The following is a 231,707-nucleotide window of genomic DNA, read 5'->3' as shown; positions in this document are numbered from 1 at the left end:
TAAAGAACCCATGGACTAGAAGTTGATGATTAAGGTCCCATATTATATCATGTATCCTAAGAATTTGATTTATGAATAAATTTAATTATTGGGCTCTTAATAATAAAAATAGATATAAATATTAGTTATAAAGATGTACAAAAAGTTTTATACTGTTAGAGCTTTAGCAGTGGAAAGGTGACTTAACTAAATAATATGAAATCGAAAACTCACAAGAATTATAATATTTTAGGAGTCAACAAATAACCACTATGAAGGAAATAATAATTGTAAGAAAATAAACTTTTCTTAACCTTTCTTGATGTGGATTGTGTTCAAGAAAAGTTTCCTCTTACTACTAAGAAAGGTTAAGAAAAGTTTATTTTCTTATAATTATTATTTCCTTCATAGTGGTTATTTTAGGTGGTCCCCTCTAATTTTTAATATTAAAAACACCTAATATTGCACACGAGTCAACTATTTTAGGTGGTCTCCTTATTTTCTTAATATTTATGCCCAAATCGAATGAAACAACTAAATTGAATTGGAGAGAGTATAAAAATATTTTAATAATCATCATCATATTCAATATATTTCGTCAATAGAAAATTATAAGTAGATTTGGAGAGGGAAGAACGACGACGTATGCCAATAAAAGTGAGCGGGGACTTTCCCTTTAACTAAAAAAAGATGAGGAAAAATTTATGCAACAAATAAAACTGATGAAGCTAAATTAAGCTAACTGCACAAGCCAAGTGACGATATCAAATATCATTAATTCACTAGTATGAAATTTGCAAACAATAATATCAGATATCCACTTAGATTATCTCCACTAATTATGTATTAATGTTAAAATAGTGAATTATACACTGTTTTTGTTGTCTTGTTATTTAAAAAGCTTTTTTGAATGGTCATGTTGAAGGATAACATATATTGTAACGTAATAAATTAATCATTTTAAATTTGATCTTTATAAAACCAACTCGTATTTTTTAATCTCAAATTTTAATAAATTGTTTTTAAGTAGATTGACAAATATATTATGTTTTATCATGTAAAATATGCATATTTTTTTGGTAAATAATTAAACAAACATGTCAATAATCCTTGATTATAACCAAACTAGCTCAAATACTAAATGTTTTAGAGAATTTTTAACTCTAACTCCCTAATATTATGAAATAAATAATAATCATATAATTAAGGTTAATATCTGCATTGCAAATCTAAGTTTCAATCATTAATTTAAACTTTAAGTTTTAATGCATAACTCTTAGTAGTTAGTAGATCAAATGTCACCAACTCAAAATTAACCGTTTTGAATAATACATATATTACCGTAAGAGCAACATATATTTTTTATATAAATTAATTAATTATATTTGGGGCCATTACAGAATAAGGCACAATATAATGCTGGCATCGTGCACTTGAAATTTTTTCTAGCTAAAGATTCTCAAAATGGCACTTTAAAGTTTCGGTAAAGCAAAAAAATAAAAGTTCACTCAATCAGAGAAAATATTAACTATACGATGCATAATACAACGGTCATGCACAAATATGTCACTTTTTAATAAGATAAGTTTTTTTAAAAAAAAATTAATAAAGCAAAAGATGAACGAATTATTATAGTTATTATTTATTATTATTATTATTGTAACTAGATATATTCCCGTATAAAACACGGATGCTATAAATATTTATTGATATTATTTTATAATATTAATTTATTTACAACATAAACTTAATCATTAAATCTCTGTATTGATAATATAATTATCAAAGCGAATAAATAATTTATAATTATGTCAAAAAATATATATGAAAAAATAGACAAAAAACCAATCAATAAAATCTTATCAAATTGATTATCATTAAGCTGTATTGATGAAATCATAGAACCCAAGTAAATTAAGTCCAAATATGTCCGTTAATAGTTTGTATTATATTTTAATTACTATTCTCTCTATTTTCATTTGTTCTTCCCATTTACTTTTTGCCTAGATTCCAATTCAAACTTAAAAGTCAAATAAATTTAATTGTGAGTTTTCAAAAATAATAAAAAGTTGATAATTAGAAAATATATATTGAGACGAATTTATCAAAATCCCTAATGAATATGTTTTCTCGTATAAATTGATGAGAAATCACGGTCAAAGTTTGATTTTAAAAATTATAAATTTTATTTGAGAAAAACATATGAAAATGAAGGGGTACAATTTTAACATGCAATGGAATACTCTGTTTATTATAAAAAAAACATTCTTTTTCCTATGATCCCGTCATTGAAAGATTTACATTTTCCAGTAATATATTTTAATTTAATTTGTAGATTTTTATCAAATATTTTTAAAAGAATCATAAAATATAGTAGTCCATTAAATTAATAAAACATATAATATAAATTTTGAGAATAAGACTTAAGATTGTCTATGTAAAAATAAAAAAATTATTTTATTTTATTTTTGTCTCTTTTTGGTTGGGTCATTTCAGTTTTGATAACAGTTTAGTGAAACAAATTTTGATTTTCTCTAAGATTTGGAATGAAACAATTATAGATTCACATAAGGAAATATAGTATTATCATTAGATTACATATATTTATAGTCAATCAATAAATATAACATGTTTTAATGAGTTAACTGTTTTCTTAAATATCAAGTCAAATATCAAAAGTTTTAATGTCAATAATAAAAAAAAGGCTGGACAATTTTTAATGAGAGTGTGACACGTGTCAAAATTTTTTCTTCATTAATGTATTTTATGATATGATATTGATATTGCTATGAGAAGGAAGGGCTAGGTGAGAATTATACTTAAAAACTTACTTAAGGAAAATGATATTTGTTAGAAATGAAATAAGACTTGATTTTTATAATATTCTTACTTTAAAAGAGTATAGCGTTATTTAGTTAACCTATAAGTAATTAATAAAAATTAGTTTTAATCAATAAAAATAAATTATAGGAATAAAAAATTAATTTTAATCAGTAAAAGCAGGTTTAATGTGTAAAAATAGTTTTGACTAATAACTAAAAATTCAATCAATAAAATTCAATTACAATCAATAACATTCAGTTTCATTCAACAAAAACCAATTAAATCAATAAAAATAAAAATCAAGTGAACTAGACATGTATGACCCAATATAGAAGATAATTTATCTTTACATAAAGAACAAAAGGCTGGCTTCTTCTTTTTAGCAGTGATTTGCTTACTTATCACTACTGCTACTAATACTACAAGCTTACTTTCTTCCCTTTAAAAATTTTTTTTTTTATACTTTTAAGTTCATTTTAAGTGTTCCATTTTCTTATTAGATCAAGTCATTTTATATGTTTTATTTTTATTTTGAGTAAATTAACTTTATTAATTTCACTTTCCTAAACTTAACTTCTTCACACATTTACATTTACAAATCTTACTTTACCCGTATTAAAATTTAAAAATACCACACTTTTTCTTTTATATGTACACTCATTTGACATCTAAATAATGATGAAAAGTTAAATGGAACATATTGAGTGAATAAGAGAGTATTGTTATTGATAAAGCATATAAAAACAAGTTTGTACCTTTTAGAAATAAATTAATAATATAAACATGTAATTTTTGTTAGATGATGTGAAAAATACAATCTTGATCAACCAATGCAATATCAATGATAGAGAAATTGAAATTAAAATAATTAGTTTGGACAAAATGTATAAATAAGTAATTATTCACCAAATATAAACTGTATCGTATAAAATTTACTTATAACTATTTCATGAAAAACAATGGAATTCCAAGAATATGAATCTTTGTCTTGATAGAGAAATTGAAATTAAAACAATGGAATACTAGAAATTTTTTCTTAGCCGAGAATTCTACCGTTAAATCAATAAGTTGTGTTGGCACTTGGCTAATAATGAATCATGAATATGCATGATTAACAATGATCTTATAACGTGTATAGTGGAGGGTTCATGATGTTTTAATATACTTACCATGTTAATGTTATTAATGCCTTCGACGCGAAAACAACCTTGGTTTTAGTCTCACAACAAACCTAAATGATTATAATCCATCATTACCATTGATTTTTGAATTTAATCATTCTTAAATCTTAATACTCCTTATTAGGTCAATGCCTTTTTTATTAATTAATACTTTCTCTATTTCTTTTTGTTCTTCCCATTTACTTTTTGCACAGTTTTTAATGCAAATATTAACATTCACATGCCGGTGGTCGGTGGCCGGTGGGGTTAATAGAGTCATTCCCAGTTAAAGTGGGCCTACATCAAGGATCGGCCCTAACTCCTTTTATTTTTTGGTCATAATGGAGGAGATTTCTAAATCTATTTGGGAGACAGTAACCTAGTGCATGCTATTTGTGGATGATATCGTGTTGGTAGCAGAAACTAAAGAGGAGGTTAATAGAAAATTGGAAGAGTGGAGGGCAATTCTAGAATATAAAGGGTTGCTCATAAGTCGTAAGAAGACAGAATATTTGCGATGCGACTTTAGTGGGACAGAGTCGATAAGTGAACCTGAAGTGACAATAGGCGGTGAAGTTGTTGCATGTATGACAAAGTTTAGGTATTTAGGATCTGTGATTCAGAGTAATGGGGAGATTGATGGAGATGTTACTAACCGTATACAAGTGGGGTGGCTTAAGTGGCGAGCAGCCGCTGGGGTGCTATGTGATATGTGTCAAAAAAATTAATTAAATTTCTCTTTCCTTAAGGTGAATTATTCCAAATGAAAAAAACATAAAAGAACAGAGGAAGTAACAATATTGTTTAATTGAAAATTTGATTTTTGGAGCAATTATATTTTTTGGAAACTATTTTGAGTTTGATCTTCACCTAATCCTCTCGTCCCCTCAGAGTACTACTACTATTAATTTATTGAAAAGACATTGATACGCCAATTGCCATCCAAATATTAAATTTTAATTTAAGCATTATTACTACTCATACACTAATAACATTAATTATTGCTCATATAAATATGTTGTTATAAAGTTTGATTAATGTAAAAGACATGATTAAATTTAAATATATATTACTTCTGTTTACAAGAAATCCGTCCTATAACATGTGAATTGTGCTATAAATCTTAATTCTATATTACTAAACTCTCTTTTAATTACACAAAAGTACCATTCGAGATGTAAAATAAAACTTAGTTTTACCCATTTTTGTTAACATTAGGATGGCAAAGTGGGTTCATAAATCATATATCCATCACGATCATAGTTATAATTATGCCTATCCACATAGATATACATGAAAAGTCAAAAACTATAAATAGTACGTGGGTATTGGCCGAAAGCCCTAGAAAGCGATATAATAAAACGGATAAGTCGTTATATCCATTACTTATCCGCTACTTAAGGAAGAATTTAGAATAATTATTTACTAATTGATACATATACATATATACTATGTAGGTGCAATTTTTCTGAATTTTTATTATCTGTTGCACAAAATTATAAACAGGCAAGAGTATGAACAAAATATAAAGGAAATACTATTAGTGGCAGTAGAGAGCTCAGAGCAGAATGTGAAAAGCACAACACATTCTGGGAGAATGCCAAATTAAAACCCATAAACCAAAAACTCTGATTCATATTATTATTACTGAATAGTGATGCTTCCAACTTCCAAGAAGAAAAATTTTAGACATTAATTGAGAAAAACCGTACGAATCTATATTACTCCTTGTGCTCAGATCTAATAAGTGGATGTATTCACTTCTCCTATTATAATTATATTTTTTCATAAAATATATTATAATTGGTGCGGATATTTTAAAACCGGATTAAATGATATTAAAAGATAAATATATGTTGATGAAAATATTAAAAAGGTGATATAAATTTTTTTTTTTTCAGAAAAAATTGTACGAAAGTAAAAAAATGCTTAAGTTTTTCTCGTTTCGTCTATGGTATTTTTGGGTTTAAATGTCAGTCAACATTTCACAGCGTATACGTTGGTTACTGCTTCGGTTTTTACACTTTGCTATGTCCTGTCGGTGGCATCAATACTAGCGTTCTATTTATTTTAGTACTAATCTTATTCATACTCTCCTCTAATTTCATTTATAATTTTTTGAACCATGTTAGAAAAACTTCTAGAACCAAAAAATATCTCTACATGCAGTGATGTACGATTTATTTGGCAAATGGTTTTTAGTTATTATTGTTGGCTGAAATTAGCCGGTCTCTTAAGAGATCGTCTCTTTAAAAGATGTCTCTCAGGCTCAACCGATTAAACCTTAACGTCCACTTACTATATTTTTAATGCCTACTTATATTATTCTTAATGCTTACTTACATTATACTTAATGCCCATCGAAAAAGTACTTAAAATGCCTACTTATAATATTCTTAATGCCTACCGAGAAACTTAGCCTACTAACATACTTATTATATCCTTAATGCCTACTTACAATATTTTAAATGCCTACTTATAATATTCTTAATATCTACCGAAAAACTTACTCTATATTTTTCCATTTAGACGAGCCCAATTAGAGATAATCTCTAAAAGAAATCGCCTCTCATAAGAATTTGCGAACTAAAATTGTTAGTAAGCTTGACCAGTTAAAAGTATTGTTAAACTAGTTGTATAAACAACTGTTAAAAAGTTATTTTGTGTATAGTAATATTTGCTAGTAATTGGTTGTTTATTAGAAAAAAAAATTATAAATCAAGAATTAAAAATTAATAAACATAGCTACTATAAGTAGTTTTTTTAGCTTAAAAGCTATTTATTATATTTTTGTTGGTGATCAATTAAAAAAAAAACTAACTAAATAAATAAATAAATAAACTAATCACCAAACAACCTGAAAAAATCAAATTGAAAAAGTTTAATTAACCGAAAGTGAATGCAAAATCACGATAATGACTCATGAATTATTGATGTTATATGGTGAAAACTGAAAAAGCAAGTTGATAAACAACAAACAAACAAATTCAACAAAACATCAGTCACACCATTCCATCACTACTACTCTTTTAGGAGTATCCCAAAAATTCACAAGTGGAGCATAAATTATGAAACACCAAATTTTAAATAATAAATAAAAATGGTAAAAATGTATATTAGAAATGTTTCAATGAGATAAAAAAAAATAAGTTAAACTTATAGATGAGAAAAAAAATTGTTAATCATAATCAAAAATATAAATTAAACATATTTATTATACTCTTTCGTCTCAATAAATTGTTCCGTTATTATATAACAAAAAAATTAGAAAATTAGTAAAATTAACTAAATATAAGTGAGAATAATATATAGACTAAATTAATAAGGTCATTTAAAAATTAAAAATAGAAATATGACAAATTTTATTAACAATGAGTACTCCATAATACTCCATAAGAAGTTCACTTCAACAAATTCTCTTATCTTTGTTGAATGCAACATTTCTTTCTCTATATAATTGCGAATGACTCCACTTACTTCAATCTTATTAAGAAAAATCGTTCATGCGTGAAGGATATCATGAGAAGTAAAATTTATCCATGACTATAATCACTAATAGAGTTGGATTTATTGTGACATTATTTTGAGAAAGGGTTAAAAAATTACATAATATTGATCTAATTTGGTGATTTACTTTTTGTTAACTTATTAGTTGACTTTTAACTTATTATTTTTTTAATTGGTTCAAATATAAAAAATTATTTGGTCATTGACTTGGATACAAAAAATAACAAGTTATTTTATTTAGTTTTTTTATTGGCTTTTTTTAATGAACTTTTACTTAAATAAGTAACCGTTAATGTTTACAAACATTTTCATCAACAATTAATTTAATAATCAGCTTAAACATTAGCCATAACAGCCAATGCTACTCAATTATTAAAATACTACCGATGAGTAATCAACAATCAACGACCAACAACTAACAATTAACAACTAAGTAAGAACGGAAAAAAAATTATTGATCTAGTGATAAACTACTAGTATTACTAAATATAAAACTACCTTCTATTCAACCCATTAGTCCCATTTAGTTTTTCACACTTGTCGAGGTAACATTTTAACATTTAATATCTCTAATTATTCTTAACTAAAAATTATAAAAAATTAATATTAATAATCTTTGTATTAAGATAAATTAAACAAAATGTTACATGACTATATTTTAATTTATAGACTAAGAATAAAAATATAAATTAAATATAATAACTAAATAGTGAAAAAAATAAATGAAACTAATAGATAGAACAGGAGGGGTGTAAATAATAAACAAATAAAATATGAATAGTAGATGGAACATCACGGAGAATATTAGCTGGAAGTAAAAAATAAGCACACAACTCCATCATCTCCGAACACTCCCAAGAATGACTCACTCACCATATCCTTTCTCTTCTTCCCCTAAATCTACCATCTCTAACTTCTCTCTCCTCAAACATTTTGCTCTCAACCAATACTAACAGAAGAGAGAGAAACATACTGGATGTATGACTAAAACCTCCATTAAAATGCCCATCATTTTCTCTCTCCTCTTCTTCCTCTCCTTCTCCCATGGATTCACTACCTCTACATTAAACCCCAACCGTCGTATTCTCCACCAGCCTTTTTTCCCTCTCGATTCTTCTCCTGCTCCAACACAATCTCCACCTCTTCCACCACCTTCTACTCCGTCTTCCGATCAACAACCCTTTTTCCCAACTTATCCTTCTCCACCACCACCACCTACACCAACATCTTCCCCATTCGCTTCTTTCCCTGCCAACATTTCATCTCTCATTCTCCCTCATTCCCCTTCTTCTAAGCCTGTTTCTAAGAAGCTTGTTGCTGTTACAGTTGCGATTTCGCTTTCTGCTGCTATCATCGCTGCGGTTGCGCTTTTCTTTTACTTTCGTGGGAAACGCAGGCGCACTTATGGGGATAGTGATAAGATGTCTAGATCGGAAACTACTACTACTGCATCCAGTTCTGTGTTTAGAGCTTCTTCTAATGGTAATAATGCCGGTCTTCCTCCTAGACCGCCGAAGCTGAGACACCCATCTAATAATAGCTCTGAGTTTTTATACTTGGGTACTTTGGTTGATTCTACCACCATTAATGGTAATGCAGGTCGTGGAGTAAGAGGGGTTGGAGTTCGAAAAATGGATTCTCCTGAACTTCAACCGCTGCCGCCATTAAGCGGGCGGCAGCCATCTTCGCAGGAACAACAACCGCCACCACAACAGCAGCAACATGAACATCAATATCAATATCAAGCTCAGATTCATCATCATTATCAGCATAGTTATCAACAACAATCACAAGAAAGAGTTGAGGAGGATCAAGATGAGTTTTACTCACCTAGGGGATCAGTGAGTGGCAGAGAAAGTGGATCCGGTTCAAGAAGAGTGTTTGCAGCTGTTGTTCAAGCTCAAGCTCAAGTTGAGAAGCTTAATGCTGGTGGAGAAGTGAATTCTGAAGCTTCCTCGTTATCATCGTCTTCATCTAGTAGTGGATCTCCGTCGCGATCAGCTACAATTAGTATTTCTCCACCGGTGAGTGCGAGTCCGAAGCGATCATCAAACCCTAAATCGTCCCCGGAATTCATCGAGCTTCAAGTTCAACCTCCCGTAATGGCAGCATCGCCTCCATTACCAGAGATTCCGTTTTCGCCGCCGTATTCTCTCACATCATCGCCGGAGAGAGAGATGGAGACAATTAAAGAAGAAAATGAAGCAGAAGAATCGCCATTGTTATCGAACAATTCAAGCTCTAGTAGAATGAATTCTCCACCTGAATCTCCGAGATTATCACCACTGAATGGAAAAATTGGGAAGATGTCACCGCAGGAAAGGGAATGGGGAGTTTTAGGTCGAAATCCACGTTCTCCGTCACCAGCATCGCCATCAATGTCGAATTCTTCGAGCACTCGAAGTCGGAAATCATCACCACTTTCAGCACTGAATCTGAAATTGCCTGCTTTTTTGGGAGGAGGTAAGAGAAAGGATTCTCCAGAATCTACATCAGTTTCGAATTCTCCTATCTCACCTCATTCTCCTCAATCGTCAATTTCTCCGATTTCTTCAACTGCGTCGCCATCACATAGCTCGAGATCTTATTGTGCTTCGCCATTGTCGGCTGCTTCAGGAAGCAGTCGACACTCACCAACGTTGCCAACGTCAACGAATTCTGTGCCAAAAAATGCATCACCTGCGAGGAGCAGCGGCGTTGGGACTTCTGCTCCTCCTGCAGCTCCACCCCCGCCTCCACCGCCTCCTCCTCCAATGAGGAGGTCCCAAAGTCCACCTCCACCGCCTCCTCCGCCACCTGTGAGTGAACCACATGTAGCTGTAGCGACACCGCTTAAACCCATGGCGGTTGAGAAACAATCGGCTGAATCATTGATGGATAGTTCTCATAGCGAGGAGACTACACCCAAGCCGAAGTTGAAGCCATTACATTGGGATAAAGTTAGGGCGAGTTCAGATAGGGAAATGGTGTGGGATCAGCTCAGATCAAGCTCTTTCAAGTAATTTTCTGTTGGATTTGTTTATTCATTTACAGAATCAGCGTTTGATTTCATTGATTATTAGTATGATTATGTGATGTGATCTATTGAATTTCTTTGATTGAAGATATGATGATTGATTATGGAGGTTTTGTTTGCAGATTGAATGAAGAAATGATCGAGACATTGTTTGTAGTAAATGCTCCAAATTCAAATCAGAAGGAACTGCCTCGGAAACCCGTTCAACCTTCGCCTGTGCAAGAGAATAGGGTGCTTGATCCAAAGAAGGCTCAAAATATTGCCATCTTGTTAAGGGCACTTAATGTGACTATGGAAGAAGTTTGTGAAGCTCTCATGGAAGGTATAATATATTTGCTTATATGCTTCTTCTTGTACTAGATTGAAGATAATATGTCTTGTGTTCGATAGTGCAAAATGTAGTTTTGGTCGCGATTGCGATTATAGTCATCTTGATACAGTAACAGGTGATGCAATTGGCCAATTATTGACTGACACCATGAAAACCGGCCTATAACACGCATGTGGGTTATGTCTGCCTAGTAGATTTGAAAATCTTTACGACTCAGTTGGTATAACACAATACGGCCTTGTTTTTTCACTTTGTATGTACGTGCTCATATGAAGTCCACGAGTGCACGAGTTTCATCCTCTTTTAAGTGCAAATGTGTTTCTAATTTTGACGAATAAATGAGACCATTAGTGGATTGGCTTTCTGAAGTTAGCTTTGGATTCTCTGAAAGTCATCTTGATGTCTGAGATTCTTCTGTATAAGAAAAAGTTAGCCAGCTAGATATGGTCATTGTGAAAAGCCCTTTTAAGGTTAAAGTTTTCTATTTTTGCTGGGACCAATACCAAATGAGTATATATGAATTCTGTTTGTGGGTAAGCAATTGGATTCGATGCGCATCCAAGGTGATACTGTGAACTTTAGTTATGGTGGCTGATCTTTTCAAAAAGTTGTGTTCGGATGGTAAGATGCCCTTGGTATTAACAATTTGCTTTGGTGATACGGAGGATACAATTTCGTCGTGTCACTGCAATATACTATGAGCTCCATAGTTATTCCCTGATTGCAATTAAGTAGTAGCTTGCAAGATTTGGAGCATGTAATTATCTCACTGGTTGTCAATATGTTGTAGAAATGCATCTTTTCATGCCCTTGATCAGGTTTTGACCTGTAACAAAAGACATGGTTGGGCTGCTTGCCCTCTTGAACAGAATTGCTCATAGGGTGTCTGCATTACATAAAAATGAGTAATATGAATCTACATTTCTGGTTGGGAAGGGTTGAATTCATCCAGAATTCAGTTTTCCCGCAGTTTATTATGTCTGGAATGTTGGAGAATACACTTTAAATCTTTTAGTTTTGTTTCCTTTATAGCTAGTACTTCTGCCCGATAATACCTTAGATAATATTTATTGAAACTCACAAGGTATATTTGTTTGCAGGTAATGCTGAGATTCTTGGAGCCGAGCTTCTTGAGAGTTTACTGAAAATGGCGCCGACTAAGGAAGAAGAGCGTAAGTTAAAGGATTACAAAGATGATTCACCTGTCAAGCTTTGGCCGGCTGAGAAGTTTTTGAAAGCCGTGATTGATATACCTTTTGCATTTAAGAGGGTGGAGGCAATGTTATATATGACCAATTTTGAGTCTGAGGTCGAGTACTTGAAGAAATCTTTCGAGACTCTTGAGGTAATTTTTATCTTGTTTGCTTCCTTTCCTGTAATGTGAACCTTTTATATACTTATTGATCGATTTTTAGGTTGGAAAAATATAGAATTATTTGTATTTCAAATTTACCTCCAGATATGCTAAATGCGATAGAAAATAAATTAGCAACAGTGGTTTACAAGTACAGTAATAACGAGGGAGTCTAGCTCTATATTTTTCTACCCTGGACCACAAATCATTAGCAACATCTAACACTACTCAACTACCGCTTAGGCGCTTAGGATTCTATTATATTTAATTTGGGTCACGGAAGTGTGTATATTTCAACTGTACTGGTTTAGGATTTTGTGGTTGCAATGTTGTCATTTTGCTTAATGCAAATGTGTCCAATTTGCATTTGAAAGGCTGAGTCGTGGGTGTCTGGGACTCTGGTAGCTGTCCGCTGAATGTCCACCTTTTTATTTTTGATTGCTAAACAGCTTGAGGCATATGATTTAGAATCCATGTTTGATTATTTGAGAGACAAGAATTATGAGATGAATGGGGTACATAACATGATTCAGCTTGAAATGACTGCATACCTAGTGAAAAGGTTCCGAGGGGGCAGCAATCTTGAAGCTGAATGCTTGGTTCCACTTTCGGGATAGAATAATTACTAGTTGGATTAAGATAGGCCATCTAATAAGTCATGGTGTGCTTTTAGCCTTATATTGACCCACCATTGTATTTCTCAACTAGTCAACTAACAGATTATATTTCATCTTTGTGCTACAGGCAGCTTGCGATGAGCTTCGAAACAGTAGAATGTTCCTAAAGCTCTTAGAAGCAGTCCTAAAAACTGGGAACCGCATGAATGTGGGGACAAACCGGGGAGACGCTCATGCTTTCAAGCTCGACACATTGCTTAAGCTTGTTGATGTCAAAGGTGCTGATGGAAAAACCACACTTTTGCATTTTGTCGTGCAGGAAATAATACGAACTGAAGGGCAACGACTATCTACTGCCGACAACGAAGCTTCAAATGATGAAGCCAAATGCAGGAAACTGGGTTTGCAAGTTGTTTCAGGGCTCAGCTCAGAGCTCACCAGTGTCAAAAAAGCTGCTGCCATGGATTCTGATGTTCTCAGTAACGATGTTGCGAAGCTAACTTTAGGTCTTGCAAACATCGGGGAGATCGTCAGGCTAAACGAACAATCACATTTTCAGGAAAGCAATGGAAAGTTTTCTGAATCCATGAACAGATTTATGAAAATGGCAGAAGAAGAAATCATCAGAGTTCAAGCGCAGGAAAGTGTGGCTCTTTCGTTAGTGAAAGAGATTACAGAATACTTCCACGGCAACTCAGCTAAGGAAGAAGCGCATCCATTTAGAATCTTCACGGTTGTGAGGGACTTCCTTACAATCTTAGAACGCGTCTGTAAGGAAGTAGGCATGATCAACGAACGGACAATAGTCAGCTCTGCGCATAGATTTCCCGTACCAGTGAACCCAATGCTCCCTGTTCCCGTAAATCCATTCCTTCCCCAAGTGTTGCCGGGTTTTCCTGGCCGGAGACAGTCTAGTTCCTCAGATGATGATACACCATAGTGTTGGTGAGTTAGTTGCCTGGTTAGAGAGGCTCTGTATAAAAAAACTGGCCTGCAGAATTTTTTTCTTTTTAACATCTAATTATATGTAATTTCCATATTTTGTAATTATTATATAAATATAGTTTTGAAAAATGATTTTGATCATCCTAGGTGGGAATTTCAATAGTGTTCTAAATCAATAAGAAAAGGAAGGTTTCCAATTATATGAATAAAATCTCAAAACTCAACCTATATCTGAATTCTGTATAAAGCTTTGATCCCAATAGGATCGGGTTCGGGTCTATGAATCAAAACAAATTAATATAAGAGATTATTCAGTATCGTTGAATATAGAATTAAGAAATTCAATTATTAAGAAATTCAATTTTAATGATCATCGAAATATGATACACAAAAAAAATACACATTTCTTATGCCCAACAGATCATTTAGGGTACAATGATTGTAGGCGGATCTGGTGGGGCAAAATTTGATAGATTAGATATCGTGGAAGAAGACAAAGCAAAAAAAGTTGAAAATAAAGACAATGTCTCAAGAAATACCAATGAACCACAAAGCACATGGAAAAGACACCTAATTTGACATTATAGACAAAATAAAAGAGTGTATGAATGGAGACAAACATGCACAACTTGGAAAAATGGCATGGGTTGCATCAACTCTTTTCATAAATTCTACTTTGGTCAAAAATAGTTTTAAAAATAAATAAATAATGGTGTGTGAAAACACAATACAAGTGCTCAATTCTAACCTCTAGACTGCTTTGAGATAAATGACCATCTCTACCTTTTCATTTTCTCAATAACCAACCATAATCTTGAATTTAATGACCCTTCAAAAATAGTTTCCCTATGTTTCACTGAAGTTACGTCTGGAACATTTTATATATGAAAAGAGAAATTTATAAATGACTAAGCATGGATAATCAAAATTTATAATATATAAATAGAGATTTTATACTATTCATCTCAATGTATATAATTTTAATATATATTTTTCAAAATTTTTTGAAAATTTTTTGTAAAATGTATTTTTAGATTTTGAGACTCTAATTGTGCTTGAAAATAGTACAAAGAGCAAACGTAACCAACAAAGTAACATTGAGCGAGTAATAAGTAAGGACTAAGGAGGGATAGAAGAAAACTAACACAATCAAATTTTATGAAGTAGAAGAAATAATCTTTCCCAAACACCTCAATTTGATTTTTTTTTTAGTTTATATAGTTGACCTTAGATTATTAATGGTATTTAGCATAATTGCAGCAATTCTTTTCCATAAACATCATACTCAATATATCCTACTCATAGAAAATATAATCAGAATCAAGAAAAGGTTAAAATACATCAAATCATACCCTTATCAAATGAAGTATGAAAATTGCTGCTAGTGAGACAAGATGATTTCCCAATAACCCCTATATTTCCTTTTTTCCCAAAATACCCTGATAAATATCCCTATATTATAATATCTGATATAAATATATTACTACTCCAACTTAATATGTTATTTTATTATACAGTTTGGTGAACATCAGCTTCACAAAACCGAGATGCAAAAAATTTCTAAAGATACAATTGTAACAAGGGGACAAATGCATTTCCTTTCTATTCCTAAAATATAAAGAGCTGATCCAATATCATGTGCAGCTGCATACAATTTATACACATGGTTTACCTTCTTAATAATTCAATGGCAAAAGAAAATGGTTCTGTTATATTATTTCTGCACTTACACAATTACATGTGAATGATATCAGAATGCAGAAGCATCATAATATTTTAAAGAGCAAGACAAATAATTTAATGGATGACATAGCATAAACTTCAGTTTTCTGCAATATACTACAATAATTCTTTAAAAAATTATAGCAACTCCTTTGTTAGCACACTTTAATACCTTGCAAGGCCTTCGAATCTTTTCGCTCTAAGATATGACGTGCTTCTTCTTCTGTGGCTGTTACGACGTTGCGAATATTGATTTTGTTTTTGTCTGCTTTTGCTTCTGGACAAATGGTGAATGTGAAGTAGAATGTGTTGGAAACCTGTGTTACAGAAATGGATGCAGGTTCATAAAAAAGGCCAGTAAGTAAGATATAATTATGGCTTAACCACAGTTGCTGAAATTATTTTTTTGCTAATCTCAGTTCGATATTAGTATTGATCAGAAAACAGATTAATGGATCTGAATAATTAAGGAAATTTTCTAGCAGTTGGAGATAAAGTAGTGATCTTGGTTTTAATCCATTCACCTAGAATCGCCCATAGTGCAAAAAGAAGGCCAAAACAATGAATCACAACCGCATCGTAGAGGTTTTTGAATTTACAATGCCCGAAATATAGGCCGCAAAATCTATTTGCAGCCATTACCATAATTATTACCGAAACCACAATTTTGCACCATGGGCTCACCTTGATAAGGCTAGGCGAAGTGATTCCTTTAAGGTGTGGGCATCAAAGCACTTTATAACGCCTTAGTCGAGAGTTTTGGAGCATGTTAGAGCACCTTTTGGTCTTGGTCTTAGAAGGAGCCATTCAATGCGGTGTGTTTCTATTTTCTATATTTCTCTTATAGGTTTTTTCCGAATTTGTTTTGGAGTATTGTATTTTTTTTTTGGATTTAGACCGCCTAAAACTCAAAGGTCAGCTCCCTCGCGTAGCACCTAGAGCCTAGTATTTGGGACCCTTAGCACCCTAGGGCACCTCGCCCCTTTTAAAACTAAGGTATTGATCCATAACATCAATATATCCCAATTTAAATTCCAGTGACAATGAGTTAATTTTGGTCAATTTTGTTGAACTAAATAACCGTGCTTGAGCCTTACCTCACTTGACCTGAGTTCAGGCCTTGTAACATGAGCTTCAACCTCGACATTTATTAGAGGATGTTCTGGATCTTCCACTTCAGTGTAGAGGACACATGATTTGAGACGCAAAAAATCACCAACATCCACCTGCATGCAACAAGAATCAAATAAAAGAATTTAATGAATATATATAGAAGATAGTTTCTCGAATAGTTGCTTGTTTCTGAGTTTAAGAGACGCCATCAAGAGTTAAAACTTGATAATGACTAGTAGCAATTAGCAACTATGATGATGGCGTATTATAAATGCCATTGTTGGAAAAGTTAAATGTACCTTACAAAGTACGAATACTGATTGATTATTATGCATGTCAACGGGTCAACTGGACGATAACTTAAATAGTTCACAGATCCTAACGGAAACCTGATTGAAGTTCCTTAATTAACTATTAAAGTAAGAATTGTAATTCGGAAAACTAAGAAAAGTGTTGGCCTTCCTTTGTTCGAAAACAACTACATAAACTTTTTCCTATCATTAGGAACTCTAAGACAGACTATTATAATAAGGAACTACGAGCATAGGAATTCAAATAATAGAAAAGTCTGATTCAATTTGAAGCTTTCAGCAAGGGAACTCAAATCTACAAGAATACAACCAGGAACATTAGAAATATTGTATCATCGTAAAAGGAAACATATTTGCTTACAGGTTTCAAGAAGTCAACATGATCAACTTCAAGAAAGGATGGCCTCACGCCTGCAAATGCATATGCGGTAGAGAAAGCAAGCTCAAATGCTCTGTGCATCAGAAACCCTCCAAAGATCCTACCATGAATGTTTCTCTGCTGAGGCTGGCATATCAAAGAGTTTGCAAGACGGGTGTCCCTCAAAAGAATGCTATTTCTATCTGCCAGCGCTGGCATATCACAAAAGATGCGCCCTTCAGATAAAAGAGCTGCTAATCGATGTACTTCCCCATCAGAATAATACCTTTGATTTTGTCCTCTTTTTCTTTTCCTAAATTTGCTCCTTGCTTCTGCATCTTCAAATAATTGTTTTTCCTTTTCAGTTTCAGGAGAGAGCCTGTTAACTGGAGCAGCTTTCCGTGTCTTTGAGTCCCGGGCCACGAAAATAAAGTTAGCTGTAAGCGCAATTGAATCTGAAGCAGAAGAGCCTGCATAAAGACATTGTATTTCTAAGAATCTAGTAAAGTTCACATACATAGTAAACTTGCAGACTCGGTAGCGTTACATTAAATTGAGTTCTTTAATTTTTAAGGAACAATTTTGAGCTCTACAAATACGATTTTAGAGTTGGATCAGAAAAATGGAAGCGTAACAGGGGATTTTACCAAGTGGAAGTGATCCAAATCTTTTTTGATTTCTGGACAATGGAAATTGTAGGTCTAATTTAGGACTTAGGAGTATAACTTTAGCAAGCAAATGCTTACATCTTCACCATTCCTAACAAACATTGAACAATGCACTCCAAGGTGTGAAAAGAAACAGATGTAATGATTTCACAGCATCAATTCATTTTGGACCCATTTTTAAAAATCATATGGTGCTTTTCGTTAGCCAAGAAATATATAAGTGCATTTCAGATTCTACAATGATGATCGGATGTAAAAAGGTGCCAGTACCTTCAGTGGCCTGACTAACATCCAGTTGAATCTCAATTGAGGACATCCCGACCCATATGACTGAGCCAGAAATCCTCAAATCACTGTCTACACTGATTGGCTTCTTCAAAACAATCCTGTCAACAGAAGCCGTAACTAGCAACAATGGCCTTGTAGTGAAGTCATCATCAGAACAATGCTGAACCATCAACAAACAAAAGGTTCAGAGAACGGCTAAGGGGGTGGGAACTCAATAATACTCAGAGGGGCAAACCAAGATGAAGGACATTCTCTCTATAATGTAAGACACCTATACGTTACACAAAGTACTTTGAAGAAACTCAGACATAATTATATATCAATACCTTGTAGTCCTCAGAATATATGTACTATAATGAGTACAAATATAACAATGTTAAAGCCTTAATCCCAAAAGATTAGGGCTACAGGATCCAATGGATCAGTTCCAATCCACATGAATTCTCTTTCAATCGTCATCTCATGGTTACTTGATATTCATATTGACAATTTGAAATACAAAAATAAATGGTACTCGAATTGACAACTCTGAAGGCCAAGGCATACACTTAAAGAACCATCCCTAAAAGAATTCTCAAAATAATTATCTCCTTGGAGCACTCTATGGCTAACAAGACTTCGGAAACATAGCCAAGTTTTTTTTAAAATGAGGAGTCATAGGGAAATATCATTAAAAAAGGCTGTAAGACCAATATTGGCCCGCCATACCCTACGGACTGAATATGAAACAGGATCAAGTTTTGCAGGTTTCAACATGAAAATTTATGAGATATTGACAGCCTTGAAGAAGAAAGTATATTAAAAAAAACCCCTCAAAAGCAATAGTAAAGATCACTAGCAAATTTCTTTACAGAAAGTATTGGAAACCTGCCACTGGGATCATAAATATATATAGACTCAGCACTAGTTTTCCCAACAAAGGCTAGAGTGGACAATACATACGGTGCTCCGCTGATCCCTACCCCATTCTGTGCAACTTATATGTTTATTGATAGCCTATAGTACTGAACCTTCAATACATTTTGACTCTACTGAACCTATTATACTAGAACCAAGATTATAATAAAGGCTAATATGAAAACTCTAAGGAGTAAGTGAGTGAAGTGAGAAAAAAGTTTGCAAAGACAGCTGACATTTCGTGGAGAGTACAACATATGAACATGCGAATAGCTTCACCAGAGGGCTAGACCTTGATTAAACTAATTAAAGTTGGAGAGGAAGTCAGAGGCAAAGAAATATACTCTGAATAGGCCAATAGAGTTTACACAAGGTCATTTCCCTTCAGCGATGTTACTTTGACTTGGCATCTAAAAGACCCTCAAAGCATCATTGGCTCAGTCAACCTTTACTAAACAAATGATCAAAGTCTGTGGGTTCTCAAAGTTCAAACAACATCCTTAATCTATTCAGTTACACATAACTCTGATTCAAATTGTCTGGATAGATAAATGTTGCTTATCCTGCTCTGTGATCATAAAGCTTGACTAGAAAGCAAATCCAAATTTTGCCGAGATGACATGACTGGAATACTTGAACTGAGACAAAATTAGATTAAACCACAACGAGGAGTCGAGGACATCACAACTAATTAAGCTAAATTAAGTTTGCATTCTCCTGCTGCCCTGCAGTTCTGATTTCTGAATTCACTCTACTTGCGAGGAGTAGTAAACAAGCTTTGGTAGATGAATCACTCAATCAAGGGAAAGACAAAAGTTACAAAGGCTATAGAGTTCCTGAAGGTCTTTGCATCCAGATGGAAGTATAGTGCAAAAATGCAATAACGGTCACAATTGTGGTTTTTTACTCTATGATAACATGGGTAATATTGGTTTGGTGAATATGAATACCTTTAGAACGCAGCAAATACAATACGAAAGGCCTTGTTTTTGCACTATGGATGGAAAAGAAGCGATACAAAAAAATAAAAACGAGTCATTTCCAAAAGTCCCATTGTAAACAAAAACAAAAAAATTTAGAAAGTTTTATGCGACTTCAAAGCAGCTTCAGAGATGACCACAGTTCTAAATTGACCATACATTTCATAGTTGACGCAAATACAAATCTCCTAACTAAAGACAATTGCCAAAATTGTGCTCATATGCCCTAGGATCACATAAGGGGTCACCTAATCATCTCCTTGGGACATCCCACTTCAAGAAGGTAAAATTGGGATTTGTTAGGGACGTTTTGGAAACGGAAGACTTATCAGGTACTCGAGAGACCAGCTTCATATATACAAAGTCATTCAGGAAAACCAAGGCACTCATACTGGAAAACTTATCAGGTAATCAGGAGACTAGCTTCATAGGTGACCATAAGGACTATATTACACATATAAGGCATTCTGTAACTTGGTTTATGAGACTTTAACTCACATCTATTAGACCCTTTAGAGTCTAGACTAGAGAACAACACAACAATACCGAAGCCTAAATCCCAAATTCCCACTTACAACTTAGGCAAAATGGGGTTAGCTATAGTTTACGCATCAGCAAACTACAGGCACCTGATTTCCATAAAACAATCAAGACTAGAAGCAACAGAAACCGATATAATTACTCCAGATAGACAACCAAAATCAACATGCAATCAGAAACTACAGAGGCATACCAAGTAAACAAGCAAAATAGCAAAAGAACAACTTTTCATCACCCATATCCAGTAAGTGGCTCCCTACTAATCCGGAATTTAAGGTTTATGGTACAGATTTATACAAACTTAACATTATTAGCGATAACAAAGAAGTTATTGTGATTCACCTTTGATAGCAAACATTATTCACAACCCAAGCAAAATAGCACAACAACAATAGTATCCTATTACCTGAAGCCATTAAATGGCTCTCAACTAGCAGAATTAAGGGCTTAGGGGACATATATACACAACCTTATCCTCTTTAGCAATTAAAGAGGTTATTCCCATTCACTCTTGATAGCAAACATTATCTACAACTTAACAAAAATAAAAAGTCATTCTAGCAAATAAAAAAGTACAACCATAGAAAAATGTAAACTTTGTTTACCGTGACAGAGATAGTACCAGCAAGAGCATCAAGATCTTCAAGTAATTTCCCAATCCTCATCTCATTCCAAGGATCTCTATACTGTTCTCTTAGAATAAAATCAGAAGAAAAATTATACAAAACAGTCATTCTAGATTGAGAAGGAGTCTTGGTTAGCAGTTGGGTTTGCGGAGGATGATCAATTGAAGGGTCATTCATAACTTCAAATATCCTAGACCTTGTTTCCCATAATGCAATTGTTACTGGTGAATGATACATTCCAGGCCACAAACTCAAAGGCTTATGATTTCCATCACCTTCACTATTATTCTCAAATGGTTTTGGCAAATTTGAGAAAACTGATATAAAATTTGTTGATGATAATTCAGAATTCTCCATTTTTCACAAATCTCTTTCTTTGAAGCAATTCGTCGAACACTTAATGTTCAACTTGATCAAAGTTAAGATTTTTCCTAAGATTTGAAGATGTGAGGCTTTCGAAAGAAGATTAGGTGATGTTGCAGGTACAATTTTTGTTGGGATTTTGGTTCAATCATAAATGGAGGTTAGTTGAACTGTTGAAGCATTAAAGAAGTTCGTATCTAATTTCGCGAAAAACCAAACCCAATAATCAATCTAGTTCGGTTATATTTTAAATAAGGTTCGGTCTAGACTGAAATATGAGTACATTTTGGTGTTTGATTTGATTTTAGTTTTGGTTGATATAAAATCAAATAACCGATGTAAAATCGTATCATTTGTTTTAATAACCTCTATTGCAATTTGATTAAAATACTAGAGACTAATATTTTATACAGCTAGTCTCTTGAGAGAGCGTCTTTTTAAAAAACGTTTCTTAAAGCTAATTCATCTAAGATTAATGTTTACTTACCGTATTTTTAATGCTTACTTTCAATATCTTAAATGTCTACTTACAGCATTTTTAATGCGTACTTACAACATATTAAAACATATTAATAGGCCGACCCAATTAGAGATGATCTCTCAAAGAGACTGTTTCACACAAGAATTTGTGTATTTTATAAGATATGAATATTTTTTATGGGAAATGATATTAATAGATTGTATTTAAATATTAAATTAATTTTTTAAATAGAATTATTTATTTCAATGCAATTATGCAATTTACATAAATAATAGTTGTGTAATTAATATTCATTTTCCTCCAAATAATATAATTTTAATACAAATTACACAAGATAATAATTAGTGAAAATTGTAAAAAGCTACCTAGAAAAATTAATCTTTTGTTAAAAACTGCAAAAAATATTATTTTTTGTCAAAAATTATGATGGTTTAGTCGGTTATGCAAAAGCAAAAGATACTGCAATACATACTCATTGTTAGGGTGGCCCCTTTAATTTTGAATTTTGGAGCAAAAGATAAAAACTTCCTAAAAACTCAACATGTAATGAATAATATAATACGTCTTTTATTTTATATTGTTGATATTTTTGAAATTAATAATAACTCGTATTATTTAGAAAAAATGTAAATTATATGTAAATTTAATTCAGTGTATCATCAATCTGGTAAATGAAAGTTAATTTTTTAGACCCTGTAAAATTTGAGGGCATGAATAGTAGCTTGCTTTACTCGTCCTTATTGACGCCATGCCTATTGCTCTTCAAAAGGTAAGTTTTATTATATTTCTGAAACTTATTGCTCATTTTTGAGTTTCGAATTTCGTTTGTAATTGCAAATGATGTTTGCTATTAAAGGTCAATTAAAAACAACCTTTTTATTACCATTAATAGGAATAAATTTACATATATCCAACCCTTAAATCTCGCATTGATTGAAGCTACAAAAGAATATCAAAGTAAAAATAAAATTTTATTGACAGTTATACATTTCACAAACATTACAAAAGTATAAAGCTTGTTTGGCTACGTTAATTAACAGGGATATTTTGAGAATGTCTATTACATTAATAGATAGTGACTTATGAGGACCATACAATTCCACATGCCATGCAAACACATGCTTTCTCCCACGTTTAACTTATGTATTTTGATCGTTTATATGTATTGAACTTTGTACATTTAAAAATTATAAAAAATTAATATGATGAAAGTATGTGATTAGAAAATTAAAATAAGATTCCATTTAATTATATTTTTTCATAGACTTTAACTGCAATATAGTAAATAAGTTTAAATAATATATAGTGTAAAAGAAGTAAGGTAATAAATAGGTTGTTCACCCACCCCCTTTGTAGATTTTCCCAGCAAATATAATGTTTTATCAAGCTTCCAATTTCCAAATCCTCATTCCTATTATCACTCATAATTCATCAACTTTTGAATTTCCTTACTCCTACTGTCCTACATAAAGAGAAATAATCTTTAATTTTAAAAGATGATATTTTCCAAGTTAAATTTTTCAAGAGTGAAAATGCTATTAATTTTTTAGTCAAAATGTTTTATATCATAATAAGTAAAAATTGTGTGGATATATTTTTCATGGACATTTAATTCTACTACTTGAGCCAAACATTAAATTGTGGTACGAATAAATGTTTTTTGACTACTTTTGTAGGAAACATGATTAGTTGAGTTGGTGGTTTTGGGAGCCACATAGAAAAGAAAATCTATATTTGTATATATAATATATATAGTATTTGCACATGTTCATTTAACTTATTGTACCAAATTAAAGTATTATTTTTAATTGTAACATCATCATTCTTCATAATGACAGATGACTTTGCCAATTTAACTATATTATCATCACATTGTTCATCATGGCATCTAATCACTAAAATAATAATCAAATTCATAAAACTTTATTTTACTACTTTTATCCAATAATAATACTTTTGCTATCCAATTAGATAATTATTTTTTATTTAAAACTACATAAATAATTACTGCCACTCACAACTTCTTAAATTTTGTATAATATTTACAAAATTAATTTTGGATCATGTATATAGTGGGATATTGAGAGTTTAGAATTGTGTAGGCAATATATTATTATACCAAACACTTGTTCATATGATATACTGCATACGATAAAATGTCCAAGTATTGCAAATATATTAAGTTGGAGGAAGCACATTATATTCCTACAGAGTTATTAATCCACGTTAAAATAATATTTCTATACATAATGTTTAATATTTTTTCATTTTCTGCTTAAGTTACTTTATTTATTTTTTAAATGAAAATATACACATTGTTGTAATGGGATTAAGTTCATACACAATTTTTACCAACAAAAAATCATTTCGCTATTAAGGTTTTCTATTAGAAAAATAATAAGATTTTTTCTTAAACCATTTTCTTGTATGTACTCACACACTCTCTCTTTCTATCTATCTATCTATTTATCTATCTATCTATCTATATATATATATATTAAATGCTGTTAAATTAGTTTCATATCTATATAATTTGAGCAAATGAGATGGTTAGATGTGAATCGAACTCATGATTTAATTTTAAAAAATTGCACTTACTTTTATTAAGACATAACTCAATTTTTGTTTTAGATCATCTAATCTTTATATTAAAAAGTGATAAGTGAAATATCTTAATCATTAAAATTAAATAATACGTTAATCGTTTAGTCTTTTAGTCTTTGTTGAAATATTACTACAAGGTTATGAACTTATGATAGAATATACTCCATTATCTTTGAATATTTTTGAAGCAAAACGTAAACTTAGTGCTCAACCTCAATACTCAATATTTCCTGCTAAGCGCCGGGTTGTTTGCTAGGGGAAAACCGTAACTTACCTTTTTTTTTTATTCTTTAGTTTGAAAAGGAAAAATAGAGAGAAAAATATTTTGCATCTATTATTAATCTTTCTTTAAAATTGAAACGAAAATAATATTTTAAACAAACAATCAATATTAAATTAACAATCATTTATATTTTTCATAAAAAATTTATCATGATAAGCTATTTTTCATTAAAAATATTTTTGGTCAAACCAATAGTATTTCTTTATAAACTTTAGGATAAACATATGAAACAACCATGATGTTTTCTCCATGTCCAAGATCATAAAATGAGTACATTCTACTATCCTCTATTTCATTATTTTCATATTATATTAGTGTCAATGACAAATTAAATAAAATTTATAAAATTTAATACTCATTATTTAGAGAAAGTCTCATATTTAAAGCAATAAATTGAAGAATAAATATTAAAGTAGAAAATCTTATGGTAGAGAGTTCGAGATCAAACAATTAAACATAAATTATAATAGTAACTTTTATTTTTTAAATAGAAAAAAATAGTAAATTTGTAATGAAATAAGATCCTTTCTCTGAAATAAAGAGAAATTTAATTTAATTTTATTGATGATTTGGTTAAAAAATGTTATTTAAGATTTCACATCATTAATTTACTTTCAAATTTTAAATAATTAATAAAATTTATTTACTAAAATAGTTAAAAGTTGAGATTATTGCATAATTTTAAGTATGAACTCTAAGACTAAATCAATCACTTATTCACTATATATTACGTCCTCTTTGTATTGATACTCACTATCTTAAAAGCTCTCACTTTTAGACTAATGATAAATACATTAATCTTTTAGTCTTTTGGTCTTTGTTTAAATATTATACTTGTAAGGTTATGAAGTATATGACATAATATATTATCTTTAAATTTTTTATTAGCAATGAAAACTTGTGCTTAATACTCAATAATCTTCTTCTAATGACCGGGATGTTTGGTTCGTCAAAAGCATTTTTACGTAAACTTATTTTCTTTTTTTTTTCCTTTAGTTTGATAAGATTTTTGAAATGGAAAATATAGGGAAAAATACTTTTCATATATTTTAAAAACTTTTCTTTAAAATTGAAAGAATAATATTTTCTATTAAACAAACAATATCATTTTATTTTTTCACAATTTATATTTTTATGATTTTCATAATAAATATTAATATTTCATTGGTTCCATTCTCTCTATCTTTAAGAGAATGTCAGAATTTTCATTTTCATTTGTCCTTTTAACTTTATAATATTTATACTTTAGATAGTATTTTTATAATTTTTTTAAATTCGTATTTAAACTCTTTTCTTATTTTCTCTTATTTTTAGTCTTATTTATATAATTAAACAGAAGCTACCTTTTCTTTATAATTATGTGATTGCTATTGTTGCAATATCTTAGAGACCGGGAATACGTAACCACCTCATTTGGAGCATCGCCATCGCTCACAATGCACATACATGAGATTAATTTAATACTTCCATTAATTAAACACTTAACTTGTACGATCATCAATTCTCACTGATGAGTAATCAAACAATTTAATTAATTAATTTTATGTGGGGACATTAAGATCTTTAAATACGGAACGTAATAACTAATTAGTCGCATGTATATAATCTAATAATCGATTCAATTTAGAGTTAATATTCCATTTGTTTTTTAATATTATTTACATTTCACTTTGTACTGCTTTTAATTCTTTTAAGTTGGTTTTAGCATATTATTTAATGTACTAATTCAATTCTAAATATCTTTAATTGTGCATAATTAAAAATTATAAAAGTTTGATATTAATAAAACTTATATTAAGACAAATCAAATAAAATCTCACTCAACTATATTTTGACATCTAGATTAAGAATAAAATGCAAATTAAGAATGATTGATGAATAGTGTTAAAAAACTAAATGGGACAACTTAAAAGAATTGGAGAAAGTATTAAATATTTGATTTACAATCTATAAATTTAAATATAGTCAAGTGAAATCTTATTTTACTTGTCTTAATATAAAAAATATTAATATTAATTTTTTATAATTTTTAATTATCTACAATTAAAGATATTCTAAATTAAAACAAATGTGCAAAAACAAATCTAAAAGAAAAGATATTATACTCCTCTATATATATGAAGTACTTGATCATATACTTCACATTAAAAAGGCTTCATCATCAGCCTGAAATTAAGAACCAGTAATGGAGAACCCGAAAAAAGCCCATAAAGCCCATGTTCTGGTGGTTCCATACCCGAGTCAAGGCCACATTAACCCGATGCTTCAATTCTCGAAACGCTTAGCTAAGAAATCCATAAAAGCAACCTTAGCACCAACAATATGTTTTTCCAAATTCATGCAAACTACAGAAATCTCTACTGGATATAACACATCGATCCAAATCCGACCCATATCCGACGGATATGACGAGGGTGGGTACCTCTCGGCTGAGTCCATACCCGCTTACTTGGATAGTTTTCGGACCCAGGGTCCGAAAACCCTGATCCAACTGATAGACAAACTAAAAGAGGAAGGTGACCCGATTAAGGCAATTATATATGATGGGTTATTGCCTTGGGTTTTGGATGTGGCCAAGAAATCTAGGCTTCTTTCAGTGTTGTTTTTCACTGAGACTTGTTCAGTGAATAGTATATATTATCATGTCCAACGTGGGTTGATTAAGCTCCCAATTATGGGTTCTGGGTCAGGTCTAGTTTCGGTTCCTGGAGCCGCAGAGCTCCAAGTGTGGGAGGCCCCGTCGCTGGTACAGGATTATGATTCGTATACGGTTTGGTTTGATGGGGTGTTGGAGCAGTTCTCTGTTATTGATCAAGTTGATTGGGTGTTGTGCAATATTTTCTATGATATGGAGAAAGAGGTAAAAATATTTACAAGTAATTAGGCTATGTTTGACTTGCTTAGTACAACATAACCATGGTATTTGTGACAATATACTTAATTAATCGGTAACTCGAAAATAACTCAATTTAATTTAAAAATAGCATTGTCGATTGTAATCTGAAGAGTTGAATTTGATCTTTTTGATCTGTTTTCTTAATTTTATCAATCTTTTCAAGTCTACGTCATCATTATTAATTGGATATTAAAATTTTTAATCATTTTTTATATTTTGAGTTACTATTTCTTTAATGAAGATCAAGACTGAAGCCTTGAAATCATTATATTGGTCCTGTTCATATGAAAGTCTTTTATATATAAATAGAAAATAATTATTATACACTTCTATGTTTTAAAAAAAATTTCATTTTAATAAAAAAATCTCTTAACCCATTGGGTCGATCTACCTAAACTTGATTTGAATTCGATATAACTTTTTGGCCTGAAATTGACATAATCGAAAATCAACTGACTTAACATTCATCTGACTAATCGATTTGACAAGTTTACTCATTAATAGTAGTAAAATAATTATTTTCAGCTGGCCGTCGAAAAGAAATACATAAAAATAAAAATAATATTATAGAATGAGATTAAATTTCTCCAATATCAATTTTATCCTTGGGTCTTTTTTTACACTTTAAATAAGGTGAGCATACAAGGGACAAAAAAAATAATAAATAGTTTCGTCTAATTTTTATTTTGTAACTTTAAGCGTTATGACATTATTCCTCTTTGTTTGTTGTTACTAACAGCGAACAAAGTAATTTTTTTTCTCGTCTTCGCTATTAATGACAGCGAACAATCTGACATTATTTTGTAAATTAAAATTTTCCGAAGCTAAACTTTTTAATAATAAAAGCTTATTTTGTCCGATCTTTCCAAAGAATATACTCCATATGATTGCAAGTATATGTCAATTTTAACCCATTATATACGGTTATATGAATGTATGATTGCTCCTGGGCTTTATTAGCTACTCATATCTTTTCTTTTTGTGGGTCTAGGTAGTCGATTGGATGTCCAAAATGTGGAAAGTGGGAACTATAGGACCAACAATTCCATCATACTACCTTGACAAAAGACTAGAAGAAGACAATGACTATAGCTTCACTCGATTCAAGCCAAAAGTAGACTCATGCATAAAATGGCTAGACACTAAACCAAAAGGCTCCATCATCTATGCATCTTTTGGAAGTTTGGCAAAGTTATCCCCTCAACAATTTGAAGAACTTGCATGGGGTTTAAAAAATTGTGGCTATAATTTCCTATGGGTTGTAAGAGAATTGGAGCAACCCAAACTACCAAAAGGGTACATAGACGAGATTTCGGGCTTGGGCCTAGTTGTGAGTTGGACCTCTCAATTAGAGGTCTTGGCCCATGATGCAACAGGATGTTTCGTGACACATTGTGGGTTTAATTCGGTTCTTGAAGCATTGTGTCTTGGTGTGCCAATAGTGGGTGTTCCACATTGGGGTGATCAAGGGACTAATGCTAAGTTTGTGGAGGATGTTTGGGGGATTGGTGTTAGAGTTAAGAAGGATGAGATGGGGATTGTGAAAAGAGAGGAATTGGTGAAGTGTGTAAGAGAGGTTATGGAAGGTGAGAAAAAGAATGAAATTTGCAAGAATTTGGCTAAGTATAAAAAATTGGCTAGAGAGGCAATAGATGAAGGTGGGAGTTCTAATAAGATTATTGATGAGTTTGTGGAATATTTGATTAGGGAGTAGTTGTTTGTAATTGATACTCCTATTTTCTTTATGGTTGATTGTATGATGTTATTGCAACTTCATTCAATCTTTGACAAATACTTCTACTTCTTTAGTTTTTGCTATATTTTCCTTTTTAATTTATCACATGAGTTTTACTAAATTTTTTTTCAATTATAACTCACTTTTTTTTCATAATTTTTATTTATCTATTTAGTTTCTTTTTATTCTATATACAATTTTCTTTTATTATTCCTAAAATCATTTTTCCTCTCTTATTTTGACCTGTTCACAAATTGTATTCATTAGCAGATTATCATCATCATATATAATATCAAGTGTATACCGCTCACAAAAACTATAATTAGAATCCGAGGAAAAAATAAAAATGACACGTCACGCTCACAAAAACTATAATTAGAATCCGAGGACAAAAGAAAAATGACACAAGAAAAATGACACGTCACTTCCATAAAGAAAAATACGACCTATTTTGATTTGGTAGCTTAGCAAACAACTCCAATATGGAAGATTTTTATAAGGTTTTATGATTTTGATTATTTTCTTTATTTTATTCATTTATTATTATTATTATTATTTTTTGTGATTTTGTCTTTTTTTGTTGATTTAGCATGATTGATTGGGGATTTTTTTGGATCGAGTAATAGCCATTATCAAATATAAAGTTGACTCCCCAACTCAACAAATTGTCATCCCCAAAAATTGAGAAAGTAACATCCAAAAGTAATGGAGAACACAAAACAACCCCAAAAAGCCCATGTTCTGGTGGTTCCATTCCCGGGCCAAGGCCACATTAACCCAATGCTTCAATTTTCCAAACGCTTAGCTTCCAAAGGTATCAAAACCACCTTAACTCCCACAATCTATATCGCCAAATCCATGCACTCCACCACCATACCTACGCATCACGGCCCGCCCATCCAAATCCGGCCCATTTCCGATGGCTATGACGACGGCGGGTACAACCAAGCTGAGTCTACATCAGCCTACTTAGATGACCTCAAATCCCACGGTCAAAAAACACTGGCCCAACTCGTGGAGAAGCTAGCCCAAGAAGGTGAACCGGTTAAAGCAATTATATATGATGGGTTCTTATCTTGGGCCTTACATGTGGCCCGCCACTTTGGCCTTGTTGGGGTGGTGTTTTTTACGCAAGCTTGTACTGTAAATAGTGTTTACTATCATGTTCAACGTGGACTTATCCAGCTACCAATACCGGGTTCTGGCCCGATGATGGTTCCTGGAGCACCGGAGCTTCTTCCGGCGGATCTTCCTTCGTTGGTTGAAATATACGGGTCATACCCGTTTTGGTTTGATGTGGTTTTGAATCAGTTTTCCAATATTGATCAAGTGGATTGGGTGTTGTGTAATACTTTCTATGATATGGAAAAAGAAGTGAGTTCACTTCAAAAATTACTCCTTTTGTGTTATATTACAACTTACAATGATACTTGCTCTCTAATTGATTTACTTTTTATATTTTTTTAACTTTTAACTAAGTTAATATTTTTAGATTATGATTTGAATTATTTAATTAATAAACTATTAAATATTAATAGTATATAATTGGGTGACAAAGAAGTACAATTCCTCCATCTTTATTATTTGCACCCAAGTCTAATTTAACGCTATTTATTATTTTATGGTATTTTACGTATTATAGCTATTATGATCGACTAGTAGTTAGAATAAGAGAAAATACAGATTGAAAGATACATAAAACTATTACTTATTTATTTCTTTTAATTTGCATCATTTTCAATTTTAAATTATATAATTTATTTTACATCATTTCTTTATTTTGAAATGAACTTTACCACTTTCTTTTAATCTAATCAAATACAATTAAAGGCTCTTTTATATTACATCAAATGAGAAAAAAACCTAAGAACAACCCAAATTTTTCTATAAAATTTGTCCTTATCAATTTCTTTAATGCTAATTTATACATTTTAAACTTTTTTATTTTGATATAGTTAAATGATTTATTGAAGGTGGTTGATTGGATGGCTGAAAGGTGGAAAGTAAGAACAATTGGACCCACAGTTCCATCATATTACCTTGACAAAAGACTGGACTATGACAAAGACTATAGCATTCAACTCCTCAAGCCAAACACGGCCATGTACGAGACTTGGTTAGCCAACAAATCAAAAGCTTCAGTCATTTACGTGTCTTTTGGAAGCATGGCTGAGTTATCCAACGAACAATACGAAGAACTAGCATGGGGTTTAAGGAACAGTAACCAAAACTTCTTGTGGGCAGTAAGGGAGTCCGAGCAGTCCAAACTTCCTAAGGGATTTATAGACGATGTTTCGAAACGTGGCTTAGTAGTGGGTTGGTCGTCGCAACTTGAGGTGTTGGCTCATGAAGCGGTAGGATGTTTCGTAACACATTGTGGGTTTAACTCGATCCTCGAGGCATTGTGCCTTGGGGTTCCGGTGGTGGGAATTCCACAATGGACAGACCAAGGGACTAATGCTAAATTAGTGGAGGATGTTTGGGGAGTGGGAATAAGAGCCAAGAAAGAAGAGAATGGGATTGTGAGAAGAGAAAAGGTGGAGGAATGTATTAGGGAGGTAATGGAAGGGAAGAAAAAAGAGATTAAGAAGAATGTGGCTAAATGGAAGATGTTGGCTAAAGAAGCAATAGATGAAGGTGGAAGTTCCGATAAGAATATTGAAGAGTTTGTGGCAAATCTAGTGGAATCTTAGTAATCTAGTGAAATCTTTGGCCACAATTATAGTTCAATGAGCGAAATACACCGAGTAAGTAAGATGGTGATGATGAAAAGAATCAACAATTTGTTTGTTTTTACAATTTCATGTATCCAATATCTTAAACTTCGGTTAGATATAAGTCTCTTCATTACACCAGATCGAAGTAATGAAATGTTGTAAAAGTAAAAGGTTGTATTTGACTAATATTTGATCTAAGCTCGTGTTGGATTGATTAATTTATATTTATACTTATAGTATTTGTTAGTTGCTTCTACCCTCTACTTCATTAAGTTTATAACTAGTAAGTATGTTGCTTAGTAGGAAGTAATACCTAGTAAGACCATCTATCTGGTTTTTAGTCCCAAAAAATGGTGAGTAGTCGTTCACATTAGGACAAGATGATGGGTCAGTGGCAACTAACACCAACAACCTACACCCATGTATTGTAGGCTAAATGCCAAAAATTCTACTCCTTTCTTCAGTACATCACAATCTTCTTCCCTGCATTGTCGATGGTAAATCGTATCGTGCCAAGTTATGCCGTGAACAATGTGTGTCTTGCCATGCTTGGCCGCCAAAAGAATAAAGTCGAACCATGGTAAATGACTAAATGTGTAATGTTGGGCCGCCCATATGCTGTGTTTATGAACAGTTGTGTGTGTCGTGCCTCGGGCAGCCTGCGTTCCAGTTGGCCCACTTCCATTTTTAAGCAGAATGTGTTTTTCCAAGGTTTAAATGCATTTATGACATGATTTGAATCCTAGACCCTACGACATTGGTTTGAATAATACATGGGTTTTATGGTTTGTTGATCATCAAATTCACATGAAGTTCTCTTTGGTTAAGTCCAATATAAACTTGGTGCAAACTAATTACCACCCCTTACTCCCCACCGTATTGTTCCACTCTCCAACGTATTAACCCACACTCCTTACTCTCTACTCCACTAATTCACAATCCGATAAAGCAAAAAAACAAATGCCTTCGGAAGCCATTAAACAAGAAGAGATGATGCTGGAAATTGAAGTGGATAAACGCACAACTCACAAGTCAAATGCAGAGGAAAAGCAGCGCGAAGCTGTAATAATAGACGCGTATCAATATAAAAATGGCTTATATATCTAAAAACTTGAAGAATATCAGTGATTTACCAATCCCACAGCTATCAGCTATGTTTGCATGTGTTCAAATGATTTTCACAAAAACTCGAACCAAATAAAAATCTTATAGCTTATATATCTACATAATAAAAATTCCAAAACATAAAAATTCATGTACACAAGCATATATAATGATGAAACAGCACAATAATATTTACGTTTAGGTCGTGTTGGAAATGATACCTTGTAATTGAATCTTTCACTTGTCAGATCGCGTTTCATCTTGCGCGACCATGAGCTCCCGTACGTCATCAGCATCACCACCATCAGTTGGCAACATAATATCAGCATCAACGGAGAAGTGATATCTCTCCCCAATAGCTCTTAGAAGTTGGTAAACTTCAAACATTGAAGGTCTCTCCTTAGGATTTGAGGATATGCAATTATAGGCTACTTTAAGGAATTGCACGAGTTCGTGGTCAACACCCTTCGCTAGCAATGATTTGTCGATTGCATGCTTTAAATTCGAGCTTCGTGAGAGCTCAGTAATCCAATCCACCAAGTTACCCTTAAAGCTTTCAGGGGCTTTAGTCACGTGAGTTGGCCTTTCTCCGGTAACTAACTCGAGGAGGACAACCCCGAAGCTGTAAACATCCCCCTTTGGAGTAGCTACCAAAGTTCGTGAGTATTCTGGTGCCACATAACCCAAATCTCCAAACTCTTCAATCACGAAGGTGCTCAAGTGTGTATCAACGGGGTTCATGAGCCTCGCAAGGCCAAAGTCGGAAATTTTTGGCTCAAAATTGGTACTTAGTAAGATGCACTTGGAACTTATCTTCCTGTGAAGGATGCGAGGATTGCAATTATGGTGAAACCACGCTAAGCCTCTAGCTGAACCTATAGCTATTCTGAGCCGTGTCGGCCAATCAAGTAAGCAACAATCATCCCTCTTATGCAATTGATCATGAAGTGTACCGTTGGGCATGTACTCGTAAACCAACAGCTTTTCCTTCCCAGCAATACAGTAACCTAGGAGGGGAGCAAGATCCGAATGGCGAACACGTCCAAGAATAGCCATTTCTGACAAAAATTCTTCCTCAGAACGTTGACTGTCCTGCAACCTCTTTACCATGTACAGACTACCATCTTCAAGTTTCGCCTTGTATACAGTTCCCATACTTCCTTCATTGATAATATTTTGCTTACTGAAGTTATCCGTGGCCTTCATGAGATCACTCAAACGCATTTTTGCAATAGAATCCGCAAACATGGATACCTAGACATTATAAATATCATTTCTCAGCATGATGAGTGCGGAAAAACCATGCTTTACTAGTAATATCAATATTCAAACAACAACATTTTATTACCCCAATGCCATTAAATGAATCCGACCTATGGGGGTTTGAGGGGGTCGAAATAACAAGGAGGTTATTTCCGATTGACCCCTAGTAGTAAACATCATCCGTAACTAATCATAAATAAGAAGTGCACATGATTTAATGAGTGAGTTTGATATAGTTCATATAAATAATTTGATATAGTAGTAAACAAAAGAACTACGAGTCTTTGGCCCATGAAATAAAGGATGTTAATATAAATAATTTGAACTGACTTGCCTTGATTTTCTTGGTCCCTTTAATACTCTTTGCCCAATCGTTTCCTTCCGGATCTTCATCTTTCTTCTTAAGTGACACTCTTCGAGACAAGAAAAACATAGCTAAGACAACTGCAATGAGAAAAACAGTCACCCCAGCTACCGCACCAGCAGTAATTACCGTAGTCTTAGACTTTCCTGATGCTGCACATGATTTCAGAGAAGACCCACAGAGCCCTCGATTATTCGAAAAATCAACATCAACAGTAGAATTGAAGTTTGGTATTGGGCCAGTTAAGAGATTATTGGCAACAGACAATCTTTTGAGGCGGGAAAGTTGGACAAGTTGGGGTGGAATTGGTCCTGAGAATCTGTTATGATCAAGTTGGAGGATATTGAGATAGCTACACTTGGAAAGGTTCACAGGTAGCTCACCCGAGAACCTATTCGAGGAAAGATCAAGTGAAGTTACATACGGTATAATGGAAGAGATATTCAAAGGAATCACTCCATCAAGATCATTAGAAGACAGGTCTAAAAGCTGCAAAGATTTGCAATCAGAAATCCCAAGAGGGAAGCTGCCCTTCAATCCCATTCCCGATAGTCGAATGTTTAACACCCTATACTCATTTGGAGCCCAACAATCTATCCCAGTGAATGAACAAATGAACCCTTGTGTAGTATTACCAAAATTCCAGGTTGAGTTTAAGATTTTATTAGGATCTTGCAAAGATTCTTTTATGGACCTCAAGCATGATACATCATCCTCATCCCCATTGATCAAACCACCCATTAGTAATAATACTAGAATAGCTACATAAATTCCAGTAAAATGAGTCAAGAATCTATGATTCAACCCCATAACTTGAGATTGTTGTGTAATACTACAAATCAGACCTAACAACATCACCCGAAAACCCCGAGTTTCATAATCTCCTCAAAAAAAAACTGCAAGAATTTGAATAGAACACCTAGTCATCATCTTGATCTTGATCTTCATTCTTATATATTCCCTTTCAAAACACAAGGGAAGATCAAAAGCAACAAAACATCATTATTCACTTTCAAGCAAAATTAAAGAACAATAAACATCGTGATAGAGTATATAATATATTATATAATATATTATGGGGCTACAACTATATGCTGAATAATACTAAACCTTTCGGTTAAGTTGATTCCTTAAGACGATACTAGGACATGAGTTTGAATCTTACCCACCCTTATTTAAAGTGGAATGTTAAGAGCCATACACCCTTCTAGCCTAACTTCTAACCTACGGGGCTATCATACGATGGAACGTGATAGAGTATATTACATATTAATATGTATCATCAATTAAGCTTTTGGTTGAGCACTTGAATTGGTTCTTTAACACATCAAACAACACAATTATACCAATTTACCCAAGTCATAAAAAACCATTATTTAAAGAAAATAAACTGAAATTCAATGTTAATTGATCAAAAGATACAAAATTGCAAGACTTGACAAACCCAGAAAACATGTAAGAAAAAAAATGCTAAACTCACCTCGGATTTGCTATAAACTTGACACCAATGACCAAACTGAAATACCCATCAAATATAACAACAAATTACAACAAGAAATAGCAAATTTCATGAGGTGTGAACAAATATGAACAGAAAACATTTGTTTAATATGCATAACAATAGACTGTTGACTTGCCAACTGCAAAGACTTGACTTTATGATGTAGAAAAATTCCCCCTTTCATTTCCTTCATTTCAGAAATACTTTATCAATTCATAATAATCTAGGTAAATTAAGGCAATAATGGAAAATCAGAAACATAATTTGCCACTTGGATTGAGAAAAAAGTACCCTTTTTTCCAAATTGGGAGTTGAAACAGGAGAAATTAGCCCAAATACAGGGAAAGAAAAAGAAAAAAAAAAGATGGTAGTAAATTAGAGATGAAGGTGAAGAGTTGAATAGCTCTCAAATTAAGTCTTTGTGTTCGTTTTATTGATTTACTCTGCAAAAAAGGTACAAGTTATAAACATAATTATAACATTTAAATTTCCAAGTATCCTCCTAATAATACTGAAATTGTTCTAAATTATTTGTCTTTACTCCCCTCAAGTTAGAGAGTGGGATCTTCAACACCCAACTTGCGTAGTGTGTCTTGAAATTGTCTAATCCTACAGCTTTGGTTAGGATATATGCAAGTTGTTCTTTGGATCGAACAAATGGAATATTAATTATCTTTGCTTCAAGCTTCTCCTTTATGAAATGTTGGTCGACTTCTACGTGTTTCGTTCTGTCATGTTGAACAGGATTCTCTGATATGCTTATTGTTGCTTTGTTGTCACAATTCAACTCACTATTGTTGTGTTGTTTGAAACTGAGCTCTATCAGGAGTTTTCTTATCCAAAGTACTTCAGTGATCCCTTTTGCTATCCTTCTAAATTTTGCTTCAGCACTGGATAGAGCCACTACTTTTTGTTTTTTACTTCTCCAAGTCACAAGATTTCCTCCCAGAAGTGTGAAATATCCCGATGTTGATTTTCTGTCATCGCTATCACCTGCCCGTTCTGCGTCTGTGTAGGCTCGTAAGCTTAGATGTCCATTTCTTCGAAAGAAAATTCCTCTTCCTGGTGTGCCTTTCAAGTATCTTAGGATCTCGATTGTTGCTTCCATATGTTGTGCCTAAGGTTGATACATAAATCTACTAACTATCCCAAGTGCATAGACAATATCTGGTCGTGTGTGGGATAAATAGATAAGCTTTCCTACTAATTTCTGATATTGCTCTCGGTTGGCTGCTTCCCCTCCTTCTATTATTTGTAACCCATGGTTAACTATCATTGGAGTCTCAGACGGTTTGCTATCCAACATCCCTGTTTCAGCTAGATGGTCTAGTACATACTTCTTCTGGCATATGAAAATTCCCCTTGCTAATCTCAGTACCTCAATTTCCAGATAATATTTCAGTTTTTCAAGATCCTTTATCTCAAATTCATTGAACAATTTATTTTTCAACGATTGTATCTCATCTTTTATCATTTCCTGTGATAATCATGTCATCTACGTAGATGATAAGACATGTTATTAAATCTCCATTTCTTTTGAGGAACAATGTGTGATCTGAGTTGCTTTGATGTTATCCAAATCTTCTCATTGCAAGGGTAAATCTGTCGAACCATGCTCGAGGTGATTGTTTCAAGTTATAAAGAGCCTTTCGTAACCTGCACCCTTCATTTTCCCCAAAGTTTCCTGTAAACCTTGGTGGCGCTTGCATAAACACTTCTTCTTCAATTTCTCCATGTAAGAAAGCGTTTTTAACGTCAAACTGATGCAGGGGCCAATCTTTATTAGCTGCTATTGAAAAAAGTATCCTGATGGTGTTAATCTTTGCCACTGGGGAAAAAGTCTCAGAGTAGTCGATCCCATATGTCTGTGTATATCCCTTTGCAACTAGCCGTGCTTTGTAACTCTCAATTGAACCATTACTCTTGTACTTAATTGTGAACACCCATTTGCATCCTATGACTTTCTTCCCTTTCAGAATAATACATCTTTTCCATGTTCTATTTTTCATTAGAGCTCCAATTTCCTCTTCCATGGCTTGTTTCCATTCTTTGCTTCCGAGAGCTTCTTCTACTGTTCTTGGGATCTTACTTGAGTACAAGAAAGCTTTAAAGGCTAAGCTAGATTACACCATGGTTCCACGATCTTCCATATCAATCGAATATTTTGACCTTTGGGCTTCATATTCTAGATCATGCCTTTTTGAGGGAATGCCTCTAGTACTTCTTGGAGGTAATTTGTATCCCACTGATTCAATCTGCTCTTCTCTGTTTATAGGATTGTCACCATTACCATCATCATTCTTACCATCATCATTCACACCATCATCCTCCTGTAGGTTCTTAATGATAGGATTGTATTCAATGAAATCAATAGGTATGAAAGGAGAAACAGTTACCTCTTTAGGATCATTAGACAGGGGTAAAAGTTGTGGTTGAGATAGTGGCAGCACTGTTGTTTCAGAGGCAGTCTCAGTGGCATTGTCCCCTTGTTCTTTGCGATCTGTGTTACCTATTAACCAACTTAAATCGTCTTTGGTATTCTCCCCTCGACATTTAAGGTGGTGGTACTAGGAGGAGTCTTTTTGAAATTCACAATCCATAGTGGTATACATATGGTTTGTGAGAGGATCATAACATCTATATCCCTTTTGGTGCGTCCCATATCCTACGAATACGCATTTGACTGCTCGGGGTACAAGTTTAGTGCGATTCTGTTTAAGAAGGTGGACATAAACAATACATCCAAAGATTTTTGGAGGAAGAGAGTGGGTAAATATAGAGTTGGTGTGTAAGGAGAGAGTATTGAGAGAAGTTTTGTATTTAAGACTTTTTGTGATTAATTGTGTTTGTTTTATTGATATACAGTGCAAAAAAGGTACAGATTATAAAGGAAAACACCTACCATCACTAGTGAAAAAATATGTCTGTTGCATGACATTTGCTGCGGTTTTTAGCAAACGCAGCATTAAATAGCATAAAAAATTAGGAAAAAAAAAGATTAAATGCTGCGGTTTTATGTGGCCCGCAGCAATTAAGTTCTTATATGCTGCGGTTTTAAGTTGGCCCGCACCAATTAAGTTCTCATAAATTAAAAACCCACCTTTTAACGTTCCATTTTCATAAACCCTCATAGTACTGTTGCATAAACCCACGAAAACACGAATAGTTTCATCGTCTTCTTCCTTCAAGCTTCAATTTTTCTTCAAACCCACAAAATTTCATCATCTTCATCTTCATCTTGCTACTGTCTTCACACACGTCTTTAACTTGCTACTGTATTCCTCTTGCTACTGTCTTTGTTCCATTTCTTTAAGGTTCCATTGTTTGCTTAAAAAAACCCATGAAAAAGTTTGCTTCAAACCCACGAAAAAATTTGCTTCTTCTTCACTGTTTTCATTCTTCTTCATTTGCTTTAAAAACCCACGAAAGAGTTCAAGGTATTTCGTTTGGTTTTTGTTTTTTGTTTTCTTGTTTTTTGAGAAATGGTTACAATTACTAATTTTGCTTTTCTTGTTTCATTGTAGGTCACATTGTAGCTATTCTTCATCTAGATACACAAGGTAATTTCTTTTGATACCAATTTTCATTATTTTCAAATTTTTAGGGTTAAATGATGTTGTTTATTATTTATAGTTTAAATGTGATTTTATTTAGAATGTATTAGTTGTTAATATTACATTTGTCCAAGTTTATATTATTAGTATGTTAATTATTTTGTTTTATATGTATGAATATTAATATGAATGTTAATTAATTAGTTGTCCAAATTTATGAATGTGATTTTATTTTTATTGTTTTTATATGATGTTAGTATTAGTTGTTAGTATGAATGTTAATAATGGTTATTAGAATAAATATAATTTGGACAATTTAAAAAAAGTTGTATTATTATTAGGGTTAATTAGAGTTAAAACAATGTTGTTATTAGAATATACATATTTTTTGAACAATTTATAGATTATGAGGTTAATTATTGTAAATTAGGGTTAAATGAATAATTATTACTTAATTTTGTGGTTAAATTAGGGTTAAGTATATATGTTAAAAAGTGATTATTAATTTTGTTTTGAATTAATGAACCACACTTAGGATGAAAAAGCTCATTCTTGGATGTATGGAAGCATTGAATCGTCAGAATTTATTGATGGCGTATTAGAATTTTGTAGTATTGCGGTTGAACATCAAGTTTGGATGGGGGGAATTGATTTTTATTTCCCATGTGTCACTTTTGGCAATGCATCAAAGGTAGATAGTGTTCATATCCTTAGGGAGCACATACTTCGACGTGGGTTTAGGCCTCAATATCATGTTTGTGTCTGGCATGGTGAGGAGGGAGTCTACAAAGAGAAAAGTGTTGTTGAGGATGTCAATAATGTGGCCGATGTCAATTAGGATGTAGTAGATCGTGTTGATGGGTATGACTTATGAGATAGATGAAGAGAATGTCGATGAGGATGTGGATCGTGTTGATGAGATGATGGAGGGAGTCGAGCATGAGTTAGGAAGGAAAACGTTCTCGTGTTTTTGACTTGTTGATAAAGGCTTCTCAAAATCCTTTGTACCCTGGATGTACAAAGTTCATCAAACTAACAGCAGTGTTGACAATTTTCAACATTAAGTCAAAGTTCAATTGAAGTGACGCTAGTTTCACAATGTTATTAGAAGCGTTAGGTGAGATGCTTCCTGAGGGAAATGAATTTTCAAAGTCAACATATTATGCCAAAAAGCTCATGTGTCCTTTTGTCTTAGAGTTCCAGAAGATTCATGCGTTTCCGAATGATTGTGTATTGTATCGGAATGAAAACGAGAACTTAGAAGAGTGTCCTAGGTGTGGGTTATCGCGCTACAAGCGTAAAGGGGCTCGGGATGCTAAAGGGCCCCCGGCTAAGGTATTGTGGTATCTTCCAATAATACCTACATTCAAGCGCTTGTTTTCTATAAAGAAAGATGCGTTAAATTTGAGGTGGCTTGTAGATAGGGTGAAGAAAGATCACTTGCTCACACATTCATTTGATTCTCCGGAGTGGAAGAGTATTGATAGGTTGCACAAGACTTTTGGGGATGAGGTTCGTAATTTAAGGCTCGGACTGTGTACGGATAGAATGAACCCATTCGGCAATCTTAGTTCTCAACATAATACTTGGCACGTTCGCGCATAAAGTAGCTAAAACTTGATTTGTTTTGCACGAAACTTGACACACAACACTATTTGGTATATATTATTGTGTTGAAGTGGTTAGAATTGAAAATCATAGTCATATGTTAGAAATTACATGCTAAGTTGCGATTTCAAGAGTTTTAAAGGCTTTTTTGGCACTAACATCTATTTTCTCTTAGTGCTTTCGACAAGATTATAATACCGTTGATTGCGGCTATTATACTCTCAAATACATGGACGATATCTTACAATCCGTGAAGGAGGTTGGAGTCGAAAACATTGATGCCGTAAGTATTTATTACGTTCTTACACTATAATATTATATATTTACTACTATTGGTAAAATCTAATGTTTATGTATCAATTAACTTAATATTATATTATACGTTTTATACGACACTCCAAGGTAAACACGCGCTTTGAGAGATGGGGAAATGCGCGAATTGAAAGACAGGATTGTCGCGTATCTTGTTAATTTTTGTTCTTGGTAAATAATGTAATTAATTAGTTTAGATTTAGGACTTTAATTTGTATATGTACATATTATTATATATACGATCGAGAGTTTACAAAGAGATTATTGGTGATTATTGGTCATAATTGGTGATTATCATTGGATTATTACATTTTACATTAATCATTGTTTATTACATTGTACATTAATCATTGGATTATTTATTAATATTAAACGAAAAAAGAAAAAAAATAATATGCTATATGCTGCGGGCCTACTATAATCGCAACATATAGTGTTACATATGTTGCGGTTTTAGGAGGCCCGCAGCATGTAGTCTTACGCTATATGCTGCGGTTTTGTTAAGCCCGCAGCATCTAGGCTTTTTTTGTGCTGCTGTTTTAAACTGCAGCATTTCAAATAGATCATCTGCTGCTATCACTAATGCTTTGGGCCTAAACCGCAACATATTATGGTAAAAAAAACCGCAGTAAATGAGCATTTTTCCACTAGTGCATAATTACAAAATTTAAATCCCTAAATATCCTCGTAATAATAATACTGAAATATTGTAATATGAGAAACTATACCTATTTAGTTTATTCTAAATTATTCTTTCCTTCAGAAGGCTTACTTGCAATTATGCGACAGATGTTATACTGCATTCATAGGTCTCTTGCAGTTTTGTTGGTTTGGACTAGTCAAATAATCTGCTCCCTCTTTGAAAAATTATAGAAGTAGTATTTTCCCCAAATTTACTCCATAGGCAATTGATGAACAAAAGCTAATCGGTGAACAAATTTGAAAAGTGGGTAAATAATACAAAGATCAAAAGATGAGGTGTTTGACAATTCGCTGTTGGTTGTTGGCTGTTTGCTTTTTAGTTGGTTTGTTTGACTAGCTAGAAATATTGACTCTTTTTTGTTGGCTTTTAAGCTATCTATTTGTGGAGATGTTTGGTAAATTTGAGTATAGGTTGTTGGTTGTTTATTAGAGAAAAAATGGGTCAACAAGCCCAAAGCCAACTAAAAAAGCTAGCTAAGGCCAACTAAAAAAGCTAGTTAAGGCAGCTTTTTCATTTTGGCTTAAAAGTCAGCTTTTAAATTGCTTTAAAAGCCATTTACTAAACTTTTTTAGCTGTTTGACCAACCAACAAGCCAAAAGCCAACAAAAAAATTATGAGCTAAGAACCAAACACCCCCATAAGTTAAATAGGAGTATATTGATGATAATTAAAGAGATAGGATGAATTAAGGTAAAACTAAAAATATGACAAATTTAATGGGATGGGCTAAAAAGAAAATGAGGAGTATTTGATGAGGCATAGAAAAACTCTTTAAATATTCCCTTTTGTTTGTAACTTTTGCTACAAATACAAATCTTGTGCAAACCAAAGAGAGGGGTAAAAAGGTAAGAGAAATGATTTGTGGGCCAAGTGATTTACATGATTTAATGAATGAAAGCTTTGGGGCATTCATTAGTTTTGGCCAATTTAAAAATATTAACATGATAAATAAAAATTAAATAGATAAAACAAATAAAATATTAACATTTAGTAAATAAATCAATATCCCCACTTTTTTTGATTCAGTAGTAAGCTAAAAAATTTATAGATATATAGATAGAATTAATGGAAAAGAATTCAATTATCATGCTAATTCAAGGTTCTCAAATCAATATGTAAGAGGTGTTTATTGGAGTTATCGAGTCATCTCGTTAATTTGGAGTCAGGTGTTTCAAGTCCGTTTAAAACTTGTATCTTCATTGCTTTTTAATTAATTGTAAATTTATTTTGAATAGGTTCAAATCGAATTCGATTACAAGTCCTGATAAATATTAAATCGTTGAGTCTGTTTTAGATCAATGCAATTTAAGCTAGTTTATCCTAATTTTGCTTCCAAATGGCGCAACTATTTTTCCCTCGAAAACATTTTATTGGCCCACCTCTCCACAAAATTCACATTTCATTTCCCGGCAACAAAATCCACCATACCAGAAAACAATGAGAATTGCAGAGATTAACTCACCAGATCTTCGTCAACAAGATCCAATTTCTCTCATCATTAAACAAATCGAATCAATCGTCAAACAATCCGAACTTCTCTCTCCCGAAAATTCTCATCCTCCATTACCTTCATCACTTTCTACTTATCTTCGTCAAACCCTAACACAACTGAGTCAACTTGGTCATCACTCGTTCTCTAACTCGGTGAAGCTTCAGTTATGGAAGTTGAGTTACCGTCTATGGAATTCATGCGTCGACCTTACAAATGCAGGATTAAAAGGACATGTGGAGCTTCGTCATTGTGCTGCGGATATGCTCGCAATTGCTGGAGATGTTTCTGGAGTTCCGTCTTCTGTGATGAAAACGGCGTCGTTTTATTATAAAACTGGTTTGATTTGGCATGATATGAGGAAATTTGATTTAGCGAATGAGTGTTATGAGAAAGCTACTGAACTCGTTTCGAAAGTTGACATTGATTCGATTTCTGACCTAGGAGAGAGAAAATTGTTTCTTGAGATTAATGTGGCTAGGGCTAGAACTGCGTGGGAGGTTTCGGAGCGAAATGTTTCGATTACGCTGTTGAATCGTTCGAAGAAGTTTTTATTTGAAATTGCGGAGAATTTTAGGGTTCTTGCGGAACAATATTTGATGTTTGGGAAAGCGACTTTGATGAAGAGCGAAAATTGCGAAGGAAATGAAGCTTTGAAATTGATGAATGAAGGAATGGAGTTGTGTGAGAGAGGGCTAAAAGTGGTGAAGAAGACGGATGAGACTCTGAGTTTGAAGAATTTGAGAGATAAAACGCTGCGTTTTATTGCGGCATTGCATTTGCAAAGGAAGGAATTTGAGAGTGTGATTAAATGTGTTAGGGTTTTGAGAGATTATAGTGGTGCGAAAAGTAGTGATCAACATCCCAGTTTGAGTGTTTTAGCAATGAAAGCGTGGTTAGAGTTAGGAAGATTTGGCGAGGCGGAGAAGGAGTTGAGGGAAATGGTTATGAATAAGGAGGTTCCAGAGAGTGTATGGGTTTCCGCAGTGGAGGCATATTTTAAGGCTGTTGGTGTGGCGGCTGCTGAGACGGTGAAGAGTGTTTTTCTAGGGTTGTTAGGGAGATGTCAAGTTAGTGCTGGTGCTGCAGTTCGAATAATTTATAGGGTGTTAGGGGAGGGTACTGGCGGAGAAGAGTCGAGGATTAGAGAAATTATGGCGGAGGAATTAGTTTGTGATGAGAGGGTAGTGACACTTTTTCGTGGAGATGGAGCTGCAAAAGAAAGAACGGCCTTACATGCTGTCTTGTGGAATTGGTGAGCCCATGAAACTACTAGTATAAACTAGTCTATGCTTTTGTGGTTCCGTTTGTTAATTTTAAAAATAAAAAGGCTGATGATATATTATGTGAATTTGTCGATGATATATGCTATTAAGGTCAATCATAAATAAGCTCTTTGTTTTCATTAACAAGGGCAATGTTGCATACATCAAACCACCCAAAATCCATCTAGGTAGGAGCCATTTAAATGGCATTGGGGTAATGGAATGTTATTGTTGTTGACTTGTTGTTAACAGATCAGAACATAAATGCATTAGGGTCATGGAATGCTATTGCTTGGACTGTGATATGCAGTTTCCCTTTAATGTTTCATGTCTGTCTTTCATGGGGCTTTATCATATCTGTGAAGCTTTTTAAAATGAATTAGCACGTGATTTTCATCTTAATAATAGTATGTATTCTTGTGGACGCTGCTGCTACAAGGTTGTTATAGTTTGGTTGATTTACTTGAGCTCACTGAGAACCCCTTATGATTTTGATCTCTTAGAGACCCTTAGATTTGGTAGATATTATGGGTATATTCTATTGTTCTTCTAGCTTGAAAATATTTCCACTTCATGTAAGTTTTTAAAGCTGGAAGCCCCAACTGAATTCTCCCATGGAGATTCAGCTATTCGAGGGTGGTTACTGTTATCTCGGAAGAGAGAGGAGATTAGGAACAATAACTAGGGTATAACTTAGTCCTACAAGTTACAACCCACATGAGTTGGTCATCGGATACCTTCTAATTCATGTAATGCTTTCATTTTTTGGTTGTCTTGACATCACTTCCAAGCTGCTTGCTGAAGGATTTGTAATTTTTCTATTAGCGGGATACACTGGGTATGATGACGATGCTTGTAGTATTTCATGATAAAGTGCAAGTTATAGTTGACTGGAAGAGCTTTTTGAGGAAACTCAATAAGCAAATGATTGTGATACATTTATATGAAGCCGTCAATTGGTTGAAAAATCAAAATGAGGGCAAAATTTAGTCCACGAAGCATGGTCTTTTCTTTATTTTACATGGGATTTATGTAGGAATTTCCAAATGTTTTTCTGATTTTCATGTGTTGATTTTCCGACTTTGTGCGCATCATTTTTGAAGAGGACTATCCCCTTTGGCAATTCTCATTGTTTTGATCAACTTGATTTTCTCTGAGCAGTGCTGCAGCTCATTTCAAGTCAAAAGACTATGCAGTAAGTGCAGGGTTATTTGAAAAAGCTATGCTTTATGTACCCAGTGGCACTGAGAATAGAATTCTTCAAGCAAAGGGTTACAGAGTTCTGTGTTTATGCCACCTGGGTCTCTCCCAGCTTGAGCAAGCTAAAGAATACATCGATGAGGCTGAGAAGGTTTTGTATATTATGTTCAGCTGCTTACAGGTTGAGCTATAAAGAAAATTTACTGGTGCTGATGCAATATTGTTTGTATGCAGCTTGAGCCAAACATATCCTGTGCATTCCTGAAGGTACAATACCTTTGCAGAGGTTGCTTACATCATCCAAAAAAATCCTTTCTTTCATGCGCTTACTGTAGGAATTTATCTTATTCGAGCAGTTCAAAATATACTTGCAAAAGGAGGATCATGCCGCTGCCATTGCTCAGATGAAAGCAATGATGAATTGCACTGACTTCACTACAGAATTCCTTTCTCTCTCAGCACATGAAGCTGTTGCAAGTCGTGCTCTTCCAGTAGCGGTTGCCTCATTATTTGACCTCCTTAACTTTTACTCATCAGGAAAATCAATGCCTGTTGCTGAAGTAGCTGTGTTCCGTACCATTCTTGCTATCCTTATACAAGAAACTGGTCATGAGCTTGATGTCTTGAAATGCATGAAGAAAGCCCAAACTAGGCTAACTGAGCTAGGGCCTGATAGTTTCTTTGGGAAAGGAGAGGTTGGAAGACGAGAACGAAACTGGATTGCAACAAGTGCTTGGAATGTAGGGATACGAGCAGTTCGGGAAAATAACTATGAATTATGTGAAGAATTTTTTTGTTTGGCAGCAAACTTTTATGATGTTAAGATCAATGGGGAAGTAGAAGGAAACAACGTGATGGTTTGCAAATCAATCGTCCTGGCTGTTTCTGCTATGGTAGCCACAGAGAAGAAAACAAACGCCATATTGTCTGATTCGCTGTTAAAGAAAGCTATAGAAATGCTAAATCGATCTATAAAGGTATGCTTATTTTTAGCTTAATGTAATACAAAGGTACTTTGATACATTCTGTATGATTCGACTATACTAAAGCACGCTTTCTTTCCAGTTGGTAGAAGCGTCATCCACCACAGAAAATCTGGAAGACTGTCAAAACAGCAGCCTTGATCCAGATTTCATGCTTGCACATATGTTAAATGCATATGAACTATATGGAAGGAGTAAAGATTTTGAATCGCAACAGCTCCTAGTGAAGAACTACGTCAACTCAAAGGCATGCAATCCAAAGCATCTACTTCACTTAGGTCTTGCTGCCTCACAAGGTCCACATCTAAATCCTGAGGTAGCAACACTTGTTCTGAACACGAGCCTTTCTGCTCTGCTTGCTTCACCTCTTCCAGACTACAACAATGTCGCTTTAATTATAAGACGGTTAATTACCATAGCTGTGCTTTACAAGGGAGACGCGGATGATGAAGTGGTATACAATCTATACAAACAGGCTTATCGGATAATGGTGGGACTTAGAGAAGGGGAGTACCCAGTTGCCGAGGGGAAATGGCTTGCTACCACCTCTTGGAATAGGGCAGCAGTCCCTTCGAGGCTTGGACAGGTTGATGGTGTAAGGAAATGGACGAGTATGGGGTTGAAACTTGCAAAGAAAGTACCAGGAATGGAAACTTACATGGCATGTATGGAAGACTACCTTGCTGGTTATGAGAAGAAAATTCTAGAGGATCAAGAGAACAGGCGCAAGCTTTAACCAATTTCAATTACAAATGACAGGAAGATGAGTTGAGGTAAATACTTTGTAAAGAAAGCATATAGTAATGAGAATACTTGATGTTTTGAATATGGTTGCGTTATTTTGTGAATTAGAAAAAATGACTGAAAAGGGGAGAAAGGGACATTAAAGGATATTATGGATTTTAGCTTTTTCCAATTGCAATTGAACCAAATATGCATAGATAAGCAAGACAAGGGGAGGCGTCTCATAGGGAGAAAGCGCGATTGGCTTGAACTAGCCTTTAAAGAATAGGGCTTCGATCTCACCAAAAATTTTCCTATTGCCCTTATTAGTCATAGGAGGGAGATTTGTGTATATAGAACCCTCTTTTGTGCAAGTAAATTTGGCCATAGTCTTTATCGATGTGCGTGTTGGAATGTACTTCGGCTCTTTGAGTCCATCATGTGGTCATTTTGGGGACATTAGGGTTTCTTAAGGCATGTGGTGACTCAATGAGACTTTTAGTATCGCCTTTTAAATGTGTTTTCGAAAATTTCTGTAATGCCCAAGAAACTTGAATAGTAGCCTATGAATGGAGTCATTGAGACTTATTCAGGTCACTAATTACAAATTCTTGTGAAAGACAGTCTCTTTGAGAGATTATCTCTAATTGGACTGACCTATTATATATATTTTTTTAAAAATATTACAAGTACGCATTAAGAATGATGTAAGTAGACATTTAAGATATTGAAAGTAGACATTAAGGATACGGTAAGTAAGATTAAGGATAATGTATATAAGCATTAAGAATACGGTAAGTAGACATTAATCTTTAATGGGCTGGATTTGAGATATGTCTCTCAAAGAGACGGTCTCTCAAGAGACTAGCTGCTAATTCACAAATTCTAAATCCTTCAAAAGTTTTGCCATGCTCTGTATTGGTTTTAGAAGACATATTTGGATGGATCTAAAGGCCTGCACAAAGCAGATAAACACCAAACCAAGGAGCTGCCAAACCTCAAATTCAGCATGAGAAGCAGTTGGATGGACATGTTGCCTCAAAGAGCACAAATCTGCAATAAGAGCATAAGGAACTATAAAATCTGCACAAACTATAAAGGCCCAAAAAGGAGGCTTCCACTTGAAGAGAGCGCACTGAGATGTATTGATGTTTCCAAGTGTTTTAAAGCAGTTAAAAGTACCTAATTATTACCAATGGATCAATGATTAAATTCCAATGGATTTGGCGAAATTTGAACAAAAACCCTAATTCTAGAAATAACAATTAAAAACAATCACTATAAGAGAGATTTAGTGTGGTTCGTCAAATATGGGTAAATATGGGTTACGTCCTCTCCAATGTAAATGTGTTATTGATGTAATATGAAGCTTTCTTGAAACTTAAATTGAGGTTTTTATAATGGGGTTCAAAGAGTTGGAGAATACAGGATGAGAGATCACGAGTCCCACAGAGAGAATATGAATTAAGAAAGGGATTAGCACACCTTAGTATTGTGTATTCATAGATTATAACCCAATAACACTTACAATTACTGAAGAGCAAAAAACAAAATACAAACTTAACAAAGATTAATGGACAAAGTCGAGTCGACTTAAGGTACTAAAACGAACTTATTTTAATACACTTCTTCTGGGCCAGCTTTTCCTCCTTCACTCTAATGACTTTTCTTATTTGGCATGAAAAAGTATTATCTGTATCAGAAAAGAAAATCAGTTGGTATATGTTAGAAAATAATTAAATCTTGCTTTTGACATAGGCATAGTTTTCATTTAATGAACATGTATTCATATACATGTCGACTAGTATGTAGATAAGCAATAGGCGAAAGTATTTATATATTTTTGAACGATGGATGTTGTTATGCCTAATTAAACATAGAATTGGGTCACGTTGGCACGGTCCGTCTTGGCCGTCAAAGACATGACATGGCGACGCAACATGACACATGACTTGAAAATAGTTTGTGGATTGTCAACTTTAGCACAATCCATAATTAATTACAAATTGCTTAAATTATTATTATTATTATTATTATTATTATTATTATATATTATAAAACACTTATATATAAAACCGTACAAGTTACAAAATTACTATTACATAATAACAAATATAAAATTATTTGAATAAATAAATTATACAAATATAAACATTTAATGAATTTATAATACGTACACAATTATTTACTTTGTAATTTAAAGCGGTCAAAATAAAAATTAAAATAAATATATCAAATTATTAGACTGACATGTGGCTTGTGCAACTCATTTTAAGTACTCAAGCATGACACGACATGTCTGAGTTCTGGCACGCTATATGAGCAGCTCAACACAACATAGTTTCTATGACATAGTTTTTATGGTTATAAATAATACACCTGATCCATGGCGAAGGGTCGAGGAGGCCCATTTTATTTTTAACCTTGCCTCTCGAGATTATATATATATAGGAGAAATTCAATGAGAATGGTGTTGAAAATGAGAAGGTTAAGAAGGACTCTATACCATTGATTTCACTAAAATAAAAAAATCTATGGTCACGATAGAGCAAAAAACACATAATTGTAAAACTATATTGCACAGAATATTAACTATGACATAAATTTTTAGAATATTCTTACTTTATAACATAATATCTTTTTTATATTTATAGTAACCAAATAAAATCAAACACAAATCCTTCTCAACCTTCTTATTTGATCCTACATACTTTCTTCGGTTTTCAAAGGTTGCTACATTTACTATAGCAACAGAAACCAAGGAGAAGATATCTTACTCATATTGCCCCTGATTTGAAGTACGCAATCGAAACCCTAAAAGAAATCGAAACTTGATGCACAATCGAAACCCTAAAAGATCGAAATATACTCTTCAAACCCAAAAAATTCAAATTCCCACATATTCCCACAGTAAAACCCCCATACAAGTTGAAAAGCAACAACTATATTTGCACCCAATGATTGATCGAACATCATAATTGAAAAGATGGAGAAATTTTAATTGAAAACGCTTAACAACTTCAAGGTTTTAAGGTAAAGAGTTCATGCTTGGAAGAGAGATAGTGGGAGAAAATGAGTTTATTCAAGGTTGGGGATGAACTGGGACGACTTTACTACCTTTAATGCTTAATTAATTTTAGTTGGGGAATGAAGGAGTTGGGGAATAATTTTTCTTTTAATGTTTAATTTTAGTACTTCATGAATTAATGAAATGGGTTGAGAATAATTTTTTTTAATGTTTAAATAAGTAGGGTAATAAAAATAATACTAAGGGTAAAATAGTACTTTTAATAGTTTTTTAACCAAAAACAGAAAGTGTAGCAACTATTAAAAACTTGAGGAAGTATATATATATATATATAAAAGAGAGAGATTCAATGAGAATGGTGTTGAAAATGAGAAGGGTAAGAACTCTACACCCTTGATTTACAAAAATAAAAAAAATCTATGGTCATGATTTAGCCAAAAACACATAATTGTAAAAGTAACTATGTTACACAGAAAAGTAACTATGAAATAAATTTTAAAATGTCCTTAATTTATAACATAGTATCTTTTTTTATATATAATAACAAAATAAAATCAAATAAAAATCCTTCTCATTCTTCTCATTTTAAAATCATTCTTATTTGATCATATATATATATATATATATATATATATATATATATATATATATATATATTTCCGAGGATAAGTTAGAAAATCTAATCCAAGATTCTCAGTGTACATTATATAACTTTAAGTTTGTGATTTGAACTTTATACAAGCTATAAAGTTAACATTTGTAAAGATAATTGTAATTTTTTTCATTTAAAAACATTAGAATTTAACTTATATTTATTAAATTTTTGCAAGCGTATAGATTAATTGACTTAAATTATTTTGCGTGTATAGATTAATAATTCATCCTTTGATTTAAAAATCTGAGTTCAATGACTTGATCCCTATAACTAATAATAATATATGTTGTTTATTTAGATAGATAGGAGTATGAACATATGTTTGTAGAAGTAAATAAAACTAAAAGTTGAAAAAAGAAAGGAGGAAAGATGTAAACCTGGTAATCAATCACCGCCTAAATGTTAATGATTTGGATGAATAAAATCATTTTTTTTTCCTTTCTTTTCTTTCTCTTTCTGAATAAACAATACAATATCTCCAAATTGATCATTGAAATAAGCATGTTTAATATTGACTTCTAATTCTCTATAGACTTTTGTTTGTGTTTTAGCTTTGATGAGGATGTGAGCTAATGTCCAATATCAACCCCTATTTATATTTTCTTAATTATGAGAATTAAAATATTATTTTGCTATTTATAGATATAAATATATAAGATATGATACGATACGATTTAATTTTTAGTATTAATATTCTTTAAACCAATGAAAATTGGCTGGATAAGGTAGACACGCATTTGCCACGTATGTAAGTGAATTGTAGTAATAGCCCTAGGTTGTATAATCAAGTTTACGAATTCACAGTATAGTTTATATTTTAGATGTATTAAGTGACGTTTTGGTTTTGATGGAGATAAGAGTGAATGTCCAACACCAAACCCTAATCTATCAATATAGTCTTGTATATGAGATCGACCTTTAGAAGAAAGATATTATATTGCAATTTATAGATATAAATATAGAAGATATGATACGATACGATTTAATTTTTAGTATCATTAATTTTTTGAACCAATTGTGATAGACATACACGCATATGCCACACATGCAAGCGCATTTTAGCAATAACTAGCAAGTTGCATAATCAAGTTTACAAATTGATAACATGGTTTAGTATCATTTCAGATGTTTTGTGTGATGTTTTGGCTTTTATGAGGATAAAAGTGAATGTCCAACACCTATAACTACACCTACACCTACATCAACACCTATCAACATAGTCTTACATATGAGATACAAAGAGATGTTGCAATTTATAAAAATGATAAAATTAACGTCGATCAAAATTATTAAAAATTGTATGAACAAGACAAAAAAATAAATGGAAGAAGGGTTGGCAAAAGAACTAGTTGGACAAATATAACTTATCTAGATAGTGATGAACGTGTGTTAAACAATCTAATGATAATATTTTGTAAATTAGCTAATTGAAATAATTTGTTGTTATGAATTAGGTAAATAACAATAAGTTGCTTCCACTAGCGTGTTCAAAATCAATTGATAAACTCAGTCACTCAAATTACCTATTAGCTATCGCCGATTGCCCATTTACTAAATACCTTCATTGTTTATTTTGTAAATAGTCATTAGTTGAACTTGTTGACTAACTATTAATATTTTAATAAATGCATAATAAATGAATTAACTCAAAAATTAATACAAATTGAAAGACATGAGAGGAGTATTCACCAAACATACATGTAAATTTAATGGTCAAACCAAAATAAAAAAGTTGGTCTTGTATGAGAATGTCTAACCATAAGGCGAGTTAATATGATAAACTCATTTTTTTAAATGATCACTTTATGATTGTATTATAAGTGATCACTTTAATATTATAAGCGATCAAATAAAGACTGAAAGTCTGAAAGTTTATATTGAGTCAGCCTAAAAGAGATATTAATTCACATAAAAGTACATGAAATATACCAAAGGGTGTTATTCACGTTCAAAAAAGTTTCAATAATACATTGTGACCGTTATAAATGTACGTGGTTTAGTGGTTTCTTGGGCTTCTGTCGGTACTAGGTACAAAATGAGAGACACCTTTTGCACCTCAAAACTTAGTAGGAAATGCTATTTGTACGGCAATGGAACAAGATATGCAACGAGCAAAGGTCATGATAAAAGGTCTCAATCTCGGATGAAATGTAGCATTACGGGCTATTCATAAAAGCAACATACTATTAAGTTTTATACAAGACGTAACCTTATGCCAAATAATGGCTATAGACTTCTTAAAAAATAATGTCTATACAAATAAGAATTAAAAGGGATTTCATGAGAAATAAATAATTTAAAAGTCTCACCTAAGACTTTTTCTTTTAAGAATTTCTAAATAAAAAAAAAAAACACTTATGTGGTTCTATACATGTAAATAACAAATTCTTCGACACAAGGGAAATGGATATGGTTGTTGTAAGATGTAACGTGGAACTTGTATCATACAAAATCCGAAATCCTGACTTCCACAGTCCACAAACACAAATACACTTCCATTGTGCGATCTCCCTCTTGAAACTCTTCAATGGAGTCTCTTTCTTTCTGTCTATCATCTTCTTCCCCACTTTTCAAACCCCATAAAATCATCCCCATAACCCCTCCAAATTCTCTCCAAATTGCAATTCCATCACCCCCTAATCTCCATGGAAATAAAGTTTCAACCTTTATACATCCCTTCACTTCAAAAATCTCCCTAAAACCCCACTTTTCTCTCCCCTTCTTGATGGGTTTTCTCTCTCCATCTCCTTCTTTTGCATCAGAAATTGCAGACCCATCTGATAAAATCAGCCTAGAATTCATCTTAACCTCAATTGATGGATTTTTTAACAAGTACCCATATTTTGTTGCAAGTGTTACTTTCATATGGTTGGTAATTTTTCCTTTAGCTGAAGAATTCTTGAGAAAATACAAAAACATATCTGCCCTTGATGCATTTAAGAAATTGAGGGATGATACTAGTGTTCAATTGTTGGATATTAGGGATCAGAAAAGTTTAGGGTTTCTGGGTTCTCCCAATTTGAAGATGTTTAACAAGAATGGTGCTATAGTCCCTTTTAGTGAAAATGATGAAGCTGGGTTCTTGAAGAAAGTTCTGGAGAATTTTGCAAGTCCAAATGACACAATTGTTTGCATTTTGGATAAGTGAGTACTTTTTTTCATAATTTTTGTTATTTTTGTATTACACCATGTTTATTTGCTAAGAATTTTAGTTTTGGATTAACTTCATGTAAGCTTTGTGTTTGTTTTTTGTGCAAGTTGAACATAGAAGCTTGAATTGGAACCCAACTAATAGGAGATGTAACTTTCCCTTTTAGCGTATTGGTGATGATTATATGTTTTCTTCAAATTTTATTTGGTTTCTATATAAAATCATTTAACTTTTTGTATATAGTAAAATTTCTTGGACTTCTGTCTGAATTTATATCAATAAGTTGATGAGAAGACTCTTAGGAATGATTGTATCAAAATGTTTTCAGATTATAAATCATAAAAGACCACTATGGCAGATAGCATTTATTCATAGCAAAGTTATTGATGAGTATGTAGAATTTACAGACCTTTGTACCTTTTTGTTAAAGTTTAGACTTTTGGTTGAGATGGTCATTTGACATGGTATCACAAGTCAACGTTCGAATCTCAACCACCCCTCAAATTGAAGTGTAATATTTCGCATCAGCTATGAGGAGGGCCTGTGTTACATCTATACTTTGGACTCTCGTGTGAGGGAGCATGTTATAGTTTATAACATATCCTGGGCGCTTAACCATCAGCCTAGGCTTATGCTGGATCACAAAGCAATCTTTCATATCAAAGTGAAGCTGGATTGAAAAGCTTGCTACTTGAATTTTGTTCTTCTTTCAGCAACAAGGCAAAGAACTGTTGCTTTCGCTGCTACGAAAATATGGATACTTGCATTATCCAATCACCCTCTCTAAGCTCCCATGACTTATCTCTTCAACCATGCAATCTTCAGATGTGAGGGGAAGATCAGTGTTACTGCCTTAGCGGCTGCCTTCTGAGCTCCTAGTTTTGATACCTTTTAATAATAACCCATAAATATTTGTAGTCATAACAGGTTTTAAGTGTAGTTTTGCGCACGAAGTTCAATGCGAACTTCTATGGTCTAGAATTAAAACAATTGTGGGGCTTCAACCATCTGTGAAGGCATTTTGTTGAATACTATTTATACACCTACAACTATACTGATAGATGTAGATTGTAGGCGCACATGATGTAGAGGATGTATTTCATACAGTGACTTACAGTCTGAAACGAAATACATTAGTCTCTCGTATGTATGTTTCCAAACTCGTCTACTTTCATATTGTGCCCGCAATGCAATTAGTGACAAAAGAGTGTTTTTCTATGGCCATTTTACACGAAGATATGTTCGTTGTGTGCTTTGTTTCAATGAAAACAGCATGCACAAATAGAGATATTCCCAGCAGGTATTTTGTGTGGCTGAGAAAGTTTGAGCTCATTTATTATTTATTAATGATGAAGCATTAGGTTGTGTAAATCAAATCCCTACCATGTTGTGGCCTATGTTACTTGGACTCGGGTACTAATGTCGGATACTGTTACGTGTCCAAGTATTGGGTACGTCTAAATATTCAATTTTATGCCTAAAATGAAGTATCTAAGTGCCACACCAATGTTCGAGCATCAAGAATCAGACACAGATACGTGAAGCAAAATGAAGAGTTCGAGTAACATAAATTGTAGCTTTCAAAATTTTTTTTGTACTATTATTTTCTTTAATATTATGGTTTCATCACTTTTATGGGCTTTCTCTGGTTGTAAGGTAGTTTTGATGGAAATTCAATGAAAGTGGCGGAGTTATTGGTGAACAATGGGTTTAAAGAGGCTTATGCTATCAAGGGTGGTATCAGCGGCAAGAGGGGTTGGAGGGTATCTTCTTCACTATCAAAACAATCTTGCATTTCATTGCACCTTATATTCATTTATTAGTATTACTCACTACATATAGCCTTGACTTGTAGGAGATTCAAGAGGAATTTCTACCACCGTCTGTGCACGTGTACCCTAAAAAGAAGGGCAAACGGTCACAACAAAAACGTGAAAGCAACGGGGCTGCCAATGAACCTGATATAGTTCAAGTTCAAGCTGCCACTTCCGAGAAGTGACACGAGAAGACAAAATTTTGGTAGATAAACTCTTTATATTCTTTCAATTTTTACGAGTCATGATGCATGCTTATCCTTTATTTGCCATGTTTTCTTCCATGAACTGACTGAATCCTGAGGCGCTTGAAACTGCTTAGATACATGAAAGTTGATCGAGAAGTTTTAGTGTCTCTGGTATCATTTTGGGGCGTCTTTAACCCATTGAATGCATTATTTTCTGCCTATGTTACTTAGACTCGGGTACTGATGTCGAATACCGGTACGTGTCCAAGTGTCGGATACGTCTAAATATTCAATTTTACGCCTAAAATGAAGTGTTTAAGTGCCATACCAATGTCTGAGTATCAAGTATCGGACACGGGTACGTGAAGCAAAATGAAGAGTCCAAGTAACATAGTTTGCCGCATTATTCTGGGGTGGCTTTCTATTTCACAGCCTGCTGAATGCTACATGATTCTGTATTTGTGTTGTGACGATTTTTCACTCATTTTATCGACTTTCTTCGTTCCATGGTATTACCCAGCTGCATTATCTTAGGATATCATTGCTTACTCTACCCTTAGAATGCTTGGCATTAACGCTGTCATGTTATTTCAGGTTATTTACACATTCGCTTTAGACTGGAGTAAGCCGATCTGCTATGAGGGTGTTACTACAAATGCACTTGTTGGAGAAACGCATCGCTGGAAGCAATGAAGTTCGGTTATATTCATCAGAATCATGATCATTGTTACTTGATTTGAAGTCGGTTTTCGTGGGGAAAAAAGGAAGTCCTATATGTATGTAATTGTATGATGAATGATATTACTTTCAGTGTTGAGATATTATATTGCATGCAATTTGAAATCCAGAGGTTTGTACAGATTTGAAGGGTCATAATCCTGGGACCTGGATATAAGTTATAACCTTTTCATCAAGTTCTTGGAGATTTTTCATTAAGATATCATATTACCAAATACCAATCCTTAATTAAGGATAGACAAAAAAAAAACTCCCCAAGAATCTAAATATGATCATCTTTCTTCCTCAACTCTTCTAGATTACTAGAGTTTAACTAGAAGCCTAAAACCAATACCAGGAATAGCGACTGATAACAAATTAACAATGCATTTCATGCATTTGAAGTATGAAATGTATTTCCCTTTCCTTCTTGTTCTCTTTTATTGTCGATTCGTATTGACGTCTATGAGATAAATGGCTTTGCCAACGATAAATGAACAATGACAGTGGAACTTCTTGTTCCATTGTTGATCCGATGTTGAGAAAAGAAAAGGAGTTAGAAAGATCATTAGTTGTAAATTTTTTCTTTTCCTTATCGAGATTGATAATTATCAAAAACGCCATAATATAGCAATATCTTTATGGCATGTTTGGTAATCAATATTCAATAATGGAAATGATAATGAAAATTTGGGGTTATTTTGGTGAAATAATCTCTTGACACGTTTAATGATTATGCTCGTTTAGCTTTAGTTATTTAACTTTCTTCACTTAACTCATTCAAATGCATTATTACTGAAGATGTAGTATTAGGTGATGATGGAAAATTATGAGCAAAAGAAAACCTTTTTATGATTAATAATTCATTACCATGAGAATAACTTGTATACAAGTCATAAAAATCTATATAACAAATAATTCTTATTACTAACATCTAATACAAACAATCAAATGGTCCATAATGTCATTTCAATTTTTATATAAACATCATACATAAATTGAGATTGAGTGAATTGATGGTCGATAAAATTTAATAATGATATTGATAAAAAGAAAACGCTAATAAAAGTCATTTGACAGCACTAGCAAAATTCATAACTTGCTGTGATCAATCCCTTTAAAGTTCAACTTTCTCCTCGTTGATCACAAGTAGCTTAACCAAGGTATCATTTATATGTCATCACTCAGAATTGACACCAACATACACAACATTTAATTTACAAATCATTTATTAATATCTCTAATTAGAATTGAATAAAAATTATAATAAAATTAACATTTACACGAATCAAATAAAATTCTTTAACTATATTTTAACCCAATCCTTAAACATCGCCACCCTTTTCATTTTATCGTCACCCCCTCCAAATGAAATTACGAATTTGCCCCTGAATTTAAAAAATTTACAACTTTGCCATCCCCTTAAAATTTCTTATTTATAATAATAATAATAATAATAATAATAATAATAACAACAACAACAATAATAATAATAATAACAATAATAATATAAATATAATTAATAATAATATTTAAAAAAAACTCAGTCGCACAAAAAACCGCAAGCCAGCCAGGGTTCAGTCGCGGAAAAAACCGCAGCTGGACCACGGTTCAGTCGCACAATTTCGTGCGACTGAACCGTGGTCCAGTCATGGTTTTTTCCGCGACTGAACCCCGGTTGGCTCGCGATTTTTTCTGCAACTGGGTTTTTTTTTTAAATTATTATTAATTTTATTTATATTATTATTGTTATTATTATTATTATTATTATTGTTGTTGTTATCATCATTATTATTATTATTATTATTATTATTATTATTATTATTATTATTATTATTATTATTGTGATTGTTATTATTATTTTTTTTGTTTAAATTATTAATTAACAACTAAATTTTAATTAATATATTATTATTATATTAAAAAATAATTAAACATTCTAACAAATTATTTAAATTCAAAACTAATAATAATAATAATAATAATAATAACAACAACAACAACAATAATAATAATAATAATAATATAAATAAAATTAATGATAATATTTTAAAAAAAAACCCCAGTCGCACAAAAAACCGCAAGCCAACCGGGGTTCAGTCGCACAATTTCGTGCGACTGAACCGTGGTCCAGTCGCGATTTTTTCCTCAACTCTACTCCGGTTGGCTCGCGGTATTTCCTGCGATTGGATTTTTTTTTTAAAATTATTATTAATTTTATTTATATTATTATTATTATTATTATTATTATTATTATTATTATTATTATTACTTTATTATTATTATTATTATTATTATTATTATTATTATTATAAATAAGAAATTTTAAGAGGATGATAAAGTTGTAATTTTTTAAAATTTAAAGGTAAATTCGTAATTTTATTTAAAGGATGGCGATAAAATAAAAAAAAGTGACAAAGTTTAATAAGTCCCTTTCAACCCAAAATCAAGAATAAAACACAAATTAATAATTTGAACTCAGTCATCTTCTTTCCTACCCGGAAATTTGACTTCTTGAGGGGTATGTAAGTACGCACCACCCTTTTGTTCTTCGCGACTCCAGAGGATATTGTAATTTGAACTCAGTCATCCTTTTTACCCAGAAATTTGGTACTATTTTTGATTTCTGGGTAATCATTAATTAGCAAAAACCATTTTCTGGGTTTTGGTTCAATTTCAGGTTTTGGTTCAATTTCAGGTTTTGATTATGATTTCAGAAAAATCAATAGTGGGTTTATCAAATAGGGATGGGACTATATCACCTGTTGAATTTCGTAAAGGAGCTCATTTATTTTCTGAGAAATGGAAGACAGTTTGCCGAACTCATGAACATGATCTCCCTCCTTGGTCTTGGGTTTGCTGCAAAAATCCACTTTTCTTCACTTCTCATGAAGTAATTATTACTTCTAATACTCTAATTGTTTGGTTAAAAGTTATAAATTTTTGAAACTACTGAGAAAGATTGAATCTTTAGGTTTATGACTATTGAATATCAATTGCAAACATGTATTCTTAACTTGATAATTCAGTTGTTCTTTTTGTTTACTACAAATGTTTTTAGAAAATGGGTTTGTGCTGTTGATGTTCTTTATTCCATCAAATCGCTAATACTAATAAAGTTGAATCTTTGTGTTTATCACTGCTAATTATAAATATGTTAATAATTCACATTACTTTGTTGAAAAAATAACCCACGTTTGATTCCACATGTAAGAATCAGAGAGAGGTTGATTAACATATATATTTTATAGAAGCACAATAACGAATTTATGGACTTGCTGGATTGAGATTTTAGCACTTGAGTTGCATTGTTACTTCTTCTGTGCAGGTAAGTGGGTATCTGTTAATGGAGAAGATGTGCATTTTGAGCTCTGACAAGGTCTGTCTCTTATTGATGAAGGAAAATGTCGGCTGTGTGTTTAACTGTTTATCGCTGATTACTGTTTATTCTTCGTTCTCTGCAGATAGATGAACGAGAAGCTGATCATGCTGTAGAAGAGCCTGATTGCTTCGAGAGCGAAGATCATGCTGATCCTGCTATGCTGGTATAAACCTCGCGCCTCAATGCGCTAGCACGGCTTGAGATTCAGTTATGGAATTACTGCTTTAAGATGGTGAAATATTTTGTTTGCTTCTGTTTATCCAGGTTCAGCAGACTTCTCAAGAAGCACATTACTATGACTTCCATATAGTATACAGCAGTTCATACAGGATTCCAGTATTATATTTCCGTGGCTATTGTTCTGGTATGTCATATGTGTCCTAATCAATGCTATGTTTCCATCTGTGTTACTTCAACTAGGATACTGATGTTGGATACTGATGCGTGTCCAGGGTACTGATGTTGAATACTGATACGTGTCCAAGTGTCAAATACGTCTAAATATTCAATTTTATGCCTAAAATTAAGTGTCTAAGTGTTATATCAATGTCCGAGTCAGACAAGGGTACGTGAAGCAAAATAAAGAGTTAGAGTAACATAGGTTCCTATAGCTGGTATGCAACGAGGACAATATTTCTTGCTTGTAACTGTGTTATAACATGTTGTGAAGAGATTTTCGTTTTGTGATGACTGGATATTCTCTCAATCAAATGCAAATGATGGATGTTGCATCCTGTAAGATTATCTGAAGTTTGTTATTTAAAGTGCAGATGGACAACCGTTAATGTTGGATCAAATCGAAAGAGATCTTCCACCCAGCTCTATTCAGGCGCTTGCGGAGTCAAAGTGGACTTTTATAACTCAACAGGTAACGTTTCACAACAGGGTTTCCTTTGATTCACACTAATGGATACTTAGAAAGTTGGGAAGTCGATAGAAGCTGTTGTATTATGGCACATACATCATAAGAACAACGGTAATAACTGACAATAAGTCTGAGCACAGTTCTCTGCTTGCTCCCCGTCCATGTCCTCCTCGCTCTTCCGACCTTAATAAAGCTAGCAGGCGTCCTCCCATCCATCCTTTGCTTTGCCTAGCTGTGTAAATGTTCATTAATCATCGAAAATGCAAAAATAGTTTAGATTTCAGATTTCCTGAGTCCTGACGAAATTGCACAATCCTGCAGGAGCATCCTTATTTGAATAGACCATATTTTACCCTACATCCGTGTGGTACAAACGAATTGATGCGGCTACTCCTCGGTAGTACTTCTCTGTCTGAAGAAAATGTTAGATTGGAATGTTATTTTGTATCATGGCTCTCTATTGTTAGCCTGGTTGTTGGGCTGAGGATCCCCCTTCAGTTGGCTGCGTATTCGCCTGAGAAACAGCACAACTCTTAAAGGTGCTGGAATCGTGATCTAAATTTTAGCATAAACTTAACTAGCTCCATTATGTTCATAGTTAGACCTTTTCCCGAAACTTGATAATGTATGATCAATAGAAATTTCGCTATTGGATTTACGTCATTTTTTTTCAACTGAGGGTATTAGAGTAACGGAAGTAATAAAAGATTTAGCAAAAACTTTAAGCTCGAGTCGTTTGTATGTCAAACGTTGATCATTGATCATTGTTGTTGCTTGCTTGTAAAACACAAGTTCGAAATATATTCCAATCAAGTCTTGACAAAGAAAAGTAACCGAAAAAAAATAGAACATGATCCAGATTCCAATAATAATATACATACAGATCTCGAAAATTAATAAGAGCTTAATCACAAAATACGAGCTTCACGAACTAACTTTCACAATACACACTTGATCCCTTGATAATGCAAAATCATCAAGATAGTAACAGAATACTAGCCGGTATTGCCTAAATTTATTCTGTATAACAAAATCGTCGACTTCAATCCACTTGAACAGCTACGGCATTGGAGGTTTGTAGCCCTTTCTGAAAAGAACTTGTTCGTTTATAAATAGCTCGAAATCCAAATTCTTCCTGAAAAGCTGTGGAGAAGCTCGGAAATTGAAATGCGTAGCGATTCATTAGACTACTAGATGGCTCCCTCGGCTGTTCGTTCAAAGCAAACCAAGAATTCTGTATTACCTTCGGCACCCTTTATAGGGGACTCGATCCATCCTTTGCTTATGAAACCATAACTTTGGACCCCGTTGATAATCTTTTCTAGTACCTGCAGCCCAGCCACTCAAACAATCACAATCAGCCTTGAAGAGTAGCAATTGGTAACGACAACCGTGTATCAATTAATAAGGACGAGCGTTCCCCCTACCCCCAATATAAACTTCAAATACTACTCCCTCTATGTAGCACTACTCCTTAAAAGCTCTCAGATTCAGAAGAAGAGGGCACTGGGCAGAGAATTATATGACAAACTTATCATCGAAACAAGTGGCGGATGTGTTATGTGTACCTCTTTGTGGACCTCGGGATCTTTAACGATGCCACCTTTTCCTACCTGCCACAAACACCAAGATAAATGAGTCAGCTCATCTCTACTTAACGCCACCAAAGAGAAAAAAAATAAAAATAAAGCCACAACAATCGTGCCAAAACCTTAATCCCAACGAAATGGGTCCGGCTACATAAATCAAAGCAAATAAGCATGGAAAATTGTCGCCAACAAAGGTTATGCGACCTTATCTATTTCTAATAATAATATCTAATAATGACGTGCAGCTAACAAAATCAAATCCAAAGATCATGTATATTTATCATCTTCTCCATTTATTCCTCTTTACTGTTAGTTGTCATATGCTCCTAGCCTCCTACAAATCCCAATTCTTTATTTCATTCCAGGCTACTGTTGTCCAAATCATCCTAAGCTCCTCAAAATTCTGACCTCACACTCGTCTAACTAGCGCAATGTTCGATCTTCTTTGCACATGACCAAATATAGTGATCTACCTTAGTGTGCAACAAAAAGATATAAAAGGAAGTAAAAAGAACATAAAAGGAGATAAAAGGAAGTAAAAATTAAGAGGTACCGAAAGAAGTTGCTACCTGCGATCTCTTAGCTTCAAATTGAGGTTTCACTAGCGTAATAATTGTTGATTGCTCTTTCATCACCTTAACCACAGCAGGCATCACCTACAGCAATACGATGATAAGATTGAAAAGATGACTATGTCGGAACATTTGAACAAAAAGTGATAGCTACAGCTTCAACATACCAGCAGAATGGAGATAAACGACAGATCTAACGTTACCAGATCAACTTTTTGTGGAAGTCCGGGAAGATATCTTAAATTTGTCCGCTCCATAACAGAAACTCGCTCGTCTTGATAGATTTTATGAGCCACCTGGTAGATCAGAAAAAATTGCCAGCAAGTTCCATAAGATAAATAGCTAACAAAGTTGACATAGAATTTCCCATAACAACAAATCATGAACAATAGAATCAAGACGTCATTCCAATCTTACTGTACTTCTGAAGATTAAAATGGCTTGAAGAATACCTGCCCGTAGCCTACATCAACACCATATACGAAAGAAGCACCATTCTGGAGCAGGCAATCGGTGAAACCTCCAGTTGATAATCCTGAATCAAGGGCAACTTTCCCAGAAACATCGATTTCTAGCTGTTCAATAGCAGCCTCCAATTTGTATCCTGCTCTGAAATAGATGTCAGCGTACATAACATTTTGCATTTGATGTGCAATGAACGATCAAGTACGACAAGGTTTTCTTAGAGTAATCACCTACATACATATTTAGGAATTTCCGCCTTAATCTCTACAAGAGCTTCATCAGAGACGGGTGTTCCAGCTTTAGTCACCACTTTACCATTCACAAGCACTTTCCCTACACCCAACGAAGACGAAAAACTCAGCTTCATAGTTCATATAAACATGTTCAGATATTTAATTTTTACAAAACAGTAACCCAACAATCCCATTAAATCTTGATCAATAAAAGTGATTGACAACCAGACAAGTTGATGGAATCTATTAGGTGGTAGGGGTGTTCAATGGGCCGGATAAGGGCCGGGCCGGGCCGGGCTTAAGTAAATATGGCACGGGTTGGATAACCGCCCTTTATACATAATATGGGGTTTAAATGGGCCAGGCTTTGTAAGCCCGAATCGTCCGAATCCGGCCCATTTTTATTACTAAAAATTATTTTAATCCCCATCTATCAATTTATAACAATTAAATTATCATTTATAATAATTAAATTGAAAAAATATTAATAATCTCCATTAACATTGACATTTATAATATTTAAATTATACATTAATTATGTTATTTACAAAGGCCTATTTTTGACCCTTGTTGAGTCCTTTATAGCCCGCTTCATTTTAGTTATAGTAGAGCCCGTTTCGACCCGGCACATTTTCGACCCGGCCCTTACAAAGCCTGATAAGGGCTCAAAATGGGGTCCGGCCCATTGAACACCCCTAAAGTGGTCGTACACAAAAACACACACGGACAAAAGAAGAAACAAAAAGAAAGAAAGAAAAATGAGTGTTTTCTTTTTTCGGGGAGAGGGGGAGCTTGTAAGGTAATATTTACTTCCAAAACTCTACATATCTCAAGTAAGTTTTTCACAACATATTCTCTAAAATATTTGGTCAGTAAATTATATGTAATTGTAAGATATCAAGTTCACCATAGCAGACCGATGTGAACCAAAGATTCAAGGTTCCCTGTTAATGAAAAAATGTTATAGGAATGCACGCTGCACATGTAACTAGATGCAATCACATATCATCAAACTAAACCACAAGACATCATATTACTATATGAGACAGACAAAGTTACGGAAAACAGTGGCGAGGAAGAGCAGTAGGTTTGCAGATCGAAATCATTCACCAATGGACAATATCAATCATTTATTGAGTTCAACAAGAGGTTTGAGAAACTTTTACCTTGAATTATCCACGACTGAATGAAATTTCGGCTATATTGCTGAAATCTCTCCAGGCATACTTCATCAAGTCTCCTTTTTCTGAGTGTGTCAATACCAAATCACATTTAGAATTCAAAAAGAAAGTCACCAAAATTGATCATTGTCAAACTAACAAATGAACTCAACGTTTTATCTTAACACTATGTTTGGAATGAGGAAATGGAGGGAAAGGAAGGAAAGGAAACAGAGGTGTGCATTTCCTTCATTTGGATACAATTAGGGGAAATGGAAGGAAGAGAATTGGAGGGAGAAGCTCCTTCATATTTTAAAAAATATATAACCTTCCACATTCAAAAGATTTAGAAGGAAAGCAAACCCATCTTCCCTCCCCTCCCCTTCCCTCCCCTTCCAATAATGTAATCCAAACATAGTGTAAGTGTTGTTTGGACAAGAACCAATATGATAAGAGTGAAGAGCCAATATTACGATACTTGGAAATGAGAAATCTGAAAACTAAAGTTACTATAAGTAACGATTGTTTAAGTAATTAAAGGGTAAGAAATTATACAAGAACATTAAATAACCTAGGAGTCAATATATAATATTCAAATGGCTATGATTGGAAGAGAACAATGACCCATCCCCTACATAGATGACACTTCACAACCATCAAACTCTAACAAGATATAATGAGAAGTCCTTACTTCACTTAGCCCTACTATAAACTCCCAGATAACTTCTTTCCACATAAATATTATGGCTGGACTATGATCAGTTGTGCGATCCATATCTAACATGTTCTGGAACTAAACTACATGGGCCTATAGCAATACGCACAACAGACCAGAGGTAAAACAGACAATCCCGAAACAAATAGATCACTTCCTGTTAACAACATCAAATCTTCACTTCAACATAAGATAAAGGTGTTATTTGTGCTTAAGCATTCTTTTAAGTCGAAATTCTTGATAATTCGAAGATATTGCAATTAACATGACATAGAAACCTTAGTAAATAACAGTTAGAAACTCACATATTACTATAACCAGTAAAAAAATTCAAGTGATCCAAAAGCTTACTTCCTTGATATAGAAACCTTGGCCGACTTTGCAGAAAAACTCCTGAAGGAGAAGTGCTGTTTACCTCTGAACCAACTCACTGCTGTAAATTAACATGACACAAAAACAATGAAGTAAACTTCATCCCCATGAACAACACATAAATATAGTTGTAAACAATGTCACAAAACAAATATAGACAGCAGAAATCAGCAAATAAACTAAGTTGGAGCAAACAAACAGGCGCAAAAAGAAATGGTTAGGCATCAAACAATCAATTAAATGGTGTTCAAAACATTCTCAAAATGATCCAATTATAACTATAAAGATTCAATTTTTATTATCTGCTATATAATTCATTAACCCATATTGTAATGATTATAAAGATTCCCTTTTCATTCAGTTCCGCTTTACATTTCAGAACCCACATAATTATAACTATAAAAATTCAAATTTTGTTCAATTCTCTTATATATTTCAGAAAACCAGATAGTTATAACTAAAAAGATTCAATTTTCGTTCATTTCTGCTATATATTTCCGAAACCCCGGACTATATTGAGTTAATATAATATTTCAGACATGTCAAAATACTTGATGAGCACAGAAGAAATAACAATTGAAATTACCTGAAGAAGATGAAGCGCTGCGGCAAGGAAAGAGAAAAATAGAAGAACTATGAGCACTTCGAAGAAAAGTGTAGTTTGAGAAAGAAAACCTCAGACTTTGAAACGCCATTTTCGTCACTATCACACTCTCTGGATTTTGGGAGAACTCAACAAAAGAATGACAATTCCTTTTAAGTATTTTGGGCCTTTGACGGAATATTTCAAGTCGGTCAGGCTCCGACCCGAATGTGAACTTTTTAGTCAAACAATAGACTTTAAGGAGAAGATTTATGCCAAGAAAATGAGTAAACACGATGTTAGAGTTTTGAAAATAGTTGTAGATTTCTCAATAATTAGGGCAAATTTATCTTAAAAAAAAAAGAATTAGGGTAAATTTATCTAAAAAAAAAGAATTAGAGCAAATATATATTTTCACTTATTTTAGATTTTTTTCTAGTGTGTTTTTAGTCATTTTGTGCTTGTAGTCTGGTTTAAACTTATTATGTTCATATATTATTGTATTGTATATATTTTATGTTTTCTTTCGCAGACTTTTTCTTTACAGAAACCTCATATATTAAACGTCATTTGAGTTGAGGCTCTTTCATGTTCATATATTATTGTATTTTATATATTTTATTTTTTCTTTTGTAGATTTTTTCTTTACAGAAACCTCATATATCAAACGTTATTTGAGTTGAGGGGCTTTCTTTAATCGCGACTTTTTCGTGATGAGAGTAATAATCTGCCTTATTTCCCGCCCTCTACTGCCTTTGAGCAAGACACATTGAAATCATGATTATGATGACCACTAACAAAGAATAATTTTCGACCATTTTACGATTTTACCATAAACCCTATTTTTACCATTCCTTATCACTAAGCTTCAATATTAGATTTGCTATTTGATGCAAGTCGAGAAGCGACTCACAAGTCACAACCTACTATTTTCATGGTCTGTTTTTATTAGCTTATTTTTATTCCGACTCCTAATAACTTCTCAACTATATACTGTGAGTATTAATTATCTTATATTTCTTGTCTGCTTAATTTTTGTTATCACCTTCTATCCTTGCTTGTATCCACAATCATTTATGAATCATGATATTTTTTATATGGTGAGAAATAGAGGGGGTGAAAAAATGGCGGCACCGGGGCTAACAACCAAACAAATCCTATCTATTTTCAAAAACTTAAAGGCCATCAAATTCCTACCGCATTTAACGGTCATCTCCTTTCTTTTTCCCTTTTTTCATCAATCATAGTGTAATTATTGCTAAGAATTTCTGTAAATATGTCTCTTCACTCTGTTAATGCTTCCTCTTTTTTCAATTCCCATCAATTTAAAATTTCCCATCAAATCTCTACTACTCCTCTTGCTGGATTACCCAAATCTAAAATAATTTTTACTGAAAGGAGGAGGCTTTTTAAGTTGAGATGTAGTCAAGAAGAGGTAATTAATTATAATCATTATTTTATTAGTGTTCATTGGTTTTATTAGTGATTATTTATTTTTTGGGGGTGTTGCAGGATTTTTACTTGTTGGATGCTCCTGTTTCTGCTGGTGATGGGTTTTCTTTTAGTGGAGGTAATTTGATCTGGGTTGTTTTTGTTATGGATTATGACGACAATTTACGAATATGGGTTCGTTCGGTGCAAGGTAGTTTGTGCCGACTATCTAAGTAATTGTAGCCGAGCGCTAGATAATAAGTTGTGTAAATTAATTAAATTGCAAGTTTGTGAACTAAATTTATGATCTTGGCTACTTTTGCTTTTATTTACAATCATAGTTAAAAAAAATGCTGGTTATGATCGTGGTAACGGAACACTGATTAGAGTGATGCCGTTATCATAGCACCTAAATATCAATCCAAACTATAAGATATCGGCCCAAAAGGTGGTTTTTTTTAACACCCTTACAACGCGTAAAATATCAGTTCTTTTATTTTGAAAAGCTTTATAACGCGGCCGATGCGATGCCACTTTGTTTTTACTCCATCAACTACTTAAAGCTTATTGCTTTGCAGTTGCATCACACCCCATTGCCTATATGCATCCAATAATAAAGCTTTAAAAGATTGAAATGATGATTTGCCAGCTAAAATATGACATCATTAGCTTAATAATATCACATGTATTTTGGCAGGAAAGTATTCAGAAGGATCAAGCCCTGCTGATGAATGGTTCAAGCAAGGGAAAATGGTCAGCTTCACACCCTTAGAACTACCTTTTATCAAGTAGTAATGCATTTGATCTGAACTTCTTTTCAATAGATTTATCAGTATATGAGTAAGAAACTTATTCCTCTAAATTGTTTTAGAAATGGAATAGGATGGAAGATCACTCAACATATTATAACATGAAAGCCGCTTATGTATATTTCATTACCCGAAAGCCATTAAGAGTCTCCCATCAAAAGTGGGGTTTGGAGGGGCTGGGTTGGATCATGGATGTACACAACCTAACCCTTTTTAGCAATAACAAAGAAGAGTCTGATCATTGGTAGCAATCATCATCTGCAACTTCACATGAATAAAAAGTGCCCATGATCAGAAATCAACCCTTTTAATATTTAGTTTATCATAATCCAAAACAAAAGAAGTATAAACATGAAAACCACTTATAACTATGCAAAATTTCTTGGGTGTTCTTGCATCTTGTTAGATGTGGTACTTTGTATCAGAAATCAACATCTGCATCCAGTACCCTTACCACTAAAGTGTTCCTTGTTAACTTTACTCAGGTGAAAGCTTATGTTGTTAGCAGCTCAGGAGAGAAGGCAAAAGATCCAATCTTTGGGTTGACAATGGCCAGCAGCTCTCAGGCCTCTGATGACATTTTTAGGTGAATCCCTCTTATCAAATCGCTAATATGGAGTATGTTTAAGCTCGGATCGCCTAGTATATGACAATAGATAAGAATGAATTGAGAATGATCGAATATATGTGATCATCCAAATGGATTTCAGTTGTAGATTAGTATTAGATAGGGCTGAATTAAGTATAATTTTTGCTGGTGACAATGTCTCACATTCATTTGTTTTGGTTCATGTAACCGACCCCATATGGTTGGGCTTAAGTCCATAGCATTGTTGTGGCCTTGCTTCATCTTATACAGGAATTGAAGAGTGGTTATTTGCAGGGTTTACCTATATGTATAATATTGTACAATAGATGGTTTTGTGTTGAAAGTGGAAATGCTGATAATCCTTCAGTCATGCTCATTCATGGTTTTCCATCACAGGTGTGCCTTACAATCTCTTATGTCACCCTTTATTAACTTCCTCAATCGCAATATTCTATGCAAAATGGGTGTTTCAATATATGTTTCTTTGAATGATTTCTTGATACACATTCCGAATACGGTGGCCTTGATGTACTTGATCCTTGTTGGAAAATAACCCACATGTGATCATACATTGAAGAATTACAGAGAGTTTGACTAACATATATACTTGATGGATTACTCCTCCTAATACCAATTGGTTTTAGGATGAAAACTCATTGGGTTTATGTGTAGTCAAGTAGTCAATCCTTCTCTTATGTGGGTCTTGGGTACAAGCCCCAACTCCTCAACTCTAGGAGTTTTGACTACAACATATCTAATCGGGACAATATTTTAACAGGCGTACTCATATCGTAAAGTTCTTCCAGTACTTTCCAAGGACTTTCATGTCATTGCTTTTGATTGGTTAGGTAAGTTTCTTTTGTACCTTACATCATTCACTTTATATGTGCTTTGTTTCTCAACAGAATTTGATAGATTATGTAACATATCTTGGGGATACCTTATCAACTTTTAGCTTTTTGTTGAGTTGGTTCTTTGACATGGTATCAGAACTCAAAAGCCAACGTGACAAAAGGTCACGGCATCCACCCTTAGTATTATAAGTGGGATATTTAGTACCATGAGGGGGCACTCACTTCTAGCCCAAAGGGCCCTTGTGTGAGGGGGCGTGATAGAGCATGTAACATATTCTAGGGCTGGAACCATCAGCTTAAGCTTTTGGTTAAGTTGGTTCCTTGATAGAATTTCAACAACATTTGAACTTCTCCTACTTTGCAGGATTTGGATTTTCAGAGAAACCCCAACCTAAATACGGTTTTGACTACACAATGGAAGGTGATTTTATCCTACATACTTAAAATATAGACCGAGATTAATTTGAGTCTTACGTTTGCTAATCTAAGGTTCTTTTACAGAGTATGTTGCATCCTTGAAGTCTTTGATTGATGATCGGGTTCCAAATCCCAACAAGGTTTCACTTGTTGCACAGGTTCTAATTCCAGTCTATTTTTATGAAACAATCCTGATTGTTGCGGAAAATCCAAATTTTTACATACCAAGTCTATTCTGCACTGCTGACTGCAGGGATACTTTGCACCTGTTGTCGTGAAATATGCTTTCGAGCATCAGGAGAAAGTCAATGATCTCATTCTCCTCAATCCGCCTGTATGTTTCTGAAACTTGATAATCTCTCTAGGATTTTTTCAATATGGCAATTTGGTTTTACATATATGCCGACTTCGCATTACAACATAACTTCATTTCTCCTCTTTTTGGTTTTATTAAAGATAACAGCTAAGCACGCGAACTTGCCATCAACGTTATCCATATTCAGCAACTTTCTGCTAGGAGAAATATTTTCTCAGGTATAAAGCGAAGTTTTTTGGCATGATATTACGGTCTAAGCTCATCTTATGAGGATATGTCATGATATTATCTCGGCTGCTTATCTAGGATCCCCTCCGAGCAAGTGACAAAGCATTGACTAGCGCTGGTCCATACAAAATGAAGGAAGATGACGCTATGGTTTATAGGCGGCCTTACCTCACATCAGGGTCCTCAGGGTTTGCACTCAATGCAATCAGCAGAGCTATGAAAAAGCAGTTAAAGGTAATATAATATCTGCTCTTGTTTTAGTCAGGGATCCTGAAACTGCAAAACACTTCTTTGTATGTCGAGATTATCAAATTCAAAACACTAGATTGGATCATTCCCCCTCCTCAGCTTTCAAAATAAGGAAGAGAAACATGGTTTTTTTTTTTTTTTTTTTTTTTTTTTTTTTTTTTTTAGAAAAACCTGTAAATTAGCATAAATCAAGAATGGGTAAGGTGCAAAACCCTTAGGGGAAAGGGTTCAGGCATACACGCTCATCATTAACACTAACATCCCACTTAGCGGCATGATGAGTTACAATATTACCTTGAGAAACATTGGTTTGTGCAAACTCTTATAGTGTTGTGTATATAACAGGCTTACGTCGAGGACACCAGGAAGATTCTCATGAGTGAAGATTGGAAAGTACGCACAACGATTTGTTGGGGCCAAAGGGATCGATGGCTAAATTATGAGGGTGTTGAAGATTTCTGCAAGGAGTCGAATCACAAATTGATCGAACTTCCCATGGTAGTGATTCTTGATTCATTCCTTCTGACGTGTTTGTATAAGTGGTCATTAAGTCGAGCTATGTGATACAAGAATTGTTTTTGTACTTTTCAGGCAGGGCACCATGTACAGGAGGATATCGGTGAAGACCTTGGAAATGTCATCGCGGGGCTGCTCAGCAAACAGAGACGCTTATAGTAATCGCATTGTATTACAGGTTTTAACAGGTGATACTCGATCAGTTCATGTATCAGTCACTCTTTCTTACTAGAAACTGGTACTTCTGTTGTATCGCCTTTTCCTCGTTCAAATTTTGGGTGAATGAATGATTCGATTTAGCTTTTTGTTTCTTTCCATTCAAATGATATGTATATCTGTATCTTCATTTACTTCGTACAAATTCGAATGATGTGATTTTTATATCTTCTGTTATGGTGAACTACCGGTCTACCAAGTAGATTTTCAGGAACATTAGGATGAGACTGCAACACAGTTTGAGCATATAACCTACTGCTACATTGGCTTGATTTCTTTCATCCTAATGCTAACCAAGGTTATCAGAATTTGCATCCTACTTAGAATTCACAAAGAGTAGAATCAAAATCAATGGAAACGGATCATAAGATCATGAGATTCTACAAACTTGTTTGACTTGTTATACAATAATTGATTATAAATCTTATTTGTTCATTTTAGTTTATCCTTATTGTTTTAAACTTTTAATAAAGATTTATTAGATTTCATCTTTTTTAGGAAAAATTATCGTGAATAATACGATCTTTCGATAATTTTTCTACAATAATACCAACTTTTGATTAATTATGAATAACACCAACTAAGGAGTTTTTTTTCCTAGAATAATACCAATTTTAGTTTTTTAAATATATATTATTAATATTTTTGTTATCATATCATACCAAACGTAGATAATGTTTAATTTGTATGTTGACTTAAGTGATCATACTAATCCTCCTATCAATAAAAGATATAATAAAATGTTCTTACAGAAAATTGATAATATTTATTTGAAAAAAAAAATTCAGGCAATGACTGAAATATTTAAAAATTGTGTAGTCGTCTAGAAAAATAAAATTCGGTTTATGTGTCTAATTTTCAATTTTGAGCGTAATTATCAATTGTTAAATCATATATATTTTATATCGATTATATGGAAAGAAACACATCAGTGGAGTATTTATATTCATATATAAAGTATGGAGGATTGAGCAATTGCTTTATATGTAATGTAGTTTAGTATAGTTAATAAAAGCGTCCATTGAAGATGATGGTTTACACAAACTTATTAGTTCAACCTTAATGAGTAATTGCTATATTTGAGAAAGTGGGCCAAAAGGGTGAATATTATAATTTCCATATGTCATATATATCGTTTTTTCTTTCATTTTCTTTTCTTTATAGATGTAGATGTTGATTAAATTTTGGCTCTAGAACTTTCTTCACTTGTTCTTGATTTAATAGTGTTATTATATTAATAGATGGTTTTTAAAAAATTAAAATTAGTACTCATCCCTTCTTTCTTATTTATAAGGACATGAAATCACTTTTTCCCTTACAAAAAGTAATAAATACGGCTTATAAATTCAAAATTAGAGAATACTTATATAAATTATATAACCACTTTTTAACGCTATCAATAAATTTGACTTGTTTATTTATATAAACACTAGTAGAGTAAAGAGATTGACTTGTTAGTTATATGCATACTGTGCACTTGCAGTTAAATAAAATCCAAATCACTAATCAAGAGTGTAAAATCTATCTGGTATTTTGCTTCAAAGATTGTTGAAATGGATCAATCCAAGAATCATCATCTGTAACAGCTTTCTTCCATCTATTCTTAAATCTCTCTAGATCTATTAGCGACTGTTTACGCACCTGTAGAAAATCGCCTTCATTAAAAATCTAAACGAAAGAATTATTTTACACAAACAAAGAAAAAAGTCAACAGATTCACTTTAGATTTCCATGATAGTAAGTAAATCGGAAAGAAAAACTAAAGCTCGGGACTCTTCAAGGATCGTTGAGTATAGATGCAAGCACGAGTGTTTTTCAAGTGATATTCAGAAGATAGAAAATTCGATAGTGTTTTAGAACTTACCGCACTTCTTGCATCAGTTTTATTAGAAGGCGACGTTTCCTACAAATCAACGTAAATGTGTAAGAATCCAAGTCCCACCAATGTTAAAGGAATACATTAGGGTCTTGTGTAGGTACCTCTTTCGGTGAATCGAGTGATGAGGCTTTTCCTTGACTAGAGGCTTCAGTATCAGTCTACATGAGTTATTAGCGAGTAAATCTACTTGTGAACTGATCAAAACGCCACTATGGTTCGCAGAAGGCAAAATATTGTCATGCAGCATTCATGCTTATTCAAATGTTACGTACCTTGTTCCGTGCTTCTCCTCCCAGAGTAGGAAGGCCGTAATGCACCACAAAGTCAGAATCAACTATGCCGATGTTTTTTGTTCTGTCTCCCTATAAAATACAAATAGTGGCCGATATTCAGAAAATTAAGAAGATGCAGGACAATTATAAAGCCTTTGAGAGTAGGGATTTGCCTGAGCACAGTAACCAAGCTGAAAGTCTACACCCCATGCATGAACCAAGTCATTCTGTAAACCATAAGAAATGCAAAGTTCGTAAAATAAACGCCATATGACCAGAGTCGCCAGACAGCCAACTCGATTTGTATTATCTAGTGCAAAATTTTCATGATGGAAGAGCACCTGGATCATATACCATGCGCAGCGCCATGCTGCTCGTGAGAAAACCGGAGCCATCATCTCCACCCACCTATAATATAACGAAAGGGAGAAAAAAAATAAAAATTAATTATAAGAACCAGAAGTTACAGTAGTAAGATTTTGTAAAGATTTTTACCCTGTGCAAGGGGGTTCCGTGCTATTTTCATTGCATTTTCTTCCACCGGGAAGGACCTTGTTGATTCTCCTGTAAGTAAATTAATTATAACAACCAGAAGTTACAGTAGTAAGAAGTTCATTCAGAAAAACACCGAAAAAAATGGTTTACACAGCGTGAATATGCAAATCCAAGATTTTAGGGTGTTTGGTTCTTAGCTTTTTACTTAGCTTTTTGGTTGGCTTTTGGCTTGTTAGTTGGTCAAACAGCTAAAAAAAGTTTTTGGTAAATGACGTTTAAAGCAGCTGAAAAGTTGGCTTTTAAGCCAAAATGAAAAAGCTGCTCCAGCTAGCTTTTTTGATTGGCTTTTGGCTTGTTGACCCACTTTTTCTCTAATAAACAGCCAACAACTAATACTCAAATTTACCAAACAATCTCCTTTCAAACGAAAGTTTTCAAGTAAAAATTAAACCTGTGCACAAGTGCGAACTTTTGTCTGGCTGTAAGTTTATGATGGACCTCCGATTTTTCTGGATCGAGAGCAGGCTGTGAAATCTGTAGTCGTTCTTTCTTAATGACAGATAAGTAACTGCAAAATTTATAGCAGGAGTAAGGAGCAGAACCAGGAGTGATCCTTCAGGAAATGGTAGGCGTATCAAAGGCAATAATACCGTTGAACATTGAAGTTTCCAACTCCGAGATCTTCATCCCAGAGGAAAATGTAAGAGTATTGAGAAACAATATCAGGATGTAGAAAACGCTTTGCGAACCACCTGCAGGAAAGATAATGAGAAAAATATTGTTGCCAGTGCAGGAATGATGTACTCGAATTGGCCCCGTTAAAATACCATTTAGTTTGATGGGCAGCAACAATGTGCAAGGCACGAGCATTCCACTTAAAGTCGTTCCAGTCATCCACGTTGCCATCGTAATGAAAAAGCATGACAGCGAAATTGTGTTCTATAAACTGTTGGAGGGATAAAGTGCATCATGTCCAACAACTAATAAAACGATGAAGCCAAAGAAAAAATGTTCTCGGTTCTCACCTTCGTCACAATTTTATCTACACTTTCCTTCTGCTTCAAACCAACAGCCATGGCCAACAAGTTCCTATTTGATTTCTAGGTAGAACACGAGGAATCAAGGAAAGAGGAAAAGAAACTTGTCAGATGACTGAGGAATTAAATATCCAAAATTACTTGATATCATAATAGGATATAAAGAATGGATTATTTTGTTTACTGGCGTGAGTTTCATCTTAACACAATTGTACAATACCGCTCAACTGGTGTCTGTGTCAGTTTCTTCTCAAAATTCTGAAGATGGAAGAACCCTAATGGGAATGTATGATTACTCGGCAGTTGACACTATGAGTCCATAACAGTGTGGTAACTGACCTTTTTGACGGGTGTACCCCACAATGGTCGCATTTCCAAGTCAGACGTGCTTGAAATAATACCCTTAGGAAGTGTATCAGTTCCAATCGGTTTACATTGGCCCTGAAAGAAGCGAACGATATACGTTATAAGTGGAACATCGGTAACAATCTAGAGCTGCAAGAATATCAAGCCTTTAGAAAACAAACCTCACACTTCATAGATTTTGTTCTCAAAAAAATATCCAGCATGCCATCGGGTGAGAGTCTCTGCATCAATAGAGTGTCTAAGTAACACATGCTAACATAAAGCACACAGGACAGTATATTAGCCGTATCATGAATTCATGAATATAAGATAAATCATATAGATAACAGCACCAACTGAAACCTGAACGGATCAAAGATTGATATATACCTTCTTGTAATCCGTTACAACAAACGCACTGCCAATGAAGATAGCAGCACATAACAAAGCCAAGGTACGAAGGGACTTGATGGAAAAGGTTCTTCGTCTTTTAGCACCAACAAAATTCGCCTGGAAAATAAAATCCCAAAAACAAAATTCAACATATGTAACATTGATATAAACCAATGCAATATTGTGGTTACAGATCGCAATCAATTGTAGCATTCTCGGCACAAATCAGCACAACACTTTCAAGGCAAAGAAGTTGAATAAACCTTCATTTCCACCCCCCATTCTAAAGACTCGCACACATAACATGTTTCCGTCACTAACGTGAAATCAACTTTTAACTTCGTAAATATTAATCAATCTACGATAGTAGCATACTTTTGACTCAACAACGTTCACTGAACAAGAGAAAATCAAAACAAATCTTTATTGGAGGAAAAGTTTCATAAACCTACACTAAACCGTCAACGATCAAGAATATCGTTGATGTAGAAACATATTTTACATCCGATCAATCAAGAATAGGGACCCCCAAACTTGGATCACATATCCTTACACAATGCAGAAAACTAAGTCTAATAATCAATTTATAGCTACCATTGAATTGACTAGAAAAACCAAGATACTATGCTTCAAGAGTCAAGACTATGATCAAATTGCTAAAGTCACACCAAATCCAATTCATGTGTATTGACGAGTGATCGTCTCAAGCTAACTCTCGTATATAATGAAACCATTGACAGAACATCATATTAGGAGTGGTAGTTAAACACAGTGTTGTTTGTTCATTGTTTTACTTCCATCCAGCATCCTTGGAATTTGAACAATTCTAAACCCATCATTTGTCCTCTAATTTTTCATAACTAACATAAAAATTAAATTTATTAAACATAGCAAACAGTGATTTTTCCTACTTCCATGACCATATAACAATTAACATTGAAAAATAACATTTCAAAACATTGAAAAATAAAATTTTAAAGCCTTCCTTCAACCAGGAACATTGCATAGGACATCATTTACCCTTTGTCATCGGTGTAAAAGCTATCATATTACTATTAATTTCACAATACAATCTTTATTTAATTTAATTTCATATTACTGTTTAATGAACATAATGATGCATATTAGTACTATTTGCCTGAATTTCTATTAATTTTACAAATACAATCTTTATTTAAGATAAAAATGAAAACGATTGCATCTTTACAGAAGCAATATGTATTTTGTGATATTCATTGCAAATCTAGTACTGCCCATTTAATCATTTTTCTCTAATCATTCAAAGATCATGCCAAACAAAACCCATTAACCCAAATACTCAAAATCTTTAAACCCCACTAAAAAATGTAAATTTTAATCAGTGCAAAATCAATAAGAGTAAGCAGAATAGCAAAGATTATTTGCATTCATACACCAAAAGTTCAGCTAAAGCTACATAAAAATAACAAACAGAGATATAAATAATGATCATAAATGTTATAAGAAGCTAAAAATCAAGAAAAGGGAATAAAACTTACAAACTTGGAAGGCTTCATGATCTTGTGGGAAAAATGAAGAGGGAAAGAAAAAAAGGGTGATGAAAAACAATGGGTTAGTTTCTTGTTCATTTAAAGTAGCGTATGAACAGAAGGAGGGAGTTTGTAGGAGTGGAGAGTGGCCAAAAAGTTGGGTGTTTTGGCATTAATTATGAAACAAAAAAGCCCCAAAAAATGAAACTTAAAGGAAGTCAAAGGTAGAAAAAGTAGGTCTTCTGTTTTGTACTGTAAATGGTGATGATTGCTTCGTGCTCCGTACTCATTGGCCATCCTAAATTACTGACCACGTATGAAAGAGGAGGAAGCATTCTTAAATTTAATAGGACTAAAGTGAGGTCAGTAAGTATAAAGATGTAAAAAAATTATACTTCCTCCTGTTATTTTTAAGTGTTTTATTTATTTTATGCACTATATCCAATGTACTTATTTGATCCTTAATATATTAAGTTATGTATAATTAAAAATTATAAAAAGTTGATATTAATAATCTTTACATCAAAATAAATCAAATAAGATCCCAAATAACTATGTTTTAATTTATAGATTAATAATAAAATGTAATTTAAGAGTGATAGATAAATAGTGTTCAAAAGTAAATGGGACACCTAAGGTGAATTGAGGTGAGTATTTATTAAGGGGTAAAGTTAACATACCCAAAATAAAAATGAAATATTTAAGATAACTTGATCCAATAAGAAAATGAGATACTTAAGGTGAATAAAAAGGAGTATATAGTAAAACTTAAGTGCATATGCATACTCAATTAAGTTGATAGTAACTTCATTTTGGTTGATTGTTAGTGTGCGATAAGATTAAAAAAATTAAATTTATAAATTATCTTTTAAAAAAATTATAGCAAATGAGACTTCCAAAAGTAAAAATTATAACAAATTAGGAAAGATGGAGATTAGCTAAAATGGTTTTTTGGAGTAAGTTTTGTAAAAAAGTAGTCTTTGGTTTTAAGAATTACCACATATATATTAAGTTAAATGATAAATGATCAGTGTAAGTATAAATATATTATTAAAATATATTAAACTAGCACGTTATCATTTAATAATGTGTCAATTAACTCCTTATACATAAGAATATAATTTTATTAATCGTCATGATATGGTATATCCACCCACCCATAAAATAAGATGAATTGTCATTTAGAATAATATAATTAATTTATATATTCATTAAATTATAACAACAAAATAAAATTATTAATGATTATTTTTAGATTATTAGTTTTTCCCATAAAAATATATGATTTTTTCTGAAAAATATTTATAATTTAAAACACTATTATTTAGCATAAGGTGGTCAATATTTTTTTCCATGTATAAGATAAACGAGCTTTATTAATTCTGAATCAAATCAGAAAGGATGTAATTAGCAGAAATTCCAAATCAATCACAGTTATTTGTAAATCAACATAAAAGGCAAAACAAATACCAATAAAATAAACAAAACAAACAAAAAAGATAAATAAAAATTCTAAAAGTGTCATCTATCAAATCCTTTTATATGAAGGTAATTTGTCAATATTACAATCACGATTACTTACTTAAACTAGCTCATGTGATTAATAATCCTAGTCAAACCTCAATTAAGGCACACCTCATTAAACGAACAAACAAATTCATTTAGCAAGTCTATAAGGGACGGTGGGCGAGTGAATTGCTCTTTACACAGACAACATGAATGGCTATGCAATGTTTTCATGATAATTTTTACGACCCGTTTGGTTGATGGTAATAAAGTAATGAGAATGAAATGTTGTAGTGGCAATAATAATGAAGAAATGAATATAAGAATTGGTAATAAAGATTCTTTTGTTTGGTGTGCATGACTAAAGAATGGTAATGAAATATAATATTTCATTGATTGCATTTGGTTGTTAGTAATAAAAAATGGTAACAACTCTTAGTTTCATTATTGTATATTTGTATCTAAAAACATTATTGTATCTAAATTATTCTATCTAATGATTCTTTTTTTAATAATAATATTTTTTTTGAATAATTACATACATTACCTTTTTTTTTCATTATTTTTTTCCTTCAGCTCGAAACAACATTACCTTATTTTATTACCACAGTAATACTTCATTACCATTACAGCCTAATACCAGGTTGTTTGATGGTAATAAAAATGGCCCTTTTTGGTAATTTTATTACCATCTATTACCATTGAAGGCATCCAAACAACCAAATTTTTTATTACTTATTTTTATTACCCTTATTGCCCTCTAATACCATGTACCAAACGGACCGTTATGATATGAGGTATATAAAAACGAGGTGTAACATTATTTATGTTTATGGAAGATAAAACACGTAAAGTTTTGATTTTTAGACTCTATATCTTTCTCTTATGTATTGATAATATTATTATCTTTAACTTTAGGCATTTAGTATTTTAGTATTTTATATAATGTAACATTTGACTATATATTTGTTACTGTAGCCTGCCCTTTTTTACTTTGCTTTAGGAGAATAAGACCTCTTATTTCTTTATTGATGTACTTTAATCAATTTTTCTGCTTTTTATATTGTGTTACATTATTTTCCAAAAAAAAAATTTGTGAAAATTGTGAAAGTTGATTCAATATAGTTGCTCCTTATTTTCTTTACATGATACTTCGATTGCTAATAGATAAGTTTTTGTTGGTTAATATATGTGAAATATTTCATACAAAAAGGTAATTCTAAATATAATCTTTCATAAATATATAAAAATTAAAATCCATCTATAAAAATTTTTGTTAAATTTCTATCAATTATAAAATTTTACTACATACCTTTTTATAATTTGTTATAAAAGGTTTATTATTTAAACTCCAATCATAAATTAAGGACAACTGTGTAAAAAATGAGTATAACCAACAAAATAACAAGATAATAAATTACATAATTATTTTCTTAACAAGGTTTTCTCCTCTCATAGTTAAGTGTGAAGTACGTAAATTAAGTTATAGAAATTGGTTTTTAATCAATAAAATGATTTTAGTTAGAAAAACTACACTTTAATGGAACTTGGGTGAAAAAATTAAGAGCTACATTTAGTTTAGCACAAAAATAATGTTTGGTTTAGAAATATACATTTCCTTCAACTTGGAATAGTGAAACCATTAGATTCCGCTCATAAGACTATAATCAGGGTTTGGGAATTGCCACCAATCGTAAATAAACTTAAAACTATAACATTTCATTACTCCAATGTGGTTTAAGAGAATGAATACACAAAACACAATCTTACACACGTAATAACAAAAAAGGTGTCTCGGATCTACTAATTAAATTTAAAAGCGTAGTCATAAAACAATCTTACATTGATCAGACAACTAACCACAACAATGCCTAAGCCTTAATTTCAAACAACCTTAATCTCTAGATAATGATGACCAATGACGAAATATTAATGCTTTATTTATGCCCTTTTAAACAAGCCTAGGTTTCGTAAACTTGGAGCAGTTCGATGATGAGCAAATAATCATAGGTGTGGGCGTGTGGCTATTCAAGCGCAATAGAAGAGACTTAATAGATCATAAAATCAACAAAAGAAAAATAAAGAGTCGACCAGAACATGAGAGGAAAATCCACCGCAAAAGAGCCAGATCGATCAAGCTGCTCTTTCAATTGTATATCTACAAACCCTAGTAACTGTAACATGTAACAAAAGAGTAACATCATTACACAATCACATAATTATAGGAAACAGAAGTAAGGGTATGCACCACCAGTGATCATCGGAACATATATTTTTCACTCCGGTCTCTAGAGACCAGCAGCATGTTAGTCAATTGTCGCTTGACTGAACTTAACTGTTTGCAGATTCAAATCATCAACTCATCACCCTTCTATCACATTGACACAAATAAATGTCAACTTGATATGCTGATCAATTCTTGGGGATGACGCACGCCAAACCTTGCATCACATTGCCATTTTATTAACTGCGCGGCAATAAACGCATTTATATAAACCAAGCCTATAAAAACCAGAACAGACAATGTTTATAAAAGAACAGCATCAATTTCTCAGGGCAACCTAAAATCCTACAGTGAGATATTCAATTTGTCATTTTTACTCTTCAATCTTCAAGTAATGTCTACCATGAGTTTGACATGCATAACGGAATTTTTCCTCCTTTCTGTTTTTTTAAATCCTAATCCTTAAAACTCAAGGATTCACCAGCACACATAAGTCTCACTTCCGTTTGAAAGTGGAATATAATGAAACTAATAATAAAATTTCGACATAAGAAAGTCGTTAAACAATAGATGAAACAATAATGTATTCATAAGAAATTACCCGCCTCTAGATACCTCTCTTGATAGATTAAAAAAAGAAACAGTGGAAAGAGACCTTAAACTTTTCTCTTTAGTTCAAAAAATTAAACGATAGATGAAACTAATAATAGAGGATTTTAAAAATGAAATGTATATGAACAAAAAGGAAAAGGGTTTTCATTGTATTCAAAATTCAAAGTTAATAAATACTCCCTCTATTCACAAATTACTTGTATATTAGGGTTTTAACCTATGTATTGGTTTTTAGGGTTGAAACTTGAAACTAGGGTCATGATGTCAAAACACTAACTTGTTGATTATCTTAATAGAATTGAATACGAATGCATTAAAATAGGGTCAAATGAGGTAACTAAATTAGACGTTGGGTTAGAATTTTTTTGATTAATAACGACTTACATAAAAGGAAGCATCACAACTAGATTGGTGCAACATAAAAAGATACATGACACAACTAAATGGAAACGGATGGTTTACATCATGAAATGCTTCTTTCAAGGGATTTTGGCTGTCAAAATAGAAAACGATGAAAAAATTAAGCTTTTTCACATTCAGCTGGTGAACGAAGGTATGTTTAGATCAAACAGTAGGATTTGCTTAGGTTGGATGTCATCTTAACATCATTCATCTCTGCTCATTTGGTGTTCAAGGAAGGGATAGGTAACAATAGCCTACGTTACCATCAAGATTGCATTTTTGCATTCATCAACATCAAAAGGAAGAGTAGTACCTCATAAGATGGATGGAAATCGAGCAGATGTACAAATGAATGGGAGAAGGATTTAGCTAACATGACGAAATGTACTTTCAATGAAAAGTTGTGAGTTATGCGATCTCCGCTAAGCAATGCATAGCTTTGACAAAGATCAATGCATGTGCCCTCCGTCCTTAATTTATACATCTCTTGTTAGAGCACATTACCTTCTCTTGTAAATCCGAATGTTGGGGGTTGATAAAAGAATCAAGGATGTTGGGTAACCAAAGCTCAATGTAGGAAAGGAGGATTTTGTTAAATGAATGTAGATTCTAAAAAGGTTCTTCTATTAATATCTGACCTTATTAGCTTTAAAGGCAAGCAAATGGTAGAAATCTTGTGAAGTCAAATAGTTATTTAAAGAGGAGGTCGGGATACAATGGCAATTATCTTAAAAAGCATTCCGAAATCTTGAGTTGATGAAATAATTGGACCAATCAAGAACTAGCAAATTAACTTGAAAGACACATTTCAAAATTGTTTGTCATTTTGAAATATGATCAAAAAGGATTTAGAAACATTATTGTGGATGACCATATGGAATCATCTCTTCTACGAACAAACATGAGCTCTACTCGTATTTCTTCAAATGCCAAGCAACAGAACTTGTTTAGGTTAAATGCCATCATCACTTCAACATATTCGTGATCATCAAATAGTTCAATAAGTCAACTTGGAAGGTGCTTTCCACAAGAATGTTTTGTCCAAATGGCTTCTAAAAGGATAGAAACGTGAGATGCTACTATTTTGGATACACTCATATTGCTAATGATAAGCGTTGGTGGATCTTAGATATGCCAAGGGGACAAATTTATTCTCAGCCTATTAAACCAATCTGAAATAACAAACCTTTCTTTAAGTATATGAGCTTGAACTTGATGAACCTAACTTGTTGGAGTCATTTGTAGTAGTAAATTTGAACTATAGTGCCCAATGTGGCTATTTTATGAACAAATCCAATATTTGAACCAAATCAAGTGTCCAAGTGCCCTACCCGTATCCAAGTGCCAATGGTCCATTACAGCAAAATGGAGATTCCGAGAAACAAAACACTTATATTTTAAATATTCATAAACATAATCCCAACTATGACCAATATCCTAAAACTTAGGGATTGTCTTAAAATGATCCAAGATCTAAAACATTTTATGTTAAAAATTGAGGCTTAAGCTTTAGTCCAAAAAGCATGAGCAAAAAATTTCAATAAAAGGGGCAAAAAAACAATTGAAATACAGTTTTGCTGCATCCTTTCTTGCATGTAAAGAGTACACCGATTCGAAATAATTAACCCACCACGAGTAAACTGACACTTCCAATGTATGTGCATGATATGAGAGGATTCAAACCACCACGATGTACAACATTGGATAAAATGATGTATCCAAATATGGTGGACTTGAGTTTGATGCTTGGTATTCTTTTAAATGCTTCCGAGTAGTTTTTTTATGCGATTTGGCAAAAATAAAACCAAAAAGAGATAAAAAGAGGTGAAGTGAAAATTATCAAAATATCATCAACCAGCAAGAGTTTCAAAAATGACTTTCAGAATGCTAAAATTAATAAAGAAAACTTAACAATCCTATCCCTACAATAACTTGTCAAACCCAACCATACTATTCATGATCCATCTTATAAGAATTAATTGCTAGTATGCAGTATGACTATGAAAGATGCTAGATTTAAAGTAGATGAAAACTCATAGATTAGCCGCTAAACTCGGGTCATATAATGGCAAAACTAATACCCACTAAAAAAATTTCAATCCAGCTTCAATTTGACACAAAAACACAACAAAAACATGAATGACTTTGGTAGATCATGGTCGAACAAATCAAAAACGAGAACAGTAAGAAAATGCGAAGGTCTATGCACTCACAGGGTATAAACTGTAATTGTTCTCCAATCAAAGGGTAGAAAGATGATACTCGATCCTGTGACAGTTCTCTGCTGACATCCTCCCATCCACGACGAGAAGAAATAATGAAATTGCCTCCATCATTAGATTATATGACAATGACAGAGAGCACGCATATACACAATCATGTTAATATACTTGCATAATCGCTAACAAGCGTGCTCTCTCTCATCGTCAAACAATCTTCGGATGAATCTCTATGGATATAAAGTATAAACACCTGCAATAATAAGAAAGGAACCATCATGAGAAATCATGACAATTGAAATTATGAGGAAGTTACAATGCTTGAAAGGTCTATGGAAATAATTTTGAAGGGTTAATTAAGCCATTGCTAAAAAATATTTCTTATAAATAGTGAATATTAATAGTGACTACGATTAATCCTTAACCGATCTCCAAACCTAAGATCTAACATTAGTCCCTAATGGGTTCGGTTATAATTTTTTCAACAAATATTTAATTTTCATGATCAAAAGGTGGAATATTTATTTAAGGATGTATTACATTTTTACATCACCATTGTGATCATATATAATACCTATGTAATATTCTTTAAAATTCTAATAAAAATTGGCACGTGATCAAGGCTTACTATAATAGGGCGATTTAAAATGATGTCAAGTGCCCTATCATTTTGTGATCGAGTTACTATTGACTTGTATTAATGATAATTGTAGATTTGTATTAGATTCAAGATGAATAGATCAAGTATATAAATATTCTGCAAATACAAAAAAGTCCCCAATAATAGGGGGAAAATGAGAGATCTATATGCACAAGCATAATTAAATTTTAATTGCATATCAAATTAATAACATTAAAAATACAAGAAATTGTTAAAAATAAATCAAAATTAGCTTGATCCGCTGGAAATAAATTCAAACATTGTTTAGTTTTAAATAAATTCACATATTCGTATAATTGTTGAAAATAAACTTAACTATGGTTTATTCTTAATTTTTTATTTACAAGGAAGCTGTAAGATTGGTTATAAAGACCCAAAACCATGAACTGCCAGATGAAAATATCAAAACCCTTCAAATCAAATCCAAAAGTGAAATAAATCGAACCCTAAGCCTAAAAAAATCAATAATAGTCCGTAATTTAGTACAAATCCAAAAAAAAAAAAAAAAAAAAAAACTCAAACCCACAATTTCCACTCAATATGGTTTTGTGCACATGATTTCACACCTCAAGTTAAATCTAGATTAAAAATAATTTTAAAAGATGGGTAATTTAAATCTTTTTTAAGTTTCTTCACATTTACATGTGAGTTTCATACAATATTTTTCATAAAAAAACACAAATATTTTTACACAAGATTTCACACCTCAAATATCATATATACCCATAAAAAATATGAAACAATCCATGCATAAAATTATTAGATTTAGAAAAAAAACATACATGCACACATACAAATACAATCAACAAATTATTTCAAGCAGGAAAATAATAGATAATCAACAAAAATAGAAAGTTAAAAATGAATAAAAAAAAAAAAAAAAAAAAGTTCTTACTTGAAATCTGCAGAAGTTGGGAGACAGGGAGTGAAGTTTTTTCTACTTTGTTGGAAGCAAACATTGAAATTTTCAACATTTTTGTAGGGTTTAAAATTGGAAAGGACAAACATAAATAAATATCAAAGAAAAGAAAATTCTGGAATGAGGTGAATTGAGGAACAGCTAATATAGGCAATAAAAAGTATAAATGTCGATCATACACGGTAGAACGTGTGGGTAACCGTCTCACGTCTTGCCACGTAAGGGTTGTACGGGAACTAACGTACACTCTTTTACACTGAATTAGGATAGAAAGGAGTTGGAGAAATGACTAGATATGCGGAATCTCTTACTGCCTACTTGCGTAGTGTTATTTAATTTTTTATATTTATAGAAACAATATTTTAACGTTTAATATTTTTAATTATTTTTAATTAAAAATTATAAAAATTAATATTTATAATTTTGTATTGAGACGAATTAAACAAGATGTTACATGACTATGTTTTTAACTTAAAGACTAATAAAAAATACAAATTAAAAACAATAAATGAATAGTGAAAAAAATAAATAGGACTAATAGATAGAATAGAAGAGAGTATCAAATACTCTACTCTCATTTTAATATGCTAGTAAAAAGGACATATTATGAAATTGCTTTTTTAAGAAATAGCTCAAAGAGCAAAAAGTACATTGTATTTTTATTTTTTTTTTACTGCGTTTCAAGTACAATATTAACTATTAAGCCTGTTCGACCTAACAATATAAGGAATTATTACTTGTTAGTAGGGTGATAAGGTTAAAAGTTAAAACGCCAGTTAATTCTTTGTTCTATTTAATTTGTGGACTGTGGTGGGTTTTATATTTTGATTCATTTCAATAAATTTATTATATTTTATTTTTACATACGATTCTATTTACTTAGAACTTATTTTGACGTGAGGTCTTTTATGATTAATATCTGACCAATGTTCTTTTGATGATTATTTATGACGATAGTAATTACTTTCTTAGATTTATAATTGTGCAATTATAATGTTGTTTTGAAAATCAAATGTGAGTCCTTGAAAATCAAGTGTAATAACTCCTTCACAATAAATTAGTTAGAGTTCTTTTTTATCTCTCTTAATAGTAAAAATGAATTACCTTATTTATGTACTTCTTGGTGTGTATTTATAGTCTATCATTGTTCGTGTTGAACATTCTTCTGTTATTTCATCAATCTCCAAAATTCTCTTGCTTGTCACTGTAGTTGTCTTGGACGTGTCAAATTATTCTTTATTTTGGTGATTTTTCCTTTATTTTATATGGCTTTCTTTGTTTTTCCTATTAACATGTGTCCCACTAGCTTATGATGACCTTTTGTAATTGACAAGTGTCTTCCAATTGTACATGACCTTCTTATGCACTAATATTACTAATATACGTTCAATGCTTCTTTAATCCTCTTAGATGAATGTTGTCAGATTACCTACTAATCTTGATAATTTCTCCCAAATTAATACTAAATTAATCCTTTTAGATATTTCTTTGCCATGATTGCTTCTGACTAATATTTTATATATACAATATTTATCAAACTTAATATACCCAAATATAATTTTTGATCATCATCTTTAATTATATATAATTATATTATAAAACCCAAATCAATTGATAAATTAGACTAATAACAACTACCCACAAAATTATATTGTGCATAGCATGCTCATTGTCTTTACTTATAATGACATTACATGGTAGAGTTTAAGAGAAATATATTTCCTTTGATCCTAATTAAATGTTATGATATGGTCAAGTAAGTTCTAATTAATTAAATTCATTTAACAATAAACTTTTTAAATATCAACTTTATGTCATTATATATATATATATATATATATATATATATATATATATATATATATATATATATATATATATATATTACATTAAATTGTGTGAAAACCTTGATCATTATCATCATACTTGGTGTATCCCGTTTATACGGACCTATGAGCAGTGTATCTGAAAACCTTGATGCTTAACTAAATAGTAGGACATAGGTTAGTCCTTCTATTGAAATTTACAAGTAAGAAATCATTTTTTTAATAAAATTTCAAAATCACCCTTATTTATATTATTACTTATATTATTACGTGAAAAATAATACAATATAAAAATAAAGTAATATAGTTAAGAAAGATTACTCAAAAGAAGGAAATAAGGTATATGATATGATAAAATTTCATATGCATAAGTCTTCTTTAAATGAAATAACTTTATCGGTTAATGTTGGCTTATGTGATAAATAAAATTTATTAATTTATTATCTTTTTCACTAATTTAGCATTTTTACGAAAGAAAAAAATTGTGTAATTTTTCCCTAAATTGAACTATATAAAATAATTTATGATTTACAAATACTCCTATTTCATTCCAAATTAGAAACTAAATAATTAAATCAAAAATTTATATAGCTCAATGGTGAAATAATAAGATAAAGAATTAAAGATGAAAAAAAGTCAAGTATGATGATCAGACAAAATGTTAATTAAAGAAGATGATAAGATGTGGTAAGTGACAAATTGTACAATCAAATAATTAGATGTACAAACTTGTAATTAGTGCTAAATGAACATATTGATGTTTTAAGTGGGAATAAACACTATTAGGGGGCAGGCATTTAAAATGGAAGAAAAGGTACAAAACTTTTTTACAAAAAGGAAGGTGGGATTTATTAAAGATGAAATGAAGGTACAATTTTTCTTTTTGTATTTGGTGTATCTATTATTGAGTTGTCAACTTGTCAACTTGTCAACTTGTATGCCCTTTTGAGATGGTGGTGGCTTGGTGCCTGGTGGGGTTATGATTTTTGAGTTGGGTTATTCATCTAATGTGTAGACTCACTTATGGTTGTTTAAAGTAGTTCTTTTTAAGGAGTTATTGTCTTTTCGTGGGATAACGTTAAATAAGAAGCTTATATTCTTATAGTATGTATGAGATGAGCTATTTAACTTATATATGACTCGTTTTTTCAGTAAGGCCTCTCATACAACAATATGTGTTTTTACAAGAATAAATGTACGTTAGATTTTGAATTGAGGCAGATCTAGTTTGATTTCTCCTGTCACTTTGAAATCACAACAATAAAATTGATATAAAGATAAAGAAATGATAGAGATATTAACACTATATAAATGATATAGGATTAAAAGAAAAAAATGTGATGAAAATTTTAAAAAGTGATATGAATTAAAAATTGAGTTTTTTCTCAGTTGGAACATATATTATTTTGTTTAGTCAAAGTTCTAGATTTGGATAATTGATTGTTGTTGTCGTCTTCCCCTAGCTATCACTTTCCCAGCCTATCATCATCATAATCATCATACTCAGTGTATCCCACTCATAAAAATATGAGCAGGGTCTGGGGAGGGAAGGAAGACGGCAACCTATACCCATAAAAGAGAATGCGGTCAAAGAGTCTCCCGATTTAAAGAGGTACTCTAAGAAAAGTTTAATGTTTATAAAAAAAGAAACGTGGGATAATAAAAGAAACCGACTATGAAGAAAAGTGTAAAACTATCGGTCAAAGAGTCTCCCGATTTAAAGAGGTACTCTAAAAAAAGTTTAATGTTTATAAAAAAAGAAACGTGGGATAATAAAAGAAACCGACTATGAAGAAAAGTGTAAAACTATTTAAAGGAGAGGAAATATGTTTTTTTGTCTTTCAATGGATTCTAAACAATTGATTGTTTGCTAGTTTGATCAACTAGTAGTATTAATTTATTTTATCTTTTAAAGAATGTTAATGGCGAGGTTTGATAAAATTAGTTATTATCTATTGTTACTTTATTATAAAGAAGTTGGGCAAACCAAAGCCAATGAAAAGCACTATCCACAATAGTTTTTTTTTATTTTTGTTTAAAAGTCATTTATCAAATAATTTTTTGGCCATCGGACCAATCAACAAGCACAAAGCTTAACAAATTTCTCGAAGGGAAGATTATCTTGGCCAACCATCATCAGATCAGATGAGAATCAAACAGAACAATGAATTATATTTGCATATTCATATCCAAATAGAATGAACAATGATGACTTAAATTAGATCATTTATCAATAGTAAGTGGCCTTTTTCTTACACTTTATCTTGTTGAATTTGTGTCATTTGAAACATATCGACCAAAACTTCTCGCATAATGGCCGGTGCAACATCAACGAGAAAAGGAAGTTAAGTCACTCTTCACATATGATGGATCGGATACGAACATGTGAGTTCATCGGCTTGGGATCGCGACATAACAATTACTCTTAGTAATGAACAAGGTACCGGACTAGTATTAGCTTAAAATCGCTGCAACAGCTAAAAATATGATTAACTGGAGAGCTAGCAGAGTAAACATAAACTAAAATTAATAGAATTACAGAGTAAATAATAGAAAAGATTCAAAATCATTTAAACTAGACCTCATCAAACACCGGGCCGGGCCGAAAAAACAGTCCATTGATGCGGGCCGGGCCAAAGTGCGGGCCTAAAAGTTCATGCCCAAACCCCTAATATGTGGGTTTGCGGGCCTATGTTATATATTATTTATACATAATTAAAAACACAAATTACAAATAATTAAAATAAACAAATACAATTGTTACATATTGTACATAATTTAAAACACAAATTACAAATAATTGAAATAAACAAATACAATTGTACATATTATACATAATGTAAAATAAATTTAAAGTGCAAATCATGAACAAGCTCTTTTCCGGGCCGGGCCACGTGCTAAACGTCAATCCCAAATCCGTCCCAATAAATTCGGGCCACTTATTTTCTGCCCGAACTCTCACTTTTTCAGGCCGAGCCGGGCCGCCCATGATCAGGTCTAATTTAAACCAATAGCAGAACATAATTTAATTAAGCCGATAAAAAAGCAAAAGAGATGATTGTTATTATACCTGTTCAAGTATGAACCGGATTAAAGCCTCAATCTTCAGCCCTCTACGGACAATTCCTAAAATTTCAGCATCAGGATGATATATTTCAGATCGGCCAGGTGCCTTCACCTTTGCATTGATGTCACCACCACTGCTCTTTGATTCACCTTTGATTTCAGATCGACATATAAGATATGAAATATTCAGTTCAGAAAAACAGCTCAGGTAACAAACCCAAAATTTAACAGACTATCTAATTGATTCAGGTGTTAACACCTTGTTCCCACTAGTGCTCTCTAGTCGCTGAGAAGGGAATGACTATAGAAAATATATTGATTCGGATTTGGGTCCAAATAAGGGAATGACCATAGCAATATCCAGTTTTTCATAGGCTGGTCATGAACAAATAAAAAGCTTTCTAGTCGTTCAAAAGCAGTAAAAATCAGATCTATCTTAAATATGACAGACATTATTGAAGCTTCCATACGAGGATGCAGCACAATATCATATAAGACAAATGATGCAGCATGCCGGGGAAGTTAATGATGTAATTCAAAATTCAGTATAAAACCCCAAACAAAGATAAACAAAAGTACATCCTGTAGTTGGATTACAGGAAACATCCGTTTCTCCCAACATAACCAAGAACTTATGAATATCTATTTGCAAAAGCATATCACTAAGCAGGGGTAAAAAGGGGAATGAAACTGCCAGCAGGATTAGCAATTGGGAAAAGCAGGTTTCGAGAGCCCGTTTCCCATACCCACGTAAAAATTTCATAGCAAGAACATCCTACCTTCTTTACCTCTATCTTTATGTGAGTGCATTCCAAATGAAATCTAACCATACCGTGCTTCTCCCGAACATCAAGTACTTGATCACTAAATAAACAATCATAGTACACAAAAGCCAAATCAGGTTGATCACAAATAACCATCACCAAGATCATAACACAATCAAACTCACCGAACACAACCCAAGCTTCCACTAGTGGAAAAAACCTTATATGTTGTGCAACATATGCTGCGGTTTTATAAAAACGCAGCATAAAAGTAGTAGAAAAATTAAGCAAAAAAAAAAGGTATATGTTGCGATTAACCACAACATATACCCTATTTTTTTTGATAAAATCCCGCCTTCATTCATACTGCAGATTCAAAACCCAAGAAAATATATTATTTGTTTTCAAAATCCATCTTACTTCGACATTTGCTCATTTCTCTTTATCTTCTTCAACCTTCTTCAACCCTGTTTCGGTAGTGAAACGAGGAAGTGCAAAAGACACTTAAAATACCTGGAGATAGGTGGAAGTGTGATCAAGAGGAGCGACTCGTGGAAGGAAGTGACTTGGGTTCCTGCGAAACAACACGTTAGCCTTATCCGGGGGTGATCTCCCGGAAAACCCCTCTGACGCTGAAGTTAGAACGTGGATATGAGAATATGGAGTTAGTGATTACAGAATGAATACAAAAGGATGCAGTGGGTGATGTTATTGGAATGTTGGTAGGCTAATGAAATGGAGTATGAGCAAGGATGCTTAAGAGGATTATTTTCAGATTCCCCTCCCTTCTTGATGGTAGCCCCTATTTATAATGGTGAGGAAGGGAAGTTATTTCTAAGAAGAGGTGTAGTATCATGGGAGTAGTGGGAGTAATGGGAGGTGGACTGGTCATGGGAAGAATGGACAGTTATCAGCCTTGGAAGAAGGATGACCAGTCAGTGTGAGTGAGTGGGAAGTTAGGTCAAACAGGCAGTTACTTCCAAGGAGGGAAGTTAAGGTATCCTGGAAGTAGAAACCCTATGGGCCATACGGGGAAGATGGGAGATCCAAAAGAAAGCCCATTGACCAACAGTCAAAGTCCACTGTAAAGGTCAAGGGGTGTTTTGGTAATATCATGCAAATTACTAAATAAATAAATTAATTGAGTAAGAAGTACCATGACAAACCCATAAAAATTTGTTGTTCTTCCTCTTTTCTTCTTCAACCTTTAACTTCTTCAAAACTCACGAAAATTGTTGTTGTTGTTCTTCTTCTTCAAAACCCACGCAATTGTTTTAGGGCTTTATTTTTTTAAGGTATAATTTCTCCTTCAAAACCCACAAAAATTGGTGTTGTTCTTCTTCGTTTTTTTAGTTTTTCAAGCTTCATGGTGTTTTAGGGCTTACTTTTTGTATGCTAGTTATGTGAATTTTATACTTAGGTTTTTTTATGTTAATGGTATTTATTGTTGTCTTCGTTTTTTAAGATATATATTGTTGCCTTCGTTTTTTTTTATGCAAGTTATGTGAATCTCACTTAGGTTTTGACAAATTGGTGTTTGGAGATTGGTATGTGAAGCAAATAATATATGAGGGCTTTTTAAACAATTTAAGGTATAATTTCTTTAACCTTTTAGTTTTTCAAGCTTCATAGTATTTTAGGGTTTATTCAAACTTCAACCTTTGAACATATGTTGTGCATGAGTTTGTTTTTGTGTATAAGTATGAATTTTAAAGTATAAGTTTATAACTTGAATGTTGGGTATAACTTGGAATGTTGTGTATAAGTTTATTTTTGTGTAATGTAATTATGAATTTTAATGTATAAGTTTATCACATGGAATGTTGTGTTTAACTTGAAATGTTGTGTAAAATGTCATTGTGTATAAGTTATGCAAATATAAGTTTATAACTTGAAATATTGTGTATATAGGTTTGTTTTTGTGTATTGTAAGAATGAATTTCAAAGTATAATTTTATAACTTGAATGTTGTATATAAGTACGATTGTAAGAAGTATACGTTTATAACTTAAAATGTCATTGTGTATAAGTTTATAACTTGGAATGTTATATAAGTTTGTTTTTGTGTATTAAGAGTATGAATTTTAAAGTATAAGTTTATAACTTGGTATATTGTGTATATAAGTTTGTTTTTGTGTATATAAGCATGAAGAAGTATAAGTATGAATTTTAGCGTTTAAGGCATTGTATAATTTGGAATGTAGTGTATAACTAGGATTATTGTGTATAACTTGAATTGTTGTGTGTAATTCATTTGCGTTTTGTAAGTAATTTATCCTCTTTCCCAACAGTGTCTTTAAATATTCATAATATATATCAAAATTGTTTGTGCTATGTGAATCTAAGTTTGTAATTCGAAGTTTGTTCTTTTATGAATTAAATCATGGGTTGAGCTTTTATGGATTGTTTTTGTTATGTGAATCTCATTTGAAATGTTGGTAATTTACTAGTTGATGGATATATGATATAAGTAAGAATTATCGTATGTGCATGTATAAGTATGAATTTTAAAGTTTAAGGCATATTGAAATTGTGTTGTATTTGGTTGCAAATTGTAGTAGGTTGTATAAGTATGATTTTTTAAAGTTTAAGGCATATTATTTTTGCTGTAATATTAAGCTTGGTATGCACAACAAATTTCTTATGTTATGTGTTTTATGCAACTATAGTGTTAAATTGCATTCCTTGACACGCATCAAGTTATCGATGAAATGAAGGACAAGTTATATCGTCGCGTTTCAACTGAATTTTTGCGTAAGGTATTAGTAGATTGTGTGTATATATATATATATATATATATATATATATATATATGTATATATATATATATATATATATATATATATATATATATATATGTATATATATATATATGTATATATATATATATATATGTATATATATATATATATATATATATATATGTATATATATATATGTATATATATATATGTATATGTATATATATATATGTATATATATATATATATATATATATATATATATATATATGTATATATATATATATGTATATATATATATATATGTATATATATATATATATATATATATATATATATATATATATATATATGTATATATATATATATATATATATATATATATATATATGTATATATATATATATATATATATATATATATATATATATATATATGTATATATATATGTATATATATATATATATATGTATATATATATATATGTATATATGTATATATATATATACATATATATATATATATATATATATATATGTATATATATATATATATATATATATATATATATATATATATATATATATAAAACTCAAAATTAACATATAATAATATTTATTTTACAATAGTAGTAATTTACACGTACAATTGCGAAAATATACACATTTACAATCTAACAATGTTTTATATATTTATATATATATATATATATATATATATATATATATATATATATATATATATATATATATATATATATATATATATATATATGTATATATATTAATGATGATTAATTTGGATGATGATTGGTGATGATTAGAGAAATATTGAATGACTATTAGTGTAATAATTATTATGTATATAAATATTGAATGACTATTAGTGTAATAATTATTATGTATATAGTTATTAATATTTAGTGGCGAATTAGTATAAAATGAAAAAAACAAAAAAAAAATGGACTGAACCGCAGCATATAAGCTTTTTCCACTAGTGTTCAACCGATGTAACTAAGCACCTAACATCATTCCCGTATATAAGAAACACAACAGCTGATCCAAGCAAATCGTAGAGAGAACAAATTCCTACCTGCCAGTGCCCCCACCCAGGTTGAGTCACAAACCTGTAAATGACACTTTTGGCATGCGCATAACAAGTACACAACACAGCATACTTCAACACCGAACCGTAACTCTAGACATGGAGACCGAATTAACCTCAAAATGAGGTGATATAAATGAGCTAAGTAACACTACCAGTTTATACAATAGTTCCCATACTCTATTCATACGTAAAGTCATAGCAAACCATTGTGCCCGCTTACTATACTCTACAACGTGCTCATAAGTTGGAGGTCCAAATGACTCCACAAAAACGGCTACCAATCTTGCTAAAACCACAAGGCTCAATGCATAACCTACCACACTTATAGCAACTAAAACAACGCTCCCTACAACCAACCTATCAGACTTCTCGATAACACATAAAGCCTTTTCTTGAAACTCTTTAGATCAGCGGAATGTTCCCTATACAGACTCCTTTAAACTATCCACAAATATAAAGATAGCTCCAGAAATCACAATCAGAGAGATACTTGGAGCAGCATCAACACCATCAATCTGAGGTCGAATAGAAATGGATGAGGGGTTATGTAACACCCCGGCCCCTCGGACCGCTGGTGACTACTCATGCAGACTGTAGACTAGCCCCACAAACCAACACAAGTCTTTCCAGCGCACTTTGGCCTCACTCGTGCGCACCCAGGAAAACTTCCCAGGAGGTCACCCATCCTAAGATTGCTCCCCACCAAGCACGCATAACTGTGGAGTTCTTAGCAAATGGGCTCCCTAGAAAAGAAGATGCACCTTGTTGATATGAGTAGTCTATCAATCCTTTTTCAAGCTAAATCTGGGGTATTACAGGTTAACCTCATACTCCACCTCAAACTCGGTACCGCTATCACCATAACTAGTAGCTGCAAAATACACCACAACATACCAAAGCCCTAACAAGGCTCTAACCATGAGATAGCACGATACCCTACTGAGCCAAACCACACACATATTGGCCACCTCTAATCTCGTGTGTAAACCTCGATCGAACAAACTAAGCCAGTATCGACTTAACAACCAAGTATTAGAGAGCATGCATAAGATTTTCCCTAACAAGGTCTAATTTGCTATTCATGTAAAACCGCTTTGCAATGGTGTTATCCCATAGGTATGATGCCGCACAATACCTAAAACACAGAACATAACAAATCCACTAAACAAATCGCCCAAATGTAGCCAACTAACCATCTTACCATACAAGTGATCACGAGCTTCAATGCTAAACTCACACCCTTGTTTAAACCCAAAAACCCAATGCTTGTCTTCCTCAAGGTAGGCATCCTTAACACATGTAAGACGATTCCCAATGGACAATTCCAACCCTCTACTCTCACCCATATGACCATGCTTATCCCAAACTGTCATCTTCTAGTGATAAGTAGAAGAACTAACAGCATAACTAAGCAGCGTAACACCCTGAAAGACATACAGGGACTTTACTTTGATACCCCTAAGTATCAAATCTGAACCCTTAAAGACACTCACTTCCCTATTGCTAAACTCACCCTTGAGCCCCAAATCATCTAAGGTCCCAAGCGATGTCAAGTTTTTCCCTAATGCAGGAACATGCCTCACCTTAGTCAAAGTAACCCTTCTCCAATCAATAGTCTGAAGTCTCATGGAATCAATACCTACTACTTCACATGGAGTACCGTTAGCAACTGTAACTGAACCCCCAAAACAAGACTGATAAGTATCAAACCAATCCCGACGAGGACTCATATGGAACAAACTACCAAAATCAAGAATCCAACTATCAAACAAATCACTAAACTCAACACAACTAATCAATGCTAAGTCTTCCTTCGAATCATAGCTCTTATTCTTTTACTTTCGACTACCATGGCCTGAGAATTATGCTTTAATTCTGGACATTTAGACCTAAAATATCCTGGTTCATGATGGTGATAACATACTATGGTCCTAGTGTTGCTAGACCCATCTAACTAGCACCGTTACTATTGTTAGACCCATTTTTTATCTGGAATTTTTACTCGACCTAACAACTAACCCACTGCCATAATTCTCATTGTACCAGCCGCCTTTTGACTCAACTCCCTAGTATAAAGTGTTGCCTTCACTTTCTCTAGGGTCAACTAGTCTTTGCCAACCACAACAGACTCCACAAAGTTCTCATAACTATTCGGTAGAGAAACAAGCAATATTAATGCTACATCCTCATCATTTATCTTAACTTCTAAATTACGTAAATCTAGTAAAATAGAATTAAAATTTTTTAGATGATCCATTAATGACGTACCTGACTGCATCCTGAGGCTAAACAATCGTTGTTTCAGAAGCAATTTGTTGGTTAAAGATTTCGTCATGTACTATGATTCCAATTTTAACCATAATTCTGCGGTCGTCTCCTGATCAGCAACCTCCGTGATGATATGATCATCAAGACTTAGCAAGATGGTAGAATAGGCCTTCTCCTCCATCACTGTTAATTGTTCATCAGTCCATCCGTATCCAAATCCCGACGTAGATGCCGCACTCTTTGGGATCAACGGACGCCAAATCTGCAACTGCTTTGATAACGCCTTCATCTTAATCTTTCATAGCCCAAAGCTATTCTTCCCATTAAATTTCTCAAGCTTTATTGTAGAATCTTCTACCATTGTTTCCCTCAAAAACTCTTCCTAGGATTAGACTTGAGCTCTTGATGCCAATTGTTGTGCGACAGCGGAAGCAAAGATCGAAAACAATAACGGAAAGCAATAAAAATTCAAACAAACAATAAAGAAATCAGACCGTGAAATTAACGTAGTTCACTATCAATGTGATAGCTACATCCACCGGCACCGAGAATAAACTTTTCACTATAAATTGAGAGATTACAAGATGAACGAGAAACCACAACAATGGCTCTCCAGGCCTTTTCTCTTTTAGTTTTCCTCACTTTGTGTTTCATGCATCATTGCTAATTCTAATTACAAGAGGAGTTTATATAGTATGCCACTTAATAAAAAGAAATTAGGTTAACAATTACAAAGAAACCGGCCCAAAAACTAAGTAATTGTCAAAAGAACGTGCAAAAACTGAAAACCCGCAAAAAACTGCACAAGTCGTGGCTCGCGTATTGAGGCCCGCGACCTGGGCGTCTTCCAATGCAGTAGCTACTTCGCGCCCCGCGTACTCCGCACCCCGCGCACTTCGACCCATCTCTTGATTTCATCTTAAAACCCGATCTTAGACTCGGTTCGAGTCACAAAATCTCAACAAAAGACAATATACTTGAATTGAAGTTCCACCCATTAAACGAATTCCAAGTCAAATTACAGTTGAGTCTATCTAACCATAATTCCATGAAATCAAAATTCAATTTAGTGCGAAAGTAAGAATTATCTATAAAAATACTTCAATTTCGTTTTTTTCTTTTGACCATTGACTAAGAGGAAGAAAATGTTAGATGAAAATCAACAAAGTTGATGACCCCCCGCCTAAACACCCGCACCTCTTAATCTAACCAATTACACATACGAGGCTAAACTAGGTAAACTTCTTACTAGAATATGACTATTCAGTAGAGTAAACTGGCTGTATTTCACCAACAAAATTCTCCTCTCTTTTCCTTACAAGCCACCATCATCTTCATCCATAAACCCCGCCTCAAATACCTACAATTTCCCCTTTAATTACATCTCATAATCTCCATTTCCCATCTTTATTTTCCGCCATGGAAGAGTAAGCAATCAATCCCCTTTTTCTCTCTCTAATAATTTCCATTTTATTTTGCATTTTTTTCAAAATCTAACACTAACCCATTTTTAATTTCATCTCAAATTGCAGATCCGGCTTTTACCCAGATCGAAACAATCAACAAATCCCATCATTTTCATCCTCATCATCATCAACCACAAGTGTTCATGTTACCGCACTTGACGGCCTAGTTAACGTTAATTCCCTTTTCACAATCGCCGTCTTTGTGGGTCTTTCTCTAACAACACCAGGCCAACGTAGCTTAGAGAATCGTTCATCTTGTGACGCCGGCATTGACGTAGCTAAGAAGCTTCTAGTATTCGAAGTGGTTTCCTTTAGTTTCTTCCTGTTTTCTTCCTTAGTTGCTCAAGGATTAAAGCTTGCAATCAACATATTGAATAGTAAAGATGTTGATGAAGTATTTAGAGCTCATATCAACACAAAGGTATTAAGAGTTGGGATGTTGGTTTCTGCTGTTGGAAGTGTAATGGGTTGCTTGTTTTTGATGTTGTCAATGGTGAATGTGATTGAAATTAGATTGGGATTGTTGAGTTGTGGGAGTAAATCTGCTGGGCATGCTGTTGCTGCTTTGGTTATTCTTGTTACTTCTGCGCTTTTGGTTTATATTTCTACTGCTCTTTATGCTTTCTTGCATTGATTATTAATTATTGGTGTTGTAATTGAAATTTGGGGACGTATTTGTATAAACTTGGTGGATGTTTATTCGGGAATTTCAATGGAATTTGCTCTGTTTTTGATCAATTTTGTGTTATGCTGTGTTTTTTTTGTTAGCAGCCTATTGTTCATCTGTTCATATGCTAATCAATACTAACTGTAGTCTTTAGGCGAAGTAGTCGTTCATTGTTCTATCATTGGTTGAATTAGTGTTCTTATTCGATCATAACGATCATGTTGAGCTCTATTGCTCATAACTAAATATATATATATATATATATATATATATATATATATATATATATATATATATATATATATATATATATATATATAACATATTTTCAGTTAATACTTCCTCTTATTTATAGAAAATGAGACATTTTCTTATTGGGCCAATTCACTGAAAATGTCCCATTTCTATTTTTTTTTTTTACTTTTTTACCCTTACTATAATAATACAATAACACATAAATATCAATACCCTTTATGAAAAAAAGAGAGTTTTTCATTTACTTTTAAGTAGTCCTCTACTTCTCCTTGATTTTAATGCAAAACTCAAATGCCTCATTCTCTATGAACATAGAAGAGTATCAATTTAAATTTTTTACTTTTTAAAAATTTTTTGGTTGTAACTTAGAACATGTTAAATACTCTTCCGACTATTTATCAAATAGAAATATTTTTATATATGGAAACTTTTAATCACAATAAAAATGATTTTTCTATTATAATATAAGTTCCATTTTCATATTCTTGCTTCGCCGTTGTTTAGATTGTCTATTTCAATTTAAGTGTTTTTATTTCTAGATTTGGAATCATCTTAAATCTAATAAGGTTTAGGCTTAGGTATTCTAGAGTACATATATTTGTTATTCTATTTAGGGTTTTTAGGGGTTTTATATAAGTCCCTTTTAATCTTACTATTTCGTATTGTTATTTCTCCACACATATTAGATACTCCTAAAATTTATTCTCTTAGTTTCGTTCGATATGACCACACATATTATTGGTGATTTACATCAAATCTGTATGTAAAATTAGTTAATTTTCTATGTATTTCTTTCTTGCCTTTGTTTTGTCATAATAGGGTCTTTCCTCCTTGAGTTTTTCCAAGTATATCCCAACTATTTAAAGTCTAAATAGTTCAATTCAGTTAAATTTTTAAACATTGTAGTAAGTGTTGCAGATTAATTTTATTTGCATTTTCAGTTCTAAAGCTATAATAATAGTTCTAATAAGTTCTAATAGTAAAATGACTTAAGTATGTATACTTCTCATTTAGATAAAAAATTGTTTGGCTCGACGTTAACGTGTGCGAGAATAGTTTGTAAGTCATTTATTCGTAGTTCTTGTTTTTATATTTATTGTCTTTAAATATGGAAATTGGCCCTTCGGGAAGAAGAAATTGATTTGTTTTTGTAAGGCAAGTATTAGGTTGCTGAAAACTTGTTTCAAATTGCATCACGCAAGGGAAAACGAAAAGGAACTCTAACGTTCAATTTGCACTAGAATAACCGATACCCCCTCTGTCCTTTTTAATTTGCATCAAAGAAAAAGTGGGTAAATTTTAAAACAGTGATAATAAATAAAGAGAGGTAATAAATTGTGTGGATGAAATTAAAATAAAGTTTAAATATATGGATGAGATTAGAAAAAAATGGTGGGCTATTATTTGAAAATAAAAATGATGCCAATTAAGTACAAATGAGAACAAAATCAAGAAATATGAGTAAAAGTGATAAACATGTAGAAGTATATTTATGCAAAAATGAAAAAACATATATATATATATATATATATATATATATATATATATGAAAAATTAAGTTAAATGCGTGGAAGAGAATTAAAGAAAGAGTGTGTCTAACCAAATATAAAAATAACACAAATTCAATGAAACAAACTACAAAAAAGTAAGATTGATTTTTTGGAACAAGTGAAATATCATATGCTTAGCAAGAGAACAAAGATGCTCTTTTCGTATCTAAGAAATTATCACAGTTATATATTGCACAAAGATTAAAAAATATAGTGTCATTTGAATTTTGTATATTATATTAAAGAAAAAGTTAAAATATTTAAATGAATATAACAGAAAATCACGGAGATATTTGAATAAAAAGAGTTTATTACAAAATAAAAATGATAAATTAAATAAAAAGATATGACAATCTCTTAGAGACAGATAACTGTTCATTAAATTAAGACATAGAAGCAAACAAAAATACTTGATCATTGCTTTGCTAATTTTGCTTACATAGTCTTTTCAAAGGAAGAAAATCACGAGTTATTACATCCACATATCCACTTACTGAAGTCTGAAGGTGAAACTATATATTCCGATTTTTGATTCTTAATATTCATACATCTTTTTAGGAAGTATTCTTAGTACATTTTTAAAGGAGGTATTTATGAGTTTATTAGTATTATTTGGAGTTGGATGATTTCCTTTCTTTTATATGTGGAATAACGATAAAATTTGAGCAAATTAAAAATTAGATAAAAATAAAAAAATTATAAATTTATGAAATAGTTGGAATAAATATATAGATTATATGGAAAGATGATTGAAATATAGATCAGATGAGACTTAAAAAAATTGTGTAAGTCGTAAATAAAGATAAAAATGCAACAAATTTCATGAGGGGGACCATTATTGTAAATTATACCTACACCTTCTTTGGAGGGGCCGAGTGTTCAACAGAGTTAATTGTTAGTTTCATATATTAATAAAGGGGTTATATTGGAGATTTTAATATTACTTAGTTCAAGGAAGGGAAAACTAGTATAAATAAGAACATATAGTAGCGATATGTATATATATTTTGCTACTACATTTTCTTATGTATACTAACTAGTGTATGTTTATTGGTCGTGTTTTATTGAGTTTGTATACTTTCTTGTCTTTATATATAATTTTTTTTAATGAAAAGGGTTAAACTCAATGAGTTACAAATATATAACCCTAAGAAAAAAATTAGAGAAATCAACAAATAACTATAAAATTTGGAGGCAATAATTACTATAATTAATTATGAAACACAATGTGAGCAAAAATATAAAATAATATTAAAATAAATTTAGTGTAGATATTAAAAGAGAATCAAAGATTAACAAATGTTGTATGGATGATTCTAATCACGAATCCATACAAAATGAGAAATAAATTAATTACTAGGGTTTCATTTCCAAAGCTTCCTGATTAATTAATCACCCTTTAATTAGTGATTTCTTCTCTTAAATCATCATATTAAATAAATTGTGATGAATAATACTTCTATTAGGATTTGATAAAAATAATTAATAATTAAGAAAAGAAAAATGAATTTTTCTATGAATCTAAAGCAGCAAATCCACAACCTTTCATCATTTGCTTAAACTCTTTATAATTAACCATTCCATCTCCATCCACATCAACTTTTTAGCTCCTTTTTTGTTACTTTCCCATTTCCGTTTCGATCAAACATTTGAAAAATTCTTTCTGCTTCATCCATATAAACAATAAATTTCGAATTAATCTTCCAATCCCTAGATGATTAATGAACTCAAAATTAATGAATTTTAATAGAATAATTAAAATGTTGACATATAAGATTAGAAAAAACCGTAAAAAAATAAAAATTACTTTTTTACATCTTAGTTTAGGGATGAAAAATGATGAAAAAAAAAAAGATTTTCCAAAAATTTGGATGGAAATATGAGAGGAGAGGCAAGAACTTCGTTAAATAATTGGTTGATAAATAATATAGAGAAAAAAACTAGTTGGAAATTGAATTTGTCTCCACCACACATATTTTGAGGTTATAATTAAGCTTATTTATAAGTTGAAAATTGGATTTAATAACTAAAGGAATACTTTGGTCTTAAAATACATGCTTCATGATAATTTGTTTATTTAATACTTTTTTTTTTTTTTTTTTTTTTTTTTTGGAGGTAAAGCTTGTTTAATACTTCAAATATTGAGAATCTAGAGACAAGTTATAAGAGACTCCTGTTTAGGACTTGGTCTTTCAAAGTTTACCTACTTTGTCTATGTTCTAGAGATTTGACTCAAACAAGTTTATTTTATTGTCTTTAATTATTGAAAATGATTTTGAGAATATTTTATGGGACATTTTTAAGAAAAAAAATACTATCAATAAATTCAGATATTGTCTAAACGCTCTAAATAAAATCATTTATTGACCATTTCTTATAAGTTAGGAATACAAATAATAATCTCACATATACTAATAGTCTGATATATATCTTGTATTTGTTGATAGTCGATGTACACGTATTTGTTAAAAATAGATCATATAAATTCACTGTCAGCGCTAAATAAAAATTATAAGTAAAATTATTGGACAATAATTAACATGTGAGTTTGTTAAAATTATTTTATTTCAAAAAACTACATAATAATCTTTAAGTATCTAAAAATATTTGGTTGTGGCTTTGGTGAGTTTTGGCTTGTTATTAATGGAGTACTAAATTCAATGTTAGTTTTTAGTTTCATTTTAAGTTTTTATTTTATTCCCCTTTAAAAAAAACATTACGCTAAGTATTCTCTCAGTTCTAACGCTTATAAAAATGGATCTAATTTAAAGGAACAAATAAGAGGGTTTAAGAAATTGAAGTTGGAAAATATGACACAGAAATAAAAATCATAAATTGTAGGCTGTTATTAATAACATGGGGCAATATGTAATTTAATTTTTTTTTTCCAAGATCAGAATACACTGAATATAATGATTTTAATTTTTTTGCTTTCTACTTCCTCCATTATAAAATACTTACTACTTTACATTTTTAACACTATTTATTATTCAAACCTATTTTATATATTACAGCTATATTTAAAAAAAAATAGTTAAATAAAATCTTATTTTAATCATCTAATCACTTACTTTCATAATATTAACTTTTTATAATTTTTAAATATGCATAATTTAATATATAAACGATTAAAATAACATATTAGATTGCGTAAAAGAAAAAAATACACTCAATATAATGATTAGACCATATATAACGTAAATATTCACTTTTTTAACGACAAAACAGTAGTAAAAAGAAGCACAGGGTCAAATCACCAAGTCCAATCCTCCTATATCATCTGTTCTGTGTCAAAGAACAAATGTTCATTTCGTATAGGTTCACAATTATGGTATGGCTCGATGAATTGATCAAACCATTTTCCCTCGATTGATCGAATTGTAAATCGTTATCACCACTATCATTCATGGTTTAAAGAATCAATGCAATAGTTATTCAAACAATTATTCGCTCATCCATTGAGCCAAGCAAATTTCAAGCCAAATAAATTTTCAAGTAATTCCTTTTCAAAACATTGAAAACAAGACAAAACCATTAAAACCTAATCTTAATCATTCGCGATCAATTGTATAAATCAAAATATGCCAAAACGAATGTAATTCAACCATGTGCCAATATGTTCAATCGAGAAATGAACACAATGACTAGTTAATTAATAGCTGAATTCATTATTTCGCAAACGAAGAAATTGCCTCAAAACACTGATATAGAATTGGGACAGAGTGCGTTTGCTTAATTGCTTATGATTATTCAAGATTAAATTAACCAAGCATGTTCCAGTATTAAAAGGGCCTGAAATATCAGGGAAAGGAATCAAAATCAGGCGAGTGATTCTGGAAATTTTCGTGTCGCAAGGCTCCGATTAAGGAAAAATTGTCTGGATGGTTGATGATAATCGAAATCCAAACAAGAAGCTACCTTGTTTTCTAGTGTAATTAAAAATTTCCTCGATTAATTAAAATTGAAACAGAAATAAAAAGGAATCTAGGGTTAGCAGAAAGAACAAGAAAAAGGGAGAAGAAAACAGCTGCTGAAATGTATTTGACAGGAAGACGCATTAGGGCTAATGAGGGAGAGTTTAGTTTATATAGGACGATTTGCCGAAATTAGGGTTAGCAGCTGAGAAGCTAAAAACCTAATTTAATGGGTTGAAATGAAATGATGAGCCCAATTTGCAGCCCGACTTAAATGATCCAATTTTGATAAGCTGGAAATTACATAAATACATAAATTGGTTTTCTGATTAAGAAGTTGATAATTAGTTTTATTATTATTTTTTTTGGTCGCAAAAATAATTATTTGATACATGACTTTTGTACAAATTGAAAACTTAGCTTTTAAGCTTAAACAACATCCATACTGACTTTTTTGTCATTCACTTTTAACTTGTTTTTTTACTTATAAACAACTAACAACTAACAAATATTTTTTTACCAAATATATTTGTAACAACTGACTTATATAAGTAGCTTAAACAATCGACTTATCAACCAATATTTTTAGTTGTTCAAACCAACCAACATCTTCAATAAAAACTCCAACTAACAGTCATTTGCCATTAGACCATAAATTGCAAACTATATATGAATTATGATTAATTATGTGTTTTGCAATCCTGGAGTAGATATACTAATTCATCATCATCAACCCCAATATTACGCTCGAAGATAGGATCTAGGTAAGAGAAAGTAACAAACAATCTATACCCGTACCCCTTGAAATAAGATGCTAGAGGAATGCAATCAATTTTTACTCTTAAAATGTGAAGAGTCTATGCAAGAAGAATGTGAACATCATTGCTTCTAGAGCAAAACTATTTGCTGAAAAACAACACTAGTCAAAATTGGAGCTGAAAGAATGTAATAAGCTCGTTAGGTAAATAAAATAAAAGGAGCGTATAAAAAGCAACTAGACACTAGGGCATAAATGACAACTAAAGAAACTATTAGTAGTTTAGAATGTGAATCTAGCATCTTCACACTGTTGTAAGTTGTTTGGTATAATTATGTAACGAAAACACCTTTTTACAAAACTATTATTGTTAGTTGTTTGGTATAATTATGTAACGAAAACACCTTTTTATAAAATATTATTAGAGTTTCAAGAGTGGAAACAAATTGGAGGAATTAATAACCAAAAGGCAACGAAAATGATAACCTAATTATCTTAACAAACGCAAAGTAATAGATTTACTTATCCGCTTTTCTTACTTAATCCAAAAAAAAACGCATATCAAACACTTTCTTAGAGTGATCAAGTTGGTGATAAGCACAATTGCGTAAATCAATTCGCTAGGTCATCTGTCATCCGCATTACTCAACTCATCAACATATAGACTCGTCAAAAAAAAAGAAAGAAAAACAAAGCTGCAGAAATACAGCCTCTTGTATAGCAGAACACTTACTCCTGCAGCTCTGTATACAACCTAACCAGAAATTTCTCTTAAAATATAATTTATGGGCAAGTAAAAGTCTTTGAGACCTATTAAAGGCTGTAGTTACCCTTGTCCCTAGGATCATAACTAACATATGTTCCTTGAAACTACAGGTGTTCAATAGGCCGGGTCGACCCAACGGGTCAAGAATCAAGTCACATCTTAAAGGGTCATTAGCGGGTCAGGTCGGATAATTATAGTAATTGGTTGGGGGAAAAGCTTTACCACTTTTTTTTAATATTTTTATTTATATGACATTATTATATACATAGGTGGATCGACCCAATGGACCATAAAGTATAATTAAAAAAACTATTTTATGAACTTTTAAAAAAACAGGTCAAAGTGGCTCCGCCCCAACCCATTTAATATTTGACATGACCCGCCTCAACCCGGACCACTTAAATTTTGACCCGATCCGGCCCATTAAACACCTCTCCTTGAAACTATTGCTTGATAAACAACCATTATTCTGACCTAAAAAGCTTTGTTTTGAAAAGCTTCAGACACCCTAATAAGGATCCAAAGCCTAGTTGGCACAAGGCAAAGGCCTTAGCCTTTGGGTGAGAAGTGTCCCAAAATCTTGGCAAAAATAAATCAAAAACTTCGAACAAAAAAAAAAAAAAAAAAAAAAACAGAAAGAAAAGAGAAATTAAAAAAGAACTTAAGAGACTAAGACCAAAAGACATTGTAAGGTGCTTTGGGGCGCTTGACTTAGGCGCTATAAAGCACTCTATGGCACTCTGGTCTTAAATACTCACCTTGCCCAACCCTATCAAGCCGCTCAACCAATGGCTCACCAATCACTTTGTCTTAGGTGTGCCTAGGCAAGCTTTTCAAATCTATACTAAAAGGAGAGAAAATATTCGTATCATAAGTCTAATCAAACTCGAGATAATTGCATTCAAATTTTTCTACTTGAAATGCAGACAAACTTTCCCAAGTCCCACAACTCACAATAAATTCTACCTAAAACAACTTTTCTACCATAGCTTTCTAGTTTCTATGGATATCAACCAAAATTCTTTCTTTCATACAACAAGCACCGCAAATTCCCTTCTTAAGTTGAAACATATCGGCTAATCAGATTCAGCTTCAAAACTAAGGTGCCAAACTTCTTTTACCTAAAAAGATTTTGCATTACAAGCAGCTCCATGCATCCACTAAAATGTAAATAAACTTGACGAAAGCATTGATTATCCACCTTTTTCTTTTCCTACGATGCAAGCACTACTATCAAGGGCAATTTCATTTAACACTATGCTCCCACATATAAAATGTATCCCATCCTATTTCACTAAAAATGAAGCACTGTTTTAGTCTAGAGCATTCACAAGAAAAAGCATCAAGCACAGAAACTTTAAAATGGCTACAGTCCCCTCACGCTCACACCCAGGACAACAAAACCTTAATCACCGGAATCTCTACCCCAGAAGAAAACACAACTTTAAACACACATATACTTCTGACATCGAGGCTCTCATTACTTAATTATTTGAAATTATATTGTTCAAGCATAGCCTCTAATCCTATGTACATGACTTAATTATTTGAAATTAAAGAGTGAATGTAATGAACATCTTAAATGGCAAGCTAGATGATACCCTATCGCAAGCTAAACACGAGCACAAAGGGTTAATTATGAACAAAGTATCCAGCCTAAAGGAAAAAATACACCTCATCTAAACGAAATAAAAGTTTGAAACACAATCTTCCGATTCAGGTTAACCCTTTCCCATTTTGAAGGGGTCCATGAGGAATCAATTCAGACAAATTTTATGTATCTTCAGTCCGTTCGGTTATTCATTAAATTTGGTTAATTCATCAATGAGGTTAAATTTGCTTCATATGGCTTGGGCATTTAAGAGGTTGAGCTACTAGTTGGCTTGCCTTAATGTAATCCTACAGCCTTCTAAACACAGGGAACCAGTCTAAAATAGTGAAAGCACATACATCTCACTTTTGCAAACATCTTGGGTCAGACAGCTCAGCTCAAGTAGCCTGAAAGTCACTCAAGGATCAGGCTGAGTACCCTCAAAAGTTGGCATTACAACAGCCAACATATCTTAAGCATTTAAGATTGTGTCACCAACTCACCATTACAAATCAGCCAACTTTAACGTTACCATAGGCCTGTGCCTAGCAAAAACTAGCAAGTATTGGCCTATTGGGACATCATAAGCTGTTACGACTCCTTCAAATATGGCAGTTGGACTTTTAATCTACTTTATAAATGTTATTTTAGATAGGTGCCCATCATAGTCAAAGGGATAATAAACTACTTCATCAAGGTTGTGCAATATAGGTTTCTTTGTGATCTAAGGAATGATCCACCAATTCACAGATCATTAATGACTAAAATTCACATATCATTAGTTAGCATAATAATGAACTCTCTCAACACATGTCACACAAGTATCTCAAGCTCTTTAACTTCCACCATCACTCCTACTCCCTGTGTCCCCTTAAATTATTTTACATAATCTTAATCTATTCATTTTGCTACATTTCCACTAGAGAGCACCATGTGTAAATCATTTCTCTAGAAACATGAGGAGCTAAACTTTCCCAAAACATATTTTCAACGAAAATAGCTTCTTTGCAGCAAGTTTAAAACCCCACATGAGCCCCAATCCCTTTATTTCATAAAAGGTGCATAAGAATTATACCCTTTTGTTAAAATGTAAAGGCTAATCAAGTTCATGTTCTAAACACTAGTGATCATACACATTCCCCCAAAGTTCCTGAAAATTTGAGCGACATCAATATTTTTAGCAGCAAATCCACTCCATGATCCCCATTACTATTAGCCTCTAATCTCCGCTGGATATAAACAAAATACCGGAAAGCATCAATCTGTGTGTTTACCAAAAACAAATCGCACACTTAAGAACATAATTCAACTAATATCATATGCTTTTTCTTCCTCTAAGATGCAAGCTAGTTTTGATACCGTGGTTTCTATCTCACAAGTCACAAGTCTAAACGTTCTAGAACTAATGTCCCCATTACAGACATGCTTCTCCTCTAGCTTTTTATGATGTTCCTTTTGGCTGTATTTCAAACACCTTTGAAAATGTGAATCACATCAGGTTTTATTATAAGTCCTTCCCAACTTAAAGAACTACCACTTCAAGTAGTATACTTAAATAGATTACATAATGTTGGTCAGCCTTACATTAGGAATAAATGAACCTCCTAAACTTCAAAAAATTATCAATTATTTTAATAAAAGATTTTTCTATAACACCAACAGCCAATGCCACACCAACAATAGCTCATTCACTTCTACCCACAAGGCCACAACACTTCTAAATGGTAAGCCAAATTGCAAGAATATCTTTAGCTTCAACAAGTCATCCCGCACGAGTCAACTCATCAACAAATACAGAAAGGAAAAGCTGCTGAATTATCCTCTATGTCCCAAAAACTCGAGTAACACATGATAATGTTCTAAGGTAATTCACTTGAAAGATGCCACATTACAGGGAGCTCCAAGTCTCCACTGTAATGTTAGTAAACTATAAGAAAGCATACATCTTAATGCAAAATTCTTCCCATACTTCCCTACCTTTAAGATGCAAGCAACTAATATCAACTTAATTTTTCTATTATTATTCAGGGTATTTTCATCCAAGTTACCATAATTCGAAGTTACAAAATGTGGAACACTTTTGATCTACACCTTTCATAAAAATAGCATCAAGCATGGAAATTTTGGACAACAATGCTAAAGTCTAAACACCAACATTATGGACAAAGAAATCTTCAAATGGCTGAAATTGAGATTGACATCACATCGTACACCGTCTCTCATCGTTTCCAAGTTCCAACAATTTAATACTCCCAAAAAATCATTTCTTGTTGAAAGCAATTCCTCCGCAAAGCTAAACCTTATGTAATGTTACCTGATTCACTAACCTTAACCCCTAATTGTGAACCAAAATATGAGAAATTTGGGCCAATTTAACAAACTAGATGGCAAATTTCAATTGTATAAAGGGAAACATTCTTCATTGCTGAGCAAAAGCTCCATTACCAACATCACTCCTTCAACCAACTCAATAACTAACCTAAAATAGCATCTTAAAGTCCAAACACATGCAAAAAATAAAAAAATAAATATAAAAAACATAGTCTGCCCAAATACAAGGCCTTAAAAGATTGAACTTTCCAAAGTTTAGCAATTGCAAAACTTTCACATTGTCAACAATAACATCACTCAATTGTACCAAATCATTAACATTATCAAAACACAGAATTCACAATTCTAAACCCTGAAAAAGGAAGAAAATTAGAGAGTAACCCCAGGGCTTAGGTTCAAAAAGAGCAACAATGAAAAAACTATAAACTATAAACTACAAATCTAAACAAAACACATAAAAATAATTCAACATAGTTCTGCCCAAATAAAAGGCCATCTTATGAGATCGAAACTTCCAAAATTCTGAACTTGAAAGCTTTCTCATTGTCAACAACAATAACATCAATAATCCAGAATAGCATCCCTCAATTGTAGCAAATGATCATCATCATTATTTAAACATTAAAAAACTTACATTTCCAAACCCTAAAAAACGATTAAAATTAGGGAGTATCCCAAGGCTTAGGCTCAGGAAGAGCAACAACCATACCTTGATGATCCTGAGTAAGAACAACCTGACAACCCAACCTAGAATGCTTATTCAAAACACGGTTACGTTGACTCCTACGAAGAACATACTGTTCATCATACGAAGCAGGAGGAAGTTTTTCAAGCCATTCTTGTGCGATATGAACTTCGCATTCAGCAGAACAAGCATCAATCTCTTCCAAACGATGAGAAGCTGGATCGATTAAGCCGTGGTTTGTTAGGGCTTTCAGTAAGGTTTGACCTGTAAGTCCGATGATTTCGCGTTTGTTTCCATCAAAATCGATTGCTGAGAGTTTGACGATTCGATCTGAGACTTTTTTTGAACCGCCGGTGGTGGAGGTTGCTGTGTTAGTGGATGTGCGAGTGAATAGAGAGATGGTTGAAGGAGTTATGGTGGTGCGGCGGAGGTGAGAGGAGAGACGGTGAAGGGTTGCGATCGCCATTATTGAAGTTGAGGTTTGGGAATGGCATAAAATAAGGAAAACAGAAGTTTGGGTTCGGGTTAATATTTCACTCGCTCCGCTCATTAATCCATAATTATAAATATTTTCTCAAACAATATGTCATACTCGGTGGTAAATATTTTGGAACGGGAGAAGTAATAAATTTGATAGAGGAAAATTAGGGATTGTAAATATTTTTTTAGAGTTATTGGAAAACATAAAAGGACCATAAAGAATATAAAAAATGTTAAAATAAAGTTAGTCGAAGATATATGAGGACCATAAGCATTATTAAAATATTAAAATGAAAATGAATAAGCATTTTTGTCCAAATAATATAAATAGAAAGATTCTTCATAAGAACAAATGAAACACTTTAAAACGCCAAACGAAAACTTCTTTAAGGAATGAAGAGAGTACCTTTTAGTGTTTGTTCTTGTTTTCTTTTTATTTGTCAAATGACATTGTCTTACCATCGAACCAATGTGCTAAGTGAATGTATACTTATAGTTCCAAAGTGATATTCCCTGTATTTTTAATATTTTTGTATGATATGTAATTAAAGATATTAAGGTTTAAAATATGTATTGAATCTGTGTAAAAAGTAATCAGGAAAAAACAAAAAATATCAGAGGAAGTATATTAACGACATCACTTATACCCTTAAAAGTGATTATTTATGATTTTAATGTAAAAATGAGACAATCTCATAGTTGACTTGCTGCTCATAGTTGACTTGCTGCTCATAGTTTCGTTTCAAAAAAGATTAATCGTAGTTGATGAGGTAATAATTTATTAAATAAGTGAAACTATTTTATATAATTGAATTTCAAAAGAAAAATATTGTAAATATTAAGAGCGGAATGAGATTTAAAAGACAAGTTTTCAATGATTTAGGTTCTACATGATTATAGATCCAATGTAATTTGATAGGACATAGTTGATTACAATTTACAAGTACCGAGGTTAACTCGAATATTGGTATGTGTCCAAGTGTCGAATACGCCTAAATATTCAATTTTACGCCTAAAATGAAGTGCCTAAGCGCCATAACAATATCCGACCATCAAAATCGGACACGAACACGTGAAGTGAACTGAAGAGTCCTAGTAGCACATGTGTAGACCAGTATTGGAACAAAAGCTCATGTATGAAAAAAGAACAAATCAAAAAATCAAAATTCAGCACTTATATTGAAAAGATGGATTGTTAGGTGACAATTAGTTTCTACAAATCATTTTTCATGCTGAAAATCAGGCACAATTAGAAACACAAGGTATGTAACCCAAGCACAAAGCTGATCTATAAAGAAGGAATTATCTTTTGAATCCAGAGGATTAAGCAATCCAATCATTTGGAATGTAACTTCTGTTATGTTGTACAAGGAGAGTATAAGAACAAATGAGTTCCATTCCATATCAAAGAACGCTACTCTAGCACCGCCATAATCATCCGGAGGAAGTGTAAGCACTAAGCAGCCACGATTTTTCGACTGCAGTTCATGAATCTCTGTAACACGAGCATTTGATTTCAGAATGCAACACCAGTCAAAATTTCGTATTCGAGTTCAAAAAACCGACAATGGTTTCAATTCTCCGTCCTATAAAAACTATGGAGCCTCTAGCACATGTTCCGACTATGCAGACGAAAACAAATTCTTGACTACAACTCCGATGCCCACATTGGATACTTGTCACTCGCATATTTGTGTCGAACTACGAAAACTTGACACTAAATATAGTTATAAGTTATAGTTTTATGTCATCAAGGTTGAGGACAGTCTTGTCATCCCACCAAATCTCATAGGGACTTTTTTCATGATCATCGACAGGACACTGGTTAGCAGATGCAACAACTTGGTCCAAGGAATCAGCCAAATTGGAGTCCCAGTTGCTGGTGTTACATACACGCTTGTACGTTTCATAATTTGTTGCTTTAAAACCCTCCAAGATCAACTCTTTCAAGCCTTCATCGCAATCTCCACCAGATGCCATAGCATTAATGAAAGCAGCGGCAATACCAGGCTGCCAAAACGCAACCACAGCGCAGCTCTTATCGACTAGTTGTACGTCAAACTCGTCAGAGAAAGCTTTGTGCGATTTACTGAGGAGTTCTTTAAGCTTTCCAGCTGTCAAGCCGCACCTAAATCCCCATAAGAAGGCCACATCATCACAACTCAATTTTCTCATACTACTTGATGAAATCTTGATATCCTCATTAGAGTCATCAAGGAGAGGACTACTGTGCTGGTCAAAGATGTTTGCAAAGTTGTCGAGTGCTAAGCTTGCTTCTTCCTTTTGCTGCCTGCATTTTGTAATGGAGTACAATTTCGCAAAAACGTGACTTATCTGTAAAACGTTATGACCATAGATCTTCCCTTTATTCATCTCATCTGGTGTACCTGCATTTGCAATATTTACACTTAAGCACATATCAAAGATTCCAGATGACTAGAATCATGGGTTCAGTGAAACATAATTCGCTAGTTAGTTCGCCTTTTGGAATCGCAATTCGTTCAAAGTGGTTCAAAAATAGCCTATAACCGACCATAATTCGCTTTTTTCGATTCGCGATTCACAAGAAGATTAGTGAATCATGTGACACTGCATGGGTTAGCCAAGAAGTTGAGAGCTTTTCCGTTAACCTACACGAATGATTAATTTCCTCTTTCCCTTTCCCAATAGGAAAACTTTAGCCTACCCCCGAATCAAATAAAAGGATTCTAAATGACAGAAAAAAATACAAGCACGGATACTATAGGAATTTCGGTCTAAACAGTGATTAACGCAGAAACGGCCTAAGAAAAGCACGTGAATAGGTATCTCAAACTAGCTGATGGCATTGCTTTAAGATGCAACTTTTATAGAAAATTGGGAAATGTTATATTTTACCACTTACCCTTGATAGCTTGTATCTTGAGAAGGCATGACAGGAGAGATAATTTTGAATACAAATATGCTATCAAAAAGAAATAACTTGCCTTCGAGTGGAATATCAATATCAATAGGTGCAAAGAACCGACTTCTCAAGAATGATGATGCTGCAGGTACATTCTTGATATTTCCATTAGGGTTAAACTCCTTCATTAAATGACCCAAGTCAATGATATAGGGGAAGGACGAGCTTAAAGAGGACTTGAACTGGTCTAGACTTAAAGGAAGAGGACTCATAAACTTTGAGTGAATGAAGCTAAAATCTGCATCAACAAAAGATAATGGTTTTTACTTTTTACTATACAATTAAATTTATGATATGGAAGCATACTTAGAAAAATATTTCATTATAAGAAAAAACGGTGTAACATAATTCGCAGTTAATTCGTTTTTTGAATTCGCGATTCACTCAAAATGGATCTAAAATAGCCCAAAACCGATCATAATTCGCTTTCTTTGATTCACGATTGGTTAGGAGATTAGTGAATCAGGTGACAGTGAGAAAAACACACCATCAAGTGAGTTGTGCGCAACAATAGGCTTCCGGGAAGCAGAAATCAGATCAATCACCTCTCGAAATCCACGAACATTCTTGCTTTGCTCTTCCTCCAGATCTTGGAGTTGTTTCTATGAATTAAAGCAAAAACTCAATACCAAGAAACTTTCATTCATCTCCCCAGAACATCAAAAGATAATGAGAGAATTACCTCATAAAGATCTTTATCCTCGTTTGAACTTGTCAAAACAATCCGAACTCCTTGAGTGCTCCCATCCTTAGCAGGGATTAACAGAGGGACAGTCTCATCAGCGTATTCTTTCACCACCTGCAGCAAACTAACAAGCTAAGAATATAGCTCAATGTTATGGAACATCGGGCAGCAGGCATCCAGAAAGTCATGCAGTAGCATATACAAAGATCTAAGAATATGTAACCTCAAGGACAAGTTGCACTTGACGCTCACTACAAACATCCACATCAATACAAGGTCTGGATCCATGATCACCTTCGACAACTTTTCTCAGAGCTTTCACCATTGGATCTGGAAGAACAAAGATAACCCATTTCAATTGTGAAGGTAAAGAGAATAAAAGACAACCAAAAGTTTTCTCATAGAATACATTTTGTCCCAACCTTCATGAGCCCCTTTCGAGTCCTTGCAAACATTTATCCATGTTTTAATTCGTGATTTTATTCGCTGAATGAAAACGGAATCAGCTGTTGATAGTGTTGATGAAGATTGAACAGCATGTGCCCTCATTAATGAATTTCCTGTAAGATGTTTCATACTTGATTCTTGAGCTCGGGAAATGTATGAGATCCCTGTCCAAGAATTAAAACTATGATGATGAGAAAATCTTCGGAAAAAAACCACGAATCCAGGAAAAGTGGGATGATCAATGTGACAGATAATAATGAAAAGTGAGAACACAGATCTAGAAAGTACTGCTTTGATAGACTAATCAAGAATACTTTCTTAAACATCTTACAAGAATGCAAAGCTTTTTCAACAAAAGATCTGATCCCCAAAAGACGAGTAACAACCTCTCACCCATAGTCTAAAAATGCGATAACGATCGCAATCACGATAACGGAACGTTGAAGCGGTAACTTGAGTGCAGTTATCGTAACACCTATTATAGGTCAAAACCATAAGATATCCATTGAGGCCTAATACGCAGTTTTTTTAAACCTTTACAATGGGGAGAATATCGGCTCGTTGATTTTGAAAACCTTTACAATGCGGCCGATGCGATGCAATGCGGTCTTGTTTTTATACGCAGTTTTTTTAAACCTTTACAACGGGGAGAATATCGGCTCGTTGATTTTGAAAACCTTTACAATGCGGCCGACGCGATGCAATGCGGTCTTGTTTTTACACTATGCTCTCACCGACTCACCCCTCCATTCCGAGGTCACTTCAAAATGAAGGAAAGAAAGAAGAAACTACAGCAAAAGTAAAGGTGACGAAAAAACATGAAAATGCAACTTATTGCAACACATAGCTTCAAACTCCGGCAAGAAAATACCATCATATATGCAGGAATTGAAATCAAAACCAAGTTGAGCCATGGACGTCAAGTATGATGTTTGACAAGCAAAACTGTAAGAAGGCATCCCGATCTTCAGTTCATCCCTTGGAAATAGGTGGAAATTATATCTGCATATGACGAGAGAGAACAAAGTCACCACTTCAGCATCTATTACCAAAACTGTTGAAATTCAAACAGCGTGACAAAAGAGCTTATGATGCATTCTCATGAATTTTCTTACTCACATAGAGTATTTAATAAATATATCCTTGACCTAAACAAGGATTACCAGAACACTAGACTATGATTTCAATTAACATTTGATGACAAACATGGAAAGCTACATCGAATTTGTTTCCATCTCTAATAAAGGAATAAACTTGTGCAACAGAGATGTCAAAACCCAAAATTGAAAAGCTTCTAGAGAGAAAAAGTATCAACTTTGGAAAATGTCACTAGTCTTAAACAACAAACAAGAATGGCACACTGGAGTATTGCATCTTTCATGAATTTCCTGCATGCTTGAGATTGTACTGTTGAAACCTCCAAAAGCTGATATTCAACCATACCAAAAGGATGTGCAAGTGCAATGCTTCTTACCATACCATACAATCGCAATCTTTTTTATTCTCTGGTAAAAGGACACAGCCCGGATCGAAGACTTCAAAATTTTCAGTTCTCGAATAATGAATGATTCAATTTGCTCTTATAACTGAAAAATCTTCTATTAAAATCACAATGGGTGTTGTGTAAAGCATAAGAGTTTCTTCCCCATGCGAAGAACTCAATTGCGTAGCTCTAAAATGCATACTTTCATATCTAGACCATATTCTTTAAATTCTTCAAAAATATGGATCGATTCTTGAAATAATTAAAATTCTTCAATGTAGTACTTCGTAAAGGGAAAATAGTGACATCTTTATGCTGCTCAAACAATTAGCTCTAAAGTTCACATTCCATACCAATACTGCTTATCAGAAAGTCCTTACTTTTATGATCATTCACCTTTACCCTAACTGATTGGTAAGTGGAATAGATGGTAGTGATAGGAATGGATTTTTAGCATAAATGTAATGGAAAAGTCCATTCTAGTGCCGTGATGATGAAACTTCCACCCCAAACATGTGATTTTCTTAGTAAATTTCCATCTCCATGTACGTGATGATTTGGGACGTAAGGTTTACCCTGCTGAAACCTCCAAAAGACATCAACCCCAATCATTAACAAGAACTCAAAATCTTTTTGCCTTTCAGGGTAGAAGAATGCAGCTTGAGCTTAAAGACTTCAGAATATCAGTTCCATCATAAAGAACGATTCAAAATTTACCCAAGAACTGACAATTGGTTCATCTTCACTTAGATACAAACTACAGGAGATAAAGCATACATGTTTCTTCCTAAAGTGAAGCACTCAATTGAAAAAGTTCTCAAAAGTAAGATATATCAGGATAACTAAATCCCTAAAATCACAAACTGTTGGGAATTTCTCAATCCAATTGTCCTGAGCTTAGCAGGCAAAACATACTTAAGCCGCAAGCGCATCACCAACTATCCATGAAGAACCCTTCCAATTAGATGGAGTGCTCCTTAATATCATTATAATTCTCTTGTGAACTTCATAGAGTAAAAAAGTGGTATCTTTATGTTGCTAAGGCAATTTCCTCGGCAGTTCATATTCCATACCAACGTCATACAGAAAAAGTTTGTATGTTTCTTCATGATCATTCTCCTATACCCTAGCATGTACGGACAAGTTATAAATAAACTCACCTCAGCGTAACTGTACATGGAAAACCCCAGTCTAATGATCTAATGCCATGGACTCATGGCATGAAACTTTATCCTCAAAAATGTAATTTTTATTCATAGATTTCAATCCCACCTAACCCCTCTTTCCGAGTATAGGAGGAAAAAGAGATGTTAGCAATTGGACAAGCATATCATACATATTTGACATGGACTTTCCCTGCAAAATTACCCTAAACATGAACCTCCATCACCAGTTACCACAATTAATCACTGGATAGTGGCTATCAAATGCACCCTACAGTTATTATATTATAAATTTGTCATGGGAGTTGGCTATCAAATGCGTCCTACAATTACATGGTTTTGAAATGGTATCTCATTTTGCTTATGGAGTGTTTGCACCTCATGTTTAACCGATAATATATTGTCATTCACAATAAATCCAACCTAATTTAACATTATATGCCTGAATTCTTTATGAGATTATTGCCGACTAAAGCATCAACATTAAACTACGAGTTTGTTTGTTGCATCCTAATTTATTTCAAATTTTAACTTTCCTAAGAATTTGAGAAAGAAATAACTTGCAAGCAATCAGAAATTGCCATTAATATTTACTTAATAAGTCAAGCAAACAAGAACTAATTATACATAGATAGTAATATCTTCCAAAAAACCAAATTGACAAACCTAAAATGATTAACCCATAAAATAATTATCCAAATCATAGCTAACCCACATAAATCCAGTCAAATTAAACAAAAAAAACAACGAATTACAAGATTATAAGAACATACGGGTAAGCAGTAAGCTTAGATGCTCTAAGGGTAAAAGGGCAAACAGCAAACTGAAGTAGCTGAAACCTCTCCGCTGAACGTTTAGCCTTCAAGTAAGCGATTTCTGGGGTGTCAGAGGGAAGAACTTTCTGCCATGGCGAAGAGTAAGACCCAGTTCTTTGAAGAGAAACTGCAATGAAATCTGAATTGAAAATATGAGGCTTTATTTCTTCCATAACTTGATTGAAATTGGACTTTTTTACTTGCTTGATTCTCCATTTTTTGTTGAAAGAATTGTTTTTAATGGTGTTTGGGTGTTGTAATATAGTTGATGCTTGAGCACAGAATAATCGCCTCTGTATCATTGCTTGGTTTTTGCGCTTTTGTGTTAGTGTTTCATGTTAATGGAAGAATAATAACAAGATCCTGTCCCATAACCATTCCCGCAGGTTGATATGGGTTTTCACCGGGTCCGCACAACACATTGTTACGAGAGATGGTCTCAGACGTTAGACATATCGGCTAAATAACATAATTAATATAAATTAAGACAGTTTCATGTTTTAAGGTCGTCTCTTTGTGAGATAGTATCTCACAAGAGTAGCTGCATGCCCAAAAGGTTCGTCACTTGGTTGGGTCGGCTCCAATTGAGTAACGTCATGTGCATGGGTGTTTAAAAAAACGTGATCAAATTTATCCGGCTGAATAATCCAAATTCATATAGCGGATCAATTTTGAGAAAAAGTGTGATTTTACTCCGACCTGGCTAAACTGCGTCTAGTTGTGGGCTTAGATGGCATAAACATTTTGAATCATTTAAAGATGAAATTTGAGTTTTTGACTTTTGGAAAGGTATACAGAAAGTTTTTTGATTAATAAAAGTTTAAATAGATTTTGGATTAGGTAATTCGAATCGGTTTAAAATCGAGTATTGCTTCCACATTAAATTTAATATAATTTTAAATTCAAATTGAAGTTGGGTAAAAGCCAAGTTGGGTATAAGGTTGGGTGTGTATTGAAATTTGAGCATTTGCATTCCTATAGGCAAGGCAGAAAGGAACAAACCCTTCTTGTATGTCGTGAAAATCGACGGCAATAGTATTCTTTAGAATTTTAGCCCACTAAAAGAAGTGTAGTATACTCTACTCTTTCTCCGACGTGGAATAACTCACATGTGAACAACAAAATAAACACTTTGAATACTTCCTGGTAGCACCCGTGAAATCCTTGACGTTTCTTAGTTGGACGTATCAGAATCAGGCCTTGTAAAAATTATAATATGTATAGTTGATACTTGATATAAGGTTGAGTATATATGTGTTTGTTAAAAAGGCGTATTTGTCTAAATCGTTTGTGAACTTTTAGACTGTCATTGAATGATAATATTGCTCTCTATTTGAAGGGGACACGAGTATTGATTATTTATTGGTATCAATTCTGAGCATGTTTTTTTTAATATCTTGAAATCAAAATTTTCTTATGTTGTATTTGGGAATAAGTATTTGATTTTATATTATAACTATGAAATCATAAATAAAGAATGATAAGGTTTGAGAAGTAATTCTCAAATTCTCAATTTTAAGTGTACTTTATAAACAATGGTGAAACTGATTCAAATTCAAATTTAAAAATTTTTAATTTGCTAGATAATAAATTTGAGTTGATTCCAAATTTACAAATAAAATCATTGTTTCCAAACATAATATTACAAAATTTGATAGAATTTTTTAACTTAATACATTTGGAATTTAAGGTGTTTTTTGGAATGATGTATTCTAAAACAACAAAATCTATTCAAGTTTCTCCACAATCTTATGGATTATTTAGGAGGATGCAATCACCAAGGATTCTAAAATACAATTTTAAATTGCAACCTCATACTATTTTCGTAGTGTGGAATTTTAATATTAAATTTTCTTTTATGAAGTTTATTAGTAGTAAATGCATTTATGTGTTATTGTTTGTTCACTATTTTGTATGTCTACTAGATGTATGTGTTATTGCATAATGTCTACAAGAGATCCTGGTTGATCTCTAATAATAAATGAAAATAATTAATAATTATTTTTTTCTGTTTCTATTTGTTCATCACCCTTTAATAATAAATAAATATGAGATCTTTATAGTTAGAGTGTGACGATCAAATTAAACAGGAAGAGGTAAAAACCTTTAATAAGCACCATAATGTAATTGCCGAATATCAAGAACAAGAATGAACAACTCATGTTCTCATGTAAAAAAAAACTCATGTTATACATAAAAATTTCAAAAATAATAAATTATAAATGCTAGAAATGCGCTGTCTTTGGATATATTTTTTTCTATTGATTAAAACTTGACAAATATGTTTATCTGAAAATGTGAAAGTAGTAATGATAGACAAAACGTAACTAAACATATTTAAATTGATGTAAAAGAAGTTTAAAAGAACTAAGTTTTATTGTTGAAATAAATAGTATAAATTTTAACCTAGATAGGGTAAAAAATATATCAAATCACTCCATTTTTCCTTTAGTCCACTACTTTTACGGTCTATTTAGTTAATGATAATAATTGATGGTAATGATAATGAATTGTAGTGTAAATTTTCATGATATGTATCATATCATTACCATGGTCTAACGTGAATCACTAAACAGATTAATAAGAAACATATTAATAAAAGAAATCACTCAAAGATTTAACGTAATTCACTAACAATGTATTAGCTACATCCACGGGACATGAAAAACATATACTATTATTGCGATGGAGAAAATTGATTAGATATTAGGAGAATTGACGATTTATATATATAAATACCCACAATAAATAAATATTCTAAAATGACTAAAATTAACCTAATTAAATTTTAACTTATTTGAAGTCTAGATTTTAAAACAATTGACCAAAAAACAGTATATCTTGATTGATGAACATGATGATAAATTACAATTTTTATATTAAGATGAGACTTATAAGATTCTAATTTATTATTTTCTTACATTTTATCTCAAATTAAAATTCGACATTTAAAACGCTGTAATTAATATAAAATCATTTTAAATTCAAAGCAAGCACATTTATTTACTTAATTTAATGGGATTCAATCATACTCCATGTTGAAGTTGAAGATTAAACAGTTGCGGAAATTAGGGTTTTATAGGAATAGTTTTCTGTATATTCAAGGAGTAAACCATTCTCCAAAATATACATGAACACTAGCTTCTATTCTAGGGAACTAAATATTCTATACATTAATTAAGGTAATTTAGAATAATCTAGAATAATCTAAATATATGAAACATATACTTTCCCACACTCCCCCTCATGTTAGGTCGTGGGATCACCGATGCCTAACTTGCATAAAGTGTTATTGAAGACCTCTGATGAAACGGCTTTTGTGAAATGTCAGCTAGTTGGTCTTTCGATCTAACAAAGGGAAGACGGATGGTCTTGTTCTCCAGTTTCTCCTTGATAAAATGTCGATCAATCTCTACATGTTTCGTTCGATCATGTTGAACCGGATTCTCGGAGATGCTTATTGCTGCTTTATTATCACAATATAGAAGACTTGCTTGTGTCTAGTGGCAATCTAGATCTCCTAAAAGTTTTCTGATCCATAGAATCTTTGTGACCCCTTTTGCTATTCCTCTAAATTCTGCTTCAGCACTAGATAAGGCAATTACCTTCTGCTTCTTACTCTTCCAAGTGACCAGATTACCCCCTACAAGGGTGAAGTATCCTGAAGTAGACTTCCTGTCATCCCGATCACCAGCCCAGTCTGCATCTGTGTAACCGATAAGATCAAGGTTATCATTCTTTGAGTAGAAAATACCTTTATTACTGGTTCCCTTTAAGTATCTCAAGATCCTTAGGACTGCTGCCATGTGTTCCACTTGAGGTCGATGCATGAACTTACTTACAACTCCTACTGCATAGGCGATATCTGTTCTCGTGTGAGATAAATAGATCAGTTTCCCTACCATCCTTCTATAACGATCTTGATTTGCCATTTCTGCCCCTTCAAAATTTTGCAGACCATGATTAGCTACCATAGGAGTCTCTGTCGGTTTACAGTCTATCATGCCTGCTTCTGCCAGGAGATCTAGGGTGTACTTTCTCTGATTATTGAATATCCCCTTCTTTGACCTTAAAACCTCTATACCAAGAAAGTATTTCAATTCTCTCAAATCCTTCATCTCAAATTCTTGGAATAATTTGTTCCTGAGCCGATCAATTTCCTTAGCGTTGTTCCCAGTAATCACCATATCATCAACATAGATAACGAGACATGTAATTTGGTTTCCACTATTCCTGAGAAATATAGTGTGGTCTGAGTTGCTCTGTCTGTATCCAAATCCCTTCATTGCTGTAGTGAATCTTCCAAACCACGCTCTTGGAGATTGTTTCAAACTGTATAGCGCTTTTTTTTGTTTACACCCTTCTCCTTGGTTATATTCATCTGAGTAACCTGGTGGAGGTTTCATATAAACTTCGTCTTCAATCTCCCCATGCAGGAAGACATTTTTCACATCAAACTGATATAGGGGCCATTCTTTGTTTGCTGCTATAGAGAAGAGGACTCGGATAGTATCGATTTTAGCCACAGGTGAGAATGTTTCCGAGTAGTCTATCCCGTATGTCTGTGTGTACCCTTTAGCGACAAGCCTCACTTTATACCTCTCAATGGTTTCATCAGCATGATACTTTACCGAAAAAACCCATTTACATCCAACAGTCTTCTTGTTACTTGGTAACATACACTTCTCCCATATCCCGTTTTTCTGGAGGGCCATGATCTCCTCATTCATAGCTTGTTTCCACTTCGAATCTCGGAGGGCTTCTTCAGTGCTTTTTGGAATAGTACTGGAATAGAGAGAAGTATTGAAGGCAACAACTATTCGTGATAGTTGTTCATCATCCCGTCTACAAATGCGATATCGGGATTTCTGGGATTCAAACTCAGGATCATATCTTTTGGGAGGCATTCCTCTTGTACTCTTTGGGGGCAATTCATATTTCCTGGGAACAGTAATACTATTTGGCACAATATCATCAGTAGATATATCAATGAAAGGAGGAGGAGAACTTGGTGTTACCTCTTGTTCGACCGGATGCTCAGGGACTAGAGTAGTCTGAGGAGATGGATTAGTGACAATGTCAGTGGCAATATCAGTGGTAGTGCCTACTTGTTCTTTGGCGTCTCGACTGTGAACCTAGGGATAAATTAACCAGCTAAGATCCTCACTCACACTCTCTCCCTGAGATAGAGGCTGGGTATAGTAGAAAGATTGTTCAAAGAAGTCACAATCCATGGTGGTATAAAGTTTGTTGTGGAGGGGATCATAACATCGATAGCCCTTCTGAGTAATGTCATACCCAAGAAATACACACTTGAATGCCCGTGGTTCAAACTTTGTTCGTACCCTAGAGGGAAGGTGGACATACACTACACACCCAAATATGCGAGGAGGAAGGGAATAAGAAGAGGGAACAAGGGTAAAAGTATGGAGGGTGGCAAGGGGAGTTTGGAAATGGAGGGTTTTAGTAGGGAGACGGTTCATGAGATAGGTGGCAGTAGCAATAGCCTCGGGCCAAAAACGAACAGGCATACGAGCCTCAAACATGAGATCTCGTGATATCTCAAGCAGGGTACGGTTTTTGCGTTCAGCAACCCCATTTTATTGGGGAGTGTCTGGGCAAGAGGAATGGTGGGACAATACCAAGATCGAGAAAAAATTGTTTCATAGCAACAGAAATATATTCACCACCATTATCTGAGTGAAGGATCTTAGGTTTTGCATGGAATTGAGTAAGGATCATGTTATAGAATTTAACAAATACATCAAAAACTTCAGATTTGTGTTTCAAGAAATAAACCCAACACATATGGGAACAATGATCAACAAATAACACAAAATATGCAAAACAATGAGAGTCAATATGTAGAGCTGGCCCCCATACATCAGAATGTACTAAATCAAACGGTTTGAGAGCACGAGTATGACTGGGAAAATAGGAATGTTTATGGCTCTTAGCCAGTACAAAAGTTTCACAATCTAGGAACGTAGTACAACTATGAAGAGAAGGAAAAAGTCGTTTTAGATAACCCAGGGACAGATGACCTAAACGACGATGCCAAGTCCACAATTGGTGAGCAGGAGATCAGTGAGCAAGCATAGCACTACTATTTTGAATCACCCCATCGACATAGTATAGTCCACCTTGTTCAGTACCACGCCTAATGATCGTCCCTGTCTGAGCATCCTGCACAATACAATTTTCAGAGGTTAGGAGCACAGTACAATTCATTTCCTTGGTTAACTGACTAACAGACAATAATTTATGAGACAGACTGGGAATTAACAAACAATTTTTAAGATGAAGAGAAGGAGAAATATTGACAGGCCCAGCTTGGTCAACCGGTACACATTCCCCATTAGCTGTCTGGATATGGGTTCGGTTAGTAGGATGGGTTGATAAAAAATCACGGGGATCAAAAGTCATTGTATCAGTTGCCCTGCAATCAAATATCCATTGAGAGTGGGGTTTATGGCTAAGAAGGCTTGTGGATATTATGTGGTGTGGGCCAGAAATATTAGTGAGTTTTGTATTTGGGCCTAAAGGTATGGGTTGTATGTGGGATTTGGGAGTATGAGGTAGGGTTGTGGGGTTATAAATAAGAGAGTAAGTGAGAAGGGGTGTGCTTCCCTCCCCATGTGTTGCGGCTGTTTCTCTCTCTTCCCTTCTCTGTTTCTCGCTGTTGTTTCTGTTCTCTGTTTGGTTTGTGGTCACTGTTTCCTCTCCTTCCCCCTTGCTGCAGCCCCTCACTTTACCTGATTCCACACATGATGATGGTTGGTCGGTAGTAGTCAGGTAAGCCTAGCCGCCGGTCGGCCTTGCTGGTGCCTTGGTGGCGACTTTCCGCTTCTGTAAATCGTTCCACCAATCGGGGTACCCCACAAGCTTGAAACATCCCTCCTTAGTATGCCTTGAGCCACCACAATGAGTACGTCGGAGTTTTTCTCCGGTCATCCTCTGCTCGGTTTCTCTGGAGGGTCTTGTTTCGCATGGCTAAACCCGATCCGATCTCTGAGGGATTCGTTCCCAGTGATGAGACGCCGTTCATTATTCTCCGGCATGCTATTTTCCGTCTGATTGTGGCGTAGGCTGCCTCCACAGTTGGTAAGGGGTCATTATTGAGGATGTCCCTTCTTTCTTTGTCTAGATTATCATTAATCCCAGTGAGAAATTGATAAAGTCTTTGCCTTTGTATATACTTGTTAAATTCTATTATGTCTTTCGAGCATACCATTGGATTTGGCATTCTCCGGTCAATTTCTTTCCATAATATATTGAGTTTACTGTAGTAAACCTCAATGGTGTCATTGGCTTGTTCTAAAGTTGTTGCCTTTGAACTTAGATCAAAGATCTGGAGTTCGTCTCTACCACATCCCAAGAGACTTTCAATTCCTTGCCATAGGCTTTGTGCAGTTGTATAATCCAGGAATTGATTAAGAATTTCTCCATCTATGTTTTCAATAATCCATACTATGACCATGGCATCCCTCTGTTCCCATTGAGCATAATTGGGGTTTGACGGTGGTGGAGGTGCGACAGTGATGTGACTGAGCCGCCCTCGACCTCCAATGGCTACGTGCATTAACTTGCACCATTTTGTATAATTGTGATATGTAAGTTTTTCTGAGATTTTGACAGTGGTTGGATTTTCGGTTTGATTGGTTGTTTTGTTGAGTTTCTGAAACATCTGGAACATTTGTTCTATCCGTTCCATGAATATTACTTGTTTCTGTGTTTGTTCTTCTGAAAAATCAACCATTACAGGTAAAATACGGTAGATGATGAGTCCTTCCCGGATCTAAACCCTATGGCTCTAATACCATGAAGATTAAACAGTTGCGGAAATTAGGATTTTAGGAATAGTTTTCTATATATTCAAGGAGTAAACCATTCTCCAATATATACATGAACACTAGTTTCTATTCTAGGGAACTAAATATTCTATACATTAATTAAGGTAATTTAAAATAATCTAGAATAATTTAAATATATATACTTTCCCACAGAAGTATCAATAATGCGCCTATGGTTAAGAGGACACTTCAAATTCCACTAACCTTTTATTTATGTAACATATTCTTTGTTTTATTTTTTTTGTTACACTTTGATAAAAAAAAAATATGGTCAATGAATTAGAGAGGTGACAGGGAATCAGGGATGATTATGGTCACTCTTCAATATTTAAATGTCTCTTTATATAATAGCTATACGGATTATTGAGAATTCAATTTTATTTTAATTAAAGTGAGTATTCTTTTCTTCAAGTTAGGTTTAAAGATGATTCTAACCTAGCCCTCGCTTTATCTTGGCTTACTTGTCATCCAAAAAATCTTAACTTTTATGAGATTTAGGCTCGTGAATAACTATAATGAAGTATGATTTTATGGCTGACTCTTACCTTAAATTTTGACTTCACTATTAATTAGAGTGTAGCAAATAAACTAAAATAAAATGATAATGACTTGAAACTCATTGCTCTGAGGAAATTTTCAATTAATAAAAATGATAAGAATAAATAAAAACGGAGAGAGTATATTAGTACTCCCTCCTATTCACCTTAAGAGTTCCATTTGATTTTTCACGTATTTTAAGGACAGCCAAAAATGGGACTCTAAGGGTAGGAAAGAGACTAATATTATGAGTTTTTAATGTAAGAGAGGAAAATTAGTATTAATAATGAATGGTATAATTGAAAATAGGATAAAGCTACTAAGGGCATAAAAGTCAAAAACCCATACCAAAAATAGAAATGGGACACTAAAATGACTTGACCATAAAAAAAATGGGACACATAAGCTGAATAGGACGGAGTATATAACTACTAAACTTTTACTTGATAAGTATTTTTTATTAATAATAACGTCACTATTTTTATGTCCGTCCTTTACTTCTACTCCTATTCATTAATCCACTCATAAGTTATATCTTATCTATATTTTTATCTTAGATTTTGTTTTTATTAAAATGCGTTAATCACTCCAACCTTACTTCTAAGCAACATCAAACAAAGCCAAAATGCACAAGTTTAGGGATAACTTATCTCCATTAAACTATTATAAATTTGAAGCTTATATTTCAGTCAAGCCTCATATGTTTGGTGGAAAAAGTTCCCATTTTTCTTTTTTTTTTTTTCCTTTCTCATATATCTTACTAGTCTAGCATACAGGGAGAATCTCTACAGCCATGGATAAAGCTTATAACTTTAATCATAATCTTAATCTTATTAATGGAGTACTAATCGTGATTAATGTTGTATTCCTCTGTTTTACTGTTTCTGAAGCTGCCCCTCAAAGTGCTCTTATTAGTCAACTTCCTGGATTCTCTGGAACTTTTCCCTCCAAACACTATTCTGGGTATATCTCTATATTCCCTTTTGAAACATAGATTCATGTTTGACTTTGTTAATTATCTTTGGTTTTAATAACTTTTTCTTATTGTGAAGTATATACTTCTTATATCTCTGTTTTTTTGCTCTGCTTTGGATATGATGTCAACTGAATATGTTTCTTGGTACTTGAATAACTTTTTTGATTTCTAACCAATAATATTGGTACATTTAGTTCTTTGATATGGTATCAGAGCCACGTGACTAGAGGTTATAGATTTGATCTGTTGAGATGCTTGTCTTGTATTGACAAATTAAAGATGCTAAGTCATTAAAGCCCTTCATATCATTGGTATATGATTTTGGAAGTGTGTTCATTTCATTGCTATATGATTAAGGTGATTATATGCTAATATCAATAAATTCAAGTGACTCTATGCTGGATTCTATTACTGAGATGACTTATTCTACATCGATAAATATTTTGAAGATCTTGAGCATTTTTTCTGAAAATTAGTTATTGAATATCAAAATGTTTTACTACATGTTTTATCTTACAATATTGAGTAATATTTTTAGTCCTTTACGCTGTAGGTCCTATATAGTCTCAACTCAGACGTATTACACATCCTCAAAATTAAACAAGCCCTAGCAATTTTTTTTTTCTTTTGCATGAATGGGTGTATATTTTTTGAATGTCATGATGATGATCATCTTAATATTAAATGTGAAGGTATGTGACAATTGATGAGAGTCATGGGAAGAAATTGTTCTACTATTTTGTTCAATCAGAGAGAAATCCATCACAAGATCCTGTTGTGCTTTGGCTTAATGGAGGACCAGGATGCTCCAGTTTTGATGGCTTTGTCTATGAGCATGGTATATATGTCTTCCTCTTACAAGTTTGTTCGTACGACATTTTATTACTTCAACGTCGTTAAGTATTTGTTCCTACAACATTTATTACGCCAAATGTCGTCAAGTAATTTTACCTAGGCTCCCGACCTCTCATCTAACCGTGGTTAGGACTAAGGATAATTCGATATCTAGAACTTTATTAATTACCCTTATAAAAATAAAATGTTGTTTTTGATTGGACCTTCAAATCATTAATAAAGACTATTAATATAATTGTTATTAGTAATAAGTATGAGCACTAAAATGCATTTACACTTGTGTAAGAGTGCCTTGAAAATTAAAATGATGCCAGCTTTATGTAAAAGTATTATGCTTGTAATACAATTTTTATGCAAGATTGCCTTGTAAGCATACTTCTTTTCCAATGTAGGCTAGAAGTAGTTATTTAACATTAATTCTTTATTAGGACCGTCTCATTGTGAGACGATTTCAATTTTGTCAGCTCAAATTATTTTTAAAAACTACTTTCTGTATAAGTGTGAGTTAAGATTTTATTATTTTTTTATGTTTTTTTACTAATGGGCTACTTGTAAGGACCCGTCTTACAGTGAAACGGTCTCATATTAGATTTGCTAGTTATTTATTGTATTTTTTGAAGGCTTATTTTTAAATAATAGTCTTTCATCATTATATGCTGTTTTAGTTGAAGGTCTATTTCAAATGTTGTCTGAATATAAGTTATAATACCATTTTATTACTCTAATGCCGCTAAATGATAATTATTGGGACTTTTAATTTGGTAGGTGTATTTGATAGTTTGATGTAAGAAACCCCTCATAAAATTGTAACAATAAAGAAATCCTTTACGCAAGTAAAGAGTAAAAAGTATACATGATTCCAATATCGTTTGTTGAGTATCTCAGGTCCTTTTAATTTTGAGGCAGCAAAGACAAAGGGTGGCTTACCAAAGTTGCATCTTAATCCATACAGTTGGTCCAAGGTTGTAATCAATGTTCTGTTTTTCCATCATTTGGCATACTTTGATCACAACTCAATTTTATTTTTCTTCTTCCCCTCTATGTAACCATGATTTTATTGGAAAAATAATGTGATTTTTATCGGAAAATTAAAGAGAATTGCCAACATATAAGTCTGATGGGCTACTTCTCTTATTAGCAATTGGTTTTAGGATAGAACTTTATTGGGTTTGTGTAGGGCCGACCCTGTATTTTGAGAGGCCCAGGGCAAGAAAACAATTGTAGGCCCCTAAATATTATATAGAAGTGAAAACATAAGACTATCATGATTAGATAAATATAAATTTGGGTTAGACTTGTTATAGCTTTTGGAGTGGGTCTGGGGCGCAAGCCCCTCTTGCCCCCTTGTAGGGCAGCCCTGGATTTGTGTATAGTCAATTCTCCTTTCTTGTGGGTCTTATTGTTTACAGTCACTTCTCCTTTAATTTTCCAAAGTGGGATCACATGTAAGGTCATTTTTCTAATGGATTTCTCATGTTAGATTTGGTTTAAAGCATGTAACTGAACCCATGTGTTGGAACTTGAAATCAAGATTTTGACATTATTGTTATTGTTCGGGATTTCCAGGTATCGAATGTAATATACTTGGATTCCCCATCAGGAGTTGGATATTCTTACTCACAGAATACAAGTGACTACAATACTGGGGATATCAAGACTGCCTCTGATACTCACACATTCTTGCTCAAGGTACATTTTTCCATTAAGGCAAGGATTGGATGGTCAAACCATCTATTGCAAATGTTTGGTAAATTAGCTGGTTGAAACAATATATTGTTATGAATAAGCTCTTTTTGAACAAGCTGCTTAGTGCTACTAGCAGCGGGTTCAAAATCAGCCGATCAACTCAGCCAATGTAATCAGCTATCAGTCATTTGCCAAACACCCTATTGTAATGAGTTTGGTTGTTTTCTGGCCTGATCCTCATTGCTTGTTTTATGGTACTTATAGTGGTTTGAGATCTATAAGGAGTTCGTTTCGAACCCATTTTTTATCGCGGGTGAATCATATGCTGGGATTTATGTACCAACCCTTGCTGCCGAAGTTGTTAAAGGTATCTGTTATGAATCTAACAAGTGGGGAAGATCACATTCTCAACAATATCTCTTCTAGTATTTGTACACAAAGATTAGCACATTTGATCTTTATTTGAAAAGTTTTGATCTTGGACCTTTTTTTTGCAGGACTTGATGCTGGTTTGAAGCCTGCTATCAATTTGAAGGTAAAGCACATATACTTTTTACCCTTGTAAAAAGTATGAAATTGTTTCCAATTGACTTGGGGAATCCATGTCCGGGCCTGCCAAGACCATGGTTCAGGTCATTTGGTTAAAAACCCATTAATATTTGATTGTGTAACATACAGAATGACACATGAAAATGGTATCTAAGTTGGTTCAACACACATGCAGATCGACCCTTATGAAAACCATTCGTTTTGACATACAGGGCTATTTGGTAGGAAACGGAGTTACAGACGAAACGTTTGATGGGAACGCTTTGGTACCTTTTGCTCATGGGATGGGCTTGATCTCAGATGACCTATACCAGGTACTAAAATTGCAAGTAATGTTATTTATGTTATAAATAGCCATACTAAGTATATCTTTATACGACGATTCGTATGACAAATTTTCTGCAGGCGGCTGTGACAGCATGTGCAGGAAATTACTACAACCCAACCTCTGAAGGTTGTGATGCCTTGATCTCGAAAGTTAATCAGGTGATTTTTACTGATTTATACTTGGTATTTTTCTATGATCATTTGTTTTGAAAACTTAGTCTCTTTACATTGATTACTTATAGGATGTTGATGGACTAAATATATATGACATTTTGGAGCCATGCTACCATTCCCCTGATTCTAGTAACCAGAACACTGCTAATCTAAGACTGCCCTCGAGCTTTACGACACTAGGACAATCCGACAAGCCTCTTCCTGTGCGGAAAAGAATATTTGGTCGTGCTTGGCCTCTTAGAGCTCCTGTCCGGGAAGGGAGGGTTCCTTCTTGGCCCGAAATTTCTAACAGTCTGTCTGTTCCTTGCATTGTAAGTATATTTATCAAAACAAAATGGGTTATAGCTCTTGAATTTCTTTGGATTGTTAACAGTATTTTTATGTGCAAATTGTGTAAATTACAGAATGATGAAGTTGCAACTGCTTGGTTGAATGATAAGGGAGTGAGAAAAGCACTTCATGCTGATGATGTAAGAACATCTCTTTTTGAATCCTGTAACATTGACATTCCACAAGAACATTTTATTTTTCCAACGACATAAACTGGCTCCCACTTACGTAGGGTTTGGAGTCAGATGTATGCAACCTTACCGTTTTACCTTTCTTGGTGATAACTAGGAGTGTTTAATAGGCCGAATAAGGCTTCAAAATTTTATTTGGGCCGGGCTTGATAAGCCCGGTCCGACCTAGGCCGGCACATTATCATTAATAGAAATTATCATTATCTCTATTGATCAATTTATAATAATTAAATTGTAAAAATTTGATAAGGCCTATTGTCATTGTATTATATTTTATAATAATTGTAGTAGAGCTTGTTTTTTCTATTTATAAAGGCCCATTTTTGCCCTTATTTGGCCTTTTATAGCCCGCTTCATTTTGATTGTACTAGGACCCGTTTTTGGCCCGGCTCATTTACAAGCCGGTCCTTACAAAACCCTAATAGAAACGGGCTGGATAAGGTCTTAAAATGAGGGTTGCCCCATTGAAAACGTACCCGTATTAATTAATAGTGAAACAAAATTTAAGAAAGACAGATTTTAAACGGTTTATTCCAATTCTATACTGGTAATTAATGTTCCAGGAAAGTGTGGCTGGTCCTTGGGAACTTTGCACAGGCAGAGTAGGGTACAATCATGATGCTGGAAGTATGATCATATACCATAAGAATCTCACTTCTCGGGGCTATCGAGTTCTCATATACAGGTATATCAGCTTCAATCAAATGTGTATTCTCATCTGCCAACAAAAGAAGGGAATTTGACAGCATGATGTATATTTGTGACAGTGGTGACCATGATATGTGTGTGCCATTCACTGGGAGTGAAGCTTGGACAAAATCTGTTGGGTACAAAGTTGTGGATGAATGGAGGCCATGGACTTGTAATGATCAAGTTGCTGGGTGAGTCTCTTGGCCATAAAGCTTAATTTCATGAAGTGTGTTGACATATTTCTTACTACACAACATTCTATTACCTTATTCCTATTTAGTGCTTTAAACGGGATTTACAGGGCTGAATATATGCAACTATATACTTAAAACACTGGGTAATAAATATCATCTGCAACTTGAAACACTGCATGATTTAACAAATCATGTTAATACTAACGGCCCGTTTGGTAGATGGTAATAAATAGTGGTAATGGAAATGAAAAACTAGTATATTATAGGTTTAAAAATCTCTTGGCTACCTTGATGGACATGCTTGTCTAACTTCAATCATCTCATTTTCTTCATAAAATTCATTCTAATACATTACCATTGGAAGAGGTGGTATTAGGCGGTAATGAAAATTTATAAACAAAAAAACTTTTTTGTAATTAAAGTTTCATTACCATGGGAATGATATGGAATTTTTGATGAAATTTTACATTATAAATCATTTCCATTACCACCATTTAGTATTACTAACCAAACAGACCGTAAGAAATTTTGAAAGAATTAGATGTACGCAACCTTACCATTAAAAAACAAAAAAAATTGTTTCTACCACTTTAAATAAATAAGTATACATGGTTAGACCAATAAAGTTATAATGATTTAACGCAGTTAGAAATAAAAGGACTATAAATTTTTGGCTTAATGAGATGAGACAATTTTGATAACTGTAGTATACTAAAAATAATGCAGGTTTACACAGGGCTATGAGAAGAATTTGACTTTCCTTACAATAAAGGTTTGTTCTTTACTCTATCTTTTTAAGACATAAATGAATTGTTGTAACAAAAGTCTGAAATTCTTAAATATATATGTGATAATGTGATGCAGGGAGCAGGACACACAGTGCCAGAATACAAGCCAAGAGAAGCACTATTTTTTTATACCCAATTTTTAGCAGGGCAAAGCATATGAAGATTGCATGTTATTTAATGAGAGTGAATATTTATTCGATCATCTGATTAATAATAACATACATACATAGGATACAATTGGAAAGAAATATAGACTGATATGGACTTAATCCGTACCAATCGTAGCCTTAGGGAGTATTGGTTTTAAAGTGTGAGTTAGTAGAGGAAAGTGAAAAGTTAAAAAGTATTATGTACTAATTTTATATTAGACTTATTATTTAAATGGTTTGTCCTTTCTATAGTTTAAAATTGAATCTAATATTTATTTTTAATTTATTACTCTAATGCCATCAATTGACTCACTTATGAGAGACTTGAGAGTCGATATGTCAAATCTTACTCTTTTTATTACAAACATCAAAAATTGCGTAAAAAAGTTGTTATAAATGATTTTAAAGGTACTGTCCACTAAATCAATATTATACTTATAATTTAATGGCTCATTATTTTTAGAGTTTAAAATTTAAAGCAATATTATTACACCAACACCATCAAAAATGAGTCTCACTCCACAAACCTACATGCGCTTTCATTGCATAAAAAAGTTGCTTATAATTATAAATGAGTTTAAGGGTTATTCTAAAATATTAAAAAGATACTCGTTCTGTTTCTTTGAGTTTGCACTCTAGAATTCAAAAAGCTCTCATATATTTAAATTTTAAGGTGCAAACTTAAAGAGACAGAAAAAGTATCGACTAATTAATCTAAAGCCAACTAACAATCATTGGACATTAGATTATAAGCACACAATGTGCTTAATTAATTAAGAATGCAGCTAACTTAATTAAGTTTAGAGAAAGTTTGTATCTTTCTTCTAAAATCTAATCTCAAACAACCAGTACTCTTCAATAAACGATGTACCTTCTAAACATACTTCATGTTCAAAATCGTCGTCTTTCTTATCTTCTTCTTCAATTTCTACTTCATCTCTATTTTTATCTTCGACTTAGTCCGTCAAATTCCTTCACAAGCATCCAGCAATAATAACTAAAATTAGAATATTCTTCTTTAGTACTGCATTCTTAATTACTAGACCTATTTTACTTCAATCATATTTACAAGTATATTACGTCTATTCAAATAATGTAATTAAGCATCTAACTATATGTTTAGTGCATGTTCCCTCCAAATCAATTAAAAATTAACATTTCATTAACATTATCATTCAATTATACCCTGATAGTGATTGAAATAACTCATTCGCAGGATAGTCAAGCTAATATATGTACGTATTTATAATATAAATTTAGTGACACGAAATCGGATATATATATATATATATATATATATATATATATATATATATATATATATATATATATATATATATATATATATATATATATATATATATATATATATATATATATATGCGATAGACTATTTAATCCATATATAAGACACGTCTTTTGATAAGACCGTTTTATATAGTAATTTTGTATTATTTATATTAATCTTTAATAATAAATTAGATTAATAAGACAAACTTTACATAAATAAAAATGCATATGATTTAATAAACCATCCTATGTTATACTTCATAATAAGTCCAACAAAACAAATCTTGACAAATTCATAATTTCACTTTAAACATTGTGGATAATATGGGTAGGATATATAATGTTAATAATAATCAAATTCCTATCACAAGATCATGTATGTCATAATAAAATATAATATAACTATTCTTATGTGAGACGACCTCAAAATAAGAAGTTTATAAGCTAAAATTTTTTATCGTTGAGCTATTACTTAATCTAAGATGAATAAAAATGTCTAACTGTGTGAACATTTCATACAAAAAATTGTGAATATAATAATCAAAATATAAAATTAATTACCTTGATAAAATGGTTTCCGTTCTATTTTTTTCTTTAAGCTTTTCCATTGTTGTATAATAATCCTCAAATATCCATTGTGGTTTTATCCAAAGCTTAACAGGAAATTCAGGATACGTCGAAATCAATTGAATGCCAATATTACGTTCTCGAAGCTTGTAAACAAAAACTTTCTTACTATCAACGACATTAGACCAACCACATGCACCATTCCCAACATAATCAGGAAATGCATCATTAGAGAAGACTATACAATTATCCAAATTACAACCCGGAATCTCAGAAGCCCTAATAAAAAAATTATAAAACGTACTCACAAATAACACAACATCATCCTCAAATCTCTCAACTTCAACCCATTCTCTAGAATTATCTCGAAACTCATAAACTTCTAGAACCTTCTTCATCTTCTTAATAGCGTAAACTTTCCCATTTAAGTTTGATCCAACTAAACGCTTCCTTGAATCCTTAAACATACTTACATTATCAGCCAACACTCGGAGTAATCCAAATTTATGCTTAGACATTTCGTAAAGTATTCCATTAGTGTCTAAAACATAAATTACTCCATTAAAATATAATATATCATCAAACCTATTAACAATACCCTCGTAATTAATACTAAACCAAGGTGTTTTCCAACCGTCATAACTACTTTCGCATGAAAAACTGCCCTCTAATCTTTGATCATTGTACAAAGCCAAAAACAAACACTCCTTCAAACTAGGAAGAGAAAACGACGTTGTAATGGGAACAAGACAAATGGTTGTTGCGAACTCCAATGAAGATGGAAGTTCAAAATTTCTCGACTCGTCTTCAGGTCCCATGTAGATAAGACTATGATAAGATTCCGTTAGAAGGGTGGACGGAAATCTGTTAACATCGAAATGAGTCCTCGGAAAATCAACGATAGGTGTTCCGAAGATTGGGTCGCATAGATGAATCTTGCCGTTGAAGAGATGAACAATACTGACTAGGAAAGGAAGATGATCGGTGGTTGGGGATGAAGGTTTTGGGTGGATTAGATATACGGCTAATGAATACATTACTCGATTTGATTCGGTAATGTGGCAAGGGAAGAGTGCAGAGATGGAGTTTGATCGCTGCCAATTCTTGCAGACGGATTGTAAATTGTGTAGGGTGTTGTTGTTATCATGGTTTTGCATATTTTCTGCGATTGATCGAAGGGCATCTAATGGAAGATTTGCCCAGTTTCTTTTATCTTCCTGATCATGATCATTGTTTTCTGTTGTTATTCTTGGGTTAGGATTGATCATGGGGTTTGAATATGAGTTTTGGTGTTCGAAATTTGGAATGGATACTTCTTCCATTGAATTAAGATATGATCGAATTGGGATTAACGGATACTTAATTCTTCCTTTCAACAGAAGATGATATATTAGGGTTTAAGATTAGGGTTTAATGATTCAGAATTAATGATACTTCTAATACCTTAAAACAAAAGAAGATTATTAGCTAGGGTTTATTGATTCACCTAATTTAGCATAAATTAGGTTTGTTGATTGAATGCAAATTGGAATTGAATATAATACAGATTCTTCCTTTAAATAGAAGAAGATTAGGGTTTAATGATTCAAATGGGAATTAAATGACCCTTCTAATCTAATACCTTTCAACAGAAGAAGATTATTAGCTAGGGTTTATTGAATCAAATTTGGGATGGATACATCTTCCTTTATATAGAAGAAGATTAGGGTTCGTTTATGGATTTTATTGGAATACTTTTACCTTTTCAACCCAAGAGTATTAGGTTATTGTTTATAATTAATTCCAACGCTGAAATATATAACGAAATTATTACTTTTCAGAGATAATTAAGGTTTAGGTAAAAAGATATATTTTTGTTCAGGAATATTTTAAAAATTTTAAAGTTTTTTTATTGAGAAATTTTTTTAATTTTAAATATCTAACAAAAAGATATATTTTTCATTTCTTAAGAAAAATAAAAAATAAATCACAAGAATTCTTCTATGAGAATGCCGAAATTTTTTTTTCATTAAATTTCAAAGTAGGAGGAGTATTGTTGTTATCCACTCTACTTTGTTCCTCTCAAATTCGTTTATATCATGTTTGGGAATGATGATTTCATTTGCAAATTTAAAATTGGCTCAAATTTATTTATTGTTTGGCAAATTAAAAATTTTCAAATTTGAATTTAGATCAAATTCCACTATTGTTTTTAAAATAGTTAAAGTTGAGAATTTGAAGATGACTGCCCAAACCTTATTGTTCTCAAATTCTTCATTTATGATTTTATAATTAAAATCCATTATTTAAAATGATTACTTGTCTCCAAACACAACATTAGTTCATTTTGTATTGTTGTTATCCAATGAAGCTCTTGAAGAGCTTCAGCATGATTCTTCAGTTCTATCGAACAAACAAATGCATAATGTGCGGATAGATTTTGTTAGCTTGACCTTGTTCTCATAGCAATGTGAGGTCTGAAAGATAGTTCTTTGCTAGGTGTAAAGATGCATGTTTGTGTTAGAAATACACGATTGGACACGCACAATATGATGAATTGTTACGGCGTAATAATTTGAACTTACTTCTCATTATCAATGGTGATTCTATGGATATCTAAAGAACATCTTCAAACTCAAAACACTATTATCACGTTCATCATATATATTTTACATGAATACTTTCCTCAACTACCTTGGTTCTTTTGTTATAAATTTAAAAAGCTTTATTCTTTTGGAAGGCGACTCGATGAAAGTGATCGATGCCATTACATCGAATGAAAGTGAAGCTGCTCACATTTACTTGTTTTTAGATATTAGAGTTTAAATCTTATTTTACTGATTTTGATTGTAGCTTTGTTCGTAAACATGATTATGTATTAGCCCATATCATAACTAGGTGGGATAGTGGAAATGCCATGAAAAAGATTTCTATGGAATCTTTTCCGTCAAACCTACAAACCTTGGTGTGGAACTTCATTTACGGTAACGCATGCTAAGGTTTACCTAAAAAAAGTCTTTATTATTATTGATAAGGAACAATAATCCTTGCGTCAAGTGTCAAAATCATCTATGAATTCTACTGATTATTTAGTTTGGTAGATTTTAGGATATATAATGTTATTAAGTAACAAAATACGTAATCAATAAAATTAAAATTTTATTAGTAAAAATTAGTTTTAATTAGTGAAAATTAGTTACATGATCAGTGAAAGAGAAAATGAGAGTGGAGGGAAAAAAAAAAAAGAAAAGTCGTTTATTTAGTATGCTAAAAGTATGTCACGTGCAAAGTCAACGCCCCACTTGATCCTTAACTGACTGTTTTCGTCAAATGGTAGTTTTTTGCAAAAAAAAAATTAGATTAGGTAGTTTCTGACAAAGGTGCAATAGACTAGATAGTTTTTTTTTTTTGTAATATTTCCTATCCTGTATCACTTATTAAAATTTTTTATATATTAATCTTAAGAAAAGGACTCTTACCTTTTAATTTGTTCAGCTACTCTTGTGAGAGACTGTCTCTCAAAAAGACAACATCAAAATAAGAACATATTTCTCGTAATTGTAATAATTGTAATAAGGACTCTTTAAATTGTAATAAATAGGCTATTTAGTCTACATGTCTAATGCATTTCTCGTAATTTATTTTACACGGCATTGAATTGGGTTGGGTTGGCCGGAGCCGCAAATCATCTTAAAAGTTGAAACAACTCATTACTCATCCATCCTCAAAAAAGTTGGGAGAACTAATGAAGAGAAGCAATCTTAGATGCGTATCTGATGGGTATTTCCATATAAGGTAAAAATAAATAGGGTTCCCTATTTTTTATCATTTTTTTCACCTTTCTTTTATGATTTTAATCTAAAAAGAAATCATACTTTCTCTCAAATTATTGTATTATAATAGGTCTTACTAACAGACGTATCTTATATTTAGGTTAAATAGCTCATTTAATATGACCGTATGCAAATTCGTCTCATCAAGAGACGATCTCTCAAAAGAATTACTCTTTTTACTTTTTACTCTCACGACCTATATGATAATCTAATTAAATGGTGGAAATGATAAAGAAAAATAAAAATGATTTTACTAGGAATATCTATTCATAAATTTAATGGTCATGCTCATTCTTCTCCAACAATCTAATTTTTTTTATAAAATTCATTTCAATACATTACCATTTGCACATATGGCATTAAATGGTAATGGATAATTGCGAAATAAAAACTTTTTAATGATAATTTTCCTTAATATAGGAATGAAATATTCTTATCAAGAAAATTTACACTATACATTATTGAGGGTATTGACAAGCGTCTGATAGCTAATTATAGTGATTAATTTGACCAGCTGATTTTAGTAACTTATTTGATTTAAAATCAACTAATTCAAAATAATAAGTTATTTTAACCAACTAGTTCACCAAACACTAATATTAGTTGGTTTAACCAACAATTAGCTAGAATAATACATTTTCTATTTTGGGTCAATAAACGCAGGTTACATCAACCTTTCACTATCGGTACTTGTACCATTCTATCTTTTCCTTCACCTTAATTTGTAATAAGTAACCTACTAAGTACTAACCTCTACTTATTTCCTCATCTTTCATCACCCAGTGACCAGTGTAGATGTTCTTATATCTCTCGTAATTGAAGCCTTGAAGCTATCCCTGTTCATTTGCGGTTCTTCTAACGATTTAGGTTTGTATCAATTCCAATACTTTCCCTCTTTTAATGTTTCATCTTTTCTTTTTCCGGCAATAGGATCATCAATCATGCGATAGATACATCTATATGCTTTGAATGGGATCGTACAACCCCTTTTACCCCCCTTTTTTACACTTAAATGATTGAAGTAAAAATATGCTGAAACCCTAGAAGGATTTTGGCTTTAAATTTAAGAAATTGTAATGATTCCCATCACAAGATTGAATGTAAATTTTATAATGGAATCCAATTGCGGGTTTTCTTTTTTTCTGTTATGAATCAGCAGGAATTAGTTGATGCACAGAAGTTGTTCGATGAAATGCCTAGTATTTTTAAAACATTTTCTCCCGAATTTTACTTTTTAATTTTAGGTTTTTCTCCCCTGACAGTAAATTAAACTGTATTACAATTATGATTTGCTGTTTTTGATTTTGAAGTACATTTTTAAGTTACAAACACTCATCATTGCGACAGTTTCTCATGTTGAATTGATTTGGTTCATGTAGCTTACCCATATTGTTGTTGGGATTAAGGCTTTGGTATTGTTGTTGACCTGGAACGATCATCGTTGCATCAAGTGTCAAAATCATCAATGAAATTCGCCTGATTATTTAGTTTGGAAGATTTTAAGATATGCGATGCTACTAAATATGCCAAAGTATGAAATACGTCCACCATACATCAAATTTTTGGGGAGCACTGAACAGAAACCATTTAGTCCATTTTGTTTACATCTGTGTCTTTTGTCATGCCTGACACTTTGAACAATCATTTTGGTGATGTGAGTTGAGATGTGTACAGTATGTTTATGAAGTTATAACTTATGCACGAGCCGCAACTTGGTATTTTAAGTCGTGATTTTGTAGGAATACTTGGTGTTTTGGTGCTTCTGGTTATAATTCATGTTTCAAGTCATGGTTGTGTGGAATTCTGACTCTGAACACTCTTTTTATTACTATAGTTGAAGGTGATACTAGTCATGGTTGGTGCTCCTAGCGAGGGGTGAATGTACATTAAGTCAACGATGTCAATTGACAGCATTGAAGTTATGTATAAAATTGTATTCCTACGAATAATAATATGTGTTCTAGTTAAGTTAGTAGGAAATTTACTATTTGATAGCACTCACTCGGGTTCAAACCTCAATAAGTACAATTGTCTTTTTTACTAGAAAGTGGAAATGAGGCATTAATATCAATGACATTTTGTAGACAGCAAACACATTCAGGTAATACTGATTAGAGATACCCATTCACATTCCTCACTCTTCTCGACATCTCCTTGACTCCTCCAAACCCTCACTGACCCAAACTCCTCCCGTCCTCTGCCATGTGTTGTCTGCAGCCATCTCTCAATGACCGTCAAGTGGCTGCCGCCTGATTCGTCAACCACTTGTTGCCGCCTGTGCATCCATGTATGTGTCTATATTTTACTTTGTTTTCTTTTTCTTTCCTTCCAAAAAAAAGGTTTTGAATTAGTGCAATTGTTTTAAATTTGTTTAAATGTGGAGTAATTGTTAAATATTGTTTGCTAATTCATGATTGATGATTATACAATAGCCCATTAACATTTGTTAATCAATTTGGAGTTTTGGGTTAATTTGGAAAATGTTTAAATTTAGGGTTTCTTTTTTGAAATGTTGGAATTTGTAGGAGTTTCAATTGATTAGTATTTTAAGTCTACAATTGTCTATTAACGTTTTTTTTCTGAATTTGTATGAATTTAATTGATTTTCTTGGAATAAGTTTAAATTTATCAATTTAGGGTTTTTCATTTTGGTTATACGTTGATGGATATAATTTTTTTGAATATAATCGACTATCATTTGATTTTATTCTCGATCTGCCCCTGCTTCTAGTTATAATAAGACGATATAGATCTACCAAAATTGAATGTCAAATTTGGTACACTTTTGATTGACTCCAATTTTTTAAACTCTGGAGTGATGCAGTAAGGCAGAATTTTGACATTCTTATTTTCAGGAGAGCTCTAATTGATAATTGCCTCTGTTCCCCTAATTCCTACTTTTAATTTACAGTTTAAATTATTGGCTGCATGTTCTGGTTATCATTTGATACTTGTTTGACGTCATATAACTCCTTAATTTCGGCAGATTTTAGTACTCTTTTGCTATGGGAAGTGAAGCTGAGAAGAAATATGCTGACTTTCAGGAGTTGGTGAAGCGGACTGTGTACCTTGACAATCTCTCAAACCTCGTTACAGATTCAGTTATCAGGACCGCGTTTGAACAGTATGGTACTGTGACCAGCATACATTTCATCCCAAATTACATAGATCCAATCTACAATGGAATGTGTGCCCTTGTTGTAATGGAGAGTGCAAAACAAGCGAAAAATATTCTTAACCTGCTGTCTTCTTATCCATTCATGATGTCAGGAATGCCACGACCAGTTAGAGGTCGTCCTGCAGAACCAGAAATGTTTGAGGACCGTCCACCTAAGCCTGGTCGGAAGATACAGTTGTTTTGGATGGATCCAAAAGATCCTGATTTTGAGGTGGCTGAAAAGCTGAAGCACCTGGCAAGAAAACATATCGCTGAAGAGTCCTTCCTACAAAAGGTTCGGATCTGTTCAGGCATACTTCTCTTTACCTTCATTATTAGCCTCTATATGAAGTTCCGAAAATATATTTGTAGTTTTGATTTAAACTTGGGTTGCTGACTTACTTTTTTGCTAAACTGTAAGAAGAACAGACCTCGTAGTACGAGGTGGTTAAAAACTTTTTGAAGGGAAAAATGTGAGCATTGTTCTACACAAAACCCTTTTCTTTTCCTTCAATACTCCTTTTAAGAGAAAAGGGAAAACCTTTTGCTTGGAGCTTTGAAGCACGAAATGCAAAACTTTTCCCCGTACCTTGTTTCAAATCATTTGTACCGATATGGTACAGAAATGCGATTTGATAGCCGGCAATAGCGCTTCGATAGTAGTTATATTATGTTCTACTTTTGTGATATAAGACTTTTGATCTATAATTAGTAGTTTCGTTTATAGCTTCCAATCCTGCCAAGTGCCAATTATAGGGTTCATATTGGTTTGTTCTTGTATTTGTTTTTAGTTCCTAATACTATCAGCCATCAGGTTCCCATTTTGTTTGTAATGATCATGTATTGGTGTTAATCATATGATGTAGCAGAAGCAGCGAGAGCTGGAAGAAGATCTCTCGAAGCAGCAAGCTGAGACCCTAAAAGGACATTACAAAAAGTTCGAACTGATGGATTCGGTACTAAATGAAGGCACCTCAAAACGTCTAGCTAAGCACTATGGGGTAAACATCAATGACGACAAAGGAATCTGACATGTTTGTTCTGAGGTAATGACGGAGTTTGTTAGTTGTGAGCTTCATGAATGATCTTGTTTCTTTCATGAAAGTAGAAATATCCAAGATCTGAAGGATAGAAATGTTCATATTAGGTGTTTGAAACATTACTTTTCATACCTATCTACTTGATGGATACTTGAAAATTGGATGTCTGACATGCAATTTCGTTCAAGATTGCTGGTCTTTTGTTGTACAGAAGTAGTATTGTATCGAACTCGAGATTGTCACTATTGCTATTAATAGAAATGACCGGTTTCGCACCGAAACCCTTATTCCCATGGTTCTCTTTATACTCATGCACTCCACTGTATTGTTTGTACATGTCTTAATTTTCTACTTTTTGATCAAACACGCTATTCAGAGATGGCAACAGGCCGGATCGTAAGGACGAAGATCCCTATTTTTTCACACGGCATGTATTGTGCATATTTGACCTTCAATTGCAGTTGGAAGTGCTTGTGCCCATTTTTTAGAGTTAAAAGTATAATATTCTGCTTTGAATTATAGGAGTTGTTGTGTATATTTGATCTTCAATTTTTTATTTTTTTTTTTTGCTATCTTATGAAATATTAAGATCATGCATATTCAATTTTTAAATTATTTTTAAGAGGGAGCGGTTAAACAGTGGGGTAGTAAATAAAGATTGATCATCGATAAAATGCATCGTCATTCAAAATGATACCACCTAATACCACCATTCCCACTTGTAAGAGGCGTAACAGTATTAGCTTGCTAAAACTTGCTACAAGTATACTGAATATGGGTTCCTCTTCTATAATTGATCCTAACTTAAATTTTTTAACAAAATGATTTACTTGGTGAAGGGAAGCCAGCAAACCCTAATGAAGCAACAATAAAAATAAGCAGGCACCAAAATTGCAATGTACATTCTTCCCAAGAAGCTTGGTACATAACAAAAACAGGACTTCAGTACTCTGTGTTAAACTTGAACTTTGCACAAGTTACAGAATTACAATGTGATTCTACCCTAAACTAACTGCTAGAAGGATCAAACACCAAGGCCATTGACTCTCAACATCTACTGGAGAATCGACTTTTACACATTAGTAGAAACCCCTACACTTCGATGAATATCAAAGGATACAACGAACAAGTAAATCTAAAACATCAGTTTTGCTGCCTACGCTGGTCTGATAGCATAAAAAGAGCTGCCCCTTTTTTCCTCCCAAGGCAACCTCAAACAAAATGCAGCGTCAACGAGTAGGTTATTCCAAAGAGAAGTATGGTAAATTTCTCATCTGAGTGCGAGGAGTCAGTCATGTGGTGAATCTTATAAGTGATAATTAGTACGATATGACTACATAGCCCCTCAGAATCTTGATTTTTCGCAATTGTTGTGGCTGGTGGGATATTGGTTCCCATGTGAGGAATTCTCTCTCAGGTAGATGATTTCCTCCTTTTCCTCTGCACTTTACCTTGTGGAACTTCAGGCTCTTGCTGTGGGTTAGCCTGAGTACCCTCTTTCAAGTTCTCTGCACCGGAGGTTTCAAGCACCGATTGATCACCTTCTGAATTCTTGCTAGATTTTCGAGGTATCAACTTCTGTGCTTTGATTCCATCCATAATGCAAGTCTCAGCTGTGACACTCTCAGGGACAACAGCACGATCACCCGTCAAAGCACTGCCAACTCCATCTAAAGCAACACTATGAGATTGGGATGTGTTGCTACTTGATACAACCCTTACATTTGCTTCTACACGAGATGGATGGTGGTGTAAACTCCAACGAGCATTCCCAAACCATTTGTCGACCTGTAAGAGAAATCATTGTAATAAAATATAATCATGGAAACATTTTAATCAGTTGCAGAAAAGGGATTCCACCAACCCGTTTAGCTGTGAGTCCAAGTTCACTTGCCAACTTCTCTTTAGTTTCACGATCAGGATACTGATTTTCCTTGAATGATTCGTAGAGTCTCTGCACAACACATAACACCAATACAAAATTAAATCATGGATTGCAATCCAAATATGGAAGATATTCTAATTGCTCATATCCATTCACTGTTTTGTCCAAATTATCAAGTTAAACAACCCACAAGTTGTGCAAATTAACAAGTATATAGACACCTTAAATCCTGAAATGCTACCCACAATGAATATTTTTAGATAAACCAACAAGGTAAAAGGGCAATATGCATACTATACCTTAGAGATTATAGGGTATTTCCCTCTCGGAAAAGATTCTAGAGTCTTAACACACACAAAGATGATCATCTATGTGAAATAGCCATAACAAGGAGTTAACTAAAACGACAACTCATAATCCTTGACATACCAAAAACAAGAGAAAAAAAATAATTAGCCCACCACTTGTCCCCCATGTCACGTTTACCACAACAGAAGTAGCTAAATGCGCTTGAGATAATCTCTTAGAGACAGCAGGGTAACATCAGAACTTGCTGACATACAAAAAACACAACTTTTTCATAGAATATATATGCACCAAAATACCTTAGTCACTTCTCCTCCAAGTTTATTGTATTCTGTTCTTTTCATTCTACTACTTCCAGCAAAACTTGTTTTTGGCGAGCTATCTTGCAGCTGAACTTGTGTCCCTCTTGCAACTTGAGGATTGGCCTTAGGTCGACCTCTTTTTCGAGGATTACCTAAGCTATCAGTGCCAGCAGTAGTCGAAACACCCAATACTAAAGTAGTATTTTCAGCTCTGTTTTTCCTTGTCCGTGTTGCGGCAGTATTTGTCCATTCTTCATCATCACTTGAATCGGAAGCATCATTTCCATATGTTTCCTAACAATACAAGAATGCATCAAAACGCCTTTCACTCACTAACTTTACAACAAAAAAGAACATCATTAAAATCATTAACAATACTCCTAAATATGATGAACTTATACCAAAATTACAGCATAAAAGGATAACAGACTTCTTGCATAAAGATCCCACTAGATGATATCATCAAAGCAAAAATCGTAAATGCAATGTCTTCAATGAGGAATGCAATTAAAGAGAACAAAAGCCAAAAGGGTTCCACGAGTTTATAAAGAAATACAAATACGCCCTTGAAGATGACCACAGCATTATGTACTCTATATGGGGATTAGAAAAACACACAGCGCTGACGTATTTAATAAAAATGACATTATAGAGACCAACTTCTTAATCTTCTACAAATAAAAAATTATTCAGTACACACACAGATGAATAGCCAAAAATCCACAATACTTGGTGAAGAATATGTACTCTATAAATATTGCAGAGGATAATACTTACATCGTAGAGCTTTTTGTAGTCTAATTTCTCCACACATCTTTTGGCAGTAATAGGTGAAGATTCGGCAAAATCTTGCTCCAATTCCAAAGGTACAGATGGCTCATCTTTGCCTGAAGTCCCATCATCACCAATTGCTGTACCTAGATCTTCGGAAGCAGATGTAAAATCTGAACTTGAACTTTCATGTTCAGCCTCATCCTCATTAACATTTGCAGCATCAGGATCAAAATCATCATCTTCTGAATCATCAGAAGGAAGCTCAAGATTTTTTTCTGCCCCTTGAAAGGCCCCAAGATCTTCTGAAGCAGAAGAAAAATCTGAAGAGTCAGAATCATCAGAATTAGACTCATCTGAACTTGATTCATTCTCTTCACCATTGGCGTCATCATCTAGGCCATCTGGGTTGTACTCATCATCCTCCGAATCATCTGAAGGGAGTCCCATAATATCATCCAAGCCTTTGCCATTTTCTGTTGCTACTGCTTCGGGAAAAACTTTCTACGGGTACAAAACATCATTAGAATGAGAAGCAACAAAAAGATGTCAACAGAAAAGGGAAATGCCTTATAGTACCTCCCAATTGTCCTCAATTGAAAGCTTAATTCCATGAGAGTCATTAATCAAGTCAATGCAGTCAGCTTTGCAATCACAAGCTGGACATAGCCAACCCTCATCACCAGGAGGAACTGAACAGAGGAGCACCAGAACAGCCATGAACAAAAGATTTGAGAATATTTTTAAACAATAAATAAAAGGTGAATACTATTAATGAATCAGATGGAGTTACTTTCTTCAGATGGCAACGGCGGATTTAAACAGTATTGGTGGAATCCACGTTCACAAATACCATCACAAAGAAGAATATCATTGTCAGTAGACAAATCTTTGGACCCACACTTGGCACAGAAAATCTGTTACATGAAAAATAACGTATAATTTTAAACAACTCTTCAAACAAGGAAACATGTTCAATGACAAATTCTACATAAAAATATTTTTACACAAGATTGTTAATATCCTCTTACATCCTCACTATCAATCAGTCCATCAGAATCGTATAATGACTCAGGAAATTTCCCTTCAGACAACATTGATTCAAGCCGCTGAAACAGATCCCTGATTTTTAACTTATGGCGATTTATATCAGACCTTGCACGCTCAAGCTCTTGCTCAGGCCTTAACTTCTCTAGGCTGTAACATAATCACACACAATCAATAAATTCAATACAGGTTGCATAATTGCTGCATGCAATATACAGACATCGAATTCTGACTAAGCTAATAATAACCTACATTTGAACAGTGAGGCTTCATATGCCACCCTTGAAGGCAGGTAATTATATGGACTCCAAATTGCGACAAAACCACCATGCTATTGGGAGCCACAAAAACAAAAATGAATGAATAATGCCACATTTTGGACAGCATGTGCATAGATCATTCATCATCTAGCACAAGTATTGGTACATAGAAATGGACCACCGCGATTGAAAAAGAACTATAATTTTCAACATGAGCTAAAATATCATCTAGCACAGATGATGGTAAATCAAAATTCTAAAGTATCAAAAAAGTTGCAGATTACTATCTAAAGGAGATTGTTGATGTCCAAATACTTCTGACTTTTTTCCCAAAAATATCCGATTTATAAATCAACTTCAGGTGAGGTTCATGAAGTGTAGACCAGTAAAACTGACCCTTAGTAGTTAGTAAATGGAAAAAATATGATCAAGAATCTTCCGTAGTGAATGGACTTTATGTAGAACCATTCGTGCAGTATAATCGACTGATGAAGCTTTCCAATCTAAAGATGAATAGGAAATTCCAAAAGAAAAAAAGCAAAAAGGCAATAACTTGGACAGGGAAAGCATAAGGCTAAGTATTGAAAAGGTACATAAGCTCTCACTCATGCACATTAGCACATATTCTACTGTAAACCACAGTGTATGTCAAAGCTAATTTTTTGCTCATTCACTCACCTTAAAAACTACAAATGAGTAAAAGGAAGCAAATGAGCACAATGTAGCTACGAATTTACGGTAAAACCTGGGTATACACTGAAATGCTTCACTCTAATTGGTTTAATATGACTCTAAGAATCCTGAAGATGTCTAATTATAATTATAAAGAGAAACTGGGGTACCAGCACTTAAAACTACACAAGAATTAGCTCATCGTGAGAAGATTGGCAATCATGTGACACTAGTTCTAATACTTAGACACATACCAGTATATGAGTTCTTGAGTCTGAGTAACAAAGCAAATAATACATTATATTAGGACGAGAAAAGTTTACCAAGATTCATGTCTTGTAACTTCAAAGTCTACATTGGCAGAAAAAAAGAGGGACCCAACTAATTTTGAAAAATTCATAACATTTCATGTTAAATGCACAATAAGCATTCTAATCGAACTTGATTTTTCATTATATTAACACTTTAAAGTTCACATAATTTATATGGGAGGAAGTGTTAGGGAAACGAGGGGAGATAAATGGAGGCATGAGCTGTCCATTATTTGGATAGCAAATAAGGGAGAACATTTCGGGGAGAAGCATTGGAGGGATGAATTTCTTCAAATTTTATAAGAAACTCATGTCAAGAGCAATGGAAAGATAGGGAAAGAAAGCCCATCAATCTTCCATCCTCTCTTCTTTTCCTTTGTCAAGACTCAAGAGTTATCCAAAGTCCAAACAAATCTAAGAAATTCATAATAAATATGAGTAGATGATGAACATAAAATTTGTACCTTAATTAGAACTTATTTTAGAAAATACTTGCGCAATGGCAAGGTAAGGTATCATGACCATGTCAAGCACCAAAACAACATTTGTTTTAGAACAAAAAGACCTTAAAAATGGTATGACCCAAAAGATATCTATGTCATGGGAGCAATTTTATTGGAGACCAACCTCAAGCCCGATCCAATGGAGCAAGGATGGGTACAATTTTGGAAGATTATGACCTAGGGTTGTGATGAATGTTAGGCCAAACCCACCCCATCTGGCCATTCCTGTCTTTTACAAAGCGAATGAGATAGTATTAGTTTTTGTTTAAAGATAAAACTACACACATGTAGGGATTGGAAATACAATTTTTATTTATTTAACGCTTCTACTAGTTTTATGTTCATGATATAAATACCATGATCTGATATCAACCTAGGTTGTGGAATTGAAGGGACGAACAAAAGTTTAGTTACTAAGGCCAAATGACATCAATCTTTCTTCTCACTTCATGGTTTTACCGACATATGATGAAGTCCTTAATGATTCGGGGTTTCTCAATCTAATAGTATTGTTATTGTACAAGAACACCCTTGGATTCAGTAAACTATAAAAAGTTATCTATGCAAAACACACTTTTATCGGTATAAACTTCAGGCAAGCAATGACATTAAATATTTCATACACAAATGACAGTTCTAGGGGTAGGGATCGCTACATAACAACATGAAACTAAAAGAAAAAAATAAGTCAACAAACCTTTGTCCCCTCCACCCTTCACTGGAATAAGCATCAAGCAAATTTTGTGCATATTTCATCCTGTGCAGCAAGTATCTCAAATGCCGTCTCATTTTCGAAAATTCATCATTAGATTTATCATCCTTTACCGCCCCTTTTTTCCTTCCTCTTCTTTCAGCACGGCCCTTCGTAGTTTCCAAATTTACACTTGGTTCAGGATCTTTCGAAACCTCCTTTGACCTGGAGCGCAAGGATCTGTTACTAGTTTGTTGTTGAGTGTTTTTTGTTGCACTCTTAGGCTTTCGGCCCCGTCCAATTTTCTCACCACCATCAAGAATTCCGAGTCCTAGAACCACAACATGCATCTTCTCATCTGCATTGGGAGACAATGGTGGTGTCGACTGGTCAATAGAACTAGGCTTGGCATCACAAGCACCACATCCATTTTCTTCAAATTTCTTCAACACATCACCATGCAATATTTCTACTTGTTCATCCAGGGATATTTGAGCACCTTCCATCCGAGATACATCCCCACATTCATTTTCCTCGCTTTTACCGCAATTCTTCAACATATCATTATGCAATATTGCCACTTGTTCAACAGGAGATATCTGTTCACATTCCATCCGAGATGAATTGCCTGCATCATTTCGGCTTTCCACATTCTCCTTGACTTTCACATTATCTGGTACAGCTTCTGAAGCATCAAATTCTTCCAATCCAGGTTGCTCACATGTCACACAAACAGCAACAGGTTCCCCCTGATTTTCAGACCCATGTTCAAATCTTAAGCTAATATCCACTCTATCCAAGGACATACCATCAGTAATTACATCATTCGTCGGTTCACCCTTATTTGTTAGATTATCAAGACTTCCAATATCATTCTCAAACAATTGATTTTCATGCAAAACAGTAGTATTCTGAAATTCCATTTGAGTTCCACCCCAGTCAGCTCTTTAGGTAGTATTTGATCAGTAAACACCTGCTATCCCCCAATCATCTAATCAGAGTTCAACGTTTGTCTAAATTCTCCGGAACTAAAGAACTAAATTTGACAAATAATCCAAGTACAATATATGTAACAAAATTAATTGCCCAATGCCACCAAAAATTATTAGTAACTAAATTTCATAAATTCAACAATTATAATAGATAATCATAATGTATTCAAGGAAATGCCGAAACTCAAAATCCCCAAAAATGGAGCTTTAAAAAATACTCACAAAATCATCATCATCATAGCCGGTGTAATACAAAATCACAAAATACAACATTTAAATGCGAATGATTTACAGCCCAAAAAAATTTCAAAATATTTTAAGAGATAACTAAATCAACAAACCTAAAGATTGTATAAGAAATGGATGAAAAATATCTTCAAAATTGCAAATACCAACATACCAATGAAAAAGGAGCAATAAAACATCAATTTGCAAGAGGTAAAAGAGAAGATAGCAAGAGAAACGCCGATGCAAGTATGTCGGCTGAAGATAAGATCCGAGAAGTGAAGATGTAGTAGCTAGGTTTTTTTTGGGAGGGGAATTTGGGGGGGAAAAAAGTGACTTTGTAGAGTGTTGAACTCGAATTCCGGGAACCAATGGTTCCAAAATACTCTCTTTATGGAATAATAGTTGTATGAATCTACACTTGGTAAAAATCTCGTCTTGGAAAATGGAAATGCAATCATAGTAGTTTTAGTAAGGTGGACGCAAATATGGGTAATATGAGCCCGTGGGTATTAGGAAGAAGGCCCGTTTGTTCATGTGGCCCATTTTACTCTTTGAAATTTTCAAATAAGTAATCACTTTGACACGGACCCATATAAGCAGTTTAAATCATTATATTAAAAAAATTTAAAGCTACATCTAAACTTTTTTGACAAATGCTTTATTAAGATCGTCTCACCGTAAGACGGTTTAATATGCGCTATCCCAATTTTTATTTTCCTAAAAATTAATGAAAAAACAATTTTTATTTAGTTATCTGTTGTGTAAGTTTAACTCAATTAATTTCATTTTAAATATAAATACTTGGGCTGCTTGTATGAATCTGTCTCACGGTGAGACGGTCTCATATAAGACTTGCTGAACTTTTAAAAAAAAAATTTCATATATAAATCAAAATTAGGCCAGCCCATATTAAACCGTCTCAAGATGAAACGGTCTTAATAAAGAATTTTTCCTCAAAAGAATATTATAAATTTTCTCAAGTTAAGCATCCAGGAAAATCATTGTCAAAAACAGCGATTTTGGGTCCTATTGGATTGGAAGTTGAATTGATTGGGTAGTAAAAATCGTTGTCAAGGACAAAAATTTCACTAAATGAAAATCAATGTCCTTGTCAAAGATTTTCACTGCCTAAAAACCCAGTCTTGCCTTGACCTGCAACATAAATTTGGTGAAAATCGTGATCTTTGGCAGCGATTTCATTGAATTGAAGTCGTTATTGTTTTCGTTGGTAGCGGTCTATAATGTCCATTGAAATTCAGCCTCCAGCCCAATAAAATTCAAAGTCCTTATCCTTGATAGCGACTTATCTGAACGCTTACTTTGAAAAATATTTTTTAATGCGACTTATCTTTTTATTTTATTTTTAAAAACCTTACTTATTCAAACGTTTTGAATTTGCTCGACTTATTTTGATGTTTGGAAGTTGGAACCGCAAAAAACCACACTTCTAAGCCTATTAGGATCACGGGTGAGATTGGCAAATGGCCTTATAGCTTGCAAAATGAATAAGGAGTTGGGTTTGGCAAATTGCTTTATGGTTTATTTTGTTAGATTATGCCTTTTTTTTTAGTCAAATAGTTAAAAAAGTAATAATGGCTTTCGAACCACTTTTATGTAATAAACAACTACATGATATGAATTGATTTATACAAGTTTTCAAGCGAAGATGTGTTCTATACAAGTATTCAAGCGAAGATGTGTTCTCTTTATACTTATATTTAGTCAAATTTGACTTATTTAGCTAAATTCGATTTAAGAATATCTAACAATTGATTGTTAGATTGTTTGACAATTGAAAGTAATGATTATATTTGTTGACATTTAAACTAGCTGGTTAAGATGGTTGTTTTAAGAAATGATTGGTAAACTTAATTACTGGGTTGTTGGCTATTTATTAAAAAAAAATGAGCCAACAAGTTAAAGTCAATGAAAAAACTAACGAAATTAAATTTTTGAACTCTTTATTGATTCTTGGATACTTATAAGTTAGTTTTTCAACTAACTGAAAAATTATTTATTGAACACTTTTTGAACTTTTTATCTTTACCTTAGGTAGCTTCCCTAAACTTAGACCACGTTTGTTAAACTTTAGCTTTACTTTGATCAAGTTGTTTTTACTTATTTTTGAACTAATATATGCCTGGTTTAGTTTACCTAATAATAGTACAACTACTCTAATGAATGATTGTCTCTCAATAAGAAAACCTTAAAATAAGAAGTTCATATTTTTAAACACATATGACTCTGATACTGTCTCATACAATAATGTGTGATAATATTTTCAACTAAAGTTGAAAAATGCAAACATTGTGATCCATAACCAACATTAAGAAGTTAAATAGGTGGGCGGGTTAGGATGGATCTAGCAGGTTGAGCGTGTCCGGACGGGTCTAGTAGGACTGCTCCCCCTGGGCTATGTACTAGTATCAACAACGCAAACTTCCTTGACATCTCGAGTCCCAAACTTGCAAAATAAACCATTTTCGCGCGCATGACAAATGATTGCGACTAAAAAACAATCTGAAATTGAATGCAAGAAATAATCTCCTCTTGTCAATCAAATCATCACACAAATTAGCAGAATATCGGCAGATGTAGGCAGAACAAGTGCATATAACAGTCAAGATGATAGGCCATTATGTTTAGAGTTTACATTACACAAAGTTGCAGTGTCTAGCTTGGCACGAAATAGGCGAATTTGGTCGCTCTTAATTTTCTATTGAGGTTAAAGAAAAGCAATTGAAGACAGGACAGGGATTTGAATTTTCTGGGAAACACTTGTTTGCTGAATCCTGCATCACAATATTCCGTAACATAAGTTAGATGAAATGCATTCATGTCATCATGTATAACACCCTATGGAATGCAACCAATTGGCAAACCAACTTGGTTTTCAAGTCGAAATTTATGTACTAATAGCCATAACGTAATACAACAATGTCAAAGCCTTAATTTCAAGAGATTGAAGTCAGCTACACGAACCAATACATCAATGGTCGTCTATATGAATTCTTCTTTCCACTCGGCATAATCATAGTATCAATATTTCAATTTCATCTGCCGGTTTAGGTGGAAAAATCGAGCACACAGTTCAAATTCCAAACAAGTGATTGCACAAACAAATTGGTTAATATTGCAAGATATTTTATCCAATGATAATATGTCTTGGGCGCATCAGACGACCAACACAATCTGATACAGAGAAGGGAAAAATAGCCAGAAACCGTGAAAGCGTAAACTAAAACAACAATATCAGCTTCTTAAAGGTAGCAAACCAATATCCAAGACTTACCTAAAGAGCAAATTCACCTCTTCCTTTTTTGGGTCTTTAGATTCTTGAAGATATAATTGACCACCTCCTTCACAGTAGCCTTTCGTCCTTCCTTGTAGTTCCAAAGCTCGTTCACAACATATCTTCCACTCGGATTATATTCATTGATTTCCAGCAAGGCCACTGTAACTGTTTTGTATACTTCATCGCCCCATTCCGCCGTAAGCTTCTTCAATTTCTCATCGTCCTCATTTATTATCTCCTGCATTGTAGATTCATTGTAACATTCGAATTAATTATATCAATAAATGCAAACAAAAGACATGAAACTTTTAACTTGACGAAATGTTAACTTCACCTCAGCTTTCCCATCACTTTCAATAATTTTGTAAGGATGCCACGCAGGATCTTTCAAATTCTCTTGCCACAGAGAGCAACCCTCGCTTGCCTTTATCATGGCCTCATCCAATGTGAATCTTTTCTTGCACTCAGCAACAAAAGCCTTCTCGTCAATCTCCCCCATTCTCTTTATTCCAATATTTGTGCGATTGCTTTGCAAGATGTCCAACAGAGCCTAGAACAAAACAGTAAATTACATATACTTCAACATGCAAGGAGAATTAGTCCAAAACAAAAAGCGGTATAGCACCCCGCAGCAAATATAAAATTCACAAATCCATCTCAAATGACCACAGGTTTTCAATGCAACTAAAGAAGCACTCAACACAATAAGAATAATAATTAACATATAACCTTGAACTGAAATGGAATCAACCTAAATGGCGAATATATTGTTAAAGTATATAAAATATCCTAGAGCCTCAACCATCAGCTTAAGCTTTTGGTTGAGTTGGTTCCTTGACATTGCATCATAGCCAGCGTGATACAAGGTCTCGAGTTCGAATCTCAAACCCCTCATCATCTAAAGTGGAATATTTTGCGCCAGATATAAGGAGGTTTTATGCTGCATCCACACTTCTGGCCAAAAGGCTCTCGTGTGAGGGGCGTGTTAGAGTATATAACATATCCTAGAGCCTCAACCATCAGCTTAAGCTTTTGGTTGAGTTTATGCAGCTTGTAAACTACAACTTTCTCACCAAATACCCCTGCATTTTAAGGTTACTTTCAAGGTATTCCAATGATCCAGTCATTCACTATCCATCAACAATAAGTTTCAGTTCAAAATTCAAATAATAGCTTTATAATACAACATTGGCAAAAAAACCATTCATTTTATATATGTTAAAGAATAAAAGTCAGGAATACGTACTGAAATTAACACATTCCGAGCTTCTTGCAATTCATCATTGCTTTGCCTTTCCCTGATCATAAGTGTTTGATTCATTGTTTCAAGATGGTTCATATCTTCAATCTTCTGATTCAATTCTTCATTCATCTCCTTCATCTTCCGCTGGACTGCTTCATCATCTTCATCTCCAAGATGCTTCATCACTTCTAATTTTCCTTTTAACTCCGCGATCTCCAACTGCAACTTCTGCCTAGCATCCAGCTCTTTTTCTAAGTGAAGAATCTTCTTCAGTGCCTCCTCTTTCTCTCTCTGAGCACAACGATCTTAGTCAGTAACAGATCAATACAGAATGTAAAAGCTTCAATGGCATATGCAAATTAAAATTCACCTTTTGTTCTTCAACAAGCCTCAGCACATTTTCATCTGATTTTTTTTGCTCCGCAGAAGCCATTTGCAGCGAATTATTTCTTTCATCATTCTGAAAGATCATAAAAATTCACCCAAAATAAGAAAACATAAGCGGGGATTTGAAGCATCCTAATAGCTCACATGTGACCATACGTAGAGATCAGACTTATCGAGAACAGACAATGATAGCATAACAAGCAAGAAAATGAGAAATGAGAACACGACGTGGATCTTTTATGGATAGAAACAAGTTAAGATTTAATAGGTCAAGAGGCAAGATACCTTGAAAAAAGAAACAGTAAATGTATGGTACAGGATAATCCTTCACTTTTCCATCAGAGTAAAATCTTACTTGAATGCTTTAGAACAACACAATGGAGTTGGCGTATAATTGAACATACTAAAACCACTAGCGGCCCGTTTGGTAGGTGGTAATAAACGGTAGTAAAGGGAATGAAAAACTAGTGTAATTTTAGTTGAAAAATCTCTTGTCTAACTTGATGGCCATGCTTGTCCAACTTCAATCATCTCATTTTCTTCATAAAATTCATTCCCAACTTCAATCATCTCATTTTCTTCATAAAATTCATTCTAAACTTCAATCATCTCATTTTCTTCATAAAATTCATTCCAATGCATTACCATCGGGAGAGGTGGTATCAGGTGGTAATGAAAATTTCTAAACAAAAAACTTTTTTATGATCAAAGTTTCATCACCATGGGAATGATATGGAAATTTTGATGAAATTTTTACACTATAAATCATTCACATTACCACCATTTAGCACCACCAACCAAGCGGGCCACTTACAACTAAAGGTTGGATATGTACAGGATGATTCTCAGCAACTGAAGCCCACAACACAGTCATTAACTAAACCTGGCCAACTATCTTAATTTCAAAAATAGGCGATTCATAGTAATCATATAATTATTACATACATACATACATACATATGTAGGTAAGTATACTGTATATTGATTTGTCTTTTCTTCAAATTCAAGTCACGATTAAATCAAGGCAATTGTTGACATAAAAGAACCAAAAAAATAATTTTTTTTATAAAGTAAAAAAATAGGTCACCTGCAGCTTCTCCTCCTCAAGCTTTTGCCTTTCACGTTCAGTTAAGACTTCACGTTTGCTTAATTCTCTGGTACGCCAATCAAGCTGTCTTTTTTTCGACTCTAATTCATGATTCATCTTTTCTTGCTCTGCTAATATCCTTTGAACATGATCCCGAGCAATGCGCTGCATCTTCCGGGTTTCTGGTGAGAATCACACATGGAAACTTTATCAAGAGATATTTCCAGTAGGTAACAAAACTATACCATTCTAATTTTTCGAGTATGTCAATTTTTCACCGGAGTCTTCCCTACAAGGCTTTGGAGGGAGGGTTCTTAAAAAAATCATAAAATGCACCAAGAGGAAAAGATGTGCCAAGAACATGTTATGATCAAATTAAAGAAATAAATAGGCAAATTTTCAGAAGATGCACTAAAAACTAACATAACAAATATTCTCGATTTCTCGTCAATATTCAGATCCATCAAATACCATATTACCAGAAGAAAGAAATACTCTGGAGAAAATGGAGAGATTGAGAGAAATCTATAGCTCTAAATATCAAAAAACTAAATATCAAAGATTAGAAATGAGAAAACACTGATAGACAATTGCCAGATAGCTCTTGTACTCATTCAGCAAAAGCCTTTCCACACTTTGAAAACAAAACTCGACTAGGGATAGGTTAAAGGTTCATGAGCAAGAAGCATATTTTCCTCACCTCACTTTCAGTTGTTCCACATGGAGAATATAACCACAATGACAAACAGAAAGCGAAACAAACAAATTCTAACATTTTTTAAACAGATCACAGATGCATCAGTGAAAGCAGCATAGCAGATAGAGTCGGAGGTGGGGGGGAGAAAAAAGCACCTTCATAAAATGCTTGGTGGAGATAGTCTTTCTCTTCAAGCATTCGGCTCAAGGACATAGCCTTCTCGTTGACCTTTGATTGCATTTCATCCAAATTCTGGTTCTTCATGTCAATCTCATTAGTCAAGTTGACAACATCATTATCTTGCTTTCCCCTTTCCATAACTTCTGAAAGAGTCTTGAGTTCTCGATTCTTGCGAAGGTATTCTCCCATCTGGCCCTCTGCACGATAATCATCCGCACGCGCAAACCATCCGTAGATACCAGCACCGAGATTAGTTTTGCTGGTAATCCACTCTTTTTTGCTGTGACGACCAGCTTCAAATGACTTCTCAAAATCCACTGCATTTTTAAAACCATTCCACTCCTTCTCAAAGTGAACCACAGCTTGCGCTGTTTGGTCTACTTCATCATGAAAAACTTCGACTCCCAGAGGCTTATACTTGGAAAAAGTTTTCATCCAGAACCCCCCATCGGTCAATTGTTTTCCAGTTTGCTCATCTTTCGTAATATTGACAACAACACCGATCCACGGCCAGCAATAGAGCTCCTCTTTCTTCTCACTTGCTTGAGGTTCCACTTCAGCTGTAGGTTGTGCAGCGCCAAAACCTAAATCAATCTCCAAATATTTCGCTAATGCAAGATGGGTAGCTTTTTGTTTAGCACTTCGATGCGAAGCACCCTTGGCAACGCCAGATGCATGCTGATATAGGTCCTTAAACCCATACGCCTGTTTCTTCTTTCCTGCACAGAATGGGCATCTAAGGGTGCCATTTGCATTCTTCACCTTGTATTGTCCAGTTTGCAATTCTTTATACGGTTTCTCTACATACTCCTCAATTTCTGAATCACTGATACCGGATTCTTCACCCGAACTGTTCTCCATCAAGTTCCTACATAAGACCGAAAAGGTTGCAATTTTAAATAACATCAATTGACCACTCTACAAGCAGTAGAGTGCCACGAGCAGCTACAAAGACATATTCCATAAATCCAAAAAAAACATAAATTTCTATCAAATACCTGCAAATCTGCAATGCATACTATCTAATCCAGTGCTACCCAATTCACTATAATCCATGAATTGGAAATGGATTTCAGGCTTTAAGCTAATTTTGAGGAAATTGCCCATCCACGCAACCAATTAGGTAATGGTGAACTAATTTATCTCTATACCTTTCTAGGAAAACTATAGTAATCATAAAGCAAAAACAAGGCCGCTTCGTCCTTGTATAGGTTTTCAAAAAATTGAACTAATATTTCCCGTGTTGTAAAGTCGTAAAGAAAATAATTTAGTCAGTTTCAAGGATATCTTATATCCTTATGCTTTCAGCCGATATATTCAGTGTTATGTCGCGTAACATTAGGCATCACTGAACCATTACCAATGATACTAATTCCGATAACTATTTCTTCTCTATCAACTATCTCTTTCCGTTAAATTTAAACTTTGATACGCACCCGTTGAACCCTAACTTTGCAAGCCTTGAACTTGAATGAAGTATAATTATTTCAATTTCAGAAAATACCCATACATTTCCAAGTCTTAGACAAAAAACCTAGCTACTTGTCAGCTTCAAAACACCAAATACCAGCACACACATTAAGATAAAAAGACTGGTAAAGAAATATCAACTTTCGAATGCACATTGATCAAACCCTAACTAAAAAACCCTTTTATATTAGACATAACTGTACTGAAAAACTAAATTAAACACTTTAAACTATACTGTTTGTCATTTAAATAAAAACCTAGATTTGGGAATGCTTTGCAGCTCAGATAACAAATTAAAAACCCCTATTCCCAAAAAAGACACCAGTCAAACAAAGGAATTTCTCACAATCCTAGAGTTGTCAAATTGAAATGAAACAAGTAGGTAGATCAGATCAAACAATCCACAAATGAAACATGCATAAAGTTGTTATAAAAATGGAGAATTTAGAGTGGAATATACAAAAAGAAATGGTAAAAAAAAACTGACCTTTTGAAGAGCAGGAATCAATGGAGATAGGGGAAGAGTGTTTCGGAAATGGTGAGAAGATGGTCAGAGCTTGAGTGTGTGTCTTTTCTATGCACTGCTCCTCCAATTCACAACACAAAACGCAATGAAGAATTTAGTACTTTTTTATTCTTCTCACAGAAAAGAAAAAGAAAATTCAAAAAGGAAAAAGTAGTAAAGGGGCATTCCGAGAATTGAACTCGGGACCTCTCGCACCCTAAGCGATACCACTAGACCAAATGCCCATTTGTTAAAAAATAAAACATGTTTTTTAACTCATCTTGTAAGAGATCGTTTTTCGGTAATGCAATCTTATAATGTGGAGTTCATATGCTAAAAGTTTGTGTTAACTAGGTTATAGAAATATGCTTGTTTGACTAGTTTAAAATATTAACTGATTAACACACTCATACAAAACATTTGGGAAATTTAATTTGATAGTTGTTAGAATTTGAAGAGAGAAGAAATTTATAGATGATAATAAAAGAAGTTAATGAAACAAATCAAGTGAGTATTATTCTTAGTGAATATCCCTATATTAGTATTATTTATGGTCAATTAAAAGTTATGTTTAAGAAGAAATATGATCGGTTATTTCCATAATTTTCATAACATGATACTAACTTAAATCAGGTGTTTTCTAAAATAATACAAAATTTTATTTAACCATCAATTTAACTATGTTTTTTATTGAATAACCGACTATAAACAAAAATTAGTTTTATTCTAGAAAAATACGCTCTGAATTGATATTATTCATGATTAATATAAGTTGATATTATTGTAGAAAATTCAACAAAAATTTATTTTATTTACCGTGATTTTTTAAAATTCAATATCAAATCCAAAAAAAAAAAAAGAGAAAATAGATTTCTTCTTGAACTAAATACCCCTCAATTGCAATTATTAGTTCACAAAAAGAGTATTTTTCTTTGCTTTATAAGAGTAGCTAGTAGTAATTTTAGTATTAAAAAAATTAGTGTATATTATTTGTTTTTTTATAGTTGCACCACTTTTTTAATTGACGTACATCACATGTGAAGTACTTTTGTGTCATTTTGAATTTATTATATTATACAAATTGAATAAATTAAAGAGTGTTATGTAAAATTTTGAAGGGACAAAAAATATAAAAGATCTTGAATGCTTTGGGTAGTTGCATAAAGCATTCAAGTCGCTACCGAACACCCCCTAACATGTATGAATCCATCTATCTATTCATTCAAATAAATCAAAACACAATTACAGTTATTCAAAGAAAAGATGGTGACTTTAAAGGATGAGGAAAGAATGGTGACTTTATTGTTACAAATTACAATGGTACAATCTATTACTCTATTTGCTCCAAAACTTGTCTTGTGTTAAAACTAATAACATCATACAATTACTGGCAAGATTTTGACGTGTCGTGGTGTCTGAGAAAGCGCCTTTGGCGTGTATCTTCAATACAACAGCAAAAATGTCGATCAAGTTCAACGAAAAATATGCTACCGAAATAAGAGACTAATAACTGTCAAAGCTAAAGCAACCAGTGTTGTACAGCTTCGACAGCCAAGCCGCTGTGTGCCTGAAAAATCTATCCTCTGCGATTGATCCCTACAGTAAGAAGTGCGCAAAGTAAGTTAAATCCAACAAAGATTTTGAAAATCAGAAAATACGGATGCCATTTATTTTCATCGTACATAGAACGTTCAGGCTAATAAGTTTAAGGGTTCATGCAGCGAAGAAAATGCAGTCGTATGAGTTTCACGAGTCTTTTCGCTTTTGTTTTTGTACGGAAATGCTTGTTCTCCAAAACTTGCAAAGGACTAACGAACAAATTGAATGTTGTATATATAACTTACCTTTGTAAAGATGATAATAAACCGCAAAATATGGTGTTATCGGGCAAAGGATCCTCTGTATCGTCCTTTTCAGGATTTAGAACACTAAGATAAACCTCCTGTCCTAAATACCAAGAGTTCAAGTTCTCAGCTCGCAAATTCCAAATGCCCGAATTGTCAAGTGAAACCATAATTGCAGTCCATGCTCCGGGAAATACCTGAAAGTGGTACCAGTGTAACATAATTCGTCAAATAATTCGCTTTTTGATTCGCAAATCGCTCAAAATGACTCTGATATAGCCCAAAACCGACCACAATTCACTGGATTGTATAAATCTGAAATTACTGTTATACTTGCAAGCACCATATTCTCTTTGTTGAATGATTTGTGTGTTTTGATAACAATTCATTATGTGATTATGTCAGTACCATTAAATGGCTCCTACCTATGCGGGCTCTGAAGGGTCGGATGTACACAGACACATATTTAGTGATGCATATTTGATAAATACTCCCTCCATCCCAAATGAGACTTCCTGATTCTTCCTAACCTTTTCCTGCTAATTTTTTGTATTTTGGCATTCATTTATTTAAATTATAATGATTTACGATGTCACAATACAGTCGTGTTGGAAAAATAACCGACATGTGATCCCACATCGAACAATTAGATAGAAGTTGACTAACATATAGCTAGCAAGCACCATGGACCCTTGAGAATGAACTTCTGCATAACCGAAGAAGCGGAATGAGCTAATTCAGCTACTACCAAATATAGTTGAATATTTAGGTGTTAAGAAACCAAAACTTGTCAAGAGGGTATTAAAAGGAGCATCAACTCAAGAGCACAATTTTATCTAGTTTATTGACAGCTCTACCCGATGCTAAATCTCCATAAGCCGACACCAAGCAAATCACGCATTTATCAAATAAACTTTCAACGACAAAATTTATTAAGAATTACTGATCAAAACATATAAAAGTTCAAAAAAATAAACAAGTACCTGTGTGGTGCAACGAGCCACCGCATCATCTTTGTTGTAGATGGACCTGCTGCTCTCTGTCCACATCCCGTTATCCATGCTAAAAATTCAAACATAATTTGTGAGCTTTGTTACAACTTCCAACGGGTAAAGAAAAAAATCTATTATGAGTGCTCAAAGCTTACCCAACAACAAAGAAGGCGTATCCGTCCAAATGATAAGTCTGAAGAGTTGTGCCGCTATTTTGAAGTATGATCTCTACGAATCCTTTGTAAGTCGCATTTATTAAAGAAGTGTCAAGTCTCGAAGGTCTGTTCATTGGTCTGCTTGGAAAATCAAGCTTGTAAACTCCTGATACATTATACTGCTGAGCAAGCTTCAAAGGTGTTGAAGGTGCAAAGTAGGATAGCCCGTTAAGAGTTGTATGCCACTCCCCATTTATAAGCTCGGCAGGTTTACTTACAAGCACATAAACATCCGTGACTGTTATCTGGCCATATCTGAAAGACCCTTGAGGGTTTGGACGAGCAGCACTTGCAGTCAAGTTCCATCTGCGGGAAGGAATATAACAGTGCAAGATCAGTTGGTTAATCAACATAAAGAAAAAAATTTCAGTGGGTGAACACTGGTGAATCAAAAATTACATCTGTATGCAACGTAAAATTTCAGGCTTCGGCCAATAGACAACTATGCAACAAAATTCCATTTCCCCAATGCCATAAAATGGCTACCACGTACGTGGAGTTTGGGGGGTTAGATGCACGCAACTTTACCCTTGTTAGTGATGACAAAGGAATCATTTATCAATGACCCTTTGTAGCAAGCAAACTTTACATAGATATAAATCGATTAGAAGTTTTGAGTTTATCTTCACACCAGCAATATTTGACAAAATTACAATCACCAATCAGTTTCCAGCAGTGTTACATGATTTTCTAATCTTCTCGCGAATCGCGAATTCAAAAAAGTGAATTACGGTCAGTTTTGGACTATTCTTGGGCAAACTTTAGTGATTTATGAATTCAAAAGGCAAATTGGCTAGCGAATTATGTTACACTGGTTTCCAGGGAAGTAGATAATATTACAAATAGCAGAGTCGCACTGCATTAACAACCTTATGGATTTTGCTTGATTCATTGAGTAAGATGGGTCTATATCATTAGGAAGATCTGGAAGAGGACCTGAGACGGGTCCCTGAGAATTGGAATAGTGCAAGACAGCAACACCAACAGCTTTACCCCCAGAAGAAGAATTCACAAACCGAGGACTGGCAACAATGTAGTAGTCAGTGCTCGCATCTTGATCCATAGTGACTAAGAATGAGTAAGACTGGCCGACATGAATATCCATGTCCGTGTATTTCTGCTGAATCGTGTAAGATCCTTCAGTCTCAACAAGAACTAGATTGTGATTCTGGATCCTGAAATTTAAGCTGGTTGAGATACCAACATTTGACACTCGCACACGATAAGTCTTCCCTGTTTCAGAAAATGAAGATATGAGAAAAGGGTTGCAAATACTACACATTTACAGTTTACAAAGAATGAAGACTTGAAACCACTGCGCAAAAATACAGTTTCAGTCATGGTTGCGGTAACACCCGCAAAACGGATTTTTTATTCTATGCGGGTGATTTCGCGTTCAATGCGACCTATATTTCGGTCGCAGTAAACTCAAAAACTTTATAATACGGTGATTGACTAATCAGTAGGAAAAATAGATGACGGCGATGAGCTTAAGGAGAACTCTCATTCCTCTAATAAATGATGTAGCCAAAATTATGAAACCAACATCATTTTTGTAGCATTTCACTTGATCAATACAAAAATATTAATATGTCAAGCATGGAAGATCTTACCTGAAAATGCCGAAGCATTATAAACAAAGATGCAAATTATATATTTATATATACCTTAGCACATCTAATATTGCAAAAATGTACCTGGTTCGACATTTACTGACAGGAAATTTATGTTTTCGGGAACAAGATTCGCATCATAGCGAAAAGGACCTAGTCCATTGAAAAGCACACCATCAGGAGCTCCAAGGTCATGTCCTTTTTCAAGGTCCTTCCGGAGTTCCTGAAATTCCCACGAAGAAATTTAAAATCACTTAACTAGCTTGAAATTCATAATTTCTGCATTGGCCGAGAAGGTTAAATTTCCATGTTTACCTTATGACTTTTTGTGTACCAATCACTAATCAAAAGAGTGATGTCTCCGTCAGGGGTCCCGAATGGTATAGGGATGATATCCCTGTTATTTATAGTTATGCCGCCATATCCACCGGCAGCTCTTTGGAAGTTTAGGGATGGAAAATAAAAGAAACTTCCAATCTGATCTTTAACTTGAAAATTGTAAGTCCAATTCCAACCAGCAGGGATAGGACAATTTGTTCCTGAGACGCCATCCTGCCAAGAGTTCTTCCTCTGTTGTACACCGGCCCTACATTTTCCTAAGCACATTAAAATGTCTTTTATGAAGTGCAAAAAGTCAAAAATTCCGAGCTTGATCATTAATCAAGTCAATGAAATTTACCAAGTTAGTAGTAATGGCTCGTCCAAATCATTTCTAACATTTATAACGACATTCCAGTTAGTTGTAACATTGAGAATTGGCCCTGGGAATTGCCCGTTGACAGCAATAACCTGTTATATGATACATGAGTACATGACACATAATGTTGCGATCTCATCTAATAGTCAATAATCCAATAAGTACTTATAAACATTAACTTATTAACGAAATGACTCATTAAATCGTGTGTACTTTTTATTTATGTGAAGTTGCACACCACGTTTGCTATAAGGGTTAATCGGAGACAACCTCTTTGTTAGTTATATCATTAACGGTAAGATTGCATACATCCGATCCTCTCGAACCCTACCCTAGGTGGGAGTCAGTTAATAGCATTGGGATAATAGAATGTTGTTGGTAGTGGTGATAACAAAATTATTATAAAACGAAAGAGATTCAGCATAGAAATACCAAAGATTCACACGATAATGAAAAACAAAAATGGCAATCACATAAAATGCTAAATTGCTCATACACAAACAATTAGACCCACAAGCACAATATTGTGCCACAACATAGAAACAAGTGCATTATGACATATGAACACATGCTTCCCTGTGATACAAAAGTAAAATGTAAATACATGTTCAAGACCAACTGAATCTTGGGGCATTCCGGTTATGTATGAATTTAGGCATTTCCCCCAATTCTTAACTGAAACACTGAAAAACATACTTCATTATCTTGGTTGACCAACTTATGTCAATCACAATTTGCAACTTGATTCCAACCAAAGAACCTTTGCTTTTATTTGAAACCTTTTCTCACTCACTCCTAGACCATGCTGCCGGAAGTTAGTCATTCATTCCCAATAATTTTTGTTGGCCAGGAATACTCCTTCCTTCCCATTGTTTTCCCCTCACTTCCCTCAAATAACATTCTCATTTCTACATCCAACAACTAATGGAGTTGGGGACTAAGGGGATCAAAGGGATAGAGCTAGCAATTTATTCTTCATTGAAAAGAACCAAAGCATGAAGCACAAAGGTTAAAATAAATCAATCCATTACATTATGTTTGGATAACAATTTTAGAAGGAAAAGGAAGGGAAGGAGAAAGGAAGGGAGATTGGTGCATTTTCCTTCCAAATCCTTCCAATATTGGAAGGATTTGTATTGTTTAAAATGTGGAGGAGTTCTTCCTTCCAATCATCTTCTCTCCATTTCCCTCCTTAACCCTAACGGCCTGTTTGGTTAATGGTACTAATGCTGGTAATGGGAATAATTTATAGTGTAAAATTTCATCAAAAGTTCTATGTCATTCCCATGTTGATAAAACTTTGATCACAAAAAAATTTTGTGTACAAATTTTTATTACCACCTAATATCACCTCTTCAATGGTAATGCATTAGAATGAATTTTACGAAGAAAATGAGATGATTAACGTTGCACAAGCATGGTCATCAAGGTAGCCAAGAGATTTTTTAGCCAAGAGATTTTTGAACCAAAATTACAATGATTTTCATTCCCATTACCACCGTTTATTAACACCTACCAAACGGGCCGGGCCGTAATGGTATCCAAATGAGGGAAATGCAATTTTTTATGTCGCTTCCCCTCCCTTCGATTTCCTACTATCCAAACATAGTGTTAGTAGTGTGTTTGAATAATATTTTAGCAAGTAAAAGAAGGGAGAGGGAAAGGAAAGATAGAGAAGATTGATGACTTTTCTTTTCAAACATTTCTATCATTGGAATGAATTTTAGTTTAGAAGCTTTCCTTCATTTTCCTCCCCTCCCTTCCCATATCTAAATAAAGGAAAAAATATCCCTCCATTTCCCTATCCTTCATCCAAACATAGCATTATAGTTCCAGTAGCAACAATCCCAACCTAATCATGAATGCAAGAAAACTTTATGCACAAAGGTCAAAACCTTGCTTCAAGCAGAATCTCGGTGTCTGCTTGCATAATTCAAGTTACCAAAAGAGTGCTTCAACAAAAAAAAATTAAAAAATAATGTGATCGGACACTTTGCACATGTCTAACCCTAACCTGGTTTGCAAAGAAGGCAAGGGCAACTTTAACAACCCCAAACAAAAATAAAGTGCAGCACTTGAAGATCAAATTCAGACCCAAATTGTTAATAAATTACTACAAATTTTGATAAGGCATGAATCTTTCTACAATAAGAACAAAGGATAGCACAATTCAACACCAACCGACACTTCCTAATTAAAACCCAGAAACAAAAACATGTAAATCAATCAATCAAAAACTTAATCTTTCAACAAAGAGAAGAAATTAAATCAAGAAAAAGGGAAGACCCAAAACCTGTTGTTTGGTACCAAGAGGGTTGGCAGTAATATAAGAAACTCTCCAATCAAAAAACACATATGGGTCTCCTCCATAACAAGATCTCAACAACCCTAACAATTGTATTGATAAATTAATTATGACCCATAATTTAGGTATCAAGGGCATTCTTCTTTTTCTCTTCAATATAGAATTTGAGAAGAGAAAAATTAGAGGATAAGTTAAAATGGGTAAGTATAGTGAAGTGATGAAGCTGCAGAGAAGCCTCATGTGGATGGTGGACATGGTTGTAAAAGCTAAGGAGTAAAGGAGTCTTCTTCCTTGTCAGCAATGGGTCCCATTTGTATGGGATTTCAACTGGGGTCCCCTGAGATTAAGGTGGGAAAATAAGGGAAATAGTGATGATTGATTTTGAATTATTTTGGCATGTTGAGGTTTGCTTTTTTTCTTTTGGGTTGAGCAAGATCACTTTTTTCACTTTAATTGATCCAAAATTCTCTTTTTGACCTTTTGGTTATGGAGAATAGTTTGGACAAATGTTGAAATTCTCTAGACTTTAAATGCAATTTTTATGTGGCTAGTCTCTTGATTGATTGATTTTTTAAGAGACATATTACAAGTTCAACCCATTGAAGATTAATGTCTATTTACCGTATTTCTAATACCTATTTACTTTATCCTTAATGTTCATTTACTGTATTTTTAATGCCTACTTTCAATATCTTAAATGTCTACTTATATTATTCTTAAAATCTACTTACAATATTTTAAAAAATATATAATAAAACAGTCCAATTAGAAATATTTCTCTTAATTTTTATGGGGTAGTGTAAATCACAACTCTCAAGGATAGTTGTATGGTTTTGTGGCTTCAAGTGAAAGTTGCTCCCTCATCATTAAAAGTCAAAACTCACTCATCTACTCATATAGTAGTGATTAACCACGAGATAAAATAGTAATTTCAATTACATTTTGCAATTTTTTAGAAAGTTTTTCTTGTGAAATTATTTTCGTGAAGAGGGTAAGGCAAGAGATATCCGTCATGTGAAAAATTTACCCTTAGATTTGAGACTCAAAAGTGTTATTTTATTGTCATTATATTCGACATTTATATTTCTCACCTAATAAATAAATCCACTTGGATTTTCTATTGAAATATTCGAATTTTTTTAGGTTTGTTTGATTATCAGTATTAAAGATTTTAGAAATACAAATAAAAAGTTATTGTAATCTTAGTAAAATATTTCTTGACAAGTTTAGTTTTCATGCTTGTTCTATATTAATTATTTTATTTTTTTCACAAAATTTATTTTAATCTATTATTATTTTGAGACATAATATAAGTTGAAAGTAGAAAATTATGAATAAAAAAAAAATTATGATCAAAGTCCATAACCATGAATGGCATAATACATTTTCATAAAAATTTTCCTATAATTATTACCACTTATTCTTACATAGGAGTTAGGACAGCAAATTAATCTTTGGGTATTCAGAAGATTAAAGGGTTGCAGTACAATGGTATTGTCTCATTCAGGAATGCATTAACTCCACTGAATCCAATTGCTCATTAATGCCAACTATTCTTAGACGGTTCCTTCCCCTAGTTGTTCATATTCAATCCTATATTCTACTGTCTCAATCCTTTTTAGTTTTTTTTTCACCATTAAATTTAAATAACTCTCGTATATTTATTAACAATATGATGTAAATTCAAAGGAAAATAAGTAGTGGATTTTAGGTCATAGTAAAGTATGTATATGAGACTTATTCCATATTAATAGTATGGACAACTTATTAAGGATTTATAGATCAAATAGACTCCCTTAACTATTAGACTAACCTTTTAAAATGACTTTTCTCCTTTAATCTATGACAATGCTATCAAAGCGGACTCAAAGTTGTGACCTACGGAGTGGGTGGCCCGCAAACTTGGTGGCTTGGAAAAGTCGATCTTGGCCAAATTATGAAATCTTTAATGACGAGGATGTCGAGCTCTCTCACCAATCAATCTAGTCTTTTATGATGAACTTTCCCTTTTGATATTTCATTGACAAACTAGGCATATGAACATAACTTGACGCAAATCTAAAATAATTTCTACAAATAATCAAATTAATACTTCTAATTTATTGAGTACATGTAAAACTCAAAAATTTACTTAACCCAAACTATCAAACCAAAATAGGACCAAACACTCTCGGATTGTTTGGGAAAATAATTTATTGGACAATTTTAGCTCAATTTGACATAAATAGATAGTTTGGTGGTCAAATCATTTAATACTAGTATTTGCTAAACCAATTGGTTTAAACGAGTTATTTTTATGAATGATCTATTTTGAATAAGTTGCTCATAATAGGAGCAGCATGTTTAAGATCACCTGGTCAAATCAATTGATAAAATCAATAATAGCTATCCACAATTAGCAGTTAGTTTTTCCTTTTTTTTTTCAAACTCCCCTTTGTATGTCATAATGCGACATTAGCTAGTCTCTTGAGAGACATCTCTCAGGCCTAACCCATTAAAACTTAATACCTACATATATTATTCTTAATGCCTACTTACCGTATCCTTAATACTTATCACAATATCTTAAATGCCTTTACTTTATTTTTAATATCTACTTACGATATTTCAAAAAATTTATATTAGGCTGATTCAATTAGAGATAGTCTCTCAAAAAACCCGTCTCTCACAAGAATTTGTAATACGAGATAACTATGTTGGTTTAGCAGTATTGCACGGATCCTTTGGAGCTAAAGATGGGCTTGTAAACAATCATCTACGAAATAACCAAGTCTGAAAAACTGGTTGTTTCGGGCCCAATCAAGCCAAGCCATTACTTTGCTTCATAGTGAGATGCTTAGAGACTTGGAGAATTTTTTTATTAAGATAGGTCTTTTCGTAAAACGGCTTATTTAGCTCTACAAATTTTATTTATTTATTTTTTAAAGAAAGACATTAATTGGATTGTTTGTATGGACATGACTTATGGTGAGACGATCTCATACAAGACGCGCTGTTGAAGATTACTATTTAGTGGAAGCTGAAGGAAAAGTTGTAAAATCACTAATAAACTTTAGCGCTAATAATTTTGAGCGACTATTAGACAGTTTCATGATGAGATATATTCATACAAGGAGCCATAATAAAAAAATGAGTGTTTAAATGTTAGTTTTAGCATTAAAAATAACGTATAAAATTAAATAATTCAATTTACTAGAGTTTATTAATAGGTTATATTCGACTTATATCTCCTCTAACTCAAGCCATACTCACTTAAATCTTCCTTTATATTAATTAATTTCTCTGTTTTTATATTTGCCACTTTTTTCATTTTGAAAATATATCCATAGCATTCATTAATTTTGATCAACACGTCTAATTTTTCTCTTCATATAATAACACTTTATTATACAATGTCATTAGGTGGCATTCACTAGTACGGAGTCTCGTAAATGGATGTACGCAACCTTATTCATATTAGTGATGATAAATAGGTTCTGTTTGATTGACATTTAATGGCAAATATCATCTGCAATTTTAAATAAAAAGTGAATATAATTTAATAAATTATTTTAAATTTTTATTCTTCATACCATTTGGGCGCACAATTTAAATTTTTATCCTATACTCTCCAAAATCAAACCAACATATAAAATAATACTCCCTAATCTTAGTTATTGTTCTACTTGTTTATTTATATGATTATTAATTTGATCAAAGTGAAACTACTAATTGAGACGGAGGTAATAGTCAAGACTCAAGAGCATTTGCAATATAATCAGAAGGATATAGATCAATAAATATCTTAAACCAGTTGTTATAGCCTATAAATATAGTATTATGTCATTCACATGTTAAATATAAAAATGAAAATTGGTTGAATTTGGCACGCAATTGCCGAGGTAAATCAAACAACTTGCTATAACCTATAGGTGCAATATTATGTCTTTCACATATTAAATATAAAGATCGAAGAGAAACGAGCTGGGACGTAATTAGCCAAGGCACGACCCACCAGCAATTTGCTAAAGCTATGAGTGTAGTATTGTGTCATTCATATGTTAAATATAAAGATTTGGAAGAGGATTGAGCTTGCACGCAGTCTGCCTAGGCACGATTTACTTAAGGCACAACAAAACTTGGCATGGTATGATTTGGCCATTACACTATAGGCACGATATGGTCAACACAACACGATAAATTAAGTTTCATGATTGGATCTCATTTTTGGTGACTGAAAATAACACGACATGACATGACATGACATATTTACGATATGACTTAACACAATATATTCATATGAGGAAATGTAGATGTCTTGGCAAGACACGATTTTCATGGTTAGTTAAATGGTTACCATGTTTGGTATAAGTTATAATTGGTCATAAATCTTGTGTAAGACAGTCTCACTCTAAGACGTTCTTTATTCATAGACTAAATAGCCTAATTAATACAATAATTTGCATATAAACTCTTTATTTTGAGGTCGTCATCTCTATTGGAGTAGGCAACTCATGATTGGTTGCTTAGGAAAGCATTGTGGGCCTGTGAGCAGTTATCTTCACATGGGCCTTGCAAATTCTAAGTCTGATGGACGAAATTCTTTGGAGGGCAGCTATAACGCCGCATAGTGGGCCGCCACACTATGTCTATCTCCTCGTCTATTAATGGTTTTCTCTCAACATTTTTACTTTTCACGATTTCGGTGCGACCTATTGAGCACGTGATGCATGTTCATCAGATCACGACTACACGGCTACTCATATCATATGGCTCTATTAATTATTCCTACAAACTAGCAAAATGGAATATTTTAATAATTTAGGAAATTAAGATTAAGATTAAAAAAAATAAATGATTAACATATGTTAGTTTAATGTTAATAGAAGAAGAGAAACAATAAGTTTATGAGTGAGATTAGGATAACTAATTGTACTATAGCTACTAGATAATACCTGCTCGAACGAGCGCATATTATATTCGTTTGAGCAGAACAAATCTAAGTATTACTAGAGTTTGCCTGCAAGTGCTCGTTCAAGCGCCCATCATGTTCATTTGAGAACCTTATTGTTGGCCCCCTCTTTGCTTCTTTCGAAGCTTCATAATCATGCAACCCCAAATCCCTTTGCAATTGCATCATTTTCATCAATGATACATGTTAAGAAATGAGGTATTATATTAGGTAATTAACCACTCAGGGGGCGTTTGGTATGTAGGATAAAAAGAAATTAAATGTAAAGGGTTAAGTAAAGAAACTGGTATTAGTAAGTGTTAAACTTATTAGTTGTTTGATATTAATATGGTAAGGGAAACCATAACGTGAGTTCTCTCTTTTCTAGTTATTCTTAGAAAATGAGCAAAATAAAAACCAGGATATTGGTTAATGCAAATAAATGGAATGAGTTAATTTTTTTTTATACTAAATAATAACTAATGTAAAATGTTAAATTCTTTGAAGGTTTTGTGCAATTTTAAAAATTAATATAAAAAATTATGTTCTTTTTCTAATAACGTTGTATCTTTAAACACTTAAGATATACAATATAATTTAACATTAAAGCTCTAAATTTTTCAGAACCCTGTACAATCAAATATGTTCAAAAATGCTCAATACTTTAACTCATTTATTGAGACGACTCTAAAAAATCTATAACAAACATAAGGAGCTCTTTATAATCATTTCTAATTCACACACAAGGTCCTATGTACATTTGCACTATAGGTAACAATCATATATATACTACTAGCTCTTTTTGGGATTAATTTAAAGAATTTTATGTTATTATCAAACAGAGTTGACAATTTCAGTAGTTGAACCAACTCCTACATCTTAATTCCAATAGGTAGATTGCTTGTTGGCAACATTTGACAAATCATTTTAGAGTAAAGAAAAGTGAAAACAAATTAGCCAACTAATTTTAAAGCAATAATTGAGTGTTGTCAAATTGCATGTTTATAAGAATACATTTTCATGTCAAGACAAAATTATCACTATTTTCACGCTCGTTTACTCCCTTTAAGTCATATATGCCTCTCCCCACACCAGAGGAAATATAATTTATTAAGAGGCAAATTATTGAATTATTTTATAAAGTGACTAAAGGTTAAGGTAAAGCCGTAAAGGTAAAAGATATTTCTAATATCCTGATAGTGTACGAGTGGGTATTTTTTTTTCCTGAAAGATGCGGACAAGTCATACATGTTCTCCTCAAAGAGGAAGTAAAGAGAATTTGCGCAGCTAAAAAATCCCCCAACTGATACTTGCGTCCAGTAAGAATTGAATCTCAAACCTTTTACTCAACATGTGGATGCTTTATTTATTAAAAGACGAGCGCTCATGGCATTTTATAAAGTGACTAACTTAACATAGTAAAATAAATATTGAAGAAGCTAAATAAGATTTTTTAAGTAGAAAATTTGAGGGAGAGAAAGCCATGGACTACAAATGAAGCACTAAATTTACAAGTATCTCCATTTATAAGAAATAAAACAAATGAATCCCTATTAATTAAGCTGAGCGTGTTACGCAAAATAACAGCTTAATTGGTATTAATGGCCAAAATAGTTATTTTCATATAATTTCAATTAAAAGTATTTGGATGAGATGATAAATTGGATTCTCTTAAATTAAACTCTAAAATTAGAAGTAAATCTTGTCAAATTAAGCTACCCCACAATTATTGGCACAAGAGGCTGCTAATAAGATTCTTCAATATTAGTTAAGATTAAATTAAATAATGGAGAATAATACCATCAAATCTATTATATTCATCATATATAATAATTATATAAATATAGTATTTGTTTATACAGGGAAATTGTTCAAGCAAACAGGGTGGCAATATGCCATTCACATATACTTCTATTAGTTACCAAATTCGGATGTTTTAATCAAAGATACTCTATTTAATATGCTGGTAAAAAAATAATAAAAAAGTGAGTGAATAACTATCTTTTTCTAAAATTTCACAAGGTAGCATCAAGGTTTTAATTTATTCATATCATAGCCGAAAAGAACAAAAATACACTTAATTTTTGTTAATTAATATCGAATTAGAAGTTTAAAATCTCTATATTACTGTATTTTTGTCTTTTTAGGTTGACTAAATGAAAATTTTAATTTTAATGTGTGAATTTTGAGAAAAAAAAGTGTAAATCACTCCCTTCTCATCATAGGTTGATGTTACTATGTAAAATAATCCTTTAATTAGTCGTAAAATATTAATGTTAATATGAGGTCATAAAATATTAGTTTGTTAAAAGTGTTAAAAAGAAAATTCCAAGAAAAACTAATTTGTTGAATTAAAGACTACAAAAACAAAAGACAAAAGCTAACAAATACATGCTTGTAGAGGACATTTAAAGAATAAATATGAAGTAAATGTAATTTGATATAAATTTAAAATTTTATGCTACAGTGCTAACATAATTAAAAATTTAAAATAATTTTTAAAATATTAATGTTATTTGACAATGATTTATACTCCCTCCTCTTTTCGTTCTTTTTGATTTTTCCTATTTATTTTTTGCACAGTTTTCAATTATATATTTTAATATTTTTAAATATATATAATAAAAATTTATAAAAAATACATAATAAAAAAGTATACATCAAGACGAATCTAATAGGATTTCACACATATATATTTTATCTTTAAAGTAGAAGTATGTCTCAAAAATCTAAATTAAATTTCTCTTTTCTTAAAGTGAAATATTCTAAGTGAGAATTACGTTTAGAGAATTTATTAGCAAACCCTTTAATTAATGAGTATATAATCTACATTAGTGACAAAAACAAGGAAACAAAATGGCAATTAAGTCTAATACTATAATTATGCCATTAATCCATCTGTCAACACCGAAAATAAAACCTGTAATTTCTCTATTCTCACTCATTCCAAAGAAAACCAAAAATCTTTCCAACTGTTTTATTCTTTTATAGTCACACCATTCATTCTCACATGGCAACAAAATTGTTTCCAAAACAATATATTTAATGCCTATAATTTCACCTTACTCCAACTTCATCCATTACTACTTTAAACCCAATGACATCCACATAACTCATACTTCTTGGTCCAATAACTCAAATTTGACCCATACATTTTACTAATTAACGTGTTTCACTATTAGTTATTTATTGACTCATCACTCATTCACTTCAGTTATTTGATCAGTTAATAGCATTAATTTTTTATTAGCTATAAAGTCAACTGTATATACAAATTATTTAAGAAGTCTTTATTAAAATTTGTTTTTACTATTGGTCGTTTATCTAATTAATTACTTTTTTTTAAAATTATCTAAGTAATCACTTTAACACGCTAAATATAGATTGAACTAATTTAACAATTTGTAATTTTTTATCCAAATTGTCAAGCCCAATTCATGTACACATCATAGATACACATAGACACATGTCAAAAATCAGTAGGCTAGCACGGTAGATACTCTGGAACGCGAAGCAGAGAATTGAACATATTATAAAAGGGCCCCACAATCACCACCAATAATTGATCATTCTCTATATCCTCTCTGTATTCTTGCTGGCACTCCCCCCTTTCTCTCTCCTCCCCCTCTTCTTCTCTCTTCATCTTCCCCTGTTTTTCTTTCCCCCATTTTCCCCAATCCATTCCTCTGTTCCTTTCTATCACTAAAAAAAAATTCCTTAAACCCTAAAACCAAAAACCCTTTTTTTATATGAAATCAATATAAAAAATTCATAAAAAATATGTCAATCAAACAATATTATTATTATTTTATAGTATGGTTTTTTATAACCATCATAGTAAAAGCAGAAACTGGTTCAAAATCAATATACCAAGTATTAGAATCCAAAGGATTACCTTCTGGGCTTTTCCCAAAAGGGGTTACAAATTATACAGTTGATGATGATGGGAATTTTGAGGTTTATTTAGATCAAGCTTGTGATGCTAAATTTGAGAGTGAAATACACTATGAAAAGAATGTTTCTGGGCAGCTTAGTTTTGGGCAGATCGGAAATTTGTCGGGTATTTCTGCTCAAGATCTGTTTTTATGGTTTCCGGTTAAAGAAATTCGGGTCGACATACCAAGTTCTGGTGTTATTTATTTTGATGTGGGTGTTGTTTATAAACAATTCTCTGTTTCTTTATTTGAAACACCGAGAGATTGTGTTGCTGCTACTCATCCTCTTGAAGTTTTGAAACCTTCACCTATCATTGCCAATGTTCTTGCTAAAGTATGATTTTTTTTTCTATGAATTATTTTTATTCGGGTGGTCTTGGTTGAGACCGTTTATATGGACCCATATAATTAATTAGCTTATTTTTTTAATTGATCACTTTAATGCACTTAATATACGTGGTTTAGCCTAATAGAGATGATTTCACTCTGAAATCTGATCGTTTAAGAATTTGTGATTATTGTTTGCATTTGTATTTTCTCGTTCTAATGAGTTTGCTACTTACATAATGAGTAATTTGATTAAAAATATTATAAATATTAAATTGTGTAATTAACACAATATAAGTGTAACTGTTTGGCTAACCTTAAATTAATTTTTTTTTTAATTGGTCTATTGGTCGAAATTATTTCTTTTATCATTATTTAATATCAATAAACAAACAATCGAAGATCATTAATGGTGGACTTGGTAAAAGCATGTTGTCCATGTGGGTTTTCTTGTCAATTTTTGGGGGAAAAGTGTGAAGCATTTTGATGTTTTTGGTTGAAGGAGCAAGAAAAAGTGGACAACTTTGTGCTTTAAGTGAAGTTAATCTAGTTGTCAACTTGCAAACATGACTAAATATTACAAAAGTAAAGTAGAACATGTTTTTTTAGGGATTTCATTGACTATGAATGTTACCAAAATAGGAGTTAAGTATAAATGTTAGTGGCATGGACCTTTCAAGTTGTTAACATGTACGCAATTTTTTTTTTACTTTTACTGGTAATTTATTTGTACTCCATCATCTTTGCTAACAATTACTATATTTTACGCTGATTTGTTTTAATTTATGTAGCGGATCACATATAGTTGTCAATAATACATACATTAATGAAATTTCTATGTTATTTACAGAAATTGGAAGGAATTCTACGGTATAGCTTGAATTGGTGGAAGAATATTGCAGAAGAAGTTATGTAGATTTTTTCCATAAGTTTGTGGAACAAATTCAATCAAGTGTGACTGGGTCTTAATTAGAAGGATTTTCGGTTAATAGATGTGTGTCTATGATCCAGTGTCCTTTGCTTGCAGTTTTCTGTATATTCAACGACAGAGTGTTGGCGAACTAGTTCTTAATCTTCTTTGTCTAAATCAATTTTGGCCGTTTGAAGAATTTTTGATTATCGAGTAAATATGGGGAAGAAATCAATCAAGGAGACCTCGAAATCGCAACAACGGAATGAGAAGAGCAAAATGTTAGTTGCGGTTCGCTCAATCGTCTTGCCAAAGATTGATCTGTATGTTTACAAATTCTTAAGCTCATTGAGCAGATGTTCATTCTAAGTCTCCTCATTGTAGTGTCAATATTTAGTTCTTGAGAAAATAAAGTTTATACATGAATCATAATCATCTTTATAGTAGTTATAATAATGAAGTAAATGAATAAGTATGTAGATCATTCTTGTGCAATTCTATTCATTTTGATTCCATATCAATAAGAAACAAGCTCTTTGATGTTCTTTGTATATGTTGTATAATCTTTCATGTGTACAATTATTGTTACTATTAGTGTATAATACTCATTTTTGTTACTTGTGCTAATCAATGTTTCAACCATATATTTTTAGTTTTTGATCACGTATTATAATGTAGTACTGCAATAAGAGTAGTTCAGTATTGAGCTCAACTAAAAGTTTCGTCCCACAGTTCTAATCTCAACAATGTTATATATACACTCCATCATGCATTTTATATTTGTATGAAGTTGCGGTTATCAGTCGAAAGCATTTTCTTTGTTATTACTTATTACAAATTTAAAAAAGCAGTGTACTTTCAGATATTTTTAATCAGATTTAAATTGAATGTAACATAATTTATTTTACGTCATATTGTCTCTAAATCCGCTTATGTATGACCTGAATTTAATTGGAGTTTTCTCTGTTAAGTTTCTGATTGCTAAGATTGTGCTTGATTTTAGATTATTGAAGAGTTATCACGAAATTTCTGAGAAAAACAAATCAAATTGATAAGCTTGAATATTTTGTTGTTTTGTTGGTGTGACCCACTTAGTAGGCTCATTAGCCTCATTCATTCATGAATAAGTATGTCTTACCTGTATTGTTCTCACCTATACGTAGTGAATTTCACACGGTATCATATTCAGCCCCTAGTTTCTCATTATACGTTCGGTGGATATTTGTACTCGGCAGTCATGAGATAAGTAGAGATACTAAAGTTGAAAGAGAAAGGAATTATTTTAGGTAAATGTTTTTCAATAATTTGGGTTCATAATTTAAAATAGTTGAGTAATTAAAAATGGATGGTGACTACTAAAATATAATGAGATCAAGATGTGTTTTCAAGGCTCAAATATAAATTTTATTGGACGATCATTAGACCGACGTTATTATATGGGTCAGAATGTTATATTATTTTGTTTTAGAAGTAATTATAGTAATTTGAACATGAGAGTAGCGAAAATGCTAATGTTTTGATGGAGGATCAAATATAAATTGAGTGAATAGTTTGAAACGAAGATATAAGAATGAGTTTAGGAGTCACAATTATTAAAAAGAAGATAAAAAGAGTCGTTTAAGATGGTTTATATATTAGAAAAGACGGTATATTAGTGAATTAGTAAAGAGGATGGAAAGTTTGAACTTGGGGAGTTAATATAGGGGGAGGAAGAAGTAATGGCTTGAAAAATAAGAATGGAAAATGATATGAATGGAGAATATTCATCAAGACAATCATTAGAATTGATTTTTCAGTTTATATGGCGGACACCAATCTATTAAAGAGCAAAAGTACTAGTAATATTCTCCCTTCACTCTCATATTGCACACATTAATATAATATAGACGCATTTTAGTAGACAGGTAATTAAGTTGGAGAATAAGACAAAAAATAAGTGAATAATAGAAATGAGTTTACATTAAGATTAAAAGAGAAATTAAGTTGTGGATTAAAAAAAAAAAAAGTGAGACTGTTGCCAAATAAATAATGCAAAATTAATAAGATAAACTATAATGAAAAGTGATACTAAGTTATGATAGTTATAGCCATATAGAGAAGTTTATATTTTAGTTTTGCCTTTGTTGTATTATACTTAGAATCATAATAACCTTTTCCTACAAAGCATTTCACAATAGTTACAAGTAATCAGGAGGGGAGGTAATATCATCTAATTTGAACCCTATGTTACCACATGTAGGAAAATGGACTACTTTTTTTACCCTGCTTCAAAGTATTATGTTATTCGTAAAGATTCTTGATCGTGAGTTGACTTAAAAGATAAATATACGCAAAAAGAGAATAAAACCTACAAGCTTGGTTAATTTGAGACAAAATTACTACTTGATAAAAGGGTGATGTACTAGGACTAATAATATAAATATACTTTCTCTGATCCTCTAAGATAACATTATTCAACTGGTTGTGAAACATGAAATTATTAAATACTTATCCGTTACATAATACTTGCATATATTATCTTTTATAGTTGTTTCGCAATATTTACACTTTTTTCATCTATAAAATAAATAAAAAAAATAAATAAAAAAATGAGACAATAACTTGAAATGAATTGAGTATTAGATACTTCGTCTATTAGTAACTTTGTCTCTATTGTATTCTTATTTATTAAATTTTTTTTTACCTAACATCAGAACAGGTAAAATTAAAAAAAAGGAATTGAAATGAGTGAACGAATTTGTTAAATCTTATGTCATGATTTAAAAGTGTAATTCAGAAAATGTAGGTATATGAAAAAACTTGGTAAAAGCAAATGTGGAGTTGTGAAAAAATGGCTGGATATAAGTTAGTGCTTATCTTGCTCACATGATAAGCACAGAGTAAAGAAAGAGAAAGAGAAGCAGTCAACTGCTTACTTTTTACTGATTAGTCTTAGTGGCTCTCTCTCTCTCTCTCTCTCTCTCTATCTCTCTGGTCCTTGAGACCTTTGCTCATGATTTCTCAACTTGTGGGAAGATCACTATATTTCACTTTGAATTTGCTTTGAATTACTGTCTTCTTATCTAGTACTGCTACTCCTACCGCAAAACTATGCACACTAACAAATATTTTTCCCCAAATTATAAAAAATTAACATTATAAAAATATTCAATTAGACAATTCAAATAAGATTTCACTTGATTATATTATTTTTTACTCATTAGCCACAACTTGAACGATTAATAATAGCCATAATCGTAATATAACAAACATTTCAGAACGGAAGAAATAAATAATCTTTGGTGATTGGTATTTTTAGATGTTTCATTTGACTACTCAAAACTCAAAAGTATTGTTTGTTTTTATTGACTTCTGAGCTAATTGGTTAAGTTAATTATTTAATTATTAAAATTTTTGATATAATTAATGATGGTGATCTTACTGTTTGTTGGAGAAAAAGTTGAACATACAAGCAAAACACATGTATCAAAAACCTCATCAAATTAGTTTTTTCATTTTTGTTTAAAAGTCATTATTTGAGCTAGCTGAAAAGTCATTTATCTTGTAGTATTCTTATTTTTTATTATCTTTTAACCAACAAATAAGACAAATTAAAAGCCACAAGGGCAACCATAGAAACAAACGGAAAAACTATTTTACTAAACAACTCCAATATCTTTGTATTTTTATGTTTGATACATTGTACAATATAATAAAAGAGTTCAAAAATTATAAATGACAAACTCTTAAAGACTTTGCCAAATAGATTTATTTGATAAGTTAGAATTGATTACTTGGCACTTTATTTTCCTAAATTAACATGATTCTAAATTTGGGTATGTATTTAAAAGATCTTATAACATTAATTCTTTAAACCTAAATAAAATTTTAAGATTAAGAAATATTTATATACTTTTCTTAAATAAATAAATATTTTTTATGCATCCAATCATACAATATAATAAAAGAGTTGGAAAATGACAAATGACAAACTCTTAAAGACTTTGCCAAATGGATGTATTTAATAGGTTATAATTGATTACTTGGCACTTTATTTTCTTAAATTAACATGATGCTAAATTTTGATATTTATTTAAAAGATTTTATAACATTAATTCTTTAAACCTAAATAAGAATTTAAAAAGATTAAGAAATATTAATATATATACTTTTCTTAAATATATAAAGATTTTTTTATGCATCCAATCATACAATATAGCGAAAGAGTTGGAAAATGACAAATATCAAACTCTTAAAAAACATTGCCAAATGGATTTATTTAATAGGTTAGAATTTTCACTTGGCACTTTATTTTCCTATATTAACATGATGCTAAATTTGAGTATGTGTTTAAAAGATTTTATAACATTAATTCTGTAAACCTAAATAAGATTTTAAAAAATTTAAGAAATATTTATATAATTTTCTTAAATAAATGAATATTTGTTTTTGCATCCAATCAATTAATAAATGTAAATATTTTATAATGACACATGATAATAGAAAAATATAATATTTTATTAAATTGCCATGTGTAATCATAAAATAGACACCTAAGGAGCTAGGTGGTTAGATGATTAATATAATGTAATGCGCTCGATACATAACTAAATGTACACAAAGCTAAACGTATCATACATGCAATATTGAGTTAGAAAAATAAAATTTAGTGCAATGCATTTGATATTGAATATGTGCATATAATTGCTCATTATGTTTACTCAAGATTCATATATGTATTAGTCAATTATGTTGTTATTTTCTTTTTATTTCGCACTTGCTTAGTGATTGAAACAAAATTAAAATGTTAAACCATTGAACTAACACAAACATGCATTGCACGGGCAATTAAACAATTTTTAGAAAAAAATAACAATTTATAATATATATTTTATTTTTATTTATTCTTTAAATTAGACATTTTCTATTTTTTTAATAACTAAGATTAAGATAACAATATATATATATTTAAATTACGTAGATGATGTTAAAACATTGAGAAAAACATATATGTTGAGAACTAAAGACAGTGAGGGAAAATTTTATTAATAAATACAACGACATAAGAAGAATAAACTAAAAAAGTGTGACAAATTTTAAAGAATAAAAAAAATACTTTTAATTTTTAACGATGATCTCACATGTTCCATATGAAATTCAATTGTAAATGGAAAAATCAAATACTATGTGCCTGTTAAAAATAGTTGTTTTATGATGATTTCTATTACCTTGTTTACATTATTATTTTAAAAGAACAAATTTTAAAATTAGACTAGAAACCAAAAAAAATCATATTGTGAATTATTTATCTTCTTGGGGGACAAGATCTAGGATACAGCTTTGTTGACAATGGCCAATTCGTAAATACATATATTTTGTTTATGATTAGATTATTTTTGAACTAAAAATATACATAAAATTATTGTTTTTATTTTCTTTGGGGACAGGATCTAAAATACAGCTTCGATGATAGGGCCATATAATGGGAATTATGCAAGTCACATGGGCTGTGAATGTTTTTTCCCTACAAGACAAGAACTATATGTTGCAAATGCAAACTCCTCCAATTTTTATTATTTGTAAATCATTTAATTTATATATTCTTGACATATTGTGTGTATTTATTCACTCCTTAACTTATATTTGAAACAAATAGTCCCACAAATTTTACTATATAGGAATGTTATGCAATTCACTAGGTCAATTATAGTTAAGTGTGTGCATTTTTCACTACAGGGGTGTATGTATGATCTACCTGCTATTCTTTTTTCCTCCCGTACTCTAACTTGTGCGGGATATTGGGTTGATGACTCTAACTTTGACTCAAACTTCGAATACTATCAGTTTATTAAAATTATTTTTTTTTATTTAACATTTGATTAGTTGAGACTATTGAATAAATTTGGATTAGTTTAATTCTATTTGGTTAAGCAAAAAAGTCTTCACTTTAGTTTTATTATGCCTTATTAGTGTATGTATAGAGGTTGGTGAAGTCAAGATCTTTAGCTTTTGATCTGGACATTTTTATGTGGCTGTGATCATTTTTCAACCAAAAACAATTAAAATTAAAAGTTTAGTTTGTTGTAATTTATCAACTGCTTGAATTATACGTATATAATATACGGTAGATATCTAGTGTATGTATAAAGTTTACCTAATGTCATATTAATCAAATATTTATCTCTAATCAAATACTCTTAGTTATATCACATAACCTTATATATAATCCTTTCTTATTTTTATCATGCTGTCATGGACATCATCAACAAAATATATATATATATATATATATATATATATATATATATATATATATATATATATATATATATATTATCGTCAGTTTAGATGACATTAAATATTTATAAGAATTTCCTTTGTCTTTATAAATTTATTGTACTTATAGTAATATTTTAATAAAAAAATAAAATAGAATATGTATATTTTTATATTTCGTTTGTATCCTAATGATATTTAACATAAGTATTTTGTTTTAGACAAATACAATTTACTTTATATGCATAGATTCACGTCTTATTTTATGAGGCTAATTTGTATGTTTAATAAACACTATATAGGGTTATTATGAATTTTTGATACTTGCACTTTTACCTACGACTAAAGAATCCATACACAAAATGAAGAATTAGAATTTATTATTAGGATAACCGGTGAGATTCAAATCCTTATTACAAGTGTAAATAAAAAACTTTGAATCTACGGAATAACCCATGACTCCTCCCATACTTTTTAGCCTTTAATTTAGGAGTTATTCTACTCTCTCTTTGTCCATACATTACACGATGACATTAACTGCAAACATCAATAAAATTAAGAAGATGATCAAAGAGTACGAACTTTTATTTTTCAAATGTTAGGTTTAATTATATTTGACAATTAGGCAATTAATTAATAAAGGTGAAATTTCAACAACTTTCCTAACCAAATCAAGTCTAACGTACATCAATCATTATTAACAATTTCTTCATTATTAGGACTGTTTAGGTGAATTCGTCTTGTTAGTGGCACAAGCAAATAGGCTTTTTAGGGGAATGCTCAACAATCTTGGACTTGAAAAAGATCATGGGTTTCTATTAACTAAGTTAGTACCGTAGAAAATTATAATACGAAAATAAGACTGATTTGAGTTTTAAATACTTGGTTTGTATTAATTTATCAATGAGAGGAACACCTCTATTTATACATGAGATTAGGACTAAAAATAAGAAAACAAAATATTAACCTAAATCTAAATAATAGGAAACAAAATAACCTTAATATCCTAAATATTAAAAAAGATCTTATCTTCTTCAAAACATAACATTCTGAAATAATAATATCTTTATTTTATTCTACTTTTTATTTTCCTACAAGTACATATGTTAAATGAGGGCGTGGAAAAAAAAATTTAAATTAAACATTTTGAAGCCTCATGTTTTAAATTGATTGCGCGCATTTCTCCTACCCTCTTCGTTCCTTGAAGATATGGGTATGATCTGTCTGCTATCTTTCCTTCAAACCCTGAATTTATGCGAAACACTGGGCTGATGACTATGACCATAACCATGACCATGATCATTTTAAAGCCTCAAATATTTGCCTAAATGTTTAATTGAATTGAATTATTGACATGAGTTACTAGTTAGAATTTCATCCATCTTTTTTCCTTGTAAGATATTTGAAGACATATATAAAAGATGCATGTGTTACACTTATGTAGTTCTAGGCTTCTAGCCTAACATGTTCCTGTGACGAGACATTATTGATTATAAATTATATTATATAAGAAATCTTGAATCCTTAAATATTAGGTGGAAATGGTCCTTTATAATAGCGAATGTTGGGTGAAATATTATAATAGTAAAAGTTTTTTATTTTATAAACTTGAGTTAAAAAGAAAAACAATTAATTTATAGGGTTTGAGTCTTGGTATTATAATTATAAAAGTATTAATTTTATCATTCAGATGATTATTATTGTGTAGTTTTTAAAGGTGTCATTATATAAATATTGTTAATATGGCTCAAATATTACTAGCCCCAAAATTTATTATATGCTAAGATAAACAATAATTGTTTATGTAAAGCTATCACATAATGTTGTTGTTGGATTAACAACGATGTGTATGTGCAACAAATGAAGATATTTCCTGATTTGGTGAAACAGTTTCCATGTGCCATGAAGATAGGTGATGGTGATGGTAGCTTTGACAATAATGTCTTATAATACGCATATAAGTACGTCGTACACGAGCCGTCCGATGCTGAGCTACCTTGCTTAAAATCAACGGTGCAAAATGAGGAAAAGAATAACTCTATGATTTAGGTGCTACTTAATTTGTTTGTTAATTTTGAAAGCTGCTAAGTGAAGTGTAGTAAAAAGAGCTGGTTGACTTAGTCTAGTATTATCCTTTTGAGGTCTTTCTTACAAGAGAAGAGAAGAACTTTTAGCTAATGATTGGAAACTTTTTTACTTTACTTTGTTCGACTCAATAAGTGTGGAAGTGGGTAGTAAAATCTTAGTATACATAACTTACTTTTATATATGTCCTAACACAATTTAAATATTGTTTTTTAATGTTATATGTTATACTATTTAATATTAATATGATTTTAAAAGAAATAAAAAGGACCATAACATAAACAGAAATAAATATATATTCCTTTCGGTCCTAAAAATAATAGAATAATGCGTAAAAGATAAAAAGCTTAATGATGGTATGTTGTGATCTACAAATAAATAAATAAATAAGTTTACACTTAAATGTTACATTGATTATATGTTGAAAATCATTTGTCTAGATATTGCAACTTCCTTGTATAGATATTTTTTGAATCTAAAAAATCATTAAATTTCTTAGACATATATGGCAATTCTATTTTATATCAATTCCTACATGGCAATTCTACTTTGTATGAACTTTGCAAGTGCTTTACAATATCTTATATAATTGTCTAACCCACACGATATTTCTTATAATGTTCAGCAAGTTTTATGATCTTCTACTAGAGATTCATTGACCATGCATGTGGTGTACATTGGTATATGATTATACCTTATAGTAATAGGAATGATTTTGTTCGACATAAACGCACTGCACATATGAAGATGATTTTGTATTTTACACAAATCCTTTAATAAAAGCCTTTTCTGAATAGTACTACTATTTAATAATTTAATTTTGTTCTAAAACATATATTGAATATTTCGTTTAGCTAGCTTGTGAGAGCATATTAGTATAAAATAATTATCATATTTACGTGATTGTCACAATTAAAATTTTCTATTATTTATATCATAGATAATTATATACCTAATAAATTTTAATTTTTCCCGTTCATTTTAAAATTTTAAGGATAATTTGGTACGGAAAATTTAGCTTGGATGACGCTTCAAGAACCACGACCACTTTTTGACTTTGATGCTTGTTGTGTTGCAAATATTCTGTGGTCACACGTTTTATATTTGGCTGTACATCAAGACAAGGAACGATCTGTAGTTTTCCCGTTGAAGAAGATGCTTAATTCTTCTCTATGAAGTATGAACCACTCAACTTACCTTTAATTCTTTTAGGATATGACAATATGGATGGGCGAATGCCGGTTCTGTATCTCCAGAGTCTATTTATATATAGTCGGTTAGTCGTACTCATTAATTAGGATAAGACAGCAAATTATTGAATGAAAATTATATATTACATGTAAAATGACTGACCAAGAATTATTTTGTTAGATTAAAAAATAATATGACACTATACACAAAATTATAAGAAAATGCAATAAAGTTACAACAGACATACATTAAACAAAAATGCTTCGATTTATTTTCTTTTTTGGGTTTTTACATACTTAGTTAACATAATAATAATAATAATAATAATAATAATAATAATAATAATAATAATAATAATAATAATAATAATAATGATTCAATCTGATTAATTATTATACTGATCCAAATTGCACTTATATTATAGTCTCATGGTGATATTATTTTTATTAGGCTAATTTAATGCACACTTATAGTCTTAAAGTGATCACTTATAACATTAAAGTGTTTATTTACAATAATCATTTTAATCTTAAAGGAACCACTTTATAATCTTAAAGTGATTAATCATAATATTGAAGTAATTACTTAAAGTTTTAAAGTGATTACTTATAACCTTAGACTGATCACATTAAGCGACCAATTATAACCTTAAAAAGCTCACTAATTAGAAAATAAACTAATTGTATGGACTCGTCTTATGGTGAGACAATTTCATTTAAAACTTGCTATTTTCGGATCATAAATTATTGTATGAGATGGTCTCACCGTGAGACGTCTCATACATGGGATAAATAAGTTAAAAATAAAAATTATAGTACAACTAGTCTCTTGAGAGATCGTCTCTTTGAGAGACGTATCTCAAGCCCAGCCCATCAAAGATTAATGCCTACTTATCGTATTTTTAGTACCTACTTACATTATTCTTAATGTCTACTTACCATATCTTTAATGCCTACTTTTAATATCTTAATTATCTACTTATATTATTCTTAATACCTACTTACAATATTTTTAACAATTTCTCGAGTCGGGGGATTCCTTTGGCCACGTTCTCCTCTATGGGTATGAGTTGCCGCCGTCCTTCCCTCCTCAGACCCTGTCCATAGTTTTTCTATGAGCGAAATACACTGTGTATGATGATGATGATGATGATGAATATTTTAAAAAATATATGATAGACCGGCCTAATTAGTGATACAAATATTTGTGATTATAGTATGAACTTATTTGATTTCATTTTAACAAAATATTCACAAGTAGGAATGGTCATGGGTCCAGGACCCTGTTGGACCCGCTCCGAACCCGCCCCTTTTTTAAGGGTCTGGGTCTAAATTTTTGAGACCCATCGGATCCGGGTCGGATTTGGATCCAAAAATATTTGACGGGTCCGGGTCCTAAGGTGAAGACCCGAACCCGGACCCTAAACTTTTAAATTTTATATTATGAATTTCTGATTTTTAAATTCTAATATTAATTTTTTATTATTAATATATAATAATATAATGCCTTGGGCCCTTGATCAGTTGATTACTTGATTCATTTGATTGCCTTCTCAAGTTCTCATTCTCAATCTAGTAACCCTAAGTCCCTAATTTTTTTCTCATTCACTTGATTCACTATTTTTCTCATTTAGTCTTTTATATATGATTTTTAATTCTGTATTTAGACAAGTGTTTTTACGTTTTCGTAATTATTTTGTATTTGAATTTTATGGATTCGAACAAGTGTTTGTAATACGATAATAAGTTGCTTACAAAAATACAAAAAGACTCGCAAAAGGTACAATTTTGACAAATTAAAGAGGCTTTGTATAAGACCTATTAAGGACCCTAGACCCATCAGATCTGTAGGGTCTGGGTCTAAAAATTTTAGACCCTAAGGATCCGAACCCGGGTCTGAATCCATAAAAAATAAAAGGGTCCGAATCTGGCCAGACCCGCCCCATGACCATCCCTATTCACAAGAGTAGCTCTTTCCAAATTGAATTCAAACCAGATGTTATTCAGGCTAAGTTGGCCCAATTTGTTCAAAAATTGTTGTTTTCCATATAAGCCCAAGAAGCCATTTTACCCATTTCTTCCTACATATCACTTTACTACAATAAAAGATTTTTGGGCCGTATATCAACCTCATCCTCAAAAGGCCCATGAAACGGGTTTTTCATCAGAACTCGTTTAAGTTAAGTTTCATAACTCTTCTAGCAATTTCTCTAATTTTACAAAATGTGATAGACAAATTTTAGTGTGTTCTATCAGAACTACCATTTATATTTTAGTGTGTTCTATCCAATTTACAATTTTTTTATTGATAAAATTGTCTTTTTTAATCTTATTTATAAATTTATTTTTATTTTTATTATAATTATTTTTTATAATGTTCTTGTATTTTGAATTATTTTTAACTATGAATAAATTTTACACTGCCCACGAAGAAAGTAATACTCCATTTCACTCATTTCGTATTATTTTTCAAATTATATTTGTCTAACTTATTCTCCTTGTTCTTTATTTGAAAATAAACCGCGCAATTTCCTTTTAATCTCAAAACCTCTTTAATTATCATCTTGATAATTTATTTAATCTCTTTATCCAATTTCACCTTTTCACAATTTTTAATACTTTATTTAAAAATCACTATTTTCCGTTTGATTCAATTCCATACTTATTATACTTTATTTACCATTATTATTTTTATACGTCTCACCTCCTCCCCCATCTTTATCTCTTTTACATTTCCTTTCTTCATTTCCTCTCCTCCTTCATTTCAGTTCTAGACTTGTAGTACTGCTGAAGGAGGACCCAAAACTCCCACAGTCCTACTGAGTGCCAAAATCTGTAAACCTCATTAAAAAATCCCCTTTAAAATCACCATTCCTAAAAACTGAATGGCAACATTATCATCATCTTCTTCCCCTTTTACTGGTTACTCTTTTCTGCAACCAAAACCCCAATTTTCAAGCAAGTTTCTAACTTTTCTCTCTAATTCACCTCTAAATTACAGTGATTTTTCAGTAAGTATAAAAAGGAAGACACTGTATGGGAGAAAATTTTCTGGGTATTTGAAAACCGTATCAGAAAATGGTGATCATGGTAGAATTATGGGTTCTTATGGTGGGTTATCAATACTTATGTGCTCAACGACACCGTTTATTGGGTTTGGAGGAAGAGTTGGGTTGCAAAGAAGAGAAGGAAATGTTTCTTTGCTATCATTTGGAGTTGATTCTAATAATCAATTATGTGGGAATGATTCAAAAGAAGGGTCTTCTCAAATTTTGTCTGCTATGCTTCCATTTGTGGTTGTTGCTACTGCTGTTGCAGCTCTTTCTCAACCTTCCACTTTTACTTGGTAAACTCCCTATTCATAACAATTATTTGTATTTTGTTTTGTGTTAATTTTCTTTAATTATGTAGTCCGATAAATTAGTGATAGAGTATAGAAATATAGTATTGGGAAGATTCAATAATCAGCTTAAGCTTTTGATTGAGTTAGACTCGTTAGACATGGTATCTAAAGTGAACGAGATGGATCATAGGTGCAATCTTATCCATGGTATCTATCAATTAGGTTAGTTGTTTTTGTGATAAGTGAAGTGTATGAGCATTTATTGTTGCTGGGTAGGAAGATATGTTAGATAAGTTGCTTGATTTACAATTAATTGGTAGGCGCTTTCTAGAAAGTTCTAAGTTGTGAAAGTAGTTACCTTAATTTATCATGAAGTAGACAAGTAGTTGATAGAGCTTGAGATTTTCTATGTCTGTTTATTCTTCTAGCAGTTTCTGGTTATGTCATCCTGAACTTTTATAAGGGTATATTTGAAAAGGTATTCTTTTTCTGTCAATAGTAGCCTAGTAGGTGTAAAGTTCTCTGATGACACAAGATCATCTAGTATGTAATAGAAGTACTTATGTAAGCTTTTTTTGGAATATGTTAAATGTGCTAAGTTAGACTAAAAAGGCTCCCTTGGGGGAGATTGACCAAGTAAGAATCGGAGAGATTGTTGTTAAGGCCGGAATATTGACTTGCTAGTCCGAATAGTGGACATTAGCCTCTTATAGAGTAGCCGTAGGATATTTTATATCTTCTATTAGCCTCGAGCCCTCGATTAACAATAAAAGTGAGCTTATTTTATTTTTCTAAGCAAAGCTTTTTTAAGGTATTTCCCTACAAAAACCTGTTTGTAGGTCTTGGCGAAATTTCCCAATATGAAATTCTAAATTTTTCACAAAATTTGAAGTGATTGTATGGCTTGATCTAGGTGGACGTTAGCCTCCGTTTGGATTATGTTGATATACATACTGTACAGCCTCATGTACAATAGCTTTATTCCTCATTGCTTCCAGAATATAGTTTGTTATACACGTCGTCCATAGTTTGTTATTTTTGCTTCTCGTTTGTTAGTAGCTTATGTATAGTTTTTTATTCTTTCCAGAGCATTTTGTTAGTGTATAGTCTGTAGAATCCTCCTCTTTTATATAATATTCTTTGTATGCTCTTAAGATTAATAAGAGAAAAGATTACTGTTCTTCACAATCTGTCAGATTAAGTCTGATATAAATTTTAGACTAGATGATACCCTCTGATGCGAATCGTGTCATTATTTAAATCCAAAAGATACGCACATGGACAAAAGTATATAAACTTAGAAAGCTGTCCTTTTTTAATACATCCTTTGGTAGCAGTACATATGTCATCAGATATGAATCTTTATAAAGAGAATATGATGGAAAATGACAGAAGAATTGTGTGACTATGCATTACTGAAACAAGGGGATTCCATGACAAAATTTTAAGTTTAAATAGTTGCTGCTGTCCTGAATTGTAATCAAGGCATGGACATAGAGCAGATTACTGTGTTGGTTTTGTGTAGCAACACATGAATTAGGGCATTGCTACCAGGAACAACATTCGATTTGGAACAGGGAACGGGGAACGGGAATGGGAATAAGGAATGCATCCTAGATTGACTCGAGAACGATTGGGTACAAGATACATTACGTATAATATATTTAAAAACAAAATTAAATCAAAATGATTTTTTTGCTTTAAAATTGTTTTAAGTTGAATTTTTTTAATTATCTAGGCTTCATCTCGTTTTCCTCCCTTTTTTACTTCAATTTGTAAATGAAGGCGAAATATCAATTAAAAAAGGTCTTCTACACTAGAACGTCACTTTGAGCGATTTGGATCACGTTTCGTGATGATTGGGGACGAACGTTCCCAGATCGCGGAACGTGGCTACGTTCTACGTTCCATGTAACTATGAACTAGGGCTTGCTTTGACTAGATCATTATAGCTACAGAATCTTAATGGAACAGTTCCTTTAATCCATGTAGGGTATCGAAAGAATTGTATGCCCCTGCGCTCGGTGGTATCATGCTGTCTATTGGTATCAGGTTGTCCATAAATGACTTCACCCTTGCATTTCGAAGGTATTGCACTCCTTCATAATTACGACTCATACCCTCAAATTTGTATCCGTACTTATGCTCTCGGCTTTCTACATTCATAGACCTTTGCCTCTCTCGCTTGGGTTTATTGCTCAGTACGTTGCGAAGCCAGCTCTTGGGGTATTGATTGCTCAAGCATACGGTGTATCACCTGTGTTCTATGCTGGATTTGTCCTCACAGCATGTGTATCAGGTGCTCAACTATCAAGCTATGCCACTTTCTTGAGCAAAGGGGATGTGGCGTTGAGCATTTTGTTGACGAGCTCCTCGACAATTGCATCTGTAATTGTTACTCCCCTCTTAACACGCCTTCTTATCGGATCAGTTGTTCCTGTTAATGCCGTTGCCATGTCTAAGTCTATATTACAGGTACTGGGTTTTCAGTAGAAAATATTGAACTTTGAGACTCATATACTGCTCATTTAACCTTATTTTAGGTTCATGCTTTTTCTTAGGTGGTCTTTGTCCCGATTAGCCTTGGTTTATTACTAAATACGTATGCCAAAGCCGTTGTTAACCTTGTCCAACCAGTGATGCCCATTGTAGCAATGGTGTGCACTTCATTGTGTATCGGGAGTCCCCTTGCTATAAACCGTGATAGGATTCTTTCTACTGAAGGTCTTCGTTTGATTGCACCCGTGTTGGCATTTCATGCAGCAGCTTTCACATTAGGCTATTGGCTCTCCAAACTACCAATTCTCAGGTAATCAAGAATTCGATGCTATGTTCTGTTTGAAATTTAATTGTTAGTTTTAAACAGGAGAAATGTGGAATCTGGTGCACGTGGGGTTTATCTGTTTGGTTCATCCTATTGATCATGTTTTTCTTAGATACCCATGTGGGCTGCCATATGCGGTGCTTGTATAGATGCCTTTTTGCTTTTTATGCATTGTAATTACTATATGAATTTGGTTTATGTCGTAAGATGTGACGATGTTTTAAGCTTGTTGTCACTAACCTACCTTAATTATCGGGCTTGGGACTGAAAACATAATGTAAAAATGTGGTAACAATTGTGATTGCGGACTTGCGGTTGTAATAACAACACGACAATGCATATAATAGGAGTAACCGGTAATCGTAGCTAACCAAGTATCAGAAAAACATGAAATATCCCTCAAATCGGCCCAAAATACGGTTTGTTTACACCTTTACACCGCGGAAAAAGTCGGTTCGGTTTTTTAGCTGTTAGCCTGTAACTGTGCACACAATTAAATTTCAGCCTGTTAAATTTTCGTAACAATTATCTTGGACGACTTGCTGCATGATCTTTTGTTTTCTGAAGATTCTTTCCGATTTATCGACAATCTGCAGATAAGTTTATGATGACCCTTACTACGTATCTATATCTTGACACATATCGTAATCTATCGATATCATAAGTGTCGTTATTGAGACCTCCATTGACTAAGAAACACCCGAACTTTGCAGGCAAGACGAAGAAGTATCCAGGACGCTCTCACTCTGCACCGGAATGCAAAGCTCAACACTAGCCGGTCTTCTTGCTACTCAATTTCTCGGAAGTATTCAAGCTGTGCCTTCTGCCTGTTCTGTAGTTGCTATGGCTATCATGGGCCTTATTCTCGCCTCCTCCTGGGGTAACGGCCTACGGATCCGTGACCTACAAGACGTAATCACTCTTTGGTTTAGGTCGAAGATTAAGGCTTCATGATGCTCGTTTTTGGAGTAACCGACACATAGTCTTAAAGAAGAATGCTGTTTAGTTTTGTCGATTGATGAATGTTTCTTATGGCGGAATTGTAATGGGAAAAGCAGCAGCAGTTTGGTGCGATTCGCATATGGTAGTGCAAAACTCGGAAAGTTACCTTCCGATGTCAACTTTCATAGCATGCTTTGGCACATAAAAGCCTATCGATATGCATGGGCTGAATAGTTAGATATAAAAGCGCTAGATAGCTTGTATAGATCGGATAATGCACCTATAAATATAGTGAATCACTAAATATATGTTTGCAGAGTAAATAAAAATCAATTCGCATATCCTTCTCTCCTGTGAGTTTCCTCCTATTCTTCATTCGTTGATTAGTGTTTATGAGAAAAAAAATTGGTTAACAAGTCAAAAGTCAAACAAACTACTAATGTAATCCTTTCTTTTAAACTCTATTTCATATAACAAATCACTTTTTACTTTTTCAACCAACTAAAACTAAAATTTAAATGTCAATAGAAAAGTCATTAATCAAAGACCTCTCTAATAATGAACCCAAATTAATGGTGGGTTTGTCATGATGAATGACATTTGCCTTTTTGGGTGTCCTTATAGAAAGTGCCCTGATAATGTTTTTTATGTCCTACAAAAAATTTTAAGTTTGTTTTTCATCTTTCCCATTAAATTTGCTTTATTTTTATTATTTGTCATGATCTATCATATTCTTCTATTTTTATTTAACATTTAACTTATATCAGTAACTTTTGATTTAGGTAATGTTTGTAAAGGCAAATAAATTAAGCGTACATTTGTTATCATTTTTATTTTTTTTTTTTAGTTTTTAAAAACTGAAAACAAAATATAGAAAACTGAAATATTTGTTATCATTTGTTGTCATGACTCTATTCCTAACTACTAACACAAATTTAAAGAGAACAAGAGTGGATGAAATATTTAAATAAGATGAGCCAATCCTCCATGGCTCTCTTTACTTGGGTGTTTCATTGATTGCGCGCATTTCTCATGTTCTCTCGAGAGGGTACGATTATGATATATCTATTACCTCTTTTTCTCGGACTTTTGCTTTGTGCAGGATATTGGGTTAATGAACATTAATGAGCCATCCTCGATGGCTAATTTGAGCAATCAAAGAGAAAATTAAATAGACTTTTGTAGACTTTCCATCCAAAAATAATGGAAATTATTGTGGTTCAACATCACTAGCTTGTATAGCAGCACAAACTTAGCCCTTTTACTTGGCCTACTTTGCAGTTCATGACATGATCCATCATCTCAACTTCCTACTTCCTACTTCCTACAGCCACTACTATTCCATGGTCTTATAATTGTACAATGTCAGATGATATTTCAATAGTTGAATATCGTTTATGGTGCATTTAATCGGTCAATATTAAATGGTGTATAGTTTCTTTATTTGTAAAAAAATCTATTGACAAGTTGAATAGTCATGCTTGTTCCACTTTAATCATCTTATTTTCTTTAAAAAATTTATTTTAATGGATGACCATTAAAAATGTGGTATGAGACAGTAATAACAACTATGAACAATTTTTTTTTATCATCATTAGTATTGCAAGATACATTTCAAGAAAAGTTACAACACGAATAATTTACTAATTTTTAACACCAACACTCAAACGAACCTCTATATTTATGAACACAAAAATAATGAAATTATTTGATTGGTTATATGAAAGGCATATATATAATTGATGTAATGAGTGACATGCTAATGTCCCCTAGCTAGTATCTATTTCTAATTACTTTTTACAAAAATACTCATTTAATTTGTTTGTGTGAAACTGTCCATAATTAAGTATATATAACAGTTTAATATCCTAATATTATTAAGCAAATTTATGTAGACATTCCTTGTACAGAGTTTCAGAATAGAATGTACGAAACCTTATTCTTACTCTTATAATAATGTTAAATTGTTCGTCGTACATATCTTCCTCCTTCTTAGGTTTCACCCAATGACTAAAACCCTAATTTTTAGTTTAACAAAATACGTTAATTTGTGACATGGAAACTATATGCATTGGTGCTACTTAAATTGAGCAACTCAAATTTAACTCCATGAACACTAGATTTAAACTAACGCCATTCATACTCAAACTCTATTCTATATTTTATTTCCTAAATTTATTACATAACTTAAATTAAAATAAAAAATTTTCAATATAATATAACGAATTTAAAAAAATTAAGAGTTAAGCAAGGCTGACAAAACATTTTATCTTTTTCTCTCTAAATCATTATTATATATAAATGCAAACTTCGGATTTAGATTTTTACACCTCTCATGAGGACATTATGCAGAGATAGAAGTGATTGGAGATGTTATATTCATGTTTTAGACTTTTGATAGTTATTATCCCCTTTAATCTTTTCTACTTTAGTTATCTATTCAGTTTTTTTTAGTTTCCTTTATGTGATACTCATTTAGCTTTATTATCATGGTTCTATTACACTTTTAATGTGGTTTGTTCGTTGTAGGTGCCTTCTTAGTCGAGATGTATACCACCACTCATATTTCTCTACGCAAGACCCGTCTTTTTGGGGGATTATCGGAGTGCAAAGAATTCTCCTTACCCTATTCTTGGAGGGGGGTGCGGATATGATATATTACCTTCCTCTCCAAAACTCAGACCTGTGCGGAATACTAGATTGATGATGATGGTGAAAGGTTGGATTGGATTTTACTATTGTAAATAGAACATTGTTAATCCATTCACTATCCTTTTCTTTCGCATCATAATATTCATTGCGATAAGTTTTCTACTGATAGTAACATTTTTATAGTGATACGTTATAGAGAAAAATGTCATATTATAAGTAGTAAAATCAAAACCCAAAAGAGAATGCGATAATGACAAAATGTTTCCTCTCGTAATCACGTAATAATATTAGTTAGTACAATTATTAGGTCATGTGGCATGCATGAATTGTCCATATTACAGCATAAAGTGATTCTAGCTACCTGCTGGTCCTTATTATTATTCTTTTTATAACTTTGTTAAGTCTTAACCAAGCTTTATTTTTCTTGCTTCTTGGATGCTTGAGTATCAAGCTACACACACAGTTGGCAGGAATTTTATTAATGTAAAGCTTTAAAGCATCATTGTTAGTTACATGACCAACAATTACTCCTTTCTTATAGAATTTATAATATAAACATTGATTCTATAATGATTTTATGTTGAAAATTTATTATCAAAATAATTACATATCCATTCGTGTAAATAATGTTTAATGTTTTTATTTTTAGTTATTTATTATGTCATTATAAGGAAACGCTCAAACAACAAAGACACAACTACGATGAAACAAATGTTTATTGTGATTGTTTAAAAAATCACGACAGATTTTGGCAATGACAAATGAGTTCTCGTAATATTTTGACTTTTAGGATGGTTATGGCCACAAAATAGAAGTCCGTCATGGGCTTTATATTTAGCGATCGTTAGGATTGTCACATAGTCCGGCGCTAGCTCCAATTTTCAGAAATCGCAGCGGACTAAAATCTGTCACTAATAGAATTGATATCATCCTCATTTTTTATTTTTAAGACTCAAATTTCATCCTTATTTCTGATTTCTTAAGTCTCAACTACTATGAAAAAATAAAAACAAAAAAGAAAAGATAAATATGTAAATGACCGCACTTAACAACAATATTATTGCATGTTTTGTTTAATTCATTAATAAAAATACTAAAAAGTAAATAGATATAAATACTAATTGAATAATATATATATATATATATATATATTATATATAATAATAATAATAATAATAATAATAATAATAATAATAATAATAATAATAATAATTATTATTATTATTATTATTATTATTATTATTATTATTATTATTATTATAATAAATTATAAAATATATTTATAATAAATATTAGTAATAATAACAATAATTATAATAATAATTAAATAAATAACAAAATTTCAAATAAAATCGTATTAATTGGGCTAAGTTCATTACTATCGTGACAAACATGCAAGGGACACGGTTATCACACGTATTTGCGAAAAAAGTACGATGGACTCGCGAGGAAAAATACCTATTAGTTTCCCGACTACATTTGCAATGATAATATCTGTCTAAATATTTTGTGAATTAAGATTGTTTTTGCGATGGAATAACCTTAGCAACAAAGGATGTAACAGTGGACAATTTTCGTCGCAAGTTCGTTGCTAAAGGTCTTTAGCTATGAAAATAACGAGGAAATTGTTTATTGCTATATCTCTTTTCTTTTGTAATTTGCAATAGTTAAACGGCTCGTTGTTTCATACATGTGACTTGTTTCACGGCAGAGGTAAAGAAGAGAGTAAATCTTCTTATAAAGGTGAGGATTAACCCTTCATACTATCAAAGGGTATTAGTACTATTGAATCTACTTTGGATTTATAAGTGGATTACCTCTCCTCCTACTTGTTTGGGTTGCTGGATAGATCAATTTCGTAAATTTATAATATAATACAGAGGCCTATTTGTTACAAGGCTTTTAAAACTGGACATTTAATCAATCCACTGATTAAGAGAAGTCTAATTTAAGATTAATTTGCATTCTTTATAGCTAAAACTTATTAGGACACTTACATGTGTGAGGAGTATTGAAGTGCTTATTGTAGTCCACCTTAAAATTGTCTTACATCGAAAAAAGTGAAAGAGTACGTATTTGATTATAGTAGTAAACTCTCTTAACACTCATAATTAAATAAATTACCAATTTTGTTAATGATTTGAATTCCACAAACCCTTAGTGTTAGGGGATCATATAAGTAGGAAGCAGGAACACAAGGATTAAGTTCCAATTAAATAATAATTAACTAGCTAATTAATTATAGCAAGATTGCTGATAATATAAGATACTTTTATGGTACTATCAAGGGGTATTTTTTCCTCAATCAACAATCATATGATATTAAAAAACTTTAGCTTCAAGATATTATTATTAGTGAAAAAATATACCCAAAAAAGTTAGAAATCAATAAAAGAAGTGTTTTATATATATGAGTGATGTATTCATTTTGGTTGATATAATGAAACAACTTTCTATCCAAAGAATTTATTTATATTTTTGATTCTAAGCTAATGTTGAAGTATTTCATTTCCTACACATAAGAGGAGAGGAGTAATGAATTAATTCTTTTTTTATGTGGTGAAACTTAATAAAATAATATATATAATTTCTATGATTGGCTCTAGAATTATATCAATCATGTTTTAAACTAGACCTATAAGTTTATTGAAGAGGGATTTTTATGGTTAGAGGAAATACAAGAAAAATTATAATTTCAAAGTAAAATTTGATTAATTATGATACTACATATCTATGTTTGTCAACAAGTTTCTTTGTCTTAAATAATTTTTTAGAAAATTTTAAATCTATAGAGTATATAGGCAAATTTTTAAGCTCATTATTTCGAGCTTTTAGTTGATTGAGTTGATTTTTTAACTCTTATCAAAATAAATTAGGAACTACTTATAAAATATATATGAATTTACTCTTATAATTAACAAAAAGAAACCTTCTTTTCTTCACTAATAATTCTTAATTTTCTACTTAAAATATATAAGTATATCACTACACTATCAAAAGTATCATGACCTTTTTTGGGTTGATTATTAAAGAAATTTGATATTATAATTCAAATGGTTTATTTTAAGAAATATTATTCAAGATTTTCCAAAATTCGCAACAAACTTCTAAATTTTGTAAAAAATTTATTTGTGTTTGTTACAAATTTTACGAAATGAAAAGAGAAGAAAAACAAACTACTTTATTTAATTGATGGTTTAGAAATCAAATCTCTAACCACAGGATCAGAGATCAAATAGACACTATAATTATAAAACAAACAAAAAAAATTCAAAGGAAATAAAAAAATAATAATAAGCACGTAATATTCATATAATTCTTCTCAAAATATGTAACAAAACAAAAACTTAAAAAACTAAAAAAATTCAAATCTTTTCTTACCTCTAATGTACATTTTACTTAATTACTATATAATAATATCAAACTTATAATCCAAATGACATGATAATGAATCTACAGACATATCTTACAATATTTAATTTCCTTAACTTCTGTATTAATTTCATAATCATTTAATTACTCAATAAAACCTTATTTTTCTTTCATTTTATATAATTTTTCTTGGTAACCCCTAATATATAAGGATTACTAATTTTAATTAATTAGAGCAGTAATTAACAATACTTCTCATGACTTTTACCTGAGTAGTAAGACACTTAATATAATGAGCAGTTTCATCTAACAAACATTGTATATCCATTGCTTCTCCACCAGGTACCAATCTTCTAAGCTCTTGGGCTTGACTCGGGCTCTTATATCGGCCCATGGCCCGTTTCTTTCTCCTGGCTACAACCCGGCGATACCGAATCCGTGACAAAATGGCCCGACTCCAGGCCCGTTTTGTACCAACTGTGGCTGCCATGGAAACATCCGCTGCTACCTTTACTTTGTGATATGACTGAGTCAACTCAGTACCACTATTTTTATTCAGGGTTTTTTCTTGGATTTGAATCTTTTTTAAAGCCCTAAGAAACCGAATAGCAAATCTTGTTCTTAGTGACTTAAGATTTAAGGGTGTTGTACGTTGATGATCATGATGATGATGAGGATTCATGGGTTTTTCCTTTTTAGGGTTTTTCAGAAAAATGGTAAGGACTTGTTTGGGAGAGGATAAATGGGTGAAAATAAATCTTGAAGGAATTGAAGAAGGAAAAATGGATTTTGTAAGGTTTTTTCTGACACAAAGGGTCCTATTGTCAGAAAGACAAAAGGAGATTTCTATTCTGACTTAATTCTGACACAGTTTGTACTTATACTCCTACTACCCAATTAATAGGAGAACAATGAACAATAGTGAGAAATAATGTTTTTGTCCCTTTGAATTTGTTTTTTTTTTTAATTATTTTAGTTAATGAGATAATTTTAAGAGGATGGACTCAGATTAACTAGAATGGGGAGAATGTGGCTTGACTCTTGAGGACTATTTTAAAAAAATTGTTTTTTGTATTTTTTGAAAAAAAAAATGTTTTGAAAATTTGTTTGGTTGGAGGGGGTGGAACAAACATGTGAAGAGAGTGAGACAGAAGAGAAAAGAAAAAGTATAAGAGATGAGAAATGGATGGTTGTAGTTAAGAAAGGAAGGAAGGAAGGAAGGTTAGCTCAAGAATCAATTCACTTTCTTTTTAGATAACTTAAAATAATTAATTTTATTTTGTAAAACTATTTGAGGGTCAAAGGAGACCTATAATCATTGATATCTATCTATGTTTAGTCTTTCAAGAAAGATTTAGTTTTAAATATTTGAAATTTTTTATGAACAATTTAAAGCATTTAGATTTTATTAATTGTAATTTGGTTATTAATATATCGGTATTAAACATGTCATTAATATTATTTCGCAGTGAAATAATATATTTTTATATTGATTTAGTTGGTTGAATATTAACTATTTAAGATTACTTGAAGTCTTTAGATATAATGTTGATGCCTTAGCTTAATAATTTGAATCTATGATAGCTAATTGACATTAATCTACTAATTAGTTTGTGTTACTAACCATGTTGATTTCCTAAATTTCAATCTTTATCTTAAAAATACTCCTTTTTAGAAACTGCTATGATAATTTATACTTTTTTTGTTTCTTTGAACTTGAACTATAAAACTCAAAAAACTCTCATATATTGAGTCTTATAGTGCAAAATCAAAGAGATAAAGAATCTAATACTTAAATGATATTTTTTTTTTGTTCTACCTCCATAATATAATAAATTCGTAATAATGATTAGATTCAAATGCTCCAAAAAAATCGACCCCACCAAGAAAGATTAGTGATAATTAATTTCAAAAAAACAAAAATGAACTACCATCCTAACAAAAACATAAAAATGATCTAGAGGTGATACATACACATAAGTTGATATATAATTTGTCGTTGATAAAAATAAAAATAGTGTCACTAGAATAAAGTTAAAAGCTAGAAATTGAAAATGAGGGCTTAGGGAGACGAAGAAAAAAGTGAGTTAGAGTGGGCCTAAGGACGGGCCAACTACCATATGATTGCACATGGTTTCATTACCCACTTGGACTACAAAGTGGGCCCTAGTTTTGCTACCCAAAATTTGTCCCATCACTATTCTTTCTTAGTACTTTACCCATATGAATTTCTCACTTTCTCTTGTGTTTGTCGTCTATATCAAACGACAATTGGAGCGAAATTCTAAGGGACTATTATGGTTAGTATATTGTTGGAAGGTTTTTTCGTTTTTGCATTTTAGATAGCTGGTAAATGATTATTTGTTGATAGTTGATAGTTGATAGTTGATAGTTGATTGTTGATAGCTGATAGTTGATTGTAAAAGTTTATTTAATTAGTTTTTATAAATTGATTTGACCATTTATTTTCATTAGCAAGTTTAAAAAATGAGGGTAATAATGTCATATAAAATATTGAACCAGCTAAATAGATGAAACACGTTGGATTTAATAGTGTAGAGAAATATTAGCTTATTTGATTCAATAAATTATTTCAATCAACTCAATTACAAAAATATTTTTCATTAAAATTCACTCAAGTGAACTTTAATTATATGATTTGTTGCAGTGTAAATATTATTAATTAATATTAACTTTAAATCTTTAACAATTTATAATAATGCACAATTTAAGATATCAAAAATTAAGTTAATTAATTCAAAAAAAAAAGATTAAGTTATTATATTGGCTAACATGCAATCATTATTGAAATATTTGCCGGATATGATGAGAAAATAATTTTTTAATGAATAAATTAAAAAACTTAAAACATAATCTGATTCTAAAGAATTATAAATATTTAACCCGTCAAAATAATGAAATTTTAGTAAGAGTTTTGCGCTCTATCAACTAAGCTAAAAGGACTTTGTTAACATTTCTATAGTACAATAAGGAATTAGTTTGAGTTAATTTCCAATTAAAAGTTATAATATTTTTTCAAAAGAAAATTTCCAACAAAATAAATAATTGTAATTGAAAAACTTTCTAGATTGGGGTGTTATAAGAAAATGTGAGTTTGTGAGCAAGAACTGGTGGTCATCAATGCTGATGGAAGTTTACGCTAATTTAATCACAAGTCACATGGGCGGGGGCTACCCTTCTTTTTTGGCTTTTCATTTACTATTTTTTTAATTATTTGTACATTTCCTGTGGAAATGATTGGTTGTGGGGACTATATTTTATAATTATTTTTTCTTTAGAATTTCTAGTGGATTCAGCTGTGGTTATGTGGGGAAAATTCTATCTATTCTCAATAATAATTAAATAAAATCCATTGGTGTATCTTTTTATTTTGGATATTTTTTCCAAATTTGTCAATTTTTTTGTTTTATTATAGGGTATTCTTAGGTTAGGGGACGGAGAATTAAATGAAAATTAAATTTAAACTATTTTTTAAAGGTAGTATTTGCTTTTCAACTGAGATAAAAACGTATTCTCCTAGTAGATTTTTTTTAAATGTTGCATTGAATTAATTAGTAACCATTTTTTTTGAATTTATTTTGTGAGCAATTTGTCCTTAAGAGTTGTTATGATTGAACACATTTTTCTTGGAAAAGAATCATCGTTGATAGGAAGAAATCACATCATTTGTGGAGTATGATAATAATGGATTAATAATTAATCTTAGAAGAAAACATTTAATTAAATAAATAAAACTAAATTTTTTGCTGTATTTTGTAACAATTAGTTAATATATTATATTTAAGTTGTATAGACTCCATCAACACAATCTATTATATGACTTTAAATTCATATCGTATGTTTGCTACTTCATATCAAATTTAAAGTTTCAAAAAACATTCATGGAAAAGAAAATGAAATAAAAAGAATATAACATTAAGATTAGTCTATCAAGATATATGAGTAGAATGCTATGGTAAAAAATGTTGTAGATTTTATTCAAGCTTTAATTTGGAAATTAAAAAAAAAAACTAACCAATAAAGAGTTTTCCATTTACAAATTGAAAAATATGTGGTGTTTTGATCTTGTTATGAATAGTGTGACTTGCACAAATTAGTTTGTACATTTATGTGTGGACTCTTGGAATGGATCCTTAATGTTTGTTTAAGTGTGATTTAATTGATGAACAAATCATGAGAGTTATTGGTCTTGATGGTGTTTAATGGAGAAGTGCAAAAGGTTTCTTGATGATGCTTTGCTATGATAGTCGAGCAGTAATCATGAGATGAAGAGATGAATAAGTTTGTTGATGAAATTAAAAGAAAAGAAATTTTATTGATGAAATTCAAAGAAAATAAATAAGACCATTGTCAAAAAAATGCAAATTTAAAAGTGACTGAGCCAAAATAAAATAAAAAATTTGTGCAATTTGAGGGAGTTATGTATAAACAAAATTTCTTTAAACGAATTATTTATGAACAAAATAAAAATAATAGCATAATTGATGATGCATTTATGAATATCAAACCAACATAATTAAGCAATGAATATTTGAATATTTAACAGCAAATGCATGCACTATATATCATTTTGCTAAATGAATAGAATATGCATGTTGCGTTTATATTAAACTGTACACCTAACTTGAAACCGAAATATTATCTATTTATCATGACAACACAAAGTTTAACTCAAAACACCCCGACGTCTTTATTCTTATTATAGCATAAAAATATAATTGCCAGTTAATATAAATTGCCATAAGAATCATCAATATAATAATTTGATTTGGATGTCACCTTGTTTATTTTTAAAAAAATTACTCTATTATAAAACGCTTGACTCACATAATCAATTTTAACCTATTAAATTAATCCATTTGGCAAGACTTTTTAAGTAATGTCATTTGATATTTTTTAATCTTTTTATTAAATTATATGATATGATTAAAATACTTACCTAATACAGCTTCAAATTTATTTAGGAATTAAAGTGTCCCATAATCGATTCTAAATTATAGTATTGTATTAGTCTATTAAGTAATTAATAGTGTTATTTGTTAGAAGTATTTTTCAAAATATTGCTTAAATTGAAAATAATGGCTTAGTTTAATATTTAAACAAAGACATCATGCTTAGCTGGTCTAACAATCAATTCTTACAATAGGAGTAAAAAGTGGCTTAAACGAACATAGGCCAAAATGATAATGGCCGACATTGATCCTCCCAGCTTATTTGCTTAACGACAATTTTCTCGCCGCAAAGCTTATTTCCACAGAGAAAAATAAATGGAGGTACAAAAGCAAAACTCATTTTCTATGCTAAAATTATGGTTCAACAGTATATATATGAAAAAAAAAAATTACCTCAGTTAAAATAAGTATTTTTTCATGTAAAATTATAAATTTAATTTTCATTCAATTCTTTTATTTTGTTAATCTACCTGTAATATAAAAAATAAAATAGTGTACATAAATAAACATTTATCTTCTGTACTCTTACGGCTCGTTTGGTTAGTGGTATTAATTAAATTGTGGTAATGAGAATGATTTACAATGTTAAATTTTATCAAAAGTTCCATATCATTCCCATGGTAATGAAACTTTGATCACAAAAAAATTTTTTTGTTTACAAATTTTCATTACCATTTAATACCACCTCTCCCAATGGTAATATATTGGAATGAATTTTACGAAGAAAATGAGATGATTGAAGTTGGACAAGCATGAACATCAAGGTAACTAAGAGATTTTTCAACCAAAATTACATTAGTTTTTCATTCCCATTACCATCGTTTATTATCACTTACCACAAACGGACCGTTAATTGCCAAGTGAGAATCTAGGCATGAATCCACCTTGTCTATGGCTAAGACCAATTGTGATTTAGTATATATAACATATTTTTTTTGGGTCCTACCGTCGTAGGCTAGTGAATTCCTAATAGGTAAGAAGGAAAGAAAATTAATTTAACCTGTAAGTGGTGAAAATTAAATTTCTGTCATAAGAGTGTAAAGATCAAGACTCTCAACCATTAGACTAATCAATGATTATCATAATATCTAATATATCTTAAGGCTGCAAGCCTACAACCATCAGTTTCATCTTCTGATGAAGTTGGCTTTTGATTTGATTCTTGACAATGTATTAATAAGAGTATATAAATATATTGTAATTACATTCTCCGGCTTAAGCTAGGGTTGATTATCCAAAGTAATGGGGAGATCGATGGAGATGTTAAGCATCGTATACAAGCAGGTTGGCGTAAGTGGCGAGCGGCTATCGGAGTCTTGTGCGATAGGAACTTCCCGATTAGATTGAAAGGAAAATTCTACAGAGTTTCCATAAAACCAGCTTTATTGTATGAGACAGAGTATTGGCTCGTTAAGAAGTGTTATGAACAAAAGATGAAAGTAGCAGAGATGTGTATGCTGAGATGGATGTACGGTAACTCAATTATAGATAGAATCAAGAACTAAGAGTTTAGAGAGAAGCTAGGCGTTGCCCCACTAGCTGCCAAAATGTGTGAAAATAGGCTAAGATGGTTTGGGCATGAGCAATGAAAGGATTTCGACTCTCCCGTTAGAAGAGTAGAAAGCATCATATTGGAGGGTAAGAGAAGTCGAGGAATACCTAAGAAAATGTGGGTGGAGTAGATCAAGAACGACTTAAATGAGTTGCGCCTCTCCGCAGATTTAACTAGGGATAGGAGTAGTTGGAGACGTCAGATCCATATTTTAGACTACTAGTAGTTTCTTTAGTTACTTCCCTGCCCTAGGGTCTAGTTGCTTCTTACACGTTGTGTTTTGTTTTTTTGTATAATTATCGTAGTTTTACTTTATTTTTATTTTTATTTTCTTTTTTTTCTCATTTTATTTTCTTTTTTGGTTAGATCTAACTTCTGCTTGTGCTGTATTTTTCTGCTAATAATTGCACTCTTGAGACGACGTTGCCACTCATATCTTCCTTTTGTAGGGCTCCTATTGTTTGGGGTAAAATCGACCGCTTTCCTCTAGTCCTTCCTGTGAAGGAAGTACTGATATGGATTGTCTATCACCTTACCTCACCCAGACCCTGCTTTCGGGCGAAATATTCGGTATGATGATACACACACATCATAAGAAAATACAAATGAAAAGACTACAAAACTCTTTTCACGCAAGAATTTATGTTTTTACCTTAAAGATTCTTTGTTAGAGATTAGGATAAAAGATCAATTAATTAATGATTATTGGCATAATGCTGTTTATGTTGTGCACTGAAGAAAGATTCGTTTCAATACGTGGACAATGTCTATCGAAAAGATACGTAAAATGTTGATTCTTCATGGAATTAATTAAAATATAAGAGGTTAAAGAATATTAGTAAACCAATTAATTTAATCAAATCTTGATGAATATAACATAAATATTCCAAGATCTCAACAATACTATTAATTATTTTCCCTGTTAGAATGATGCTATAATATGTTCATCACGATAAGTATTTTTGCTTTTGCATGTATCATAATTATATAATTCATTATTTAGTCTATCTAAGAATAAATATTTAATTTAATTTAATGCTTATTTATAAAGTGAAGAATAAAATGAAGCAGCTTGAATGCTTTTGGCGTGATGAGAATAACGCAAATCTGCTTAGAGATCCAAAACTTCATCTTTGGTTGCATAGAGCATACTTAATTTAATTTAATGGCCTTTAATTCGTTGAATTATCTGGTAAAATTTTAAAGTCAACCACATGATTTGCTCCTTCAGCGAATTTTAATGGGATTCGTAACAAAATTCTTTATATGTTTTATCTGTAGTTTATTTATTGGGTATCAAATTTATGGTATACTAGGATAGAAACCTTCTAATGCACGGAATTTTAAATACGTTAATATTTCAATGCAATTTTAGATTGCAAATTATACTTTATATTTTTTCTAAAATTTAATATTGTAATTATAATAGTCTAACAATATAAATCATTGATTTTAATAATCAATTAATTGAATTTTATGTCATTTTAGTTTTAAATAACAATTGACCTTTTTACGATCAGTAGTTGACCTATTTAAGATTAAAATTGATACCTTTAAGGTCAAAATTGATACCTTTAAGGTTAAATTGAATTTTTTTTTACAAGTTATAGCTGATCATAATTGATCACTTTAAGGTCTAAATTGATCATTTTTAGATTAAAAATTGATAATTTTTTTTATAAAGCAGTCATGAACTCTTGATCATTTTCAAAAGCATTCATTGAATCAATTAGCAAACATAACTCGAAATCGACACTTCCTCCGCCTACAACTTTATTTTCAAGTCCATTATGAACAAAAACTGTTGGGGTAGAGCAGTACCACTATAATTGATCAATAATTAAAGAGTACAAGTATTTTTATGTTCCATTATTCTACGAGAACCATCATGTTGCATCAAATAAGAGTACTTGTACTGTACATTATTTTGACGTTATTATCGATAGAATTACTGACTATTCATTTGTTGTTTGAAACTCATCCATGGAATAATACCATTTTATTACCTCCGTTCTGAAATTGCAAAAAGGAATCATATTTAAGTAGAAATTCAGTTTAACGTCAAAATTGTTCACTTTCAGGTCAAAATTAAAATTTTTTATTATAATTGATCTACTTAAGTACGTTAAGTTGAAATAGATACCTTTAAGGTTAAAATTGACATCTTTAAGGTCAAAATTAATTTTTTTTATATATTAATTATTGAAGACCAACCAATTTTATTTTTTAATTTTTAGCTTTTCGGATGGCCCATATGGACGGTCTCAATATGAGACCGTCGCTCGCAAGTGTTTGTGTTTCATAATTAGTCAATAAAATATGAAATTCGACATAAATGGACCAAGTATGGCCGGATCAAATGGACTATTGACTTGGCTGATCGACTCTTTATTAAACATAAAGTGATCTGACCAGACACGTTAAGGAATTGCCCTGATCCAACCCGCCCGGTTGAACACTTCAACTTGTGATAAACCATTATTGTTTGTCTGGTTAATAAGAGTGGTAGAATTTGATTACTAACAATTCTTTACATAGAAAGAAAACTGTTTTGTAGAAAATTTCTAATGCATGATAATGCAAGTTGGTTTGTGAGTTAGCCTTAGCCCCATACATAGACTTAGGCCAATTCATATATCTGTTATTGCCGACTTCATATCTGTGACTGTTAGTAATTGCCGACTTCATATAACTGTGTATGATAGGATATATATATATATATATATATATATATATATATATATATATATATATATATATATATATATATATATATATATATATATATATATATATATATATATATATATATATATATATGTGTGTGTGTGTGTGTATTTTATAGATTTGTGTACTTGTTATTTCTCCATGAAATGGTTGTACCACCTCCTTTTTGTTTGTTTATTTTAGTTATTTTACAAATTTTAGTGAAAATATTAATCTTAATATCTCTAAATTTTAATCTAACAAGATATTATATGGATACATTTTATTTTCAATATATTTCTCAAAAACCTTATTTAAAAATTCATTCTCCTAAATTGAAAATTTTTTAAATGAGCAAACAAAAAGAAACAATGGAGAAAATATATATGTAAAACGTATGTGATAGAAGTTAAAAGTGACTCTTGGGTTCGTTAAAGGTTGTTAGCTGTATCAACTTTATGATAACGTCTAAAACTACCATGTGGTGTGGTTGTCATATATAAGTCCTAACTAATTGCATCATATGCTACTTGTTTAATTTTAGGGCATCTTAATTCGTCTAAACTAATTAGAATTGAAATGAACTAATTAAACTTTCTTCTTAAACTGAAAGAACGATGAATATGTAATAAATATGATATTGATGACACGATTACATTGAATTAGAGAGAACTTAAAGTCACATTTGCTTTTTAAATTTGTTTATAATTTTTAATTATGTACAATTAGAAATATTATAAATTGAATTAGTATATTGATAAACATGCAAATATCAAATGAGACATTAATTCTAAATTAGAGGAAATATAATTTTTTTTGAAATTTTAACAAACGAACGAACTCTAAGTATATATGGTTGTCTTTACAAAATAGCTCTATTATTATGAATTATTTTACAATATTGAATTAAATTATTTACATTTTTTATTTATGTAAAGTTGTATGTATAATATGATGTTTACTGCCAAGGTTTAATCGATAACAATTTTTTTGTTAGTATTATTACTAATAATTAAGAATAATGTACATTTAACCCCTAAACTCTCACCCTAGGTGGGAGTTACTTTATGACATTAAGATAATATAATATAATGTTCTGTAATGAACTAATTTTCAATTTGATGATAGCTCTTTACCTTTTTTTGAAGCCTAGTTCAAAAATTAAATTTAGATAAATTTGATATTGATACTTAATTTAACATATTTTTTTATTTTTTTAAAAAAACTTTTTTTAAAATTCTAAGATACTATAAATTTGAAAGTGGTTTAAGTGTAAGGTTATTACTCCAAATTAAATAAATTTAAATGGCTTGGTATGGAAGTTTTTACAAGCACATATTTTAAAATGATTCACAATTATTTAATAAATGTCAATTTCTCTCTTTCAATCACTAAAAAAAACGCAAAGTTCCGACTAAAAATACCGACTACCAACAAACAGTCGGTATGTCCCACTAAATTACCGACTCACCATAAATAGTCAGAAATTCCGACTAAATTCCGACCAACCACTGCATTGTAGGAACTTCCGACTTCTTACTGACCAAAAAGTTATTCGGTAGCATACCGACAACATGTTTAGTCGGAAGTTGGTCGGAACATTTGGAGAGGAGCAGTTTGTCGGAGGATTGTCGGTGATTAATCGGTAGCGCTCGAATTCCTTCTATAAATACCCTCCACCAACGAATAATTTTTTTCACTCATTTAACATCTCAAACTCTATAAAACTTTCTTTCTCCTAAATATTTTAATTTCTATCATACAAAATTATCATATTTACATTAACTCTCAAAATTAACAAGAATTCTTAACACTATTAAGGTATGTTTTTTTCTGTTAATTACATAATTTATCGTTTCATGAATTTTAGTTATATTTTCATTAATTTAATTATAGTTATATATATGCATTCATTATATTGTTATGATATATGTTGTATTTATTTTGTAAATTAGAGACTATATTTCCTCCAACATTCTTTGATGTCATGGAACATCTTTCTGTTCATCTAGCTTACGAGGCACGGATTGCTGGTCTGGTACAATATAGGTGGATGTATCCATTTGAGAGGTAAATTTAAAACGAATTATTGTTTAGGTTACAAGTCAGCAAGTTTTAATAATTACTATTTAACAAAATTACTGGTACCTTCGACATTTAAAGCTTAATGTAAAAAACAAAGCGCATGTTGAGGCTTCGATCTGTAATGCATATCTTACAGAAGAAGCATATCATAATTTGTCTCGCATTACTTTGGGAAAGACGTTCGATGTAGAGTTAGAGATCTTCCTAGAAACGATGACGGAGGCTTTAATAATGTTAGATCGGGTGTTTTTTCCATATTCACATATCCAATCAAATCCCATGGGAGGGGTAAGGTTCTTATAATGGATGAAGCAGATCTCAACATTGCTCAGACATATGTTTTGTGAAACTGTCCGGAGGTAATCACTTTTATGATCAATTTGTGCACTTAATCAAAAAGTACGAACCAAATTTAAACCTAGAGTAGATTGATCATGTAGTGCAAAACCAATTTGCACATTGGTTTCAACAGATTGTAAGTACACGTTTAACATTGTAATTTTGAATGTTAATAGTATTACACACTAAGTTTAAATTATTGATAATTTACAGTCTAGGGAAGGGTTTCTTGATGTTGTGGAGAATGCTGACATTTTAAAGGATGTCGTCGAGGGACCAATGTAGAAGGCACGTCGCTATGGCGTTTGTTACGTGAATGGTTATAGATTTCACACTATGTCCCTTCTTGCTAAAAAGAAATCTACCGAAAACAGTAGGGTGTGCGTTAAATCTGATGATAACAGGCCAGATGAAACAGACTTTTATGGAAAGTTAGAGGACATTATTGAGCTTTAGTATCGGAAACTTCCAATTAAAAGGGTCACACTACTCAAATGTCAATGGTAGGATCAAACTACCACCGGATATGGCCATGGTACGAGAATCCATCCACGGTACAAGCTGGTTGGCATTCATATTGGTCGATCGTATAGAAAGTACGATCTTTTTGTGCTAGCAAGTCAAGCTACCCAAGTTCATTATCTACCTTATCCGAGTTTAAAGCAAAACATGAAAAAATGGCGAGCTGTTTGCAAAGTCAGATTGAAGCATTTCGAGGAAAGTGCTTTCCAATTGGAAGAGAAATCACCAGATTTTTTGGTAAATGAAGATGTTTCAGAAGAAATAGTCGTGCCGCTGCGTGATCCAGCTAATGAATTGTTGGTGTTAGACAAAACGGTTCATGATGTCAATGAAAATGAAGACACCATCGAAGATCTTGTATTATCGGACGACGATGATGTCGATGACAATTATGTACCCAATAAATTTTATTTTGTTATCCAATATTTTTTTAGTCGTATATTTAATTAGGTACATTTATTTTTAAATTTGGAACGATTTTCAATTTTAGTAATTATATTAATTTAAAATATAATAATATTAAAAATAATAATTATTATATGTATAATACAATAATAATAATAATAATAATAATTCTTATTTTAACTAAAATAATAATAATATTAATTTTAATTATAATTGAAAATCAAAATAATTTTACTAATAATACACCAATAAAATGAAAACAAAGAGCGCATAAATTTTTCAATTTTAAATTTTCAACCAAATTCCCATTGTTTTATGGTAGGAATTCAGTCGGAATTTCAAAAATCAAAATGTACTGGGAAAGTGGACTGACAACACTGCAACCTTGGGAAGGAAAACACGCTTTCCAGTATACCAACTGAACTGTGACTAATAGTTAGTTGGTAAATTGAAAAGGTGTTTTACCATCCCAAGGCGTTCTGAAAAGTTACTGAGTGCATTAAGTGTGGGAGTTGAATCAGTAAAATATCTCACTGACTGAACACCGACTAACAACTAGTCGGTATCAATCGAAAATCTGATGATATAAAAAAAAAAATTCACCAGAAAACGCCATTTTCAATTTACCCTAATTTCCTTCTAACTTTCTTCTCATCCTCTTCTTCCTCTCCGACGAGTTTGTTTTCTTATCTTCCTTCTCCGACGGGCTTTGGACTACACTCCGACGATTGTCGACTACTATATCCTCCTATTACTCTCCGACTATAAAGGTTAGTCTTATTCTAAAATTTTGAATCTTGTTTTTGAGAATAATTTGGATTATTAAAATGAATATGATGTTGATTATGAACATGAATATTAACATGATTATAAAAACGATTATGTATTGTTTCATAATTTGGATTTTCATTTTAAAATGATGTTGACTAGTGATTAATTCGTATGAGTTTTGAAATTTATAAGAATTTTTTTTTTTACTTTGATTTTCAATTATTTGAATATGTACGTGATTATTTTTTGGTTTTTTTTTTTTTTATGATTTTTGGTCCTTAATTGATGATTTCATGTTTATTTTGGAATTTATTTATTTATTTTTTAATTTTCGTATATTATATGTATGAATGAGTATGTTCTTTGTTGATTTTTGTATAAATTTTGTATATTACATAAATGATTTTTTAAAATGTCATTGATTAAGTTCATTATTGATTTTTGTATAAATTTTGTATGATTATTCATGAACATTATTGGAAATTAAGGTTTATCTTGTTAGGTAATTTTTTTTATTCATAAACATGTTAAATGTTAGGTTTTGGTTGTTTTGGTTGGGCTATTTTGGGCGGTTTTGAGGGGTTTTGGGTGGGCCGTTTTTAGCTGCTTTGGGCGATATTAGGGGCGGTTGTTGGGGGGGTGATTTGGGCAGTTTTAGGGCCTGTAAGGGGGTTGTTAAGGGTGGTTTTGAGGGTTGTTTAACTTGTTTAGTGAATTAATCAAGTAGTAAAAAAAATAATAATAGTTGTTAACATAATTACTTTTATTTTATCAAGCCATGCCTAGAATGAGAAACAACCAAGGACAAAGAATTGACCCAAGAACTGAGCAACCTCATGAGTCGTACAATGAACAACCTCAACCTGAACCTCGACATCAACATGTACCCGTTCTGATCCTCAACCTACACCTACTCGACCTCAACCTCTAGCTTTAACTTATTCTCAGCCTATTCCGGGTTTAGTGGAACATTTTTTGAGGAGTGAATTTATGAGGGAGGAGGTCACTCCCTCTCCGGTGACGTCGCGTGGTTCGCGACGTCCATGTAGGACACCGGAGCCTGCCACTCCACAGGGACCGCCGCGCCAAGACTCTTCCCCTGCGGTGGAGCACCCAAGACCACCCCTCCCATGGATGCCTGATAATTCTGGGTACATTTTATTATTTGTTGCTTTTTGATAGTTATATTTAGTCAATAAAGTAATTAAAACTTGTTGATTTTTGAAAGTTTGCCAGAGACGGTGGCAACCAATTAGTCACCTCCATCTGTAGGTTGTCCTTTAAAGCTTACCAAGATCCTAATGGATGGGCATGAAGACACCTAGACAGACAAACAATCGAGTTCTACTGGCAACAGTTTCAAGTAAGGATAATTACTTCCTCATTTATCTATTTGACTTCATTGTAAATTTTTATAAATAGACTAATTGATCTTGTCGCTTCAAAAAAATGGTCTTGGGATCGTTCTATTACTCCCTTAGTGTATAGGGAGTGGGAGAAAAATAATAGACTAATATATATATATATATATATATATATATATATATATATATATATATATATATATATATATATATATATATATATATATATATATATTTTTATATTCAATACCCATTCATTAAATTAATTTCAGGAGTAAGTGCAACAAAGGACGTCTTCTTCTTATGAGTTATTTCTTCACACTCATAAAGTGCGAGCCAGTGATGGCTTGCAGTGGGTCAACGAGAAGTGTGAAGCTATAAGTGTAAGTTTAACTTCTTTTCTACCTTATCTTTTGTTAACATATTTGGTTAACATAAAAAATTAGATTAGCTTTTGGTAGGTTAGCTGTTGTAGATTATATTATATATACATGTATTTTAGAACATTCTGTAGAATAGCTGATGGTTGATGTTGAGGAAATGCTGGATTTTTAGCTGTTTTCGAATTAGATACATAGTATGTCCATATTGGTTTATATTTCATGGGTTACTTAAGTTTTGGTTTTTCTTAATTTACAGAGGAAACTCTACCGAAAGTTTTACAAATCCATTGTTTAAAAGTTTATAAATTCGATTTGTAGGATGAATACAAGCGCCTCATTGCACCTCTCCCCGTAGATGTGCCTGTCGAGCGTTTGAACGACGCCTATTTTCAGGCCATTAAAACCATCGAATCACAGACGCCAAGGAAGAAGAAGCTCTCTAAGGCTGTCTTTGATGTTGGTGACGTGGCACAGTATTATTATGCTGAGTTTGTGACGTCGCAATCCCAACACCAAGCCGCTCCTTCTCCGGCCCAAATGGTTAATGAGAGGTCGGATCATCTTCAGGAAATCTTAAATCAAATAAATAATCGCCTCAACAATGCCATTTCCAGGGAACAACATATGACCCTTGTGATTCTGTGAAGGAGCAACGCAAAACGAGGGAAGAGATGAACCATTTGATATCCTTTGGGCGCACACTGTTCCAGCAGAACCCGACTTTTCAACAACCTCCTCCGCCTCCACCATCCTAGACCATTGTTTTTAAGTTTCTTAAAGTTGAATTGAGTTCGGAACAATTTGAAATTGTATAATTTATTTGGCAGATACTTTTATGTTTTGTTAATTTGTATATAAATTTATTTTTGTTCGTATTCGAGCTTATTTTTATCGTTTTATTTTTTTGTTTGATCGATAATTTATTTTATCGATAAATTAATAATTCTGGTCAAATGTGGTTAATCATTGACCGCATTTGACCAGATTAATTATTTTAATAATAATATTTTCCAACTATTTTCCGACTAATAAATAGTAGGAATTTAGTCGGAAAAACTAGCCGCCTTTACTTGGTTGAATACAGTAAAATTCATGTTTGACTTTTTCAACCATTTGCTGACTAATATTTAGTAGCAATTTTGTAACACCCCGGCCCCTCGGACCGCTGGCGACTACTCATGGAGACTGCAGACTAGTCCCACAGACCAACACAAGTCTTTCCAGCGCACTTTGGCCTCACTCGTGCGCACCCGGGAAAACTTCCTAGGAGGTCACCCATCCTAAGATTGCTCCCCACCAAGCACGCTTAACTGTGGAGTTCTTAGCAAATGGGCTCCCTAGAAAAGAAGATGCATCTTGTTTATATAAGTAGTCTATCAATCCCTTTTCAACTTAAATCTAGGTTATTACAAATTTAGTCGGAATCCACAGCTACCTTTTTCTAGAAAGATCAAGTCAATTTTGAGGTTTGACTTTTTCGACTAAATTCCTACCATTTATTCGTCGGAAGTTAGTCGGCAAATTAAATGAATATTTTAATATCCAATTTTCTGAAAAATAAAGAGAACTTTGATTTTCTTATATTCCGACCAAATTCTTGTCGGAATATAGCAATTGATACGTAGTAGGTGTTTAGTCGGAAATTTCCGACAAAATGCCTACCAGCTTGTTTGGTCGTAATTCTGATTAACTTCCTACCACTAGCTTTTTAAGTAGAAATTTCGACTACTATACCGACCAACTACAATCTCCGATCATTCTGAGCCGACTAAATAGAGTTAGTCAGAATTTAATCGGTATAGCTCTATACCGATTAAATTCCGACTGTTTATGCTAGTCGGAAGATTGCTTTCATTTTTTGTAGTGAATGTTGGCTTTAATTTGTGATAATAGAAAGCAAGATATAGAAAATGATTTGATTAAAGAGAGAAATTGAGTTATCATCTTAATCTTCTTTTCTTATCTCCTATATTTTGGACCAAACACACTACAATTTCACATGTATATATATGTACTAATTGAATTAATACTCAACTAAACATCTTAAATCAAATTGATTTGATTCAAAGAATAGATGACCAACTGATGTTGACAAAGAAAAGTGACAAGATATACTTATAATTAAGATAAGATATTGACGGTTAATATCCTATGCATAAAGAATCGAATTTTTTCTCAGTTAAAAATAATGTATTGTTTTTTAGAAAAAAAAATCTAAATTTAATTATCACCTAATTTTGTTTATTTCCTCGACCTATCCTATAATAGAAAAAGATTTTTCATGTAGAAAATGCAAACTTATTTATTTATGTCACATTCATATACATGTTAGAGAAAATATAGATTAAGAACCCTTGGCAGAAATTGCATGAAGCTAGTCAATTAATGAAGTCAAAATACTTGACTTTAAGCTTTTCAATTACGCCAATTAAGAGTAAAGTAATTTTTAATCCCGTGAAAAACATGTGTTTCATTATTAAATTTGTTAATAGTGTACAAACTTCAATAAAAAATAAAAATAAATTGAAAATATTTTTAACATATAGTTAGAGGAGTTGAATCTTTTTTAGAAATAATAAGAATCAAATTCAATATTGTAAGGATGAAAAGAAAAATATTAATATCACTAAATTTTAATTTTTTATTAGAGTACGTATACTATTTACATAAATTGTACATGTTATTAGATTCTTATAATAGTTTTATTTAGTTCACCCTCTATTTTCTATCGATTGATAACTCCACTATTTTACTCGTTTTTGATTCCAGATAAGAGTATTTATGAAATGAAAGCTATAAGGACCTCACCAATTCTTAAGTTCTTAAGTTCTTGATTTTTTTTTAAATATATAATTTATTTATCTTCAAATAAAATATTAAGTTTATATTATAAATTTTTTTTTTATTATTTTTGGTAATTTCATGCTTTTTTTCTCTCCTTTGGTTGAATAATTATATGGTATTTTAAATATTAAGTCTAGCTAAATTACCTATGATAACTTAATCTTTTTATTTGCTATATTATTTTATCATAAAATAATAATAATAATAATAATAATAATAATAATAATAATAATAATAATAATAATAATAATATAATAATAATAATAATAAAAAACAAAATAAAAAATATATCTTGGAGTTGGCGGCAAAGTAGACTAGGTTGCATGATTTTCAATTTTTTTGCCTTATCTCCTAATTACTTGCCCATGAAGAAAAATTAAAATAATAGATAAATTTTACAATCTTTAGCCTATATATACTCCAAAGCAACGTGGGAGAAGGGAAGAAAAAAAAAAGAAGAAGAAATTAAATCCTAAATTAATTCCTAAAAAAAACAAGAAATCTCTAAAATTCCTACAAAATTTTCTAAAAATTTTCAAAAAAATTCCCTGTATTTAGTATTAATTATAGAAATTCAAGGGGAGGAAGCTAATTTTGTGGCTAGAAATTTTACAAATAAGAAAACCGATTAATAGTGAAATTATTAAAGGTATGAATTCTTACATATATTTATTTACATAAAATTATGCCCATAAATTTTCTATGTGTTTATATTATATAAATTAAATTTTCTGTAAATTTTGGTGAATTAATTCATTGTAATTTAATTTATATGATTTATTCATTTTAATTTCCAAAAACCGCATAATCTGAAATAATTTTAATTAAAATAGTAAATATTAATATTTTTAAACGAAAATTTTTCTGTACATATATATATATATATATATATATATATATATATAAGTGTATATATATATATATATATATATATATATATATATATATATATATATATATATATATATATATATATATATATATATATATATATATATATATATATATATACACTTATATATATATATATATATATACACTTATATATATATATATATATATACATATATATATATATATATACATATATATATATATATATATATACATATATATACATATATATACATATATACACACACACACACACATATATATATATATATATATAAATGAGATATAAATTTTGTATTAATTTCATGATTATAGTTGAGTATAAATATTATTGTTAATTTTTGTAAAAAACGCATAAAATAAGGGAATTCATAAATTGGGTTAAAAATATATAATTTTGGAAAAAAAATAATTTATTTTATTGTTACTGCATTTTATTTTCATTTAAATAATTTTTGTGAAATTTTATGATATTTAAATTTTAAAGAAATAAATTAATAATCTAAATAATATAAGGCGAAAAGAAAGAAAAGTGAAAACAATAATCAAAATTATTTTTATTTTGGTGAATAAAAATATAAATCAACTATTTAATAATAAGTTAATTTTTTAAAATATTTTGTTTAGATTTTAATCTTAAGGAAATTAATTATTCATGTACTAAATCTAAAACAAAGCTATTAAGAAATTAATTAAAAAAAAAATTTTATTTTCTAAAAATTTGGATAAATGGGGTAGGATCTATAATAAATCGAATATGTCCTTTTTAAGACATTTTTAGTATTTATTTATGATGGAACTATTTATTTTATCATTTATAATAAATAGACATTTAACAAATTGATTATTAAGAAATTAGTAAAGCTAATTGAAAATTTATCTATAAATAAATACTAAAGACCCATTTAAGTTTTGATTTAGTTTAATAATAAATGATTATTTATATGTAAGTTGTTATAAATTTATTTCTATTATATGTTATTGTAATGTTGCATTTATATGAAAACAGTAACATGATAATAAAAAGGCTTGATAGTAAGGAAATGCCGAACCATGCTTCCGGCATGACGTGGGACGTGTTTTCCGGCACATAAAATACGGCGAACACAGTAAGGTTATTTAACCTGACCTGTGCCTCGAGCAACATTGTACTAGAGGAGTGACGACTCCTATTAAGTTAGGGGCTTTGGTTTACCTCACCCTAACAAGTCCTTACATATATCAAACAAAGATCATATGTGTTGCATTCATTAAATAAGTAATTGAATTCCACGCCCTAAAACTCAAGCAGAAGTGTTAGTAAATCACGCCTTGGTACTCAAGTAGAAGAACCAGAAGTTATATATATATAAGATTAACACAGAAAAATGAATCCTCTATATTACATAAACCCTTTTACATATTACTTATTGAAATGCACATATTTGTATACTTGTATTATGCTGTCAAGTTTTCATACTTGGCTTATTAGCTGATCATCGGTTGTTCCCTTATAATGGGAGCAGATACTGCAAGTGACTTTACATTAGGTTATTAAGAAGCTATTGTATTGTCTATGTGATACTAGTATATAGTATGTATGTAATTTATATAATGGGTATGTAATAACGATAATTTTGTATTAAAGAAAGATGTAATATATAAAATTATATTTTAATGATATAACTTTTCTTTGTTTTTTTTGAAAATACTGTTTTATTTTATTTGTTTTTCGCAATAATCACGGCTCGATAGACTTCCGCTTTAGCATTACTTACTATTGTATTATATTAAACCTATATTTAGAAAAGAACAGTCCATTACACACCCCCTTAATATGGATTATATTTAATTAAACATTCAATGATACAATAATGAAATGAAGCTCACAAATGTTTGAACACACACTCAAGCTTAAAGTTTCCATCTTTGAAAGAAATCATTCATCTAACAAGAGGACACTCAAGTTTTCTCATATTTTAATTTCTCCCTTTGTATTATCTTCTTTCTATTTCTAAACCTGACTTAGGATCTTTAAATAGCACACTAAATCACTAGAATGATCTTAGCAATAGTACAATAGTGCGAATCAAGTTTTTAGCAAAATAAAAATCCTAAAATTGGCCCTATATGCACCTAGCTGTTTGAATGAGCAGTTGTCACTAACATCGACTATGTGCCTCATTCAAGGCACCCCTTATCTCGTTCAATACAACAATCTTTAGGCACCCTTTCTTCACGTCATCCAATGATCCAAGCCTTAATTATGTAATCCCTGTACACACCGACACACTACTCTCTTCTAGTGTGTATGTCATAGTAAGAGTAATAAGATGAAACCTACACTAGATGGTTTGATACTAGGCACAATATTTTAAACCAATACATGATACTAACTATTGAAGAGATTCACTTCCACTTTTAATGGGGTTAGCAACAAAAAATAGACTAATTATTATCCTATATACAAATAGAAAATGGTTCATTTCAAGTTGCATTCTGCATATATACATTTTGGAAAAACGAGCTTATGAACCCTTAGCCCTAATTGCTTTTACCTAATTAATTTAATGAGTCTAAATACTTGACTTTAAGCTTTTCATATAAACTATGTTTTCTATTTTATTTATTTCAAACGGTATCTATTTATTTTTACCAAAAGTGCTTGTAGTTCAATGGATAGATCATTTGTATGTGGGGCAGAAGGTTTGGAATTCGATCCATACTGGACGCAGGTATCAATTGGGGGGTTTCTTGACTGCGCGCATCTCTCTTTACTCCTTCCGGGGGAGAAAGGGTATAATTTGTCCGCATATTTCAGGAAAAAGAAAACCCCCAACTACGATTCTGCTTTGTGCGGAATATTGGGAGTGTCTTTTACCTATATTTTTTATTTACCTATTTTTGTAGATAAATTTTTTTTTATTTACCATAACGTTAAGTAAGCTTAAAGCCTTAAGTAAGCTCCAAGTAACGTTATAAACTTTACCATAAAATAGTCAACAACGATTAATAACAATTTCTTTCGTAACTTTAGCAGTATAGAGTAGCGACGTGGGAAATTAAAGGGTTGGTGTCTTAAGCTACATTTAAATATTATGTGTAGTGTGTAAAATTTAAGAAAAATTCATTCAATTATATAAAATGTTTAAATACAAACAAAATGAAACATAACATTATATTATATTATTTCATTTTTAAGCAAGTTATATACACTTTTCATTTCAGTTCGGTCTATAACACTAACGCACTATGCCACTATCCACATATTCTCTATATTTATTTTTCTTTTGGAAAAAAAAAATAAGTAGTACTTCACCAAATAACTTATTATGGATATTGTGTGGAAAATGAAGGTACACGCATGCATGTCAACATCCGTCCATAGAGAATATACAACTCAGCTTAGTGTACCAGTTGCATGAATGGTCCAACTCAAAATTCAACTATAGAAGTATTAATAAGTTATTAATTGGTATATTAAGTTTTTTGTCCCAATTTATTTTATAATTTATATAATTAAAAAGTCTAAAATCAAGTAATTAAATGAAAAATAAAGAAAATTTAACAAATAAATCAATATTTAATTTAAGGTCAATTAAATTTTAAAATTATTTAGAGTTTTGCACTTTGTACATACATGCTCAGAACAACCTCCATAAGTAAAAAGTAATTCGTTAGATTGTTAGACCGAAGTCTTATAATAATGAAAAATAGCTATCTTTGCTAGCTCAGCATGTTGGTGAAACATTCTACAAGCTTAGTGGATTTGTCTCCCTCTTTTTTAATTTTATGTTTTATTTTTGTGTTAATCCGTACCAACAATTATAACTGTTACTTTCCCCACAATCCTTTTCCTTATCTTTTCTTTTAATTTTTTTTTTATTTTTTATACAAATAAAAAAAGGGTGTGTGGTTGCAAATCTTCCAAATTTTATGGGGAAATATTAGCTTATAATATCATCAAATTAGTAAAAGATCATGGTGCATCAAAGCAATTAGAGTTCGACTAATCCATCAAGGATGCTAATGAGTCGACGTTAATTATCAAAAATTGATCATAAGTTCAAAAATATATAGAATATATTCTTCTAAAATACAATAACGTCATTGAATCAACGGTGGATCTAACACTAATTAACAACTAAGTGAATTGACAAACTCGACTTTATTAAATGATTAGTTTGATTAAAGTTAAATTTCACAACTTGAATATAACTTGCTTAGTGCTTAATTACCCCTTGAAGTATATACACAAAAATCTCACCACTGTTTTGATAAATAATATTTTAGCAAAATAATCGATATGTAACAATATTGTGGTGAATTTTCATTATTATTTAATCATTTAATTGTTTAGGTTTAAATTTTAAAAAATTAGAGATAAATAGTTAAGTCATTACATATTTAATAAATATGTTGGGTTAATATCGAGATTTTCACACTTGTTTATAAGGAGTAATATAATATAATAATATAATGGTTATATTTAATTGAATAATGCATCAGCTTATCAAAAGTTAGTGTGATAAGAGTTTAAAATTTTGAATGAAAATCATCCATCATTTAAAGTGAAATATTTAGAGCCAGTTGAAGAGGGTCGTATGTATTGCATCGATAAATTTGTTATTGGGCTTGTACACAACAAGACCCACATAAGAGGAGAGTTAGATCCACACAAAGCCGATGATGTTTCATGCTAAAACCAATTGGTAATAAGAGGAGAAGCCCCGTGATCAAGCTTATATGTTAGTCAACTTCTCTATAATTTTTCGATGTAGTATCATATATACGTTATTTGTCCAATACATTTACACTTCTAATCCAAAAGACTTTCATGGTACCTCAATCATAAATTTAAGCTTAATTTTAATTGAATCGGTTCTTAATAACTATTTTGCGAAAAAACCTACCCAAAGCAATTCGACCTATTAAACAATACGTATATTGTACATTGTGTATGTTTTGTCATTTAGTTATCATGCATACTAGCTAAGTCACTAACGAGTGGATGTTAATTAACTTATATGTTTGATGCATAGAATTTGAAATTATTTGTGGAATCCAATTATCAGCTCAAGTAATGGGTTAAAGTCGTTGAGTGACTATATATTTTATATAATATTTAGTTGGTATTCTTTTAAGTTTTAGAGTATTTTTATTTTATTAAAGATTTCAGTAATTCTAACTACGTTAATTTTATTTTGAATGGGCTACGAGAATAAGAAACAAACACCAAACAAAGTGCAAAGAAAACAATCCAAAACAGAACAAGCAATAACAATGTCAACAACACAGAATATATGAGTTATCTAATGATACATCCCCTTAAAATAAGTATTTTATCATTAATATAAGCAAGAATACATTAATGGCTCACCTTACAAGCTTCAAGAATACACTCTCAAAGCAAAAGATTGAACTTTGATGTCAATCTCCCTCAAATACCTTAATACAAGTGGAGAAAACTCTCTTGGCTAAAACCGTAGTTATCTCTCACTATTAGGCTCTCACATCAATCCTAATGAACTCCTAAGACCCCTTATATAGCCCCATGTCATATTAGGAGGCCTTAGGACAAACCAACAAAAGAGCCCATAAAACCCTATACAAAACAAAAACTTATTATTTTACTCGTAGGCCAGCTGCTCGACCGAGCACACATGGCTCGACCTGTCAAGCGAAACCAATGGAGCTTCTGCCTTGCTTCTGCATTAAGGCTTGACCGACCCACCTATTCTCGATGGGTCGAGCAGCCTTCAACTTCTCTCAATCTTCGTGCCTTCTCATCATTGAGACACTCTAAATCATCACCATCAATTATTTTATTGATTGAGCCAAAACATAAGCTCTCATACTTCCTTGCACTCACCACTTCGCTCTCAAACATACAAACCAAGGAGTACGCTACAAGGTGATCGAACTCACCTCCCTCAAGGTGAGATTTGACACTTGACTCAACAAATTTGAATAAATTACGAGCTAGTATATATAAAGTTCACACTTATCTTTGTATTTTAGATTGAAATACAAAGGTTTTAATTGGTTAGAGGAATTAATATAAATGTATATATACTTATCTTAAAAATTGGAGATTTAGTGATAAAGGACGAAGATTATGTATACTATTTAATTATATTGAACCTACAATAAGTTCTAAAGGAAGGGAATCCATTTCAAAAAAAAAAAAGAAAAAGGGGGAAGGAAACCCTAACAAGAGTTAAAACAAGAACGTAGACATATTGATTTATGTTGTATTTTAATTAATATTCATATCCAAGTACTCCTAGCTAGGGATCCATAATGTATATAATGTGATCGAGACCTAGTCTATAATAATTTATTGCTCATTGGCCAAACAAGAAAAGGATTCAAGGGGTAAAGGCCTAGATGGTGTGAAAATTTATAAGCGCCGTGGGGCACTACCTATCGTGTAGTTTACGCGTATTAGGTAACAATTAATGGCTAATTGATAAATAATTAAATATATTTGTTAAAAAATCAACTCAACCAAAAACTTAAGCCAATAGCTGAAGTTTTAGGATTTGTTATATATTCCAACATACTACATCACACAAGAGCCTTGCCTTGTAGGCTAAAAGTATGAACCGTGCGAACCTGATACTTTATGGTAAAATTCCACAAAAAAAAAAAACAAATCAATGGTGACATTTTTTTGCCAAAAAATAACAATGTTTGCATAGTCTACACTTAAGTACAGTTCGCACTTTTATATATATATATATATATATATATATATATATATATATATATATATATATATATATATATATATATATATATATATATATATATATATATATATATATATATATATATAACAGTCCAAAATTTTAAATTTTAAAATTTATAATAATTTAAACATCAAATAATATGCAATAGTATATCGTAAAGAGTAAATCAAAATAATTAAACATTGTTGCTGTTCAAACCATGAATTCAATTCGATTTACTGATTTAACTTATTTAGTTCTATTAATTTTGCAACGTTCTAATAGGCAGTGTTGTCACCTTTTTTATTCTTATCCACACAATTTTTTTTATTTTTCACATTTTTTTTATTTTACCCACAAAATTAAATAATCTTACTAATTTTTAAATATTTGTGTCAATTGTTAATATGGCATTTTTTAGAGATGGAGGGATATGCTCATTTTTCATGGACGTGGCATACTTAGATTTCTTATATCCTATACGCCCTCTGAACCAACAAATTTGTTTCACTCTCTATTTAATTTATTCAAATAAATTTGTAATATTTTTATTTTTAGTCATTTTAAAATACATATTCAGAGTAATAATTAATCAAAAAATAAATATTAGACCAATAAATATTAATAAGAAAATAATATATATAGCCCTTAGGACTATATATAAGAAAAAATCTTTATTTAATTTATATAATTTAATATTATTTTTACTTTGGAAACATAAGCATTTAATTATACTTTATTATTTTACTATTTATTTTTTCTTGGGAATTTTAAATTATTATGTAAATTATTAATTGTTTTCCAATTTCTAGATTAGATTATTTTGAAAATTTAAAATTATTAGTAATAAAGAGAATTTATTAATTTTTATGTAGAGTCATAAAGACCGTAAATATCATTACCTGTATTAATATTGCAAAACTAATAAATAAATAATAAAAATGATAGTTCATAAATTCAAATGGATGAGGTTAGAAAATGAAAAACACAAACGACAGACATGCAATAAAATGTCAACAGCACACGCATGGGAGTTGAGACTTGAGAGGATTCCCAACCGTCAAAGCAAGACACATGGTGGGACCCAATACAAAATGCCCAAGTTTTAAGGGTATTTTCTCATAGCTATCCTTTTAGGCTATCTACTCTCTTAATCAATAGGAGTAATTCAATTAGACTCTTTAACCACATTCATAATTATGCTTAACTATTTTGTAAGCAACACCACATGTCTTTTGCATCTTTTCTTTTAATTTAGGACCACCTTCTTTTCTTTCTATACATGACTCACCAATAGGCAATACATATCAAATCCATCTTACCAAATTATAAAATAGGTATCCAATTAATCGTTAAAAGTACTAGATATATTCTCACCTTATGTTAGGACTATTTTATATGCTTCATTGTTTTATTATACCAATTAATTGATATTAGGAAAGTATACAATTAGACAATTAAACAAAATTTTATTTGATAATATTTTTTCTTGCTGATTAGCTGCAATATATATAAGTAGTAAGTATTTTAAAACGTAAGAAGTATAATATCGTATAACACGATAAACTCTTTTGTACATATGGAAGAGTAAATACATCATAAACCTGCTCTTTTATAAATATTGCTTAATATTTTGCTAAATAATTATATATTTGAATATTCTATTTGCTATTTGAGTATTCTCAATTTATAATTTAATGTTCGTGAGTAGGATCATCTTCATTAGTACCATGTTCCAAACACATGGTTTTCTAAATAAATTATTTGAAACTCGTAATTATCTATATTTTTAGACCTAAAACAAGTAAAGTTCTAAAATAGTCGTCTGAATGTTATGCCTTTATGTTTTCAAACTCAACTTTTACCATTTAAAAGATTATAATTATAAATAAAAGAAATAGGGTTACGATATTCGTAGTTAATAATTATATATAAATAAATATTAATTATATTATCTAAAATAATTTTAAATTAAAAATTTATCATTA

General features: G+C 32.1%; 23 protein-coding genes and 2 long non-coding RNA genes across 47 annotated transcripts; 12 read left to right on the top strand and 13 right to left on the bottom strand.

The window, feature by feature from the left end:
- Nucleotides 1-8,218: 8,218 nt before the first annotated feature.
- Nucleotides 8,219-13,873, top strand: LOC130798476 (formin-like protein 1). Its single transcript, XM_057661476.1, has 4 exons — nt 8,219-10,467; nt 10,608-10,807; nt 11,917-12,161; nt 12,915-13,873. Exons 1-4 carry the CDS (start codon nt 8,450-8,452, stop codon nt 13,725-13,727), a joined length of 3,276 nt encoding a protein of 1,091 aa, XP_057517459.1. The 5' UTR covers nt 8,219-8,449; the 3' UTR covers nt 13,728-13,873.
- Nucleotides 13,874-15,304: 1,431 nt separating this feature from the next.
- On the bottom strand, nt 15,305-21,911 carry LOC130798475 (acyl-coenzyme A thioesterase 2, chloroplastic). Of its 3 annotated transcripts, none has more exons than XM_057661473.1 (5): nt 21,215-21,906; nt 18,175-18,352; nt 17,240-17,706; nt 16,552-16,680; nt 15,305-15,771 (listed from the first exon to the last, which is right to left on the bottom strand). In XM_057661473.1, the coding sequence occupies exons 1-5, from the start codon at nt 21,590-21,592 to the stop codon at nt 15,610-15,612; spliced, it is 1,314 nt and encodes a 437-aa protein (XP_057517456.1). In that variant the 5' UTR covers nt 21,593-21,906; the 3' UTR covers nt 15,305-15,609. The 3 variants fall into 3 exon arrangements, with proteins under 3 accessions (XP_057517456.1, XP_057517458.1, XP_057517457.1); XM_057661475.1 differs by having other exon boundaries at nt 21,232-21,380; XM_057661474.1 differs by lacking the exon at nt 18,175-18,352 and having other exon boundaries at nt 21,232-21,911.
- Nucleotides 21,912-27,091: 5,180 nt separating this feature from the next.
- Nucleotides 27,092-29,747, top strand: LOC130798473 (UDP-glycosyltransferase 74G1-like). The gene is made up of 2 exons (XM_057661472.1): nt 27,092-27,826; nt 28,854-29,747. The coding sequence occupies exons 1-2, from the start codon at nt 27,152-27,154 to the stop codon at nt 29,574-29,576; spliced, it is 1,398 nt and encodes a 465-aa protein (XP_057517455.1). The 5' UTR covers nt 27,092-27,151; the 3' UTR covers nt 29,577-29,747.
- Nucleotides 29,748-30,173: 426 nt separating this feature from the next.
- On the top strand, nt 30,174-32,532 carry LOC130798472 (UDP-glycosyltransferase 74G1-like). 2 transcript variants are annotated; one of them, XM_057661470.1, is made up of 2 exons: nt 30,174-30,971; nt 31,571-32,532. In XM_057661470.1, exons 1-2 carry the CDS (start codon nt 30,303-30,305, stop codon nt 32,288-32,290), a joined length of 1,389 nt encoding a protein of 462 aa, XP_057517453.1. In that variant the 5' UTR covers nt 30,174-30,302; the 3' UTR covers nt 32,291-32,532. The 2 variants fall into 2 exon arrangements, with proteins under 2 accessions (XP_057517453.1, XP_057517452.1); XM_057661469.1 differs by having other exon boundaries at nt 31,553-32,532.
- Nucleotides 32,533-33,397: 865 nt separating this feature from the next.
- Nucleotides 33,398-37,080, bottom strand: LOC130798470 (probably inactive leucine-rich repeat receptor-like protein kinase At5g48380). Of its 5 annotated transcripts, none has more exons than XM_057661466.1 (3): nt 36,526-37,080; nt 35,016-36,006; nt 33,398-34,672 (listed from the first exon to the last, which is right to left on the bottom strand). In XM_057661466.1, exons 2-3 carry the CDS (start codon nt 35,898-35,900, stop codon nt 33,656-33,658), a joined length of 1,902 nt encoding a protein of 633 aa, XP_057517449.1. In that variant the 5' UTR covers nt 35,901-36,006; nt 36,526-37,080; the 3' UTR covers nt 33,398-33,655. The 5 variants fall into 5 exon arrangements, with proteins under 5 accessions (XP_057517449.1, XP_057517451.1, XP_057517447.1 ...); XM_057661468.1 differs by having other exon boundaries at nt 36,838-37,080; XM_057661464.1 differs by having other exon boundaries at nt 35,016-35,941; nt 36,526-37,014.
- A 583-nt stretch (nt 37,081-37,663) lies between these two features.
- Nucleotides 37,664-38,020, bottom strand: LOC130798215 (uncharacterized mitochondrial protein AtMg00810-like). Its single transcript, XM_057661105.1, has one exon. The coding sequence runs from the start codon at nt 38,018-38,020 to the stop codon at nt 37,664-37,666; it is 357 nt and encodes a 118-aa protein (XP_057517088.1).
- Nucleotides 38,021-44,076: 6,056 nt separating this feature from the next.
- LOC130798469 (TPR repeat-containing protein ZIP4) lies at nt 44,077-49,035 on the top strand. The gene is made up of 5 exons (XM_057661463.1): nt 44,077-45,467; nt 46,639-46,828; nt 46,912-46,944; nt 47,034-47,654; nt 47,743-49,035. Exons 1-5 carry the CDS (start codon nt 44,161-44,163, stop codon nt 48,394-48,396), a joined length of 2,805 nt encoding a protein of 934 aa, XP_057517446.1. The 5' UTR covers nt 44,077-44,160; the 3' UTR covers nt 48,397-49,035.
- Nucleotides 49,036-54,400: 5,365 nt separating this feature from the next.
- Nucleotides 54,401-58,078, top strand: LOC130798468 (rhodanese-like domain-containing protein 4A, chloroplastic). The gene is made up of 4 exons (XM_057661462.1): nt 54,401-55,210; nt 56,878-56,980; nt 57,073-57,236; nt 57,814-58,078. Exons 1-3 carry the CDS (start codon nt 54,594-54,596, stop codon nt 57,214-57,216), a joined length of 864 nt encoding a protein of 287 aa, XP_057517445.1. The 5' UTR covers nt 54,401-54,593; the 3' UTR covers nt 57,217-57,236; nt 57,814-58,078.
- A 2,353-nt stretch (nt 58,079-60,431) lies between these two features.
- LOC130798467 (ubiquitin-like-conjugating enzyme ATG10) lies at nt 60,432-62,857 on the top strand. Its single transcript, XM_057661461.1, has 6 exons — nt 60,432-60,829; nt 61,265-61,315; nt 61,401-61,481; nt 61,583-61,682; nt 62,089-62,186; nt 62,505-62,857. Exons 1-6 carry the CDS (start codon nt 60,644-60,646, stop codon nt 62,718-62,720), a joined length of 732 nt encoding a protein of 243 aa, XP_057517444.1. The 5' UTR covers nt 60,432-60,643; the 3' UTR covers nt 62,721-62,857.
- A 67-nt stretch (nt 62,858-62,924) lies between these two features.
- On the bottom strand, nt 62,925-68,130 carry LOC130798466 (uncharacterized). Of its 5 annotated transcripts, none has more exons than XM_057661457.1 (10): nt 67,876-68,130; nt 67,269-67,350; nt 66,209-66,288; nt 65,040-65,142; nt 64,797-64,953; nt 64,548-64,640; nt 64,342-64,428; nt 63,752-63,796; nt 63,427-63,511; nt 62,925-63,326 (listed from the first exon to the last, which is right to left on the bottom strand). In XM_057661457.1, exons 1-10 carry the CDS (start codon nt 67,982-67,984, stop codon nt 63,226-63,228), a joined length of 942 nt encoding a protein of 313 aa, XP_057517440.1. In that variant the 5' UTR covers nt 67,985-68,130; the 3' UTR covers nt 62,925-63,225. The 5 variants fall into 5 exon arrangements, with proteins under 5 accessions (XP_057517440.1, XP_057517439.1, XP_057517438.1 ...); XM_057661456.1 differs by having other exon boundaries at nt 64,512-64,640; nt 67,269-67,347; nt 67,876-68,129; XM_057661455.1 differs by having other exon boundaries at nt 64,512-64,640; nt 67,876-68,128.
- A 745-nt stretch (nt 68,131-68,875) lies between these two features.
- Nucleotides 68,876-73,681, top strand: LOC130798465 (uncharacterized). The gene is made up of 13 exons (XM_057661454.1): nt 68,876-69,307; nt 69,385-69,442; nt 70,001-70,056; nt 70,598-70,698; nt 71,028-71,097; nt 71,480-71,549; nt 71,920-71,976; nt 72,057-72,130; nt 72,226-72,306; nt 72,429-72,506; nt 72,595-72,750; nt 73,111-73,263; nt 73,357-73,681. Exons 1-13 carry the CDS (start codon nt 69,149-69,151, stop codon nt 73,438-73,440), a joined length of 1,197 nt encoding a protein of 398 aa, XP_057517437.1. The 5' UTR covers nt 68,876-69,148; the 3' UTR covers nt 73,441-73,681.
- Nucleotides 73,682-74,881: 1,200 nt separating this feature from the next.
- LOC130798463 (uncharacterized) lies at nt 74,882-79,656 on the bottom strand. Its single transcript, XM_057661453.1, has 15 exons — nt 79,436-79,656; nt 77,916-78,035; nt 77,708-77,767; nt 77,520-77,621; nt 77,169-77,243; nt 76,971-77,089; nt 76,794-76,895; nt 76,595-76,711; nt 76,144-76,212; nt 75,990-76,056; nt 75,822-75,875; nt 75,649-75,738; nt 75,478-75,534; nt 75,362-75,400; nt 74,882-75,138 (listed from the first exon to the last, which is right to left on the bottom strand). The coding sequence occupies exons 1-15, from the start codon at nt 79,523-79,525 to the stop codon at nt 75,019-75,021; spliced, it is 1,281 nt and encodes a 426-aa protein (XP_057517436.1). The 5' UTR covers nt 79,526-79,656; the 3' UTR covers nt 74,882-75,018.
- Nucleotides 79,657-82,628: 2,972 nt separating this feature from the next.
- Nucleotides 82,629-88,102, bottom strand: LOC130798462 (uncharacterized). The gene is made up of 3 exons (XR_009039057.1): nt 87,946-88,102; nt 86,384-86,642; nt 82,629-83,399 (listed from the first exon to the last, which is right to left on the bottom strand). It is a non-coding gene; the product is annotated as an uncharacterized LOC130798462 (long non-coding RNA).
- Nucleotides 88,103-92,539: 4,437 nt separating this feature from the next.
- LOC130798461 (uncharacterized) lies at nt 92,540-93,721 on the bottom strand. 2 transcript variants are annotated; one of them, XR_009039055.1, is made up of 2 exons: nt 93,641-93,721; nt 92,540-93,011 (listed from the first exon to the last, which is right to left on the bottom strand). It is a non-coding gene; the product is annotated as an uncharacterized LOC130798461 (long non-coding RNA). The 2 variants fall into 2 exon arrangements; XR_009039056.1 differs by lacking the exon at nt 93,641-93,721 and adding an exon at nt 93,121-93,631.
- A 7,215-nt stretch (nt 93,722-100,936) lies between these two features.
- Nucleotides 100,937-102,077, top strand: LOC130797936 (uncharacterized). Its single transcript, XM_057660734.1, has 2 exons — nt 100,937-101,168; nt 101,274-102,077. The coding sequence occupies exons 1-2, from the start codon at nt 101,161-101,163 to the stop codon at nt 101,839-101,841; spliced, it is 576 nt and encodes a 191-aa protein (XP_057516717.1). The 5' UTR covers nt 100,937-101,160; the 3' UTR covers nt 101,842-102,077.
- Nucleotides 102,078-113,480: 11,403 nt separating this feature from the next.
- Nucleotides 113,481-114,265, bottom strand: LOC130798322 (uncharacterized). The gene has a single exon (XM_057661258.1). The coding sequence runs from the start codon at nt 114,187-114,189 to the stop codon at nt 113,701-113,703; it is 489 nt and encodes a 162-aa protein (XP_057517241.1). The 5' UTR covers nt 114,190-114,265; the 3' UTR covers nt 113,481-113,700.
- Nucleotides 114,266-115,359: 1,094 nt separating this feature from the next.
- Nucleotides 115,360-122,138, bottom strand: LOC130798164 (poly(A)-specific ribonuclease PARN-like). The gene is made up of 8 exons (XM_057661047.1): nt 121,699-122,138; nt 119,151-119,281; nt 118,255-118,443; nt 118,056-118,162; nt 117,830-117,946; nt 117,635-117,749; nt 117,170-117,385; nt 115,360-116,590 (listed from the first exon to the last, which is right to left on the bottom strand). Exons 1-8 carry the CDS (start codon nt 122,040-122,042, stop codon nt 115,938-115,940), a joined length of 1,872 nt encoding a protein of 623 aa, XP_057517030.1. The 5' UTR covers nt 122,043-122,138; the 3' UTR covers nt 115,360-115,937.
- An 8,544-nt stretch (nt 122,139-130,682) lies between these two features.
- On the top strand, nt 130,683-137,283 carry LOC130798158 (serine carboxypeptidase-like 20). Its single transcript, XM_057661040.1, has 14 exons — nt 130,683-131,093; nt 131,799-131,944; nt 132,847-132,923; nt 133,528-133,650; nt 133,912-134,014; nt 134,145-134,182; nt 134,409-134,510; nt 134,602-134,682; nt 134,766-135,008; nt 135,102-135,167; nt 135,782-135,903; nt 135,986-136,099; nt 136,829-136,874; nt 136,967-137,283. Exons 1-14 carry the CDS (start codon nt 130,924-130,926, stop codon nt 137,048-137,050), a joined length of 1,515 nt encoding a protein of 504 aa, XP_057517023.1. The 5' UTR covers nt 130,683-130,923; the 3' UTR covers nt 137,051-137,283.
- Nucleotides 137,284-143,417: 6,134 nt separating this feature from the next.
- LOC130797576 (uncharacterized) lies at nt 143,418-147,677 on the top strand. 10 transcript variants are annotated; one of them, XM_057660204.1, is made up of 5 exons: nt 143,429-143,575; nt 144,793-144,809; nt 144,926-144,995; nt 145,695-146,160; nt 146,732-147,677. In XM_057660204.1, the coding sequence occupies exons 4-5, from the start codon at nt 145,714-145,716 to the stop codon at nt 146,894-146,896; spliced, it is 612 nt and encodes a 203-aa protein (XP_057516187.1). In that variant the 5' UTR covers nt 143,429-143,575; nt 144,793-144,809; nt 144,926-144,995; nt 145,695-145,713; the 3' UTR covers nt 146,897-147,677. The 10 variants fall into 10 exon arrangements, with proteins under 10 accessions (XP_057516193.1, XP_057516191.1, XP_057516189.1 ...); XM_057660202.1 differs by having other exon boundaries at nt 144,753-144,809; XM_057660210.1 differs by lacking the exons at nt 144,793-144,809; nt 144,926-144,995 and having other exon boundaries at nt 143,418-143,575; nt 145,695-145,837; nt 145,979-146,160; nt 146,735-147,426.
- Nucleotides 147,678-147,780: 103 nt separating this feature from the next.
- LOC130797575 (homeobox protein HAT3.1) lies at nt 147,781-155,317 on the bottom strand. Of its 2 annotated transcripts, none has more exons than XM_057660198.1 (9): nt 155,046-155,317; nt 153,660-154,626; nt 151,201-151,366; nt 150,963-151,086; nt 150,749-150,861; nt 150,176-150,673; nt 149,396-149,692; nt 148,770-148,859; nt 147,781-148,693 (listed from the first exon to the last, which is right to left on the bottom strand). In XM_057660198.1, exons 2-9 carry the CDS (start codon nt 154,574-154,576, stop codon nt 148,319-148,321), a joined length of 2,580 nt encoding a protein of 859 aa, XP_057516181.1. In that variant the 5' UTR covers nt 154,577-154,626; nt 155,046-155,317; the 3' UTR covers nt 147,781-148,318. The 2 variants fall into 2 exon arrangements, with proteins under 2 accessions (XP_057516181.1, XP_057516182.1); XM_057660199.1 differs by having other exon boundaries at nt 153,660-154,629; nt 155,046-155,299.
- A 2,082-nt stretch (nt 155,318-157,399) lies between these two features.
- LOC130798186 (factor of DNA methylation 1-like) lies at nt 157,400-163,873 on the bottom strand. The gene is made up of 8 exons (XM_057661075.1): nt 163,720-163,873; nt 161,738-162,630; nt 160,886-161,067; nt 159,782-159,871; nt 159,415-159,702; nt 158,503-158,718; nt 158,166-158,406; nt 157,400-157,665 (listed from the first exon to the last, which is right to left on the bottom strand). The coding sequence occupies exons 2-7, from the start codon at nt 162,621-162,623 to the stop codon at nt 158,179-158,181; spliced, it is 1,890 nt and encodes a 629-aa protein (XP_057517058.1). The 5' UTR covers nt 162,624-162,630; nt 163,720-163,873; the 3' UTR covers nt 157,400-157,665; nt 158,166-158,178.
- A 1,061-nt stretch (nt 163,874-164,934) lies between these two features.
- LOC130797946 (monocopper oxidase-like protein SKU5) lies at nt 164,935-171,880 on the bottom strand. The gene is made up of 9 exons (XM_057660746.1): nt 171,392-171,880; nt 169,081-169,190; nt 168,717-168,987; nt 168,486-168,624; nt 167,658-168,021; nt 166,729-167,094; nt 166,565-166,643; nt 165,582-165,778; nt 164,935-165,333 (listed from the first exon to the last, which is right to left on the bottom strand). The coding sequence occupies exons 1-9, from the start codon at nt 171,656-171,658 to the stop codon at nt 165,225-165,227; spliced, it is 1,902 nt and encodes a 633-aa protein (XP_057516729.1). The 5' UTR covers nt 171,659-171,880; the 3' UTR covers nt 164,935-165,224.
- Nucleotides 171,881-179,846: 7,966 nt separating this feature from the next.
- LOC130798300 (uncharacterized protein At5g01610-like) lies at nt 179,847-182,056 on the top strand. Its single transcript, XM_057661231.1, has 2 exons — nt 179,847-180,602; nt 181,446-182,056. Exons 1-2 carry the CDS (start codon nt 180,114-180,116, stop codon nt 181,509-181,511), a joined length of 555 nt encoding a protein of 184 aa, XP_057517214.1. The 5' UTR covers nt 179,847-180,113; the 3' UTR covers nt 181,512-182,056.
- An 11,649-nt stretch (nt 182,057-193,705) lies between these two features.
- On the top strand, nt 193,706-198,492 carry LOC130798307 (probable sodium/metabolite cotransporter BASS3, chloroplastic). Its single transcript, XM_057661239.1, has 5 exons — nt 193,706-194,381; nt 196,371-196,466; nt 196,547-196,853; nt 196,940-197,187; nt 197,916-198,492. The coding sequence occupies exons 1-5, from the start codon at nt 193,921-193,923 to the stop codon at nt 198,154-198,156; spliced, it is 1,353 nt and encodes a 450-aa protein (XP_057517222.1). The 5' UTR covers nt 193,706-193,920; the 3' UTR covers nt 198,157-198,492.
- A 5,585-nt stretch (nt 198,493-204,077) lies between these two features.
- On the bottom strand, nt 204,078-205,374 carry LOC130797906 (transcription factor IBH1-like). The gene has a single exon (XM_057660695.1). It carries the CDS (start codon nt 204,848-204,850, stop codon nt 204,395-204,397), a length of 456 nt encoding a protein of 151 aa, XP_057516678.1. The 5' UTR covers nt 204,851-205,374; the 3' UTR covers nt 204,078-204,394.
- Nucleotides 205,375-231,707: the final 26,333 nt, after the last annotated feature.

This window comes from Amaranthus tricolor, chromosome 13 (genome assembly GCF_026212465.1).
Source record: "Amaranthus tricolor cultivar Red isolate AtriRed21 chromosome 13, ASM2621246v1, whole genome shotgun sequence".
Lineage (NCBI taxonomy): Eukaryota > Viridiplantae > Streptophyta > Magnoliopsida > Caryophyllales > Amaranthaceae > Amaranthus > Amaranthus tricolor.
The sequence above is the reverse complement of the archived record's forward strand: the minus strand, read 5'-3'. Positions and strand labels throughout refer to the sequence as shown.

Bases quoted from the DNA above. Each gene is read 5' to 3' on its own strand.
- LOC130798472 (XM_057661469.1), top strand. From the start codon at position 30,303: ATGGAGAACACAAAACAACCCCAAAAAGCCCATGTTCTGGTGGTTCCA. The intron at 30,972-31,552 runs GTGAGTTCACTT...ATTTTGATATAG, and splicing joins TCTATGATATGGAAAAAGAA to TTAAATGATTTATTGAAGGT.
- LOC130798300 (XM_057661231.1), top strand. From the start codon at position 180,114: ATGTCAATCAAACAATATTATTATTATTTTATAGTATGGTTTTTTATA. The intron at 180,603-181,445 runs GTATGATTTTTT...TGTTATTTACAG, and splicing joins TTGCCAATGTTCTTGCTAAA to AAATTGGAAGGAATTCTACG.
- LOC130798475 (XM_057661473.1), bottom strand. From the start codon at position 21,592: ATGGAGAATTCTGAATTATCATCAACAAATTTTATATCAGTTTTCTCA. The intron at 17,707-18,174 runs GTACTGGCACCT...GTCTTTATGCAG, and splicing joins TGTTAGTCAGGCCACTGAAG to GCTCTTCTGCTTCAGATTCA. The intron at 16,681-17,239 runs GTAAGCAAATAT...TGTTGCATGCAG, and splicing joins ATGTTGACTTCTTGAAACCT to GTGGATGTTGGTGATTTTTT.
- LOC130798470 (XM_057661466.1), bottom strand. From the start codon at position 35,900: ATGTTGTTAGGTCTGATTTGTAGTATTACACAACAATCTCAAGTTATG. The intron at 34,673-35,015 runs GCAAGTCAGTTC...TATAATGTCTAG, and splicing joins AAGGGACCAAGAAAATCAAG to GTATCCATGTTTGCGGATTC.
- LOC130798469 (XM_057661463.1), top strand. From the start codon at position 44,161: ATGAGAATTGCAGAGATTAACTCACCAGATCTTCGTCAACAAGATCCA. The intron at 46,829-46,911 runs GTTTTGTATATT...GTTTGTATGCAG, and splicing joins ACATCGATGAGGCTGAGAAG to CTTGAGCCAAACATATCCTG. The intron at 47,655-47,742 runs GTATGCTTATTT...CTTTCTTTCCAG, and splicing joins TGCTAAATCGATCTATAAAG to TTGGTAGAAGCGTCATCCAC.
- LOC130797946 (XM_057660746.1), bottom strand. From the start codon at position 171,658: ATGTCCACCATCCACATGAGGCTTCTCTGCAGCTTCATCACTTCACTA. The intron at 165,779-166,564 runs GTACTTGTTTAT...TACCACTTTCAG, and splicing joins TGGCTCGTTGCACCACACAG to GTATTTCCCGGAGCATGGAC. The intron at 165,334-165,581 runs GTAAGTTATATA...TTCTTACTGTAG, and splicing joins TTATTATCATCTTTACAAAG to GGATCAATCGCAGAGGATAG.
- LOC130798473 (XM_057661472.1), top strand. From the start codon at position 27,152: ATGGAGAACCCGAAAAAAGCCCATAAAGCCCATGTTCTGGTGGTTCCA. The intron at 27,827-28,853 runs GTAAAAATATTT...TTGTGGGTCTAG, and splicing joins TCTATGATATGGAGAAAGAG to GTAGTCGATTGGATGTCCAA.
- LOC130798215 (XM_057661105.1), bottom strand. From the start codon at position 38,020: ATGATAAAAGATGAGATACAATCGTTGAAAAATAAATTGTTCAATGAA.
- LOC130798322 (XM_057661258.1), bottom strand. From the start codon at position 114,189: ATGGCGATCGCAACCCTTCACCGTCTCTCCTCTCACCTCCGCCGCACC.
- LOC130797906 (XM_057660695.1), bottom strand. From the start codon at position 204,850: ATGAATCCTCATCATCATCATGATCATCAACGTACAACACCCTTAAAT.
- LOC130798164 (XM_057661047.1), bottom strand. From the start codon at position 122,042: ATGATACAGAGGCGATTATTCTGTGCTCAAGCATCAACTATATTACAA. The intron at 117,947-118,055 runs GTTACATATTCT...AGTTTGCTGCAG, and splicing joins AAGTGCAACTTGTCCTTGAG to GTGGTGAAAGAATACGCTGA. The intron at 117,386-117,634 runs GTGTGTTTTTCT...TTGTTGATGCAG, and splicing joins TGCGCACAACTCACTTGATG to ATTTTAGCTTCATTCACTCA.
- LOC130797575 (XM_057660198.1), bottom strand. From the start codon at position 154,576: ATGGAATTTCAGAATACTACTGTTTTGCATGAAAATCAATTGTTTGAG. The intron at 151,087-151,200 runs GTAAGAGGATAT...TTCATGTAACAG, and splicing joins GACTGATTGATAGTGAGGAT to ATTTTCTGTGCCAAGTGTGG. The intron at 150,674-150,748 runs GTACTATAAGGC...TTGTACCCGTAG, and splicing joins CAATTGAGGACAATTGGGAG to AAAGTTTTTCCCGAAGCAGT.
- LOC130798468 (XM_057661462.1), top strand. From the start codon at position 54,594: ATGGAGTCTCTTTCTTTCTGTCTATCATCTTCTTCCCCACTTTTCAAA. The intron at 55,211-56,877 runs GTGAGTACTTTT...GTTGTAAGGTAG, and splicing joins ATTGTTTGCATTTTGGATAA to TTTTGATGGAAATTCAATGA. The intron at 56,981-57,072 runs GTATCTTCTTCA...CTTGACTTGTAG, and splicing joins GCGGCAAGAGGGGTTGGAGG to GAGATTCAAGAGGAATTTCT.
- LOC130798467 (XM_057661461.1), top strand. From the start codon at position 60,644: ATGATTTCAGAAAAATCAATAGTGGGTTTATCAAATAGGGATGGGACT. The intron at 60,830-61,264 runs GTAATTATTACT...TCTTCTGTGCAG, and splicing joins TTTTCTTCACTTCTCATGAA to GTAAGTGGGTATCTGTTAAT. The intron at 61,683-62,088 runs GTATGTCATATG...TTTAAAGTGCAG, and splicing joins TTTCCGTGGCTATTGTTCTG to ATGGACAACCGTTAATGTTG.
- LOC130798476 (XM_057661476.1), top strand. From the start codon at position 8,450: ATGACTAAAACCTCCATTAAAATGCCCATCATTTTCTCTCTCCTCTTC. The intron at 10,808-11,916 runs GTATAATATATT...ATTTGTTTGCAG, and splicing joins TTGTGAAGCTCTCATGGAAG to GTAATGCTGAGATTCTTGGA. The intron at 12,162-12,914 runs GTAATTTTTATC...TTTGTGCTACAG, and splicing joins AATCTTTCGAGACTCTTGAG to GCAGCTTGCGATGAGCTTCG.
- LOC130798186 (XM_057661075.1), bottom strand. From the start codon at position 162,623: ATGGAGAACAGTTCGGGTGAAGAATCCGGTATCAGTGATTCAGAAATT. The intron at 161,068-161,737 runs GTGCTTTTTTCT...GATTCTCACCAG, and splicing joins CCACCAAGCATTTTATGAAG to AAACCCGGAAGATGCAGCGC. The intron at 159,703-159,781 runs GTGAATTTTAAT...CGTTGTGCTCAG, and splicing joins GGCTTGTTGAAGAACAAAAG to AGAGAGAAAGAGGAGGCACT.
- LOC130798466 (XM_057661455.1), bottom strand. From the start codon at position 67,984: ATGGCGTTTCAAAGTCTGAGGTTTTCTTTCTCAAACTACACTTTTCTT. The intron at 64,954-65,039 runs GTGATTACTCTA...CATCTATTTCAG, and splicing joins ATTCCTAAATATGTATGTAG to AGCAGGATACAAATTGGAGG. The intron at 63,797-64,341 runs GTAGCAACTTCT...TGTTTGTGGCAG, and splicing joins TTGAAGCTAAGAGATCGCAG to GTAGGAAAAGGTGGCATCGT.
- LOC130798158 (XM_057661040.1), top strand. From the start codon at position 130,924: ATGGATAAAGCTTATAACTTTAATCATAATCTTAATCTTATTAATGGA. The intron at 134,683-134,765 runs GTGATTTTTACT...GATTACTTATAG, and splicing joins TGATCTCGAAAGTTAATCAG to GATGTTGATGGACTAAATAT. The intron at 136,875-136,966 runs GTTTGTTCTTTA...AATGTGATGCAG, and splicing joins TGACTTTCCTTACAATAAAG to GGAGCAGGACACACAGTGCC.
- LOC130798463 (XM_057661453.1), bottom strand. From the start codon at position 79,525: ATGAACAAGAAACTAACCCATTGTTTTTCATCACCCTTTTTTTCTTTC. The intron at 77,244-77,519 runs GTCAGTTACCAC...TGTTCTACCTAG, and splicing joins GGGGTACACCCGTCAAAAAG to AAATCAAATAGGAACTTGTT. The intron at 75,876-75,989 runs GTGCTCTTCCAT...TATGGTTTACAG, and splicing joins GCGCATGGTATATGATCCAG to AATGACTTGGTTCATGCATG.
- LOC130797576 (XM_057660200.1), top strand. From the start codon at position 145,714: ATGGGAAGTGAAGCTGAGAAGAAATATGCTGACTTTCAGGAGTTGGTG. The intron at 146,161-146,731 runs GTTCGGATCTGT...CATATGATGTAG, and splicing joins AAGAGTCCTTCCTACAAAAG to CAGAAGCAGCGAGAGCTGGA.
- LOC130798307 (XM_057661239.1), top strand. From the start codon at position 193,921: ATGGCAACATTATCATCATCTTCTTCCCCTTTTACTGGTTACTCTTTT. The intron at 194,382-196,370 runs GTAAACTCCCTA...TAATCCATGTAG, and splicing joins CAACCTTCCACTTTTACTTG to GGTATCGAAAGAATTGTATG. The intron at 197,188-197,915 runs GTAATCAAGAAT...CGAACTTTGCAG, and splicing joins TCCAAACTACCAATTCTCAG to GCAAGACGAAGAAGTATCCA.
- LOC130798465 (XM_057661454.1), top strand. From the start codon at position 69,149: ATGTCTCTTCACTCTGTTAATGCTTCCTCTTTTTTCAATTCCCATCAA. The intron at 71,977-72,056 runs GTGATTTTATCC...GTTCTTTTACAG, and splicing joins TTTTGACTACACAATGGAAG to AGTATGTTGCATCCTTGAAG. The intron at 73,264-73,356 runs GTAGTGATTCTT...TGTACTTTTCAG, and splicing joins AATTGATCGAACTTCCCATG to GCAGGGCACCATGTACAGGA.